At 41.0% G+C, this 288,358-nt stretch overlaps 2 protein-coding genes across 6 annotated transcripts in view; one reads left to right on the top strand and one right to left on the bottom strand.

Moving 5' to 3' along the window:
- The window catches only part of LOC124803121, a 109,448-nt gene extending 12,375 nt beyond the window's left edge, over positions 1–97,073 (top strand). Inside the window, exons 3-6 of one of the 2 annotated variants that reach the window (XM_047264304.1) lie at positions 18,521–18,741; positions 35,905–36,052; positions 60,595–60,747; positions 96,304–97,073. In XM_047264304.1, coding sequence (XP_047120260.1) covers positions 18,527–18,741; positions 35,905–36,052; positions 60,595–60,747; positions 96,304–96,447 — 660 coding nt within the window. In that variant the 5' untranslated portion in view covers positions 18,521–18,526 and the 3' untranslated portion in view covers positions 96,448–97,073. The remainder of the gene's footprint in view (positions 1–18,520; positions 18,742–35,904; positions 36,053–60,594; positions 60,748–96,303) is intronic. The other variant, XM_047264296.1, reaches the window with a different exon arrangement.
- A 30,377-nt stretch (positions 97,074–127,450) lies between these two features.
- LOC124782041 (arylsulfatase B-like) lies at positions 127,451–260,035 on the bottom strand. 4 transcript variants are annotated; one of them, XM_047253909.1, is made up of 10 exons: positions 259,132–260,035; positions 258,850–259,028; positions 216,501–216,600; positions 194,871–195,030; positions 190,560–190,786; positions 174,367–174,622; positions 159,884–159,960; positions 156,026–156,161; positions 155,464–155,906; positions 127,451–128,138 (listed from the first exon to the last, which is right to left on the bottom strand). In XM_047253909.1, coding segments are annotated over exons 2-10 (1,575 nt in total). In that variant the 5' UTR covers positions 258,852–259,028; positions 259,132–260,035; the 3' UTR covers positions 127,451–127,964. The 4 variants fall into 4 exon arrangements, with proteins under 4 accessions (XP_047109865.1, XP_047109864.1, XP_047109868.1 ...); XM_047253908.1 differs by lacking the exon at positions 159,884–159,960 and adding an exon at positions 171,706–171,863 and having other exon boundaries at positions 259,132–260,033; XM_047253912.1 differs by lacking the exons at positions 159,884–159,960; positions 216,501–216,600 and adding an exon at positions 171,706–171,863 and having other exon boundaries at positions 194,806–195,030; positions 259,132–260,032.
- Positions 260,036–288,358: the final 28,323 nt, after the last annotated feature.

The following is a 288,358-nucleotide window of genomic DNA, read 5'->3' as shown; positions in this document are numbered from 1 at the left end:
CAGGTTCAAATCCTGCTTCGGGCATGGATGTGTGTGATGTCCATAGGTTGGTTAGGTTTAAGTAGTTCTAAGTCTAGGGCCTGATGACCTCAGATGTTAAGTCCCATAGTGCTCAGAGTTAAGTCCCATAGTGCTCAGAGCCATTTGACCCATTTTGTGATTTACTAAGTATCCCATTACTGTTGAGATGGCTAACCACTCTTGTGTACATTACTTCATCGACAGTTTTGGAAAATGCTGTAAGCAAGGATACTGGCCAATAATTATTGACATCTGTGGAGTACACTTTTTTGTAGAGAGGCCTGACAATGGCATATTTTAAACTGCCTGGGAAAATACCTTGAGTTAGTGATGCATTACATGTGTGATCAGAACATCGGCTGTAACTGCTCCACACTGTTTTAATATCTTGTTAGAGATGTCATCTACGTTTATTTTTCAAAGATTTAATGATTTTCCGTATTTTGCAAGAGGCTGTTTGGTGAAAATTAATCTGACTAAGATTTCTCAAAACTGACTCTTCCATGCACTGCTTGGCTTTTTCTTTGGATCTATTCTCACCATATCTTTTTCAGTTGCACCTAAGAAATGGTTGTTAAATACATTAGCTACTTGTGTACTGTTGATTAAGATGGTCTCATTCTCTTTAATAGTAATACTACCTGCACCAGTGGTTACTTTTCCTATCTTCATTCTAACAACATTCCATATTGATTTGATTTTATTGCCTGATTTCTTAATTTCTGTGGGAAAGGTTTTGCATAATTGCATTTGCGTGTATTTGCAGTTCTTGTTCTTGTTTACGCTCACATTCTGACCACTAGTTTATTTATGTGGGCGCAGCTGTTTATCTTTGTCTTCTTTGCAGTAGTAGTATTCTTTGACTTGTTTTGTTGCATGTGTAAAGTCAGCCGTTGTAAAGAAAGCCAGTTATTTTAATTAATAAAACAAGTTCATACACAGCTTTATTAATCACTTTTAGCAAACCTCCACAATCCACATCAGGTTATGGGCCCAAGCATCGCTCAGTTTGCGTGAGGAAAGTTGTTATTTCATATAAACTTTCAGTATGCCGACTGTGACATGTTCGGATGAGAAGAAGAGAGAAGAAATCTGCAATGGCTGAAGAAGTGTCTTCAAAACACATCTCAAAGCTGGATGCAAAAAATTATCAGTCATGAAAAATCCAGATAACTGCAATCTTAAAGGCTTACGGAATTCTTGTGTTGTAATTGGTACTCGAGGTCAGCCTAATGAAGACGATGATCCCGCCTTGAAAGCATGGACAAAAGGAAATGAAAAAGGTATGTTTCTGATTTCCACATCACTAGACATACACAAATGCAAAGTCTGTTGGTTTGTGAAACAGCCCACAAAATATGGAACAAGTTGAGATCAATACATGAGCAATGGTCAGAAGCCAGCAAACTAACAATATCTCTACATTTTCATGAATATCGGGTGAATGCAAATGATTCTGTAGTTGCACATGTAATCAAAGTTGAAAATCTAGCATTACAACTCAGAAAGGTTGGAGAAAGGTTTCAGATGTAGCTGTAATGGCGAAAGTCATTGCTTCATTATCATCAAAATATAATACATTTAAAACAGCTTGGGACAGTGTGCCAGCTAGTCAACAAAACGTGGAAACTTTGACATAACGCCTCGTCAAAGAAGAGTCCCAGTTGAATATGAGTGATGAAGAAAATGGTCCATTTGCAGTGATGTCCATCAACAGACAAAAGGAAAAAGCAAGATATCGTGATAAAACCAAAATTTCACAAGAATGAAAAACAAGATCAGATGTCAAGTGTTTTTACTCCAAGAAGCCTGGTCATATAGCTCGCAAGTGTCGGAAGAAAAAGCAAGAGACAGAGGAATGTAAGAGTGGTGAAAATAAATCTGCATATGCATTTATTGTGTCAGCAGATAACATGTGTTGAGTTGTCAGATAGTCAAGTGAGACATGTGCTAAGTGGTTAGAACATGATCAGTCAGATGTGTGGCTGTTGGACAGTGGTGCATCACTTTTCGACGGGAATTGTTTTCGAAGTCCTGTCGAGTGACTGGGGAGAATGTGTTACTGGGTAATGATAAAGAATGCCAAGTCGCTGGTGTTAGTACTATTATTATCAGCCAAGAATTTAGCGGCAAATGGAGTGAGGCATGTATCGAAAATGTTTTGTATGTACCAGGTATCAAAAAGAACTTGTTTAGAGTCGGAGTACGCATGTCGAAGAAAATTACTGCAGCTTTCAAAGAAGATCAAGTTGTACTAATACGTGACGGAGAGACTGTAGCTGAAGGCGTGAAGGAAGAGAACAATATTTATAGGATGTGTTTCATGGCAGAATCCATACTAGGGAGTGAAGTTAATGTTGCAGTGACTGATCTTAAACAGTGGCTTGAGTGCTTAGGACATGTCACTATATGAACAATTCAAGAGATTTCAGCAAAAGTGTTGGTCGGAGGACTAAATGTAAAAAAAGAAACAGGAAGATTTTTTGCTGTCAATCAAGCCAGCTGAGCAAGGCACATCGGCTGAAGTTCAGCTACAAAGACACAAATTGTTCAATAAAACCAGGGGAATTTATTCATTCTGACATGTGTGGGCCAATGTCAGTTGAATCAATTGGTGGTCCAAAGTTTTTTGTCATATTCAAAGAAGCTGCAACTGGATACAGAGTTGATTATTTTCTAAGAGAAAAATCTGATGTTACTGATTCAGTAATCTTGTGTTGAATAAGTTTGGTCAGAATATCAAAATATTACGTGTAGACAATAGCACTGAAGACATTAATTATGGTATTAAACATGAGAAACCATGGGATTCAGTTAGAAAAACTGTACCGTATACGCTAGAGCAGAATGGTCATTTTGAGAGGGAAATCACTCAATTGTTGGAAGTGCGCACACAATGTTGAAAGCCAAAAACCTTCCGAAGTTTTTATGGGCAGAAGATTGCAGGTTCGTGTCCTGTCACGGTCGCCAGTTGTAGTGGTGTTTAATAAAAAAGAAAAAGAGAAGAAAAGAAAAGGTTGAAAATGTGGGAAGAAATGGTGAATAAAAAGGGGTTTTTAAAATCTTTAATGACCGTGAAAAAGGGAAAGAATGAAATGCAAATCGGACTTCATATTACAGAAAAGTTATCGGACTTCGTGATTCGGAAAAGCTATTGTTGGGGTGGACCTTGTGGCGTTTCTGAGCAAAAGTCAAACCAATTTCCACTACAGAGAAGAGAGAATAACAAAATGTGATTAACAGGGGGAAATGGCGTAGATAAGAGTTCATCCTTTACCATGTTAACATGTCTTCTCTCGTGCGGCGTCCAAGTCTTGTTCTCCAAAAATCTCCTGCTTCATTTCTGCGTGAAAAGTGGTAGCTGCTCCAAAATTTTGCAATAAATTTCATTGTCCAGGAATTACTAATGTATACAAATCAAAACCATCTTGATATTGAATGCAATGTATTTTACTTTGCTGCTTCCATCCTCCGAATTTCATACAAACTTCCACAATACGTCTACACACCAATAAGTTTTTTCGTCTTCATCTGACCAAGACTTGCTAATAAGTAAGTTAAGCTTCCGCTCTCCAGAGACAAAAGCAGGTAGAAAACAAAAAGAGTTACAATTTTTGTACCTTCATTTTCTTATATATTTTCTCTGCCGTCGAGCGCTCATACAGCTGTGACGGTATAATTTATATCTGAGGGAACGAGTGTAGCATGGCGAAATTCAAAGTCCCACTACAGTCGTTCTGAGAGGCAAATCGCTAAATTGTTGGAAGTGCACGCATGATGTTGAAAGCCAAAAACCTTCCGAAGTTTTTATAGGCAGAGGCTGTTAACACTGCTGTATACATATTAAATAGGGTTACAACAAAACACAACTTGGAGCAAGCTCCATATGAGTTGTGGAATGCACCTAAACCATATGTTGGACATTTTCGAGTGTTTGGGTCAGATGCCTTTGCTCATGTACCAAAACAATTTCGCAGCAAGTTTGATGCCAAATCCAATAAAGTTGTATTTGTTGGTTATCAAGGAGAATCAACAAATTATCTACTTTATGATCCCATGAGTCACAAATTATTTGTATCGAAGTATTTCACATTCAGTGAGGTTAGCAGCAGCTCAGCATCTGCACAACAAGAAGTTGATGACACATACTTAAACTTCAAGACTGACGATGAACAAGATATCATGCATTGGCACAAGCAAGTTAGTGGTGAACCAGTTCAAGCACAAGAAGAGATGGAAATTTCTCGAAATGATGTAAATATTGCTAAATTGGAAACTGAAGAACAAACTACCAAAGTGCCGTTGATGCAGCTACAAGATAGTTCTATTATCTGCAAACCAGCAAGATATGAAGCTGATTTTGCTCAGTAGAATAATCCTTACAGCTTCAAAGAAGCAATTTCTGGTCCTGACTCAAAACATTGGAAAAAAGCGATTGAAAAATAACTGGAAGCTCATGAAGAAAACAAAACCTACAAGATAGTTACTAGAACTAATAGCCAGAGAGTTATTGACTCAAAATGGGTATTCAAGGTTTTATTCGACACAGACGGTAAGATTACTCGGTACAAAGCAGAGCTGTGCGCAGGAGGTTTCAAACAGGACTATAGTGTTAACTACAATGAGACTTTTTCACCGGTGACATGATATAATTCACTCAGAGTTTTCTTGGCAATTGCCACATGTAATGATCTAGAGATGGTATAGTTCGACTTTCGCATGGCATTTCTTTATGGAAGCCTTGAAGAAGAAGTTTACTTGGATATACCTAAGGGAGTGGCGGTTAAAACATAGAAACCTGTAGTTTGCAAACTTGAGAAATCACTGTACGGACTTATGCAAGCTCCTCAGTGTTGGAACGAGAAATTTACAGATTTTCCTTCACATTATAGTTTTAAAGCAACTGATGCTGATCCACATTTATTCAGTGGTGATGTTATCTTGCTAGCATTATTTGTAGATGATCGTCATATTGTATCAAAGTCAATGGAAGAAATTCATAAAGTTGTTACACCACTAAAAGAATTCTTTCAAATCACTGTCGGTGAAGGTCGTTGCTTTGTTGGAGTGGAAATTGAGCAAGATCGTGTGGGGAAGAAAATGTTAATATGTCAACACCAGTATATTAGAAGAATAATTGAGAAATTTGGAATGTCTGAAACAAAAGGTTTAAGTGTTCCTGCTGATCCTCATGTGAGTCTGTTACCTAATGATGAAGAGTTCAGTGGTGCAAAAGTACCATATCGTGAAGCGGTTGGATCTCTTATGTTTTTGACAGTTATCTCTCGACCAGATATTTCATTTGCAGTGAACAGTGTGAGCAGATTTTTGAACAGTCATGTTAATGTACATTGGCAAGCAGTGAAAAGAATTTAGAGGTGCTTAAGTGAAACACCGTATTACGGTATATAGTACTCAACCAGTGAGAGCAAAATGCAACTGGTTGGTTTTTTTGATGCTGACTACGCAGGTGATCTTACTTTGCAAAAGTCAACAACAGGCTTTATTTTTCTTTTGGCTGGTGGTCCTGTAACCTGGACTTCTCAGAGGCAAAAGGTTGTTGCTCTAAGTGCAATTGAATCCGAATATGTAGCTGCTGCTACTGCTGCTAAGGACGCAATTTGGCTGAGAAAATTACTAGGTGGTCTGGGAATCAAGTGGAAAGAACCAACTACATTAAAAATCGACAACCAGAGTGCAATCAAGTTCTCAAAAAATCCTGATTATCAAAAATGCACCAAACATGTAGATCTCTGTCAGTCCATTATGGCCAGGGGATATCGGCTGATACGTACTTCTCAATTCAAAATACTTTGGGTTATTTTATTTTATATTGAATGCTACCAATTTCGGCAATTCATTATTGTCATCTTTAGGCCCCATACACTTTTTTCGTATTAACAAGCTTATCGTCACCCTTTCATATGAATCAATTGCATAACGATTCAGCTCCATGGTTCCAGTTTTATGGCACCATACGATAAGCTTGTTAATATGAAAAAAGTGTTTGCGGCCTGAAGATGGCAATAATGAATTGCCGAAACTGTTAGCATTTGATATAAAATAAAATAACCCAAACTATACGGCTGTAGGTAAAGATATTGAATTGAGAAAAACATATAGATGTATGCTATCATTTCTTACTTGAAAAAGTGCAGTGTAAAGAGATAGAAGTAGTGTATGTGTGTATTAAAGAACAACTTGCTGATTTGTTGACCAAAGCATTAACCAAAGAAAAATTTGTATATTTGCACTCAAAGCTCAGTGTTGTTAATTGGTAAATGCAATAACTTACACAGCGGGAGTGTTGGAAAGCTTTCGCATATTTACATTTGTGTGTAATATAGGGAAAGTAATATAGGGAAAGTATTTTCAATTTTCTCTAAGACAACTTCTGCTAAATTGCACAGTACAATGCTCAGGTTGTAATATCACCATATTATGAAAATCATGGATTGATATGCGCTGTGAAGACGACACATTGAGTTGCAGACAGGCAAAATGAAAAGACTGTTACACATTGAGCTTGTTCTTGTTTGTGCTCACATTCTGATCACTAGTGCATAAAGTTTATTTATGCGAGTGCAGCTGTTTATCTTTGTCTTTGCAGTTCTTATTTTTCGCATTATATTTTATGTTTTGGTGGTAGGTACATATGCATACATTACGTGTTCTGTGACTGTTTACACTAACACATTCTTTTGGGCAAAGTTCATAAAACTTCATAAAATCAATTTTATTGGAAAGATATGTCTTTGAAAGCAAAATACACATCTTTCAGATTATATACAGAATGAGTCGTTTTGTCTTATATGCTCTTTTGTCATTTTCTGAGCAGATAAACAGAGAATCTCTTACTAGCAGTTCAAATTTGGCTTCTGTCATAGTCATAGTAATAAGTCTGGACATGCGTTTCCACATCCTTACCTATTTATTCTGTTTCCCACTTTGTAGCTCCCTTTTGACAAAATACCAATTTATTTTAGTAATACCTTTTTGAGTTATTTGCAATGTATTCAGTACTGTTACAAAAATTTGGATTTTTTCTTTATCCTATGAAGCTGGTTATAGGGAAAGTATTTTCAATTTTCTCTAAGACAACTTCTGCTAAATTGCACAGTACAATGCTCAGGTTGTAATATCACCATATTATGAAAATCATGGATTGATATGCGCTGTGAAGACGAAACATTGAGTTGCAGACAGGCAAAATGAAAAGACTGTTACACATTGAGCTTTTGGCCAAAGCCTTCTTTAGAAAAGAAAACACACACATTCACACAAGCAGGCACACCTCATGCACAAATGACCACTAGCTCCAGCCACCAGAATGCAGCTCCTGCATTCATTGAAAGCAGCAATCCGGAGTGAAGTGGGGAATGAGGAGGAATTGTGGAGCAGAGGTGGAGGGAGAAAACAGTGCTGTCTGGTGGGGTGTGCAAGAACTAGAGGACAGCAGACAAGGCTGCCAGATGCAGCATCAGGAGGCTGTGTGGTGGAGGGACGGGGCAGACTACGCGGAGGAGAGGAGAACACAATGAGGTTGTGAGGATGTGAATCGAGAGGAGGTGATGAGACAGATGAAGTGGAAAGTTTTGGGTGGAGGGCGTGGGGACAGTAGGTTACTTTACATCAAGGTTGCAGCTGAATGTAACATGCTTGATTTCAGTGGCTGCCTCACAACCCGGGCCATCTGGATTCCCCCCACCTCCACCAGCAACTACTCTTAACTGCACAACTGGGAGTCATACTTACAACACATTCTCCACCACCCAAAACTATCATAGCCTGTTGCAAGTTCACAGCAGTCACATTCTGTTACTGACTAAAACTCTTACAATATTTTTCAAATAACCTACCATAAAGAAGAGGAGCCATACCTTGAGAAATCAACACACTTTAAATAAAAATTTTACCTCACCATTTCAGATTTTAAAATTTTTTGCAACATTTTTCTTAGAAAACAGCTATCTAATAATATTATAATGTATTTAGTAAACACAGTCATGGTCACATTCAAGTTGTTAATTTTTATTTTTAAATGGCCGACAGTGGGAATTGTTGGCATGGAGCAGGTCTGTTCGTGCCGGGGTGGAGAACACAGCTCCAACACGGACAGACCTACAGTTATGAAGGAATGTAGGGCTGATGATGATCTCTTTAGAAGATTGAAACCAGTCATCTAAGTATAACAACAAACAACTTGAATGCGACTGCAACTGTGTTTACTAAGCAAGTTATATTTTAGATTTTGCTAAAATTTGGCCTACTCATAGACTGAGACTAAGAAAATTACCAAATTTCAGTTTTTTATCTCAAACCGTTTCTGAAACATGACTATGTAAAACTTGCATAAACTGACCAAAAAAACATGAACAGACTTTTTAAAAATCACACTAGGAGCTGTCCTAATTGATCTATAGAGCTGGAAAACATGTATTTTGGAGCATTTTTTATGCTCTTTCCAGTGATGTACAACACAAGATAGATTCTATTTAAGAATTTTTTTCAAAATGTGAACTGAAATTCTGATTTAATTTTATTCTAAAAATTATGTAATTTAAAATTTTCACAGTATTTCCATAAATACTTAGTACTGTTGTAAATCACATGGCAAAATATAAACATGGGATTATTATGGGTTCATTGTTAAAAAAAAAGAAAGGTAACTAAAAATATCAGAAATTTCAAAATATCATCATCTTAAAACAAAACCAATTAGCATATGCTATAATTATAGTAAGTTGATTGCTTACTTGCTATAATTATAGTAAGTTGATTGCTTACTTTCATTTTATAGATTTAAACTAATAGCCCATTCTTTAACTGGTAAAAGAAAAACATTGAACATGGGACCTATAACTGCAAATTTAAATACGGTATGAAAAAGGTGAGAGTATTAATGTAATAGTACTGGTCCAAACAGACTAATCATAATGTACACTAAATTTCCACAGACTTTAACCCCTGTACATAGGCTGAGCAAGTTGGTTCCTGCCCATGCATGCAGGCTGTGAACAAGTTGAAAAAGCACAGTCTGCCTCCAGCCATACGCTTGCTGTCTGTACAATCTTTCAGTGACTAGAGCCTTTGCTGAGTGGATGTGTTCTGTATTGTTTCTTTCTAAGGTGGACAATTAAACTTTTTATGTATTAGTGTTCCTAAGCCATTAAAGCACAATGTGGTATAGTGTAAAGCTGTTATTGCCCCTAAATTGATCAATTATTTATCTAATATATTTTAGTGGAACTTGGTATTTTTTAATAGTCAAATTAGAAGCAAAACTATAAACAGTGGCATAAGAGTGCAGTGTTGTAACCCATTGAAGAAATCAAATCATTTAACTAGACAGAAAATAACTTAAAAATGTCATAGTGTGGATGCCAGAGTTCTTTTCACAAATACCAAATGGCTCCATGACTTGTGATAAATGTAGGAAAGATGTAACCAGGTTGAAAAATACAGAGCGAATCAGTGATAAAAAGGAAGAAGATGAACATTCTTCTGGCCCAGAGGTAATCATCCGATTCTTCTGGATCAGATGTAATCATCCCAGACAAAGACCCAGACTTCACTACAACTTCAGTGGTTGTTCAAATGCTTAACACTTCAGGAATTATGAGAGTCTCCAAAATCTCAAAACTAACTTTTTAAATTCTACAAGTAGAGTAAAGAAACCAATGATTCTTGGAAGTTTACCTGAAAAGTGGAGTATCATGAAGATAATGAGCAAATTTAGTGCTCCTAATTACATTGTTCGTCAGTTAAGGAAAAAAATAAAAAAGGAAAAGGAAAGAAAGAAAGAAAAGGGTTTATGGAAGGTACAAACCCAAAACCAGAGAAATTTAATCATTAGAAACTGTACATTCATTTTAAGAAAACTATGAAGTTAGCCGGGTATTAAAGATTGCATGATGGTTACGGAACCATATGGAAGTAAAACAAAAATATCAGAAAGGCTTACTTTGTGTAGCTGAAAGAAGCTTACAAACATTTTTAAATAGGTTTCCTAACATAAAAATATTTTCTCTAAATTTGCTGAGTTGAGACCTAAACATTGTGTATTAGGTGGACAGAGTGGCACACACTCCATTTGTGTGCAGGACTCACAAATTAATGACAGAAAATGCCTAACTAAATATAGTTACAAGTGACTACTTAATCAATTACAAGCAACCCATCATTATTTGATTGCAACATGGGAAACTGCGAATATCACCCAGGAGAAACTGTAATATGTAAACTTTTACAGCACTCTCTTGATGAAAATGTAATTTATGAGGTTCAGTTCCACAAGTGGGTGCAGCCAACCACTGTAATCTGGAAATTGTACAAATAACTTCCGAAGAATTTATAGATTCATTCTGTTGTAAGATGTCCTATTCAGTTCAGCATGACTTCATTGCCAAGCAACAAACAGCATTCCTTAACTCCACAAAAGAAAGTATTAATCAATCAGAATTTGTTCTTACATATGGTTTTTCACAAACTTAATAGTATAGTACTACAGGATGGGGCTCAGAGTTACCATTTGACAGCACATTACTGTATATCATTATTATTTATTATTCATTTTATTTACACATCTAGTTCCATTGGACCAAAATCAGAAGCAAATCTCCAAGGTCATGGAACGTGTCAGTACATGAAATTACAACATAAAAGTATTAACAGATCAAATAAAATGTTTATGAATCCAAAAAAAGTCAAGCGATAAATTTAAGTAAATGTAATCAACAATATAACATAAGAATCAGCTTTATTTTTCAAGGAACTCCTCAACAGAACAGGAAGAGTGACCCATGAGGAAACTCTTCAGTTTAGATTTAAAAGTGCATGGATTACGGCTAAGATTGTTGGATTCTTGTGGTAGCTTATTGAAAATGGATGCAGCAGTGTACTGCACACCTTTCTTCACAAGAGTTAAGGAAATGCAATCCAAATGCATACTGGATTTCTGCCTAGTATTAGTGGAGTGAAAGCTGCTAAATCTTGAGAATAAGCTGATATCGTTAACAAGAAATGATGGTAAAGAATATATATTGAGAGGCCAATGTCAAAATACCCAGACAATGAAACTGTTCGACAAGAGGGTCACGAACCTACACCACTTACTGCCTGAACTGCCCGTTTCTGAGCCAAAAATATCCTTTTAGAAGGGGAAGAGTTACCCCAAAATATAATACCATACGACATAAGTGAATGAAAATAAGCTAAGTACACTAATTTTACATCTACATCCATACTCCGCAAGCCACCTGACGGTGTGTGGCGGAGGGTACCCTGAGTACCTCCCTTCTATTCCAGTCTCGTATTGTTCGTGGAAAGAAGGATTGTCGGTATGCTTCTGTGTGGGCTCTGATCTCTCTGATTTTATCCTCATGGTCTCTTCGCGAGATATATGTAGGAGGGAGCTTGACTCTTCGGTGAAGGTATGTTCTCGAAACTGTAACAAAAGCCCGTACAGAGCTACTGAGCGTCTCTCCTGCAGAGTCTTCCAATGTAGTTTATCCATCATCTCTGTAACGCTTTTGCGATTACTAAATGATCCTGTAACGAAGCGCGCTGCTCTCCGTTGGATCTTCTCTATCTCTTCTATCAACCCTATCTAGTACGGATCCCACACTGCTGAGCAGTATTCAAGCAGTGGGCGAACAACAACTTCTATGCACACCACTGTATTCTGTTTGTTTTGGGTACTTCTAACTATGTGTTGTGGTTTGTGTTTTGTAGTACTGCCAACATAACCTTCTCACTACTTTGTCTTTGACCTACAACTTTTTTTTAAAATTTTTTTATTAGATTATTGTGTGTGTCTAATTCTATTTAATTATACAGAGGGGTCCAAAAAAATGTATCCACTGGTTAAAAGTCAATAACTGGTAAACTAATTGACGGAGTTGTCTCATCTTTGGTAGTGTAATAGTTTGTAGTTCCGGCAATCGCCACATAAATGTTGTATTGCGTTGTTTTGTTTTGTCAGATGGCAGTCGTCAGATAGTCAGTGTTTTCTTCTTAGCTGCACCTGGTTTCTCGAGTAAACATGGCTGGCGCAAGGCTTACATTCGATGAAAGGAAGTCAGTTTTGAAGTGGTATTTTAAGTACAAAAAGATTAATGAGGTTCAACGGCAATGGCGAAATGAGTATCGAACAGAGCCACCGACACGTTTAACGATTCGTCGCATTCAAGACAAATTTGAAGCCGAAGGCTGTGTTAAAGATGTACACAAACAACGATCTGGACGACCTGTAACAGTCACAAGTCCAGCTAACTCCTGTTGTGTGTTACAACAATTCACTTGCTCACCACAGAAGTCTGTGAGACAGTGTGCCCGTGAAACTGGAGTGAGTCGCTCAAGTGTTCGGCGAATTTTGAAGACAGCAAAGTGGAAGTGCTACATCCCACGATTGCTTCACATAATGGACGAGGACGACCCAGATCGTAGAACTGAGTACTGCGAGTGGTTTACTAACATGGTGCGCAATGATGAAGAGTTTGCAGAGATGATTGTGTGGTCTGATGAGGTACAGTTCAAACTCAATGGCACAGTAATTCGCCTCAACTGCATCTACTGTGCCGCCGGAAATCCGAACATCCGTGTAGACAAAGCCGTGAATTTGCCAGGGGTAAATGTGTAGTATGGGTTGTCTTACCGGGTCTTGATTGGGCCATTCGTCTTTGACGGCACAGTTACCAGTGAGGTGTACCTTCAGGAGCTTCAGACATCCATTTTACCTGCCTTCCGAGACTTGTATGGAGATGGAAAAGTTTACTTTCAACAAGATGGTGCCCCAGCCCACTACCAAACTCGTGTTAGGGCGTATCTCGACAAAAATCTACCAGGAAGATGGACAGGCCGTAGAGGTGCTGTGGAGTATCCACCACGTTCCCCAGACCTAACTCCTCTGGAATTTGGCCTGTGGGGAACACTCAAGGATGTCATTTATCGACAAAGGCCACACACATTGGATGAACTTCGAGAATCTATCGTACATTCTTGTGCAAATATCTAACTGAACACGTTGTACTCAGTAATTCGGCAGCACTGTTTGTGTGTGGATGTTGATGGTGACCATTTCAAACACCTACAGTGATATCCTTAAGTTGGACTTTAAGCTACACTCTCACCAAATATGAGAATACTCCTTCAATTAGTTTGCAAGCTATGGACTTTTAAACAGTGGATACATTTTTTTGGACCCCTCTGTATTTCTGTGTGTTTATGTACCCTTCACCCCCTCCCACTCACGATTCTATTACACTTCTCACTCTGCACCTTCTCTAACTCACACTCCATCACACTACTATACACTTATGTCCACTCAGTACGGTTTCTACATCTACATCTACATCTACATTGATACTCCGCAAGCCACCCAACGGTGTGTGGCGGAGGGCACTTTACGTGCCACTGTCATTACCTCCCTTTCCTGTTCCAGTCGCGTATGGTTCGCGGGAAGAACGACTGTCTGAAAGCCTCCCTTAAAAAAAATTCGCTCTATCAGTACTCATTTCCTACTCTTACACAGTACATAAATATTGCTGCGCGGTGTGGGATCCTTATCAGGCAGGATTGATGGAGGACATTGAAAAAGTGCAAAGAAGGGCAGCTCGTTTCATGTTATTGCGCAATAGAGGTGAGAGTGTCACTGATATGATACGCGAGTTGGGGTGGCAGTCACTGAAACAAAGGCGGTTTTCTTTGTGGCGAGATCTATTTACGAAATTTAAATCACCAACTTTCTCTTACAAACGCGAAAATATTCCCACCTACGTAGGGAAATGATCATCATAATAAAATAAGAGAAATTGATGGTCGAACGGAAAGATTTAGGTGTTCCTTTTTCCGCGCCATTCAAGAGTGGAATGGTAGAGATGTATGAAAATGGTTCAATGCACCCTCCGCCAGACACTCAAGTGTGAATTGTAGAGTAACCATGTAGATGTAGATAGATGTAGAATACACAGAAACATAATTAAACAGAATTACACGCATACAATAATTTAGTAAAAAATAAAAAAAAAATTGTTGGTCAAAGCAAAGTTGCGGAAAGGTTGTGTTGGCAACACTACAAAACACAAATCACCACACATACTTGTTGTTGTTGTTGTGGTCTTCAGCCAACAGACTGGTTTGATACAGCTCCCTGTGCTACTCTATCCTGTGTGAGTTCTTTATCTCCAAGTAACTACTGCAACCTACAGCCTTCTGAATCTGCTTCATGTATTCGTTGCTTGGTCTCCCTCAGAACATGTCCTACCAACTGATGCCCTTTTCTACTCAAGTTGTGCCACAAATTTCTCGTCTCCCCAATTCTATTAAATACCTCCTCATTTGTTATGTGATCTACCCATCCAATCTTCAACATTCTTCTGTAGCATCACATTTTGAAAGCTTCTATTCTCTTTTTGTCAAAACTATTTATCATCCATGTTTCACTTCCATACAGGGCTACACTCCATACAAATACTTTCAGAAATGACTTCCTGATACTCAGATCTATACCCGATGTTAACAAATTTCTCTTCTTCAGAAATGCTTTCCTTGCCATAGCCAGTCTACATTTTATATCCTCTTTACTTCGACCATCATCAGTTATTTTGCTCCCCAAATAGCAAAAATCATTTACTACTTTAACTGTCTCATTATCTAATCGAATTCCCTCAGCATCATCTGATTTAATTCTACTACATTCCGTTACCCTCGTTTTGCTTTTGTTGTTGTTCATCTTATATCCTCGTTTCAAGACTCTGCCCATTCCATTCAATTGCTCTTCCAGGTCCTTTGCTGTCTCCTTTGTAAAATTACTACATAACGCCCCTATGTTGTCAGTCATCTGAGCCAACCCTGCAGTAGGCTTCACAATGCTGGTGATGTGGTACTCATCCCCCAACACTTCCTGCAACTGTAGGCCCACATCTCTACTGTGCAAACTACCTAGCAGCAGAACCTTCTTCTTTCTGTTAGACTTTGCAACTGACTTAGGCTCCCTACCTGCTGAGGACTGCTGCATGTTTCCTACAGCTAAAAGATGCTCCTCTCCACTCAACTCTGACAGTTGGTCAAATCTATTGCATATACGCACAGTACAACTGTCTGAATACCTCCTCCTCCTAGCTCCTTCTTGCCAACTGCCAGGTCCCATTCCCAGCAGCCTTAACCCTCCTCAACCTATCTACTTCCTCTTTTGCATGTTGTAACTGCACCTGAAGGCCACAGATGTGCTTCTGCTCCTCTATCAACTTATTTCTGCTACAGATTCTGCATTCCCAGGAGAGGATCTCGCTAGAGTGCCCACTGGCTTCCCCCAAATGAAAATACTTTGAACAAATCCCATGCCATAACCCAGTACTCGCAAACCTATGACAAAGCCCACACTTTTCACTTGTGGTAAAATTTTACAGTTACTGAAAAAACTAAATGTCTGTTACCTAAGTTCAATTACACCAGTAGAACTATTTACAGTACTAACAGTAGGGATCTTGAAATTCTCTCTCTACTAAGAAAGCAACAACTTTTATTAATACTACTAAACCACAGCTAATACCAATACCATCAAAACTTCACACAATTTCTTAGCTAAAACCAAAAATTCAAAGTGACCACTGGAACACTCAACGAAGTTAGAACAGTAAATGAAAATTTTTCTGAAATATTTCAGTAGAAGCTGAAAAGTACCACACAAAATTTACTAAACCACTTCAATACACAGGCAACTCTAAAAAACACAGTGAGTGAATGTTTCCAAAAGTTTATTAAACCATTGTTTCGGGACAAACAGTACAAGCCATCATTGAAAACTATTAAATTTAATAACTGTATAACAGTGCACAAACAACAAGGATGAACGATTGAAAACTACTAAATTTAATATTCAGATACAGTGCACAAACATCTTTGGCAGTACTTAGCTTTATAAACCGCTGCAGCTGCAACTGCATGCTACGAAATGTAAACACACTGGTGAGACATGAGACTTGGATAAACGACGCAAGCACACTCACGAATAACAGACTACTCAAGTCAATAAAGAAAGAAAGAAAGACTGAGGTGAATGAAAATCCACTAATAAGTTACATTTACAGCAAATATTAACTCAAATAACCTTTTGTTGTATATCACAAATAGGAAGACGAAATTGAGCATGTATGCTTCGCCATTGTTTCTTTTTGCCTAGAGCACAATGCAGTCGCTGTTTACTCCTTCCAAAAGAGGCTAATTTCATATCTAACAAATAAATTTCAAAAGCTTCCAAAAAAGATTTATTATTTTTCAGGCGGTTCTGCCACTTAATACAAAAATAAGAAAAACTTTGTCTTCATGAGGAAGACTTAAACATGAAAGACAAATGGCACTTTTCAGCCACAGCACATGGCGCCTTGCCGTGGAGTAGGGGTTCTGTAAAGGACTGGCAGCTCGAGCAAGTTTGCAAAGGCAGTACCACAACCAGACTTGAACCCCACAAGATCTATTTGAATGGTCAGTAGATAACATAACAAAAATAGAGTTTGCCTGTTCCACTCAAGAAGATTACTCTGCTTCGGAAATGTTCTTAAGAAGCTGACTGGAAGAAGTATTGACAATCATAGCAATTTTCTGCAGTCACTCCCAACACTACATCAAAATTATTAGTGAAACACTTTTCAGATGATGTGCAGGTTAGCTGAGGAGGGTAAATACATCATTGGTCAAACTGAAGGCTATGTCACCACTTTGTTGAGAAAAACTGGTGGCTTGGATACATTTTAGAAAAAAAAAAGAAAAATGAAGAAATTGGTGAAGTGAGAATAACTTTTCTTCATCCATGTGAACCAGCTACATCATTCTCGTATCCTATACGTTTGGATGTCCTGTGGGTGTCAGTTGAGGGCTGTTTTCACAAAAGTAAATCCATTTGCTCCAAATTGGATAACATAAGCTCTTCTTGAAAGTGATGTAAGCCACCTTGTCTATCAATGTCACATTTCAAAAAGATCTTTATCTTGTCATCTTGATCAAAAATTCTGGAAATTCATGCAGTATTTGCTTTCTTACACCAAACTTTCACAAATGTCTTTGGTATGAGGGCAACAGTTACTGGGTGCACTTCATGTGAAATAGGCCAGCATATCAACTTGAATGGAGAGTAATTGGCAGATGTAAAAGCAACTTTAGATGAACTTCAGGAAAATGTCTGTTGACTCTTGCTGTTCATGTTGTTGTTAATGACGTGGAACACGGTACTGCTGATTGAAACCTCAGATGATGCAGGCTTCAAAACAAAGTGTTATGTGAAAAAAATGCTGCACAAATATCTAGTCTATGATGTCCAGATTAAACTAATGAGTGTGCACATAAAGCCTTTAAAACAGTGGGAAGTACCTCTTTTTAATATACTTCACAGTGGTTTGTGAAATATGGAGTAGATTGTCTGAGATTCCTTTAGGAACCTCAACAAAGCCCCCAGGCCGACTGCATGTTGTTAATCTTGAAAAGTGACTGTTAACTTCCGAACTATATGTGCTAATGGGGCAGAAAAGATAGGTTCAATAGAGTAGAGGTGACACGCGCGTGCGCACGCATGCACGCACGCACGCACACACACACACACACACACACACACACACACACAAAGATTGTGTGTCATCAAATGTGGCAAGAAAAATCCTTGCAAACTTAGTTGGATAAATGCTGTAACAATAATTTGAGATGCGGGCAGAAAGGATAGGTCAGTAGAGGTGACACACACAAAGGTTATGTGTCATCAAATGTGGTAAGAAAAATCTTGCAAACCTAGCTGGATAAATGCTGTTGCAGTAGTTTGAGATGCCAGCATTTGCTAGTCTCAGAGGTCCCGTTGTGTAGAAACACTACCCAGTTCTAATTATATAAGTGACATACATACACAAGCAGAACAAATGATTAGTGGAGGTAACTATTGTCTTCAGTCAGTCACCTAGAAGCAAGGCGAGAAGTGTGGCAATAGTAGTACTCTAGTATGAACTGCATCATCTCCGCAAGATTACCTATGATTATTGGTTAATGGTTTTATTACTTGTGGTCTTCTTTGAGGACAATGCTCCTACTGACTGAGTTCCCCATATGTGACTCATGACTCATTCTTGTGACTTCAGTTTCAGTTTGTTAATTCCTTCCATATCTGTATTGAATTTCATTGGAAATCTTCTGCCCCCACTCCCTACCCGCAAGTCCAGTGCTACCGTCGTAAGACACTGGACCCATATTTAGGTAGACAGTGATTGAAATCTCTGTCCAAATCTAGGTTTTTTGTGGTTTCCCTAAATCATTTAAGGCAGATATCAGATGACCCTTCAAAAGGACATGATCAGTTCCTTGCTTATCCTTCCTCAGTTCGACCTTGGCCTTATCACTAATGTCCTCATTATAGAATGGATACAAAACCCTGATCATGCTCTATTGTATTTAGTTTACTTCTTTTTCATTTTAGCTTTATAAATGATTTCTTCTGAGTTTTTTGCCTATTTATTTTTTCCAGAATTACATGCAAAATTTCCTGAAAGAAGAAGAAGAACTGTTAACAGAGCATCAGATAAAAGTTTTACGAGAAGATGTAGAGAAAATGTGGGCTCTGTGTTGTTATACAGATACACAGAAAGAAGAGTTCCCAGAGTATAATGTACCTGTTGTGTCTGAAACAATCCTGGACAAACATAGAAAGTATCTTGCTACATTGGAAGTATTGTATAAAAACAATGAGTATGTTTACGTTTTTTTGCACTTTTTCCTATACTGATCAATTAGGTTCATATTCCAATTACAATTTCTCTTTTTTTCTTTTCCAGTGCTAATATCATTTTCCTTCTTCTGTCAGTACTTCGCCCAACTGCTTAATTTTGTTCTGTAATGTGCACTTTTATGTAGCATTTTATTATTTAAAACATTTCTTATTTCTGATCTGTGAATAATGAACTTAGCAAATCTTGTTTGATTTCTCTGACAAAAGCACTGCAGACTTTCTTTCCTTGAACTGTGGGTCTTTTATCTGTAATATTTGCTGTATATCTTATTACAGTCTTTTTCACCACACCCCATTTTACAAACCTCTTCTGTGCATATTGAATTCATTCTTCCTTCTGTTCATCCTTTTTCCCCTAAGTACATCTTCTCTATCCAGTTTGGAAGTCATTATTAACCATTCAGAGGCTCTAAAATATGTATTTGGGTATCACTACTCTTAGACTTTCCTAGAATATCAAAAAATGGTCACTGAACTCTAAATCTACGTAAAATTTACATCTACTTTTCTTATAGAGTAATTGGTTTACTTCTGATATATTATAAAGCCCAAATTACCAAATTTTTTTATGAAGTGAAATTAGTAATGGCAGTTACCTTCTTTTGCACCAGTTATTTTTATGTCAGTGGTCACCTTACCATCAAACACTTAATTTCAAAAATTTATACCCAATTAAAAATATAATCTGTTCAGACCAGGTGGTTGTTGGAATGGAGGATACATTAGAAGAATTCTCCCAATCTGCTCAGTCTGGAGGCAAGATATAAACGGCACAGGTATTGAAGTAGTTGTTGACATCCCTAGTGCTATAGTCAGTGGCATGTTCAGCAATTGGGTAGGTAAATTTGCAGTTTGTGCAATGCAGGCAGACAATTGGTCTGTTGTCATGCCCACACATAATGCTGCACAATAATTTCAGTACAGCTGGTATATAATATTGATGGTTTCAACTGTAGCCTTACAGCTGATCAGATAGGAAGCACCTTTGATTGGAACACAATAGGAGATGATTGGGGAGGGAGAGCGGTGTGGAACAGGTCTTCCATTCAGGTCATTTGAATGGTTACTGATAATATTGTGTTATGAATTTTAAGTACAAATAGAATCACGGAATGTAAATGTGGCTGCCAGAGATAGCTATTTTTATTGTAAATGCTTTGGAAGAGATTCTGACTTAATGCAGATGTAATTAATAGTAGTTCATATTAGTCTGCTCAGAGATAAAGTGTAATAAGAGACATATTGACTGTAAAAAAAGTAATCATTATTTTTCAAAATAAGTGGTTTTTATGATGGGCCAGATTGTCATTGAAGTGGAGTGTGCAGTGTGGAAGTTGCAGAAAGAAAGGCAGTGGAGTGTTTTTAAAGATGTACAAACTGTATGTTGGATACTCAGTCATGATTAAACATGACCAAACATGCAATTAATTGCTAGGCTGCAAGCTTTTCACTCTCTTTGCCACAACACTTATTTCAATAGTGTTTTTTTTCTGTATGTTACCCTAACTATTTTTTTAATCTTTGATGTATTTACTTTCTCCTGTTGATAGGACCATAACAACATACTTGTATATTACGTTGCCAATTTTAGCTTTACAATAATGCATTATTCAGTACAATCGCACATGAAATTTCTCAAATGAACATCTTCAAATTTAGTGTCTCACCAACCTTTTTAGATTGTATGTCTTCTACTTTGCTGTCTCTGCTTTATAATAAATCTGAATCCAGTCACTTATTTCTAAAATTATGTTATTACTTTGTTTCATTTTTGGTCCCTTTTTACTTTGTTTCATTTTTGGTCCCTTTTTTACTAATTTTCTTCTTTGATAAGCTCCACAATGAACCCTCGTGCATTCTACTTGTGCCATTACAGCAAATTCTCTTCACACTGTCCAAAGTACAGTCTGATGTATTTTCCCTAAAATTCTGTGTGTCCTTTGGTGCCCCTTGCAATGGACTTAACATAAAATTTCTAGCTCTGGTCTGTATTCATACTTTCACAAAGATAATAATTAATCTCTTCTGAATGCATCAGTACATTTTCATCTGACACTCCCTTTATGACAAAATGTCAATCAGGCCTTGAAAATTTTCAGCCGTGTCCTACACCCAGTCATTGAATACCTTCTGCATGATGGAAAGAGTGGTACTCCAAAATTATAATGTCATTCTCCAAAATAATGGCCTACATGACCTATGTGATATGCTGACCATACTGTGCTTCTCCTGGTTCCAATCATGCATCCCATGTCTGTCTCATATGAATGAATCCTCTTGCTTTCAAGTCACAGATATTTCCTGCCTGACCAAATGTAGCACCATGAATAGGCAGCCACGTACATGAAGTGCGGTGCTTTGCTCCATTTACTTTACAGTTTTCCATATGTGTGTTTTTGTCACGTTACCATTTTGAGTTGTGGAAAATCTAGGATGGAATAATGACAGTATGATGAAAAGGATAGATTGCTTCTCACTACATAGTGGAGATGATGAGTCACAGGCAGGCACAACAAAAAGATTACTTAACATGTAAGATTTCGGTCAGAAGGCATTCTTCTGAAACACACACACACACACACACACACACACACACCTCTCCCTCTCTCTCTCTCTCTCTCTCTCTCTCTCTCTCTCTCACACACACACACACACACACACACACACACACGACCTCAGTCTTTCACCCCTCTTCTTTCCAGCTTCCCCCCCTCTTGCTGCCCGCTGCCGACCCTACTTTCTCCACCGTATGTTGTATGCTCTCACAAACAGGTTGGCATGGAGGATGCCGCTGTTTTGTTTGTATACTTTTGCTTCAAAGGAGAAGTAGTCGTGGATTAGTCTGCAAACAGATCTTCGTTGCCATTTTCTCACACCACCAATCCTCCCACCACCCCCAAGAACGAGCCACAAAGGAGTGTCCCCTTCATCACCCAGTACCACCCTCAACTGGAACAACTGAATCACATCTTTTGCCAGGGCTTTGATTACCTTTCATAATGCCTTGAAATGAGGGACATTCTATCATAGAGATTTCCTACCGCTTCCTAGTTCATCCGTGTGACACTCCCAATCCCAACCCCTTGCCACAAGGATCATATCCCTGAGGAAGACCCAGGTGCAAAATCTGCCCAATCCACCCAACCAGTACTTCTGATTCCAGTCCTGTCACAGGTTTGTCCTACCCCATCAGGGGTTCGGCCACCAGTGAAATCAGCCATGTCATTTAGCAGGTCTGTTGCAATAATTGCACAACTTTTTACATTGGTATGACTACCAATCAGGTGTCCGACAGGATGAAGGGCCACTGCCAAACTGTGGCCAATAGCAAAGTAGACCACCCTGTGGCACAACATGCAGCTGAACATAACATTTTATTGGCTGCTTCACTACTCAACCTATTTGGATCATCCCCTCCACCACCAGCTTTTCCTGAACAGTGCCGATGGGAGTTAGTAGCGCTTAAATACCCAGATTGTGCGTTGCTAGTTTTAGGTGAAATTCACCTACTGAATGTAGACTGGAATGCTTTTGGATTCAAGTGAAATACTTTTGAACATGTTTTCTGAAAACTGTCTTGAGCAGCTAGCTTGGCAGCCCACATGCAATGGAAATATCTTAGACCTTGTGGCTAAAAAGACTGGACCTTATTGACATTGTCATTATAGAAACAGGGATTAGCGATCATGATGTCATTACAGCAACTATGATTACAAAAGTTAATAAATAAGTCAAGAAGGTTAGGGGAGTGTTTCTTCTAGATATAGCTGATGAGCAGTTGTTAGCATCTCATTTAGTCAATGAATTGACATCACTTAGTTCCAGTAAGATGGATTTAGAGTAATTATGGTCAAAGTTTAAGCAGATTGTAAATTGTGGTCTGGAGAATTATGTGCCTAGTGAGTAGATAAAGGATGGAAAAAATCCACCATGGTTCAATAACGAAATTCGGAAGATACTGAGGAAGCAGAGGTGGTTGCACTGTCAATTCAAAAGAGAATGGACAAATGATGACAAGTGAAGGTTAGTAGAGATTCCTGCGTCTGTGAAAAGCTCTATAAGCAAAGCATACAACATCTACCACCGTCACACCTTAGCAAAAGATCTGGTAGAGAACCAGAGAAAATTCTGGTCCTATGTAAAATCGCTAAGCAGGTCTAAGGCTTTCATTCAGTCCCTTGTTGACCAGTGTGGTGTGGTAGTTGAAGATAGGACATTGAAAGCCGAAGTTTTAAATCTCTTGTTTAAGAAATATTGTTCACACAAGAGAATTGTGCAAACGTACCATCATTTTACCATTGGACAGACTCCTTTATGGATGACAATAGTAATAAGAATCCCTGCTATAGAGAAGCAACTGAAGATTTGAAAGAAAATGATTCACCTGGTCCAAATAGAATCCAGTTCAGTTTTACAAAGGGTACTCTATGGTGTTGGCTCCGTACCCTGTCTGCATCTGTCATGAATCTCTCACCCAGTACAAAGTCCCAAGTGATTGGAAAAAAACACAGGTAACTCCAGTATATAAGAAGGGACCCACATAATTACAGATCAATATCCCTAACTTTGGTTTACTGCAGAATCCTTGAACATTCTCAGGTCAAATATATTAAACTTTCTTGTCGTTGAGAAGCTTATATCATCGAATTAGCATGGTTTTAGAAAACATTGCTCATGTAAAACTCAGGTTGCCCTTTTCTCACATGATATACTGCAAACTATGGATGAAGGGCAAAAAGCAGATTCCATATTTCTAGAATCCCGGAAAGCATTTGACACAGTGCCCCATTGCTGGCTGTTAACAAAGGTACGAGCATATGGAATGAGTTCGAAGACTTCTTAAGTGATAGAGCCCAGTATGTTGTCCTTGATGATGAGTGTTCATCAGAGACAAGGGTATTGTCAGGAGTGCCCCAAGGAAGAGTGATAGAACCACTGTTGTTCTCTATATACGTAAATGATATGGTGGACAGAGTGGGCAGCATTCTGCAGTTGTCTGCTGCTGATGCTGTGGTGTATGCTAAGGTGTAAAAGTTCAATGATTATAAGAAGATGCAAGACAACTTTGACAAGATTTCTATTTGGTCTGATGAATGGCAGCTAGCTCTAAATGTGAAAAAATGAAGTTAATGCAGATGAGTAAGAAGAACAAACCTGTATTGTTTGGATACATATTAGTCGTCTCCTGCTGGACACAGTCATGTCGTTTCAATATCTGGGCGCAAATGTTGAAAAGCAATATGGAATGGGATGAGCATGTGAGGACTGTTGTGGGGAAGGCGAATGTTTCACTTCAGTTTATTGGGAGAATTTTAGCAGAGAGTGGGTCTCCTGTAAAAGAGACTGCATATGGGACACCGGTGCAACCTTATCTTGAGTACTGCTCATGTATTTGGGATCCGTACCACATCAGATTGAAGGAAGACATCGAAGCAATTCAGAGGTGGGCTGCTAGATTTGTTATGGTAGATTCGAACAACACCTAAATGTTATGGAGATGCTCTGGGAACTCGAATGGGAATCCCTGGAGGGAAGGTGACTTTCTTTTCGAGAAACACCATTGAGGAAATATAGAGAACCAGCTTTTGAAGGTGACTGCCACAAAATTTTTCTGCCACCAGCATACATTGCGCTTAAGGACCATGGCAATAAGATACTAGAAATTAGGGCTCATGTGGAGGCATATAGACACTCATTTTCTTCTTGCTATATTCACAAGTGGAAAGGAAATGAAACGACTAGTGGTGGTACGGGGTACCCTCCTCATGCACTGTACGGTGGCTTGCGGAGTATTTATGTAGATGTGGATGTTGATCCTTACAATGCATTCTCTGCTCCTGTAATTATCCCAGCCTCAATCTACAGTAACCTACTGTTCCCACATCCTCCATCCAACAGTTTCTACTCCTCTGTCCTATCATCTCCTCTCCTTTTTCGCCTCCTACCCTCTTCATTTGCTGCCCTCTGCACCCACCCATCTTTCTCCACTCCTCTCCTTTTTCACACCTTTTTTCCCCACCTCCCTGCCCCACAACCTCCTGACAGTCCACCTATTGGCAGTCTAGTCTCTGCAGACTCCACCAGACAGCATTCGTCTCCACCCCCAACCGTACACTACTACCCCTTCCCTTTCCTCACACCTTGAGATTTCTGCTTGCATTCCACGTGGTATTTACATTCCGGCCCGAGCTGCCTAAGTTGGTGGTAATGTGTGCACAAGGTGTGCTTGCTTGTGCATATGAACGGTATGTGTTTCTATTTTGCTGATGAATGCTGTGACCAAGTGTTTTGTAATTGTGCTTGTCTGAAACTTAACGTGTCTTCTTTATGGTAAGTAGCACTCTATCTTTTCCTGCATAGTTGAAAATTAAATAAAATTTATGATAAAGTCTTTCCAATTTATCATTGATTACAGAACTAAACAGCTGGCTACTTACATGATTGTCCACTGCCAAACTAATTAACCAAAATGCAGCCACCCAAATCCCCAGTGAACTGTAAACTGCAATACCAATGACATTGACAGCTATTTTAGTATCTGTGCTATTTGTATTCTGCCTCAGTATCATCTCTGAATTATGTAGATGAAAGATTCTCTTCCAGCACATCCCACATTTCGTCTGGCACATTCTTCCGTTTAGACATTTAACATGTTTCACTGAGCCCCAAACAATCACAATTAGCACTTGTCTGCTATACTACTCAGCAATGTACACTGCCAGATTATATTCACTATTTAGCACCTATCAGGATGCGGCCAATGCTGTTGTACAGGATTAAGCGGGACTTATCCACAAACTACATTTTGCCACTCTGTGCACCAGCAGTGGTGTTCAGAAGCTTATTGCTTTATGAGATGTTTGTTAGTTTTGAACCATGCAGTGATATGCTTGCCATAGTTCAGCACATAGCAGATGAAATCAAATTGCCGAAGCACATAGATGTAAATCTGTTTCAGTGCTCCGATATGAAGCAACACTGTGGACAGTACTCTATGGTGCATTACAGATCTATGTACAATATTGTAATCATCATGTGCTATATTCATTTTGGATTGTTCAGTACGTCACTGAATAGAACTCTCGGCAAAGTTTTACATATAAGCAATCTGACCTCTATGCTCCTAGTTGCGTTTCGTTTGCTAGTATGTGTTTTTTACTTGTTTATAAGTTACAAAGGCTTAATGTATGGTATAACTCAATGGGCTACAATGGCTTAATTGTGGATATACAAATTACAGTTTTGTTTTCAAAGATGACACTTAATTCTGAATCAGTGTGCGCTATGAAATGAAATTTCTTCTTATTATGTTTCTATGCTGGTTGATGACCAGAACTAATTGAAATTTCCTCTTGTTATGTTCCTATGCAGGCCGATGACCTGAACTGTTATCTTACCCTTTCAAGCATAGTGCTTTATATTGGACATAAAGCGTGTCTTATCAACAGACTCAGAGCTTCGACATGACTGTCAGTCTCCACTGTAGTGTGACATATTTATTCTGCGCTTTAAAGGTGCTTGAGGCAGTTGAGTTGTACATACTATTTTATTTATGTGAGCATGTGCACTTGGGTACATGAAGATGGAATTGGACCTTGCCGTTGGTGGGGAGGCTTGCGTGCCTCAGCGATACAGATAGCCGTACCGTAGGTGCAACCACAACGGAGGGGTATCTGTTGAGAGGCCAGACAAACATGTGGTTCCTGAAGAGGGGCAGCAGCCTTTTCAGTAGCTGCAAGGGCAACAGTCTGGATGATTGACTGATCTGGCCTTGTAACAATAACCAAAACGGCCTTGCTGTGCTGGTACTGCGAACGGCTGAAAGCAAGGGGAAACTGCAGCCGTAATTTTTCCCGAGGGCATGCAGCTTTACTGTATGATTACATGATGATGGCGTCTTCTTGGGTAAAATATTCCGGAGGTAAAATAGTCCCCCATTCGGATCTCCGGGCGGGGACTACTCAAGAGGATGTCGTTATCAGGAGAAAGAAAACTGGCGTCCTACGGATCGGAGCGTGGAATGTCAGATCCCTTAATCGGGCAGGTAGGTTAGAAAATTTAAAACGGGAAATGGATAGGTTGAAGTTAGATATAGTGGGAATTAGTGAAGTTCGGTGGCAGGAGGAACAAGACTTCTGGTCAGGTGACTACAGGGTTATAAACACAAAATCAAATAGGGGTAATGCAGGAGTAGGTTTAATAATGAATAAAAAAATAGGAATGTGGGTAAGCTACTACAAACAGCATAGTGAACGCATTATTGTGGCCAAGATAGATACGAAGCCCACACCTACTACAGTAGTACAAGTTTATATGCCAACTAGCTCTGCAGATGACGAAGAAATTGAAGAAATGTATGATGAAATAAAAGAAATTATTCAGATTGTGAAGGGAGACGAAAATTTAATAGTCATGGGTGACTGGAATTCGAGTGTAGGAAAAGGGAGAGAAGGAAACATAGTAGGTGAATATGGATTGGGGGACAGAAATGAAAGAGGAAGCCGCCTGGTAGAATTTTGCGCAGAGCACAACATAATCATAACTAACACTTGGTTTAAGAATCATGAAAGAAGGTTGTATACATGGAAGAACCCTGGAGATACTAAAAGGTATCAGATAGATTATATAATGGTAAGACAGAGATTTAGGAACCAGGTTTTAAATTGTAAGACATTTCCAGGGGCAGATGTGGACTCTGGCCACAATCTATTGGTTATGACCTGTAGATTAAAACTGAAGAAACCGCAAAAAGGTGGGAATTTAAGGAGATGGGACCTGGATAAACTGAAAGAACCAGAGATTGTACAGAGATTCAGGGAGAGCATAAGGGAGCAATTGACAGGAATGGGGGAAAGAAATACAGTAGAAGAAGAACGGGTAGCTTTGAGGGATGAAGTAGTGAAGGCAGCAGAGGATCAAGTAGGTAAAAAGACGAGGGCTAGTAGAAATCCTTGGGTAACAGAAGAAATATTGAATTTAATTGATGAAAGGAGAAAATATAAAAATGCAGTAAGTGAAACAGGCAAAAAGGAATACAAACGTCTCAAAAATGAGATCGACAGGAAGTGCAAAATGGCTAAGCAGGGATGGCTAGAGGACAAATGTAAGGATGTAGAGGCCTATCTCACTAGGGGTAAGATAGATACCGCCTACAGGAAAATTAAAGAGACCTTTGGAGATAAGAGAACGACTTGTATGAATATCAAGAGCTCAGATGGAAACCCAGTTCTAAGCAAAGAAGGGAAAGCAGAAAGGTGGAAGGAGTATATAGAGGGTCTATACAAGGGCGATGTACTTGAGGACAATATTATGGAAATGGAAGAGGATGTAGATGAAGACAAAAATGGGAGGTACGATACTGTGTGAAGAGTTTGACAGAGCACTGAAAGACCTGAGTCGAAACAAGGCCCCCGGAGTAGACAATATTCCATTGGAACTACTGACGGCTGTGGGAGAGCCAGTCCTGACAAAACTCTACCATCTGGTGAGCAAGATGTATGAAACAGGCGAAATACCCTCAGACTTCAAGAAGAATATAATAATTCCAATCCCAAAGAAAGCAGGTGTTGACAGATGTGAAAATTACTGAACTATCAGCTTAATAAGTCACAGCTGCAAAATACTAACACGAATTCTTTACAGACAAATGGAAAAACTAGTAGAAGCCAACCTCGGGGAAGATCAGTTTGGATTCCGTAGAAACACTGGAACACGTGAGGCAATACTGACCTTACGACTTATCTTAGAAGAAAGATTAAGGAAAGGCAAACCTACGTTTCTAGCATTTGTAGACTTAGAGAAAGCTTTTGACAATGTTGACTGGAATACTCTCTTTCAAATTCTAAAGGTGGCAGGGGTAAAATACAGGGAGCAAAAGGCTATTTACAATTTGTACAGAAACCAGATGGCAGTTATAAGAGTCGAGGGACATGAAAGGGAAGCAGTGGTTGGGAAGGGAGTAAGACAGGGTTGTAGCCTCTCCCCGATGTTGTTCAATGTGTATATTGAGCAAGCAGTAAAGGAAACAAAAGAAAAATTCGGAGTAGGTATTAAAATTCATGGAGAAGAAATAAAAACATTGAGGTTCGCCGATGACATTGTAATTCTGTCAGAGACAGCAAAGGACTTGGAAGAGCAGTTGAATGGAATGGACAGTGTCTTGAAAGGAGGATATAAGATGAACATCAACAAAAGCAAAACAAGGATAATGGAATGTAGTCTAATTAAGTCGGGTGATGCTGAGGGAATTAGATTAGGAAATGAGGCACTTAAAGTAGTAAAGGAGTTTTGCTATTTGGGGAGCAAAATAACTGATGATGGTCGAAGTAGAGAGGATATAAAATGTAGGTTGGCAATGGCAAGGAAAGCGTTTCTGAAGAAGAGAAATTTGTTAACATCCAGTATTGATTTAAGTGTCAGGAAGTCATTTCTGAAAGTATTCGTATGGATTGTAGCCATATATGGAAGTGAAACATGGACGATAAATAGTTTGGACAAGAAGAGAATAGAAGCTTTCGAAATGTGGTGCTACAGAAGAATGCTGAAGATTAGATGGGTAGATCACATAACTAATGAGGAAGTATTGAATAGGATTGGGGAGAAGAGAAGTTTGTGGCACAACTTGACCAGAAGAAGGGATCGGTTGGTAGGACATTTTCTGAGGCATCAAGGGATCACCAATTTAGTATTGGAGGGCAGCGTGGAGGGTAAAAATCGTAGAGGGAGACCAAGAGATGAATACACTAAGCAGATTCAGAAGGATGTAGGTTGCAGTAGGTACTGGGAGATGAAAAAGCTTGCACAGGATAGAGTAGCATGGAGAGCTGCATCAAACCAGTCTCAGGACTGAAGACCACAACAACAACAATCATATAAGTAGTGCACCTTAATATTTCTTTCAAATTTTGGGGTTCTCTTTGACTTATTGATTTCTGATGGATCATTATTAGAAGTTTTCTGGAATTTTAATACAGGTTGTTGATCTATTTTACTTCAGATAAGTTTCCTCAATCTTAATTCATACTTTAAGAATGGCTCTTTTTTTCTGTTCAGTTATTGTAGATCGTCCCTGTCTTTTTTCATTTCCCATATTTCTCTCGGTGACTGAATTAAGAAAGAAAGAAATCCAAATACAATAGATTCAAATGCTATTTTAATCCTGCATCAGTACTCTATAAATCTCTAAGATTTGTTTGGCATATGTATTAAGATTTTTTCTCTTTTCATGGGAAGAATGACTGCTTGTACACCTGTTAAAACTACTATTTTGTAATTTTATAATCACAACCTCTGTGAGAATGAAATGATAGATACTGAAGAATATTCGTAGTTTCTGCCCTGAAAGCTGATTGTTAAAATTGTCTAAGTGAGTTGTTGTGTGATTAATATTGGCTTTCTTCAGGTTTCTGCTAGTTAAGATTTTTCAACATTTCTGTAGTTTCTCAACCATTAACCCAGCCTTTGATTGTTCACAGTGCACTTCTCTGTATACACTTGATAGCACATGACAATTCACCTTGATATGGATTCCATATATTTGAGCAGTGTTCATGTGATTTGTATGTGGTCTCTCTTGTAAACAAACTGCAGTTACCAGGTATTTTACCCATGGGTCAAATCCTACCAGTTGCTTTACCTACAACTGAGCCCATGTGAACATTCACATATCTCTTCACACAGTAACACACAAATGTTTAAATAGAATAACTGACTCTTACATTTCTTTACAATAAGAGCTAGTTGTCAGTTTTGCACCAGGCTGATATGTTTTCCAGAACAAGCAGCATATTACTACAATATTTACTGGATAAATTGTTTTATACTTAACTGCTTTAAGTGTGAAAAATCAAAGATTGCAACTAATATGATCCAATAAGTCATTAATGTAAAGCAAGTGCAGCAGTGGCCCTATTACAGTTGCTTAAGGTACACCAGATACACTTCAGTGTCTGCAGGTAACTCTCCATCTGTGACAACATGCTATTTTCTCCCCCTCCCCAATTTCATTTACTTAGTAATTCAACCATTATAGTCTGGACTCACAATTCCTACTGGGGAGAAATCACATATGGGGTTCCCCAAGGCACAATTTTAGATCCACTATTGTTCCTCATATAAGTAAATGATCTTCCATCTAATACGTAACAAAGAGAATTAGTTCTTTTTGCAGATGACACTAGTATTGTAATCGGTCTGAACATACATACAGAAACAAAAGGAATGGTAAACAGAGTTCTTAAAAGTGTCATTGACTGGTTTTCTGTGAATGGTCTCATCCTCAACTTTAAAAACACACAACATATTCAGTTCTGCACGTCTAGGGTAATACACCAATGATAAGTGTAACACGTGGTGAGGAAGTAGTAAATAGGGTGGAAACTTCAAAATTGATAGGAGTCCTTATTGGTGAGAATTTAAATTGGAAAAAGCACACTTAGTTCAGCCACATTTGCACTTAGAATCATTGCAAATCTTGGGGCGAGACAAATCCGTAAGTTGACATATTTTGTATATTCTCAATCAATAATGTCATATATGACAATGTTAATCATCTTTAAGAAAGTAAGTCTTTGTTGCTCAAAAATGTGCTGTAAGAATAATATGTGGTGACTTTTCAGGCTTTCCTGTTAGATCTGTTGCAAATACACTTCACGGGTTTTCTGCCGGATCATATTGTGTAAATTGCACAATATTTCATTAGTACTGCTGCAATGTATGACTGCAGCAGTGACAGGAGCAATTACCACCACCTGAAGATATCGAGCAGTTGTTCAAATGTGTGTGAATTCCTAAGGGATCAAACTGCTTGGGTCATCGGTCCCTAGACTTACACACTACTTAAACTAACTTACGCTAACAACAACAACAACAACTACTACACACACACACACACACACACACGAGGGAGGACTCGAACCTCCAGTGGGAGGGGCTGCGCAATCCATGGCATGACGCCTCAGATCGTGCGGCCAAGCAGTTGCATCGATGAAATACTATGCAATTTTACGCAATATAGCTCACCAACAGTCATCTTGTAGACATCTTTTGAAGGAGTTGGGCATTCTGACTACTACTTCACAGTATATTTATTTCCTTATGAAGTTTGTGGAAACAATCCACTACAGTTCAAAAGAAACTATCATTTACACAGTTACAATACCAGAAGGGAAAATGACATTCATAACTGTAGATAAGGTTGTCTCTAACACAAAAAGGGTTGTGCATTGCTTCAGCAAAAATTTTTGATCACTTACTCACTGATATAAAACGTCTATCAGACAGTATAGTAAAATTGGAAAACAAACAGAAAGTTTCTCCTTGACAACTCCTTCTGTTCCATAGAAGAATGTGTTTTACTGTAATGTGTACAAGGTGATAAGTAGGAATAACTAATTCATATCTGTATATCTTTTTTTTTCTTTTTGTATTATAAAAAAAAACTTAGAAATATTCAGTATGTAACCATATGTACAAATTAATTTGCAGTTTGAATCTAAAATGACCTATTTCATATAATTAGGATCTATCACGCAAATGATCCGTGGAGCAAGTAACTAACTAACTACACTAGAAACCATGATGTTTTGCCTTGTGAATGGCCTGTGTACCTTTATGAGTGGGCTACACAGATCTGGATGATGGAAAAGTCACACTTACTGTTTTTCTGAAAATATTTGCCATTCGAAAGCCTTCTATACAATCACATTGCAGTTACAGCTTTATTGTGGCAACACCACAACCAAAAAAGGATATGCCCACATGTATCTGCAACCTCCAGCTTAGTGCCACAATTGTAAAATCTCCAAGCACTAAAGTAGCATCCCTCTGTGCCACTGCTATTTCCTGCACAACATACTATAAAACTTTCACCCACACATGGAAAATCTCTTATGATTGATACAAAAGAAATGAAATTTTGGAGGGGATACTCCCCAGAAGATTTTCTGCTTACCTTTGGGAAGCGAAAGGCCAGATCATCATCAGACAAATTTACAGGAATTGTGAAGACAAGTAAAGAAAAATATTCTTCCAACTTGGAGACCATCCTCAACAGCAACACTGTACAAAAGCATTGCTCAGCGAACCTCCACTTCACCAGAGGAAATTGTGAATTGATTCTCTAAGAGAGAGCTGGTGTACCCTGTGAGGAAAGTTCTATGATTGAAGGAATAAAAAATAGTGTAATCCAACACAAATTGAAGCCAGGCCCTCCAAAGTTGCTGAGGTGACTCTCACTAACATGGCTGCGATCTCTTAACCTTATATATATGTATGGAATGTATGTGGCATCTAACTGTGTTGGCCAGAACCGCATATGTTACTATTTTCACAATCCCCAGCTTATAGGCATGCGAGAAACGAAGATATGACCTCAAGACAGCTTTGACCTCTCACACTTCACCCTAGTACGTTATGACCTTGCTCCTGATTTGGGAACTCCAGATCATGAGTGTGCAATGACGCTCATTCATAGTCAAACCATTATGTTGAACAACCAGTTACTAATTGTTGCTCTTTGTATTTACGTTCCTAGAATTATCTTTTTTTTTTCTCTTTATGATAATTGCATATCTCCACCACTTGTTCTTCCCTGTGCTGACATACTGCAACATATTGCCCATCTCCCAACATCTTTTTTTCTGTTTGGTGAAGATAGTATCCACTATATTGTTCGGGGCTCTCCCAGATGCTGCATGAGGGGCAAGCTCCTGGCAGATATTCTGGGCCAGCTTAATAGTGTTAACCTCAAACAGGTTAACCCACATTTTATTTAGATTCTTTACATTAATTGTCACATCTGGATCACTCCTTCTGCAGAGCAAAATTTGCGCACCTTCTAGAATTGTCCATCATTCCAGACATACACTCAGGCGACTAGTTTCCATGCATAAATCACTTGTTGAACCATGTAAAATCCATGCTTAAGACAACTTGGCAGCTTTCCAAAACTAACTGGAAGCTCAGCTCCTCATTAATGACCTTAGACACATAATTCTACAGCACTGGAAATCAGGTAAAGTACCTTATGAATATTGCCATCTCAGCCTCTGAACTTCCCTTACCCTAGGTCTCTTCTTTTCTGCAATGAACCCTAATCCCGTGGTGGACTGAGGAATGTTGAGACGTGGTTCGCAAACAAAGATATGTTCTCCATATCTTTGAACACGGCACCATGATGGAAGACTGTGCCCAATATAAACAGATGCATGCAAATAGCCACTGAATTATCAGAGATAGCAAAGAAGCCTCTTGGATTTCTTGTCCCCTTGACCAACTGACTGTGTTAAACTTTGTCACGTTGCTAGCTAAAAGGTCCAGCTTCCAGTACCCAGTCTAACTGTTGCAAACAATATCATTGTGGATCTTGGCAATCTCCCCAACACTTTGGGCCTAATACTGTTCTTATTATGAAGGAACTAGAGTATGCCCTTTGATCATCATGTTCTTGCACCTCAGTACCAGACAATAAGCTTTCAATGTCGATTTCATAGGAATCGCTCTGCAGTCTTCCATCTTGTCACCTTGTGGACTTACATCATGGGCAGCGTTCTGCGGAAATGCTGGACCTTAGCTTGATTTTTTGATTTTGAAAAGGCTTGTAAAACTTTGCTGTAGACAGGGAATCCTCCATACAATGCACAGATGGGGCTTCTGATGCAGTTTGCCTCACTTTATTAAAGAATATTTAAAAATGGGATTTTTTTATGTATACGTATGTTTGACTTTATCAGACCCTTATACTCTGGAGAGTGGCATGCCTCTGGGCTTCATGCTCAACTTAAACTTAGTTTGTCTCTCGCTGATTGTCTTAGGCTTTCATTTTGTTGATGATTTTGTGATCTTTTGCTGCTCTGTTTACTGTATCACTGACTTCAGCACAGTCTTGACCATGTCTACTTGTGGATTATAGACAAAGGCGTCCACTTTTCCAACGAAAAAAACGCCTGTATGAATTTTTGGTGTCAAAAGTAACTTCTCCCTCCATCCTTACGTCTTGGTCCTATTGCCTTTATAATCACTGAAAGCACAAAATTCTTTGGATTAATGCTCGATAGAAAACTTTGTTGTTCCTCCCATAAATCCTACCTGGCAGCCCACTGTGTCCATTCTTTGAATGTCCTTCTGGGCCTTATAGGGAGCAGACCAGATAGTGCTTTGTTTATATCATTCATTAGTCCGATAGAAGCTGAACTATAGGTGCATCATGTATTCAACTGTATGACTCTTCATTTTATGTGCATTAACACAGTAGACTACCATCCTGTTTCACTCTCTTATCAACTGCTGTCTCCCTTTTTGTCCTTTGACTCTTAAAGATAGTAGTTTGGTTTCCCTACAAACTGTAGATAACCTTCCCCTCTCTTTGTTTTACCCCTTTCTCTATATATACAGATGCTATAAACGCAGGTTCGTTGTTCTTAAACATATCTCCTAAGATAATTCATGGAGTCATCATTGGCTTATATGTTCTTAAATTTTTCCATTGTACCAGTTTTTCGATAAATAAATAATTTGCCAGTATTTTGCAACCATGGCTTATTAAACTGATTGGTAGTATTCACATGTGAGCAACTACCTTCTTTGGACTTTGAATTATTACAGTCTTCTTAAAGATATTTTGCCTGCCTTATATTCATGGCTAGCTCTCCCAAGGATCTCAGTAATTCTGAGCCAATGTAATTTACTCCTGACTTTTTTTTTCCTCTCCAGCTTAGTTCTTTCAGTATCCTAATAAAAATTCTTCTTGTAGTGTCATATCTCCCTTATCGTATTCAGTCGTAATAATTATTAAATATATAATATTAAAATGAGTTAACTTTTGTTGGAGTTAGGGCAGTTGTGCCTTCAATTATCAATCTACTGTATGGCTTAGACCTTCCTCTGTGTATAATGGTCACTGTGTTAAAGAGGCTCTTAACACACTATGACAGAGATTTGACAAATACAGATACTGCTGTGGAAAAAATCTCTAAAATAATATTCTGATAACATTGCTAATACAACTACATAACAATGGTTAGGTATGGGTAGCATGATGAAGTTTCTGTGAATTCATCATAAATTATTGTGTCTAATGTATTTCTGGTTACATTATTTAGAATGGTTTTCCAACTATTTTACAGGTTGGTATTCAGTTCAGCAAAGAAGTATTTTGACCTCTGGCATCATGTGCAGGATCTTGAGAAACAGTTAAGTGACCCTACTCGACTTTTCACTAATCGAGGTGCACTGCTCCTTAAAAATGAAAAGGATCGCAAGGATGGAAAAAAGGTGAGGAATTTTTTGAATTCATTACAGCAATTAGTCTTTAACAAATACATGCCATGCAAAGGCATTTAATGCAGATTTCTTAGTGGTATCAATGTAAGTTAACATGACATTTTATTCATACAGAATGTGAAACCTTAGACATTATATCAATTATCTAAGATGAATAACATTAATCAGAAAAATCGTGCGGAACATGGAAAAAAGCTGCAGAAAAGAACCAATCTATATAATGCTTGCTTCAACCAAGAAATAATTCAAAAATTTGTAAAACTGTATGAAATTAATGCTTGTTTGTTTGTTTTCAGTTCTGTGTTTGTGGGTATCCTTACTGGTCTGTACAATTAAGAATGTTGAATATGATTATAATAGATGTTCCATCTATATCTGGAAGAACCAGAACATTTTATATAGAATCTGTTCTACATTTCCAATGCTGCACTTTCATTTTGTTATAATGTCAAGTTTAACACATATATTTCAGAACGACACAACACATGTAAGTCACAGAGTAAGTTGACAAGCAAGACATGTGTACACGTTAGCATTAGAATGAGCACTGAGTCCCAGTCTAGCGGCCGCTGCTCGGCTGGCCGCTTAGGTGGTGCAGCTGCTGCATGGCTGGTAGACAGCGCCGCACGTAGAGGACGCACGTAATTGCGCGGCGGCGCTTTGAATGATCGGTGAGTCACAACACTTTTCCCCCCTTTGAAATTGTTGCACTGGCCCTGATGGAGGTGTCCTGGAGATGGCTAACGTCCATAGGCGTTGTTTGACTCGCCGTAAAGTCTCGAGGAGGAGGAGGCTTCCCGTACGGTCGGAAGTGTCCCCGATGATAAGGGGTCGAGATGACAGGAGACATAGGGGTCGAATCTGCTGGGACCCCATGCACCAATCTGCCCGTTGCGGCAAGTCCAGTTGATACGACAGGAGACATGGGCGATGTGTCGGCGTCCGTTGGAGGAGGCGGCGAGTAGATTTGCTCTGACAGAGGATGGTCATCAGGTTCCTGCATGGGCACGTCTCCTGGTGGCGTCCGTTCTTGTGCTGGCATCGTGATGACGGTGAGAGGGCTGCGTTGTGAGTATTGAGAGATGCCAAGATCCCGAGCGTCAGGTAGAGTCGAAGGTGGTGTAGCGGCATTCGGAACAGGCGTTGCCGGCACACGAGGCTGAAGCTGGTCCGAATGACGCACTGCAACACTCGTGTCCGTCTGGATTTCATACAGGCGTCTGCCACGGTGCCGTAAGATGCGGCCCGGGCTCCATTTTGGCTGCCTGCCATATCCCCGTACCCAGACGAGGTCATTGGCGGTGAACCGGCCAAGTGAAGGCACACGCGGCCGTGAGGTGGAAGGCACAGAAGATGAAGTAGCGTGCGGGGCTGTTGGCCATGTAAGAGCTCAGCCGGCTGTGGTCGCCCATGGGGGTGAAACGGTAAGACGCCAGAAACTGGAGAAGCGCATCATCAGCAGCAGAAGAAGTCTGAAGTTTCTGCATCTGAGCCTTAAATGTGCGGACCAGTCGTTCAGCCTCACCGTTTGATTGTGGATGGAACAGCGGGGCCGTGACATGCATAACGCCGTGACGAGCACAAAAATCCGCAAATTCGGAAGAGGCAAATTGCGGACCATTATCAGTAACAAGAGTAGAGGGGAGGCCTTCCAAAGAAAAAATGCGGGCGAGAGCACTGGTGGTTGCCGCGGTGGTAGGCGACGTGCAACGGACAATGAAAGGAAAGTTAGAGTAGGCGTCAATTACGAGGAGCCAATAAGTACCTAAAAAAGGTCCCGCAAAGTCAGCATGAATGCACTCCCAGGGGTTCTCAGGCGAAGGCCACAGTGACAAAGATGAGTTCGGGGCAGCGGCCTGTGACGCACAAGGGCCACAGGCAGCGGCCATGTGTGCTATTTCAGAGTCGATGCCGGGCCAGTACACATGACGGCGCACCAGAGATTTTGTGCGAGGCACACCCCAGTGCCCTGGGCGAAGGAGGCACAAGACCGAAGCACGCAAAGATGCAGGTACCACAACACGCAGTGAAGCGTTGTCAGTGGAAAGGAGGATAACACCATCCCTAGCCATGAGGTGGTAGCGCAAAGCGTAGTAGTTCCGAAACGGATCAGAAGGCTTAGCGGACGGGCGATCTGGCCAACCCTTCTGAATACAGTGTAAAACCCGGGAGAGGGTAGGGTCAGAATCCATAGCAGCTGCCAGCCTGTCCCCAATGATGGGGAACCCGTCCACAACCCACTGCTCGGCAACATCCAGGTGGAAACACAAAAGTTCGTCCCTATCGAATGCCTGATCAGGACCCATGGGAAGGCGAGACAGAGCATCAGCATTCGCATGTTGAGCCGTTGGCCGGAAATGAATCTCATAATTGAAACGAGACAAGTAAAGAGCCCAACGCTGGAGGCGGTGTGCAGCCTTGTGTTGGGAAGTGACGTTGATGGATGAAACAAGGAAACAAGTGGTTTGTGATCCGTAACAAGATGAAATTTTGAGCCATAGAGAAAAACACCAAACTTATGAAGAGCATAAGTAATGGCCAAAGCTTCTTTCTCAATTTGAGAATACTTTTGTTGGGCATCCGTGAGCGTTTTTGAGGCATAAGCAATGGGTTGTTCCGAACCGTCAGAAAAATGGTGCGCAAGGACTGCATCGACCCCGTATTGAGAGGCGTCTGTGGCAAGAACAAGATGTTGGCCAGGTCGATGAGTAGCCAGGCACGGGGCTTGTTTCAGCATAGTCTTCAATTTCTGGAAAGCCGCATCGCATGACGCGGACCAGTGAAAAGGCACGTTTTTATGCAACAGGCGATGCAACGACTGAGCCACCGAAGCCGCAGACGGTAAAAACTTGTGATAGTATGCTATTTTCCCCAAGAAGGCCTGCAGTTCCTTAACAGATGTAGGGCGAGGAAGGGCATCGGAAGACACACGACCTTTCTTTTTGCAATTGTGACACACAGTCCAATGTTGGGGACAATCCTCGCTTGAATGTTTCGTAAAACACTGCGGACATGAAGGAAGTTGCCGGGGATTTTGCTGCAGTTTCTTAGCGGGTTGTTTACGGTTAGGCCGAGGCTGCGCGTGGGAGCGCACTGCGGCCACGTCGGCCGGCGGGGACACGCCGCACGGTTGTCAACAGCACACGAGGTTGTATTTCCCCGACATCACCCCACGCCTCTATTTGCGCCCCAGCGGCGCGAGAAATTTCAAAAGACTGCGCAATGGAGTGAACTTCATCTAGAGTCGGATTCGCCAACTGAAGGGCACGTTGCCGAACTTCTTTGTCGGGCGCCAACCGGATAATAGCATCCAGTACCATGGAATCGGCATAGGGTTCTTTGTGAACGTCAGTAACAAATTGACACTTTCGACTGAGGCCGTGAAGTTCAGCAGCCCAAGCGCGATAGGATTGATGTGGCTGTTTTTGACAACGATAAAAGGCAACACGAGAGGCTACCACATGCGTTTGCTTTTGAAAATAGACAGACAGAAGTGAGCACGTTTCAGCAAAGGACAAAGACGCAGGAGCCTTCAAAGGAGCCAATTGCGACAACAACCGATACATTTGAGGTGAAAGCCAGGAAAGGAACAGAGACTTACATGGTTGTTCATCCCTGACATGAAATGCCAAGAAGTGCTTTCGAAGACGGTTTTCATAATCAGACCAGTCTTCTGCCGTCTCGTCGTAAGGAGGAAAAGGAGGTACAGACAACGACGAGAAACGCCCTGCATTTAACGCTGCAACGAAATCGCGAATCGCCGCTGTTAGAAGCGTTTGCTGTTTGAAGGAGTTTTTGCAATAGTTGCTCGACAGTAGCCATGGAAACCTGTGGGTCAACGGTGAAAAGGAAAAATCCACTACCTCGTCGCCAATTGTTATAACGTCAAGTTTAACACATATATTTCAGAACGACACAACACATACAAGTCACAGAGTAAGTTGACAAGCAAGACATGTGTACACATTTGCATTCGAATGAGCACTGAGTGCCAGTTTAGCGGCCGCTGCTCGGCTGGCCGCTTAGGTCGCGCAGCTGCTGCATGGCTGGCAGACAGCTCCACATGTAGAGGACGCACGTAATTGCGCGGTGGCGCTTTGAATGATCGGCGAGTCACAACACATTTACATTCTCCCTGACGTCCGTGAACTGTTCCTGGGGAGCACTTATTGAGTCTTTAACAAGACCAAAGGCCATTGTGGAATATTTTGTAGTTCATTGTCAAAAGTGACAGTGTTATGAAAAGGATAGATTACTGCTCTCGTATAGCAGAGATGCTGAGTTGCAGATAGACTCAACAAAAGAACTGTCAAACAAGTCTAGCCTCAGCAGCCACACACACACACACACCCACACACACACCCACACACACACACACACGTGTGTGTGTGTGTGTGTGTGTGTGTGTGTGTGTTTTGTCTAATTCAGATGAAGGCCTCCTTGGCCAAAAGCTTACTTGTTTGGCAGTCTTTTTGTAGTGCCTATCTGCGACTCAGCATCACCGCTATGTGGTGAGTAACAATCTATCCTTTTCATAATATTGTCATTATTCCATCCTGGATTTTCCATTGCCAAAAGTGAGTTACAATTCAGAGGGAAAGATGGTTGGTGATACAACCTGCATATGAGTCGTATTGGCTATAATATTTAGACATTGAAGTACATGGATTGACCTCCTATTTAATTGTAGATGTTGTTGATGTGGCACACAGGCAGGAGACTGGTCTGAATGAAGCTTCTCTCCACACTGCTGTATCTTGTGCAGGCCTCTGAATCTCTGCTTAGCTACTGCAACCCTACATCCAATTGAACATGCTTGCTGTAGACAAGCCTTGGTTTTTCTCTAAAAATTTAACTCTCCATTTCTGGTCATATTGCTGCTTTCCACATGTTTTAAAAGAGCTACTCTCAATTTCAAGTATTTCGCCATTGTGTAAACATGCTTGCATTTAAGGCTATAGTGAATTTAACATAAGCCCATTCCTCTGACGACAGCTCACAGTTTGCATGTCTCCAGCACAACGTAATGACTTCTGACACTTGCACTGTGAGCACTCACTACCCAGGTGGCGACAGAGTGGGAGTGCTGATGCTTGGCTACCAGACTCCTGAACAGCCATGCTGTATGGTACAGCCCAAGAAGCTGTGCCTTATTTTAGCCAAGTTGTGCCTCAAATGTCTTTTCCCCTTTATCTGATTAAATTTCTCTTCATTAGTTACCTGATATACACACAGCCATCAGCATTGTTCTGTAACACCATTTTTTGAAACAGGTTGTATATCGCCCAGGACAACCAGAAAATCCAGGAAAAATGCGAGAATATTTTCTTCTGGCAAGAATCAGGGGAAAACCCAGGAATTATTTAGAATCAAAGGAATTTTTCATTTCTTTAGTTATCAGGTAAAATTTTTGTAATTTTGACTGCTAAGAAAGGATGCTCTAACAAAGAATTTTACTTTAGTCCACTACTGCAGAATAATACTACAGCAATGAAACATAAACAAGAGAATAACACCAAAATGAAAAAGAAAATGTGCCATTTACTACAACATAACACAGTGCACACACAGGCATCTGCAGACAGCAGAATGTGTCAAAGGCTTTAGTATGGAGACTATTCAGTACAACAACAAACGGTGTCTGCTGAGCATGATATCACAACTGTTGACATTTCTAGCAGATTGCGGAAAAACATTGTGAATGGTGGTTTGAGAAGCGTCACTTTCAAAGTAAATTTCTTTTTATGCAATATGAATTATATTATGTGCGAGAATGTGCAATGAATTCCGTAAATCATGGAGCTTCTGACTGTCATTCAAAACTTAACACTTTAAGGACCAACCACTTGGAAAAATTTATCAAGCTCAGAAGACCAGCTACTTATGTCATTACTTAAAAATTTAATGGTGCAATTGTGTTTGATATATCTTAATGGGTAACACACATTAAAAAAGACCTATAGTATACATGAAAGCTTAGCTTTTGTTGTACTTATACTGTATCCATGTTAATATAAACCATTGACTTTTCCTACATGTGTGTTCGGTCTACTTAATAGTCAAGTTGCTAGTGGCAGACTATATTACATGTCCTATGATCTGAATATCTGCTGTCATTGGCTGGTGAGATCAAGTAACATAAGCTATGCCTGGTTGACAAAAATCGCATCAAAATCTGTATTTCAGTGCTTTGGAAGCTAGCATGCTGTATTTGGTGGAATTCACATTTATACTTTCGTAATATGAAAATATGCTGTAATTTCTACACTGATGTATAAAAGCTGTATAATTCAGAGTATTGATAAGTGTTACAGCTCTGAGGGAAAGTGTATTGTCACTTAACACAGGAAAAGTGTATTTTTTGGGGTATAATTTATTTTGATGTGGGATAAAGTGTACTTTCACTCAGAAAGAAGTGTATTCTTAATTGGGAATTCTGGGAAAAATACAGAAAATTTTTTATTGTCCATGTATACACCCTGTGAAAGCTTCTTCTCAATTCTTGTCTGTACCAACCAGACTGTAAACATTGCTAAGTGTTTGGATGATGTCTTGCTTCGGAACTAACTAGTACAGAGTTCACAAACACACACATACATCTACCGAGCTATAGTGTTCCAGCCAACTATATTGACTGGCACTGCAGCTCAACAGTGTTGAGTATTGTATCAGGCAGAGTGGGGAAAGGGGGCATAATGGGATGTTTGAACGGATGGGTGACTCATAGTTTGGAGGGAGGAACAGTGAATGCAAAAATGGGACTGTGGCACTAGTGAGCTTACTGTGGCGCAGGCAAGGGGGCTTTGAAGAGAGCTTAAGGATGCGAAGCGGTGACTTATGAGTAGGAGATAGAGCAGAGGAAGAGAGAGGATGTGGGGAGGAAAGTTTGAGAATGAAATGAGTGAAGTCTATAGTTTGAGGACAGGGCAAAAATAAGTATGAGATGTGCTAGTAGACAATGAACCATTCGAGAGGTGGAGGTCAATGTTCAAGAAAGTGTTATGCAGGGCTGAGGACGACTTGTGTAGTGGATGCGAGAGTGGATGTTGAGGCTGTGGAGGAAAGAGGGTAATGTGTCTTTGCCCTGTCCAGATGACGAATGATAAGAAAGTCATAGAAGGTAATTGGGAGGGGGGTTATTTGTCAGGAGACAGAAGTATGAACTTAGTTTTGGTTTGGTTGGGCTTGGTGGCAAAAAAGTGTTTCCACCATAGAGATCACCAAATAGAGGGTAAGTTATTTAGGAGTCCAGTGTGACTGAATTTGGTTGTGTGACTGAAAACGAGTTCTTGGATAGGAAGGAAACTTCTGTGTTATTGAGAGCTGTAGTAGATAAATTATATCTTCTTCCAGCCTACTCTTTTATGCCATTGTGTGCACAGTTTTACTCACCCTATTATTGTCAGAGAGAGCTCACCAGTGCCATATTCCCATTCTGTGCACTTGCTGTTTCTCAGTCCCAGCTGTCAGTCACCATTTCCACCCCTCCTCCCCCCCCCCCCCCACCTCGCCCCACCCACACACTGCACTCGACACAAACCATCACCACAACCCAGTTGCAGTAATGAATAAGAAGAATTTCTCTTGCACTCAGAAAATACTTACTATGAGTATCCTAGCAGCATTTTGTTACTGAGCTAACAACTTGATGACATTGCATTGATTACTTTTCATTTCTGATGAAGAACAATAGATACATACCTCATCCCCCAGTAGCATAACAGTGCACAAAATCTGTTGGATTATTTGTACCTATGGAGTGATAGAAAAAAAATGAAGAAACTCACAGTTAGAAGCTAATCAAAAACCTAAGACAGTCAGAAAGATTGGATATATGGATGACATCTTGTGCCTGATAGATGACCAGTTACACACAGACCTAAACTCTGGTCATGATAAGATACATTTTTTCAATAGAAAAAGAGAAAAATAGGCAGTTAAATTTCTTGGACATCATCATAAAGATTCAAAACAACCAACACACATTTGACATGTATTGAAAACTGGCAGCAATAGACACTGTTATACGTGAGACATCACAACAGAACAGTTCTCAAAAGCAAGGAGCACTTGGATATCTGCTCCACAGACTAAACACAGTACCATTACATACAGACAATTACAAAAAATAAATGAACACCATAATACAAATAGCCACAAACTATGCATACAAAGAAAACTTGGTAACAAAGCTCAACAGTAAAATCAAGAAACAGAAAATAACAAACACTCTGCTGTCAGAAACACAAGAACAGCATCCCATACAAACAAACACACAAAATATAGGAAAACAGGAACAACACAAAGTGAGAAAGAAACAGAAAACAAAAGATCATACACAATGACATACAATCACAAATACACACACAGAATATCCAATATTTTCAAAAACAAGACATAAAAATAGCTCAGCAAACCAACATCTCAATTCAAAAATACTTCCCAAAAAATGGGGAGATTTATCTATTTCAGAAGTCAGGAATATATCAACTGAAATGCAATAACTGTGATGAAAGATACATAGGTTACACCAAGAGGACATTTGACACCAGACACGGAGAACATGTAAGACCATGGAAGTATAGAATAAATCATTCAACTTTTGCAGAACATTTACACCAAAACCAACATAAAATTACCACCAGAGACACAGACATGGAAATCATAAGGATAAACAAAAACAAAAAACATCTCCCATTACAAGAAAACTACAACATTCAAAAAACTGTAACATTAAAGAAACAACTCGTAAATGATCAAAACAACCTGACAACTGACACAATCTTTAAACTGACTGACCACTTAATATAACATAAATACACACGTATAACCACAGGATCCCTTTATTACTAGCATCTCCTCCCAGTTTCTTTCGTATAATCATTATCTATACACCCTCGCAAAAATAAAAGAAGAAGAAGGGGTGGGGGAACCGCAATCATCCCCCCCCCCCACCCCATCCCAGTCCCCAGTCTCCTTTCACATCTCTGCCGAACATACAAGACATGTTCTCCAATTTACACTAACTCTCTCTCACTCACTCACTCACTCACTCACTCACTCACTCACTCTCTCTCACACACACACCCACACACCACACCACACACATTCACCCTGTACTCCTCCCCATCTTGTAGTTACCCCCCTTTTCTCTCTCCTTCTCTGCCCCTCGCCCCCCCTCTCTGCCCCTCGCCCCCCCTCTCTGCCCCTCGCCGCCCCTCTCTGCCCCTCGCCCCCCCTCTCTGCCCCTCGCCCCCCCTCTCTGCCCCTCGCCCCCCCTCTCTGCCCCTCGCCCCCCCTCTCTGCCCCTCGCCCCCCCTCTCTGCCCCTGCCCCCCCCTCGCCCCCCCTCTCTGCCCCTCGCCCCCCCTCTCTGCCCCTCGCCCCCCCTCTCTGCCCCTCGCCCCCCCTCTCTGCCCCTCGCCCCCCCTCTCTGCCCCTCGCCCCCCCTCTCTGCCCCTCGCCCCCCCTCTCTGCCCCTCGCCCCCCCTCTCTGCCCCTCGCCCCCCCTCTCTGCCCTTCGCCCCCCTCTCTGCCCCTCGCCCCCCTCTCTGCCCCTCGCCCCCCCTCTCTGCCCCTCGCCCCCCTCTCTGCCCCTCGCCCCCCTCTCTGCCCCTCGCCCCCCTCGCTGCCCCTCGCCCCCCTCGCTGCCCCTCGCCCCCCTCGCTGCCCCTCGCCCCCCTCGCTGCCCCTCGCCCCCCTCGCTGCCCCTCGCCCCCCTCGCTGCCCCTCGCCCCCCTCGCTGCCCCTCGCCCCCCCTCGCTGCCCCTCGCCCCCCCTCGCTCCCCCTCCCCCCTCGCTGCCCCTCCCCCCTCGCTGCCCCTCCCCCCTCGCTGCCCCTCCCCCCTCGCTGCCCCTCCCCCCCTCGCTGCCCCTCCCCCCTCTCTGCCCCTCCCCCTCGCTGCCCCTCCCCCCTCGCTGCCCCTCCCCCCTCGCTGCCCCTCGCCCCTCCCTCGCTGCCCCTCGCCCCTCCCTCGCTGCCCCTCGCCCCTCCCTCGCTGCCCCTCGCCCCCCTCGCCCCTCCCTCGCTGCCCCTCGCCCCCCTCACCCCTCCCTCGCTGCCCCTCGCCCCCTGTCCCCTCCCTCGCTGCCCCTCGCCCCTCTTTCGCTGCCCCTTGCTGCCCCTCGCCCCCTTCGCTGCCCCTCGCCCCTCCCTCGCTGCCCCTCGCCCCTCCCTCGCTGCCCCTCGCCCCTCCCTCGCTGCCCCTCGCCCCTCCCTCGCTGCCCCTCGCCCCTCCCTCGCTGCCCCTCGCCCCTCCCTCGCTGCCCCTCGCCCCTCCCTCGCTGCCCCTCGCCCCTCCCTCGCTGCCCCTCGCCCCTCCCTCGCTGCCCCTCGCCCCTCCCTCGCTGCCCCTCGCCCCTCCCTCGCTGCCCCTCGCCCCTCCCTCGCTGCCCCTCGCCCCTCCCTCGCTGCCCCTCGCCCCTCCCTCGCTGCCCCTCGCCCCCCTCGCTGCCCCTCGCCCCCCTCGCTGCCCCTCGCCCCCCTCGCTGCCCCTCGCCCCTCCCTCGCTGCCCCTCGCCCCTCCCTCGCTGCCCCTCGCTGCCCCTCGCCCCCCTCGCTGCCCCTCGCCCCCCTCGCTGCCCCCTCTCGCCGACCCCCTCGCCGCCCCCCCCTCGCCGCCCCCCCTCGCCGCCCCCCTCGCCGCCCCCCTCGCACCCCCCTCGCCGCCCCCCCTCGCCGCCCCCCCTCGCCGCCCCCCTCGCCGCCCCCCTCGCCGCCCCCCCTCGCCGCCCCCTCTCACCGCCCCCCCCTCGCCGCCCCTCGCCATCCCCCCTCGCTGCCCCTCGTCCCTCCCTCCCTCTTTAATTAAATTGCGGTAAGTTTAAGATGGAAAAACCAATAGTAACTGATTTTAAAAGCTGCTACTGAAGATAGCCGTGTGAACAAACATATTATATTAATCCTTTTTAGTTTTGAATTCAGCAGTCATCATATTTAATAATCCTGATGGCAAAAATGAAAATAAAAGTTTTTCAGTGCTATCTATTTTCACATATTCACACATGCACAAAAACTTCAGGTTGACTTATTTTCTTCACAGAGTACAAAACATTCTAATGTATTAAAAGCTTTAATCCAGTTACAACAAACGTGGTTTTCTGTATGGTGACCAGAAGGTAACTAATTACAGCATTAAATCAACATTGAAATTTTACAGATTCATTTTTTTCATTATTATTAGTAGTTATTGCAGAAGATATTGCATAGTCTTGGGCTTCTCCTTGCAGTAGATGGGAGTTGACCAGTTAAAGACTTTATCTGGTGCCATGAACATTCTGTGCGATATGAACAACTGTTAGCTCGTACCTGATCTCTGCAGTCCACATACAACAAAGAAATTGTTAGTTCAGTAAAAACAATTAACAAGCACATTTCAGAGATGAGTATTTTTTATTGTACTTAAACATATATTGCGGTTGTGGAAAAATCCATGGTGTTACAGCCCAAATTCTACATCACTACAGTAGTCAATGAAAGTTAGGAGGCAGACATGTTTCTAGTGCGAAACTGCAGCTAATATCTCATGTACCAACATAACCATAGCCTTAGGCTGTACAATATATGAAATGCATCAGTTACTAGCCTGTTAAAGGTATTGCAAAACTATTATTGCACCTCACTTCATTCAAGGCAATTTAATGTAACCACCCATATTTCACCCTAACCAGTCATCCTCAGTAAAGCTCTTAATTTCAGCACTACAAACAACATATGCTTTTGAACCTCCTTTGACTACCTCCAAAGCACCATTCATTTTTAAGGAAATTTCAGTTAATTCACTAACTCATTTCTCATTTGGGAATTTAGCCAACACAATGTAGCCGTACAGGTTTTGTGTGTGTGTGTGTGTGTGTGTGTGTGTGTGTGTGTGTGTGTGTGTGTGTGTGCGTCTGCCCAAAAGCTCGCAAAATTTTGTCTTGTTTACGAGTTCTGTTCAAAAAATTATCTTCATCCTTTCAATAGGGTTTTTAAATTTGGAAATAAAAAAATACCTCTGCAGGGGCCAAATCTGGGGTGTACAGAGGATGAGGCAGCACATTGCTTTTGTTTTTTTGTGCAAAAGTCATACACCGTCGGGAATGGATGTGCGGGTAGGTATTGTGATGCAAGAGCCTTGAATTGCCTCGCCATATTGATTAACAGTTAGTTCCTGTGGTACAAATTCATGATGAATTAATCCTTTAAAGTCAAAGAAAACTATTAGCGTGGCTTTGATCCTTGACCTGTTCTGATGAGATATTCCCCCCCCCCCCCCCCCCCCCGCCCCCCCCGACCCCCCGCCCCCTCCTTGGGGAACTTTTCCTAATCTATTGTGAAGATTGAACCTGGGTCTCAACATAATAACTGTAGACCCACGTCTCATCATCAGTTATGTTTCTCTTAAGGAACATCTCATTCTCGTTTGCGTGATCCAAAAGCCATTCACAGATTGAAAGGTGAAGGTCTTTCTAGTCTTGATTCATGAGCCATGGGATGAACATGGCGGCACCATGATGCATTACAAGATACTGTGTCAGGATTTCATGACATCCTACTGAAATATTGCATTCTTCTGCAGTCTCTGCCCATCATAGTGCAGTAATTATACGTACATCAGCACTTCCATTTGTCAGTGCCCTGTGGACTCCATCACTTTTCTAGGATATATGGTATTTCCAGAATAATAGATACAAATGCATGTTTTCTGTAAGTAAACTCCTGGTCACTTTGATTCTTATACCTCATATTATTTATAAAAATTTAAAGTAGATGGTCATCTTACCAGATAGGACTGACGGAGTACATCGAAAAAGTTCAAAGAAAGGCAGCACGGTTTGTATTATCTCGAAATATGGGAGGGAGTGTCACTGAAATGATACAGGATTTGGGGTGGACATCATTAAAATAAAGGCATTTTTTGTTGCAGCGGAATTTTCTCACAAAATTCTAGTCACCAACTTTCTCCTCTGAATGCGAAAATATTTTGTTGACACCGACCTACGTAGGGAGGAACGATCACCACGATAAAATAAGGGAAATCAGAGCTCGTACGGAAAGATATAGGTGTTCACTCTTTCCGCGCGCTACACGAGATTGGAATAATAGAGAATTATGACGGTGGTTCGATGAACCCTCTGCCAGGCACTTAAATGTGGTTTGCAGAGTATCGATGTACATGTAGATGTAGATGCAGATGTAGAAACTATGCCATTTAGTTCATACGAGATAAGTCATATATTCTGGCACAAACAAATTTCATAGACAGGATACTTTTTCCAAGATGTGGAGGGCGCAAGTAGTAGATGGGGACTGGAGAAATAATTAATGGCGATGTTGTTTAAAGTACCCGCTATCTCACAATAGAGCCATTCAATCTGGTGGGACTTCTTACTGAATGAGATCAACTTATCTGCAATCCATTAAAATGGTGCATTTAGAAACAGCTGACTGTGTATATTGTTTGGTTGGCACAAAGTAGGTCTTAGTTTGATGGTAGTAAAAAGCTAACTTTTTTGTTGTGTTAAAATGTATTGGTATGTATGACCGAAAATAAAGGAAAAGACATCTGAATTTAAGTTAGATGCTGGTTTATGGCTGCAAAATTAATGTATGAAATACCAATAATGAAGAATGTTAATGATCCAAGTTACCCATTAAATTTATTTAAAATGAAACACCGCTGGGGCAAGGTGTCCTTCGTATAATGTATGTGTAAGAATGGTTTGTTATCAATGCTTGTATGATGACTATCACTCTAAAAATTATGTATCTTAACATAGTGAGTGTGTGCACCTACAGCATGTTAAATGTGAAATTAGGTGTCATTTATCTTTTTTCATCTATTTTTTAACAAAATGCAATGACTGTGTATCAGCTCTTATCAAAGGTGAAAGTAGAACAAAAATAAAATAGAGAGATGGAAAAACAAAATTCATTTAATAGTAGCATCTAACCTAAGTCCCTCATCATACTAACTTTAGGCTTTACACCCTGTGTTACCAACTGGTCCACAGACTGAGGCCATTCTAAAAGCAGAGATGGTCAAGAATTCAGCATGCAAGCAGTGCTGTTGGTCACGTGCCATAGCTCTGTTGCTTGGCTGTACACTTCCCCACCGCCCCACCACATTGTCTGAACCTGAGGAGGATTTTGGTGGCAATACAGTCACATTTCACATTGTGTATGGCTTGATTTCATGGTTCAGAACATCATAAATCACAAACAAAACAAATTTTCAGTGTTATTTATTTACTTTTGGTGCACTGAAGACAAAATATAATTTTTATTTGGTGCAAACTGTCAGCATAAGGACAGACACAGATAATTTCACAGATATTTTGCACTCAGGTTGCCATTTAATCAGGACTTATTTAGTTTCAAAATTGAAAAAAGCATTTCACACACATGTTGGCAGAAATATTTTGACATGTTTGCAACCTCATTATGGAAATGTGTGGTCTTCCCAAGCAATGAAACATACATCACCTGGACTGTTTTAATGTAAATGAATTTGCCTTTTAAACAGGAATTACATTGCAGATCAGTCAGTTCTATTCATTCTTACCTAGGGGGCTTTCAACTGAAATGGCAAACAGTCTTGAAAACAGATGGAAGATTGGCAGTGTCCAAAAATTATTCAGAAAGATATTCTTGTGATTCCTTCGAGGCCACAGTAATCCAACAACAGTACATTTTAAATCAAAAAATCATTCCAGGTGCCCCCATGACTTGACCAACATTCTCTGCAGTAATATATAGAGCCTCCATACTCTTCATTCAGTTCCATTCACAGTTATTACAATTGACTGTGGAATGATGCTTTCGAGTTCAGAAAATTAACTGTTTGTTGGCTACAGGCTAATCTTGAGCAATTAAGTGTACATTTTCTTCAACACATCCAAAAAAGTCTCCAGGAATTTTCTTTCATTCACCACCTTTGGTTGAAGTAATTTGCGGTCAACTTCTGAGATTGACCTTCATTTTTCCAAGTTCACCGATTGCCCAGTCATAAAGATAGGGAAAAAAAAATCCAGGAACATAAATCTGTTAATTGTCTGCTGTATACTGAAGCAACTAAAAAATATGAACGGCTACATCCTGTTGATGTGATATCCGGTTATGCAAAAAGCCACAGCCATCTATCTACATCTACATCTACATCCATACTCCGCAAGCCACCTGACGGTGTGACTTTTGACCCCGCCGATAAGGCGGTGCTACGCAATCTTGGCAGCGCGCCAGTGACCGACAAACAGCCGGCGGGCGCACCTAGTAAGGCTAGTGCGCCCGTCGGGGATAACGCGCGGCTGGCACTGTGAAATTCTAAGTCCCTTATCTGCTGACGCGCTATCGCGCGTCTATAAAAGCGAGCGCTGCCCGCGCAGCGGATCATTCGCGCTGCTGCTGCTGCTGCACAGGCAACTGCATTGAACGCTGCCAAGATGCCTTACAGAAGATACCGTCGTCGTGCAAGACAGACAATATATAAAACAATTGAAGACGTAGAAATGACAACATCGGCTGCCGACAATAAAAAGAATACTATCAAGTCTGTCGCCGCGCACTCTCTACTGGATGGACCCGCAGTATTCTGTGGTTGCAGATTAAACTTTAGTATTGATCTGAATGATACCTTCTCCCATGGTAATGGCTGGTTAACAGTTGCAATCGTACGAGGAGGTACAGGCGTACCAAATGTATCAGGATTGGAGAGCTTCGTCGATCGGGACGTCATAGCCTATCGAACGTATCATGTGACTGAAAATGCAAATAAAGACTTTGGCAAATCATCATATATGTCACCCTCACCCTTTTCCTTGTATACACGTAGTAGACGTAAAATATCTGTTAATGAAACTGTATTTATTTGGATCAAAGGTAAAGGTACCTGTGAATATGTTAAATTTGTAGGAGATTGTACGATGTATTTTCACAAATAAAGTGATCTGTAGCGTAGCTGAGAACTGGGGAGCGTACATCTAGAATCTGTCGACATAGAGTATGCAACAGCATGTTACGTCAGCTCTCTGAGCGCTTGACCTTTGACCCCGCCGATAAGGCGGTGCTACGCAATCTTGGCAGCACGCCAGCAGCGTGTCTATAAAAGCGAGCGCTGCCCGCGCAGCGGATCATTCGCGCTGCTGCTGCTGCACAGGCAACTGCATTGAACGCTGCCAAGATGCCTTACAGAAGAAACCATCGTCGTGCAAGACAGACAATATATAAAACAATTGAAGACGTAGAAATGACAACATCGGCTGCCGACAAGAACAAGAATACTATCAAGTCTGTCGCTGCGCACTCTCTACTGGATGGACCCGCAGTATTCTGTGGTTGCAGATTAAACTTTAGTATTGATCTGAATGATACCTTCTCCCATGGTAATGGCTGGTTAACAGTTGCATTCGTACGAGGAGGTACAGGCGTACCAAATGTATCAGGATTGGAGAGCTTCGTCGATCGGGACGTCATAGCGTATCGAACGTATCATGTGACTGATAATGCAAATAAAGACTTTGGCAAATCATCATATATGTCACCCTCACCCTTTTCCTCGTATACCTCAATTTTTTGGAAACCGGTTCTCCCACTGCCCCCCTCTCCTGTGTTTCCTGCGACACCTCCTTTGGGAACCATTTCCCACACTCGGCCGGAGGAGCAGGTTTCTCCTCCGTCATCTACCTGAGACAGTGCTCTGTCTCGATGCCTCTCTCACAGGAAACCCACAGATCATAGACCGATGGCAGCTATTGGCAGAAGGAACCATGACCTGTGAGTCCCAGAGTTGTCTGCTCTTCATCCATCCCCACGCTTGCTACATATAGGTCAATGCAAGAATAATGGCCACAAAAGGAGGAGGAGGAGGGAGGAGAAGAAGACGAAGAAAGAAAAAAAAAATGGGGCAAGGCTACTCTACTTACCTTGGAGGCACCAAATCCCTCCACACGATTGTAGTCTGAACCAATGCTCACTGATACTGTTTCACCACCATCGATGACAAGCAGTGATCCAGGACTTGACCAGTCATCCTGGTCCCTTCACATCTGACCTGGACACACACAACATCATCATTAAGTGTAATGGATATTAAACATTGGAAATTGCAGTATGGAATAATGGCAATATAATGAGAAGGATAGACTACTACTAACCATATAGCAGAGATACTCAGTTGCAGACTGTCACAATAATAGCTTTCAGCCCTTCTGAAAGGGACAATGCACACACACACACACACACACACACACACACACACATGTCCACTGTCTCTGGCTGCCAATACCAGACTGCAAGCAACTGTGCATGATGCCAGAAGCAGTCTGGGTGGTGGGGTAAGGAGAAGGCAAGGGTGGGGGGGAGGAGGAGGAGGAGGAGGAGGTTAAAGTGCTGTTTGTGGGGGCATTCAGGTACGAGATAGATTGGTGGGACAGCTAGGTGCAGTTGGGTGGTTAGACGAAAAATGGGGGGGGGGGGGGGGGTAGAGTGGAAAAGGAGAGAAGTAAAAAGTGGATGCACTTGTGGAATAGGAAGGCTGTATAGTACTGGAGTGGGAACAGGGAAGGGGATAGGGGGGTGAAGGACAATGTCTAATGAAGGTTGAAGCCCGGAGGAATGCAGGATATATTGCAAGAAGCATTCCCGCTTGTGCAATTTAGAAAAGCTGGTCTTGGTAGGAAGGATCCAGATGGCACATGCTGTGAAGCCGTCATTAAAATGAAGAATGTTGTGTTGGGCAACATGCTCAGTAACTGGGTGGTCAAGCTGTTTCTTGGGCACAGTTTGACGTTGGCCATTCATGCGGACAGACAGCTTGTCTGTCCATCTCACCACCACCTACTCCAGTCCAGTCACAAGAATCACTTATCTCATCAAAGACAGGGCTACCTGTGAAACCACTTGTGATATACAAGCTAAGCTGCAGCCACTGTGCTCGTTCTACATGGACATGACAGCCAACAAGCTATCTGTTCACATGAATGGCCACTGACAAACAGTGGCCAGAAACAGCTGGACCACCCAGTTGCTGTGCTTGTGCTATTTGGATCCTTCCTACCAATTTCTGAATTGTGCAGTTGGGAACTCTTCCAGCAATATATCCTGCATTCCCATAACTATCCTGGCCAGAACCTCCATTAATCAGTGTCCTTCCCAGCTATCCCCTTCCCTGTTCCTACTCCAGCACTACACAGCCTTCTAATCCACAAGATTCTTCTTGCTTCTCTCCTTTTCTGCTATGTCTCCCCCTCCCCCCACCCACTCCCCTCTCCCTCCCCCTCCGTCTAACTTCCCAACTGCACCTAGCTGCCCTGCCCTCTCTCCACCTCGTCCATGTGTGCTCCCACAAAGCACTTTATCTTCCCCCACCCATACCCTGCCCTTCCTCCCCTCCCCTACCTGCCCCAGCCTCCTCCTCACCCTCAACATCGAGACAGCATGAATACCTTTTATTTTGTTATATTTTATCGTACTTGCGAGTTTATTCCATAATTCTCCCATCATGCACAGTTGCTTGCAGTCTGGCCTCGGCAGCTAGTGTGTGTGTGTGTGTGTGTGTGTGTGTGTGTGTGTGTTGTTTAGCTCAGAAGGCCTTTTGGCCAAAGCAGTCTTTTTGTCGTGCCTGTCTGCGACTCATTCAGCTCCGCTGTGTGGTGAGTAGCAACCTATCCTCTTCATGATGCTGAAATGGATATTACCATCACCTGCTGGAACTCCACCACCTTATTTCATTCTCTTCTACAGTTTGCATTGCTCTGCAAGAAACGCATTTCACTTACGGCTATCCTTCAATGCTCCTTGGTTATCATGCATGTGTTGGAACTATGCTGGCACTGAGAGGGGCATCAGGAGAGATTTGTACATTGGTTTGCTTAGATGTGGTCAATGAACTGTCATGTTATGCATATTTAAGTGAGCTACTCGGCCATGCATATTTAGGTGAGCTACTTGGCCACCCAGGATTGGTAAGAGGTGAATTTGCGTGAATGGCTGAACACTGGTGGACAGCCCCAGGCTGTCAAAGCACTGCATCTGGTCCAGAGGCAGTCACTATTGCTGGTGAGCCCAGGTGCAGGCTCAAAGGCTTCACTGGAAAAGGGGAAAATCCTGGTATGTGGAATTTGGATGACATTGATCGCTTAGGGGGGTCGGCTATGCTCCCAGTGATGGCGGGCTATGAGATGAACTGTAAGATGGTTTCTCATAGCTCTCTGAGAGTGTATAATTTACAATCAAATACTAATGCAAAGCTGAATACATCAGCAATCCCTGGAAGATGAGGTGCAACCAGTGATACAAAAATAATTTCAGTGCCTTTAGAACTGCAGAAGTTAATATTTCACTGTGAATAAACATTTTTACAATGCGCCTCTGAATTAACAACTTTTAATCGCTTCATGTGATTTCAACAAACTATATCTCAAATGATAGCATTGCACTGTAGCCGTCATCTCTGAAAGCCAAGTGTTCGTATCCAAATTGTTTCTTGAAGAAATATGTCTGTTCTTTGTCAGAACATTGTACCCGCCAAAGTTACACAGCAAATGAATACAGCATGAATACCTTTTATTTTGTTATATTTTGTCATATTTGTGAGTTTATTTAACGAACAGTTTACTATTTTGCCAATAACTTTATTTAAATGTTGACTGAAAGTGCTTTAAAAAATGTGCTAATTTAAAAGTGGTCAGTAGCATGTGTTAGCAGATACCACTGCTGAACAGAGAACCAAAAGATGCTTCTTTCAAGCAGGCCTACATAATTATTTAAACAATATACAAGGACAATCTATTGTCATTTATCGTGAGTGCTCTTGTGCAAAAATACTAGCATATTTATTTACGAACAAACCTTTATTTGTAATTACTGTACATGGTCTGAATGTGGCCAGATGTTTACAATATTTCTTTTATTGAAATATTATTGTAATATATTAGTTTAGTGTGGGGAAAGTAAGCAAGTTGAATCAGTTCATGTCTGGAGACCTTAAGGGTGATGCATATTTGGTAGGAATGGCCTTCAGCTAATGGAAAAGCAGGTAGTAGCAGAACACTACAGGATTCAAGTGGAGACACGGAGACTTCTCGACTGAAGAGCTCAAGGGAGGGAATCTGGACAGTTTTACATTAATTCTGGAAGTAGGCAGCCCTGCTTGTGGTAATGAGTAGCATTCGATCATGGAGAAGTTTGATTCTGGACAGTGAACCGGTGGTACCATACTTTAACTTATGGAGAGACTTAATATTTCAAAGGGTCTGAATGTGCTCCAGAACAGGACTCTAACCTATTTCCGCTTCTGTTATGGAACTGAGGACAGAGTATGGTTTACTGTTCTTCATATTGCGTGTGTTAATTTATGAATCATCATGTTGAATTCTGAACTGTTTTGAGCTAGTGAATGTTTCATGTTTTGTGTTCAAGTATCTTTGGTAACAATTTAGTTATGGGATTCTGCTACCATTCTCATAAGGCTCTCATTGTAAGAAGAGGCTAAGGCTCTCATTGTAAGAAGAGGCTTTCTGTCTGCATTATCGTAGGACCACTTTCCGTTTAGTTGCGATGTCCTTTCATGGATAAACTTTATTCCGCATAATTCTCTGTCACCTACTTCAGTTACAGACTTTAGAATAGAATCCTTTTCATAAAATTACTCGTTTATCTTTTGTTTTATGTTTCTGAATATTTTATTAATTCACAATTCTAGCCATTGCATAGACTATTTGGCTGCAAGATCACAACTACAGATTGTTATTTGCAGTGAATTAGCTGTGGGGCATGAAAGCAGATGTGGGGCATGAAAGCAGATGTGCGTGGCTCAACTCTGTGACTACTTTGAGCTATTCTTTTTAAGCAGAGCCATGCATATCCTGAATACCTAAAGTATGAGTAACCACAGGTAAAGACGCAACTGGTTTGCTTGTATGGATTGCTGTTTAGATGAGCAACAACTCAGCACTAACTGTTAGGTATCATTGCAGGATGCATTCACCTTCATACCACTTTGGTAACAATAGTGGAGCAAGTGCAAACAACATCAGTGATTACCATTTCCAGTGTTTACATACCTTCAGGCAGATCAGTTGCGTACCTGGGTCGTTTTTAAGCAGCTTCATGGTAAGGTTTGCTGTCTTATTGAACACAGTAAGAAAGAATGCTGGGAGCACTACTTTTCCTCCCTGGGAATGTATGCCTCGTCATCCCAGATGTGGGCCAAGCTCCACAGTCTTCCGGGCTACCAATGATCAATAACTGTTCCTGGTCATGCCCTTCTGGATGGTCTTGTACCAATGCATCGACTCTTGCTGAACACCTTCAAATCCACTTTGTGACAGCAGCAGCATCCTCTTCTTATCTGGCTGCCTTGCTACTGCAGAAATGTCAACTTGAAGATGTCCCCCTATGTTTCAGCCCCACAAAGCTGAATCATACAGTAAACCTTTCCCTTACTGGGAACTCCTTCAGTCTCTTGCCCTGCCTGATGGTACAGCCCCAAAACTTGATTCAATTCATGATCAGATGATCAACACCTGGATGAGTGATACTCAGGTCCTTCCATTCTGCTTGACTTCAGGGTGTCTTCCCTTTGAAATGACGAGACAGTATATAGTAGTCCCAGTCCTTAAACCAGGCAAAAACCTATTGTTTCCCAACAGCTTCCAACTGATGAACCTTACCAATGAGCTCTGCAAGCTACTTGAAATGACGGTTGCCTGCAGATTATGCTGATTTCTCAGTCTCAGAGCCTTTTGTCCCCCTATGAGTGTGATGTCTTTGAGGGATGATCCATAACCTACCATCTAGGCCGGTTGGAAATGGCAAAATCCCATTGCAATATTTTTTGACCTACATAAGGCATTCGGTATCACTTGGCACCATCATATTTTCCTTACCCTTCATGACTGGGGTTTCTAGGCCCCCCAAAGATTTTTATTCGTCAGTTTTTATCCCATCAGTTGTTCTGGATTCTAGTTGGTACTTGACACAGCTGTTCTTGGGTCAAAGGGAGCGGCACCCCACAGGGCTCTGTCCTGAGTGTCATACTCTTCCTCATCACTGTCAGTGGACTATTTACTTCCATCAGGCCACTTGTCAGTGACTTTTGCATTTGGAACAGCTCCCATTCAGTAGCCTCATCTGAATGCCAGCTCTAAAGTGTGATCCAATGTGCCTCTGCATGGACTCTTTCCCATGGTTTCCAGTTTTCTCCTACAAAAATGTACCACAGTGCATCCTGATCCAGAACTCTACCAAGGTACCCAGCACGTGAAAGTTGTTCCACAGTCCCATTTCTGGGCCTTCATTTTGATAAAAAGCTAATTTGGCTGCCTCATATTTGTCAACTAAGTGCTAGTTGCATTCAGAAACTCTGAATCCTTGCCCACACCTCTTGGAGTGTGGATCATGCTACTCATATCCATCTTTACAAGCCCCTGGTCTCATCTTGACTGGACTATGGTTGTCAGGTGTATGACTGGGAGTGCCTTCAGCTTTGAAATTGCTAGACCCAGCCCATAATTGTGTAGTTCGTCTGGCCACTAGCGCCTTCCTCACTAGTCCCATAGACAGTATCTCTTCAGCTCTGACAATACTAACTCTAGGTCTCCTATGCAATCACTTGTTGACAGTTCCCTGATCATCCAATGTATCCCATTTTTTTTTGCATACAAGAGGTATGAAGCGCACTCTCTGTGTGATTACCAGCTGAAATGCACCTGATAGCCCTCTGCCATGCTCTCTGCTTTCTCCTCCCTGGATATACTGCCTGAATTTTCTTGTTTAGTCCCCCATGGTTGCTGCGCAAGCCACAAATTGGGACCGATTTTTTTTTGCTCCATGACCGAGCTTTGTTACATTCAGTTCTTCAGGAGTTTCAAGGTGCTACCATCTTTTACGCTGATGACTCTAAAACTTAGATATGCTTTTACAATCTCTGCTGATTGGGAATACCATTCATTGCCAGAAGAGCTGATAGCTGTTAACAAAGCTCTACACTTTATTAAATGGGCCTCTCTTGATCCCATTTTAATACTTAATGACTCAATGCTTCCGGTTATTGACCGGTGGTACTCTTATCATCCTGCCGTCTCTACTACTGATAACCTTCTTCCTGAACTTAATTATACTGATTGCTCAGTTGTCCTTCTCTGGCCCAAATCATGTGGGTAACCTAGGGAATGAACTGGCCGACTGTTTGGCCAGAAGAGTGATTACTCTCCATCCATTCGTATTGCTGGTCCCCAGTGTGGATTTGTGGGTGCAAATAAGACCTTCACTCACTTGGAGATGGAATGATAGTCCAATGTCTGTGTTGACGGGCCTAGGCGAGGTGTAAAGCTTTGTGTTGTGCAGTCATCAGTGGTACATGAGAGGGCCTCTGGCTCCAAAAGCCCGTATCGATGATTTTTTGTTGAATAGTTCGCACCCTAACACTGGTTGATGGCCTATCATTGAAATATGCAGCAATTTGCAGAAAGGTTGCACTTCTGTCACACTGAACGATTCTCGTCAGTCATCATTGGTCCCATTCTTGCAGGATCATTTTCCAGCCCCATTGATGTCAGAGATTTGATGTTTTACCAGATTCCTAATATTCACGGTACAATGGGGCTTCGATGTACCTAGCTGGACCGAGCAAGGAGGGAGGCACCATGGTTGGCATAAACACATTTGGGAGACAATGGTTCAAATTCATCCATCCTAATTTTAGATTTTCCATGATTTTCGAAAATCGTTTCAGGCTAACGCCAGGGTGGTTCCTTTGGAAGTGCACGGGCAGCTTCCTTCACCATCCTTGAAAGAGTAGGAGCTTGTGATCCATCTGTAACTACTTCAATGTCGATGGGACACCAAACCCTAACCTTCTTTTCTTCCTTCATTCTTTTCTACCTAATTATGTCCCCAAGTTCGTTCATGCTACTGTCTGGTCTCTTATTCGCTTTGCCAAGTAATACTCAAACACTTAACTATAAGTGGCGAGATCTGTGATGTAAAATTACTTGCAGTTTTTTGTCAGCAAATGTTGATATGAATTATGGGAGAACTATTGGTAAAGGGAATTATGGTCATATGATGGGCTAACTAAATACATTATTTTGGTGATGAGTGGGTGACAATCCAGTTAGAACAGACTCAGTTACAGAATCTGGTTTGATGTCTTTGAAGAAGCTTTACTACTTGGAATTGTATAGTAGTTACAAAGAGCAAAACACAAGCAAAGCATGAATAGCAGCTTTTTGCAACATATGTTTTCAAAACCCACATCAAAGTAAATTATAAATGTTGAAACATTTGTGTTTTAAAGGCTTTCTGTGTTGTTTCATGTTGTTGCTATAAAGGCATAGCAACATTTGTTCCCAGCAGATTGTTGTTGTTATCATTTTTAATGATCACTTGTCAAATTTGTCATTTGACTAATTATAACTAAAACTTTTCTTATTCTTTCCAGAGACCATGGAAGTCTAGCTATTTGAGAAAGTAGTGATTCTTCAGTTAAAAGATAATGCACTTACATATACAAATTCTAAGTAATCATTCTTATTCTTTTCTTAAATCCACAGGAATTAATTCGCTTGGAGGGAGAGCTGACAAGACTGGCAAAACAGCATGAAGAAAAGTACGGGAATCAACTTTTGATACATGGAGAAACAGTTATATCATGGTTGCAAAAATTTAAGCCAGAATCTTTTCCAGGATCAACTTGCAAATCTAGGGTTAGTCCGCTCACATATAAACCAGTATCTGTCACCCTTTGTATCTACATTAGTTTTATCATTGTAATATTTTGACATCTTGTTAGTGAAAGTCTTTATGTTTGAGCAATGGAATTGTTGAGCAATAGCTCACTTCTGTATTGAATTTGTCTTTGTTAGGAGTGCTCTGTGTCCTGTGTTCTTTTTAATTTGTTCAGTAAGCATCCGAAGCTCCTCTAAAGAAACTCATACTGAACAAACAGAACATGATAAGATAAATCATTTACACAACCAGTTTCAATGATAGTCATTTTTCAAATGATGTGTTTGGTTACAATCAAGACATTTAAAAAAAGCCCCACGCAACATCAAAACTGTGGTGCAAAAAATTAAAATTCAGCCATGTTTTGTTGGACCAGGTTTTGATGTTGATAGCGAGTTACCAGCTTTGTGTAGGGTATTACTAGATGCCATATTTGTAATCCTACACAAATGCTGACACAATTTTTAAAAAATGGATGATGATGATGAGATAAAATTGAAATTGATTGCTAGTTAATTAGTTATTTAGTTACGTGTTCCATTGATCAATCTCAGGGTAGCCATTATGATGTGGAACGTGTCTAGAGCATAAGAAATGCACGCATGAATCAAGGTTTTTTTTTTAAGCTTAAAATTTTTATTACGTACCCCATTCCCTTAAGTGGCCCAAAATGCATGTACGAGGTGCATTCAAGTTCTGAGGCCTCCAATTTTTTTCCTCCGGACTGGAAAGAGATAGAAACATGTACATTGTTTTAAAATGAGGCCGCGTCCATTGTCAATACGTCCCATAGATGGCAGCACCGTACAGCAGATGGAATTTTACCACCAGCGGCAAGAATGAGAACTGTTTTAAATACTTAAAATGGCGACGTTTTCCTTACTTGAACAGCGTGCAATCATTCGTTTTCTGAAATTGCGTGGTGTGAAACCAATTGAAATTCATCGACAGTTGAAGGAGACGTGGTGATGGAGTTATGGATGTGTGAAAGTGCGTTCGTGGGTGCGACAGTTAAATGAAGGCAGAACATCGTGTGACAACAAACCGAAACAACCTCGGGCTCGCACAAGCCGGTCTGATGACATGATCGAGAAAGTGGAGAGAATTGTTTTGGGTGATCGCCGAATGACTGTTGAACAGATCGCCTCCAGAGTTGGCATTTCTGTGGGTTCTGTGCACACAATCCTGCATGACGACCTGAAAATGCGAAAAGTGTCATCCAGGTGGGTACCACGAATGCTGACGGACGACCACACGGCTGCCCGTGTGGCATGTTGCCAAGCAATGTTGACGCGCAACGACAGCATGAATGGGACTTTCTTTTCGTCAGTTGTGACAATGGATGAGACGTGGATGCCATTTTTCAATCCAGAAACAAAGCGCCAGTCAGCTCAATGGAAGCACACAGATTCACCGCCACCAAAAAAATTTCGGGTAACCGCCAGTGCTGAAAAAATGATGGTGTCCATGTTCTGGGACAGTGAGGGCGTAATCCTTACCCATTGTGTTCCAAGGGGCACTACGGTAACAGGTGCATCCTACGAAAATGTTTTGAAGAACAAATTCCTTCCTGCACTGCAACAAAAACGTCCGGGAAGGGCTGCGCGTGTGCTGTTTCACCAAGACAATGCACCCGCACATCGAGCTAACGTTACGCAACAGTTTCTTCGTGATAACAACTTTGAAGTGATTCCTCATGCTCCCTACTCACCTGACCTGGCTCCTAGTGACTTTTGGCTTTTTCCAACAATGAAAGACACCCTCCATGGCCGCACATTCACCAGGCGTGCTGCTATTGCCTCAGTGATTTTCCAGTGGTCAAAACAGACTCCTAAAGAAGCCTTCGCCACTGCCATGGAATCATGGCGTCAGCGTTGTGAAAAATGTGTACGTCTGCAGGGCGATTACGTCGAGAAGTAACGCCAGTTTCATCGATTTCGGGTGAGTAGTTAATCAGAAAAAAAATCGGAGGCCTTAGAACTTGAATGCACCTCGTATTATACCTATTGATTTATTTATTCCCATTCCAGAATTCATCTAGGGTATAGAAGTAGTTGTCGAGGAGAAATGATTTCAGTTTATTTTTTAAACTATTACTGCTGTCTGTCAGACATTTTATTTCATCTGGTAATTTATCGAAAAGTTTTACAGCCACGTATTTTGCCCCTTTCTGTGCCAAAGATACGTTAATTAGAGGATAGCGTTTTCTTTTTTCTGGTGTTATAATCGTGTCACTGCTGTATTTAAACTGGTCCATGTTGTTGAGAACAAATTTCATTACTGAATGAAAATACTGTAAGGCTACTGTAAGAATTCCTAACCTTTTAAACAGATGCGTACAAGGTGTGTGACTATGAGCCCCACACATTAGTCTAACCACTTTTTTTTTTAGCAATGAATACTTTTTGCCAAAGTGTTGAGTTGCCCCAAAATATTATTCCATATAGCATCAGAGTGTGAACATATGCAAAGTATGTTAGTTTGCTCATTTCTGTGGCCTCAAAATTAGCAGTCATTCTGATTGTAAAAGTTTCTGAACCTAGTCGCTTTAGAGATCCAAAATATGAATTTCCCACTTAAGATGCTCATCTATATGTACACCCAAAAACTTAGTATGCTCTACCATGTTGTTGAGAACAAACTTCGTTACTGAATGAAAATACTGTAAGACTGCTGTAAGAATTCCTAACCTTTTAAACAGATGCGTACCCTGGCTACTGACCTCTGTTGTTGTGTTATATTTATTAAAGTAACTGTACTCCTTGCAGTAGAAAATTGGATGTACTGTTTTTTTCTTTCAAAGTTCAGAGCAAGCCCATTTGCAAAAAAAACAAATAATCTTTTCCAAAGACATTATTTGTATCATATTCTATTGGAGTTTATTTTACTGGATTAATAATGATGCTTGTGTCATCAGCAGACAGTGTCAGTTTAGCTCCTTATTTCAGATAAGAAGGACGGTCATTCACATATATCAAGAACGGAAGGGGACCCATGTTCGAACCCTGTGCAACACCTAATGTAATTTCACCCCAGTTAGATGAAGTGGGGAAACTTCCCCTTAAATCACTTAAACCTTTTTGCTTCCTGTTCTGTAGACATGACTTAAACCACTCATATGCTGTTCCATTTATAACGTAGAATTGTAATTTCTGTAACATAATTCTTGGTTCACACAATCAAATGCTTTGGATAAGTCACAGAAAATTCCTGTTGGTGACATTTTACTGTTTGAAGACTCCATTATGTAGGCAGAAATTGTATATTGCTCTTTCAGAAGAACAGTCTTTTTGAAATCCAAACTGTGATTTGTTAAGTATCCCATTACTGTTGAGATGGCTCTGATTCATCGTAGCAGCGTTGGAGTACCAGAGCAGACAGAATATTTCCTCGTCATCTGGTCCAAGACATCTACAACAAATTTTGTGCTATTGTAGAAGCTCACTGTTTCAGGAAGATGTTTCGAATTATTTTGTGTTTCAACATCTGTGTGCATGGTGCTATACAGAAGAACATTTTTGTTCGTTTTCCCTTGGTAAACAGTCAGAGTACCACCTTCCCTTTACAAGTGAACATACGTATAAAGATGAGTTTTCATTTTTTTATAGTGTTCGGAATTTCTTTTCTTGCACGGTTGATAGTGCCGACAAGACTAGTTTTCTCTTTTTCCAGTCTCCCCAAGTGTGACCGTAGTGAAAAAATTATCAGTAGTCACATTTCGCCCCTTATTGCGATATGGAGCCACCAACTTCATTACTGCTTGTTCTAGAAGTTTCTCATTAGGTGCCCTCTGTTTGTTCTTTCCTACATAAGGGAACCTATTACACAGATATTTTGTTTCTACATCTGCTAGAAGCCAGAATTTGATTCCGAATTTATCAGGCTTATTCGGCATATATTGCAAATACGGACACCTGGTTCTGCTGGGGAAAAGTTTTTCGTCCACAGTGACATTTGATCCAGGTATGTAATTCAACTGACATTTTTCTATAAAATGGTTCCAAGTAGTTGATATAAGTGCAAATTTGTCACTTTTCAAACGTTCCGACCATGTATTTTTTTCATCAGAACGCAGATATTTCAAAATTTCTCGAAACCTGTTTCTGCTCATTGTGTCAGTGAAAAATGGGCCCCCCCACTTTTTCGACTACAACTCATCTACTTCAATACATCTGGCACGTAGTGCACCACGAACATATAATAAAGCAACAAATACATCTAATTCTTCTAAATGCAAACTACAGGAATCATTTCCAAGAAGCCGTTGTGCCTCTGCTTCTTGCATTTATTTATGTGTTTCATCATTGACTGATCAACTAAAAGGTGCCAGGCACTCGAAACATTATCATTTGAGACGTGCCGCTTTGCGTGTAGAGTAGGTCCCTGTGTTTCTTTGATGTATTCTGTTGATCTATCCTACCTGGACTAGTAACACCGAAGTCTGCTACAGTCCACTCCGTGATCCCGTCCTTCCCCAGGAGTTTTGAGCAGGTTCTGGAAGTGAACCCTCACTTCGTTCTCCTCTTCTACGTCGATTCTGTATTGGTCCACTTACAGGAGGTGCAGTTCTTTTTTTACCCAGGGTAGGTCCTTCTCTAGCATTGTTAATATTATTGCTTGGTCCTGGTTCAGCAGCTGCGTGAGGAAAGAGAGAATTAGAAAGCTACAACTCATTATAAAGATAACATACCACACAATAAAATAGTAGTAACAGAAGTAGCAGTAGAAGTGTCAACTCTTTTATAATAGTGATCATTATTCATATAGTAACAATGATAATAATAATAATAATAATAATAATAATAATAATAATATAAGTGAATGTAAATTACCTTCATCTTCGGTCTCGGAGCTGTCACTCTCCACATTAGCGACAGGTTGGTAATCTTCATCTGTAGAATCTTCCACAAGGTCCTCAACTTCAGGACCATTTTCAGCATCCAATTCATACAAAAGTGTGACAATTTCTTCATCTGAAAGTGGCCCTAGCCATGGTTTGTATCGCTGTGACATCTGAGCCATGTCTACTGCTCTGAGACCAATACTCAAATAATCAGTCTTGTTTATGCGAAACCCAATAGCAAACAATAAATGACATATTGCATTGTTGAGCTTTTAAATTCAAACAATGCGAATGAACTTCAGTAACCAACATATTTAGTACATTGTTGACGAGTGCTAAGAATAAATCCGGGGAGTCACGCACAACAATCTTTAAATATTCTGTTTTCAAATATACATGTAATGTGGTCAAAGTGACCACTCGGTGGATTTAAGTATAAGTGGTCATTCAAAGAAAACTATTGAAGATAAAATAAATATTGGACTGTTTATATGATCTACATAAACATTTAGGAAAAGTCATTAACTCACAACAGCATAGATTAGAAATTGACCGCAAAATAACATGTTAAAATATAAAAAATGGTCAAATTGACCACTCGGCGGTCCTGGTATTAGAGGACATTACAAAAATGGCAGTTTTTGCTGCCGACGCAAGCATACAAGGTTCCACATCAACCTTAACAAACACAGCTCAAGCTGTTAGCTGCTCAAAACTTCAACTGGTTCACAGCAAACAGTTTAAATTTTAATCTCAGAGAGAGAGAGAGAGAGAGAGAGAGAGAGAGAGAGAGAAAACGAGAACTCGTGTTTTAAATGTGTCGTTTCCCATTTTGTTGACTTAAAAACAAGAGTGTTGACTCATTAACATGTTTACATTCACTGTTGCTTTATGAAATTATTTTCAGTGGCAATTTACCTAAATAAATCAATTACAACGGAACTAAGCAATAAGAATATTTTGTACAGTAGATAGTCAGTACATCTTGTAGGGGCCTTTTTCATGATCTTGAATTCTTACAGTCATTTTCCAATACCTTTAGTTCTAAATGGTTTTTGTTGTTGACTATAAAAATCAGTTTAAGCCAAACTATGATTGATACAACAATAGACATAAAAATAATTTCCATATAGACTTTTCCTCCTCATCTGGAGTTTAGAGTGGAGATAGGTACTATGGTGCAAATATGTGGAATATGCTCCCATCGAGCATAAAAATAAGAAGAAATAAACTAGAAATCCATACCAATTCAAAAGGAGATTAAAAAATACCACATTATCCACTTATTCTACAAAAGATCAGAATGCTTAACTTCAAGGACAGAAAGTTCATTGTAGCAGTCTTCATCGTAACGACACATGACAGGTACTAGTATACTGTAAGGAAACTTTTGTTGTTACAAATGTAGTTAACTATTTTGTTTGAAAACTACAAATGTAATTATGTAAATATTAAGCAATCAGTAGAAGGTAAACAGCAACTAATTCATGTAGCTGAGGAAGTAGCAATATTTTCAAAGAAGCTGTTTTCCTAATAATTTTCTCGGTTACATTTAGCTGGAGTAGGCACCAGTCATTTGACTCACTCCACATCCTTGAAGGTTATCCTTCTTAATGGGCTCTGTGGAAAATAATTAAAAAATGAATTGCAGAGCATTCTGAGTCACAGTTTGTTCATATTTTTACAGAAAAGGCATTTATCTCTTTCTTTCTCTTTTTCCCTGCTAACACACTATCCTCTTTTACTACAGCTGTTAAGGTCTCCTACTCCCATAAAAGTATGTTAGAAGTGACTGTTGTTGTTAATTAGAGGATTCAAATATTATTAAATGATTTTGTAGTCCACGACGATTTAATTCTTGGGAAATAAGTTAGGTTGTGCAGTCATTCTGTAAGTTAAGAATGGAGAGAGGTACAGTTTCCATCCCAGTACTTGCACTACCATATTCTGAGCTCATCATATGAAAGCATTTAGGTTCTTCATCTGAACTGAAATAAATCTCCTACTTGGTTATTGCAGACACCCCAGGCATTTTTAAATTTAGTGGAAAATTTTAAGTCACATACTTATTTCCCCCTTCATTATCTTCCAAATGAGAATAGAACTCTTGATGCTAAATATTGTGTGACACTAGAGCAGCTGAAACATAATTAAAACATGAAATTCGTCATCTACTCCAATTCATATTCATTCCATACAGTACCTTTACTTGTTAAACAAAACAGTCCAAAAAACCGATGACACCATTACCGTTTTCAGCAGGAAGTGAAGATTATGGATTTGTGGTGGGTACTTGGACATGTGAGAAGTAATTGAAATGAAATAGCTCGTGAAATGGCAAGCAAGACCTGGGGAGAGGTGACCATAGAGCAGTGTGTCACTACTTTGCATGCCATTACTATGCTATTGAGCCATAAAGTGACGTATTAATAGGAAAACGTGGCTGGTTGTGTGTAACTAAGCTGCGATACATAAAGCCCACAAGACCACGGACGGTCTCCATCCAGCATCAGCCATGAAACAGACATGAAGTTTTCACTCAAAAACTTATAGTAATCATGACCACCGTATCTACTAATTTTATACTGCCTAATGTGTTTCTGCTTCGCACCATTCTCAAAGGTTCAAAATATTTACAACACATTCTTAGGACAAGATTTTAAACATGGCTGCAGCAGCAACTGTTAAAATTCTTAGGAAAAACAAAATTGAATTTGTCTAACATAGGTATGCAGTATCTTGTTCAACAGTCCAGATATTTTGTATCCTTACTTGACAAAGGCCAAAACACGTAAGGCTGTGTAAAATTAATAAATACAATGGTCAAGATTAACATCAGTTTTTGAGTGCATTAAAAATGACTGCAAAATCTCACAAAATATTTGTACATTTTGCTTACACACTTGCACGTTGGCTGTAATCTCTAACACATGGCTTCCTCCTCCAGCACAAGTACTTCCCAGTTTGTAATGCTTTTAATGTTCTTTCAGTTTAAAAAAAAATTTTATTTGATGACAGAAGGATGAGCTTTGGTTTAAATGAGTACTTACTCTCAGTATCAGGTAATAATTGGTTAGATGAGTGCAGTGCCTATTAAATAGTTTTGTTTGTTATTAAAAATCCTCCCTCAAATGACAGATAGATTTTCATGTGTAATATAGTGACTGGTTTATCTTGTATGCACTCTTGTGTATCAGCAGTCATTTAACATACACTGCTGGATAAAACCTTCCTGTAGACTTTTACAGTCTTCAGTTATAGACACCTATGTTGCTCGTGCATGTTTTATAAACTCCATAAAGGTTGATATCATATCAGAACTAATTGTTGCAAGTCATCAGTATTTGAATTGGACATTGAGATACACCCTAGTTGGTTTCATTAAACCTCACCTTGGTGTAATTTAGGGCACTCCTCTCATTTCATTGTAACATTGCCTTTTGCAGCCTAATGATTATGACCAACAGTTAAAATTAAAGACTGTTGGCACATTCTGTTTGTTTTTGTGGTAATTATGAAAGCGCATGTAAAACTGTGTCAGTGTAGCAATTTATTAGATGATTTTTATTTTTTTAACAACTAAATACTGTTTTAAAAATTAAAGTATGATTATGTTTCATAATGTGTCATATGTTCCATTAGAAAGTCAGTTTGAAAACTAATGCACAAAAAACAAAAGCAAATGATAACAACACCGCAGAGCTTAAGATTAGGAGCCAGGTAATCTAAAGGGTGGATAAGTTTTGATACCTTGGAAGCATAATAACACCATATGGTGGTGCAACAAACGACGGTAACAGCTGCATCACCAAAGCCAAAGACACTTTTACAACTCTCCACTGTATCAGGAGATCAAGGGAAATAACATTAAGGAGCAAATTGCGCATATCTGAAAGTAATGTAAATTCTGTGCTTCTATATGGATGTGAAACATGGAAAGTGACAAAGCAGCTAATCCATAAACTGCAGACATTCAATGACAGATGTCTGAGGAACATCCTAGGGATATGGTAGCCGAATGTCACCTCTAACGAAACACTCTGAGGAAGAACTAACCAGAAGCCAGTTGAGCTGCAAATGAGAAACAGGAAGTGGCGATGGTTAGAACATACACTGAGGAGACCAATTAAACATGTTGTGAAAGAAGCACTTTATTGGATCCTGCAGGAACGATGGACATGAGGCCACCTCAGAATGATGTGGAGAAGATCAGTTGAAGCAGAAGGTCAACAGCAAGGAATAGGTTGAGAAGAAGTGAAAATACTAACACAGGACAGAACAAGATGGTGATCCTTTGTTGCAGCCCTATGCTCCACATAAGTAGTTAAAGAAAGAATAATAAAATAAAAAATAATGTTTCATGGTACAGTTTAAACTGTACATAATAGTTTTTAGTACACAGTAGTCTTCACAGTCCAAAGGGACAGAAAACAAATATTTGAAGCAGTAACTTATCTGTTGTAGAATATTGGTGCATATCTGTTATGTTTGTTGTCACTATACTGATAGTTTTACCATTGAATTGTTCTTAAAGATTAACTAAAATTATTGTTTAAAAGTGCAGTTTGCAAATTCATATTTGTAAATCATATTTTTCGTTAAAGTAAACAATTATTCCTAACTGTATAATTCACGCAATCTTATTGTTAAGATGAACTGATGTTTTAACTGCCACAGATTGTCAGGTACGTAAATTAATGCAAGCAATCCCCACATTATTTTAATGTGGAATGTTTCAGTACAGCCAATTTAAAGCATTATGTTTTGTATTAATGTGTGATGTCTATTCTTTCAGACGTGTCCAAAAAACAAGACACCATACAGAATCCACAGATGTTATACATTATATGTAAATTGAAGGTGGAGAGGGGAGGAAAGGAGAGGAAAATAAAGGGGAGGGATCACTGCTGCTGGCTGCATTGGGACATTATTCGGAATCGGTGGTGACAAATGAAAATGTGTACCTGACCAGGATTTGCCCCCATGATCTGCTTACTAGGCAGGTGTGGTAACCACTTTGCCATCTGGGACACAGTGTTATCGCAACTGCACCTACGATCTCGGCTCACCTCACGTCCGGTCCACATTCCTATCGCTCGCCCCCTATTGACAGACCCCATCCATTTCCTCCATATTCACTCTTCTGAGATTCCCACAGGAGGTCAGATGTACTTGTGCATCTGCACTGAAGAAGGTGGATTCAATGCCCATCTAGGCCTATCAATTTATATGACTGTGTGGTCTCTGTTCTTTCCTTCTACACCTCCAATTTTCATATAATTTAAGGAGTGATGCTGGTCATTTTTGCCAATGCAGGGAGTGCTACTAAATTGCTATATAATAGTGGAAACATTACAGCTCGTCCTGATACAGCAAACTGATTTGGTACTGGAACAGGAAAAGTTTGCGTAATTGTGAGCTTCAGTTTGCAGCAGTAATGTCAGACCGGAAGATGGAACTACAGATACAATTTTTCAAATCAGTGAAAATCTCCAGGAGATGCTGTGATCTCATATGTTCAGTTTGTCAAGAAGTAATATTTTGGAGAAGACTGAGAAAAGAATTCAATCCAAGAAGTTCATAAGTAATTGGACGGTAGAACTTACTAGCTTAGGCTACAAAGGGAAGAATTAAGGAGACCAAGGATACATTATTGCTTGTAGCAATCATAAGAAAGGAATTCAGAACTTTGTTTGAATGATTTGATACTACCTAGAGCTCTCCTTTTCTCTTTATTTGTGTACTATTTTACAGTTTCAGTCATAGGCTATTTCAGGTATCTGTACAAAAATCCAATGATAACATATAACGCCTTAGTAGTTTCAACAAAGATACAGAACTCATTGAGCTATAATTACAGTTAGGTAATATTCTTTAACCAGATGGTGGGCGCTATGATATAACCTGTGATTTTGTGTCTCTGGAAGAAAGAAAAGTCTTGGTAAAGATGATGATGTAATTATATCTGATGGAAATTTTGCCTGTTGACATTTGTGTACTCTTTTTCACAGAATATGCATCAATCACTGTTTTGTCAGGATTTTCAGTATTTGTTATTAAACCATGATTGGTATTTTCTGCCCGTAATCCACTTAGCCAGCATATTCTTCTCTAGAGTGCAATTTTCAACGGTTGAAACTTTTCTCATAGTTCTGCTACACCCATCATGTTGGAACTAAATAACATCCATCCATTGTCGAAGTAGGGCACTAACAACTGCTTATCTACTCTTTCCAGGAACAAAACTTCTTGATAGATTTATGACATTCCATTTATTAACCCCTGACTATACTGACACTGTCAATAAAGTCAGACCAATTTGTAGATAACAGGTCTAAAATACAGGGTGTTCCATTTATCTGAAGACTGCCTGTGTGGTGCAGTAGATGCCGGGCAGCGAGAGCTCCATTGCCCGGCAATCAGATGCCGTGTCGCCCATGTACTGCCGCGGTATGACATGACTACATTTAAATTACAAGCAAATAAATTTTGTACTCACCCATGTCACGCAAGGAGATGCTGGAATGGCCTGCAATTATTTTTCAAGCATTTCTGACATCTAATCAAGAAATTATTATTGCTACTAATCACTCTTTCATCACACAAATTGTGAATTGCATGAAAAGAAACATTAGCCGTATGAGCCCTTGCCGAATCTTGTTGAAAAAATGCAGAGCTTCGTTGTCTGTCATGCATTTAATTAAAAAACACACGCAAAATGTTTTGCACATAACTTTCACTTGTAACTGTGTCATTAAAAAAAATTGTCCCATTGTTCTGTCACCACTAACTGCACACCACATCTCTATTTTTTTGATCATGAAGGGGTTCCACATGAAGCACAACAGTTCTGTCTGTGCTCCAATGTCAGCAGTTTTGGGAATTAACATATCTGTATAAATGGAACCAAGCCTCTTCTGAAAACAGAATGAGGTAAGGATCCATTTCACTGTCATGCAGTTGTCTTAAAATAAATTGGCAAAACTTAATCCTGTGCGCAGAATCACCAGGTTGAAGTTCTTGTACTACTAACACTTTATAGGCTCTTAGCCCAAGCAGTTTAACACCTCTTTGCACAGAGATGCACAATATTTGTGTTTCTGCGAAAGATGACTAAGAGACTTCTTAGGGGAATTTTCCAGGTGGTATGCAATGTCATTGAAATGAGCTTCTGTGAGCACTGTACATCGCCGTTTACGCTTCTTGTCTTGAACACTTCCCGTTTCACAAAATTTATTCACTAATTTGTGAACTGCATCACGACTCGGAACTTGAATACCTGGAAACTTCTGTGCAAATAATCTCCGAACAGTACAAGCGGACTTTGTCTGCACATATAAGTCGTAAATAAACACTCATTGTGGAAGTGAATAATTCACTCTTGCTGCTGTTGCGTTCTCAAACTTCACTGTTCACTCATTATACCTATTTCACTGCTCAAATTGCACTGGCCGACAAGACTCACATTTCCGTACAGCCTTCAGGATAAAACCAGCAAAGAAAAGAGGGGGCATAGTGCAGTCCCGTGGGGCCCATTCAACCAGCAGGTGCGGCTTCCGTGGCCAGCCTGCAATACCCCAGGCAGGCTGTCATCAGATGCATGTAACTCCATGTATTTTCATTACAGGTGTGTTGTTGAACTACGTGCTCAAGTCATTTTTTAGTTATAGTGTTTGGAACCATTTCGCAAGACTGTCTGTCAATACTATCTGCAGTGAATCCATAAACACCCTAGTCTATACTTGGCAGGTCAAAGTCACCTTCACAATTGCATGGACAGGGTTCTTCTGCACCAGTGAGCATAGACTTTCTTGTATTGATTGTACAATCATTAGAGAGGTATCAAGTGGCCAGTAAAAAGTGTGATGATTAATTTGAGTTCAAGTAGGCTGGTTATTCACACCCAAGAAACGTCACAGTCGGGCTCAATTTTGATCTCCATAGACATAATGTTTTTATTGATTCCAGTGATCTCTCCCCTTCCTGTGATTCTAACCTGTCTTTTCAATTTATGTTACATGTCTCGTTAAATATTCCAGAGCTTTCTACTTGATGCTTCATCCAACTCATGGTTCCAAGAGTAATTTGAGCGGGGTTTCTTTACAGAAGGGCAATGAATTCTGGTACTTTGTTGTGAATGATTTGTCAATTTACTGTTAACATCTTGACATTTAAAGGGTCTTTACTATGTTTGTGATCTGATTTTTGCTCAGCATATTGACTGGCCAGCATTCATCACAGAACCTCAAACTAATACCTAGCCTAAAATCCTTCATCTGCACTCCACATGTAGTTGCTAAGCATGTAGGTGCTCCCTCTTTGTAGAGCACCCCTGACCTTACAATTCTACACCCCATAACATGCATCCAGAAATCTGCTGCCAAGACTGTGATGGAATTGAGAGTACCTCTGGTTGAGACCATTCACTCAGCTCAAACCCAAAAGACCCGTGTCAGTCCCGGGTACAATATGGTAAATCTTAAGCTCTACTTTCAGCCAGCAAGCCAGACCAGCAACATTCACAACTTCCAACAGCTGCCTGTAGGAACTGAGTATGGCCTCAGTGCCCAAGCAACAAATGTCCTTGGTGCTAGCATGAGTCACAAATTGCAGATGATAGCACGCTGCATTTTCGATAGCAGCAGACAGGGCCACCTGCATGTCTCAAATTAGGCTCTCCAGCAGGCATTCTGAGGGTGCACTGGACATCTTTCCAGCTCTGACCTTGAATCCTATTTCCCCTAGGGGATCTATAACATATCTAACATTGGAGCTCCTGATAATAGCTAACTCCCTCCCCCGTGTGCATGCTCAGACCATGGCGAAGGAGCAGCCACTTGTCCACTCGTAGGGTGAGTGGGTGAGGCCAGAAGGCCAGTCCTCACATTCTTGCTGCTCTTCAGGAGATGCAAACAGATTGCAACCTGTCACTAATTCTAAGGTGAATGTGGTCCCCCTTCATCGGCACCCTGGAAGTTGCCTTGGCAGCATAACTCATAGGTGAAACAACGACACTTAAGGTGTTTCATGCGACACGCCAGTTTCTCTACCAATGCTACACCTCAAGACAGCTGCCCAAGGTCACATACCAAGAACGCTACTTAACTGTCCCGATACTAAAATTCGAATGAAAACAGTGTAGTTATCTTGGATATCAGACGAATGAGAGATAAGGGGTGGTGGCTACATCCAGATATGTCAATTGTTACTGAATTCTGTGTATTCCTGAATTGGCCTATGCACTGCTTCTTACACTTGTAGAGGTCTATATTTAGCAATATTTGTGAAATAATAAAAAGGCGCTCTATGAAAGCACGTTTTTATGAACTTACAGCATGCTGTAGGTGTAAAATAGGTCTGCAACTTGTCCTATAATTGAAATAAATGGTTGTAGCTTCATCATAAGTTGTATTGTGAAGTACCTATTTTTTAGTTCTTGATGGTGTCTAGTTTCGGACACCTGTGTCCATTCTCAAACTATCTGTGCCATAAATGTGACAAATACAGGTGATAGCCTGAAGTATCTGTGCTAGCAGAATAGAAATATGGAAAAAACAAGTCTAAAAACAATTTATTGGACTCACCAAAACAAAACAATAATACAGTCTCCAATTACCTGTCCCCGGAATGTCTCTTGTCAATGTTTCCAAATAGCACTGGAAGATGACCGGAGCACTGGCGACCCCGAACAGGAGACGGTTGTAACAGAAGAGCTGAAACGAGGTGTTGCTTGCCTAGATCGTTTTTGACGAATCGTCCAAAGGCAACTGGAGGTAGGTATCCCACAGGTCAATTTTGGCAAACATCTTGCCGCCAGCCAACCTGGACAGGATGTCAACCTTGGGTATGGGATAGGAGTCAGTAACAGACTAAGAGTTGAAAGTGGCCTTAAAATCCCCACAAACGCGAAGTTTGTCACTGAGGGTGAACGGTACTGAGCGAACCTTGTGGCACTTCGGGACCGCCGAGGGGAGGAGTTCGATATGGGCTTCGAACCCGGAGAACCCTGGGGATGTGGCACAGAACACGTCTGAGAAGTCATCCAGAAACTGCTGCAATTAATTGTCTGCTGACAACGACTGGACAGCCGGGCCCGAATCATGTATTATCTGGAGGCCCAGTGAGAAAAAAAGATCCATTCCCAATAAGTTGGCAGCCTTGGGGGCGGTGAGGACCAAAACCGGGGCCGTGACATCGTGAGTAAGGTTCTGGATCCGAGCCAAGAACCTCCCCTGTAGTCGGATGATGTCATTGTTGTAGCTCTTTTGGGAAGCATGGAACAGACAAAATGGCAATGAACCCAAATGACAGTGGGAATCCCCTTCAATGATGGCGAAGGAGGATCCTGTATCCACTTGAAAAGGGAGAGGAGTGCCATCCAACCGCACAATCAGAGTGATCGCTGCACTCGGGTGTGGAAAAACTGACTGCAAGAAGGAAATTGGCGGCAGCAGGTCCGTCTCATCCACCACGGAGTCGGAAGCGTCCAAAGCATCAACGATGACAACTGACAGGCCTCTGCTCTGTAACCCTGCTTTCCACAGCCAAACAGGTCTGTCTCTCTCTCTCTCTCTCACACACACACACACACACACACACACACACACACACACACACACACACACCCACCTGACACGAGTGGCACTTTTGCTTCTGATGTGTGACAAAACATTGACTACAGGAGGGCAACCGTTGTTGCTGCTGCCGCTGCGGCTGCCGTTGCTGTTGCCACAGGTGGGGACTGGCGCCCTGGTCCTGGAGGGAAGGCGCGGCCCAAGGAGGGGCCCCTGGCGCTTCTGCAGCGGCTGCAGTGATGTGAAGAAGACCTACACTGGGGACTGCAGCGTGGAAGCAGAGCGAAAGGACTGCTCATGAGCATGGATAATGGATAAACAGGTGTCTAAAGAGGGAACTTTCAGCTTTAGAAGATCAGTCCGTAAGGTATCATCTGGGGCATGGACAAGTATCATGTCAGGAATGAGTGCTGAACCATAAGGCTGCTTGCAGTGGGGATTGCCACAGAAAAAAATAACAGTCACGGGAGAGACCCTGCAGCGTAGCAATCCATTCCCTGTAAGACTGCGTGGGAAGCTTCTGACAACAGAACAACTTGTGAGATGCCGCCGCCACATGGACCTGAAAATCAGAATCATCCAATAGGCTAGAAGTCAAAGCCTCGTGGGAGAGAACATGAGGTTCTGTTTCGGGGTGCAACTGTTGCAGAAGGTGATAAACTTCTGGGCCCACAGAAGTGAGAAAAAATGTGCTCGTTCGTTTGTTGCATACTTTCTAACAGCACTATGCCTTGTGCTGAGGGTTCATCAATACCTGGAGTACTGTCTGTCGTAGTGGACAACAACTGAGGAAGTGTGGGAAATTCTTAAATCAACTCTTCGCCATTGAAGTATCTGCGCTAACAGAATAGAAATGTGGAAAACACAAGTCCAAAAGCAATTTATTGGGCTCACCAAAACGAAACAGTAATACAATCTCCAAAAGAACAACAAATAATAATAGAAAAGACCCAATCTTCACAGTGAGAGATCACAATAAAACGACTATGCAGTGTCAAGATGTTCGTCGACTATACTAAGTCCATCTGCAAGAGGTCGACCAGCTAGAAGAAGCATCTGGCCATGGCTGCCAGGGTGGCAACTCTGTATACTTATAAGTGGTGCGTCGAACTGCCCTGTGTCGGCATTGCACTGCTCTATAAAGCCCATTTGGCAGATGTATCTGCCGGAACTATTTGTGATCACGTGCCTGGCGTATCAGAGTAGTTCCTGGTCTAGCTGCGACCTCTGGTAAAGCTGTTCTGCTGGCTTTGCAAGTGGGTAGTGGTCTCTGACAACTTTTGGTGGAGACCTGGTGTTGTGTTGTGTTGTTGCACCAGTAAATATTTGTGTTGACAACACAGACGACAAAGGTTTTCCTGATGAATGTATGCCTTATGATAGACATCCCGTGTTGGTTGGACGTGAAGTGGGATACCGATGCAGAAGGCGCTACGACGTATGAAGTGGGCGGGGTTGGCCACAGCATAGCCCATGTACAGAAACTGCACCTGCAGTAATCAAAGCTGTGTGTCACTGACTTAAGAACAGCCATGTACCACTTTGAGTACTCCAGGAGCACTTTCCATACATGGGCTATTGCCTGCATTTGTCACATTTAGGGTACAGATTGTTTGAGAATGGGCACAGGTGTCCACAACTAGTCACCATCAAAAAATAATAAGTAGATATTTCTCAGTGCAACTTACGACTAAACTAAAACCATTTATTTCAATTGAAACATATTTTATTAATTGTTCCTAGTCTGTCTCTAACAGTCTTGCAGCACTAATTCCGTCTAGCCACAGTGGAAAGTGTCAATTCAAAATTAGGTTCAGAAGGTTTAAGTTAAATCACTGGTTAACAATATAACCTCTTCCAGTATCCAATAGTATCGACAGCCATGTTATACTTCAATTAAAATTACTTTGTGATTGACAATTCAGTGAAAGGAATGATTGGGGCTTGCCACCATCCAGCCATAGCTCTTTCTCAAGTGCCATACATTTGCTGTGTTGCCTGTTTTGTAGGGATGTACAGTGCCATGTGAAGTATGGCTGGCTGCATGCCAGAAACACTGCCTCCACCAGCGCAATTTGTCAATCATAAAGTAATTTTAATCAGAGTATATTAATATTTAAACTTCCATGTTGCATTAGTGACAGCCACACATGTAATATTCTGATATCTCTCATCCACTATAGCATTTGAAACTTTGAAAACACGACAAAACTTCTTCCACACATAAGGAAACACTTTCTCCATTCACTATACTCGACAAAATCTTAATAATGGAAATACTTCTTCAACAACTAAACTTTCTCCAACACTGTTACCGCACTTTCGTATTGGTGACCCGTCCAACACTGAACTGCTTCTCCCACATCTACCAACTACACGCTATCTAATTAGAGGACATACCTCCTATTGGCATGAACTGTTCCTCCTGGACATTCTGAAAGGCCAACAGTATGCTATCATCAGAAGTAAATGTTGTGATTGATTATTAGTAAGAGCATCGACAATTATGCTCTTATAAGTGCCATCTCTCTTTGTTTTGCAAAATTGTAAAATTTTCTCAAAATCAAATCTCCAAAAATAAATCCTCTTGACCACTGCTCTGCAGGTAGACCTTCATTTGTGGCTTTAAACTTTTACAATCATTGAACATTAAGCAACCTACACACACTCCAGGTTTTGACATACATATTTAACAATTTTAACTGGATTTTTTGTAGAAGGAAACATTAAATCACTGAAATACAATATTAATCAGATGTAAGGAATATTAACCAGATAGTCAGATACATCTGACACTTGAGCAAAAAACAGGTTCATGTGCAAACCATGAAGATTTTTGAAGCATTAAACACAAATAAATGTTACAAAAATCCTATTTACTTCACACATAATGTAAATGCATTAACATGTGTATGAAGATGGGCATCAGACACAAGAAATAATTAGACTAAATCTAACATTTGTAGTTTAAACCAATGCTCATTTAAAAGAAACCCTTTTGTAGAAACTTATTATTCAAAATGCTGAATGGTCATGAAACCTATCCCTTTGAGAGCCTCTTTCTTTAATCAAACATCAAATGTAGTAAGCAAATTAAGCAGAATACTTAGTTGTTAATATACATAATAAAATGAGTGAAAGTCGTTCTTCTGTCTATCAGTTTCTTTATTTGGATATTCACTAAATCATTCAATGACAAGGTACTAATTCTAACCAAGACATCACAGATATTAAGCAACTGGGTTGAATGGAAGCAACAATCCGGGTTGGATGTTGAAGGAGCAGGGATGGCAGGATATTGTTGTGGGAGAGAAATGAGCACTGCCTAGTGGAGTGAGCAGGGACTAGGTGGTGGGAAGACAAGGATGCCAGGTGCAGCATTGGGAGGCTCTGGAGGAGTGGGGGGGGGGGGGGGGGGGAGGAAAGGAGCAGAGAAGAGGAAAGACTGGTGGGTGTGTTCGCAGAGAGTGGTGCACAGTGGGGGTGCAGTGACGTGAACTGGGAAGAGGTGATAAGACTGAGAGGGTGAAAATTGTTGGGTGGAGTGCGTGGGGACATTAAGTTACTATAAATTGAGGTTGGGATGACTTCAGGAGCAGAGAATTTGTTGTAAGGATAACTCCCATCTGCGCAGTTCAGAAAAGCTGGTGTGGAAGCGAGGCTCCATATGACGGAGATTGAGAAGCAGCCATTGAAATCGGGCATGTTATGTTCAGCTGCATGTTGTGCCACAGGGTGGTCTACTTTGCTCTTGGCCAGAATTTGGTGATGGTCATTCATCCCGATGGGGAGTGCTGGTTGGTAGTTATACTGATATAAAAAGCTGTGCAATGATTGTGGCAGAGCTGGTATAAGACATGGCTGCTTTCACAGGTGGCCCAGCCTCTGATGGGGTAGGATATGCCTTTGACACAGACTGGTTTATGAGGTGGTGGTGGTGGGGGGGGGGGGGGGAGGTTGGGCAGCTTGTGCACATGGGTCTTCCACAGGGATATGATCCCTCTGGCAAAGGATTGGGATTGGTAGTGGCATAGGTATGGACTAGCATTTTGTGGAGGTTGGGTGGGCAATAGAACAATACTTTAGGAGGTGTGGAAATGATCTTGGGTAGGATATCCCTCATTTCAGGGGGTGGTGATGAAGGATGTGGTTGAGTTGTTCCATTCCAGGGTGCTAATGGGTGACACTGGGGTCGGGGGGAGGGGTGTGTGCTCCTTTGTAGCTAGTTTTTGGGGGTGATGAGAGGATTCAAATGGTTAGCAACATTTGAGATGTTTTCAGCATTGGTCCATAGTGATGGTAGCATACCTCTAAAACTTGTAATAAATGCAACAGGATGGGCATTTGCATTGGGTTTGAATCTGTTTAATTTGCTGCTCTCTACAAAGTGTGCCTGTCTTCACTCATCATCACTTGCGTCACTGCTGCACACACATTGCCAGCTGAAACTTTCGATTGGCTTCACAGCAAAGGTTTGTATCTCATGTAGTTGTGTCCAGTAACACCATTTGGGACCTGTGCACACCTTTCATTCAAGGTTACACAACAACAGTCCTTTGTCACCAGGTGTCTAATGTGAGTCATCTGTGCTGTTAACCTTCCCTGTTTCATGGTTACTTCTTGCACCTTCAAATTAAGACTTGTACGCTGCTCTTCTCCAACACTTCCAACATTATTAATACATTCTTCAAGCTCCTGTCTTATTTTGTTTGTGTATGAAGATAACATGGTGAGTTTATTATCTTATTCTTCTGTAAAATCTGCAAGATCTTGAGTAACTGGACCAGCAGTATAATTTTGACTTTCTAGCATATCTCGCTGCAATTTATTAACAAACGCTTTCTGATATTGTAGAAGAACAGTCCTCACTTCTTTGAACTTCCTACCGATGCTACTCTGCATTTATTCCAGCTGTCTACTTGCACTATTTAAGATTTTCTCCTATTCTCACAACAAAATTATCAGCCAGAGTAGTTTCTCTTTTTTCAGTTCTGTTAGCAAGACTAATCTGACTGGGTAATTAATTACAACATACTAGAAAGTTCTTCAGCCCATGGATCGTTTATATCTGTTTTCTGTTGACTGGACTTAGCAGTGGTGTAGAGGCTTTGTGATCTGCAAGCTCTAGAGTACTATTTATACGCGAACTGTCTTTATTTCTATTATATTTGCAGAACTTGAATAAACACCAATACTTTTTCCTTTGTATTCATAATTATAACTGAGTTCACACTCATCTATCAGCTTTCTTTGTCATCCATCTTGGATTTGTTACTGTAGTTAGAAGTGTGCATTATGTCTGAGATTACCACATGTAATCATAAAATTAAAACAAATGGGAGTATTGTTTAAAGGGAAACAGGGCAACCGAAAGCACAGGAAGACTGTATTCCTATCAAACTCAATGGAAAGTTTGTTAACAAGAAGTCAGAAGTAGAAAGCACTTTTAATAATAATTTTTTTATTGTTGTAGAGAAAATAGTGTCCAGCTATTCATTAGAAAATGCAAGGCAGTATATGGAAGAGGCAGTACCTATGCAATTTGATAAAATTGAAATTCAACCCACCTCTCCTACTGAAATTAGGAAAATAATAAATTCATTGAAAAGTAAAATCTCACATGGAACTGATGGCATTTGTAACAGAATACTAAAAGCTTGTTCCCAACAAATAAGTAGGATTCTCAGCCACATATGTAGTAGCTCACTGAAACAGGCCACTTTTCCAGATAGACTGAAATATGCTATTGCTGAACGATTGCATAAAAAAGGGGATAGGTCTGATGCTAACAACTACTGCCCAATCTCACTTCTGACAGCTTTATCCAAATTTCTTGAAACTGTAATGTATTCAAGAGTAGCATCACATATTTGTAAAAATGAATTACTAACAAATTGTCAATTTGATTTTCAGAGAGGCTTTTCAACAAAAAATTTATATGTGCTTTAACTTATCAAATATTAAATGCATTGAATAACCCAACATCATCCATTGGGATACTTTGTGATCCCTCAAACGCTTTTGATTATGTGAATCATGAAATTCTTCTAGATAAGCTTAAATATTGTGGTATGAGTGGACAGTGAAACAATTGGCTTAATTCATATTTAACTGGAAGAATGCATAGGGTTGAAATTAATGGTACAGATAGTCTGCAAAAATCAGCAATATATATAAGTCTTTCCGCTCCCCGGATTGGAATGACTCCTTACCCTCTCCCTTAAAACCCACATCCTTTCGTCTTTCCCTCTCCTTCCCTCTTTCCTGATGAAGCAACAGTTTGTTGCGAAAGCATGAATTTCGTGTGTATGTTTGCGTTTGTTTGTCTCCCATATTCTATTTTCTCAGGCTTGTCTGACATTTGGCATTACCCCCAAAGGCCTCACACTTAAAGTTCCCATCTCTGGCTGCAACCCTTCTTTCCATCAGTCCCTATACCAGTTCCAAACTGAACAACCCATTGCCCTCACCCACCTAATCCTTCACCTACACTTCAACTCAGCCAATGAACACACCCGTCAACTCCTATCCTTAATAAAAGTCCTCAATCTTTCCTCTCCCACATCCATACCGGCTGTTCAGAGAATCCTCCTACAGGCCAACCGCAAATTAGAACAGCATGCCACCCTCCACCTCAAAAAACTATCCAATCTCCTGGTTTCCCACCTCCGGAAAGACAACTCACTCGCCCTTCACAACCTTTCCAGCAAACCTCAACCTCCTCTCATTGCACACAAACCCAGTCTCTCTCATCTACCCAATCTCCCACTTCCAGCTCCACTCCCTCCAAAACCTCAAAATTCCAATCAACACAATCTGGAACCACAACACCCTAATTCAGTAGTTAACCTTTCCTCCAAACCTCTCTCCCAATCCGAAACCTCTGTCCTATCCAAAGGCCTCACCTTCAGCCCCGCTCCCAGATTCAACCAAACAGCCCTTGTCAAAGATTTACTGTCCTACACTTGTACTCTATGCTGGAAATATCACTTTGCCACGAAGAAAAATGATCCTAATCCTACTCCTAATGATCCAACTCCCCAAGACACTATCCAAATTGAACCCTGCCTGGAACAGTTCCGTCCTCCGTCACAGCGGGACCCACCTCCTCTTCCTCAAAATCACCCTCTCCAAACCTTCCAGGAATTTCTGACTTCCAGCCTTGCATCTCAATCCTTCTTAAAAAACCTTAATCCTACTCCCAACATCACCACTGCTGAAGCCCAGGCTATCCGTGATCTGAGGGCTGACCGATGCATCGTCATTCTTCCGGCGGACAAGGGTTCCACGAACATGGTACTTGATCGTCGGGAGTATGTGGCTGAGGGACTGCGTCAGCTTTCAGACAACACCACATACAAAGTTTGCCAAGGTAATCCCATTCCCGATGTCCAGGCGGAGCTTCAAGGAATCCTCAGAACCTTAGGCTTCCTGCAAAACCTTTCACCTGACTCCATCAACCTCCTGACCCCACCAACACCCCGCACCCCTACCTTCTACCTAAAATTCAAAAAACCCAATCATCCCGACCGCCCCATTGTAGCTGGTTACCAAGCCTCCGCAGAAAGTATCTCTGCCTACGTAGATCAACACCTTCAACCCATTACATGCAGTCTCCCATCCTTCATCAAAGACACCAACCACTTTCTCGAACGCCTGGAATCCTTACCCAATCTGTTACCCCCGGAAACCATCCTTGTAACCATTGATGCCACTTCCTTATACACAAATATTCCGCATGTCCAGGGCCTCGCTGCGATGGAGCACTTCCTTTCATGCCAATCACCTGCCACCCTACCTAAAACCTCTTTCCTCATTACCTTAGCCAGCTTCATCCTGACCCACAACTTCTTCACTTTTGAAGGCCAGACATACCAACAATTAAAGGGAACAGCCATGGGTACCAGGATGGCCCCCTCGTATGCCAACCTATTCATGGGTCGCTTAGAGGAAGCCTTCTTGGTTACCCAGGCCTGCCAACCCAAAGTTTGGTACAGATTTATTGATGACATCTTCATGATCTGGACTCACAGTGAAGAAGAACTCCAGAATTTCCTCTCCAACCTCAACTCCTTTGGTTCCATCAGATTCACCTGGTCCTACTCCAAATCCCATGCCACTTTCCTTGACGTTGACCTCCATCTGTCCAATGGCCAGCTTCACACGTCCGTCCACATCAAACCCACCAACAAGCAACAGTACCTCCATTATGACAGCTGCCACCCATTCCACATCAAACGGTCGCTTCCCTACAGCCTAGGTCTTCGTGGCAAACGAATCTGCTCCAGTCCAGAATCCCTGATCCATTACACCAACAACCTGACAACAGCTTTCGCATCCCGCAACTACCCTCCCGACCTGGTACAGAAGCAAATAACCAGAGCCACTTCCTCATCCCCTCAAACCCAGAACCTCCCACAGAAGAACCACAAAAGTGCCCCACTTGTGAGAGGATACTTTCCGGGACTGGACCAGACTCTGAATGTGGCTCTCCAGCAGGGATACGACTTCCTCAAATCCTGCCCTGAAATGAGATCCATCCTTCATGAAATCCTCCCCACTCCACCAAGAGTGTCTTTCCGCCGTCCACCTAACCTTCGTAACCTCTTAGTTCATCCCTATGAAATCCCCAAACCACCTTCCCTACCCTCTGACTCCTACCCTTGTAACCGCCCCCGGTGTAAAACCTGTCCCATGCACCCTCCCACCACCACCTACTCCAGTCCTGTAACCCGGAAGGTGTACACGATCAAAGGCAGAGCCACGTGTGAAAGCACCCACGTGATTTACCAACTAACCTGCCTACACTGTGATGCATTCTATGTGGGAATGACCAGCAACAAACTGTCCATTCGCATGAATGGACACAGGCAGACAGTGTTTGTTGGTAATGAGGATCATCCTGTGGCTAAACATGCCTTGGTGCATGGCCAGCACATCTTGGCACAGTGTTACACCGTCCGGGTTATCTGGATACTTCCCACTAACACCAACCTATCCGAACTCCGGAGATGGGAACTTGCTCTTCAATATAGCCTCTCTTCCCATTACCCAACAGGCCTCAATCTCCGCTTATTTCAAGTTGCCGCCACTCATACCTCACCTGTCATTCAACAACATCTTTGCCACTGCACTTCTGCCTCGACTGACATCTCTACCCAAACTCTTCGTCTTTGAATATGTCTGCTTGTGTCTGTATATGTGTGGATGGATATGTGTGTGTGTGTGTGTGCGAGTGTATACCAGTCCTTTTTCCCCCCTAAGGTTAGTCTTTCCGCTCCCGGGATTGGAATGACTCTTTACCCTCTCCCTTAAAACCTACATCCTTTTGTCTTTCCCTCTCCTCCCCTCTTTCCTGACGAAGCAACCGTTGGTTGCGAAAGCTAGAATTTTGTGTGTATGTTTGTGTTTGTTTGTGTGTCTATCGACCTGCCAGCGCTTTCGTTTGGTAAGTCACATCATCATTGTTTTTAGAAACTCACTGTGCACCACTCTCTGCGAACACATCCACCAGTCTTTCCCCTTCTCTGCTCCTATCCGTCCCCCCCCCCGGTCCCTCTCCTCCAGAGCCTCCCAATGCTGCACCTGGCATCCTTGTCTTCCCACCACCTAGTCCCTGCCACTCTATATTCATGAAGATGCAAAGCTAGTTCTTTTTGCTGGTGATACAAGTATAGTAATCACACCCAACAAGCAAGAATCAGCTGAGGAAATTGTAAATAATGTCTTTCAGAAAATTATTGAGTCGTTCTCTGCAAATGGACTCTCACTAAATTTTGAGAAAACACAACTTATACAATTCTGTACAGTAAATGGCATAACACCATTGATAAATAGAGAATGTGAACAGAAGTCTGTTGTTTAGACAGAATACTCAAAATTTCTGGGTGTGTGCATTGATAAGAAATTGAAGAAACACCATCGATGATCTGCTGAAACGATTAGGTTCAGCTACTTATGCTATTAGGGTTATTGCAAATTTTGGTGTAAACATATCAGTAAATTAGCCTACTATGCCTATTTTCATTCACTGCTTTAATATGGCATCATATTTCGGGGCAATTTGTCATTAAGAGAGAAAATATTCATTGCACAAAAACGTGTAATCAGAATAATAGCTGGAGCCCACCCAAGATCACCTTGCAGACATTTATTTAAGGAACTTGGAATATTCACAATACCTTGACAATACATATATTCACTTATGAAACTTGTCATTAATAACCCATCCCAGTTCAAAAACAACAGCGAAGTGCATGGCTACAGCACTAGAAGAAAGGATGATCTTCACTATTCTGCATTAAATCTCACTTTGGCGCAGAAAGGGATGAATTATGCTGCCGCAAAAATCTTTGGATGTTTGCCAAATAGCATTAAAAGTCTGACAAATAGCCAATTAAAAGCAAATTAAAAGAATTCCCGAATGACAACTCCTTCTACTCAATATATGAATTCTTAGATATGAAGTAGTTACGGAAAAAAAAAATGGTTCCTTAATTATTTTGTGTAAAGAAAACTTACAGCATGTTAAAGTGACACGTTCTGAAACATTACGAAATGTCGTATTCATGATCTATGGAACAAGGATTAATGTATGTATGTATGTGACATGCAAAGGATCCTAACTCAGCATAGTACCCTACACAATACTGTTTTAATATTTGCAGTATATTATTTACACGATTAATCATGCTTAGCAACTATGCAGTTCCCTTTGCCCTATTACGTGTGCCACTTTCGTCAGTTGCTGGTGGTGATCTGACCATTTTTGCGAAGTACTACATATGGCAAGTGCATTTTTTAACATACATTGCTAGTTATGTGCAACTAACAATTGGGCAAGAAGGACAGGTGCTCAGTACCTGCTTTGTGCTGCTCCCTGATGAATTTCTTCCTCACTGAAGAGAACAATGCTCATTTCTGTTAGGTACTATCAGGCTGTATATTAAAATGTGGACATTGCTTCTGTCTGTTTCTTCATCACATGTTTATTTTCTTCATTTGATGTATATGTCCACAAAACAGCACCAATTAAGCTTCTACTGTAATACAAACATCAGTCAACTTTTTTCCAGACAAAACTTTGTGTTCGCAGTCCAGCTGCTCATACTATTACCCCTTCCAGGTCTTTGCTCCATAACAAAGTGACTCAGTTGTTGCCAATTATGGGGATATGGAAATTTTATTACAAAGATTAGTATGTGCAGTTGATAAAAGGAAATCGATCGAATGACTACCCTAACATTAACCCAGATAGTCCTGAATTATTTGTTTTTCAAAATTGATTTATATGTTATCTACATTCATTCACAAGGTTGTAAGGAAGAAAGTAAAAACAATTTTGAGTATTTATTTTTAATTGGTATTTCCAAAAATGGGCGTCCTTCCAGAAGGACATCAGGACAATAAGGGAACATGTTTTTAAAGTATATGACATTGCACAATTAACTTGTTTTGGTTTTTATACTTTCAAAAAGACATAAATAAATTTGAATTATGGGCTAAAACAAGTAATAAATACAAAATACAAAGAAAATAACCTATACCCATATTTTATGCACCAGTATGATAAGACAAAAAGCAACAAACATGAAGTGGTTCGTTACATTTTACGCACATAGTAGTAGTTTTTTGTGGCAACTTCGACATTTCAGCTGCTTCTTCTTTTTTGTTATCTCGTCCGTTGGTAATTCAGCAACATAATGTTCTCTACCATCAAATCTAGAATCTAGTTTTGCCCTCTTACTAGGACGTCCTCTGCTGGTAGTGACTCTTTTGTAACTTTCAAGAATTGCAGTGACAATTCGACGATGAAATGTCAGATGATCTATGGGTTCTTCCTTGTGCTTGTAAAGATCCCAGGCATTTTGCTCTGCAATGTCTATAAAATGTGCAATAATCGAGAAATACCACTTTTTCCCTCTTATAGAACATCAATATAGGGATACATTTTGGTCAGCTCGATCTATGCCTCCCATATGAGTAGTGTAGGATTGTAATAAGTTAGGTTGAAGCACGCTAATCCTTTTCTTTTGTTCCCTGGAAAATCTTGTTACAGAGTGTAGTGGTTGCACTCTGTCAAAGTTGGTGGCTACAGTAACAATATTGTTGTTATTCCAACATACAATGGAAATACCGGATGCTGAGTCAGAACCAATTTCATATGATACTCTATTTTCTTTTATCATTTTATCGACGGATGATAGAGTACAATTCTTAACTCTGTTTCCTCTTATTGTTCCTGTTGCTTCCACGCCCCTCTCTTTTAGGTCATGTAGCGCAGCAGTATTGAGCTGACTTGCTGGTAATTTATCTACACTTGGATTTTCTTCAGCACTCGAATTTTCGTTTGTTACCTCAACAGTTGAATTTAGAGGAGGTGTAATGTTACATTCACACCAGTATTAGGTATTACCTCATCTTTTGATTCTAACATGTCCAAAAGTTCCATAAGTGTACATTGTATTCTGTGAATACAAAGTGACAACATATTACCCTGACGTCCTTCTGGAAGGACGGTTGTAAACATTATTGAATTACAACTCACGAAAACTTTCTATCGTAATATGAACCCATAAATACACTCCTGGAAATTGAAATAAGAACACCGTGAATTCATTGTCCCAGGAAGGGGAAACTTTATTTTCACATTCCTGGGGTCAGATACATCACATGATCACACTGACAGAACCACAGGCACATAGACACAGGCAACAGAGCATGCACAATGTCGGTACTAGTACAGTGTATATCCACCTTTCGCAGCAATGCAGGCTGCTATTCTCCCATGGAGACGATCGTAGAGATGCTGGATGTAGTCCTGTGGAAAGGCTTGCCATGCCATTTCCACCTGGCGCCTCAGTTGGACCAGCGTTCGTGCTGGACGTGCAGACCGCTTGAGACGACGCTTCATCCAGTCCCAAACATGCTCAATGGGGGACAGATCCGGAGATCTTGCTGGCCAGGGTAGTTGACTTACACCTTCTAGAGCACGTTGGGTGGCACGGGATACATGCGGACGTGCATTGTCCTGTTGGAACAGCAAGTTCCCTTGCCGGTCTAGGAATGGTAGAACGATGGGTTCGATGACGGTTTGGATGTACCGTGCACTATTCAGTGTGCCCTCGACGATCACCAGTGGTGTACGGCCAGTGTAGGAGATCGCTCCCCACACCATGATGCCGTGTGTTGGCCCTGTGTGCCTCGGTCGTATGCAGTCCTGATTGTGGCGCTCACCTGCACTGCGCCAAACACGCGTACGACCATCATTGGCACCAAGGCAGAAGCGACTCTCTTCGCTGAAGACGACACGTCTCCATTCGTCCCTCCATTCACGCCTGTCGCGACACCACTGGAGGCGGGCTGCACGATGTTGGGGCGTGAGCGGAAGACGGCCTAACGGTGTGCGGGACCGTAGCCCAGCTTCATGGAGACGGTTGCGAATGGTCCTCGCCGATACCCCAGGAGCAACAGTGTCCCTAATTTGCTGAGAAGTGGCGGTGCGGTCCCCTACGGCACTGCGTAGGATCCTACGGTCTTGGCGTGCATCCGTGCTTCGCTGCGGTCCGGTCCCAGGTCGACGGGCACGTGCACCTTCCGCCGACCACTGGCGACAACATCGATGTACTGTGGAGACCTCACGCCCCACGTGTTGAGCAATTCGGCGGTACGTCCACCTGGCCTCCCGCATGCCCACTATACGCCCTCGCTCAAAGTCCGTCAACTGCACATACGGTTCACGTCCACGCTGTCGCGGCATGCTACCGGTGTTAAAGACTGCGATGGAGCTCTGTATGCCACGGCAAACTGGCTGACACCGACGGCGGCGGTGCACAAATGCTGCGCAGCTAGCGCCATTCGACGGCCAACACCGCGGTTCCTGGTGTGTCCGCTGTGCCGTGCGTGTGATCATTGCTTGTACAGCCCTCTCGCAGTGTCCGGAGCAAGTATGGTGGGTCTGACACACCGGTGTCAATGTGTTCTTTTTTCCATTTCCAGGAGTGCAATATAGGTTAACTCTTTAAGATGTTATATGACAAGTTTCAGAATTATTGACGCAGTATGAAAGAAAATATACATACCCATCGATGACAAGGTCAGTCAGTTCGTTCATGGTAAAATTGGCCCTATTTTCAAGACACAATTTCTCACTCACTATGACCGACAGCATCAAATTGACTGTCGCAGAGCGCAACTGACACTGCCTACTTCATATAACAATGTATCACAGTCCGTTGCAACAATGCGCTATTCGCAAAAATAAATAATTTCAACTGTGAGTTACGTCGTCCTTCCAGAAGGACGTCAGGGTTATCTGGGTTAAAAAGACTTTGCTTTGTTGTCAACTTGTGTGACATTAATGGGAAGTTCAAACAATTGTAGGCATACAGATGCTTTGAAAATAGAGAAGGAAGTTTTAATGGTGAGCTGCAACAATTCTTCTGCAGATGTAAACAAATTGGACCATGGTAGTTGGTACATTGACAGTGGTGCAAGATGACATGTAACTAGAGACCTGAAAATATTGCATCTGTGTTTGGCGAAATTTGCATCTTTTAGTGCGAATATGCATTCATTTATGTCACACAAATTTAAGAAGTTGTCACATTATGTGCCTGAAGACAAAGCCATAGTGTGTTTAAATTGACTGTTAAAAAGAGCAATGAACTGAGATATTCTTATTGTAATTGGATATGATATGAAAGACACTTGATGGAATGCTATTTTGAGGGTTTTACGTGACATAAAAATAAAATTTTTCTTTCATATGAAACAGCTGAGTGAGGCAAAGTTAGCACCACCACACACCATCTGAATTCTTCCCCCAGACACCAGTTTCTCTGAAGTTCACAGGTGCGACTAGCGCTACAAAATCCTTGGTTCTTTGTTTCTCGCCATCCCCATCCCACCTCTTTTACATACAGACCCCTTAGCTTTTCACTCTTATTAACTTGTGCACAATGTTTTAGCGGTGGTCTCTGTCATGCATATTAGCCTGTCTTCCACCTTTCAGCTCCAGGTTTTCAAATCTCATTTGGTGAAGTCACCCAACAGGTCTCATTCCATCTGGTAAGTCTCCCCTGACTCGAGGTTCCGGGTGACTTATCTGAACTCTAACCCTTTACCTAAACCTCTCCAGCCCTTTTCCGTCACCCCTCTTCCTTCCCCTTCAGCCTTTCTGCCAGAAGGTAGAGCCACTGGCTCCGAAAGCTTGCATACTTAAAACCCTTTTTATATTTCTGTTCTCCTTCCACCACTTTGGAGTAGATTTTTCATGTATTGAATTATGTTATATTGTCAAAAATTGATTATTTTCTTTGTTAGGTTGTACATTAAAGATTAGAAAAAGTGTAAGAATTCTTAAAAAAAATGTGAGGTGAGTTCTTGAGCAATTTCACATGTAATTGTCTTTTCTGTGGAAACGCCGAAGTGCTCGATGGAATTTGTATTCAGTCAGGTAACCCTTGAAATGCTCGGTGCACAGCAGTGAAATTTATAATCTTGCTTGTTGGAAATATTCAGCTGTTGCAATTTAAATTATGCTCGTAGGATTCTGCTTAACGACACCCTCAGGAGGGGGGGGGGGGGGGGGGGGGGAATTTCTTGTACGTATATTGTGAGTATATTAATTTAAAGCATTAACTCTTCCTGTTTGTGTGTGCATGCCCTATTTAACAGTGATGTTCTGCTGGCCCACTTCATCACGTGTTCTATGTCCTGAATTTCTACTGTCATTGGCTGGCGAGATTGCAATCTCAGTCTCAGTGCTTCAGAAGCTGTGATTGGTAGAATTCATATTTCTAGCTCCATAATGCAAAAATACGCATGTTGTTGCACAACAAAAATCTTTCCAAAAAACATTGTTTTTTGATGGGTTTCATTTTCTAAAGTGCCAGGAATTTCTACGCCAATTTATAAAATCTTTAACATTCAAAGGACTGATAAGTTCTACAGCTCCTTTGGAAAGTATATTGTCACGTCACACGGGAAGAATGTACTTTCACACAGTGTGTAGTGTATTTTTACCTGGGAGAAAGTGTATTTTACCAGGAAGACTTTGAAAAATCGGGGCTGCCATAAAGTATCAGTATTAATTAGTTTTTAATGGAAGTATTTAGTATTGTTTCAAAGGATGTCTTATGTCCACCACTAGTACTATAAATATCTTAATTGATTTTTTAATGTTTAAGTGTCTGCCAATGATTACACATGATTGGGGGACACATGTACTACCAAGCTGAGATTTGCTCTGACATTTTCAGTTATAATTGGAGTTAGTCTGATAATAGACAGAAGGACCAAATTCTAAGTTTATGCGCACCTATGGTACTGAGTTTTGCCCCAACAATTTCGCTTGCAGCTTGTAGTTATATCTTGCTAGAAATAAGTTTCTTCTCTACTGCAACAAATAATAGCTTATCTTATTAATATACGAGGTACGACAATAAAGTGATGAGACTGATTTTCTTTGCAAGATGTGGAAACCCTGCAAGCTTGCGTAGGCGCAATATCTTTGACCTTGGTCTATAAGCTGCTTCTAGTCCAAGCGGCACATCGATGCAACTGCTCAATCGTGAGTTGTGCTGTAATAAGTTAACACGTGCTTGTGTCTCTTGTCACAGAAATGGAACTGCATAATGTTACACAACGGTATGCCATTTCGTTTTGCGTTAAATTGGGTGAAAACGCGACGACAACTTACGGTAAGCTTCAGAAGGCTTTTGGAGAGGAGGTTATGTCAAGAGCTCAAGTTTTTCAATGGCATAAAATGTTTAGTGAAGGCAGAATGAATGTTGAAGATGAGACCACAGTGGATGACCATCAACCTCATGGACGGATGTCAACTTGGTCAGGGTGCGTGAACTCGTACAATCTGATCGAAGATTATCCATGAAAGTGATTGCAGGAGGACTGAACATCAATCAAGAAATGGTTTGTTTAATGATAACTGAGGATCTTGGTATGAGAAAGATTTGTGCAAAAATGGTCCCCAAAAATCTCACACCACAACAGCGAGAAACATGGAAAAATGTGGCAGCCGATCTGTTAGAGCAAAATCCCCCCGCCAGTACGGTCCAGAGACAAAAGGCCAAAGCTCACAGTGGGATCACCCAGACCAAAAAAAAGCTCGCATGTCAAAGTCAAAAGTGAAATGCATATGCTTGTGTGCTTCTTTGATTCCAAGGGAATTGTTCATAAAGATTGGGTGCCTCCTGGACAAACACTTAACCAATATTACTACAAAGAAATTTTAGAAAAACTTCGTAAAAGAGTTCTTTGTGTCCGTGCCAACATTGCTGATAATTGGATGCTGCATCACGATAATGTGCCATCCCATACTGCTCTGTCAGTACAGCAATTTTTAACCTCAAAACAAATTTCAGTACTACCACAGCCACCTTATTCACCAGATATCGCTCCGTGTGACTTTTTTCTATTTGCAAGAGTCAAAATGGTGGTCAAGGGACACCATTTTCAAACAAATCAAGGTGTCCAAAAAGCCATGACGAGGGTCTTGACGGATATTACAGAAGATGAATTCCAGAAATGTTACCATCAATGTTACAATCAATGGCAGAAGCACTGGAAAAAGTGTGTGCCATCAGAAGAGAAATACTTTGAAGGAGACAACACTAAACTTGAATAAAAGGGTAAGCACCCCCCCCCCCCCCCCCCCCCCTCTCCCCATCAGTCTCATTACTTGATTGTCGCACCTCGTACACTTAGATTTGCCCTAAAAACCTCACTGCAGGCAGTTTTGTTTTTACCCAACTTTCTGTAACATTTATTAAGTGAGCTCTATTTCATTTTAGGAGTACTTCAGACTCCATCGTTTTGTTAAGAACGCTTCAGCAATTGACCATTAGGATTTTCATCTTTTCACCTATAGGCATATCTGTATTCCTTTGGGTCTTATACTAACACTTCGGGGTCTCCTGCCACTATTAATGTGAACTGAAAAGACAGTCATTTCAGCTAAAAAAACTAATGTACATTTGGTTCAGAACCAGGGGGCCTTAGTCAGTTGTGGGGACAATGCTGTAGGTTATGAGCTTTCTCGAAATTCTCTGAGGAAGCTGGTCAACTCAGTCTTCTGTGGTAGTCACTGGAATGATCCAAGTAAGATCATGGAGCTCTGATGAAAGGCAGACAGAGAGCAGAAAATTTAAATTCTGCATTTAAAAATGTATTCAAGCATTTAGATACTACTGTATTAATGGTTGACTGCTGCACACACAAATGAGTATAATATAAATATTAACAATGTGCAGTATTGGAAAAACAATTAATGTTACTTCAAGCAGTCAAGGGACAAGGCCCAGACATAATTTCAGCTAGATTTTATGTCAAATATGCCACAAAATCGACTCCTTTCCTAGCTCGCATTTATCGAGACTCCCTAGCACAACTAAAAGTCCTAAATTACTGGTAAAGAGCACAGGTCAGTTCTGATGCCTGGAATTATGGACCATTATCGCTAACATCCTTCTGTTCCAAGATCCTAGAGCACATTTTAAGCTCAAAAATTGTGATGTTCTTGGAGGAAAACAAGCACTGTAATGGAACCAGCAGAAATTAAGAAAAAAAGAGTCATGTGAAACCCAGCTTGGTTTATTTACATACATCTTGCAAACAATAGATGAACTACTAACCAAGATACGATTATACAGTGTATCTCTGTAAATATGACATCAGCTTTAGGTATATTAATAGTACCTCTAATGTTTTCATTATATATAAAAGATTTATCTAGCAGGATTCACACATTCTAATCTTGTTCACTGGTGCTGAAGTTGTGTATAGGAAGGTATTGTCATTGGACAGTTGTAAGGAATTGCAGAAAGATTTGGCAAATATTTCCAGTTGGCGTAATGAATGGCAGCTCTGTTTAAGCGTGCATAATTCTAAGATAATTTCCATAGAAAAGAGAGAGAACCTGGTAGTATCTCATTACAAGACCAGTGCTGAACATTATGAGCATGTCACATGATATAAGAATGTCGGGGTATAGCTAAGAAACAATATGACCTGTGGCAAGGTGCCTCAGACCGCGCGGCTTTCCATCTCAAGGAAATGTATTATATTTGAACTGAGAATGTGTTAAAGAATTCTGCTACAAACCAGTTTAAGAACGTTGGTATGTAATTTTGTGGGCACATTCTGTACCCTTCATATATGCTGGAGGCACCTGAGCTTTTTTAAGTTGCTTGGGACTTTGCGGTGGGGGGAGAGATTCGCGATAAATACAAGCTCATTAAGGGGTCAATGCCATGTAGTACTCCTTGTAAAACCAAATTGGGAGTCCGTCTGAAACTGGCAACTTATTTGTTTTCTACTCTTTCAGTTGCTTCTATATGCCAGGGATACCTATTACTATGTCCTCCATGCTGGAGTCTGTGTTATGATCAAACAATGGTTTGTTTATAGGATTCTCCTGCATGAATGATTTTCATAGATACTGAAATTTAATATTTTGGCTTTCCTTAAGCTATCTTTTACTGCCACACCAAACTGGTCAATGAGTGACTGGTAGAACCTTTAGAACCACTTACCGATTTTGCATAGGACCAGAATTAAAAAAAAAGTGTTCGTAATTAAGTAGATATGAAGCTAACAATAGAAGACAAACAGTAGCTGTTTGATATAACTGATGAAGTTGCAGTGTTTTTCTTTTCTTCTTCCAAAGTAGCATTTTTCTTTCAAATATAATAGCATAATTTAACCTGCTGTAAGCTTATATAACACTAAGCAATAGTGATGGTTTATTGTTAATACAGTGTAAAGATTATTTCTTTGATCTGATTGCCTTTTGTTAGTGTATACTGTGGCTCATTCCATACCTGTAAAGGTTCTCCTTGATGGAATCTTGCAACACAATGGCTAAATGAATGAATTTAATGAAACCCATGAGTGCTTTCCTTCACATTTCTAAAGAAATGTTGATTTCTTTTGCAATGAGTTTCCATCTGCTATCTGTGGTGGTTGATTTATTTTATTTTTTTTTTTCTTTTCTGTGTGCTTATTGTGACATTATGTAAACACTGATACAGGCTCTTGGCTAAGAACTAAAGATAAAGCTTAGCAGTAATAGTCTGACATGACTTTCACTCTTGTAGGTTCGCCCTTGGCACAATGGGATGTCAAGCCAAACATCTACGGCAAAAAAGAGGCCATGCACCACAGACTCTACTATCAGCAATGGGCCTGCACCAGCTAAACAATGCAAGCGCTCCCTACATGGGAAAGTGAATGGTTTTTAAGTCTTTTAATGACGATTTACATGTACAATTATTGTAACTGCTGAGCTTCATCAGCTTCATCGTTTTATTCTGTACTGAGTCATTTTAAGTCACTGTGTACAAAACATAGATTATTGAGAACTGTTTATATTAAAGTAAATGTGTAGTTTTAACTCATCTTGTTGTACTGCTGTCACTGAGGAGAAAAAAGATAAAACATTCTTTGCATGGATACGAACATCCATATTGTTAGTTTTAGCTTCTAGTGCAATGATAAGTTTTATTATATCATATCTATTTTATTGTAAATAAATAGTTTTACACAAGAAACCACAGTGTCAGATGTGATCAGTAAGACTGGAGATTTGGAAAGGTAAGAAGGTATTTTGTTAATTAGATAAACAAGATTTTAATATGCTGTGTTTTATAAGATTTTTCACCCCCTCGTTATTGATATACTGTGTAATTTATATCTTTGAGAATTCAGCCAGGTTGACACTTTCATGGTTATGGTCAATATTTTCATTCAGTCAGTTGCTTCTGGTGAAGACAGTGTAGGTGATTGGCAAAAGTTTGAGATTTTACTTAGAATTACTCAACAAGGAAAGCAAGACTGTTTTATACATTAATAGTGTATGTTGAAACAATAATTAGGCCTCACCATGTCAAGATTGTTTCACAAAAAATAAATGTTACGAATTTTTATTTCGTGTTTGAGAAATTTCAACCTAATATTTTCCTCCATTAAAGAAAAATCAGTGCCATTTGTAGAAAGTAAAAAAAGATTCATACGTATTTTACTCCATTTGTCACTGTTTCACGACTTCAAAACAAAGGATATATGTAGCAGACTTTATATCTGAAACCTTTTATGCGTATTTTGGAATTAAACTTGGTGTCTAGAACAAAAGTGGCACCGCATAAAGTGTGATGAACATATGTTGATAACCCCAGTAAGTGGACTTAAGGACAAGGGAAAAGCCTTAGTTGTGGAGTTATGATGTTGGGGAGTATAGCAAGATCATTGTTTGGTTGGTATGACAGGCTTTAACAAAAAGATAAAACATTCCACTGAGTTCCTTGTGGTTGGTTATAAGATGTCTACCACACAATGAAGATGTTTCTATCTTCATTTTGCAAACATTTTCAGCATTCAATTTGAGTGAGGAATCATAATACCCACAGCTCTAGACAGTGTTGACTATGACATCATACTGCTTGATGAAGACATTCTGTACCAGTCATTCAGTCAAGGTGAATTGCCTAAAACGTCTTCAGAATAACTGGAAGTGAGTGAGTTCCATGTTCCACGGATCATTTTTGCACGATAAATCGTAAAGATATAGAATGAGATATTTTACATTCATATTGCAAATTAATTTCTAAGTGTGCTTACTTGCTGAACATTTTTAAGGCTCTTCTTCTTCTTCTTCTTCTTCTTCTTCTTCTTTAAAAGATATGCAGGTGTGAGTTAATGATTCCTACCCACTACCTTTTACACATTACAATAATCGAAATTCTCGTGTGGAATAGGGGGAGCTGTCAAGGAAAAACTTTTTCAGTTTGGTTTCAAATTTTATTTTGCTTTCTGGCAGGCATTTTACGTCACTTTGTATAAGTGATCAAAAGTTTTAGTTGCAGCATTGTGCAGCCTTCTTTGTGCTAAGACAACCTTAATGTGGAGTAATGAATGCCATTTTTTCCTTCTGGTATTGTAATTACATACATCATTGTTCCTTTTGGATGGTAGCAGATTATTTACAAGAAACCTCATGAGAGAATAAATGTGATTTGAAGCAGTAGTCAGAATACCCAACTCCTAAAGCAGATGTGTACAAGATGATTGTGGATGAGCTCCACATATTATTCTTACGGCATGACTTTCTTTCTTAAAGATGAGTTACCCCTGAACATTATTCCACATGGTATTATTGAATGAAAATATGCAAAATGTCAGCTTACTGGTTTCTCTCTCCCCAAGACTTCCAATGTGCCCTTTCCAGTTTAAATTCTCATCAATGGACAGCAGAATTCTAAAGTTTCCACCGTTTTTCCTCACCATGTGTTACAATTTTTATTGTTTTAGTACCCCAAATGTGCAGAAGTGACTGTGTTGTGTCATTTTAAAAGTAAAGGTGAGACCATTTGCGGAAAACTAGTTGTTGGATGACCCTTTGAGTGTCACCTGTGGAGAGTGAAATGAGGTGTCAGGACAATAGTAGATTCGATGGAAACAACAAGTTTACCGTTATCAATCACTGTTTATTTATCTCCACAATGCGTTTCAAAGGTTTAAACCTCCATCATCAAGTGGACTTAGATTTGTTAGTATGACACATGTGTGTTGTGTTACAATTTTTGGAGGAACTTGTAGTGCTATCTAATGGAGAAACAAAAAACACTATTTCAGATTTTTTTTAAGTACCTCAAGGGGTCACAGGTTCCTTTCGCTGTCATAACACATATTCTGTTTCAATTATTTTATTTTTTCTGTCAGGTCCCCCTCCCCCCCCCCCCCCCAAAAAAAAAAAAAAAGAAAAACCAACATATTCTGAAATAGTGTTTTGTTTCTCCACTAAACAGTGTCACAAGTACCCAAAAAAATCATGACAAAACATACACACATGTCATACTAACAAATGTAAATTCACTGATGTAGGTTTAAACTTTTGATATGTATTGTGGAGACAAATACAGTGACTGGTAACAGTAAACTTGTTGTTTCATTTGATGTCAGCAACAGTAACGTTAAAGCCTAACCTAAAATGTTCGCCATTAAAGACAGCAGATTTGTTTAATTAACTTCTTTATTCTGGCCCTCATCAGTAGTACATCAGAAACAGCTTGGTGGAGGTGTCCAATTGCCTCTTATGCGAAACAATAGATATCTGGGATTGCTGACAGTGCGACCATGATGACAGCACTTCAGCATAGCTGACAATATTGCAAGGTAGCCCATGACCTCCGTGCAGTTAGTAGGCAACAGTTGCAGTCATGGCAGGGCAAGCTGTCCCGTCCCACGGTCAAACAGCGGACCCTGTACTGCATTCCAGGATGCAACTCGATGTGTTACAGGGCTGTGATGTAGGCTGTGAAACTGAGACAAGAATATTGTAGTACATGAAAGGCTGAGTGCTTATACATTCCAGACTATGTTGTTCAGAGCTTAAGCCATTTACGCTAAACACTTACTTGGTGGCAAGTGAGGAAAGGGTTCCGTCCTTCCACTAGTGTATTGCAGTGTCAGCTGTTGCTATATTGCACCCATCTGGCTCTGCTTTCCAACACCTGTCGGCCATGTTTTGCTTCACAATGCATAAAAATCTTACCTGCCTGTGGCTGGCTATGTTGCAACTCACATCCTCTCCAGTGTACTTTTTGTTCAAACATGGTCGATACACTAAATAGTCAATGATACTTTGTAACAACTTTGTTTACCATCTCTTCTGTTTCTGTATGCATGCTCGGATTGCCTACAATACTAGTGTTGTCTGCAAAAAGAAGTAATTCTGCGCATTGTATATTAGATGGAAGTTAGTTTACTTATGAAGAACAATAGTGGACCTAAGAATGAACCTTCAGGAACCCGGTACGTTATTTCTCCCCAGTCAGAATTATGTCCCTGGACTATAATGGTTGAATTACTAAGTACAACCATCTGCATTCCTTTGGTTAGATTTGACATTATCCATTGGTTGGCTATACCATCAACCTCAAAATCCTGTTTTGACTAAATGAGAGGATTATGGCAGCACCAGATATAACCATCGTGTTCTCACAAAATGAGAAGAGTGTGGCTTAATATTTTGAGGTGAACAGCTTGTATACTGCATCAACATCAAAGGGCTCATTGAGGCTATGGAATGGGGTTGTTCATTGACAGTTCAAGGAGTGGTGTGTAACATTGAATAATTGCAACAAATTATCATCCATTCCTAATTACCACTCAGTGAAAATGAAGGAAACCTACTAAATAATGAGAATAATTCTCTGTAAGATAATAGATACTGATCACTGCTGGACTGTTTGTGATGAAGTAAAGGTAATACCGATAATGCTGGATCTGCAAAGAGGGTACATGAAACATCTTTGTGCCTGTGGAACATGCATGCAAGGAAAGAACTCTGGATAAGCAGAGAATGGTCTGTCACAAGGATGGGTCCAGGGGAACCAGACACCCCCATCAATAACGTAAATGAAATTACACACAACCAAGTTGCTGTGTAGTGAAATTGAAAGATATTTTGATTTTCAATCATGTGACAAAAAATGGATAAGCACTATCAAATCAGCAAGGCCAATGATAGATTTAAAACTATCTATACATACATAGCTCTATCAGCTCTCACCCATCCCTATTTTACCCAAGACCAATTGTTGCCTTTGCTTGAGCTCAGTTGCTGTTTCTTTAATCAGTTCAGTTCCTACTTGCTGTTGAATTTAATGTTAGTGCTATAGTTTATTGTTTCTGTGCCATTGTGATAGTTTCTAATTGTGGATAAGCTTGTAACTAGAAAGAAGAGGAAAACTGATGTTGATTAGTCTGCTGGCATTATGGTAATTAAAAAATTTGCATGCACTACTATAATAGACTAATTATGTATCTATAGCAGTTTAATGTTAGCTCTGGAGTTGTTTTTTGGAGGCTAGTAGAACTTTGGGGCTGCAATATTTCAGTATTTCGTGAGGCAGCGAAGTGGTAAATATTAAAACAAATATCATTAAATTATAATCAGTGTGTAAAAATACACTTGTATTTGGCTGTGTCAATCAAAATTCGCATTGATCAATGAAAATATCATGCAAATAGCGATGGTAGCATTTCTTTAAAAAATTTTGCTCAATATTCTATCATTAGTTGCTAAAATGGCGAAATATTGCCCAAGCTGGTCACCTGGCAGTACTCAGTTATGAAAACCAGTTCCGATACTGAAAGACATCGAGAGATTTGTGGAGAGCGAATGGGGTATGTGATGACAGGACATGCTATAGTTCACTGGTTTCTAAAAGATTTTTTCAGCGGTCTGCTTGAATTCGTCCAATCTGACAGAGTCCTCCGTTCTTACCTGTGCCTCACATCAAACATTTATTTATGCTCTTGTAGTACTGTAATAACTAAAGCCAACAATTCCATGCACAATGAAATCATTAAATCCGCGTGCATTCATGCGCTATGAAAAGAGTAAACATGCACAATTAAAGGAAAAACATGCAGTGTCAGAATTCAGTCTTTTATTGTGATGTGTTTTATTTTATTTTAAGCAATGTACAGCAACCAGTTTTCCCAAATTTTCCATCGACTTTGGGTTGCTCTGTGTGTTGAGCCACTGAGCTTGCAATCTCTGGATTTGGGAGGTGAGATGGTTTGAATCAATCCACTGGCAACCTTGAAAATGATTTTCAGTTTCTTCTCATTTTCAGTTTAGACAAATGTCAAGGCCTCTCACTACGGGCCACACCAATTCCTTGGAGAACAAACTTATTACAAAATGAATGAATTCCTAGAGTAATAAGGCATCCTTTTGAGGAAACATAGAGAAAAGAAAATTTTACTTATGTCAAGAAGACAAAATTGTTTATTCTAACATAAATTATAGTGATAAAATGTAAATTTATTTATGTCGTTGGTTAAAATGTGTACTACCATTTATTCCACGCTATTAAGTATTCAGTTGAAATTACTTACGTGATGAGGATAAAAATTTTATATTGTAATTTAAATCATCATGAAAATTGTAAATTTCCATTATTTACGTAGGTTGGAACTTAAATAATGGCAACTATTTATTCACAACCGATACAAACTGGAACAGTTCTGAAGTGAATGCTACAAAGTGGTTCCTTCATCTTCGTAATCAAATCAGAGTCACGAGGACTTAAGTCTGGGGAGTGTGGTGGATGGTACAGTACTTCCCAGTCCCATCGACCAAACAGAGCAGCCACAGCTTGTGCTGTATGCGCCCGCACATTGTCATGCAAAATGATGGGTGGGTTGCGCAGAGAGTGTCGCTGCCTCTTTCCGAAGCTGGTCGTTTTTGGAGCATCACCTGTGACCAGCTTTGCAAAACAAGCTGCAATTCTAACTATTGTCTGTCCCATAATTATCCTTGGCTCTGGAGATGACTCAAGGTTCTCAGCCAGCAATAAAGGGCAGATCAGCATTGTCGTTGGCTACATTCTTCACAATACACACAGCTATAACATTGTAAGACTTAGTGAAAAATTATTACCTTGTAGTGGCATTATCCAGTGAGATTTCTTTCATACTGTATGACTAACGTGAATATTAACAGGCAATAGTTAAAACTGGAGGACCATGATTTGTATGAGGTTTACTCCTATAGGGAAGCTTGCTTCACTACACCTCTAGAGCCCTCCCTGCCCTATGTTGTGAGACACACTTTGTCTGGCTCCTCTGTCAAGATCAATCCGGCTTGGGTGACCCTGCCAGTAGCTATGCTACCACTGGCATAGCTCTCGACTTCAACGAAGCATACAAATCCTCCCGCCCAGCACTGAAGGTGCCTACTATAAGGCGGTGTTCCCGGGGAGGGGAGGTCCTCCAGGTTGGGGGTTGGGCATGGGACTAATAACCGCATACTGTAAACAAAAGAATATTACTAAAATTCAACAGAAGCCTCGGAAACTGGGTGGAAAGCATGTAGCACGACCCCACAAAAGGAAACGGATAATTGATCTGACAGTAGCATCATGGAATGTGAGGACAATGCTTCAGGTGGAAAATTAAAAGAAACAGCTAATGAAATTTTAAAATTCAAATATGATATCATAGGGCTACAGGAAATAAGATGGCAAAGAAATGGGCTGTTAGATAAACCTGAGTACTCATTGGTATATAGTGGACCAGAAAAAAGAAGAGGCCAACTTGGAACAGGATTTATAATAACTAGGGAAGTTAGGAAAAGCCTTCCAGAATTTGAGCCCATAATAAATAAAAGGTTGCGCAGACTCGGACTAAGAGGGAAATTTAGGAATATATCAATAGTTAATGCACATGCATCAACAGAGGAAAAAGGGGATATAGTTAAAGAACAGTTCTACGAAGACTTGGAAAAAGTATGCTGCGCAGTACCTAAATATGACCAGATGCTAGTAATAGGAGATTTTATTGCAAAAATAGGGAGGAATGAACATCCATATGGAGTGTCAGGAAAATGGTCACTACATGAAGAAAACAATGAGAACGGAGACTTACTATGCCAATTCGCAGCAAGGAATAATATTATTATTAAAAGTACCCACTTTCCACACAAAAGGATCCATCTGGGTACTTCGAAGTCTGCAGCCAATGGAGTAGTCAATCAGATTGACCATATTTTAGTGATTGCATGCCACTCAATGTCAGTTACGGATGGATGTATGGAGCTGCAGAGGACCAAACTGTGATTCAGATCACTTTGTGGTAAAATCAGTCTTGAGAGAGAAACTGTCACTAACAAATGGCAACAGAATAGGAAAGGTGGTGAAATGAAATACAGACAAACAGAACATCCGTGATGAGGTAAAAAATTACCAGATTAGATTAGTTTTTCATTCCACCATAGATCCATGCTGAGGAGATTCTCGTGGATGTGGAACATGTCAACCTTTTTTTTTTAAGCTGAAATAACAATACTAACAGTATGAATATATACAATACATCATTTGTTTCTATTATAAAATTCGTCTATGGAGTAGGAGTTGGCCACTAGTAAGTCTTTCAGGCTCCTTTTAAATTGATCTTTATTTGTAACTAAATTTTTTATGTTTGCTGGCAAATTATTGAAGATGAGTGTTCCTGAGTAGTGGACCCCTTTTTGAACTAAAGTAAGTGCTTTTAAGTCTTTGTGCAGATCATTTTTGTTCCTGGTATTGTATGTATGAACTGAGCAGTTTGTTGGAAAAAGAGATATATTTAGGACAAATTTCATTAAGGAGTAAATATACTGAGAGGCAGTGATTAGTATACCCAGTTCTTTGAAGAGGTTTCTACATGACGTCCATGAATTTACTCCACAAATAATACGTATTACACGCTTTTGGACTCTGAAAACTTTTGTTTGACTTGAAGGATTACCCCAAAATATTATACCATATGTCATTATGGAATGAAAGTAGGCAAAGTATGCAAGCTTTTTCATTTTTATGTCGCCTATGTCTGCTAACACTCGAATTGCAAATACAGATTTGTTAAGGCGTTTCTGCAGTTCTGTGGTGTGCTCCTCCCAATTGAACTTATTATCAAGTTGTAATCCCAGGAATTTAAGACTGTCAACCTCTTCTATCTGCTCTTCTTCATACTTTATGCATATGCTGGGTGGAAACCTCTTACAGGTTCTCAATTGCATGTAGTGAGTCTTTTCAAAGTTTAATGTCAATGAGTTGGCTTTAAACCATTTATTAATATCCATGAAAATATCATTAGCAGATCTTTCTAGAACTACACTCGACATACTATTTATTGCAATACTTGTGTCATCTGCAAACAAAACGAACTCTGCTTCTGGCAGTGTAACTGATGAGAGATCATTAATGTACACCAGAAAAAGCAATGGCCAAGTAACAGTAAGCAGAAAGTTGAGCAATGAAGAGACCGCAGTAGGAGTAGATGAAAGGAGGAACAGGATTGAAAAAGCCATTAAGGATGCTGCAGAGGAAATAATAGGCATAAGAAGGAATAGAAGAACCCAGGAATGGTTTGATGAAGATTGCAGGTCAGCAATAGAGGAAAAGAACAGGATAAGAACAAAAGTGCTACAGAGAGAAACCAGAAACAATATAGAGAATTAAGGAGAAGAGCTAACACACTGTGCAAGAGAAAGAAAAGAGAGTGGAATAAGAAGAAATTTCAAGAACTAGAAGAATTAAAGGAACAGAGTTAAATAAGCAAGTTCTATCATGCCACAGGCAAAATGAAGAATAGATTCCAACCAAAAACAATGGCCTGTTCCAGTAAAGATGGGAAAATGATAATTGAGGAAGAACAGATAATGGGAAGATGGGCAGAGTATTTCAAAGATACACTAAGCACCAACCTAGAAGATGAAGAGACAGCTGCACAGGAGCTAAGAGTGGAGCTGGAAGTAGACAGTGAGGCAAGAAAGCCAACACTACAAGAGGTCTCCCAGGCTGTGCACTAGTCAAAAAACAATCGAGCCCCTGGGGAAGACAGCATAATTGCTGAATTAATAAAAACTGGTGGTGAGGCTGTAATAAAGGAACAGCACACATTAATATCAAATACATGGGAAACAGAAACTATGCCAGATAATTGGAAAATTGGAATAATAATCCCCATTTATGAGAAAGGGGACAGAACAGCATGTGAAAACTGTAGAGGTATAACACTTCTAAGCACAGCTTATAAGATATTCACAAGTATATTAAACTAAAGGATACAGAAGTGTGCAGAAAGCATACTAGGGGAATATCAGTGTGGCTTTCAACCAGACACAGGAACAACTGATCAAATATTTGTGATAAGACAAATGATGGAAAAGTTCTATGAATATGATATAAATCTGCATTTCTATTCATCGACTTCAAACAAGCCTTTGACAGCATAAATTGGCAAGAACTGTACAGAGTACTGAAAGAAGTTGGTATAGGTGCTAAACTAATAAGACTAATCAGAATGGCAATGACAGAGACAAGAGCAAAAGTAAAAACCCTTAGCAGAACAAGTGAAAGCTTTGACTTTAATAAAGGTGTGAAGCAAGGAACCCCCAAAAACCTAAACATCAATGTGAAATGCTTCAAAGGAGTGTCCTCTTTTAACTATTTGGGAGCCCTAATAACAAATGATAACAGTATTGTAAAGGCTATAAGAGAGAGAATACAAGCAGGAAACAGAGATTACTTTGCAAATATGCAACTTTTCAAAAATAGCCTCATTACAAGAAAAACTAAACTGCTAATATGTAATTACCTAGTCCATGGGTCAGAGGTATGGACGTTGACAGAACACGATAAAAATGCACTAAGAACCATTGAGCAGAAAATACTACGCAAAATCTACTGGCCAATAAGGGAGGAAGAAGGCTGTAGAATACGCTACACTGCCTAATTACAAGAGTTAATACAAGGCAGGGACATAGTAAAATTTGTGAAATCACAGCAAATACAATGGCTAGGACACTTGGAGAGAATGGCAGATGATAGAATTCCAAAGAAAATGATGAAAGGTGTGATCCTTTCAGTTAGGCAAAAAGGGAGACCTAGAAGAAGATGGATCGACAAGGTAATAATGGATATCACCAGTATGGGAGTCTGGGGGTGGAAAAGAGCAGCAAATAACCGAGAAGTGTGGAGGAAGATTGTTGAAGAAGCCAAGGCTCACCGAGGGCTGTAGTGCTACTGAAGAAGAAGAGAATAGTTAAAACTTGGTTGTCATTGCCCTCAGACATTATTAACAAGCAGGGTCCCTTTGCTTTCCACGCAGCCATCGAGTGTCACAAAAATATGACAGTTGATTAACTATTTACAGCTAGTTTTGTTTGTTTGCTAATGACCAGTTTCAGTCTAAATTTTCTGCCTCAGTAACTGTTAATTCTTGTATAGCATAACAAAGACTTAACTAATTAGCACTTTTGAGTTTAACTTCATTCACGTAAAGTAATGTAAATTTCACTGGCTAAACTAATAACTAAAGTTACACCACAAATTAAGAGTGCACAATTTCATTTATTCTGTATTTAATTTAGTGAGTCACTTCTGCTGGCTTGGTGTGTATTTTGTCGTTGTTATATTAAAAGTAAAATCATCTGCTCATTTACTTAAAGTAAATTCAATTCAGTCTTTCAATAATTAAAAGTAAATTGCTTGTCTTTTTCCAAATTTTGCATTACATTGTGCTGAGGTTTAATTAGATTTATTTAACCAGAAACTTAATTTAACTTTTCTTTCTAAATTTAGTATTTCAGAATGAGCAACTGCAAACTCAGTGATTTCTGATTCATTTATTTTCTCGTGAACTGTTGTATTGTGGATAAGAGTGACAACTTTCTGTTGCCATTGAGGCGTAGTGCCATATACCGATCCTGCCTTGGAGGCGGTTAAGTGGGAGATGTATCTCAGAGCTGGATAGTGACAGATGGTGACGCGAGATTGGACGCGCATGTAGTTTATGTATAGCCAATAGAGGACAGTATTGGATAGGGGACTGTGATTTAGTTTCGATTGTGCCCACTAGAGTGCAGTAAAGTAATAGAATGTTTTTCATAAACTGTTCTAGTATTTTCATAAAGTGTTGTTATGTCTTTTGTGTATGTAATGTTATAAATGTGTTTTAGCAGTATGAATGACGCGTGAGTGTGGTTTAAGGTTAATATGAAGATAATTGTTTAACGAGTTATGTAGTGGGATTTAGTGTGGGAAAATTTCGTAGAAGTAAGGTTGTGGACAAAGGGGATTTTTGTAGAATAGATTTGTAAAGTAAGTTTATGGTAAAGGGAAAGTTAATTCAGGCATAAATAACAATAGTAAATAACTTGATGCATAAACAAAACTTCAGCATATTAGATAATTACGTCAGTAAAAAGAGCAGTTGTTAGGTTTACTATTTTGTGATTGGTTATTGATGAAAAGCGCAGACTGATGCGGGAGAATGTATTTTTGCTATTGGCTGTTGAGTAAACTGACCAATGGTAAAGCAATATTATTCACGCGCCTTTCTCTGCTGGTAGAGAAGGCTTAGAGTATTCTAGAGAGGAATCGGAGCCTAGCCATGAAACAGTTCGGTAGTAGTAGTTCCGATGGAAATGATAAGTTGCCGGTTCTAGCAGTGTTTCATGCATAAAAAGTGTTGTAAAGTGACGGCATAATTATTCCAATGGGTATGTAGAAATTTCAGAATTTTTAAGTGAATTTTGTGATGAGAAAAGACAAATTCTGCGTGGTGTATTGAGCAGGTCGGTGGCTAAAAACTGTGACTGCATTAGGTACCGACGAGCTTAATATTTGTCGAGCATTCTCAATCAAAAACAATCTGTATTTTTGTAGCTATTATGTTTTCAGGAAATGCAACACCATAAACTTGCTAAGGTGAGTGAAACGGATTGTGAGTGACTGTGTTAAGACTGGCATGGGCTTGGCAGTGATACTTGTTCACCTAAGTTTCAGAATATATTAATTAAGGACAAAATTTCCAACCTTTCATTTCATGTGAAAATTTTCTCCCGAAACGTAGGTTAGTGACTTTAATTGCAGCCTGGTTCACGTCAAAGTACAGTAGGTTTCGCTCGGCTTCCTTACTGATGATCTGCTGAGACAATGTTCACAGGTAGATGCAGGTTCGTCGTAAAGGGACAGAAGGAACCGCGCCGCCGCACCATGCCAGTGATTATTTGTTTAAATTTCTTTGGCATTACGAGGGTTATTCCAAAAGTAAGGTCCGATTGATTGCCAAATTGAAACCACAGTGAACATCAGAAATGTTTTACTTGTAACAATTAGCTACACCTTTCAGCTACTTCTCTACGTAGTCGCCGTTCTGACTTAGACTTTTGTCATAGCGTTGTACCAACTTTTCAATAGCCTCATCATAGAAGGCAGCCGCCAGTGCTTTCCGCCAATTCTCCACGCTGGCCTACACCTCGTTGTCTGTGTCAAAATGTTGTCTTCAAAGACAGCGGTTCATGTGACCAGAGATGAAACTCTGGGGGAGACAATTGCGGACTGTATTGTGGGTAATCTAACATTTCCATTTGAAAACGATGCAGGAGCATCTTGATTGCCCCTGCAGAATGCGGCTGAGAATTGTCGTAAAGACGAAACAGCACGACAGTTATGTAATGTTGGCTGCATAGCTTCAGGCCCTCGTACTTGGCGGCAGACACTATTTTCTAGACATCTTTACGCACTCACTGCGAGCTCAGAAATGAGAAGAGCGACGTGATGCTAACTGGGGTTATACTAGAGACACTACCCAACACATCTGTGCAAAGCTTTATCGGATTTTCATAGTCGTTTCCATTTCGCGACCGATCGGACCTTACTTTTGGAATAACCCTCGTATGTTTCTTAAGATTCTGGGGATTCATTGCCTTAGTTGGCTGGTGAGTGGTCAATTATCCCTTTTTTAGCTAATCAGTAATTTTTTGTATTATCAATATTTTTTGTATTAAAAATATTTTGTGGTACCCTTTTCCCCTTTGTGTGCTTCGTGAAGGATTGCACTAAATTTTCACCCATTTGAAAATTATCGTCAGTGTTTAGATTAGGTTTAGAATAGATTCTTCCTTCAAAAGGGTCTGTTGTACACTTTCCTCCTACTAACTGGTATTATTTTCCTCTGGTAGTGATAGCCTTACTCATTGTAAAGTTTCATTATCAATATGGGATCACGGTCAATTATATCGCCATCCAGAAGGCCGATTAGGAAGGTGGAGGTTAACATCTCTTTCTACAGGAGTTCAGTCTCAAAATTTTGTGTGTAAAGGGAGAACAAAGTGCCACTGCAGATGCCCTTTCATGACCATCACCAGATCTAAATAAATTCATTGAGTTAGCAGAACAAATCACTGTTTTTGTATTCTGCTTATGCACGACAGCACTTGCTTATCTTAATACATGAAAATGTGTCAAAATATGAAACAGTTGCAAGAGGAAGGCACATGCTTGAAGAGTGTAAAGCAAAAACACCAAGGAAATGACACTATGGAATTGGGTAAGCAATATAATATACACGAAGGACTACAGTTCCATCGCTGCACATTGGAGTCATCCTGGTGGTACATATGTTTACCTGATGCCTGTATTAATGATTTTATTAAGGATAACCATCACGCTTGGGGACACTATGGAGTGTTAAAGGCAGTGTCAAAATTGTGTCATACTGCACTACACAGCTGTCATATCACCACTTCACCCAGTCTTTTAATTTCTTTTTATTTCTCTCCTTTCCGCTACTTCTCCCCCCCCCCCCCCCCCCCCTTCCACACCTTCTCTCCTGCCCTCCATCTAAACTGCAACACTTCAGTCTTCCGCCACTCCCATCGTACTATCCCTCCCCCCTCCCCATCCCAGCCTCCTCCTTACTCTCACCCAGTTGCCACTCCCATCATGTACTGATGATGCTGCCCGCAGTGTGGTTTCAATTGTCTGAGACTGCAGATGTGTGTGCAAGTTGCATGTTTGTATCATACTGTTATTCTCCAAATGCCTGATGCCGAGTACAACAAGTTTTAAGAACATGTGTCATGTGTGAAAAGGTAAAAACACTCAAATCAATCTTGTCTGATGGGACTACATCCAGTCATTCCTAACAAGCCATTAGAACTGGTATCCCTGGATGCTGCTGGCTCATTGCGACAATTTTATAACACCGCAAATTTCAAAACAGTAAATGGAAAAATGTTTTGAAAGAATGACAAATAAGGTGTATTTTGGTTTCATGTTTTCACCCAGAGGCAAGTTCAGTAGAAAGAGTGTTTAAAAAATTCGATAGGTTTCTTAGAACATAAGCTCCTCACAAACAGACTAAATGAATAGAGCATTTAGCTTCATTTCAACAATTTGTCAAGAACCTTCTCCACACTTCCACTGGTTTCCAGATAACTGAAATGATGAGTGGGTCAAATCAATACCACAAATGCCTCACGATGAGGTACCATTGGAATAAAAGGTTAGGGAAGCATTGATAACTCTTAGTGAAAGGGTAGAAAAGAGGAAGTAAATGTATGACAAGAGATTAGGACGTACATTCATATTTCAGGTCGAAGAAGGAGTACTTCTAAGCACACACCCCAAGTCAGACAAACAGAACTAATTGAACCACACGTGACAACTGTTATATTCAGGGCCATAACTTATAACTGACATACCAGACACCAAATGTTATCTTTTGGGACACCCAGTTCAGGAAAGGAGCAAGGACTACATCTGCACAAGGATATTAAAAAGTTTTTACACTGAAACCGAAAGGTTATAAGACATAGCATTCAAATGACAAATACAACAATCGAGGGAAGGGAATAGACACTGATAAAACTGTACAGACATAAATATTAATTTTAAGTTTAGATTTAAGAAAATGGACTGAGAAGGGAAATGTGAACTATTATGTATAAAAATCTGAACTGCAGTATACTGCAAGTTAATCAAACCTACACACTAATATGTATAAATAGCAACTCCTGTGCCTCAAAACACTATACCTAAATGAAGGGTTAACATGGAGTGGTATCAGTAACGATTGTGGGATATGACAGAAATGCAGTGAGTTGTGAAAGTGATCCTTCCAACATGAGAGTTAATACGTGAATTCACTGGTATGAGTTGTATCAGGATATGTTTAATTTTAGTACTTGTGGCCTGTGTAAGACACGAGAATAACATTTCACGTTTAGTGTGAAATAATGCATTTTAAACTACTCTGCAAATGTGCTCAGGTATGAATGGTATGCTGGCAAACCTATTTTAATTATTCTGCCTAGTGGTAAATTTTAAAGGAATGTTGCAGGTGCACAACCCTATTAGTAGAGGAGGGGATGTTTAACAGAATGTATACGGTGGTAGGAAACATAACGACCCCACTGAGATGAAGTATAATTGTGTGTGAGTATGTTAGAAGGTGAACAATATGTGGATTAGCAAGACTTGTATGAATGCTCATTGCTGTGGATATAAAAGTAACAAAAACTATACTGTAATTGAGCTGAAAGTGTAAACTCTGCGTGTTCAGATTTTACAGTGAGTGGAAGAATGACTGAAGAATTGAGCTACACATCAACTGATAATGTATGTTTTTACCAATTTGTGCCAAAGCAAACTGGAATATTTTTACTTCCCCTCTTGCTTTGACATCTGCCTCCTTAAAAGTCATTTTTTCTCTTTTAACTAATTACCATTAGCATACGTGAATATAATCTGCATTTTCATGAAACAGAAACGTTGATCCTCAGTTTCAGAGAATATAACACCAGATCTAATTTTGTGCTTAGTTTTAGGTACGCAATTGATTTTCTAATTTATTTAAACTATTCCTAGTTAGTATCTTTCATCATAGGGCGAAATCAGTAATTGTTTCATATCTTAAATTCTATTTTTGATGTATAAATATAACTTCTGTTCTAATTGTAAACATTTGGAAGACGAAATGCTAGTATTGCTAAAGCATTTATTTGGCTCTATTCTATTAACAAAACCAGCCCTTCATTAATTCCAAAGTAATTAACAGTTTTGTCAAAAGTATTGCTTGCATAACTATATTTGTTAATTTCATGATTTAAACAAATAATTCGACCTAACCCTTGTAGAAGAAGAAACTATTAAGAAGAACCAGTTTTTTTTATGTATTCAGTTAATTTAATGAGTTTTAATTGTAATTTCTGTAAATTTAACTTTAAACAATGAGTAGTTTCAGCACTTGTAACTGTGATAATATATAAGGGCCCGATTTTTTTGTCATGAGTTAGTCAGTCCAAGGCCGAGTTTCAGACGAGAAACCTGTGTTGGTTAGATCAACAGCAACACTTCAACTTAACTGTGGAATAAGTGTTAAACAAATAATTTGTTTTTAAAAACAAGGACAGTGTCTGCTCCATACATACCTATCTATTCTTCAAGAACTGTGAACTTTGTGGTTAGGTTTTCTTCACTACACTTAGTCCGCACCACCTTCCCTGGCATTTCTGGTGCGACGACAGTAGGGCACGTTACGCCCTTCATCCCAACCACGCTCCGTTGAGCCATCTTCAACGCATTGCATAATTTAGCCCACCCTGGTGTTCGTGCATCCACCCGCCTCGTAGCAGAGCGCTTTGTGTGGAGAAATATCAACAGAGACTGCCAGCAATTGGCACGCTCCTGCGTCGCGTGCCAATGCTGCAAAGTACACAAGCACACTTCACCCTCCCCCCCCCCCCTCCCCCAGCACGTTTTTGATCCCTCCTGGGCGTTTCCAGCATATTCATATTGACATTGTCAGCCCTCTCTCCCCCTCTAACGGCTTTCGTTATGTTCTCTCATCTATTGACCGAACAACTCGCTGGGTCGAGGCTGTCCCCCTCCCCAATATTACAGCAGAAACTGTTGCTCGAGCTTTCGTCGAGTAATGGGTATCGTGTTTCGGATGTCCAGCTATCATCACAACTGACCAGGGCGGACAATTTGAGTCGGCCCTGTTCAACGGGATTTGTAACATTTGTGGCATCTGGCGCATCCATACCACAGCATATCACCTGCAAAGTAATGGGCTAGTCGAGTGCTGGCACCTCATTTTCAAGGCGGCTCTTTGATGCCACGACTCTCTATGGACAGAGGCCCTTCCCCTTGTGCTACTTGGCTTTCGTGTGATCTATAAGAAAACCTCAAAGGCACAATAGCCGAGTTCTTATACAGCCAGAACATTGTTCTCCCTGCCGAACTTGTGAGCCCTTCCTCTTCTCTCCCTCAGTCTGACTTGCCTTCCGTCGTGGACCGTGTAAGACGCTTCTTCATCAACCTCCATATCCCTCCACCCACGAGCTATTCCCACCCTAAGGATCACGTCCCGAAATCTCTGGACAATTGCAAGTACATCAGGCTCCGAGATGACACTGTCTGTGCTCCCCTCCAACCTCCATTTACTGGCCCATACCGAGTTCTCTAGCGCTCAGCCAACACCTATGAACACCAGATGAAAGATTCAGCTGTTACAGTCTCTCTCAACAGACTTAAGCCTGCTCATGATGAGCCTTCTTCTACCCCCCTTCGAACCACGACCACGCCACTCACTGTCGTGGCCCACGACACTCCGACCACTCCCTCCATGTTCGACTTACACACTTGATCGATTGACTTCCAGCTCCAATCGTCAAGTTCTCCTCCGACCTCGCCCTCTATGTCCGACTCACACACTCCGTCGAGTGACTTCCAGTTCCAATCGTCGAGCTCTCCTCCAACCTCATCCTCTACTCTGGTCTCACGCACTCCGTCGAGTGACCACGTGCTCCCCAAGTCGAGCTTACCTATGATCACGCCCTCGCCGCTGGGCCCTTCACCAGTCCCTTCGAGCTCTCCACCATCACCTGCCTCGCCTTGTCAAGGTTTCTCATGCCCCCCCCCCAATCTTGAACGTGCCCTCACTCCCCCCCCCCCGGACATAATCCACGACATCTCAATAATACTGCACTATTATACACTGTTCGTCGTGTGTTTCTCTTCATGCAGTGCTCATGACACAACCTCCACCATTCCCTGCCACCTGGTGAAATGTGTTCCCCTCCTACCCAACATTGACCTGGACATGCTTCGTGTGTTCGCCACACCTACCGGAGACATTGTCGTCGTCGCTCCGTTCCACCCGTTAACCGCCGGCCTACCTGTCGCCGCACAACCAGTACGCCAAGTATGACACCCAGCTCACTTCAACGACTTCCAGGTTCGGTGGCCGAACCTTCCATCACATTTACCCACACAGCTCCCCGACAACGCTGTCGAGCTGATCGTGGTCTGGCTCACTCGGACCACCCTTGCCGACACCTTAGGAATCCCCCCTCAGCCTCTCAAGAGTACTCTGTACTGTGAGGGGGGGGGGGGGGGGGTTATGTGGTGCCGATGACGTCGACACCAGCGTCAATATGCATTCATCTTTGGACTCTGAGCGTCGTCTGGGCTGTTCCACCATGTTCAGTTCTTTGTGAGCCTTGCATGTGTTTAGGTGAATAAATGAACTACTGCTAAATGGGTGTTGTTTGGTGTAACCAACCCGAACTTCCACCTCAAATGTAACTGTTAAAAAATTAAAGAATACTATTTGGAAATTACTTTACTCTAATTTCAGTTTATTAGCTTTTAATGTTCTTAGCAGATATTTATTGACAAGAGGCTTATAGAGCATGTAGTTTTCATGTTACCAATTTTATAACTGAAGATGCTAAGAAAAAAGTTGTGAATGATTCATACTTCAAGAAATTGAAAACTTTTCTGTCTAAAATAAAGCACATTTTAAAATTTCTTTTATGTTTTTAAGAATGAAAACAACTGATAACAGTAATGTTTAAGATTTTTTCTCTTAACTCTCAAGGGAAAAGCCCCTGGATCTTCATTCTTTTCCAGGAAACAAGCACCACCCTCAAAATTCCATTAAACTCCCAATGTACCATGAATGGACAATATTCAATAAAAAAACATATGGGAGAGGATAAACTGAGATTACTATTTGAATTAAAGTAGTGATTGTAAAAGAACTGGAGTTATGTGATGACAATAGAGGGGATAATATCCAGTGTCAAGTAGAGGGCAATATAGCAGACCACATGACCAGAACAGAATGAATTCTGGGAAGGTGAATTCCATACTTGGATTATAGTTGAAAAAAATTACAAGAACACAAGAGAGCAGCCTTCAACATTGCAGAGTACTTACTGCCACATTACAACAGCACTGTTAGACGATAAAAAGTAAGTGTCGCATGAAGCAACATATTGCTTTACCTAGCATTGCTACTGTATAGCATTTATTCAAAATTATCATATCTTTTCTCAGGGCAGGGAAAACTGTTTAATGATCAGGAGTGAATGGAGTTAAAACCATATTTCACTTTTATATTCAAGCTGAGGTGGTGATTGTTCAGCTACTGCAATGGTGAGCTGTTTGGAGGTTTAAATAATGGACAAGAGAGAGGCAGAGTAATACAAGAGGATGAATTTAACTTAGGATTTTTAGACAGTAGTGAAACTAAAATGGAGGATAGTGTAATGTATGATAGCATGCCTTGTTCAGAATTGCTTGTAGGTCAACAAAAGTAGGAGACTAATACTAGTGAATCAAGTGTGTTTAAGGTGTACAATGTATTAATGGAAAAGGAGATACAATGATAAAATGTTCAGGAAGAATTTAAACTGTTAATGAAATGACATGTAACCAAACATGAGGAGTTCAGAATCAACAATCAGAAAAAAAATCAAATATTGGAAAGAGTATACTGAGAGCAATCTAATACAGTCACAGCTATTAGGGAGGAGATCAGAGCAAATGTGGAAACATCAAGAGTAGAAAACATGGGAGTGGAATGTGAGATGCAAGCACTGCATTGCAGTATAACCACAACTGAGGATACTGTAACAGAAACAGCTGAAAAGTGTGATGAGTTGTATGCACAAGTTGAAAACTTGAGGAAAGAAAGCACACAAAAAACATAAAAATTGAAGAAATGGTACAGGAGTATCTCAAAAGGGAGTCAAAGGTAGGACTGCATCGAGTACACAGTGGAACTATCACAGTTGGTTTTAATGATTCATGGCTAAGTGGAATTGATTAATTCTACCCAAAAGGCCTTATCCACCATGAGGAATTTTTAGCTAATTTTATAGGAAGTTGGGATGGAAGTTGGATGGAAGATGGATGGAAGAGCAAGAAATCAGTTTTGTGTCTAGGCAGATAATGGAGTACGCAATAGAATGACATATGCAAATAGCAACAAAAGTGGAAACATGCAGACTTCGAGGAACCATTCTTAGAGTAATATCGGTCAGAGGAAAAACAGGTGAAAATAAAACTGAGTCTAACAGGTGGTCCGAAGTATAGAAGAATAAAACAACATTTAAAGGGTTTCATTGATGAGGAATGGAGAAGAACCTGTCTCTCAATCACTCAGTTTTAGCTCCTGCTTTACTGAAAAGATTACTGTGAGACATGTAATCCAGGTTAGAAGGGATGGTCATAGAATCTATGGAAACAACACAGAAATTTTTTTTAAAAAATAGACTGATCAAATTGAATAGGAAATGTGCACCCAGTGGAGCATGAAGCAAGTGAACAACAATTAGTATGGAAGTCAGCAGGAAGCAGAATTCAACATCAGCAGCAAGACTATAATTAGTGTTGTGATGACTTATCTGGGCATGACCAACAGACTTGGCAGGAAGGTTGGAGGTTGATCTGGGGGAGGAGACCAAACAGTGAGGTCATCGGTCTCATCGGATTAGGGAGGCATGGTGAAGGAAGTCGACCATGCCCTGTCAAAGGAACCATCCCAGCATTTGCTCAAAGAGATTTAGGGAAATCATGGAAAACCTAAATCAGGATGGCTGAATGCGAGATTGAACTTTCCATCCTCCCAAATGAGAGTCCAGTGTGCTAACCACTGCGCCACCTTGCTCGGTATTCGACAGGAAAGCAGCTGCTATGAACGAGGTGTTGAGGCATGGTATGGTACTTTTGGGAATGGCAGAGGTACATATAGCTGAGATGCAGATGCTTACCAGAAGCACAAAGAACAAATGGAAGGAGGAGCCCATGTCCAGAATTGAAAAACTAAGTGAATTGTAGAAGAGACCTGATCTGGAATTGGAAAACCAGGGTCAGCTCAATTACAAGTAATATGTACTGACAAGATACAAGAAGAGAAAGTGGGATTGGTATCAGAGAATAAGATACACAAGAAGGAGCGAAGGTCACCAAAAATAACATTAAAATATATCTAAAAAATGGAACAGCAAGCCCTTTTAGATTCAAGTAATGTTTCTTCTGTTTTGAAAAATCTGCATGAGAAGAGTGGAAGCAAGTTAGCATTTCCCTTAAATGGATACAAATTTGTAGGCGCAATTGGAGTTATAAGCAAACCTGTAAAATGCCAAGTGTTCTTGGATGTGGTAATAGAAGGTCAAATACCTACCATGGAGGCTTTAGTAGTACCTATCTTATGTGTGGAGAGAAGACTGGTTGACAGGATGTCAAGTAGAGTTTAATTCTGCAGAAAACGTCAAAGATTCAGCAGGGTGAGAGAGCAAACAGTTATGTATACACAGAAGAAGACTACAAGAGATATTGAGGCATTTAGAAGGATATCCCGTGCTACAATAGAAGAAGGCTACAGGAAGCAGACACAAATGGATTACTTAAAATACTGAAGCTTGGAACAGGAGCAGCCCAAAAAAGAACACATAATGAAAGAAAACAAAATCACCCAAAAATTGAAGGTACATGTAACACAATGAAGAATAAATTAGCCACTCTACTAACGCAGTGTAAGAAAGTATATTCCAGGAAGCAGGGCTTAATCAAAGCACCACCATAAAAAAATAAAAATAACTGTGCATTTACTATAATTTGCAAAACAGCATCTGATACCACACCTCAAGAAGTCTGCAATAAGAGAAGAGTACAACACAGTTGGTGTTATATCCTAGCCAGTAATGCCACCCGAGCCCGCTGCCAAAAGGTTGGCAGCATCAAAGTCCGGACGCTGTCCGCATAAGCAGCGCCAGCGAGACAGCAAATCGCCGCAAGTCTGCGCGCGCCACCGCTGGCTTCTGGGTTCTTAAGCGCAGGAGTCGCGAGCGCTAGGACAGTTCTGTATTCGCCGCTCAGTTGTATACTCGCCACCGAATTGTGTACTTGCTAGTCAGTTGTGTGTTCATCGCGGCAGAGTAGTTGTTTGTCGTCAGCCGACGCTGACCTAGCCGCTCCGACTCGAACTAGACAGATCTCTGTAGACACGGAGTTCACTATTGTGTTTCTGTATCTTCGTCAATAAAGATAAGTACCGACTTATTTAATCAGAGTGTTTGGGTTTTCATCTTTCTGTTTACTGTTCCAGCGGACCGGTCGGCCCGCTATTAAAAGTGTGGCGGTGACTTCGTAAGCCGTTTCTACAGCGAATTGTTTGTCGCTACGAACACCGCCACAAAACTGGCGACGAGGACTGCCGAACTCGTGTGCAGGGCTGGTTCAACTTGTTTCTGGTTATACTAATTATAGCGATAAACTTTTGGGGGCTGGTTTAATTTGTGTTCACTATGTCTGCCGAATTACAACAGTTGATCTTGTTACAGAGTCAGCAAATACAAAGTCTGGTGGAAGCAATCGCCAAACAAGCGGCTAATCCTCCAACACAAAAGGAACAAGCACAGGCAGCACCACATTTCCGTGCTTTTGATGCATCAAGAGAAGAATGGCGAGAATATTTCGCGCAGTTGCAGGTGCACATGACAGTCTACAAACTCACAGGTACTGAGCGGCAGCTTTATTTGATTTCCACTGCAGGCGTGGAAGTCTATCGACTACTTTGTAAGTTGTTCCCGGAATCCCAGCCAGAAGCTTTAGACTATGACGTTGTTGTTAACAAGCTTGCTGAGTATTTCGAGTCGCGAGTTCATGTGGCAGCAGCCAGATTCAAGTTCTTCAGATTAAAGAAACTGCCACATCAATCTAATAAACAGTGGTTAACAGATTTACGGGGCCTCACCCGTCAGTGCCGATTTAATTGTGTGTGTGGAGCTTCCTACAGTGATGTCATGTTACGAGACGCTATTACTCAAAACATTGCAGATTCTTGTATTCGTGCTGCTATCTTAAAGTTGCCTGACCCGTCATTAGAGACTGTGATGAACATCATTGAAGCCCAAGATACTTTTGACTATGCTGAGTGTGAGTTAGATCAGCCATGTATTTCTCAAATTGCCTGTGCTAAGCAAGTTATGTCACGCCCGCGGCCCCACCGGCAGAGTCAGACTGTAAACACTAGCCGGCCGCATCATGTTAAACACATTCGTCAGCCGCGTGTGCAAAATGATAAAGTTAAGTCTTGCCCTAAGTGTGTTCTTGCTCATCCTCGTGAACGTTGCCCGTTGAGAAACGCGGTTTGTCACTTTTGTCAAAGGAAAGGACACATCCAGACTGTTTGTTTGCGTAAACGCAAGAACAATTCTAGTGCTGCCCAGCCCATGGATATTCATGTTCTTCAAAGCCAGCCCGCCCAGAAGGTCGCGTTTAAAGACTCTTCCACGGGTCGTGTGGGTAATAAACCTGTTCGCAATAAGCCACCCACCCAGCCCTCTGCTATGCGACCCAAGCGTAATTCAAACGCTGTGAAAAGTGATGTACAGACTGCAAGTGACGCGGGAGTTGTTGTTCCAGCCGCCCAACCCACGAGTTGTCGTAAGCAGCGAACACGCGCTAAACGCGCTGATTTTGTGTCTTCCGCCTCCACTGCACCGATCCAGAGACAGTGTAATAAACTATTTGTGAAACTACGCATCCAGGATAAAACCTTCAATTTTCAATTAGACACTGGTGCGTCTGTGACTCTCATAAATAGTGCTACGTATGCGGCTATCGGCTGCCCTAAACTTTCAGCGGCAAAACATTCTTTGGCTACTTATAGTGGAGAACAAATTCCTGTGTTAGGTGTATGTAGTGTGCCAGCCACATTCCGTGGCAATACAAAAACAGTTTCATTCACAGTGCTCCGCGCTACAGACAGTGTAAACATTTTCGGATTAGACTGTTTTGACTTGTTTGGCCTGTCTATCCAAGACAATGTGTTGCAAATTCTTTTGTTGTTCCTCAAGACAGCATAACCGATTTTTGTAAATGATAGTGACATATTTAAAGACTAACTAGGTTGTGCTGCGAACTTTGCCGCTCATATTACGTTAAAAGATAATGCTCAGCCTCGATTTTGTCGTGCTCGTCCAGTGCCTCACGCCCTCCGGGCACCTGTAGAAGATGAACTTCGTCGTTGGCAAAACAACGGTGTTATTCAACCTGTTTCAGCGAGCCAGTGGGCTTCTCCCTTAGTTATTATAAAGAAACCGTCTGGCAAGTTACGTTTGTGTGCTGATTTTAAGTCGACAGTTAATCCTCAGACTGTCATTGATTCTTTTCCTTTGCCTAGACCGGACGAGCTGATGGATAAGTTAGGGGAAGCTCGTTTCTTTTCCAAAATTGATCTCCGTGAAGCATATTTGCAATTGCCCCTCGACGAGCAATCACAACAGTATTTTGTCATAAACACGTTGTTGGGGTTGTTCCGTTTTCTGCGTTTGCCTTTTGGTTGTGCGTCAGCTCCAGCTGTTTTTCAGCGTTTTTTGTCACAACTTCTGGCTAATGTGCCATCGTGTTGCAACTATTTAGACGATATTGTTGTGTCCGGTCGGACGCCTGCTGAACATTTCCGTAATTTGGAGCGTTTGTTTAAAGTGTTGTCTCAGGCAGGCCTACGTTGCAACATCGATAAATGTTCATTTTTCCTTACGGAGATGGAGTATCTGGGACATGTTATTAATGCTCAAGGCATTCATCCCTCCCAGTCACATTTAGCAGCTTTCCTTGATTTGCCCGCCCCTCGCAATCTGCATGAATTGCAAGCAGTTCTTGGCAAATTGACGTATTATATTAGGTTTATACCTAATGCACCACAGATTGCTGCACCGTTGCATCGTCTCCGCCGTAAGAATGTTCCGTTTGTGTGGTCAGCTGATTGCCAATCAGCCTTTCAGCAGCTTAAAGAGGCTTTATTGAATGATCATTGTCTGGTCCATTACGACCCTAACAAGCCTCTGGTGTTAGCTTGTGATGCCTCTTCTTTCGGCCTCGGTGCTGTGTTGTCTCACCGAGTCGGTAACGCCGAACGTCCTATTGCGTTCGCATCTAAATTGCTAAACAAAGCTCAGTGTAATTATAGCCAATTGGACAAGGAAGCGTTGGCTATTGTGTTCGGTGTCACAAAATTCCATCACTACCTCTATGGTAGACCATTCTATTTAGTAACAGATCACAAGCCCCTGACGTCACTGTTTCATCCGTCTAAACCAGTTCCTCAGCGGACAGCTCAGAGACTACAACGTTGGGCTGTTTTGTTATCACAATACCAGTATGAGATACTGTATCGCCCTACAGCTCAGCATGCAAACGCTGACGCGCTTACTAGATTGCTGATTGCTGCGGATGATGTCTTCGATTCCTCTGAAGACTCTTGCCATCAGATTGACGCCGATGAGCATCAATCCCTCCGGGATTTTCCGATTGATTATCGTCAGGTGGCACGTGAGACAGCTACGGATCCTCATCTGAGTTTACTATTACGTTTTGTTCAACGTGGTTGGCCGTCCAAGGCAAAGGACATATCGGATCCTGTGGTTCGTCGCTATTATCCGCAACGTCATCTGTTGTCTGTTTCGCACGGAGTTTTGCTGTTACGGACCGAGAATGACCAGCTTCGTGTAGTGGTTCCCCAAGTGCTCCAATCCAAGGTCCTCGACTTGTTGCATCAAGGTCATTGGGGAGTGGTCCGCACTAAGCAGCTTGCCCGCCGTCATTGTACATGGATCGGCATTGATAAGCAGATTACGCATATGTCTACAGATTGTTCGACGTGTGCCGAACACCAAGCTGCTCCGCCTCAACGCTATTTTGAGTGGGCACGCCCTGCCGGTCCCTGGCAGCGAGTACATATTGATTTCGCTGGTCCATATTGGAATTCTCGTTGGCTCATTGTGATAGATGCATTTAGTAATTTTCCGTTTGTTGTGCCCATGCAGTCTACAACGTCTGCACAAACTATACAGGCGTTGACTTCAATTTTTTGTATTGAGGGTCTTCCAGAAATTTTAGTGTCTGACAATGGTCCACAATTTACCTCTGCTGAATTTGAAAGTTTTTGTTCTGCCAATGGCATTCGCCATGTTCTTACTCCGCCGTTCCAACCTCAATCGAATGGTGCAGCGGAACGTTTTGTACGCACATTCAAGGATCATATGGACCGCCTTCGTGCTACGCACTCTCGTCAGCAGGCCCTCATCACGTTCCTGTCGTCGTACCGGACCACGCCACGCGACGGCCCTTCGCCTGCGGAGCTTCTCCACGGCCGTCGTCATCGCACCCTACTACGGTTGTTGCACCCCCCGGATCAACCCGCCGCTTCTGAGCATCGCACGCGTTTTCAGCGCAACGACGCCATTTTTTTCAGAGTTTATCACGGTTGCCGTCGTTGGGAACGTGGTACCGTGATAAGTGTCCAGGGTCGCGGTTATTATACTGTTCAAGGTGCTACTGGGGTGCACAGGAGGCATCAGAACCAGTTGCGCCGCGCTGGCCGCCCGGATTCTGCCGCTTGTTCTTTGTCCACAGATTTGGTCCGCGGCGGGTTCCAGCCGCGCCTTCCGACTTCGCTGCCGCCCCCAGGGCAGCTGCTGCAGCCGTCGCCGCTACCACGCCGACAGCCCGTCCCGTTGATGCCTCCCGCGCAGCTTCTTCCGGGAGCGCTCCAGGTGGTCGCTCCGGCACCTGCGGTCCCTCTTCAGTCGCCACCGCCCTCGGAGCTGATGGTCGTCGACCCCTCAGCCGGGCCGCCTTCCCAAGCGGTGGCTGTGCAGCCTGTCCTGCAGCCGCTTTCCTTGGGCACCCCAAGGAGTCTGACACCGCAGCGCCTTGTCCGGCGCCCACACAGCAGCCGTCGACACAGCGTCAGGAGACGCTGCCTCTCTTTGTGGGTCCCGACGCCCCGTCGCGTCCAGTACCAGAAGCTGCGCCCGTGGTCACAGGCGTGCACCCTGACCTCGGTTTTCAGTCGGTGTTTCCCGAGGCCCCGCGCAGCCAATGCTGGGGTGTGGACCGGGGACTGCCACCGACAACAGTCTCCGCCCCGGTCTCTTCTGCTACGCCAGCAGCCAGACCCCTCCCCCGCCGTCGACGCTCGCCACGTCATTATTCAACGACGGTGCGGCGATTTGGGGGAGAGGAGTGTTATATCCTAGCCAGTAATGCCACCCGAGCCCGCTGCCAAAAGGTTGGCAGCATCAAAGTCCGGACGCCGTCCGCATAAGCAGCGCCAGCGAGACAGCAAATCGCCGCAAGTCTGCGCGCGCCACCGCTGGCTTCTGGGTTCTTAAGCGCAGGAGTCGCGAGCGCTAGGACAGTTCTGTATTCGCCGCTCAGTTGTATACTCGCCACCGAATTGTGTACTTGCTAGTCAGTTGTGTGTTCATCGCGGCAGAGTTGTTGTTTGTCGTCAGCCGACGCTGACCTAGCCGCTCCGACTCGAACTAGACAGATCTCTGTAGACACGGAGTTCACTATTGTGTTTCTGTATCTTCATCAATAAAGATAAGTACCGACTTTTATTTAATCAGAGTGTTTGGGTTTTCATCTTTCTGTTTACTGTTCCAGCGGACCGGTCGGCCCGCTATTAAAAGTGTGGCGGTGACTTCGTAAGCCGTTTCTACAGCGAATTGTTTGTCGCTACGAACACCGCCACAAAAGTTGGAGTTGGGGGAAACCAAAACCTCTTAACAGAAAAGAGCTTGTCAGAAACATCAACAAACACTACACAAAGGAAGCAAGTGAACTGGCAGAAGACGGGGTGACACTGACACATCCTAACAGACATAGAAAAATTCCACACATACTTCTTTTTGGCCTGCATCAACCAGCATTGATAGAGCAAAAAGATTTTGGATGTGTGGAGATATAAGGTGGATAGGGACACACACTCCAGCCCCAGAGTGAACTTAGGATTTGTGCCCAAACTGAAAGTTAAAATACAGGAATTGCCACATACCCATCATTATGAATTGTTTTGACTCGCATGTGAGGAGATAACTGCAACTACATGCTCAAATATCAGCACTCTGCATGCAAGGGGCAGCTCAACTTGTCCCCACCACTACTGCTACAGACGGGGCCACCAGGCACAATTCCATGATTTGGCACGTCTGAGATCTTGCCACAACCACTGCCAATAGTGACCACAAGAAGGGGTCGATGACCTTCAGTTGCACCTACCTTACCATGATGGACCACAAATGGAGTTCAGCACAGCCTCAAATGGAAGTGTTCATGTGTATGAATGCAAGTGGGGGGGGGGGGGGGGGGGGAACAACCTCCATCTTACATGCTTTCTTTTTGGCAATTTATGTACCACTTTCTTCCATTTCATAGATTTGAACCAAAGATGTAAGGTGACCGATAATATGGATTTTGTGCAACAGAATCATTTAGTGATTGATGCCTCACGTCCAGCTGTGTCATTCAGTAGTTAATCTTATTATATGTTTACATCTAATAGTTATATGAAAAATCAGGGACAATGAATCACGAGAGTAAAATGAGTTCAGAAAAATATGTACATACATATATGTTTAACGGTTCGTTTTAATATTAATGAGTTGTCTACAACCATACTAAGGTGGAACAATAGCGAAGTACATTAGTTTGTGGAACCGGTTATGTGATTCTAACTTTATTACCTGCAAGTTTTTACCTATTCTTGTTTTTGTTGTTTTCCACACCTTTTGTCAACTTTGGAAAAGAAGTCGGCACAGCAATGCAAGTTTTCCTTGCCTTACTGTGATATATTTGCCCTACTCTAATCTTTGGGTAGTAGAGTCTAAAAGGGGCCATAGTGCTGAGTAGTGGTTGCTTGCATGCCTAGAAAAGTGATACGTTTATGGGAATGATAGAACAAGGCTGCATGATGAGTGGATTGAATACTGGACAGAATAGCAGAAAGAATAAGTGTATGTAGGTGATAACGTGTTTTGAGCATTTGGTGCATGGTTCTTGGCACTAGTGGTCATATAATTAGCTACTTTTTTTTAAATATGAGAATGAGTACCATTAATGTATTAGAAAAGAATGTGTACATGTGTATTTAATTTGTAAAAAATGAGCAAGTTTCAGTTTACTAAACAGCATTTTGATATAACATTATACCTTTATAACAGGTAACCAGCAGGGTCCAGATTTATTATTCATACATTTCACTTTGGAGACCTCATATTCAAGCCACCATCACATTACTTACATTCAGCTTTTGCAGGCAGTGTTGTCAGTGGCAAGAAGATGATAAAATGTGACAGAAAATCATCTTACTTTTGTTAACAAAATTGATACTGACATATGTATGCAATACATATTTATCTTTCTAATTGCTTACAAAGTGGAACACTAATGACACACAATATTCTCAATCACTCCAGTATTTTCTTACATTAAATTACTAGGGACTGCATATTGTTTTCTTAGTTATGTAAGGCTGATAAGCAAACATCTTGCAGAAGCCTCATTGGGACCATCAAAATTCTTACATTTATGTTCTAACAAATTTAATCCCTAATTATACAGAGTGATTCAAAAAGAATACCACAACTTTAGAAATTTAAAACTCTGCAACGACAAAAGGCAGAGCTAAGCACTATCTGTCGGCGAATTAAGGGAGCTATAAAGTTTCATTTAGTTGTACATTTGTTCGCTTGAGGTGCTGTTGACTAGGTGTCAGCGTCAGTTGATGCTAAGATGGCGACCGCTCAACAGAAAGCTTTTTGTGTTATTGAGTACGGCAGGAGTGAATCGACGACAGTTGTTCAGCGTGCATTTCGAACAAAGTATGGTGTTAAACCTCCTGATAGGTGGTGTATTAAACGTTGGTATAAACAGTTTACAGAGAATGGGTGTTTGTGCAAAGGGAAAAGTTCTGGATGGCCGAGAACGAGTGATGAGAATGTAGCACGCACCCAGCAAGCATTTGTTCGCAGCCCAGGAAAATCGACTCGCAGAGCTAGCAGAGAGCTGCAAATTCCACAATCAACTGTATGGAGAGTCCTAGGAAAAAGGTTAGTTATGAAACCTGAACGTCAACTACCCGAGGCGATGGATCGGCCGCCAGGCAGCCCGTGACAGAGCACTTCATCACTGGCTTCCAAGAAGCCCTGATCTTACCCCCTGCAATTTTTTCTTATGGGGGTATGTTAAGGATATGGTGTTTCGGCCACCTCTCCCAGCCACCATTGATGATTTGAAATGAAAAATAACAGCAGCTATCCAAACTGTTACGCCTGATATGCTACAGAGAGTGTGGAACGAGTTGGAGTATCGGATTGATATTGCTCGATTGTCTGGAGGGGGCCATATTGAACATCTCTGAACTTGTTTTTGAGTGAAAAAAAAAACCTTTTTAAATACTCTTTGTAATGATATATAACAGAGGGTTATATTATGTTTCTTTCATTAAATACACATTTTTAAAGTTGTGGTATTCTTTTTGAATCACCCTGTATTTGTAGTTACAGTTATGAGTGAATTTTGGATGAACTGTGTAATTCATAAACACAATACTAGAAGTAAAGATACTTTCCAATTGGCTAGAGTTAAGAATGTAATTTAATATTTTAGTGCAAAAGTCTTTTAACAGTTTGCTGGCAGACATCAGGAGATTACACATTCCCAAATCTTTAAAACTAAATTAAAAATACATTTTAGCAACTCTGACAATTTATCAAAATATTTGGATTTGGGAAGTAAATTACTGTTAACATTAATGTTCACATTATACAGAGTTTTATTAATGTATAGACAGCTGATAGTGTTCTGTGTGAAGTTACCCAAGTGCTTAGTTGGAAGTATTAGATAAGAACAGAAATGAGCAGTGTAAGAGTGAAAGCACTGGCTCTTTATAAAGTAGCTATTTTTTTTACTAATAGTAATCTGGACATAATTCCCAACATTATAAACAGGAGCAGATTAGCATTAGTTGCAATTGGTTATTAGTATAATTTCCATAAGTATCCTGCAGTGGACTGTGTCTATGAATTAATAATGCATATTTCCACATCCCTAAAGGTTCTTTTCTATGATTTATCAAATGTGACTGATGAGTTAATGTCACTGATAATCTCACAAAAAACTGTCAGATATTAAATTTTCTGGCAGAAGATGCTGTACCAAATGATCTTCATAGATCTACTGTACGAAACAATGTAACTCTGACACACGTTTATCTCACTTGGTTGTGGCTTTTCTATTGTCTTTCAACCAAAACCAATCTTCTTAGTAGCCTAATCAAGCCAAGGGTGCCAGGTGTTGTTGAATTGAGCAGGATCAGATGATATATCAACAGGACAGTTTGTTTGTGGGACTAGTCTTGACCTAAATTTATTGAGCTCCAGAATGAGTGATGTAACTATTGTTGGGTTGCTGCTAGCAATGTCCTCCACTTCACATGGGTCTTCCTGCAATACCATTAAGACCTAATTAGGAATAATATACATTAAATATTACATGAATTGCAAATATTTAAGTTATGTTTAACTAAATCTCTTATCACTGTAGAAACAACACATTTTATTTTGTGAAGGAGACTCACTGAGTTGAGAACTATTTTTATTTGAAACTTTATTCTTTGATATTAAAAGCAGTGAAACAAATTTTAGTGGCACACCAATGAATCTCAGATAGCATTAGGATCCAGTTATGTAGACAGCACACAAAAGACCTTTTTTTCTGTTTTACAGTCCAATGTTTGAGACATGCAGTATCTGCTGAAACTGGTCCCATAATATAACACACAAATAAGTATAGGAACATTTAGACAAAATCGTGCAAATAGACAAAGTATACTCCAAAGCTTCTTTTGTTGGACATTTATTTTGTGAAATCCAGTATTACTGCCCATTCCTGAGAGGTAAAGGGGCATAACCCCGGGTTCTGAAATTTCAACTGAAGACCATGTTTTTTGCACTGAGAACTGCTTTCTTTGTGGAAGAAGAATGGCAATCATGCTCTAGCAAATGGCAGATTTAAATAGGTTTGACTGGACATACAACTTGTTAGCACCCATTTGTTAATAAAGAAAACAGCATACTAAATGATAGCAGAAGTATTTAATAATCACTTCTTTGAAATAGCTCATAAAATTGGCAAGGATAAAGGAATAGAATATATGGAAGAAGCAATGCTGCTTACATACAGTCAAATAAAAATTACTACAGGCTCTGCCAAAAAACTCTCAAAGAGCTGACAATATCTCAAGTACAGCATCAAAATGCTGTTCTTCACATTTATATAGCGTATTCAGTCACATATGCAACACAACAAAATCACAGGGAATATTTTCAGACTCACTGAAATATGCTATTGTCAGGATCCTTTACAAGAGTGTTGTAATACAGATATTAATAATTACTGATCACTCATTAGTTACCTCCTAATTGACACTACTGGGGAAATTTTTTTTGTGTAAGAACCAAGCAAAAATCATTCCCTTTGTTGATGATGTAGGTATTATAGTAAGTCTTAGGAGTAACTTCAACACTTTTGAATATAAATAATATTTTCTTGAAAATTAGTAACTGATTCTCTGCAAATGGACTGTCAACAAATTTAGATAGAACACAATACATGGAATTCAGTACTGCACAAGGTCTGACCACACAATTAGGAGTAATGTATGAGGATATTTCAATGACTTAAATGGAGTATTTTAAATTCTTAGGTGTTTATATTAACAAGCACCTGAACTGGAAATCACATGTTACAGATCATCTTAAACACTGAAGCTCCACGAATTTTGCATTACACATAATTTCAGATTTTAGAAATGAAAATGTAAAAAAGTTTCCTATTTTCATTCACTAATGTCTTGTAGCATCATTTTATGAGGTAACTCATCACTGTGGGAAAAAATTGTTAGTTGCACAAAAGGGTGTAATAAGGATAATGCAGTGTTCACTCCAGAACTCTTATCGACAGCTCCTTAAATAATTGGGAATACCAACAACAACCTCAGATAAAAGGTGTAAATGATTAATGGAAAATCTCATATAAAGATGTGAAACAAATACTAAAATAGAGACAGAGGGGCTGGCCAGCACTTAGCTCAGTACAGCCGATAGATACACAAAAAACAGAACCAAAAATTTATGTTCCTAGCTTTCAGAACTTTGTTCCTTCATCAGGGAGGGGAGAGGGGAAAAAAAGGGAAGAAGGGAAAGTGGATTCAGTTACTCACAACCCAGGTTATGAAGCAACAGGGAAAGGAAAACAGGGAGGGTAGCAAGGACGGAGGCATGGTTGTCAGAGGGAAGCCAAAGATATTCTACAGTAAGTACTGTGCCAGCTTCTTACCAAAGAGGATGCATACAGAAGTAAAGAGGTGTATAGTATAAAGACAAACACAACTATGGAGGATGAAAAGATGCGTGAATGGCTAAAGAGGAAAGGGAAAGAAGAGAAGACTGAAAACTAAGTGAGAGTGAGGTTGTTTAACGTAGGTTCAGTCCAGGGGGATGGCGGGATGAAAGGATGTGTTGGGAGTGCAAGTTCCCATCTCCGCAGTTCCGAGGCACTGGTGTTGGGTGGGAGAAGCCAAATGGCACATACGGTGTAGCAGGTTCCTAGGTCCCTAGAATTATGCTGGAGGGCATGCTCTGCTACTGGGTATTGGACATCTCCTAGGCGGACAGTTTGTCTGTGTCCGTTCATGCGCTCAGCCAGTTTAGTTGTTGTCATACCGATGTAAAAGGCTGCGCAGTGCAGGCATGTCAGCTGATAAATGACGTGTAGTTTCACATGTGGCCCTGCCTTGAATTGTGTATGTTTTACCAGTAGCGGGGCTGGAGTAGGTGGTTGTGGGGGGATGCATGGGGCAGGTTTTGCAGCGGGGTCAGTTACAGGGGTAGGAACCGCTGGGTAGAGAAGGTAGTCTGGGAATATTGTAGGGTTTGACAAGGATGTTACGGAGGTTAGGGGGGGCGACGAAAGGCAACTCTAGGTGTTGTGGGGAGAATTTTGTCAAGGGATGATCTCATTTCAGGGGTTGATTTGAGAAAGTCATATCCCTGGCGGAGTAATACTGGGTGACAAGGGGGATCTTTCTGTGTGGTCTGGGGGTAGGAACATTGTTGTTGGCCGGGGAGGAATGTATTGCTCAGGAGATCTGTTTGTGGACAAAGTCTGCACGATAGTTGTGGGGGAAGAAAGCACTGGTCAGGTTATTGGTGTAATTGTTGAGGTATTCGTCACTGTAGCAGATATGTTTGCCACGAATACCTAGGCTGTAGGGAAGGGAGCGTTTGATGTGGAATGGATGGCAGCTATCAAAGTGAAGGTACTGTTGTTTGTTTGCGGGTTTGATATGGACAGAGGTGTGGATGTGAGCTTCAACAAGATGAAGGTCAACATTCAGGAAGCTGGCTTGGGGTTTGGAGAAGGACCTGGTGAAATTCAGATTCGAAAAGGAGTTGAGGTTATGGAGGAAATTAAGGAGTGTTTCTTCACCATGAGTCCAGACCACAAAGATGTCATCTAAGAACCTATACCAGGCCAGGGGAAGCAGCTGTTGGGTCTTCAGGAAAGCCTCCTCCATGCGGCCCATTAAGAGGTTGGCATAGAACGGAGCCATCCTGGTTCCCATGGCCGTTCCCCTGATTTGTTTGTAGGTCTGTCCTTCAAAAGTGAAGTAATTATGGGTGAGGATGAAGTTGGTAAGTGGGATAAGGAACGAGGTTCTTGGAAGATCTTCGGGTGGGTGTTGGGAGAGGTAGTGCTCAAGGGCAGAGAGACCATGGGTATGTGGGATGTTTGTGTAAAGGGATGTAGCATCTATGGTGACAAGAAAGGTTTCAGGTGGGAGAGGAGTGGGAATGGATTTGAGGCGTTCTAGGAAGTGGTTTGTGTCTGATGTAGGACGGGAGTCTGTGGGTGATAGGTTGGAGGTGTTGGTCTACCAGAGCTGAGATACATTGTGTTGGGGCTTTGAAGCCTGCTACAATGGGACGACCAGGATGGTTCTCTTTGTACTGAGCTGAGGTAAGTACTGGCCAGCCCCTCTATCTCTTTGTTAGTATTTGTTTCACATCTTTATATGAGATTTTCCATTATTCATTTAGATCACCTATATGGTCCACATCCTTCATTGTTTTGTCCCTTTTGTTAGCTCTCACTTACATCTGTCATCTAAACACTTTCTCTTCTTCAGTGTTTTATATGTACATAAATAAATATTTTCGTCACCAACTGTGCTAGTTTCATTTTCTTCCTATTATCTTGTTCCGTTTATAGTCCACTTCTCTTTATTTATTTATTGATTTATTTAACATAACATAGTTTTAACGTTCGTTATTCGCTGTTTTCCAGCCAACAATCACTGCCAACAATCTCTTCCACACCTACCAGTTTCATCCATTTCCGTCGATTTCGTGTTGCTGGCGTTATTTTTGTGCCAGTGGCTATCTTTCTCTGCCACTGGAAATTTTTTTGGGACATTTCTGCGCCCCCCTGGAACTTTTTTGCGGCAACGGCATGCGCGATCTTTTTTCGCCACTAGCTATCTCATTTTTTGAGCAACGTGTGTCCTTTTCCCCTGATCTGGACACACTTGCTTAGTCTGGTCAACTTTTTCCGTATTTTTCTTATTTAGTGGTCTTTCTTTAGTATTGAACATTACCAATACAATTTCTTTCTTTCTTTCTTTCTCATCATTCCCTCCGTGTTTTATTCCTTCTTATGATTACTATTTTAACTTTAGTTATTTAATTTCCCTACCCACCAGTTACCCACTATGTACCCTAATCCTATACCACATTATTTACATTCATTCCGGAAACATGCATTCACCGTAGCCAAACTGCAATCCCACATACTTTTCCTCCGGTCCTGCTTAACCTTTGGAATTACCCCTAAAGGACTTACCTTAAAAGTTCCCGTCTCTGGGTGCAATTCCTCCTTCCACCAGTCTCTCTTGGACTTCCAGAACCTTCAGTCCTTAGCCCTTACCCAACTTGTCCTGAATCTCTACACTACTTCATGTAACCAAGATGGCCGCCGAGTAAGTGACGCCAGAAACCATTTCCAGAAAGTTAAGTGATTTAGACAGGAATATAATTTAGTTTAACGCCGACAACAAATTAAATACGTGCATTAGTGTATCGTTTAGTCTTGCCGTTAAAGGTTTGACTTTTCTTTGCGTATTTTTTCAGAAAACACGAAAAGATCGTAACTTCGCGAAGTCGCGCTTAGGCTTAAATTTTGTAAACGTGTTTGTTTCTTGTTTCACGGTAATTTAACTAGTTTCTCGGTAACAGATAAGTAAACTACCGTAAATAGCGTACAACTTCATTGTTTAAATACAGATTTCAGAAAAACAGCGTAACTTTTTATCAGAAACTTGCCTATATACATTTGTTTATAGGCCTAATTCTCGTAACGTTTTTGGAGAATCAAAGTTAAAGTATCTCGTTTAATTGTCCTTTTTTTCATTCCACCGAGTGAAATATATAATAAATAGCGTATTCCTTCGTTGTTTTAATACAGATCTTAGAAAAACAGCGGAATTTTAAATCAGAAACTTGCTTATATGCATTTGTGAATAGGCTTAATTCTTGTAACGTCTTTTTTGATTTTCGGTAATTTAATTGATTTATTCTAGCTAAAGTATTATTTTTGCCATGAGTGAGAAGTGCCTGACTTGCCGTAGAATTGTTAGTTCCGGGGTTTGGTGTGATGGATGCAGTACTTTTTTTCACTGGGGGGACTGCAGTGGCGTGGGTGTTGGGAAAGTGGATCAGGCTCATCAGTGGTTATGTAGGATTTGCAGCAGCGATAGGAAGATAGTGGAACAGGAGGGGAAAATTGCTGCCCTTCAGGCTGAGCTAGATCAGGCTAGGGAAGATCTGGACAGGTTAAGGAGGGAGAAGGGCAGAGAGAGGTGGGAAGTGGCAACAGGTAGCAGAAGGAACAGGCCTAGAACTAAGTCTGACAGTTTTGTGGTGAATGTCAAAAATAAGTTTGACCTGTTGCTTCAGTTAGAAACTGATGAGCCTCAAGCAGAGGTAGGTGTAGACAGGACACAACAAACTTTCAATAGGAAATTGAAAAAGAATGTAGGAAAGTCATCGAAAAGGAAGAAAGTTTTGTTGTTAGGCAGTTCTCATGCCAGAGGTGTAGGCCAACTTCTGCAGGAGGAATTAGGGCCAGAATACCAGGTCACGAATTTTTTCAAACCAAGTGCTAGTCTGGATCAGGTGACAGAGGATTTAGGTTCACTCTGTAAAGGATTTACCAGGGAAGACACCGTGGTTATTGTGGGAGGGCCAGGGAACAGCATCGACAGAGATCCTGGGTACAGTATAGAGTGTGACCTGGTAAAGATTGCGTCGGCATCGAGACACACCAATGTTGAATTTGTATCTGTCCTGAGACGCCATGACCGGCCTCATTTGAACTCTTCTGTTGGGAGAGTTAATTTGGAGTTGGAACGGCTGCTTGGGTCGGGTGCGGGGGCTCATATTGGTGTGGTTCCTGTTGATTATCTCAGTAGGTGGGACTATACCAGGCACGGCCTACATCTCAACAGGAAAGGGAAGGGGAAACTGGCTGGGGTAATAGCAGGAAATTTAAAGGGGGGAGGCACTGCCATGAATGGTAAAATACCAGTGGTTACAGGTGTTGGAGCAGCACCTTTTTTAGGATAGGTAAGACAGAAAGATGTCAAGTTCTACGAGAGGTCAGGATTGAAACAAATCTTCAGTTTAGGAAAGAAATTAAACAGCACAATTCTAGCACATTGGATCACCAATCACAGCTACCAATTATAAATTTTCACCAATCACCAGAAATTTTATCTCCACCAAGTTGTCTCTCAGTCCTAGGCAATTGCATTGATGAATTAAAGTCATCCAACCCAGTTGACATAATCTGCCTCTCTGAACACCATGTGGCCACTGGTATAGCAACTAGGCCTAAGCACAATGAGAAACTCAGACAGGAGAGTACTGCAAATGTTAGAATAAGGAAAGGTTCTCATAAAAGTATAATTAAAAATAATGTAAGTATATTTCATCAAAATATTAGGAGTTTAAAGAATAAAGTAGATGAGCTTCTGGTTTGTTTAGAAGATTTAGAAGCTGAGAATGAAATAGATATACTATGCCTGTCTGAGCATCACATTGTTACTGATATGGATAAGGTAAATGTAAGTGGTTATAAGCCCTCTGCACATGTAATGAGAGAAAATATGGAGAAAGGAGGAGTTGCCATATATGTCAAAAGTTATCATTGTGCAAAAAGTATAGAAACAAAAAAGTTTTGTGTAGAGAAACATATAGAAGCATGTGCCTGTGAGCTTAAATTAAATAAAGGCACATTTATAATTGTAACTGTATATAGGTCCCCATCAGGAAATTTTCATCTATTTCTGAAAAATTTGGACTCCTTGTTGTGCTATCTGTCAGACAGGGGGAAGCAAATTATTATTTGTGGGGACATCAATGTAGATTCTCTGAAAGAGGGTAATAGGAAAAATGACCTTGAATTATTACTCGGTTATTTCAATTTGACACCCGTTATTGATTTTCCTACTCGAGTGGTAAAGGATAGCAGCTCACTGATAGATAACTTCTTTATAGACCAAGATAAGTTTAACCAGATAAATGCTCAGCCTGTTGAAAATGGTCTTTCTGATCATGGTGCACAGCTAGTTACAATATATGACATAGCTCCATTCAGCAATACTAAACAGTCCTCCAAAGTAGTACGTTCAGTCAACGATTTAACAATTGCAAATTTCAGGGAAAGCCTACAGCAGTTGGACTGGGATGAGGTGTACCGTGAACCTGATGCCAATTTAAAATATAATTTATTTCATGACACTTTTGTAAATGCATTTGAAAACTGCTTCCCCAAGAAAATAGTTAAATATACTCGTAAGAAACCTTGTAACAAACCATGGCTTACTAAGGGTATAAAAATATCTTGTAACCGGAAAAGGGAAATGTATCTGACAGCAAGAAAGAGTAGTGACCCAGAAACTATCAAAAATTATAAAAACTACTGTGTTATATTAAGAGAAGTTATTAAAAAATCCAGGAGTATGTGTATCATGTCTGAAATCAGCAATTCTGATAATAAAATTAAAACAATTTGGAATATTATTAAAAGAGAAACAGGTCAACCAAGAGCACAGGAAGACAGTATTACCATCAAATTGAATGAAAGCTTTACGAACAAAAAGTCAGAAGTTGAAAATATTTTTAATAATCATTTTCTAAATGTTGTAGATATAGTAGGATCCAGGTGCTCATTAGAAGATGCTAGGCTGTTAATGGAAGAGGCCATACCTATGCAATTTGATACAATTGAAATCTCACCCACTTCTCCCTCTGAAATTAGGAAAATAATAAACTTGCTTAAAAGCAAAAACTCACATGGAATTGATGGCATTTCCAGCAAAATACTAAAAGCTTGTTCTCAACAGATAAGTAAGATTCTCAGCCACCTGTGTAATAGCTCTCTGGAACAGGGCATTTTCCCTGATAGACTGAAATACGCTATTGTTATACCTTTGCATAAAAAGGGGGATAGATCTGATGTCAACAATTACCGTCCAATCTCCCTTCTAACAGCTTTATCCAAAATCTTTGAGAAAGTAATGTATTCAAGAGTAGCTTCACATATCTGTAAAAATGAAGTACGAACAAAATGTCAGTTTGGTTTCCAGAAAGGTTTTTCAACAGAAAATGCCATATATGCTTTCACCAGTCAAATTTTGAATGATCTGAATAACCGAACACCACCCATTGGGATTTTTTGTGATCTCTCAAAGGCTTTTGATTGTGTAAATCATGAAATTCTGCTAGACAAGCTCAAGTATTGTGGCATGAGTGGGACAGTGCACAAATGGTTTAATTCGTACCTAACTGGAAGAGTGCAGAAAGTTGAAATAAGTAGTTCTCGTAACATGCAAAGATCAGCACATTCCTCAAACTGGGGACCTATCAAGAATGGTGTTCCACAAGGGTCAGTCTTGGGTCCTTTGTTGTTCTTATTATATATTAATGACTTGCCATTCTATATTCATGAAGAGGCAAAGTTAGTTCTCTTTGCTGATGATACAAATATAGTAATCACACCTGAGAAACAAGAATTAACTGATGAAATTGTCAATACTGTCTTTCAGAAAATTACTAAGTGGTTCCTTGTAAACGGACTCTCACTGAATTTTGATAAGACACAGTACATACAGTTCCGTACAGTGAATGGTATGACGCCATTAATAAATATAGACCTTAATCAGAAGTATATAGCTAAGGTAGAATATTCCAAATTTTTAGGTATGTCCATCGATGAGAGATTAAATTGGAAGAAACACATTGATGATCTGCTGAAACGTTTGAGTTCAGCTACTTATGCAATAAGGGTCATTGCAAATTTTGGTGATAAACATCTTAGTAAATTAGCTTACTACGCCTATTTTCACTCATTGCTTTCATATGGCATCATATTTTGGGGTAATTCATCACTGAGGAATAAAGTATTTATTGCACAAAAGCGTGTAATCAGAATAATAGCTGGAGTCCACCCAAGATCATCCTGCAGACATTTATTTAAGGATCTAGGGATGTTCAAAGTAGCTTCTCAGTATATATACTCTCTTATGAAATTTGTTATTAACAACCAAACCCAATTCAAAAGTAATAGCAGTGTGCATAACTGATGATGGTCAAAGTACAGAGGATATAAAATGTAGACTGGCAATGGCAAGGAAATCGTTTCTGAAGAAGAGAAATTTTTTAACATCGAGTATAGATTTAAGTGTCAGGAAGTCGTTTCTGAAACTATTTGTATGGAGTGTAGCCATGTATGGAAGTGAAACATGGGCGATAACCAGTTTGGACAAGAAGAGAATAGAAGCTTTCGAAATGTGGTGCTACAGAAGAATGCTGAAGATAAGGTGGGTAGATCACGTAACTAATGAGGAGGTATTGAATAGGATTGGGGAGAAGAGAAGTTTGTGGCACAACTTGACTAGAAGAAGGGATCGGTTGGTAGGACATGTTTTGAGGCCTCAAGGGATCACAAATTTAGCATTAGAGGGCAGCGTGGAGGGTAAAAATCGTAGAGGGAGACCAAGAGATGAATACACTAAGCAGATTCAGAAGGATGTAGGCTGCAGTAGGTACTGGGAGATGAAGAAGCTTGCACAGGATAGAGTAGCATGGAGAGCTGCATCAAACCTATCTCAGGACTGAAGACCACAACAACAACAACAACAACATAACTACAATACTAGGAGAAAGGACGATCTTCACTATTCAAGATTAAATCTAACTTTGGCACAGAAAGGGGTGAATTATACTGGCACTAAAGTCTTTGGTCACTTAGCAAATAGTATCAAAACTCTGACAGATAACCAACAAGTATTTAAGAAGAAATTAAAAGAATTTCTGAATGACAACTCCTTCTACTCCATAGAGGAATTTTTAGATATAAATTAAGAAAAAAAAAAACAAACAGAAATATTAAAAAATTATAAAAATAAAAAATAAAGAAAAACAAAAAACACAAAAAAAATAAAGTTGTTATATTAACTTAAGTATGTTGTTAAATTAACGTAATTATGTCATGTATTGGAAAATTTGACTCGTTCCACATCATTACGAAATATCGTATTCATGATCCATGGAACTAGTATTAATCTAATCTAATCTAATCTAATCTAAACCATCACTCCCAACAGCTCCTATCTCTCTTCAAAGTCCTCCACCTCTCAAACCCTTGCTTGGAGAACACACTCAGGAACATCGTCCTAGACGCCAGCTGTAAACTTGATTTCCATGCCACACACCACCTGAAAAAACTATCCGCAGTGCTAGTGCAACACCTAAGAAGTGGGGTCCCTCTCCCTATCCCTCACAAACACCAACCACAACAGAACCTTCAACAAACTCCCCTCATAGCCAACACAAACCTAGCCTAGCCACCCTACGCAATCTCCCAATCCCAGCACATACCCCACACAGACCAAATCTCAACTATAACCACAGTCAAATGCCACATATCACCAGTCCCAATTCAGTTCTAAACCTCTCATCCAGATCCCTCTCTCCTCCAGAGACATCTGTTCTATCAAAAGGCTTAACCTTTAGCCCCACGCCTAAATTCAACCGCACTGACCTGGTTCAAGATCTCCTCTCATTCACTCGGAACCTCAACTGGAAATATCACTTCACTACGCAAACACAGCCCCCAAATACTAGACCCAGTGTTGAACCCTGTCCAGAACAGTTCCGACTGCCTTCTCAAAGGGATCCTCCTCCTCTCCCCCAAAACCATCCCTTGCAGGAATTCCTCACATCCAGTGTTGCCTCCCAGTCCTTCTTGAAGAACATCTCGACAACCCCCAACATCACCCCAGCTGAATCCTGTGCCATTAAGGAGCTGAAAACAGACTGCTCTATTGTCATAAAGGCTCCACAACTGTGGTACTTGACTGTGTGGAGTATGTGGCAGAAGGACTGCGTCAACTCTCCGACACCTCAACCTACAAAGCTACTACCCAGGATCCCATTTCCTCCATCCAGACTGAGATGCACAAAATCCTAAAAATCCAAGGTCCCTCACAAGGCCTGACAATGGCTTCCATAGACCTACTCACTCCACCTGAGCCACGTACCCCTACTTTCTACCTATTACCCAAAATCCACATAGAGAACCATCCTGGTCGTCCCATTGTAGCAGGCTTCAAAGCCCCAACACAATGTATCTCAGCTCTGGTAGACCAACACCTCCAACCTATCACCCACAGACTCCCGTCCTACATCAAAGACACAAACCACTTCCTAGAACGCCTCAAATCCATTCCCACTCCTCTCCCACCTGAAACCTTTCTTGTCACCATAGATGCTACATCCCTTTGCACAAACATCCCACATACCCATGGTCTCTCTGCCCTTGAGCACTACCTCTCCCAACACCCACCCGAAGATCTTCCAAGAACCTCGTTCCTTATCCCACTTACCAACTTCATCCTCACCCATAATTACTTCACTTTTGAAGGACAGACCTACAAACAAATCAGGGGAACGGCCATGGGAACCAGGATGGCTCCGTTCTATGCCAACCTCTTCATGGGCCGCATGGAGGAGGCTTTCCTGAAGACCCAACAGCTGCTTCCCCTGGCCTGGTATAGGTTCTTAGATGACATCTTTGTGGTCTGGACTCATGGTGAAGAAACACTCCTTAATTTCCTCCATAACCTCAACTCCTTTTCGAATCTGAATTTCACCTGGTCCTTCTCCAAACCCCAAGCCAGCTTCCTGAATGTTGACCTTCATCTTGTTGAAGCTCACATCCACACCTCTGTCCATATCAAACCCGCAAACAAACAACAGTACCTTCACTTCCACATCAAACGCTCCCTTCCCTACAGCCTAGGTATTCGTGGCAAACGTATCTGCTAAAGTGACGAATCCCTCAACAATTACACCAATAACCTGACCAATGCTTTCCTCCCCCACAACTATCGTGCAGACTTTGTCCACAAACAGATCTCCTGAGCAATACATTCCTCCCCGGCCAACAACAATTTTCCTACCCCCAGACCACACAGAAGCATCCCCCTTGTCACCCAGTATTATCCTGGCCTCGAATACATCAACAAATTACTCCGCCAGGGATATGACTTTCTCAAATCAACCCCTGAAATGAGATCATCCCTTGACAAAATTCTCCCCACAACACCTAGAGTTGCCTTTCGTCGCCCCCCTAACCTCCGTAACATCCTTGTCAAACCCTACAATATTCTCAGACTACCTTCTCTACCCAGCGGTTCCTACCCCTGTAACCGACCCCGCTGCAAAACCTGCCCCATGCATCCCCCCACAACCACCTACTCCAGCCCCGCTACTGGTAAAACATACACAATTCAAGGCAGGGCCACATGTGAAACTACACATGTCATTTATCAGCTGACATGCCTGCACTGCGCAGCCTTTTACATCGGTATGACAACAACTAAACTGGCTGAGCGCATGAACGGACACAGACGAACTGTCCGCCTAGGAGATGTCCAATACCCAGTAGCAGAGCATGCCCTCCAGCATAATTCTAGGGACCTAGGAACCTGCTACACCGTATGTGCCATTTGGCTTCTCCCACCCAACACCAGTGCCTCGGAACTGCGGAGATGGGAACTTGCACTCCCAACACATCCTTTCATCCCGCCATCTCCCTGGACTGAACCTACGTTAAATAACCTCACTCTCACTTAGTTTTCAGTATTCTCTTCTTTCCCTTTCCTCTTTAGCCATTCACGCATCTTTTCATCCTCCATAGTTGTGTTTGTCTTTATACTATACACCTCTTTACTTCTGTATGCATCCTCTTTGGTTTGAAGCTGGCACAGTACTTACAGTAGAATATCTTTGGCTTCCCTCTGACAACCATGCCTCCATCCTTGCTACCCTCCTTGTTTTCCTTTCCCTGTTCCTTCATAACCTGGGTTGTGAGTAACTGAATCCACTTTCCCTTCTTCCCTTTTTTTTCCCCTCTCTCCTCCCTGATGAAGGAACAAAGTTCTGAAAGCTAAGAACGTAATTTTTTGTTCTGTTTTTTGTGTATCTATCGGCTGTACTGAGCTGAGGTAAGTACTGGCCAGCCCCTCTATCTCTTTGTTAGTATTTGTTTCAGATAAAAGATGCTCTTTTATGAAGTTAGTTATCAACAGTCAGTCATAGCTGACAACAGTAACATTCATAAATGTGATAACTTGTGCAACTCACACAGCCAGTCTGATATTTATTTTGAATTTTTTATTTTAATGTTATATGGTAACATTCAAGTACAGTTCATTGTGGTCTACATAGCAAGCAAGATCGTCACTTCACCAAAGGTTGTTTGTTCCTGTGGAATGTGGTCTGCTGCTAGCCTTCCCACTAGGTACCCATTGGGGTTAGCTAATATGTAGCTAGAGGAAACCATGTGAATAACTATTGGCCACTGCTGTAGAGAATTGGCTCCAAACCACAAGTTCTCTAGTCCCAGCTTCCAGCTAGCAATGATGTGGTTCCTTTCTTATACCTACTTTTAGACTTTATTCTGACATAAAAGTAATTTCCCCCAATGGACTGTGAACACTGAGAGCCTCTGAGACTGACCTGAGTGTGCCCTTCTGTATTCTGTACATTGAATACATTGGTTTTATTAATGTTTAACCAACACATTCATTTACAAATTCCTTCACATTGTAATGTTAGTGTTACACTGTTGCTATTTTGTAAAGAAAATGAAACAGTTATTTAATTCAAATTGCAGTCTAATAAAGCTTCATGTGTAATTTTGTTTTACTTGTATAATTTTTTGTAACTTCTAACCATAGTACATACATGTATTGAAGTAAAAAATTTGAATTTAGATTATTTATATAATTTTATACTTGATTATTAGTCAAAATACATTTCCAAAATATTCCGTTTTTTTGTATGTAATTAATTAATTTGGGATTTTTTGCTGTTAGAATTACATTTGCGTCCATCACTATTTTTACTGTTGAAACACCTGTAAAATAATAAAAAAAAGAATGTGCACTAGGAACGAGTAGAGAAATGCTCCTATCAGCGAAAAAAAAGTGAATATGTTCCTGTATAAAAGTCTCTGACTGAAAAGTTGTGTAACAGCTGCCTCATTCCATCTCCCTCACCATCTTTAAAAATTCGCCCAAAAATTTTGACATGGAAGGATATTCACACTCTTTTTAATATGCAATTCACTTTCACTCCCACAAGCTCCCCCAATGGTAACTTTCTCACACCCACTAGTCTATTGCTGTAAGTCGCTCACACTCATCCACTCCCACATGTCTACTCTTACTCACTCTTTCAGCCCAACTCATTGTCATTGTCTCTATATGTCTCTCAAACCGTCACATTTCCTGTCTCACAGCCACAATCTGTCCTACTACTACTACTACTACTACTACTGTCTCCACTCACTGCCACTGTCTCTCTCTTGCTCTCTCTTTCTGCACTTATCTGGTTCATTCCTTCCCACTGGTAAGTCTCTTCTCACTGTCACTACCCATCTCTTCCTCGCTGTCAATGTCACAGACCCATATTATCGCTGGCTCTCATCCAATCCTACTTCCTCCTTCCCTTTATTTCTCTCCAAATGCCAGTGTCTCCTTCACTCTTTTCCTATTACTCTTGTCACTGTCAACTATGTTCCACTGCCACTGTCTCCCTATCTTTCTCTCACACTGCCATTGTCTCCTTCACTCTTTCTATACCACAGCCACTATTTACTATTTTTTCCATCTTTTTACCACTGTCACTGCCTCCATCTCTCTCAGCATAAAAAAGGGTGAATATGTTCACATTCCAATATTTTTTAGAAAATTTTAAAGGTGCTGAAGAAGGCAGAACTATGCAGGTGTTGACTCATTTTTCAGTCAGAGTCTTGTAAAGGATAGAACAGAACCGTACAGGTTAGCTACAGAGCTGAAACTGAGCACTTTCCCCCATATATTTAATAAAAAATTTTCCCAGTGCACTTTTTGCTTAAGAGACTAGGCTCACACTCAGGAAGAATGTGGTTAAAATCCCTGTCCAGCCATCCATACTTTAATTTTCTGTAGTTTCCCAAAAACCAACTAAGCACAATGCTGTGATGGTTCCCTTGAGGAGGACAGTCAATTTCCTTCCCCTTCCACCTCATACCTAGAATGGAGATCTGCCTGTAATGTCCTCATCATTGATGGGACTTAAAGACCTATCCGCCAACCATAATGCAACTTTGTGGCGACATACACAGACAGAAAACTAAAGTATTACAATATGAACACTTACCAAACTGATAACCCAGTATTTTCATGCTTGTGGATTATGTTGATTAACCCTCACACAAGGTTATTTTCAGCTTTAAAAAATTCCAGTCCTACAGATAGAGAATGGTGCGAGTACTTTATACGTACTGGTGTGTCTAACATTACTGGATGTGTTCTGGTGGAGATTGCAACACAGCATGCCCAGATGAGATGTGCAGGTAGCTTATCACCATCTTTCAGACTCTGAACATTGGGTAGTGGGACATGGAAGCATCATACTGATAGGTCCTTTGTATATTTGGCTGCAGTGCAATGACTGCATAATGAGTGGGGATGAGATGGACTCAGGACAAAAGTACGCTAGGACAAATAAGCTCAGGCACTTCCAAATGGACTACACCAAAAGAAGATCACAGGATTGTTCAACTGGATCTGACAAAAAGACAGATGGCAACATTTGAAATCTGGCCAGAAGTTATAGGCAGAGTGTAATCACAAACCACCTGGCACACACAACTGGAAGCTGGGTTGAGACCTTGTCATTTACCACTGAGACCATCTCAGAGACATGACACACAGCCAGAATCAACTGGCACACTTAGTGACATTCTGGGATGTTCAGTGACAAGTCTTGCATCACTCACTACCTCAAAATCTAAGAGGCAGGAGGGGGGACTGCTGCAATATGAAATTCTTCCCTCCTTAGAACATGTCGTACCCACCGATCCCTTCTTGTAGTGAAGGTGTGCCACAAATTTCTCTTCTCCCTGATTCTATTCAATACCTCCTCGTTAGTCATGTGATCTACCCATCTAATCTTCAGCATTCTTCTGTAACACCATATTTCAAAAACTTCTATTCTCTTCTTGACCAAACTATTTATCGTCCACGTTTCACTTCCATACATGACCACACCCCATACAAATACTTTCAGAAATGACTTCCTGACACTTAAATCTATACTTAATGTTAACAAATTTCTCTTCTTCAGAAACACGTTCCTTTCCATTGCCAGGCTACATTTTATATCCTCTCTACTTCGACCATCATCAGTTATTTTGCTCCCCAAATAGCAAAACTCATTTACTACTTTAAGCATCTAATTTCCTAATCTAATACGCTCTGCATTACCTGATTTAATTCGACTACATTCTATTATCCTCGTTTTGCTTTTGTTGATGTTCATCTTATATCCTCCTTTCAAGACACTGTCGATTCCGTTCAGCTGCTCTTCCAGGTCCTTTGCAGTCTCTGACAGAATTACAATGTCATCGGCGAACCTCAAAGTTTTTATTTCTTCTCCACAGATTTTAATTCCTACTCCAAATTTTTCTTTTGTTTCCTTTACTGCTTGCTCAATATACAGATTGAATAACATCGGGGATAGGCTACAAGCCTTTCTCACTCCCTTCCCAACCCCTCCTTCCCATTCATGCCCCGCAGCTCTTATAACTGCCATCTGGTTTCTGTACAAATTGTAAATAGCCTTTCGCTCCATGTATTTTACCCCTGCCACCTTCAGAATTTGAAAAAGAGTATTCCAGTCAACATTGTCAAAAGCTTTCTCTAAGTCTACAAATGCTAGAAACATAGGTTTGCTTTTCTTTAATATATCTTCTGAGATAAGTCGTTGGGTCAGTATTGCCTCACGTGTTCCAGTATTTTTACAGAATCCAAGCTGATCTTCCCTGAGGTCGGCTTCTACCAGTTTTTCCATTCATCTGTAAAGAATCACATAAGTATTTTGCAGCCATGGCTTATTAAACTGATAGTTCGGTAATTTTCACATCTGTCAGTGCCTGCTTTCTTTGGGACTGGAATTGTATTATGTACTTATTATTCATGATACATAACTAATTCTCTTTTACTAGGGAGGTCTCTATGGTCATTTCTTTCTGCCAACACTTCAACACTTGACAAAAATGTGACACTGCATTATCATCAAATAAATTTGTAGAGCGCACAGTCGTTGCTTTATTGGGGAGATTATTTTCAATGTACGATGCAACCGATTCCCATACTTTCAGCATTTCTGTTGTTGCTGCAGAAGACCGCTGCTTTGCTGTTACCTCCTCCGCCTCCTTCTCCTCCTCCTTCTCTTACTCTGAACTCCTCTTCATACCTTCCTGCTGTGAAACACACTGCAGCTCCATAAGCTCTTCAGTGGTCTTATTTTGGCTGTGATCTTCCACAAGCCCATCAAAATTATTGTTATCCACTTCTAGTCTCATGTTCTTGGCCACAAACACAATCTTATTGACTACAGGCTCCACAGTTGACTCAACTGCCTCAGAGTCACATTCAACAATGCACTCTGGCCAAAGCTTTTTCCAATCAGAAGTGAGAGTTCTCTTGGTAGCCCCCTCCATGGCTTTTGGATCATCTTGACACAGGCATAATGTTGAAGTGATTATTTCCAAAATTCTCAGAGAGTTGGATTGGTAGCTTCAGTAAACTCAAAGCAATGCTCAAAGAGTGCTTTAATGCAGAGCTTCTTAAAGTTGGAAATCATCTGCTGGTCCATAAGCTGGAGTAACGAGGTGGTGTTGTGAGCCAGAAATTGGATCTTGATGAAGCAAAATTCTTGAAGGACAGTCAGATTTTTTCACAAAAGGACCAAACACTTCATTAATCCAATCACAAAAAAGGTCATGTGTCATCCAAGCTTTGTTGTTGGACCTCCACATCACATTTAACCTGCTCTTCTGGGCTTTACCCTTTGGGAAGGCTCATGGAGTTTCTGAATGGTAAACAAGCAGTTGTTTATTTTTCAAATCACTGTTTGCATTTGCACAGAATACCAGTGTAAGACGGTCTTTCATTGGACTGTGACCAGGCAATGCATTCGTCTCTGCTGTTATAAGGTATGCTTCAGCATCTTTTTCCACAATAGACCTGTTTTGTCAGAGTTAAAAATCTGTTGCAGAAGATAACCCTCAGAATCTATGAGCATCTTGAAGTTGCTCATGGGTTCTCCGCCAGTTGTTCTCTTAAACTTCTCGAACCACCGACAGCTTCCCTCAAGCACTTCTTCAACCGCTGATGATCTTGGCATCCTCTTAATGAGGTCGGCGAAAATCATTCTCACCTTCTGACAAATGATGTTCTCGTTAATAGTGTCACCTTGCAATTGATTTTCATTTATACATATAAGGAGCAACTTTCAGATAATCCAGAATATGAAACAGTTTTTAGATCCTCTTGTCACTCTGTTTGAAGCATCTATACCCTCTACTTTGTCTTTGTTCTTGAAGATAGTGCAAACAGCTGATGTAGACTGACTGTATATGTGTGTTAAATTAGCAACGCTCACACCAGGTAAACGTTTTTCAATGATTTTACATTTCATTTCTAAAGTAATTTTCTTTCTCTTATGGTCATCTTCTTGTGGCTTTATCTTTGGGGACATTTCTATGAAGGTTATTAAAATTTGCACAGAGAGAAATATTGTGTGAACACAAGTTTAGAAAAATGTGTGATCACTAGCTGCACTAAGACGGTAGCAGAAAGAGTGCTAAACCCATGCGAGGGAGAGAGTGCACTCAGTATAATGTCACTCGATGCTCTGTCCCTACCACCCGTCCTAAACATCTGAGTGTCCCAGTCTATATCTGGTAAATTGAAATCTCCACCTAAGACTATAACATGCTGAGAAAATTTATGTGAAGTGTATTCCAAATTTTCTCTCAGTTGTTCTGCCACTAATGCTGCTGAGTCGGGAGGTCGGTAAAAGGAGCCAATTATTAACCTAGCTCGGTTGTTGAGTGTAACCTCCACCCATAATAATTCACAGGAACTATCCACTTCTACTTCACTACAGGATAAACTACTACTAACAGTGACTAAAACTCCACCACCAGTTGCATGAAATCTATCCTTTCTAAACACCGTCTGTACCTTTGTAAAAATTTCGGCAGAATTTATCTCTGGCTTCAGCCAGCTTTCTGTACCTATAAAAATTTCAGCTTCGGTGCTTTCTATCAGCGCTTGAAGTTCCGGTACTTTACCAATGCAGCTTCGACAGTTTACAATTACAATACCGATTGCTGCTTGGTCCCTGCATGTCCTGACTTTGCCCCGCACCCGTTGAGGCTGTTGCCCTTTCTGTACTTGCCCAAGGCCATCTAACCTAAAAAACCGTCCAGCCCACGCCACACGACCCCTGTTACCCGTGTAGCCGCTGGTTGTATGTAGTGGACTCCTGACCTATCCAGCGAAACCCGAAACCCCACCACCCTATGGCACAAGTCGAGGAATCTGCAGCCTACACCGTCGCAGACTCTGATTCAGACCCTCCACTCGGCTCTGTACCAAAGGTCCGCAGTCAGTCCTGTCGACAATGCTGCAGATGGTGAGCTCTGCTTTCATCATGCTAGCGAGACTGGCAGTCTTCACCAAATCAGATAGCCGCCGGAAGCCAGAGAGGATTTCCTCCGATCCATAGCGGCACACATCATTGGTGCCGACATGAGCGACCACCTGCAGATGGGTGCACCCTGTACCCTTCATGGCATCCGGAAGAACCCTTTCCACATCTGGAATGACTCCCCCCCGGTATGCACACGGAGTGCACATTGGTTTTCTTCCCCCTCTCTTGCTGCCATATCCCTAAGGGGCCCCATTACGCGCCTGACGTTGGAGCTCCCAACTACCAGTAAGCCCACCCTCTGCGACCGCCCGGATCTTGCAGACTGAGGGGCAACCTCTGGAACAGGACAAGCAGCCATGTCAGGCTGAAGATCAGTATCAGCCTGAGACAGAGCCTGAAATCGGTTCGTCAGACAAACTGGAGAGGCCTTCCGTTCAGCCCTCCGGAATGTCTTTCGCCCCCTGCCACACCTTGAGACAACCTCCCACTCTACCACAGGTGAGGGATCAGCCTCAATGTGGACAGCAGGTGCAGTCCCTATCCATGCTAAAAACTGTTGTGCAAAGAACGCCTGAACTAATCTACAGAGAGCGCAAACGAATCGACACAAAATTTAAACGGTTATTAAAATACAAGATTGCCTAGTAAATGCAGTAATGCTGCTACATGCGGGCTGCTGACACAATGATCGGCGGCGGAAGGAGACTACGCGATTTTACACTATTCAGGTACTAAAACGTGATGCTACAACTCTCAAATACTATAATACGCCCGAAATTTATGAATTAAACAATGCAAGTACCAAAAACACGCAAAGAGATTAAGAATTAAACTATGTAACAAATGAGTGAGCTAGGAGTATACGACTTGCTGCTGCAGCTGCTTATCCAACGGCGGCAGGGAGAGAGAACCGACTCGTGGATATAACATCTTGGACCTACTGATAACAAACAGACCCGAACTTTTCGACTCTGTATGTGCAGAACAGGGAATCAGTGATCATAAGGCCATTGTAGCATCCCTGAATATGGAAGTTAATAGGAATATAAAAAAAGGGAGGAAGGTTTATCTGTTTAGCAAGAGTAATAGAAGGCAGATTTCAGACTACCTAACAGATCAAAGCAAAAATTTCTGTTCCGACACTGACAATGTTGAGTGTTTATGGAAAAAGTTAAAAGTTCAAGGCAATCGTAAAATGCGTTTTAGACAGGTACGTACCGAGTAAAACTGTGAGGGACGGGAAAAACTCACCGTGGTACAACAACAAAGTTAGGAAACTACTGTGAAAGCAAAGAGAGCTTCACTCCAAGTTTAAACGCAGCCAGAACCTCTCAGACAAACAGAAGCTAAATGATGTCAAAGTTAGCGTAAGGAGGGCTATGCGTGAAGCGTTCAGTGAATTAGAAAGTAAAATTCTATGTACCAACTTGACAGAAAATCCTAGGAAGTTCTGGTCTTACGTTAAATCAGTAAGTGGCTCGAAACAGCATATCCAGACACTCCGGGATGATGAAGGCATTGAAACAGAGGATGACATGCGTAAAGCTGAAATACTAAACACTTTTTTCCAAAGCTGTTTCACAGAGGAAGACCGCACTGCAGTTCCATCTCTAAATCCTCACACAAACGAAAAAATGGCTGACATCGAAATAAGTGTCCAAGGAATAGAAAAGCAACTGGAATCACTCAACAGAGGAAAGTCCACTGGACCTGACGGGATACCAATTCGATTCTACACAGAGTACGCGAAAGAACTTGCCCCCCTTCTAACAGCCGTGTACCGCAAGTCTCTAGAGGAACGGAGGGTTCCAAATGATTGGAAAAGAGCACAGGTAGTCCCAGTCTTCAGGAAGGGTCGTCAAGCAGATGCACAAAACTATAGACCTATATCTCTGACGTTGATCTGTTGTAGAATTTTAGAACATGTTTTTTGCTCGAGTATCATGTCGTTTTTGGAAACCCAGAATCTACTATGTAGGAATCAACATGGATTCCGGATACAGCGATTGTGTGAGACACAACTCGCTTTATTTGTTCATGAGACCCAGAAAATATTAGATACAGGCTCCCAGGTAGATGCTATTTTTCTTAACTTACAGAAGGCATTCGATACAGTTCCGCACTGTCGCCTGATAAACAAAATAAGAGCTTACGGAATATCAGACCAGCTGTGTGGCTGGATTGAAGAGTTTTTAGCAAACAGAACACAGCATGTTGTTATCAATGGAGAGACGTCTACAGGCGTTAAAGTAACCTCTGGCGTGCCACAGGGGAGTGTTATGGGACCATTGCTTTTCACAATATATATAAATGACCTAGTAGATAGTGTCGGAAGTTCCAGGCGGCTTTTCGCAGATGATGCTGTAGTATACAGGGAAGTTGCAGCATTAGAAAATTGTAGCGAAATGCAGGAAGATCTGCAGCGGATAGGCACTTGGTGCAGAGAGTGGCAACTGACCCTTAACATAGACAAATGTAATGTATTGCAAATACGTAGAATGAAGGATCCTTTATTGTATGATTATATGATAGCGGAACAAACACTGGTAGCAGTTACTTCTGTAAAATATCTGGGAGTATGCGTGCGGAACGATTTGAAGTGGAATGATCATATAAAATTAATAGTTGGTAAGGCGGGTACCAGGTTGAGATTCATTGGGAGAGTCCTTAGAAAATGTAGTCCATCAACAAAGGAGGTGGCTTACAAAACACTCGTTCGACCTATACTTGAGTATTGCTCATCAGTGTGGGATCCATACCAGATCGGGTTGACGGAGGAGATAGAGAAGATCCAAAGAAGAGCGGCGCGTTTCGTCACAGGGTTATTTGGTAACCGTGATAGCGTTACGGAGATGTTTAACAAACTCAAGTGGCAGACTCTGCAAGAGGTGCTCTGCATCGCGGTGTAGCTTGCTCGTCAGGTTTCGAGAGGGTGCGTTTCTGGATGAGGTATCAAATATATTGCTTCCCCCTACTTATACCTCCCGAGGAGATCATGAATGTAAAATTAGAGAGATTAGAGCGCGCACGGAGGCTTTCAGACAGTCGTTCTTCCCGCGAACCATACGCGACTGGAACAGGAAAGGGAGGTAATGACAGTGGCACGTAAAGTGCCCTCCGCCACACACCGTTGGGTGGCTTGCGGAATATAAATGTAGATGTAGATGCAATACGTACTACAGACACTGCTCATATGCCACCGCAAACAACGACAGGTGTTCATATTGTTAAATGTTTCCCCTGCCGCACGTGAATGGCTGGTGACATCACACTAAATCATCACCATTTGCTGTGTGAAACATAACTCATTAAGTGAATCCTTTTCTTTACCATTTTTTTTTTCTCACAATGCAAACTGCACTTTATAGGAGATGCTCATTAAGTGAGGTTCCACTGTGTATTGCAGGGAGAGTTCCCACCTGTGAAATTCAGAAAAGCTGGTGTTGGTGGGAAGAACCCAGATGATACAGGCTGTGAAGCAGTCATTGAAATGAAGAATGTTGTGTTGTGTGGCATGCTCAGCAGTGGGATGGTCCAGCTGTTTCTTGGCTACAGTTTGTTGGTAGCCACTCATGTGGACAAGACAGGTTGTTGGTTGTCACTACATAGAATGCAGCACAGTGGTTGCAGGTTAGCTTGTAATCACAAGACTGTTTTCACAGGTAGCCCGCCTTTGATAGGATAGCTGATGCTCTTGGCTGGACTAGAGTAGGCGGTGGTGGGAGGATATATGGGGCAGGTCTTGCATCTAGGTCTATTGCAGGGATATGAGCCAGGAGGCAAGGAAATGTGAGCAGGGACTGTGTAGGGATGGACGAGGATATTGTGAAGGTTCAGTGGGCATGGGGGAAAATGTGTTGAGGTTCTGGAAGAATGTGGACAGGGTGTCATCACCCTTGATCCAGATCATGGAGATGTCATCAATGAATCTGAAAGAGATGAGGAGTTTGGGATTCTGGGTGTTTAAGAAGAATTTCTCTAAATGGCCTATGAATAGGTTGACATTGGATGGTGCCGTTAGGGTGCCCATAGCTGTACTCCAGATTTGTTTGTAGGTAATGCCTTCAAAGGAGAAGATAATTGTGGATGAGGATGTAGTTGGTCATGGTGACTACGAAGGAGGTTGTACGTTTGGAATCCATTAGCCATTGGGAAAGGTAGTGTTCAATATGGTAAGCCCATGGGCATTAGGGATGGTACTGTAAAGGAAGGTAGCATCAATAGTGATTAACAGGGCATCATGTGGTGGGTGTGTGAATATCCAAGAGACCAAACTACTGAGGTGATTGATCCCTAGACTTACACACTACTTAAACTAACTTATGCTAAGGACACCACACACACACATGCCCAAGGGAGGACTCGAACCTCTGTCAGGAGAGGCCACGCTTTCCATGACATGACACCTCAAACCGTGCCACTCCGCACAGTTCACAATTTGGTACAGGAACAGGAACTGTGGAGGGTCAGTGTAGGAAATGGTTGGTATCTTTTGTATAGGAGGGTAGGTTGTGGGTAATAGGCTGAATGTGTTGGTGTATGAGAGCAGAGATTCTCTCGGGGGAGGGGGAGGGGGGGGAGGGCACAGTAGCCAGCCACAATGGGTTGTCCTGGGTGGTTGGGCTTAGGGACTTTAGGAAGCATGTAGAAGGTAGGAATGTGGGGAGTGGTAGGGGTGAAGAGAAAGATGGGCTACAGGGAGAGGTTCTGGGATGGGACGAAGGATTTTGAGGAGAGACTGAGGATCCTGCCGGATCTCTGCATTTGGGTCACTGTGGCAGAGTTTATAGGTGGATGAATCTGACAGCTGGCAGAGTGGTTCTGCCAGGTAATCCTTGCTGTTCAAAACAATAGTGGTGGAATATTTGTCATCAGATAGGATTATAAAGATGGGATCAGTTTTTAGATGGTAGATTGTAGTTCTTTCTTTGGATGTAAGGTATTTTGCATGTTGAGGGATTTGAGGAATGATGTTGGGACAAAGTTTGAAGTTAAGAAAGTCTAGAAAATTAACAGGACCAGAGGTTGTGGTCAGGTGTGCGTGAGTTGCATTTGTGTGTGTGTGTGTGTGTGTATTTTGTTTATTTCTGGTGAAGGCCTTGTTAGCTGACAGCTCACTTCCTGACTGTCGTTCTGTCATGCCTATCTGTGACTCAGAATCTCTGCTAAGTAGTGAGTTGAAACTATCCTTTTCATAATATAGTTACATTCCATCCTGGATTTTTCACTGTTTTGCAAATAAGATCAAATATCTTATAGTTAAAAGTACAATTTCTCCTTCCCTGTTCTGTCAAAAGTTTCCGTGAAGGAATGGTAGATCTAGTAAACTGGAATGGTTTGTGCCTTATCCATGGCTATATTATGCAGAAAAGGAGGACAGTGTTCTATGTTATGACTGCATTAGATCAATCCTTGCAGTGAACAATAGAAGACCAGTTTTACTTAAAGGTCTCTGTAATTGAAAAAATTCCACAGAAAATTTCAGAATAGATGAGAAGAATCTTTTTCATTGACAGTCCATTCAGTTATTCAGCAACATGAACATAACACACCTGTCATCTCCCAAGTCATGCAACAACTTATGGCCATCCAGAGAAAGCTAGAATTGCTTTACTAGTAACTATAAGTTAAGTCAGATTTCTGTGACAAACATAAAACCCAGTGAGGGTTCATGAAATGTCCACTGGAATCTTCATGATAATTCTTAATGAAAGGAAAACAGTGTTCAGACCTGAAGATCTTGCTTAGGTGCCATGATATTGAGTTGGCCCCAGTGATACAAAATGAAATTCTCAAAATTATGGCTCACATGATCCAGCAATACAGTGTGCAGCAAATGAAAAATTCTCCATTTTACAGAATTATGACATATTCAACAATGGACATGGATACCCTGGAGCAGTTCATTCATCATGTATGTTGTGTCATCCACTCTTTGTGTATGTTGTGTCAACTCTAAGATGGTCAAAATAAAAGAACTTTTTCTATATTTGTACTATCCACCAGACTCCACAGCAGAAACAACTGTAACTACTGTTACAGACATCTTTCTAAGACTCTCACTGGGAATGGAGTTTCTACACACCTACAGTGATGATGGTGCAACTAATACATCTGGACGGATCAAGGGTGTGAAGGGAATTCTTCTTGAAGACCAGCCAAAGAGCTATTACAGACACTGCAATATTCATTCCACAACAGGAAATTTCAAGAAACTGTGATCCATTGTGCAATGTCTTGGTAAGTGTGAAACACATCTCAAATATAATTCTAAGATCCACAAAAAGGAAAAATATGTCTGCAGATATTATGCTACCATATGGTGTCAAGGAGATGATACCAAATCTGAAAGTTCAATGGGTGATACCACTGCATCTGATCAGGTTGCCTGTAAGGGTTAAATCTTTGAAATGTTCTATTAAAAACTATGACTGGATCCAGAAATCAGTGAGTGGAGTATTGAGCACACAGAGTTCAAATAAAAATGTTGGGTTATGTGATGTAGTTCAAAAGGTTTGAGAGTATTTTTAAATTACAGTGACTACTGAATTGTTTGGATAACGTGAAGAACTGGACAGATCTTTATAGAAAGCAAATTTTAGTGCAGTCAGAAAGAAACATCATGTAGATGTTCTAAAAGCAGCTCTTGTGACCCTTAGATCAGTGGAAGCCAAAGATTATTCTGAGAACCTAAAACTTAAATACTCAAAGATTATTCTGAGAACCTAAAACTTAAATACTCGAATATCTCATAGCTAAGAGAAGATACCTGAGACACATTCTTGAAGAACTGACTCATGAATGTAGATTTAAAAAATTTGAAATTCTTGATCTCTTTCTGTATAATATTTATCAAAGTTTTAACCAAGAGAATCTAAAATGACTATCCCATCTTGAAAAGATAATTTTTATATCCTCCCAATCAAATCCTTCATCTACATGATGTTTGGAAGAGTTGCTTAAAATACATACAGATTACTTTAACCTGGACAGGCTTTATGCACAGCTCAAAATGATGCCAAACTTTATGACTGGTACATATATCACCATGTAATGTATCCTCTGCTTGAAGACAGTTTACTGTTAAACATGGTAGGGTTAAAAATTGTTTCAAGAAGTTTGTCACATCATAAATCTGATTATGACATTTCTAGTACTTACAACATCCTGTGAGAGGTCATTCATCACTTTTTGGCAAATTAAAACTTGCCTCAGACCAACAGTCACACAGCAGGGACTCACTCATCTACTCCTCCTTCATGTTCATCAAGACAGAGCTGGGAAAATTAATCTTATGAACGTCTTAAAGAATTTGTTTCCCAAACTGTTAAAGGAGAGTGGTGTTTGGAAATTGTATGTACAATTTTTGGAGTGTAAAAATAAGCAAAATAAATGTCTTCTCCTTTTGCAACAAAACTATGTATGTTCTACACTCCATTAAGAAGCAATGCGCAGTGTTTGTCAAATAGTAACAACAACAACAACAAACACAAACACACACACACACACACAAACAAAATAGCTGGTACAGCACAACAACTTCCAGATCTAGATAAAACTTAGAAATGTGTAATAATAACATAATACTCACAAAAATATTGAAGAGACAGTAGTTACTAGAACATAATGGTGTTCCTGTAAGATTTTTAGGCAAAAAAGACATTTCTTTTTGGCAGTTAATAGTTGCCTGGGAGCGTACTGTAAATGCTTGGGCCTTCGTTGTCGGTCCAGATATTCCAGCTGATGCTAAAGCATGTGCAGCAGATCCTGATAAGGCATTTGCAATAGAGTCCGCTCCATTGGGCTGTTGACTTGTTTGTTCCGAGTGACTGTCATATTGACCATTATGAAATGATCCACGTGTAAGCTTCCAGCGGCCATGAATAATTGCTTCAAGTCCTAAAATTTCATCTATGTTGAGCAGCATCCCAACACGTGGTGGGGGCCCTTTGGGAATGTGTGTACTATTGCTAGCTCCTAGCCATGGCCAAAGATTCACCCCATCCACTGGCCCCAAATCTGACAAATTGCCTCCTGTCAATGAAATGTTATTTTTTGTGAGAAAGAGTGGCAGTCATACACTTACAGTAAGAACAAAAATATTTGTTAGTAACACTAAAAAGTCTAAATGAAAAATCTGTTCCAATACATACCTGCAGCACTGTAAAGTGTTGGCAACCAGTCTGTAATGTGAACAAAGATGTCACTAACTCTGCCCGCTTGTCTTAGTTTAGAAGTCCACAGAGCTGCAACAGTTCTTACGCCACCCTCAAACAGAGTGAATTTTGTCTGAAAATGTGTCAATAATTTTATTATTTACAATGAAATAACAATAATTGTAAAAACAATCTTTGCAAAACTAAATCAAAATAGTCATAGAAAAAACACCAGTAAAGTAACCATTCTTTACCACCTAGAATACACTGTTTTTTGTTTTGGATAATACAGAATGACAGGAAGAGGAAGTTACGTGGTGGATGCATTTGTTGCTTAGAACCAATACATTTTTTACAGAGAAACACATTAGTTAGTTAGAAGAAACAAATGATATTGCAGATACAGATTCCCCTTGCCAGCCTGCAAATTCAGGCAGCTTGTGGTCATCTGAATGTTCGTGTTATTTTCAGAAGAACTGAATACTATGCAGTAAGTTAACTGGGAACTGAGAGGATAGCTGTAAGATTCAGAGAGAGCTCACATCGGAGCTATCCAAGTTTGTGCTATTGGAAGATGGGAGTACATCAAGCATGACCTACATCTTAATCAGAATGGGACAGATAGATTAGCAGATTTGAGGGCTGAGAGAGTAGATACGCATAAGTGGGGTAGGACACAGTTGCATGATAGAATTCCCATAATTACCAATGTCAGAGGGGCTCCTTGTTTAGACTACCCTCCCCATCCAAAAAGGTAGAAATGGGAGAAGTTAAAATAACTGAATTTCCAAATACTACAGAAATAGAGAAATTTCAAAAGGTGTATTTTCAGACAGACTAAAGTATGCCATTGTCAGACCCCTCTTTAAGGTAGGTAATAGGACAGATATTAATAATTATCAAACTGTTAGCCATAGCTTCATTCTCAAAAATTTTGGTAAAGATCATGTATTTAAGAAAGGCTGAGGATACATAAAAATATATGATCCTTAGTCAGCCACAATTTGTATTTCAGAAAGGCTTCTCCAGTGAACATGCCATTCCTCATTTCAGTTACAAGTATTAAAATATCTGATTGACAGTATTTCATCTATTGTGACTTTTTGTGATCTATCTAAGGTAACTGACTGTACAAATCATAACATTCTTTTGGAGAAGCCTAAAGTTTTTTATGGTTTTTAAGGTATACTGAGTAAGTGGTTTATTTCATATTTAACTAATAGGAAGCAAAAGGTCTTGTTAGGATAACTTGTGGAACTCTCATCATGAATCTAATTCTGAATGGGGACATATTACTACTGTCATTCCACAGTGTTCAATTCTAGAACCTTTTCTGTTCTTGCTATATGTGAATGATGTTTAACTGATAAAGCAGAAACTGTGCCCTTTGCTGATGATCCAAGCATCATAGTCAAATACAACTGAGCTGCAACAACAGAATGAGCAATAACGAAAATATTTTAAGTGTTATTGATTGGTAAATGGCTATCACTTTAATAAAAACATAGAATTCAGTTCTGAACAGATCAAAGCAAAGGGGAAGGAAATATGTAAAATTGATTGATCAAAATTGTGGGATGTGCATACTGATCAAACTGAAAATTACGTATTACAGATCTTCTCAAATGCTTCAGTAACTTTGCTCTACATGTAATTGCTGATTTTGGTGATAAAAGCATCAGAAAATTAACTTATTTTGCATACTTTTATTCACTGATGTCATATGCATTTTTTTATACACACAATCAAGTATTAATTGCACATAAATCTTTGAACTTCATGTAAGAACAATTTAAAAAATAGGCATACTAACAACAGTGGACATTCGTTACACACCCTTTTCCAGCATGCCATCAAACTCTGCTTTTGTGACCACGAATCAGTCTGGCACTAACCTTCTCAGCCGCTGCAAGTCTGTCTGCTCAAGCATGCTCCTAATATAATGTACCGTATTATGTGGCATCCCTTATATGTGTAACATGGTACCACCACTATCCTTCCACAACACCAAACTGTGTGTTTAGCCCATGGTATTTATAGTGTTTCAGCCTAGGAAACCTGGGACCTTCTCCATCCTTCCTGGTCTGAGTCGTGCTAAGACTGATCTCAGTCCTTTTTTGACTAGGAACGTCTGCTCCTAATATACACACAAATCACCACCTACACCTCTTACAAAAACTTAGATCAACCTCCACTTCATGATTTCCATATGTCAATACTGGTAAACTAATTGCTGCTGTGAGGCATATTGGTGAGGTTGCAGCTGCATCTCTGTATTCACCAAATGGTGATGTGCTGACATCTGACCCAGAGCAGATGAGGTAGTAATGATCTGATTTCACGTCCTTTACTTATAACTGCTGTAAAGGTTTTGGTAAGCTCATTAGATGACTCACCCTGTTGCATCCCTCACTGTACTAGCCTCTCTGTATAAGGCGCTCTTGCTGGTTCTCATGGCCCACTTCACTACTATCAACTGCTGATGCCATTTGGGTACATACATGATGACATACAACTCACAGTTCTTTCACCGATGCCATGTCTGGGCATTGTTCAGCCATTTCCTAATAGCGTTACCACCTGCTTTTGCAATGTGTCATATCTGTTCTTTAAGGCAATGTATCCCCTTATTGACATCCAATTGTTGCCCTTTTTGGATAGCTGCAATCTCTTGTGTAACGATTTCCTTGGTAACCATTGTTACACTTGCTGTGTGTGCACTATTATAATGTTGCGTAAACTTTGTCTGCTATTGCAGTCCCTGCATATAAATCACATTTTTCACCCATTTCCACTGCTGACTTTACCGCCTCCAGCAGGTGTCCATCCAGATGTGCCACAGCATCACATCTGGTGATTCTGTTTCTTCTACAATGTCTTGTGAGTGCCATTAATATTCAGAGCATGTACTGTCTCCTATTTTCTCATTATTCAGCACTTACTGTATTTGATGGTTTGCATACTCCACTGATTAACATCCTCTTTAAATTTGTATGTTGCTGATCTTGAGGAAATTGTAGTATTACAGCTGCACCTATAGCGACCCTAGCTTTTAGTCTTCTTCACTCACTAAAATCGTGCTGTAGTGGGAAAAAAGTAATGAATGCACATCATGTCTACTTTTATTCTTGTCATAGATAGGGAGTCACTTTCTTGGGAAACTCTAAAACAGCTAATAGTACTTTTAAACTACAAAAAAGGGATGCAAGCCTAGAGACTCTTGTACACCTCTGTTTAAGAAATCTGGCATTCCTCCATTGCCATGTGTATACATTGTGGAAACCCTTTTATTCTTTAAAATGAATGTATTAGGTAAGGACAGTAGACTGCAAAAAGACTGTGCTATACATGATCACTTTACCAGGCAAAACAGAAACTTACATATAACCCAAGTCAGCACAGCTCTGTGCCGAAAAGATACTTTTCGCATGGGAGTTAAGCTTTATAACAAACTTCCTGAAAACATAAAAGCTATTACTTAGGTCAATACCTTTGGAAAATCTCTAAAGTCATATTTAAGGCATCACTACTTTTTACTCCACTGAAGAATATTTAAATTTAGGATGTGTGTTATATAAATACTTATGCATGAAGTGTACTATTGTAACCTTAAATAAGTACGCCAAGGTATGACTTTGAGCTGTATACTTATAACTTGACCTGTCCAATGTCTTATGCATAAGCTGCTTTGTAGATAACAGAAGCAATAAATACAATACAATTACAATACAATAGTCCATTCACTGCCACTGCAAATTGTGTGTGCTCATTGGTCATCTCGGTTTGTGCAAATGCTAGTTCAAGCATTGTGAACCGAAGTTCTGGTTTTTCAGGTAAGAACTGCTGCATTCGTACCTTCATCTGTGGTTTTCTGACAACTATAATTCTGCTGTTGGTTGCTGTAGATGGACTCATCAGTGAATGCCCTGTTCCTTTATAGCCAATTGGAGTTCTTTTTTCCACCTCTGTAAATCATCCTGTAGGTCCACTAGCTGCCTCTAGTCTGAAACCAACTCACATCTTGTGCTGAAGATATTGTCCAAATTGCATCCCTGCCTGTGTATTTTCATATTATTTTGGGATCGATCACTACTTTGAAGTACTCCTGTGTATTCACTACAAAATTAAATAGACCAAAGGCTATCAAAATGCTACATCAAAAAATTTTTATTTTCTTATTGATGCAATACCATGAACTGTTAAAAGAAAGAGTAATAACCTTTGAGGGAGTAAACAAACTGTCACTAGTCTGTTTCAAAGAAGACACAAAAATACACTATGTGCAATTTATTCCTCTCACGAGCTAAGTATTAAAGAGAGAGTGAGAGACAAACTATTGTGGATTTTGTGACAGATGTGTGTGTTTGTGATAGAAACTCTGCAGACAAATCTTGTTTAGTTATGCTCAACAATGCAGCAACCTCTATAAAATCTTACATTTGAATTATCTTTCTACTAGGTTTAATGAACAGCTAGATCAATTAGTGGCACAGTGTAGGTTGGTGTAGCCACATGGTCAGGAACAGTTATATATGACTTAGTGGTAAGCTATCCCTTTCCTTAATTCTAATACCTTCAAACTGATACAGTCAAAAGAGGGGGGGGGTTAGGATTACATACTCTGAGGAGCATTTACTAAGCTGACATTTGGCATACAGTGAAGACAACTACTATGAGAATAAGTTAATGAATACCACACTTGAGGTGAAGGTGAGGAGGGGAGCTAGCTTTACATTTCCGGGCGTTCCTCTCAGAGTTTCAAGCATTCCTATTAATCTTTAATCTTGTCCATGCATTTAAATAAATGACATAATTCTTCTTCATAGTTTCATTCCATTTTTTCTGTCATTCTAGCCTGATAAGGATCCCAGATATATATAATCCTCAGGATGGCTCCAATAATAGTCTCTTCTTTCCCAGGTAAACCTACACCACGCCAAATTAACTACAAAAACCAGTAACAGCCTCCATCCCCCCATCACCAATTCTTTACAGAATCAAACACCCATGTAGAAACAGTTTAGGAAATCTACTTACTTTAAATGAGTTAATGTGTTAAATATGAAAGGTTAAGTATGTAAAACATTTATGGTTGAAAGCACAGAACCTACGTTATCTTTATTTTATTAATTTCAGATTATTCACCCACAAACTGGTAAAAAATCAAAAACAAAACAAAATGTCTGAATAGATTTAGTAGTAAAGAAGTAATAAATTAAAACATCATACTTTATGCTAAAGTTTTACAGCCTGAATAGCAAAAATGTAGTAAGCAATAAACTTTTTTCCTTTCATCATTTTGTGAAGGGTGTCCAGCAAGCAATCGTCATGAGTGCCCAAGGGAAGTGTGACAGGACTGCTGCTGTTCTCTATATACACAAACGATTTGGTGGACATGGTGGGCAACAATCTGTGCTTGTTTGCTGATGATGTGGCGGCAGATGATAAGGTGTTGAAGTTGAGTCACTGTAGGAAGATACACGACGATTTAGACAAAATGTCTAATTGGCGCGATGAATGTTCTCTCCTGGGACTCTGAGGCCAAGATTGAGTTTATAATATACCCTGTGAGTGTGGAAGCAATTATATAGGTCAGACGATTCATACCGTTTCCGATCGCTGTGCAGAACACCAACACCATATTAAAAATAGATAATTGGAGAAATCGGCAATTGCGGAGCACAGTCTCATGAACAAACATAAAATATTGTTCGATGAAACTAAAATTCTGTCCCATGCCTCCACGTACTGGGATTTTGTTATTAAGGAGGCTGTGGAAGTAAGGATGAGCCATAAGAACTTTAACCGCGATAGCGGATACCATCTGAGCTGTGCGTGGAAATGAGCGCTTGACGCAGAGAAGCAGCAGAGACGTTCCTTCGAAGGTTTACGTTGAAACGGAAGCGGTGGCACCACCGGTGCACACAGTGACACCGTCTGAGACAGCAGCACATAATCACTGACCAATCATAAGCCAACCAATTAGAAGCCGTCTTCAGGCTATATAGAGGCCACCATAGCAGCAGTGGAGACAGTCAGCTCCTGACAATGACGATGGAGATAATTGTCGAAAGCTCGAGATTTTATCTAGAACTGACGCGGCAAGAATACCAAGAATGTTTTATACGTGACTGCCAAATGATTCTACCACCACCATCATGCACTGTGTATAAGGACCACAAAGATAAGATACAATAAATTAGGTCTCCTACAGAGGCATATAGACAGTCATTTTTGCCTTGCTCTTTTTGCAAGTGGAACAGGAAAGGAAATGACTAGTAGTGGTTTAGGGTACCCTCAACCATGAACCATATGGTGGCTTGCAGAGTACCTATGTAGATGTGGATGTAGAAATAGATGTAGCTCCACGGCATAAAGATTTTAGCTGAAGTCTGTGTGGTGGAATCAGCAAGAACTATCTATTTAATAATGATACTGATTGTTGCACTATCTTGGTGGCACTAATATACCAATAACCATGAGCAAATTATTTGTCATGTACACCAGGTATGAGTGGGATGGGAAGTTGTAACAATTATCAGAATGCAAATTTTGATCCTTTATGTGTAACACACAATTAAGTGGCTCTTTGTAGATGGGATCAAAGAGGACAGTTCACAACAAGCAGACTGAGTAATAAACAAGATCTTTGTTGCAAGGAATGAAGCAGTTAAAAGTTGGTATGGGATCAGAAATTCACAATAATTCTTGGAGTGAACCATACTGGAGTCTTTATTACTATCGAGAATATAAACTGGTCATAACTTTTTGATGATTAGATGAATATCAACATAAAGTAAAATGAGAAAAAACTTTTAATTTGCAGAGATATTGCACTGAACAAAAAAGTAATGTTAGAAATAATTTAAGGAGTATATGTAACAACTCACCAAATAGTAGAGATGCTAAATTGTTGTCAAACACATAAATGAGACTGAGAACATTGCTAACTTTTGGATGAATGCCTTCTTCAGACATATGGAGAAAAAAAAAAACCACACACACACACACACACACACACACACACACACACACACACACACCACATAAGGAGTGTATGGCTGCATTGTCCCTGGAAAACACATTGTGCCGGCAGTTGAGTTGCTGTGCCACTCAATGCAGTCAACTGTAACTATGTAGCCATACGAGTATAAGTGCGTGCGTGCATGTGCATGTTCTGAGTCTTGTTCATGTGCCTGTCAGTAACTCAGTACCACAGTTCAGCAAGTTGTAATCTTTATACCTTAAATTATTTATATTCCTCAAGAAATTTCCATTACCAAAGTAACAACAGGAAGTAACCAAGGCCTGTTCACATGATTTCATTTTTAAAAAATGACATTGGAGTGGCAGACAGAGATACAAATGTAGATCTTCCATAATAAGCTTAAAGTGACTTAACCACTATGTTGTCTCATGTAACATTGTGCATAGGACACCAAGGTGTCTGTATATGTGTGGATGGATATGTGTGTGTGTGCGAGTGTATACCCGTCCTTTTTTTCCCCTAAGGTAAGTCTTTCCGCTCCCGGGATTGGAATGACTCCTTACCCTCTCCCTTAAAACCCACATCCTTTCGTCCTTCCCTCTCCTTCCCTCTTTCCTGACGAGGCAACAGTTTGTTGCGAAAGCTGGAATTTTGTGTGTATGTTTTTGTTTGTTTGTGTGTCTATCGATGTGCCAGCGCTTTCGTTTGGTAAGTCACAGATGAGACTTAAACCAAACAAAAGCGCTGGCAGGTCAATAGACACACAAACATACACACAAAATTCAAGCCTTCGCAACAAACAGTTGCTTCATCAGGAAAGAGGGAAGGAGAGGGAAAGACGAAAGGATGTGGGTTTTAAGGGAGAGGGTAAGGAGTCATTCGAATCCCGGGAGCGGAAAGACTTACCTTAGGGGGAAAAAAGGACAGGTATACACTCGCACACACACACACACACACATATCCATCCGCACATACACAGACACAAGCAGACATTTGTAAAGGCAAAGAGTTTGGGCAGAGATGTCAGTCGTGGCAGAAGTAAAGAGGCAAAGATGTTGTTGAAAGACAGGTGAGGTATGAGTGGCGGCAACTTGAAATTAGCGGAGGTTGAGGCCCGGCGGATAACGAGAAGAGAGGATATACTGAAGGGCAAGTTCCCATCTCTGGAGTTCTGACAGGTTGGTGTTAGTGGGAAGTATCCAGATAACCCGGACGGTGTAACACTGTGCCAAGTTGTGCTGGCCGTGCACCAAGACATGTTTAGCCACAAGGTGATCCTCATTACCAACAAACACTGTCTGCCTGTGTCCATTCATGCGAATGGACAGTTTGTTGCTGGTCATTCCCACATAGAAAGCTTCACAGTGCAGGCAGGTCAGTCGGTAAATAACGTGGGTGCTTTCACACGTGGCTCTGCCTTTGATCGTGTACACCTTCCGGGTTACAGGACTGGAGTAGGTGGTGGTGGGAGGGTGCATGGGACAGGTTTTACACCGGGGGCGCTTACAAGGGTAGGAGCCAGAGGGTAGGGAAGGTGGTTTTGGGATTTCATAGGGATGAACTAAGAGGTTACGAAGGTTAGGTGGACGGCGGAAAGACACTCTTGGTGGAGTGGGGAGGATTTCATGAAGGATGGATCTCATTTCAGGGCAGGATTTGAGGAAGTCGTATCCCTGCTGGAGAGCCACATTCAGAGTCTGATCCAGTCCCGGAAAGTATCCTGTCACAAGTGGGGCACTTTTGGGGTTCTTCTGTGGGAGGTTCTGGATTTGAAGGGATGAGGAAGTGGCTCTGGTTGTTTGCTTCTGTACCAGGTCGGGAGGGTAGTTGCGGGATGCGAAAGCTGTTTTCAGGTTGTTGGTGTAATGGTTCAGGGATTCCGGACTGGAGCAGATTCGTTTGCCACGAAGACCTAGGCTGTAGGGAAGGGACCGTTGGATGTGGAATGGGTGGCAGCTGTCATAATGGAGGTACTGTTGCTTGTTGGTGGGTTTGATGTGGACGGAAGTGTGAAGCTGGCCATTGGACAGATGGAGGTCAACGTCAAGGAAAGTGGCATGGGATTTAGAGTAGGACCAGGTGAATCTGATGGAACCAAAGCAGTTGAGGTTGGAGAGGAAATTCTGGAGTTCTTCTTCACTGTGAGTCCAGATCATGAAGATGTCATCAATAAATCTGTACCAAACTTTGGGTTTGCAGACCTGGGTAACCAAGAAGGCTTCCTCTATGTGACCCATGAATAGGTTGGCATACGAGGGGGCCATCCTGGTACCCATGGCTGTTCCCTTTAAAGTGAAGAAGTTGTGGGTCAGGATGAAGCTGGCTAAGGTAATGAGGAAAGAGGTTTTAGGTAGGGTGGCAGGTGATCGGCATGAAAGGAAGTGATCCATCGCAGCGAGGCCCTGGACATGTGGAATATTTGTGTATAAAGAAGTGGCATCAATGGTTACAAGGATGGTTTCCGGGGGTAACAGACTGGGTAAGGATTCCAGGTGTTTGAGAAAGTGGTTGGTGTCTTTGATGAAGGATGGGAGACTGCATGTAATGGGTCGAAGGTGTTGATCTATGTAGGCAGAGATACGTTCTGTGGGGGCTTGGTAACCAGCTACAATGGGGCGGCCGGGATGATTGGGTTTGTGAATTTTAGGAAGAATGTAGAGAGTAGGGGTGCAGGGTGTCGGTGGGGTCAGGAGGTTGATGGAGTCAGGTGAAAGGTTTTGTAGGGGGCCTAAGGTTCTGAGGATTCCTTGTAGCTCCACCTGGACATCAGGAATGGGATTACCTTGGCAAACTTTGTATGTGGTGTTGTCTGAAAGCTGACGCAGTCCCTCAGCCACATACTCCCGACGATCAAGTACCATTGTCGTGGAACCCTTGTCCGCCAGAAGAATGACGATGGAACGGTCAGCCTTCAGTGCACGGATAGCTTGGGCTTCAGCAGTGGTGATGTTGGGAGTAGGATTAAGGTTTTTTATGAAGGATTGAGAGGCAAGGCTGGAAGTCAGAAATTCCTGGAAGGTTTGGAGGGGGTGATTTTGAGGAAGAGGAGGGGGGTCCCGCTGTGACGGAGGACGGAACTGTTCCAGGCAGGGTTCAATTTGGATAGTGTCTTGGGGAGTTGGATCATTAGGAGTAGGAGTAGGATTAGGATCATTTTTCTTCATGACAAAGTGATATTTCCAGCAGAGAGTACGAGTGTAGAACAGTAAATATTTGACGAGGGCTGTTTGGTTGAATCTGGGAGTATCTCTGCGTATGTAGATCAACACCTTCGACCCATTACATGCAGTCTCCCATCCTTCATCAAAGACACCAACCACTTTCTCAAACACCTGGAATCCTTACCCAGTCTGTTACCCCCGGAAACCATCCTTGTAACCGTTGATGCCACTTCCTTATACACAAATATTCCGCATGTCCAGGGCCTCACTGCGACTGAGCTATTCCTTTCATGCCGATCACCTGCCACCCTACCTAAAACCTCTTTCCTCATTACCTTAGCCAGCTTCATCCTGACCCACAACTTCTTCACTTTTGAAGGCCATACATACCAACAATTAAAGGGAACAGCCATGGGTACCAGGATGGCCCCCTCGTATGCCAACCTATTCATGGGTCGCATAGAGGAAGCCTTCTTGGTTACCCAGGTCTGCAAACCCAAAGTTTGGTACAGATTTATTGATGACATCTTCATGATCTGGACTCACAGTGAAGAAGAACTCCAGAATTTCCTCTCCAACCTCAACTGCTTTGGTTCCATCAGATTCACCTGGTCCTACTCTAAATCCCATGCCACTTTCCTTGACGTTGACCTCCATCTGTCCAATGGCCAGCTTCACACTTCCGTCCCCATCAGACCCACCAACAAGCAACAGTACCTCCATTATGACAGCTGCCACCCATTCCACATGCAACGGTCCCTTCCCTACAGCCTAGGTCTTCGTGGCAAACGAATCTGCTCCAGTCCGGAATCCCTGAACCATTACACCAACAACCTGAAAACAGCTTTCGCATCCCGCAACTACCCTCCCGACCTGGTACAGAAGCAAATAACTAGAGCCACTTCCTCATCCCTTCAAATCCAGAACCCCCCACAGAAGAACCCCAAAAGTGCCCCACTTGTGACAGGATACTTTCCGGGACTGGATCAGACTCTGAATGTGGCTCTCCAGCAAGGATACGACTTCCTCAAATCCTGCCCTGAAATGAGATCCATCCTTCATGAAATCCTCCCCACTCCACCAAGAGTGTCTTTCCGCCGTCCACCTAACCTTCGTAACCTCTTAGTTCATCCCTATGAAATCCCAAAACCACCTTCCCCACCCTCTGGCTCCTACCCTTGTAAGCGCCCCCAGTGTAAAACCTGTCCCATGCACCCTCCCACCACCACCTACTCCAGTCCTGTAACCCGGAAGGTGTACACGATCAAAGGCAGAGCCACGTGTGAAAGCACCCACGTTATTTACCAACTGACCTGCCTACACTGTGAAGCTTTCTATGTGGGAATGACCAGCAACAAACTGTCCATTCGCATGAATGGACACAGACAGACAGTGTTTGTTGGTAATGAGGATCACCCTGTGGCTAAACATGCCTTGGTGCACGGCCAGCACACCTTGGCACAGTGTTACACCGGCTGGGTTATCTGGATACTTCCCACTAACACCAACCTGTCAGAACTCCAGAGATGGGAACTTGCCCTTCAGTATATCATCTCTTCTCGTTATCCGCCAGGCCTCAACCTCCACTAATTTCAAGTTGCCGCCACTCATACCTCACCTGTCTTTCAACAACATCTTTGCCTCTTTACTTCCGCCACGACTGACATCTCTGCCCAAACTCTTTGCCTTTACAAATGTCTGCTTGTGTCTGTGTCTGTGTAAGTGCGGATGGATATGTGTGTGTGTGTGTGCGAGTGTATACCTGTCCTTTTTTCTCCCTAAGGTAAGTCTTTCCGCTCCCGGGATTCGAATGACTCCTTACCCTCCCCCTTAAAACCCTCATCCTTTCATCTTTCCCTCTCCTTCCCTCTTTCCTGATGAAGCAACTGTTTGTTGTGAAGGCTTGAATTTTGTGTGTATGTTTGTGTTTGTTTGTGTGTCTATCGACCTGCCAGCGCTTTTGTTTGGTAAGTCTCATCATCTTTGTTTTTAGATATATTTTTCCCACGTGGAATGTTTCCCTCTATTATATATGTCTTACACTATGGAGGGACACTGAGTCAAAATAGGGAATAGTATAAAAAGAAGACAAAAATGTCACGTTTATCCTGATGTCAGCTGAAAGAGATAGAGTGAGTTAGCGCACGCGCGTGCGTGTGCTTGTGCGTGTGCGTATGCGTGTGCGTGTGTGTGTGTGTGTGTGTGTGTGTGTGAGAGAGAGAGAGAGAGAGAGAGATTTTGCCCTCAATTAGATCTGATTAATCTATCAACGATGTTGCAATGAATCCCTCATGCACTAATATATCCATGAAGCACTGCCATATATTTTCAGCCTTCCACAGTTCAGGTACAAATATACTCTGCACCTTATTCTGAAATTTGATACATAGGAGCTTTCAAATGCTCCCACAAACAGAGGCCTATTAGTTTAGGTCAGGAGGTTATGAAAGCCAGGAAATTAATCCATCACTTCCTATCGATATGTCATGTAAGCTATTGTTTAGAGGATGAAGGCATTAATACTGCAATGAAGAGGAACTCCATTGTGTAAAAAGTGCATGTTTCATTACATTGGTAAGAGGGTTATCTTCTAGCTCCTGATACAACCTGTTACTGCATGAGCAATCTATGGTGAAGATTTGAAGAAAACAAATTCTGACAGAAATTAAATTTTACTGTTCCCATGTTCATATACCATGTGATGAATGTATTCTATATGGTTCATACGACTTGTTTTTTTTATACACATTGTATACAAAAAAAGCATTTACATTTTGGAAGTTAAATTATATTTAAAAAGATTATATACTTGTTTTATGAATTAGTTGACTTTCAATTATGTTTTTGCTTTGCATTAATCTGGCACTTGTAAAGTAATTATGGGTGAAAATAACTATTTAGCTAACAAACTGAAACAGTTACAAGAAATTCAGGATGAAATTATCAATGGGACTTGGTTATACAGGGTGATTCAAAAAGAATACCACAACTTAAAAAATGTGTATTTAATGAAAGAAACATAATATAACCTCCTGTTATACATCATTACAAAGAGTATTTAAAAAGGTTTTTTTCACTCAAAAACAAGTTCAGAGATGTTCAATATGGCCCCCTCCAGACACTCGAGAAATATCAACCCGATACTCCAACTCGTTCCACACTCTCTGTAGCATATCAGGCGTAACAGTTTGGATAGCTGCTGTTATTTCTCGTTTCAAATCATCAATGGTGGCTGGGAGAGGTGGCCGAAACACCATATCCTTAACATACCCCTATAAGAAAAAATCGCAGGGGGTAAGATCAGGGCTTCTTGGAGGCCAGTGATGAAGTGCTCTGTCATGGGCTGCCTGGCGGCCGATCCATCGCCTCGGGTAGTTGACGTTCGAGCTGAGGGAACAGCCAATTCTCTAACATCTCCAGATACTGTAGTCCAGTTACAGTAGCACCTTCAAAGAAAAAGGGACCAAAAACTTTATTGGCTGAAATGGCACAGAAAACGTTCACCTTAGGCGAGTCACGTTCATACTGAGTTGTTTCCCGCGGATTCTCAGTGCCCCATATACAGACATTGTGACGGTTGACTTTCCCGTTAGTGTGGAAAGTTGCTTCATCACTAAACACAATCTTTGAAACGAAAGATTCATCTGCTTCCATTTGAGCAAGGATAAAATCACAGAAATCGATTCTTTCAATCTTATCAGCTGCAGACAGTGCTTGAACCAATTTCAGACGATAAGGTTTCATAACTAACCTTTTTGGTAGGACTCTCCATACAGTTGATTGTGGAGTTTGCAGCTCTCTGCTAGCTCTGCAAGTTGATTTTCCTGGGCTGCAAACAAATGCTTGCTGGATGCGTGCTACATTTTCATCACTCGTTCTCGGCCATCCAGAACTTTTCCCTTTGCACAAACACCCATTCTCTGTAAACTGTTTATACCAACGTTTAATACACCACCTATCAGGAGGTTTAACACCGTATGTCGTTCGAAATGCACGCTGAACAACTGTCGTCGATTCACGTCTGCCGTACTCAATAACACAAAAAGCTTTCTGTTAAGCGGTCGCCATCTTAGCATCAACTGACGCTGACGCCTAGTCAACAGCGCCTCAAGCGAACAAATGTACAACTAAATGAAACTTTATAGCTCCCTTAATTCGCCGACCGATATTACTTAGCTCTGCCTTTTGTCGTTGCAGAGTTTTAAATTCCAAAAGTTGTGGTATTCTTTTTGAATCACCCTGTATAGCAGCATGTGGAGAGGATGAATGTCAATAAAGTGATATTGCGTGCAATGAAATGTATAATACACAATTTTTACAGCCCCTCTATGAAATACAATTTCTAAGTACTAGACCAATATCATCAACATAGTATTTCATTCTCTGACAGTTAGATTTATGATCTTATGTCCTTAAACAATGTGTTTAGTTCTGCAGTTAGAAAACTCTTATGAGTTAAGACAAAATTGTTTTGGTACCTTTGACAGTGAAATACATGTACCAGTACAGTTGTTGCTAAGAGTATGGGGTAGGAAACTCTTGGAGGTGGTGGTATGGATTTTAAAAAAAAAAAAAAAAAAAAAAAAAAAAAAAAATGCATTTTAGAGCCCATCTTTACTTGTTTTGTTCTGGCCCACACCTCTGAAAGTCGCTTACCCTATAATCTTAGCAACAATAGTACCGATATATGTAGTTCACTGTCAGAGGTATCAGGGTCCTTACCTCAAATTGCTACATTTACTTATCTCCAACATCACTGAAAGTCTGTAACATCATCATGAAATCATCTTTGGCATGTATCTGCAGGAAGGTAAGTTATGTAGCCTGCCACAGCACTGGCAAGCTACAGACGCAATGATGTCAGTAGGTGTTAAGGGCCAGCACCATATTCAAAACTGGCATAATCAAATCTCTGCTTGAAATTCAAGAACATTTCATTGAGTTATGCTGCCACAAAATGAACAGAGGACCCAAAATAATTGTAGCTGACAGCCAAACAAATCTTTTAATGTTCAAAGCTATCCTGGTTTAAAGGCCACAGTGCTTTACCAGGCATGGCACTGGTTCAAGGTGGTTGGTCTTTGCCTTCTTCTGACCTTTGAATCCATCTATCCAGTCAGTTATAGAATCCTAAAACTTTACGTGGTTCTCTGATAATAGTGAAACTTCTCATTTTTCGCATTAATATACCATTGCCCATTGGTGAAAGAAGCAAAAAGTGATATAAAAAATCCTAGGTCCAACTGAGGATAAAGTCTTGAAACTATGTATCTGCAGTCTGCCATTTACTTTCTGAGCCACCAAACCACATACAAATTTGTTTGGCTGTGAACATCCTTAAACCACAGCCTTAAAAAGTCTCTACTATGCTGTTTTAATATCTCATGCTATTTTGAATGTAATTTGCAGACCATGTGCAACAAAATGAAAAAGGAAAGAAAGACTGTGTAATGTACAACAAAAGAAAGTTGCACTTCCCAGCTCTTAAAGATAAAAACATACAAAAGCTAATTTAAATAGTCACTTACCCCTCTTAGTGGCCAGTTTGATGCTTTATTATAGTGTATACCATGAGGTTGTCCACCATTATCAGATATGAACACAATCACTGTATTATTGAGCATATTGCATTGTTGCAGAGCTTTTATTACTTCACCAACAGACACATCAAGGTGCCAAAGCATTTCTGTCATGGATATAAGTTTCATTAATGTAAGATATGACATCTGATCTCATAAGTCAGTATAACTAATAATATCATATTATTAGAGCTGGGCCAAAAGAAATCTATTTTAAATTTAAGGCAAAAAGTTTTTCAGATGGATGTGCTATCAGAGGTGCTGAGAATATGTTAATTAAGACATGAACAAGCATTATTGTATTCAAGAAAGGAGGCAGCTGTACTATGGACATAACAGGCATATCTTTTTACTTAATCCTGATCTCTTATTCAATTAGGAAAACAAAAGTGAATATGCCAAGTCAAAATAAATATAAACATTTTATTTTTATTTTGTTATACAAAGTAATGATCATTCACAATTATGATTCAACTACAAGAACTTTTTTTTAGATTCTGGTAGCATGTACTTCATATGTCTCTCTAACTTTAACTTTCCCTTTCCTTTGATATTTCCTTACAACTTTTTCTTTCCTCTGCGTCTATCTTATGTTTATGATCATTAAACTGCTTGTTGTGACAACTCACAACACAGCACCTTCATTATTGTTACTTTTCTACTGCCACTATGACAGCTTTTATAGTTCCACTGATCAATGCTTAACTGAAACTCTTATGCCTTTTCATATTTGTAATCTCTATTTGTTTATCTTTTTTGTTAATATTACAATAATGGTAATTCCAGGGTGAAAACAACATAAAAATATTGAGAACAGCAACTACTCACCTATGAACAAAATTAAAATAACACTGAGGAGACCATACAAATATTAGATAAGCATTATCTTTCCAACTGTGTAGGGAGATGGTGGATTACTGTAGCTCCATAGAATGCTGTTTGATGTAGCTAATTTCATGGGAGTATTAGATTAATGATATTGTGCAGAAACTGGCTGCTGATACCATAAGAATAGTAGCATTGACAGTAGATCTTGATAGCTTGTTTACTTCACTTATTTGCACTTTATTGTGTTACAAGAAATCATATTTTGTGAATACTATATGGTGTCATCTAATCAACTCAGTGAAGGCCTGTTGAATAAATTTTACAGATCTCTCTTGTGGAATTATAAACTCATTCAAAAGGAACTGCAACATTCACTCAGTCAATATGAAAAAAAAAAAAAAAACACTTGACAAGGAGGCAGAATGGCAGGCCAAAACTTATCTTCTGAAGGTGAAATTGTGAGTATTGCCACAAATATTAATGTATAAAAAACTGTTTTAGCTTGTGGCTATTAATTCAATCCTCACATGGCTGGTTAGGAAATGTCAGTATGGAGGTGCACTCATCTTGGGGTCTGAGCAACCTGCCCCTCCTTCCTAAATCAATTGGAAGACTAAGTCTATGGTTCCAGCTACCAGTTTACATATATGCTTTGAGCATCAATTGTTCATGAGCATATGGGACCAAAGTTACTCTGAAATACTACTTTACAGCAGAATGAGAGAAGCCTGGCAGAGAGTTTATAAGAGAATTCTCAAAGATCTATCTCAACTCAGAACATTGTACATGGGTTCACTTACTTTAACATCCATTTATCAGTTGGTTTCATTTGTCTGTTTTTGATGTGGGTAAAGAGTGGTCCTTCTTCCCTGTCATCACTTGCCTCTTCCTAAGTTTCATTGGCTATTTACAAAAAGCTTTTCAGTACAAAAACTTCATGTTCATTGTCTACCATTGAATGTTGCTTTCTCTTTTCAAGAAACACTATTGAGAAAATTTAGAGAATCAGCCTTTGAAGCTGACTGTTGAACAATTCTACTGCCACCAACATACATTGTGCATAAGGACCACAAAATTAAGATACGAGAAATTAGGGCTCATACTGAGGCATATAGACAGTTGTTTTTCCCTTGCTCTATTTGCAAGTGGCATATGAAAGGAAACAATAAGTAGTGGTACAGGGTACCCTATGACACCCACTGTACAATGGCTTTTGGGGTATCTGTGTAGATGTAGAAAATTATAATTTCATATATTTATCAAATTCTTAGAGTTTTTATATTTATTGTTTTTTATGGCTGAAAATTTTTGTTCTCAGCATAATATTTAGCCACAGTGATAACTTGATAAGAAACATGAAACATATCACATCTATTTCTATATTGGCATTCGTCTTTTTTAATTTCAGATGCTTCTCTGATCTCTAGCCTTCCCCCTCCCCTACCCCTCTTGTACCACACCCACACATACACATTTTTTTTCTTTCTCTCCCTCTCTTTTTGTCACAGTGTGATATTACTGTAATTAACTGGAATGAGTACCTCATTAAAAGTCAGCAGCCAGCCTCTGAAGAAGAGAGAAAGTTGCACAAGTATTCCTTTTGTATGCTCTTACTTCACATATTCATGCAACATAGTCACATTCAATAAAGCTGTATTTAAACAAAAATGGATAAAGTGAGTCATTCACATCTGCATATCTTGAAATGCATCAATCACAAAATGTTTCATAAAACTAAACTGTACAATGGTCATATATTTCATTGGCCAGACAACTTGGTACCTGCATATATTCTCCTTTCTCGGTCAGTAATATGAGAGAACCTTTCATCAGCAGCTGCTTGATCAGGAACTTCTAGTGGACTGTGTGGAGCTAAGTGGCCAATATAGAGAAGTAATGGACTTGAGGCATTGTGACGCTGAATAATGGACACTGCTTCTCTGGTAAACAATTCTGTGGCATATGTTCCTTTTGTATCCCATGCTGCTGAAAGGCCACGATGCATATCTAGTCCATGTATTGGTTGATGGTTTGGTACCTAATACAATAACAGAACACATGGAATAAGTGGTATCATAATTATGTTAGATGTAAAAGCAGCAATGTGAGTAATTAATTGAGGAACAGGAAATTGAAGTGCTTGCAGAAAGCACTGAAGTAAAAATCATTAAAGGAACTGAAAGCTGGCTAAAGTTGGAGATAAATTCAACTGAAGTTTTAACCAATGATCTAACAGTGTTTAGAAAGGATAGATTAAAACCAGTTGGAGGTGGCATGTTTGTTATTGTCAGAAGTAATTTATTTTATAGTTAAATTGAAGTAGATATTTGCTGTAAATAAGTGTGGTTGGAGATTGTAATGTAACAATATGGACCATCTCCAAACAAAATCTATGACACCTGAGTGATCCAGAATAACCAGTACTAATGTGTGATTGTACACACAAAGTTAATAAATGTAATGACTATATATTGTAATGGTGTTGTGAGATCATTTCTAGTTTATTTGTATACCTTTAACATAATTATGATTATTTGTATTTGAAATGTCATGAAACATAGTCTTTATCCAAAATAACAGTAAATGAATGTAAACAAATACTGAAACACACATTTATGAAAGTCATAGAGTAAAACCTATTTGTTATTACCATCCAGTTTAATGAAAAGACTTAAGAAAATTCAGCAATAAAATCCATTCTGTAACTAGAGTTATTTAGTTTTTAAATTATGTATTATTGTAAAATTACATGTTCTGTGTTTTGGCAACATCAACAATATTCTTTCGAACTATTTAGCAGAGATGCTGAGCCGCAATAGGCACAAAAAGATTCACACAATCATAGCTTTCGGCCATTAAGGCCTTTGTCAGCAGTAGACACACATACACACGCGCTCACATAAACTCACGCAAGCGCAACTTGCACACACATCTGCAATCTCAGAGAGCTGAAACTACACTCCAGGAAAGAAAAGAAAGAAGGATGAACACTGAGTATAGCGCCGCAAAAGAAAGTAGTTACAAAGGAAAACAGCATAGGGTTAGGATCGAAGAAAAGCCATCAGGCAAAAATCAAACAATGGAAAATCCAGGATGGAATGTAACAATACGAGAGAAGGGAAGTTGCTATTCACCATATAGCAGAGATGCTGAGCTGCGATAGGCACAGTAAAAAGATTCACACAATCATAGCTTTTGGCCATTAAGGCCTTTGTCAGCAGTAGACACACATAGGCACACGCACATACACACTCATTCAAGCGCAACTTGCACACACATCTGCAGTCTCAGAGAGCTGAAACTACAGCTGCTGCATGAGTTCCCAATCCTAACGAGGCCTCCAGGTGTGCCACAGCAAGTTTTGCATGATATGGTCCACACCACATAAAAACTACGGACAGGCCGCCTGTGTCTCGCTGGCTAAGACGATTGCCATTGCTAAAACAGAATTTGACACGATATTACGAGAAGGTATCATCCAACCCTCAAGTAGTACATGGTCATCTGCACTGCATTTAGTACCCAAAAACAGAAGAGCCTGTCGTCCTTGTGGCGATTACAGAGCGCTTAACTCATGGACCATGCCTGATCACTACCCAGTGGCATTACTGAAAGACTATAGCCACGCACTGCATGGAGCCACTGCATTCAGTGTTATAGACTGCGCAAAAGCATATACCTAGATTCCCGTGGCAATAGAGGACATTCCAAAGACTGCTATTATTACACCGTTTGGGTTGTATGAAAGAAAGTTTATGACCTTTGGCCTGCGTAATGCTGCTCAAACCTGGCAGAGGTTCACCGATTCTGTCCTGCGTGGGTTGAACTTTAGTTTTGCCTATCTGGATGATGTGTTAGTGTATTCATCATCCAAGGAGCAACATTGTCAGCACCTGAGAGAAGTTTTTGAGCGTTTCGAGAAATATGGCGTGGTGTTAAACACAGCTAGATGTGTGTTTGGCCAGCATCAAGTCGATTTCCTGTGTCATCGAATATCTTCATCAGGCTCATTAACACTCACTGAGAAGGTTGAAACCATATTGCAATTACCCAAGCCATCTAAAATAAAAGAGCTTCGCAGATACTTAGGAATGCTCAATTTTTACTGCTGTCAATTACCACGCACTGCCAAACAACAGGTGCTGTTGAATGCAGCACTGGCTGGTCCCAAGGTTAAGAGCGCTTCTCCTCTGCAGTGGACCGAGGAGATGAATGCGGCTTTTGAAGTAACCAAAAAAAGCCTAGCACAAGCAGCACTGCTTGCGCACCCCAAGCTCGAAGCTCCAGTGGCATTAGTGGTGGATGCCAGTCAGTTAGCCATTGGTGCAGCCATCCAACAATGGGTGGATGATGCCTGGCAGCTGCTGGCTCATTTCTCGCACAAGCTGTCACCTGCACAACAAAGATGGAGCACATATGATCAGGAACTTTTAGCCATATATCAAGCAATCAAGTACTTTTGACCACAGGTTGAGGCACAAGAGTTTGTGATATACGCCGACCACAAGCCTTTAACATATGCCTTCAAGAAAAACAGCAACACTTGCTCTCCACAACAGTACAACCAATTGGAATTTATTAGCCAGTTTAGTATGAACATCAACCATATATCAGGCATCATTAATGTGGCTGCAGACTGCCTTTCTAGAGTGGCCAGTGATTCACAGACTGTGGATATGATGGTGCTTGCCAGTGCGCAACAAGAAGGCTCCAAGCTACACACCATATTGCATGACAACACTGCAGCACTGAAGTTACAGCAAGTTGACATTCCTGGTGAGAACATGAAATTGTACTGTGAAGTGTCACATGGCAGATCATGCCCTTTTGTTCCTGTTGCATTTCGCAGACCTGTGTTACAAGAGTCCTTACATAATCTTTGCCACTCAGGAGTCCATTTGACATTCAAGCTAGTGTCTCAAAAGTTCATGTGGCCAGGGATAGAAAGAGACAGCCGCAAATGGACAAGAACTTGCCAGCTTTGCAAAATCACTCGCCACATTCATTCCCCAATAAGAGAGTTCCTGGCCATGTCTTCACGATTTGCCCATGTTCATCTTGATGTGGTAGGACCACTTCCTCCACCAGATGGTCAGCGATACATATTCACAATGATTGACAGATATGCGCGATGCCTAAAGTGGTACCTACAGACAACATCTCCACGGAAACACTTAGCGACCAATTTCACATCAACCTAGCAGGCAAGATTCGGCTGCCCACTTCATATCACCACTGACAGAGGCCAACAGTTCAAGTCAGATTTGTTCACACAGTTGGCGAAGTTCTGTGGCTACGTCCATCACAAAATGACCAGTTATCATCCGGCCAACAATGGCATGCTTGAACGTTGGCATCAAACGCTGAAGACTGTGCTAATGTGCCATGGGACATCTTGGACATCTGCACTACCCATAGTCCTGGTGGGTCTACTAGCCACATACAAACCGGATATAGAGTCCTCGGCAGCTGAATTGGTTTATGGCGAGACTCTGCTTCTACCATGGGAGTTTGTTGACATAGGCCTACTGTCAGAAATGGACAACCAACCAGAATTCCTTCGCAAGTTATGGGAACATGTAAGCCAAATTAAACCCGCAGAGGCCTCCAGGCATGGTTGTCCAAAAACTTTAGTGCATAACAACGTCAAAAGCTGTTCACACATTATGTTACGTACAGACTGCATCAAGCCACCACTGCAGCCACTGTATACTGGACCCCATCACGTCCTGCGCAGAGACACACACACGATGGTCATCATAGTAAATGGCAAACAGGCCACCGTGTGTATTAGCACAGTGAAGCCAGCTTACATTTTCAAGGAGGCATCACCCACCTTATGGTCAAGAGCTCAACGCCGACAGACGCAACACCTTGACTTCCAGCACCACTGCCACAACAGGTTGATGCAGAACCTACATGGAGCACCCGCTCCGGACGACATGTCCAATTCACGGCCAGGTCAAGAGAAGATGCACCATGCTCCACTTTCACCAAGGGGGCTCCTGTAGCGACTGCTACTCACGTCGACTGCTGTGTCCGCGCACATCTGTCGTGAATTCAGTGACTGCACATCTACAAATGAATGGCGTAAACTGCCAAGTTTGAATCCGCCACTTGGAGCACTAAATAATGTTGTTGCCTACTCTTTGGAGTTATAACTTTTGTTTTTATTTTTATTTTGTTCCTTGGTTACTGTTTTTGTTGTTTACAAGTTACCTATAGCAACTGTGCTTCTTTTTCTGTAGTACCAAGTAGTAAATCATTCAAGTATATTCTCAGTGCGTGTTTGAATATTTATTAAGTATAGGTAGCTCTGCACGACAGAAATATACCCGTCAATATCATTAATATTCCAACCTGGACTTTTCATTATTAAAGTGGCCAGAAGGTGTAATCAGAATAGCAACTTTATGAACCTTACTCAGTGACTGCTTAACCAGAACTTTATACATTTCTTTGATGGTGCATTACTGTAACATTGTTCACAGTGCCCATTTAAACACTAACAGAGTAATATAAAGCTATTAAATACTCATAAACAACTTAAAAGACAGGAATGACAGGTAATACATATAAACACTGGCAATGAAGTTGTTCTGTTTATTATTTATATATTTTCAGTGTTGGCTGTTGTATAAGACCACAAGAGCATGTGAACACCCTGACTTTTGACATCTTGTGTATTTATTGGTTATTTTTCTTTGAACACTGTTAAATGTAATGTAGATGCAGTAATATAAAGTACATGTTCTAAATCTACTTCACTGTGCTACATTGCTTCTCCTGTGACTTCATGAATCTTGGCATAGGATTGCGAGCAAAACTTCAGTTGTGCTCATTTTAAGGAGCTTCTGTGCATGTGGAACTGGCGTAGCATAACTGTCTTATGGGGCAAATACATATTGATTTGATAAACAATATGCATGTTTCATGTCATGCAGAGCTATCCCTTCTCACTCAATAACAAGTTTACCTCAGTGCCACCAGGTGATAGCACACTGCAGCAGACTTTTATCCCCATTCGCTTGGCATAAATAGTGCTAGAAGGTAGCACGCTCCTCAGATATGTCAATTTTGTGAGATTCTGAAAGATTTACAGCAGTACACTAAGTTTTGGATTTTATCATATGGTACTCCATTTGAGACACTGAGAACCATAAAACACATCATCATCAATTATTGCAAGACTGTGCCATTTAGTCATGCTTCTGACAACTGTTGATCTTGTGGTGGGTCAGATTTATCTGTGCTGCAGGCCCACATTGTGTATATGAACATTCACAAAAAGCTGTCTCACAGGTTTCCCTGATATTCACTTAAATGAGGGATTGACAGTGGTGTGCTTTTGACCCTTATGGTTCTCAGTGCCTCATTTATATTTCAGTCAATTGCCCATGTTGGTAGATAGTTCTACTTGAATTTAATCATTTCCACAAATGGCGGTTTGTGTTTGGAGTTGGTTGTTTACTATGCATGAATTAGCTTTCGTGTGCAGTGTCAACATGAATGCTTTTGAATCTGTATTAGGCACTAACGGAAAAGAAAATTACCAGGAAAAGTTAGCCACAAAGAAGCTAGGGCATTCCAGACCAGGTCTGTTGATGGAGAAAGTAACAAAATCAAATAAGTATGACTACAAACGAACATTTAACAAAAAATTGTATGATAAGTGTAAGTTGTTGTGTGGGTGCAATAAAAGAATGTCTGATTTTCAGCCTGGAAGTTAATTTGTTAACTGCTACATGTGTTGGGGATCTTGCACATTTGTCCAAAAAAATATAAAAACCCAAAAATTCCCACTTACACAAAAATGACGAATGGAGAGTTATAAAAGTTTAAATGTTATTTTGTTCTATCCCTAAACTGTACTTAATTATGTACCAAACAACAAAGTTCTACAAAAACAATCCTTTCTTTTTTTGGACAAGTTATGCATATTATTATTATCTTTCCTTTCTCAGACATTATGTCTGGTTAAAAATGGAAAGTGACATGGACCTTGATCAAGCGTGACTTCCTTTTAACTGTACTGTATATGTTACATTGCATTTAGGAACTTTCGGGTAATTGAACACGTATCAATAATTACAGATTTCTGTAGTTGTGTATATATGTTTGGATGTAGCTGTATTGCGTTGATGTATGGTGGATATTGTGTGGTATGACTCCTGTAGTTGATAGTACAATTGGTATAATGTCAATTTTATCCTGAAGCCACATGTCTTTGACTTGCTCAGCCAGTTGCATGTATTTTTCAATTTTTTCTCCTGTTTTCTTCTGTATATTTGCTGTATTGGGTATGGATATTTCGATTAGTTGTGTTAATTTCTTCTTTTTCTTGGTAAGTTTGATGTCAGGTTTGATATGTGGTGTTGTTTTATCTGTTATAATGGTTCTGTTCCAGTATAATTTGTATTCATCATTCTCCAGTAAATTTTGTGGTGCATACTTGTATGTGGGAACATGTTGTTTTATTAGTTTATGTTGTATGGCAAGTTGTTGATGTAATATTTTTGCTACATTGTCATGTCTTCTGATGTATTCTGTATTTGCTCGTATTGTACATCCGCTTGTGATGTGATCTACTGTTTCTATTTGTTGTTTGCAAAGTATGCATTTATCTGTTGTGGTATTGGGATCTTTAGTAATATACTTGCTGTAAGATCTGGTATTTATTGTTTGATCCCGTATTGCAATCATGAATCCTTCCGTCTCACTGTATATATTGCCTTTTCTTACCCATGTGTTGGATGCGTCTTGATTGATGTGTGGCTGTGTTAGATGATAAGGGTGCTTGCCATGTAGTGTTTTCTTTTTCCAATTTACTTTCTTCGTATCTGTTGCTGTTATGTGATCTAAAGGGTTGTAGAAGTGGTTATGAAATTGCAATGGTGTAGCCGATGTATTTATATGAGTGATTGCTTTGTGTATTTTGCTAGTTTCTGCTCGTTCTATAAAGTATTTTCTTAAATTGTCTACCTGTCCATAATGAAGGTTTTTTATGTTGATAAATCCCCTTCCTCCTTCCTTTCTGCTTAATGTGAATCTTTCTGTTGCTGAATGTATGTGATGTACCCTATATTTGTGGCATTGTGATCGTGTAAGTGTATTGAGTGCTTCTAGGTCTGTGTTACTCCATTTCACTTCTCCAAATGAGTAGGTCAATATTGGTATAGCACAGGTATTTATAGCTTTTGTCTTGTTTCTTGCTGTCAATTCTGTTTTCAGTATTTTTGTTAGTCTTTGTCTATATTTTTCTTTTAGTTCTTCTTTAATATTTGTATTATCTATTCCTATTTTTTGTCTGCACCCTAGATATTTATAGGCATCTGTTTTTTCATTGCTTCTATGCAGTCACTGTGGTTATCAAATATGTAATCTTCTTGTTTAGTGTGTTTTCCCTTGACTATGCTATTTTTCTTACATTTGTCTGTTCCAAAAGCCATATTTATATCATTGCTGAATACTTCTGTTATCTTTAGTAATTGGTTGAGTTGTTGATTTGTTGCTGCCAGTAGATTTAGGTCATCCATGTATAGCAAATGCGTGATTTTGTGTTGGTATCTTCCAGTAATATTATATCCATAATTTGTATTATTTAGCATGTTGGATAGTGAGTTCAGAGCAAAGCAGAACCAGAAAGGACTTAATGAGTCTCCTTGGTATATTCCATGCTTAATCTGTATTGGCTGTGATGTGATATTATTTGAATTTGTTTGGATATTAAGTGTGGTTTTCCAATTTTTCATAACTATGTTTAGGAACTGTATCAATTTAGGATCTACTTTGTATATTTCCAATATTTGTAGTAACCATGAGTGGGGTACACTATCAAAAGCTTTTTGGTAATCAATGTATGCGTAGTGTAGCGACCTTTGTTTAGTTCTAGCTTGATATGTCACCTCTGCATCTATTATCAGTTACTCTTTACATCCTCTTGCTACTTTGCAGCAGCCTTTTTGTTCTTCATTTATAATTTTGTTCTGTGTTCTATGTGTCATTAATTTCTGTGTAATGACTGAAGTTAATATTTTGTATATTGAAACTTCCTGGCAGATTAAAACTGTGTGCCGGACCGAGACTCGAACTCGGGACCTTTGCCTTTCGCGGTAGAGTGAAAATTTCATTCTAGGAACATCACCCACGCTGTGGCTAAGCCATGTCTCCGCAATATCCTTTCTTTCAGGAGTGCTAGTTCTGCAAGGTTCGCAGGAGAGCTTCTGTAAAGTTTGGAAGGTAGGAGACGAGGTACTGGCAGAAGTAAAGCTGTGAGGACGGGGCGTGAGTCGTGCTTGGTTAGCTCAGTCGGTAGAGCACTTGCCCGCGAAAGGCAAAGGTCCCGAGTTCGAGTCTTGGTCCGGCACACAGGTTTAATCTGCCAGGAAATTTCTTATCAGCGCACACTCCGCTGTAGAGTGAAAATTTCATTCTATTTTGTATATAGTTGGTAGGCATGTTATGGGGCGATATTTTGCTGGGTTTGCTGTGTCTGCTTGATCTTTAGGTTTCAGGTAAGTTATTCATTGTGTAAGTGTATCAGGGACTGTGTATGGGTCTGCAATGTAGCTGTTAAATAATCTAGTTAGATGTGAATGTGTTGAGGTGAACTTCTTTAGCCAGAAATTTGCTATTTTATCTTTTCCAGAGGCTTTCCAATTGTGTGTAGAATTAATTGCTCAGGTGACTTCATGTTGCAAAATTATCACTTCAGGCATTTGTGGTATCATGTTGTATGTGTCTGTTTCTGCTTGTATCCACCGTGCATGTCTGTTATGTTGTACCGGGTTTGACCATATGTTGCTCCAGAAGTGTTCCATGTCTGTTATGTTTGGTGGATTGTCTATTTTAATGTGTGTGTTATCTATTGTCTGCCAAAATCTCTTTTCATTTGGCCAATGCTTGTAAATTCTGCTTCTTTTCATCTAATTGCTATATCGCTTCTTGTTGCGAGATTTTACCTAACTTTTTTTGTTTTTTATCTGATATTTAATTTCTTATAAATTGTATTAACTGTCCGATGTCTTTTCTCAGTTTTTCTATTCTAATCTGTAGCCTGTGTTGCCATGCTGGTTTTGTGGGTTTCTTCTGTGTGTTGGTTGGTTCTGATCTCTGCCTAGTGTATATATTTAGTGTAGTGAGTGCTCCTATGTAAACCAATAGTTGTAACTCTTCCATAGTTGTATTTTCATTTATTTTGTTGTGTATGATTGTGTTGATAGTTGTTATTGTTGTTTCGACTTGTGGATTATTTGGTGGTCTATTCAAGAATGTTCTAATGTCTGTATTTGTGTCTTTTTATTCTATATATGTCAGCTGAAATTTTTCTTCCATATCTAACATGTGTGCCACTTCGTGTTCTATTTGTGCTTGTTCTGGTGGCTGTCTTAAGATTTTGTTTTCCTCTGATTGTTTAACTGATGCGTATTGTTCTTTGTTTGTTTACTCTGGGATGTTTGAGTCCATTACTGTATTTTCTTCTTCTGATTGCACATTTTTTTGTTCCAGTATTTGTTGTTTGATGTTTTCTAATTCTGACTGGGGTATCCTGTTATTTTTCATTGTTACACGGATCTGATCAGCTAGTCGTTATGTTAAAAATTCTAATTCTGGCTATCTGGTAATAAATATTGTGTATTATTATTATTATTACTGTTATTATTACAGTTATTTTTATGATTGGTAGTGGCTGTATTTGTATAAATATGTTGATAAGCATAATTTTTATACAACAGATGCTACTAATTTCACACCCTCACCTGTATCTGAAGCTAAAAATTTGTGAACACCCAAAATGTACAATCATGAGCCACCACTTTTTGTTTTATATATTCTTAATTAATATTAAGTTCTGTTTTCATATGTGCAGTTTTCTCCTTGTGTTCCAGCAAAACTTTTACTGATTTTCTATAAATTCAAATTTTATGTTTGAAATACTTTAATACCAACTACAAAATATTGATAACAAAAGCATACATTTGGTCATACAAAAATTATGATTACTCAACAGTAACACTGGGTTCTTGAAAAGTTTACATTCTAGACTCTAAATGACTATGCAACAATAATATTGAATAATAATATTTACTGAACTATAAAATTTTTAAAAAAGATGATGTTCTTTACACAGCAGAAAAAGGTGTCTCCCAAATGAGGTAGATCAATCCTAAAACAAATGACAGTTAGTGATATTAGATTTTTATGTTCACATGGTTTTCATGTGTCTTCAGTTATGAATATTCCCTTGAAAAAAAAAATTTTAACAAAAAATATTTATACTATTAGTTTCAGCTACATGTAAATTATATCCTGAACAATAATATTTAAAAAGTTACAGCTTAATAAAGAATTTTGATATTTTATGAATGTATGGTATATGCATTGTAACAATTCACTACAAATGGAACTATGATCGAAATTAAAATCCAACCAAAGAAATATAAACTAAAGAGTAACCAAAGAAATGCTCTACCCCAAGGGAGTGTTTTACCACCAGTGCTCTTCAACATTTACACAAATGATCAGCCAACATCTAAGCCATGCAGAAATTTCATACATATTGACAACCTTGCTTTGACAGTATTGACAGAAAATTTTGAAGAAGAGAAAAAGTGTTGACAAGAGCTCTGGGAACATTTTCTGATTACTGTCACAAGAACCACCTGAAGCCAGACTGACACAGAACACAGGTCTATACTTTCCACTTACAAAACAGATAGGCAGGAAGAAAACTGAAAATGATTTGAGAAGGCTTTGAGCTTGGGCATTGCTTTTCAAGCAGATATCTAGGAGTTATCTTAGACAGTTCACTCACTTACAGGCAGCACTGCCATTATACAAGACATATGGTGTCTGCCTGAACAATGTCACCTAGAAACTTGTTGGTATCAATCAGGGTGCCCAACCTGAGGCAGTTACTTCTGCCCACACAAAATAAGTAGACACAAACCTTCATGAAACTGCAGGGCTAATTACTGGATAAATTGTACTACATGGCAAGCATTGCTCCTCTTGACATATGCTTGACTGTAACCACAAATGTCAAAAAGAAGGAAATTGGGAAAAATTAATTACACCCACTGCATGGACATATGCTACCAAGAGCTTTTCACAGTCAGCATCTGCCCTTACCAGGATTCTGGACTGCACAGAGATCACTGAATAGGTTGCAAATGAGCGTTGGAAAATCGAAGGACACCATAACGAAATAGGGCACTTCTCCACATTCACTGTACAGCCAATAAAACACCTACATCATGTTTATGTTGGCTTGACATCTGCAGCAATGAGGAGGTGTTTAAAGGCCTCTTCACTGAGAATATAACTTAAGTGGCTGCTGACTGAAAGACAATGCATTTGGAAAAAATAGACTTTCTATTTGCTAATGATTCTTTGTTTCCAAGAGCTCTAGTGTGTTATTGCAACAATGTACGCTTTATGTGAGTTGCTGAACTAGCTGCTCAAAATAATTTTCATAGAATGCATTTAGTACAATTTCAGATATTGTTTTATGCCTAACACTGACCATGAACATGTATTTTTGCCAACATACTGAGGGTAAATTGAAGTCATCTCCAACTATAATTGTATGAGTTGGGTACCTGTTCAAAATGTGACTCAAATTTTCTTTGAACCCTTCAGCGATATTTCATCTAAGTGGGGGAATCATTAAGAGGAACCAGTATTAATTTATTCCAGTTGTCAAATATAACAACTTTAACAGGTCACAAAAATTATATTCAGCTTTGATGTTGAAGGTCTGTGAGTATCTGTTTGCTGTTGCTCTTCTCCACCTGCAACAAAGTCTTGGATTTGCCACGTTGTCAGGCAACCTTTGTCATAGTTAATCAAGTTATACTGAATGATATAACTATAATATGTAAATCTATTGTATAACACCTTTATTGCTTCATAAGGTTACTAATCCTCACAAAATATGTAATAGAACTGTCAAGGTTTGTATAGATTCAACAGTCAGAACATAGATGTTTACATCGTTTAACACAGCAATCTTGATGATTTCAATTAAAAGTTGTACAGTTTTAGAGAGAATTTAGACCAATAAATAGCATTCCTCATCTGCAACCTGTATAACCTTGATGCTGTATGTTCTGGCATCACGATGGTACCCAGTGGTTGTAAGTCCAGTAACATTGACTATTACGTGGGAATTCGCTGCATCCAGTAGGAGCAGATAGTGAGCTAATAAATTGGCACCGATTTTTGCTTCGGCCATGTCTGCTACAGTAAAGTGCCATGTGAACTGATGGCGGAGTCGCAAATTCAATTCTTCACGCCGCGTGCCATACGCTGAAATTGCTGAATTATTTGTGGCAGACAAGCTAAATGCAGTGGGTGGCCTGCAACAATGCAGTGACACTCTGGGCAGGATACTAAAGTCAGACCCTGTGTCTATTAAATACTTCCGGCCTGTTACCCTGTCAGTAATGAATAGGCACTGGGATGTAGTTAAGCAGTTGGTGGCACCTACGTCCGACCGCCGTTTGCACTTGGGTAGGCATGGTGGCTAGTGCACTTTTTAGCCTGCTCACCAAATCTTCTGTGGTACCTACAAGTGGTCGGACCAGCATCTGATACAGAGTGAGTTGAGGAATGGCTCCTAGACTGTTTGCAGCTATGTCCTCTGTAGCGAGTAGGACCTCCTTGTGACAACAGTGTGCCAATCTGTCACTCAATGCATCGACTTTGGCAGACAGAGCACTATAATCTCCACATGGAATGAGAAGGGCCATGGACGCGACACTACCAGACATTGTCACAGTAGTAACCTATTGGTCCGGAGCGATGGCAACTTGGATGCAGTTGGCCAGTTCCACAACAGCATCCAGGGACATCTCTGTCTGCAATGCGATGATCGCCTTTACCTGTGGTGGCAGACGGCTACTCCATAGCATACGTGCAAGGTTGTCGGGCACTGTTCAGATGTCCACCTTGCCGCAAAGGTGACACAGGTACTGAGATTGTTTTCTGTCACCTATATCTTCCCTGACGCAGCACTTGTCTGATACAGTATTCCTGCAATGCTGCAACTCTAAGAATAAGCTCAGTCTTTAATCTTTCATACGCACTCTCCGTCGATGGTGCCATGATTATATCTTGAGCTTTGGAAGCGTAGTGTTGCTCGTGCTGATTCACTATGAATGCAAACTTAGTCGCATCTGCTGTAATTCCGGCACAGCAAAAGCCAGTCTCGACCTGAGCAAAACATAGAACTGGATTATGTGTCCAAAATGGTGGGAGGTGAACAGCTAGTCTCGATACTGCAGGTGATTCCATTTTGTAATCAATTTTGTCGCGGGACCGGTTTACTGAGAGCGGATAATGTCGGGGGTCACCACTGACGGGTATATTTTCATAGTGGAGAGCTACCCGTACTTAATACGTATTCAAACACACACTGAGAATATACTTGAATGGTTTATTGCTTGGTATTACAGAAAAAGAAGCACAGTTGCTATAGGTAGCTTGTAAACAACAAGAACAGTAACCAAGGAACAGAATAAACATAAAAACAAAAGTTGTAACTCCAAGAAGTAGCCAACAACATTATTCAGCACCCCAAGTGGTGGATTGAAACTTGGTAGTTTATGCCATTCATTTGTTGCCATGCAGTCATTGAATTTGCGACACAACTGTATCTATAGATGGCTTGAACCGAAGTAATGTGTGCGGACACAGCAGTCGACGTGAGTAGTGGTCCCTACAATATTATGAAAAGGATAACTGTTACTCACCATAAAGTTGACATGTTGAGATGCAGAGAGGTACAACAAAAAGACTGTTACACATTTAGCTTTTGGCCAAAGTCTACTTTAGAAAAGAAAACATGCACACATTCTCACAAGGAAGCACACCTCACACACACATGAACACTATCTCCAGCCAGAAGGCGTCATTTACGTGGAATGGAAGCAGCAGTCTGGACTGGGGGGGGGGGGGGGGGGGAGGATGGAGAGGGATAGTAGGATACAGATGATGAGGGGAGAGAAAAGTGCTGTCTGGTGGAACATGCAGGGAGTAGATGGTAGCACAACAAAGTTGCAGGCGCAATGCAAGGAGGTTGGGGGCTGAAAGGGGGGGGGGGGGGGGGGGGGAGGAACAATATAGAGCGGAAAAGGAGAGGAGCAGAGAAGGGGAAAAGACTGGTTAGTGTAGTGGCAGAGAAAGGCAAACAATGTGTGTGAGGGGATGTGAATTGGAAGGATGTGATAGGACAGTGGAGGCAGAAACTGGTGGAGAGTGTGAGGAAAGGAGGTTACCATAGGTTGAGACCAGACTACTTTTGGGACTGGAAAATATGTTGTAATGAATAACTCTCATCTGTGCAGTTCTTAAAAGCTGGTGGTGGAGGGGAGGATCCAGATGGTCAGGACTGTGAAGCAGTCATTGAAATCAAGCACATCATCTTCAGCTGCATGTTGTGCCACAGGTTGGTCCACTTCGCTTTTGGCCACAGTTTGGTGGTGGCCATTCATCCTGGTGGACAGCTGGTTGGTAGTGATAGCAATATAAAACACTCTGCAATGACTGCAGCAGAGTAAGTATACAATGTGAATGCACCGCCAATGCTCCCACGACCCCAAAGAACCAGCTACAAAGGAGTACCCCCTTTTAGACCAGAAGAAACCAACTACATTCTTCGTCAGAGCTTTGATTATCTATCAATATGCCTTGAAATAAGGAACATCCTTATCAAGATCCTCCCCATCTCTCCTAAAGTGGTGTTCCATCATCCACACAACCTTCACAACATTATAGTCCATTCCTATGCCACTTCCAACTCCAAGCCCTTGCCACAGGAATCATAACTCCATGGAAGACTTGCCCAATCCATCCACCCAGCACTTCCTATTCCTTTCCTGTCACAGGCCTATCCTATCCCATCAGAGGTCGGGCCACCTGTCAAAGCAGCCATGTCATATTCCAGCTATGCTGAAATTGTTGCACAGATTTTTATATTTATATGACCACCAACCAGCTGTCCGCCAGGATGAATGTCTACTACCAAAACATGGGCAGGAGCATAATGGACCACCCTGTGGCACAATATGCAGCTGAACATAACATGCTTGATTTAAATGGCTGCTTCACAAACCAGGCCATCTGGACCCTCCCCTCCACCACCAGTTTTTCTGAACTGTGTAGATGAGAGTCACCCTTACAACACATTCTCCACTTCCAAAATTATCCTGGCCTCAACCTACAGTGATCTATTGTCCCCAAACCTTCCACGAAACAGTTTCTGCCCTCTCTGTCATATCACCTACTCCTGATTCACATCCCCTCACTCTCATTGAGCACAGCTTTGTGCAAATGTACCCACAGACCTTTTCAGCTTCTCTGTTTTTCTTCTCCACCCCCCCCCCCCCCTCCTCCCAATCCCACTGCTTCTCAATGCTGCACCTGGCAGTGTGGATCTGCCACCACCATCTAGTCCCTGTGCGCTCCACTAGCCATACCCATACCCTGCTATCCCTCCCCTTTTCCTGCCCTACTCCAGATTGCTGCTTTTGTTCAATGTAATTGTTGCCTTATGGCCAGAGCAGCCAGAGGTAGCAGTCATGTGTGCATGAGGTGTGCATCTTGCTTGTATGGATGCATGTGTGTTGTCTTTTCTGAAGAAGGCTTTTGGCAAAAGCTAAATGTTTAGCAGCCTTTTTGTTGTGCCTGCCTGGAAGTCACCATGTCATCTTTACAGTGAGTATTGGCCTTTGTTTCTCATAATATTGTTCACAGAGCCACTTACGTATTTAATATATACTTTTGACATCTTTGTACATTGTCTTTGTACATGGTCGGTTATGCCATAAATTGCTGAACTCCCAGTGTAAAACTGATATGGTCATGTTTCAGCAGTGAAAAATACGTTATGATTTTACCAAATGACATTTACAGAGAAAAATTTGCTATATATTGAAAACGTTATCTGTCTTAATAAGTAATTGATTTTGTACCTCTTGTTCTATGGAATGGTTATGATACCCAATGTATCCATACCAGTAACCAAAATGTGAGTCAAATCCTCGGTATGTGGGAGTGAAATTTGATTTATGGCTGCCAATATGCCACTTCCCAATGGCATGTGTTGCATAACCAATTCTTTTGAAATGCTCAGGAAGAAGTTGTACAGACAGTGGTACACCACGTGGTTCACCTGCTCGTAGTGGATAACCTTGCATTCCTAAAAATGAAGAAAAGTTGCAATGTGCTCTTATTAGTAAGTAAATGAGTTACACAGCCATTATTAAGAATGCAGCTTTTACATGCCAGAACTGTCATGAATTTCCTTGATATACTTTAAAATGCAAGATGACTAACTTCTTACATTAATTATTAATAATAAATTTATAGTTCTTAAAAGCTTCAAAATTAAAATTGTGTCAACCCACTATTTTTAAATTATTTAATGATATATTTATATAATAGAGGGAAACATTCCACGTGGGAAAAATATATCTAAAAACAAAGATGATGTAACTCACCAGACGAAAGCGTTGGTATGTTGATAGAGACACTAACAACCACAAACACACACACACAAAATTCAAGCTTTCGCAACCCACAGTTGCTTCATCAGGAAAGAGGGAAGGAGAGGGAAAGATGAAAGGATGTGGGTTTTAAGGGAGAGTGTAAGGAGTCATTCCAATCCCAGGAGTGGAAAGATTTACCTTAGGAGGAGAAAGGGACAGGTATACACTCGTGCACACACACACATATCCATCCGCACATATACAGACACAAGCAGACATATGTAAAGGCAAGGGACCAAACTTTTTGCCTTTACATATGTCTGCTTGTGTCTGTATATGTGCGGATGGATATGTGTGTGTGTGTGCGCGAGTGTATACCTGTCCCTTTCTCCTCCTAAGGTATATCTTTCCGCTCCTGGGATTGGAATGACTCCTTACACTCTCCCTTAAAACCCACATCCTTTCATCTTTCCCTCTCCTTCCCTCTTTCCTGATGAAGCAACCGTGGGTTGCGAAAGCTTGAATTTTGTGTGTGTGTTTGTGGTTGTTAGTGTCTCTATCAACATACCAACGCTTTCGTCTGGTAAGTTACATCATCTTTATTTAATTACAACTGATAAATGAAAATAAACATCAAAGAGAGAGGGCCATGGCCTTCTCTCTCTCTCTCTCTCTCTCTCTCTCTCTCTCTCTCTCTCTCTCTCTCCCCCACTAGTTCTATTTTTTTATTTATTTATTCTTTGCCCATGGATCTAGTTGTGTGAATTGTACAATTTTATACATACGATGAATGTACATTAAATAAAACAGTACATTTCCAGGCAAATATGAGATAATTACTTACTTTCTGTTACAACATAACAGCTAATATTTAATATTCACACATACAGTATATATTGGATGGTTATAATTAGACTTTCCCTATTTAACATGTTATAACATGGATACTAATTACTGTATGAGTACCAAACTTGGTAGAATTAATGTCCAGAGTATGGGGTGCATACTTTCCATGCATCACAGCACCACTGTCCAGTTACAACTATGGCCACCAGGTTCCATGATCAGTCATCACGATTCACAGCCTCACACACCTGTCCAGTCACAGTGCACTTGTTGACTTGTCAACTTGAGCTTGGACAAAAGGAGCAGGGGCATTACTGGTGAAGCTCTATTATCAAAACAACAGTAATTCTGAGCTGCACTTCAAGAATATCACTGGCTGAAAGGATTACGGAAGGGTCTTCTTTCTCCACCTTCTATGCGGAGCATGATGAAGTTTGAATCAACTGGAAACTGGGCAATGCTCCGGGAACAGGCTGACAACTGGTTGCACCACAGGTGGTTGATGAAATCATTCTTGCTATGGCAGACAATGCTGCAAGCAATTCCTGATCATCAGGCAGCGCGCGTGCTGTGTCATGCTAGTTGAACATCCCATGGTCCACTGTATGGAAGGATTTTTGAACTATTCTCAAATGGTATCCATACAAGATCCGTATCATACAGCAGCTTGCACCACATGATGTACGACATCATGCTGACTTTGCCTCCACTTTCTCACAAGGATTGAAGTTGACGAGGGCTGTCCCTGGCCCATCCTATGGGCAGACAAAGCTCATTTTTCTCTGACAGGTGAGGTGAAGACACAGAATTGACAAGTGTGGGGATCTTCACCTCCAGTCACTGTACATGGTGAATGTGTCACCAGAAGGTGTGGCTTCATGGCTACATTCATCATTGGCCCATTCTTTTTTTTAACAGGTTGGTGCCCAAGGACCAAAGATGTGCAGTGTGACTGGTTACTGCGATATGCTTTGCCAGCATGTCATACCTGCCCTACAGGAGAGAGAGAGAGAGAAAGAGAGAGAGAGAGAGAGAGAGAGAGAGAGACTGAACTCAACAGTTTTCATGCAAGATGGGCCCTCATTGCACATCGCTTATGAAGTTCAACTGCTTATCCGAAACACATTAGGAAATGATCGAATTATCAGCCAATCATTTCCTTGGCCAGCACAATCACCTTATCTCGCACCCTGTGATATCTGATTTTGGGGCTACCTGAAGGACAGGGTTTACCAGCGCAGCATATCAAGAGAGGTAGCCAGCATACTTATAGCCATGCTTTGTTCTACTGTGCTGACTCTTCTCAACACTGATGGGCACCATATTGAGCCCCTTTTGTAGCAGTAATGGTACTGGTATGTAATGGTATGATGTACTATAGTAGCACACTAAAAGTGTTTCAATTAAATTGATTCTACATTATTTCTCTTCCCCATGTCCTTGACATTAATGCTGCCAAGTTTGGTCCTCGTACGGTAATTACATTTTCTGTCAGTTTATTGCTGCCTGACAAGAGAATAAACAACTGGAAAACCCAATTTATTATGACAGTCTCTCCATTTCGTAATATGCTGATAAATACAGACTCAAGGAATATATTACAATATACCGCACGCACAGAGCCATTCAAGCAATTACTCTTTCTGCACTCCCTACGTGAATGAAATGGGAAGATTTGTCAGATGTAGAAGTAACTTCAGGTGTGCTCCAGGGAAGGGTGTTGGGACCCTTGCTGTTCAAGGCGCAATATTAATGACCTTGTAGAGAATATTAATAGTAACCTAGGACTTTTTGCAGATAATGCAGTTATCTGTAATGAAGTTCCATCTGAAAGAAGTTGCATAAATATTTAGTCAGATCTCGATAAGATTTCAAAGTAGTGCAAAGATTGGCAACCTGCTTTAAATATTCAGAATTGTAAAACTGTGCACTTCACAAAACAAAGAAATGTAGTATCCTATAAGTTTAATATCCATGAAGCACTGTTAGAATTGGCCAACTCATACTAATACATGGGACAAGAAATGGCATGGTCACATAGGATCAGTCATGTGTAAAGCAGGTGGTAGACTTCAATTTTTAGTAGAATACTGGGGAAATGCAGTCAGTCCACAAAGGACATTGCTTACAAATCACTCCTGTGACCAGTTCTGGAATATTGCTTAATTTGTGGGACCCCTACCAAATAGAACTAACAGGGGATATAGAACTTACACAGAGAAGGGCAACACAATTGGTGACAGGTTTGTTTGATCCTTGGGAGAGCGTCATAGAGATACTGAAAGAACTGAACTGGAAGATTCTTGAAGATAGACATAAACTATTCTGAGAAAGTCTGTTAATGAAGTTTCAAGAACTGGCTTTCAATGATGACTCTACGAACATACTACAACCACCTACTTATCGCTCACATAGGGGTTGTGAGGATAAGATTAGAATAATTACTACATCCATAGAAGCATTCAAACAATCATTCTTCCCACACTCTATGAGTGAATGGAACAGGAAGAAACCCTAATAACTGGTACAGAGCATTGTACCTGATGCCATGTACCATGCGGTGTTTTGCAGAACATAGATCTATGTAGATGTAGAATATAACGTACTTAATGATACACAAAGTAATGCATTGCGATCCAGCCCCCGCCCCTCAACGATTGCTCCCTCTTCTAGTGTTATCTTCCAATCTTTGCCCTCATTCACTCTGAAAGAAGAAAATTAGGTTTACAAAGGCTTGTTATTTACAGGATGCTGTTATTTCTATCAGGTACAGGATAATTTCCTCTTAACTCATCAGATACAGAGATTTTGATTACAGTTACTCACATTCATGTATGCTGTATTGGATTTTATTATTTATTATGTAAATTTCATTATTACTTACATAAAATCTTAAATGGTCAGCATCATGACTATGAACAGCTCATGCCACTTCTTTCTGCCACTCACCAGTAGTGATGGGGTAACGCCCAGTGAGTAGTGCAGATCGTGATGGAGTGCAAGATGGCAAAGTATAATGGCGAGTCAAAACAACTCCTTGATATGCCAAAGCATCAATATTTGGTGTCTGTATTTCATCTGATCCATGAAATCCAACATCATTCCAGCCCTGTAAATTATTCACAATAGTGCTATTTAATATGATTACTATTGCCTTACTATAAGAGGACATATTTTGAATATTGTAGTCTGTCATTAGTAATACTTGGTTTATGTGATAGTAATCTGGGGTGCAAATATTGTCTCAGTTAGCATACAGTTACTTCAAAAACAGAAATGAATTACATAAATGCCTATGTAACAATGCAAGAATATATGAGGGCTGATTAGATACTAAGATTTCAAACTTGTTTTAACACACACAAACACGCGTGCGCAAATGTTCACTGAGTAAGAGAATAAAGATTTTTATGGCTAACTACCTCACTCTCGTCTGTGTAAAGTTCAGGACATTGTTGTTTTACTCTTTTCTGTGCTACACTTAAGCTGAGTGACGGCTAATGTAAGTCATCCCTTCTGGTAGTATTGGATTTATGAATGTTTCTGTTGTTTCTGAATTGCAAATTGACTCTCGATAAAAACTTCCCAAAGCAGTAAATGTAATGCGAAACTTCTGAGTTTACCCCTGCTGCTCCTATTTTGTTAGGAGAACAAACAAGGCCTCAGTCAGCTTGAACAACATTTGGCTAATCCTCTCTGGTTACAATAATCAGATACAAAATTGCTCATTTTGGAAGGACATGTGTAGCAGTTGTGGTTATTGTTCAGAATTGGCTGGTGGTTAAGATAAATGTTATGTAATATGTGTTCAGTCAAATACCCAAATAATGTTTTAATATTAGCATGAGCATAGGGACTCTCATCCCAGGATGAATCGTATCAGAATTCAATATGTTATTAGACTCTTGTAGTATGATTTCATAATTACAGTTTCAGAACCATCCTCTGCAGAGGCATTAATACTTTCTGAACTTCATCCACTAGTAATTAAATGTTATTAATTAGTCAACAAGACATCAATGGAAAAAGGAGAGGTTTTATTATCAGTTAATTGATACAAAGTCAAAATGTGGTTGGCCAGATGCTTTATGGAAACAATTCCCTCTGCAAATCTACTGAAGATATGGAAGGAGGCAAAGGCAATTACAGTGCTTAAACCAAGGAAAGCAGAAGATGATCTAAAGAACTTTAGCACTCTCTTTCTACTGTGTACAACCTATTAATGATTTGAGAGGGTTTTGGCCTCAAGACTAATGCCACTTACTGAAAAGGTGCTGCTGGTGGTACAAGTTGGTTTCAGGAAAAACAGAAGCTGTTGTGAACAATATTGATGCTGACCACATACATAGGAAGAGGTGTCCAGTATGCAATGAAGACAGGAGTATTGCTGTTCGATCTATCCACCAGCTAATGACACAGTCTGGAATCAAGGGCTTTTACGAAAACTTGTGAGTCACAACATAAACAAATGCTAAAGATCATGAAATATATATTAATGGAATGAACTTATAGAGTCTTTCTGAGAGCTAAGGTAGGCACTGTCAGAACATTTCACAATGGCCTACTTTGAGGTTCACAGCTCACCCCCCTATTTTTCAATTTATATAAATGAGATTTACCAAACACGCAGCTACACACATTTGCCTATTCCAATTATATAGTAGTTGTCACACTATCAAAGTCATTTGAACAGCTACAAACTACCATGAATAGTAATCTACATACTCTTCACGAGTGTTTACCCAATGGCACTTGAAACCAAATACTTCCAAATCTGTTAGTATCACTATGCGTCTCAACAACAAGGAAGCTAACAGGAAGTTGAGCCTTAAACTCAATGGAGAGCCAGTTTAACATAAAAACACCTCTAAATACTTAGGAGTTGAACTTCACCATACACTTTTGTACAAGCACCACATAGAAGAACTGAAATCGAGAAAGTCTATACTAGCCAAACTAGCAAGCAGCTCAAGGAGAAATGATGCAAACACACTGCACACATCGCGTTGGCAGTGATACATAGCACTGCAGAATACTATGCCCCAGGACAGGCAATGAGTGCCCACACAAAAAAAGTTGATGTGAAGCTCAGGGCATCAATGAGGATCATCAATGCCTTGCTGAAGCCCCACAACTTGGCTGTCAGTGCTATCCAAAATCAGACCACCAAACATGAGACAGAAAATGCAATAAAAAAGTGTGGAAGAAGATATAAAACTAATTAGATCTCCCAATTCATTACCATTTACACACAAAGGATTGACTGAAGTCAAAGATGTCACTCCGGAAAACCATCCAAAGATCATAAGACTTTGAGGAAGAAAGGGATTGGTGGGAAAACTAGCAAAGAAACATCCCACAAAATGGATACCTTATTGCTGACATAACCAGACAAGTTCCTGGTTTTGACCTTCCAAGAAGACTCTGGACCAGATTAGACAGAATAAGGACTGGAAATGGTCCCTGTAAAAGCTTAATGACAAAGTAGGATCTTGAAAATGATCCTTTCTGTGAATACAGTGGACTTCAAACTACAGAACTTATTTTCAATTGCTCAATTTATGGTTTCAAAGGAGGAGGAATTAAGGCCATCCACAGTGCCTCCAGAGAAGCCCTCCAGTGGCTAAGTAATCTTCAGTGTGCTGTTTGACTGTAATGTGTACAGTGTACATCTTACTTCATTAACAAGCTTTCATTTGGTTTACAAAATGAAGAAGAAAGGGGCTTACAAGTGGCAATGCGTGAGTTGGACCATGATTTCATTGCAGTATTTGTAGATGGCCAATGCAGCAAAAATACAGCAAATGGTGAATATGTAACATTTCAGTGCAGCTGCTCTTCATTTTGTTTAAAACAATGTTGGAGAGAAGTGATTATTTGTGAACTATAAACTGGGAATAGGTGTGACTTTTAGAAGTAATAGGCCAAGTGCTAAGACTGACAATGAATATTAACAGTGATGATACCACTGGGAGTGTAGGAGATGCCAAAATGAAGGACAACCTGACTATAAATGTTGATTCCAAAAATGAATCAAAAAATACGTCAAGTAACAGCAACTTAAAAAGTGAGAATAATGAACTTGAGGAACTGCTAGCCAGCTCAACAATGGTGCTCTTTCCAGCAGCAGAGAAAGAGGTGGCATAGGTAACATACCACCCCAATTAAACAGTTCAAATCCACTGGGTTACACAAGATCGCATTCAGTGTCCTCAACAAACATATAAAGAACATAAAAACCCCATTAACAATGATAATTAACAAATCTTTCTGTGCTGGCTGCTTTCTTGAATGCCTGAAACAAGCAAAAGTAATACCAGTACTCAAAAATAGTAAGGCAGAAAATGTAGAAAACCACAGACCAATTTCTTTTTTATCTTGCATTTCCAAAGCAATATAAACCATAAAGAAAAATAGACTAATGAAGTATCTACATAAGTATGATCTCTAAGCAATGAATATTGCATGAAGAATTTGGTTCCAGGCCCACAAGAGGTACATAGCCATCTATATCATAGTATACTAAAGTGTATTTGAAGCAGTAGTTGAGGATGAGAATTTTTTTTTGAGGATGAGAATGCAACAGGCTTTTCGGTTCTTTTTTTTTTTTTTTTTGTCAAAATCATTTGACACAGTTGACTACAGACTACACAATGTTACTACATAAATTGGAACTATAAGGATTAAGGGGTAGGGTAAAGAATTTGTTTAAGTAATACTTGGAAAACTGGGTACAAGATGTTTAAGTCTCACGTATTCTATTATACTGATGCTGAAACACTTTCCAGATCTGAAACATATTAATATGGGCATCCCCAGGCAACTGTATTGGGCCCAGTCCTCTCCCTTATATAGACAAATGATTTCCCATAGTGTCAGATAAGGGAAAAAATACTACTTGCTGATGACAGCACAGTAGCCATTACAGACAAAGATTCAACGCAGTTAACAGAAAAATCCAATGAAGCTCCAAGAGACTTCCACTACTGGTCATTAAGGAATAGAGTAACTTTAAACATGAAAAAGACAATCTGCATAAACTTCCAACTAAATGAAAAACCTCAATGATCCTACACTGAAAGTAGACAACGATGTGCTAGACTATGTAGCTGGTGACAAATTATTGAGGACGAATGTAGACTGTTGGTTGAAATCGACAGAACATGTGAGAACTTTGGCAGAGAAGCTACCCTCTCAGCTATGAGGGGATGTGCAGAAGGTTAGGAGGTTACTGTAGAAGCGGTGGACAATAGTAGCCCAAGGCAGCAGTAGGAAGTGAGCAGGCTGGAGAGTTTTTTGAGGTGGCATTGTCCATGTTCCCCTAGTTCCTGGAGGGCAAGAGTTTCAATGCGTGTTAAGGGTTCCAGGATTTTGGAATTGCATAGCAGAATTTTACAAATGGAAAGAAGATATTGCAAGGAGGCTTGGGCTTGATAGGTATGGTTTGTAGGACTATGTTGGTGAGGGCTAAGGACATAGCTGACAAATCCTGTCTCGCAGACCTGCTACATTTACCCCACCCTCCAAAACTCCCTCCCACCACCACACAGAATCCTGAAACAGGGTAATGAACCTTTCTTCCAAAAGCCTTAGTCCCACAAAAATTTCAGCCCTTTCCAAAGGCATCATCTTTCGCCCCGCTCCCAAATTCAATCGTGCAGGACATGTTAAAGACCTTCTCCCGGTCCCTACAGTGGAAACACTTTTTCACCACCAACACTACCAAATCGGAATCAAACAAAGACCAGTGTTGAACCCTGCTGATCCATTTGACTCCTCCATCCAACCATGATCCACCCGCACTGCTCCCAAATCACCTCCTGTTAACTTTCCAGTATTTCTTAACCTCAAACCTTTATTTTATTTATTTATTTACATGTCAAGTTCCGTAGGAACAAATTGAGGAGCAAATCTCCAAGGTCATGGAATGTGTCAGTACATGAAGTTACAACATAAAAGTAATAACAGATAAAAATAAAATGTTTATGAACACAAAAAAAGTCAAGCCATAAGTTTAAGTAAATGCAATCAACAATATAACATAAGAATCAGCTTAATTTTTCGAGAAACTCTTCAAGAGAATAGGAGTGACCCATGAGGAGACTCTTCAGTTTCAATTTGAAAGTATGTGCATTACTGCTAATATTTTTGAATTCCTGTGGTAGCTTGATAAAAATGGATACAGCAGTATATTGCACATCCTTCTGCACAAGAGTTACGAAGTCCAATCCAAATGCAGATTGGATTTCTACTGAGTATTAACTGAGTGAAAGCTACTTATTCTTGGGAATAAGCTGATATTGTTAACAAGAAGTAACTGTAAAGAAAATATATTATGTAATTATAAATGTGTGTATGTCTAGTTATAAAAACTACACAAAATATGAGAAACCTGTTTCATTGTAAATGTAAATATGTGCTCATGTGTTGTAAACTGATGACATCCATACAATATTTATTGTTCCATGGATGAATAAATAAACAAATAAATAAATAAAAAATAAAAGAAGCCAATGTCAAAACACCCAGACTAGTGAGCAGGAGTCAACAAGAGGTTCGCAGACTTACACCACTTATTGCCCAAACCGCCCATTTCTGAGCCAAAAATATCCTTTTAGAATGGGAAGAGTTACCCTGAAATATAATACCATATGACATTAGCGAATGAAAATAAGCAAAGTAGACTAAATTTCGTGTTGAACAATCACTTACTTCAGATACCGTTTGAATAGTAAAAATGGCAGTATTAAGTCTTTGAATAAGATCCTGAACATGGGCTTTCCATGATAGTTTATGATCTATCTGAACACCTAGAAATTTGAACTGTTCAGTGTCACAAATCACATGCCCGTTCTGTGAAATTAAAATGTCGGGTTTTGTTGAATTGTGTGTCAGAAATTGTAAAAACCGAGTCTTACTGTGATTTAGTGTTGGTTTATTTTCTACAGGCCATGAACTTATGTCATGAACTGCACTCTATGAAACCAAGCCAGAGTTGCACACCACATCCTTTACTACCAAGCTAATGTCATCAGCAAACAGAAATATTTTAGAGTTACTATTAATAATCTTGCCTCACCATCATTCCCCAAATCCCTCTACATGCAAACTAAACTTACATCTACAGAAAGAACTGCAATCCACCACCTAGAAACTGATCCTGACCTTATAATCCTACCTGCTGACAAAGGCTCCAACACTGTAGTCTTGAACTACAAGAATTACCTGGCAGAAGGACTCAGATTCATCCACCAACAAACCCTGCCACAGTGACCCCGTTCCGGAGATCCAGCAGGATCTCCATTCTCTCCTCAAATCCTTAGGCCCATCCCAGAACCTCTCCCCTGAGTCTATCTCTCGCCTCCCCCTACCACTCCTACCTTCTACTTGCTCCCTAAACTCCATAAGCCAGGATGCACCATTGCACCCAGTAATTGTGCCCACACTGAGAGAATCCCTGCTCTCATACACCAACATCTTCAGCCTACTACCCAAAACCTACCCTCCTGCATAAAAGATATCAACCACTTCCTGCATTAACTCTCCACAGTTTCTGCCCTGCTCGTCACTATTGATGCCACCTCCTATTACACTAACATCCCCAATGCCATGGCCTTACGGTTATTGAACACTACGTTTCTCAATGTCTGAAGGAATTCAAACCAACAACCTCCTTCCTAGTCACTGTGGCGACTATATCCTCACCCACAGTTACTTCTTCTTTGAAGGCATTACCTACAAACAAATCCAGAGTACGCCTATGGGCACCCGCATAGCACCATCCTCTGCCAACCTAGTCACGGACCATGGAGAGGAATCATTCCTAAATACCCAGAATCCTAAATCCCTCACGTACTTCAGATTCACTGATGACATCTTCACGAACTGGATCAAGGGTGAGGACACCCTATCCACATTCCTCCAGAGCCTCAACACCTTCTCCCCCATTCACTTCACCTGGTCCTATTCAACACAACAAACCACCTTCCTCGATGTTGACCTCCACCTCAAATGATGGCTACATCAGTACCTCTGTCCACATCAAACCTACCAACCACCAGCAATACCTCCATTTTAACAGCTGCCACCCGTTCTATAACTAGAATTCTCCTCCGTACAGTCTAGCCATCTGTTGCAGCTGCATCTGCAGTGATGATCTGTCCCTCTCAAAATTTGTCAAAGGCCCACTCTGAGGCATTACAGAATGTAATTAACCCCTCAACCCTTGTACAAAAACAGATCTCCCATACCTCATTTTTCCAATCTCCCATACCTTATCTCTCCTGTCACCAACATCTCCCAAAGTCCCATCATCTGGCCACAGAGGAGCATTTTCCTCATGACCCTATACCACCAGGACTGGAATTACTGAATTACATTCTCCACCAGGGTTTTGACTAGCTCTCATTGTGCCCTGAAATGAGAATTGTCCTACTCACTGCCCTACCAACTGCCCCTCCCCCTCCCCAAAGTAGTATTCCGCCACCTACCAAACATACACAATATCTTCGTCCATCCCTACACAACTCCTGGTCCCAACACCTTGCCTCATAGCTCATACCCCTGTAATAGACCTAGGCATAGGACCTGTCCCATATATCCTCCTACCACCATCTATTCCAGTCCAGTCACAAACATCACCTATCCCATCTACTTGTGAAACCAGTCATGTGATTTACAAGCTAACCTGCAACCACTGTGCTGCATTCTACATGGGTATGACAACCAACAACCTGTCTGTCCACATGAATGGCCACCGACAAACTGAGGCCAAAAAACAACTGGACCACCCTGTCATTGAGCATGCCGCCCAATATGACGTTCTTCATTTCAATAACTGCTTTACAGCCTGTGGCATCTGGATCCTTCCCACCAACACCATCTTTTCTGAATTGCACAGGTGGAACTCTCCCTGCAATATATCCTACATTCCCGTAACCCTCCTGGTGACAACCTTTGTCAGTCATTGTCCCTACCCATCTAGCCCCCTCCCTATTCTCATTCCAGCACTACACAGCCCTCTGTTCCACCAATGCACCCACGATCATTTTCCTTCTCTCCTTCCCCGCACTCTGTCTAACCTAGCTGCACCAAGCTGCCCTATTCTCTCTCGACCTTGTCCCTTCACACTTCCCTGGCAGCACTTTACCATCCCCACCCTTACTCTGCTATCCCTCCCTCTACCCACCTCAACCTCTTCCTTACCCTCACCCAGTTGCCTCTCCCATCATGTGCTGCTGCTCATAGTCTAGCATCAGTGACCAGAGACTGTGGTCATGTGTATGTAAGTTGCATTTGCTTGAGTCTTGCTGTTGTCTGTTTTTGACAATGGCCTGGTTGGCTGAAAGCTTATTTTGTGACAATTTTTTTGTTGTGACTATCTGCGACTCAGCATCTCTGATATATGGTGAGTAGCAAAGATCCTTTACATTCCGTCTTGGATTATCCACTGTTTGATTTAATCATCGTCATCCTGAGCATTTTCCAGCCCCAGGATAGCCTGTTCGGAACATAAGCCTCACAATCTAGTCCTGTTTTCCCACTATTTTTCTGCATTCACTCTGGTCTGGTCCTTGCCTCTTTTTTCAACACACTCCCTTCTATCTTACACTCATCTATTCCTTGGTCTTTTTCTTTGCATCTCCATTTCATATACCTTCTTTAGAATTGTCTTGTTTTCTATTCTCTCTAACTGCCCATACTATCTTAGCCTTGATGTTTCTATCCTGCTCTGCAAAAGATCCTCTTTCACTACTTCTTTTACCCTTTCATTCTCCACCCTATCTCTCCTTGTCACTCCTATCCTATATGTTTATCTCCGCATAAATAGTCTGGTTCAGGCTGTTCCTGTTAAGTGTCTAGACTGGTTTGGGTAGCTCTAGTGAATTCACTATAGAAAGTATTGCACCATATACTGTTTTTACACGTGGGCAACATGGCAAGTGTTAAAATTAATCACTGTCTTGTGACACAGGTGCAGTAACCTCGATTTTTTCCATCCAATGTGGTATGAACTTGCCATTGTGGATGGGCTTACCTAACTAACAGTGCCATAACTATTGACTGCCAAACTTGTGCAGTCATCCTCATTGAACAGTATGGATGGCATAATGTGCAAGTCCAACCACAACCATCATACTGCAGTTCATCTGTCATTTGTAGCCAACCCCATTTATGTCTGCTTGTGTCTGTATATGTGCGGATGGATATGTGTGTGTGTGCGAATGTATACCTGTCCTTTCTTCCCCCCCGGGATTGAAATGACTCCTTACCCTCTCCCTTAAAACCCACATCCTTTCATCTTTCCCTCTCCTTCCCTCTTTCCTGATGAAGCAACCGTTGGTTGCGAAAGCTTTAATTTTGTGTGTGTTCTTATATTTGTTTGTGTGTCTATCAACATGCCAACGCTTTTGCTAGGTAAGTTACATCATCTTTGTTTTTAGATATATTTTTCCCACGTGGAATGTTTCCCTCTATTATATTCATATCATTAATTACAACCGCATTTACATTAAGAAAAATACAGTGTCATGTTTTTTTTTTTGTTTTTTTTTTTTTTTTTATGATGTTTCCCATGTCTTTCCACTAGTTTAAGTTCTGTTAAGTATACAATGTATATATGAGTAATGACTGATTGATCTTTCCTGCCATTTGTAATCTTTCTTGGATGACTTAAATGTTTCATTTTTTTTTTAATTCCTTCCCTTGGATTTTACATAGGCGTGATGAACCCACGGTCAAAAATTTTAAGTGTTTCAAGGACATGTTGCCCGTTTTGGGCATGTTGTGTGACAGTTGGAGTTGTCATTCTGTATTGGCCAGTGGTTAAGATAAAGGTGCTGAAAATATTTTTTTGGTGAAGTGCACAAATAATGTTTAATGTAAGTGTGGGTACATGGATGTCATCCCAGAATGAATCATTTCAGGAAGTAAGGTGTTATCAGAACCTCATGGCATGATTTCATTATCCCAATTCCATAACTGTCATCTACAAAGGCATCTTTTTCCGTTGTACTTCCTGAACTTCATTCAATGGTACTTAAATTTTATTAATTAGTCAACAAGTCATCATCACTGACAAAAAGCAGAGGCATTATTATCACTTAAGTGAGACAAATAAGGACTCACAAGCTGCTTTCAGTATTCTCAGCTGTTTGAAGAGCCATCTAAAAGGGGTTAAATTACTGAGCAGACATCATGTATAATGTGTTAATATTGGGAACATATTACACATAGCAACATAAATAAATACAAATTCATTATATTATTAAGAATTTGGGGTAAGATAAACAGCTCTCCAGTCCTAAGTACATGAGTGAATGTTCATGAAATGAGGTAACATGTTTAACTATTTTTTAAAAAAAGTCATTTACTATGTAAAAGTTTTATTCAAATATTTTTTTAATTTACACTTGAAATCTTGACTTTTTCACTTCTTTAACTTTATTCAATAGCTAATTTATACAGAAGTGAGATTTGGATGATAAAAAGTACAAACAGCAATAGTTTTACAGTGATGAAAAGGCTTACACAGCATAGACAAGCACTGAGAAATGCATCAAGCAAGGCTACAAACTGAAGGCCACAACAACAACAGTAACAATAATAATTTACTGAATGTCTGTATCCAATGTGCAAAACATTTCTTTGGCTACGTGAAGTTTGGCATTCAATCACATTAGTGCATTGATTGTTTTCAAAATTATGTTAGTGACCATTTAAGTTCAATGAGATATCTGTATGTAATAGGTATTTTGCGATGGGTCCAATATATTAATATACATTGATGTTAAGGTGTTAACATTAAGTCTCCTAAAGTACTGCCAGCATCACTCATTTTCCTTCAGCTTATACATTATACAAACTAAGTTTTGTTTGATAGTTCTTGGTTGTTTAGGAATTTCTCATTTTTGTTATGAGAGACAGAAACTAATGTGACTCATTTTTATACACTGACAACAACATTGCTCTCACTCATTAGCAGTATAAGTATTTTTTGTGGTTGTTGCCAGTTTTGTCAATTATTAGAATATTTGTGTCATCAGCAACCAGTGTGGTATGTCCAGAAGGGAGTTGTGTATTTATATCATCAATTGATGATGATAACAATACGGGACCTACAATTGGACCTTGTGGTACATTGTAACCAACTAGTATTGTGACGAATGTTATCCTTGTTCTTTTCAAATTTCATTTGCTTCCAAACATTGGTTTTTAGTTAGTCAGGAAATACACCAACACTTGCTCATTGGTTACATATTTATCACTAAGTCTGCATATGGCTGTAATACCTTATTCAGTGCACCATCACACCCAGAGAAATTGGTGCTTGCTGGAATTCAGTGATTTAGCAGCCATGATAGCATTCATGCAGATGCTATCAATATAACAAATGCATGTAGAGCTACATCTGTAGGTACGTTATTTTTGTATTAACAAGCACTTTATGCTGTAGTGTTCTCAGTATCAAACACAGATAGTGCAAGCATTAAATTCTCAGCAAGTATGGGTCTGCTCTTTATGTTTTGCATGTGAGGATATTGATATTGTAATTAAAATTGAAGACCACAGTCCTGGTACTGCACATTTGAGTTTGAAAGTCATAGTACAATCCAGAATTACTGCCATATATTTAGGTATTTACAATCATTCACCCTGTCATGTCTCATTTAATAATAATAATAATCATTATTATTTCTAAGTTTCCAACTTCTGTGGTGTCCCTTCAAGTGGGTCTGCCAGAATTAGCCACAATTACAAGTAATTTCATATAGTGCACTTCTTTCCAAAGGTGGAGTGCCGTCTTAATGACTGGGAAAAAAGTGCCCAACGGTGCTGTGCCCACAAAATGGTTTTTTTACATTCCTGGATATATGCTTCCTGGCTACATCCAGTGAGACTTTTCCTAAGTATAGAATTGTGCACCATTTATTCCTTTCAATGAGCCTCCTGCCAGGCATTTAACTGAACTGCAGAGTAGTCACGCACATGTAGAGTACTGATTTTTGCAGTAATAAATTATAACAACCTATCTAATCGATGATTTAGAGCATTGTAGAATTAATTTTATTGTCGCCTTACTACAGCACGTAAATAACATAAGGATGCCCCTCAACTTTTCTACTGTCACAGTCTCATGTAAATTGACATAAAATATGGTGAGGGACACAACATTGTTTACTTGCTAAAATAATAATTCACACTGACATGATTAGCAAGAACTTTTGAAGTGCATTTGTGTTCAGAAACATATTCAGTGTCTTTATCCAAGTCCTAATTATCCACATCATCCTCTGATTTGCACAAATATTTCCCGAAATGTTATCCCGGCATGAACACCCTAGACATTACTAGTACTGGCAGTCATGTTTTTGGCACTTTTCACTGCTTGCTTGCACACATCCATGATAAAAGTTGCTATAAGTTAGAATCTGAGATAGGCTGCCATTTCTCTGTTTATCGGACCTACTAATATGAATAAAGTACGTCATTTTCCATGTTTTACATGCGATATTTCGGTTTCTCATCTGCTGTCCCTTCCACTCCTTACAGCCGAGGTCTTCAGTTATAGAGTGAGCCTGAATGTCCGCCAGTGTGTGGCAAGACTAGTATACCCTGATGTCATACCTTTCATGATCAAGGTACCAATTGGCATTTCCAGAAGCATACTGTAAGAACCCTCACCAGAAACACATAGATGACTGTGTGGATGTTTGATTGGCTTGTCCAGTCCCACGATTTTTCAAAAAATGGTTCAGATGGCTCTGAGCACTATGGGACTTAATTTTTGAGGTCATCAGTCCCCATGATTTTTCGCCCATAGAGCATGCCTGGGGTACAATAGGAATATGTAGGCCACCACTCTTCATGAAGTGATACAATGGATATTTCCATAAATGCAGCAATGAATACAAGAGTATATTTGTGCCCATGGAGGGGTGGGGAGGGGGGTGGGGGGGGGCAGGGCACACTTCCTGCTGGTGCGGATGGTGGCCATCAATAGTGGAGTTTTGATTTATGAGAGACATAGGATTGGCGAAGGTATTCCAAGTGTTTGGGATGTGGATACAAGAGTTGGAGACCAAACGGATGTGGAATACGAGGTGGAGTGTATGACAGTGCAGGATATGGGGGGGGGGGGGGGGGGGGGGGTGTTAGTTACGGATCATATGTGGAACATGTCAAAAAACACACACACACATGTACAAGATGAACCAGACCACCAATGACACCTAAGTGCAAATAAAGCCATTTGAGTATTTATTATCAAATTATTAATCTGTTCATTCCACCTACTTTGTTATTAATCCCAAAAGCCAACAAATATTTTAATATACAGAACAATTTATTTATTAATAGTGCGATAATTACAATTATCTGACATTACATAATAACAGTTTCTGTAATATTATAGTTAAACTAATTCCAGTGAAGGGAGAAAAACAGAAAATTATCTCGTGTGGATAACAGGCCATACAGCTGAGAAAGCCTTAAGAGCATGAGCAATCATTGCAGATTTTGGAAGTCCCTCAAATATATTTGGTAAGTCATTCATGTGTTTCAAAAACAGAAGGGAACCAAATCTCTAAGTTTGGCTTTTCCTTACTTCTAGCTGATTCATATTTTTCTTTATGAATATGTGCATGTGAATCTTTGTTTCCCTTTATGAGAATGCCTGCATTTCTAAAAAATTGTTTGTCATTGTATATTGGTGTGTAACTTTCTTTATTTTGAACAGTGTCCTTTAAATAATGTCCTTACATCAAACCACCATCTAGATGGCTGCAGACAAGATGTTTACTACAGACTATCTCTTATGCTCAGCCACAAAAAGTCTTGTGTGGAATTTGATGCAAAGGAATGAGACAGATGCAGCAAATTTACAGACATCCGTATTTGTTTGTTCCACTAATGGAAACACTACCACATGTCATTTCACATGAAGCTGCACAAGAGTTTCACCATTTTTGCATTCTGACAGAATACAGATGAATGTCAAAAACATGCTCATGTACTGATTTGCCAGAACAAATAGCTCTTTAATAATTTGAGCAGTCTTGTTCCTTTTTGTCACACTAGATAAATTTCTAGTCCTGCAAAGGAGCTAGGGACAGCACCTTTAATAACTGAACACTTCAGTTTCTCCTGATCAATGTTTCATCATCAGTGATATGTTTCTGGTAACACCTTTAGCTTAACAGCCATGATAGCATTCACGCAGATGCTACCAATGTAATAAATGCGTGTAGGGCAACATCTGTAGGTACATTATTTTTGTATTAACAAGCCCTTCATGCTGGATTGTTCTCAGTATCAAATACAGATAGTGCAAACATTAAAGTTCTGAGCAAGTGTGGGTCTGCTCTTTATGTTTTGCATGTGCGGATATTGATAATGTAATTAAAATTGAAGACCACTGCCCTGGTACTGCACATTTGGGTCTGAAAGTCATAGTACAATCTAGAATTACTCCCATGTATTAGGTATTTAGTCCGCAGCTCGTGGTCGTGCGGTAGCATTCTCGCTTCCCACGCCCGGGTTCCCGGGTTCGATTCCCGGCAGGGTCAGGGATTTTCTCTGCCTCGTGATGACTGGGTGTTGTTTGATGTCCTTAGGTTAGTTAGGTTTAAGTAGTTCTAAGTTCTAGGGGACTGATGACCATAGATGTTAAGTCCCATAGTGCTCAGAGCCATTAGACCCATTAAGGTATTTACAATCATTCACCCTGTCACATCTCATTTCATAATAATAATAATTTCATTATTATTATTATTATTATTGTTGTTGTATTTTTTTTGCATGGAGACACCAACTGGTGTCTTTGATGAGGTGACTTACCGAACGAAAGCGCTGGCAGGTCGATAGACACACAAACAAACACAAACATACACACAAAATTCTAGCTTTCGCAACCAACGGTTGCCTCATCAGGAAAGAGAGAAGGAGAGGGAAAGATGAAAGGATGTGGGTTTTAAGGGAGAGGGTAAGGAGTCATTCCAATCCCGGGAGCGGAAAGACTTACCTTAGGGGGAAAAAGGACAGGTATACACTTGCACACACACACATATCCATCCACACATACAGACACAAGCAGACATATTTCCCACGTGGAATGTTTCCCTCTATTTTTTTTTTATATATATATATATATATATATATATATATATATATATATATATATATATATAAAAAAAGCGCTGGCAGGTCGATAGACACACAAACAAACACAAACATACACACAAGATTCAAGCTTTCACAACAAACTGTTGCCTCATCAGGAAAGAGGGAAGGAGAGGGGAAGACGAAAGGAAGTGGGTTTTAAAGGAGAGGGTAAGGAGTCATTCCAATCCCGGGAGCGGAAAGACTTACCTTAGGGGGAAAAAAGGACAGGTATACACTCGCACGCACGCACATATCCATCCACACATACAGACACAAGCAGACATAATATGTCTGCTTGTGTCTGTATGTGTGGATGGATATGTGCGTGCGTGCGAGTGTATACCTGTCCTTTTTTCCCCCTAAGGTAAGTCTTTCCGCTCCCGGGATTGGAATGACTCCTTACCCTCTCCTTTAAAACCCACTTCCTTTCGTCTTCCCCTCTCCTTCCCTCTTTCCTGATGAGGCAACAGTTTGTTGTGAAAGCTTGAATTTTGTGTGTATGTTTGTGTTTGTTTGTGTGTCTATCGACCTGCCAGCGCTTTTGTTCGGTAAGTCACCTCATCTTTGTTTTTATATATAATTTTTCCCACGTGGAATGTTTCCTTCCATTATATTTATTTATTTATTTATTTATTTATTTTAGTTTAATATTAATATTCACTTAAAGAATATAAACACTTGTCAATCAAGAAATATTTCAGTTTCACTTTGAATGAGTTCCCTTTGTGGCACCTTATAGAGCTCGGTAATCTGTTGTACCATATTTGACCACTAATGCATGGACTATGGCCTGTTGTTTTTAATTTTGTTCTTTGTCTGTAGTAGCAGTCTTTATTTCTTGTCTTATAGGCATGCATATCAGAGCACTTTGTTGCTTTGTTTTGATGTGTCACAAAAAATATAATTAATTTGTAAAGATACAGTGAGTAGACTGTGAGGTATTTATGATGAACAAAGATTTCCCTGCATGAATCTCTATACCCTAATCCATGGATAATTCTGATTGCTCTTTTCTGTAGGGTTAATATTCTGTTCATATGTATGTCGGCAGCACAACCCCATATCTCTATCCTGTAATTAACCTGTGCAAAAATGGTTCCATAATAAATTGTTTTTAATGTCTGATGTGGGACTACTTTTGATAACTGGCTGATTAGATGTAATGAACTGCTGATTTTATTGCATAAAAATTTGATATGGTTTACCCATCTTAGATTTTCATCTAAGTGAATACCTAGAAATCTGCAGCCTTCTGTGTCCACTACTTTAATTCCACCTATGTTACTGATAGAGGTTTGGTGTGAGTTCGTAAGTTTAAATGGCAATAACTGAGATTTACTGATATTAACTTTCAAACCTTGATCTTGGAAATAAGTAGTTATTTGACATACGCCCTCAGTTGCTACCAACGTTAACTCATCATTTTGTTTACCAAGAAATAACAGTGAGGTATCGTCTGCTTAGGTTACCAATTGGGAGTTGAAAGGTTGCTCTATATCATTTATGTACACTAGGAAAAGGAAAGGGCCCAAAATTGAGCCCTGGGGTACACCTTGTGTGACTGTCTCATATTTGGACTGGAAATTAATGATCTGATTATTGATTTTGTAAGTCAGTTTTGTACACTGCTTGTGGTTAAATAAATATGTAGCCAGCAATTGCATGGATGCAGCATTTACATTGTATGGCTCAAGTTTACTTAAAAGTAACTCATGGTTTACCGAGTCAAAGGCTTTAGTGAGGTCTAGAAATATGCCAGCTGTTTGCATTCCTTGATCAAGGGCACCATACGTTTTGTGAAGAAATTCCATAATTGCTGTGATAGTACTATGATCCTTTCGGAATCCATGTTGTGTGTCTGTTAGGAACTTATTTTTCAAGAAATAGCCACTAAGTTGTGTCAGCAGCACAACTTCAAATACTTTGCTGAAGACAGGTATTAATGATATGGGCCTGAAATTTGAAACCTCTTCCTTGGATCCTTTTTTATGCACTGGTTTAACTGTGCTCCATTTCAATACATTTGGAAATGTATGTTCTCTAATACTGCAGTTTACCAGGTGGGTGATTATTTTAACTAATTCCTTATTACATTTTTTAATCACGATACTACTCAAACCATCCCATCCAGATGAGTACTTATTCTTTAGGTTATTTATTATCCTGCCTATTTCTTTTTCACTTACTTGTTTGAATTCAAAAGGTGGCTCTTCAAAGGGGCAGAGCTTTACCTCACTACTCACAATTGTGTTATTAACTGGACTAACAGCTGCACATATAAAGTATTTATTGAAAACATTGCAGACTTTATTAGGATCTTTAATTGTGTTTCCTTCATGTCTTATATTTACAATTTCAGTTTCTGGCTTCGGTGTGGCTTTGCGAAAGTGATTTACGATTCTCCATGAGGTCTTGGCTATATTGTCTGACTGAGCTATTTCACTGCTGTATATCTGTTTTCTTAGATTTGAAAGCTCTTTCTTAAAGATTTTCTTGGCTTCATTTTGCTTGGCCTTAAAAACCTGCAGGTTTGTTGACTTGTGTAACACATCCAGGTCCTGGATGTTTTCCCTGAGTTTTATCATATTTGCTGGAAGTATCAATCTGTTGGTTTTTGCACTTTGGTTATGGGTGAACACTCTTTGTATTTTTTTAACAGGGCAGCATCTGTCAAAGTGTCTTAGCATAGTATCGTAGAATTTGGCCCATTTGTTTTCAGATCCTTCAGTCTGGTAAACCAGATCCCAGTCCTCTATAGCTAATTTATTTCTTAGGGCAAGGATGTTACCCTCTTTTAGGATTCTTTTATTTGCAGTAACTTTTGTCATTTTTGGGATGCTTGTGTTTACATACTCTACAAGCTGGCATTTGTGGTCAGAGTAGTGAAAATCCATATTCCAGCACCTAACACTGTCTTTAATATGTTTACATAGTATAACGTAATCAATTCTGCTAGATGTGGACTTTGTTACCCTGGTATCACTATTTACTACATTTATGAGATTATGTGGGTTAAGAGTATCTATTAACCTCATATTACACAAACTGGAAGATTTTGCCTCAATATTCAGATCACCAAGTATAGTTAGGTCACTGGGACAACAACGTCCCACTATTCTACTAAATATGTCTCTGAAGCTAATTACATCAGCCTTTGGTGGATGATAAATCCCAATAACTTTATGTTTTCTCATAACCTCTCTACACCATGGGCTTCGATGCCTGTCACTTCAATCAAGCCTTCTTTGTTGTACTGGTCTAGATAGTTTAATTTCTTGTGCCCAAGATTCTCACTAATGTAAACTGCCACACCACCACCCTTATGTTGCTGTCTACAATAACTATTTGCTAAGGAGTAGCCCTCTAGTTTACAGTAAATAATTTCATCAGATTTTAATCCATGCTCAGTTAGCACTACTATATGAGGTGACTGTTCATTTACAAAAACCTGTAATATATTAAGCTTATTTTTAAGGTACTGTATGTTTATATAATAGAAGGAAACATTCCACATGGGAAAAATTATATATAAAAACAAAGATGAGGTGACTTACCGAACGAAAGCGCTGGCAGGTCGATAGACACACAAACAAACACAAACATACACACAAAATTCAAGCTTTCGCAACAAACTGTTGCCTCATCAGGAAAGAGGGAAGGAGAGGGGAAGACGAAAGGAAGTGGGTTTTAAGGGAGAGGGTAAGGAGTCATTCCAATCCCGGGAGCGGAAAGACATGTGTGGATGGATATGTGCGTGTGTGCGAGTGAATACCTGTCCTTTTTTCCCCCTGAGGTAAGTCTTTCCGCTCCCGGGATTGGAATGACTCCTTACCCTCTCCCTTAAAACCCACTTCCTTACTGTATGTTTAGGTGCATGAGCCTTAGTGGTATTTTTAACTGGTCACTCTGATTATCTTCCTTTAAAATGCACTGAGTTGGTTCACTAACAGTTGGCTTTAAATGTAATAGTTCCCCTTCCTGTAATATACTTAGCACTTCACTTGCTCCCTTTGCTTCTGGTACTATGCAGTGATTTTTTTTCAGTTTGTGTCATTAAACCTGGATCGTATCTTTGTCCGGTGTTTATATTCCTCTCATTATTGTCACACTGGTATTTAAGATGGACAGTTTTACTTACATCTTTTTCCATGTTCTCTTTCTGCTTACTCGGTACCATAAAAAATCCTCACTTAGTGTAGCAGGTCTCCTAGTCCTCAGGCATCTGTCTTGATTGGAAGCTGCTTCTGCTGTTGATCTCCCAGGCCTCAGGTACCTCTTCTGTGTGGTTGCTGTTGCTAGTGGCCCCTGTGCTCCCCGACTTGGTGACTGCCCTTCTTTGTTAGCTGCTGTGGCTAATGACCTTTGTATATTTTCCTCACATGCATTTTCATTGCCCTGAGGTAGTGTTATGGGGTCTGCTGTTCTGGATGCTGTTGCTGATGACGACAGCTCTGCTGATGATTGTGGTGATTCTGCTGCTAGTGGTTTATCTGACACTGCTGCTGAGAATATATGAGCCTTTGCTGCTGCTACTGGTGTTTGTTGTAGCTCTACTGCAGATAATGATGGTTCCACTGTTACAGACAACTCTTGTTTTGGCGGAATTGGGATTGGAGACACTTCCATTACAGATGACTCATTAATAAATTTAAGTATTTAGGCACTAATAATCTTTTTCCCTTTTACGTTCATGTGGAGACCATGTCTTGTGAAGCGCTCTCTGTGAACACTGTTGACAGCAAGAACGAATGTCGTCAGAGCTGAACACCTACTATTCCCGGGTCCAGCACATACATTTAAGTCCTGCTTTGTGTACCTATTTTTAAAATCTAATTCACTAACTTGTGTTTGTGTATAATTAGGGTCATGGTAGGTACTGGGTGTTTACACGGTTTCTATTGAAAACAAACAGCTTGAGCCAAATGCAATCATAACCATGTCATGCTCAAATGTGTAATATTAAATGTTATCTAGTGTCAGTCAATAACTGGCATAAATTTTCAGTAATGCTGCTAGGTAGGCTGTAATTCTGAGTTCTCACTGTGTCGCTGTCTCCCTTGCAGAGTAATTTTGTAGTGAATGATGAAATAGTTTTGAGATTTCACAACTGTGGTTACACTGGCTACTAGTCAGTGCCCGTTATGTGCTTAGTATTTCTGCAAACTGATACTGAATTGATATGTTTACTGTTTGACATGGCAGGATGTGAGGTCAGATTGTAAAGATTTTATTTTCTTAGGGTAATAACTGCCCTCTGCTGCCTCTTACTGGGTATGCCCTTAGCAAGATCTGATTGTCATTTATACAAATGAATAAAGATTAGTTAATGAGAAAGACCTGTAAGATGAAAGGTCTTGGCTAACCACAAAAAATACAAACAGGAAATTTTTCCTTTTGTAATGCTGACAGAATGTCATTAGTAAAATAACCTTTGGCTGCTCCTATAGGCAAGACATTGCTAAAGTCAAGGTAGAACGCCATCAAAAGCTTCGTGTTGTAAAAACATGAAGCTTGTCTGAGGAACAGCACCCGTTCATACCACGCACAGAGATAGATGATAATTAACCACTGTTGAAGTACACCTTGTCTTTTATTGGCCAACTATCAGTGTATGAGGCTATAATAAATTACAATTGGTATCAGAGGCAATGATAATGTCAATCACCACAATTCTAGCTTTTAGGCAATCTCCATGTCGAACATGTACAGATCGTTAGCCTATGCTAACACTTCAGACCTCTACCCTCCATCAACGCTAATTTCTCACACATAACATCCATCACTGCAGGCTGTTCACCTCCAATTGCCCAACAGTACTTCTATCACTACTGGCAACTTACGGGGCAGCCTCACGGCTTTTCCACAGCCCTTCGAACTAGTGCCATTCAAATTGGAGGCACAGTTTTTCTTCAGAATGTGCATTTTATTCTCAATCTACAGAATGTCATTGTATTACAGAATAACTTTTTGAGCTAATATACAAGAAAGTAATAAATTTCCAATTTTTAGTATATAATGTAACTGGATAGATAAAAATCTACTATCTCTCTCCACTCTTCTCTGTCATGCTTATTACCCTCTCTTTCACTACTAAACTCTCAAGTTTTCAAATCTCATCTGGTGCACTCCCCAAGAATCAATCTTTCCTTCTCATCCCATCTGGTAAGTCTCTCCTGAACCAGGGTCCTGGGTAACTTTTCCAAACTCTCCCCATTTCTTATTCTCACCAGTCCTTTTCCTTCAACCATCTTTCTTCCCCTACAACCCTTTTGCCAGAAGAAGGAGCCAATGGCTCTGAAACCTTGCAAATTTCCTTAACCTTTATAGGTGTGTGTTCTCCTGCCACCACTTGGTGAGTAGATTTTTCATCTATCCAGGTACATTAGAAGTACCTCTGAGTACCAATACTGAACTTACCACATCATCTGCTACAATTATAACTATGTTTGGTTGTTCTGGGGTTCCACTTATGAAATTCCAAAGAACAGTAAAACATAGAAGTCTTCCTGACACCCACCTGTAAACCAAACCAATGAAAAATATCCTGCCATTTAATGAAATGCAAGACATAATTTTACATCAGTTATTTGATTACTGTTTATAGGGGACACATTGAAATACATATGCAAGAAAGAACAGTCCAATATGCAACTTCTGTCAAATTAAGTTACACAGAATCTTTTTTATCTACATGCAGAATGATCATAATGAGTTCCTAAATCTAGATATTCAGATAACTTTAAATGGTAGATATTTCCAGTTTCTTACTCTCCCCTAGCATAAAGCAAGAAATTTGAATCCCTACTGATTCAAAAGGAAATTAAAAACATGCCTCATTAACCACTCTTTCCACGAATTATCTGAGTTTCTAGATTCAGAGATTGAAAAGTTCTGTTAGCAGCGTGGCAAGGACTAGTGTCTGTCAGAAAAATGTATGAGAAGTAGTACTGCAATGTAAATAAGACTCAGTATTTAGAGCTGTAAAAATATTTTATTCAAAAATACCATTGTAATTAAGTAAATATTAAGTTACTAGCAGTAGATAAACAGCAACAATATAGTAAAACTGGGAAGGCAGCAGCTTCTTTCAAAACAGAAGATTTCTTATTAATTTACTTAATTAAATTTAGATGACAAAAATATGACCAGCACTGTGGGGTACAGTCATAAGTTTATTTACTGTTCATACAGTATACAGATTAAGACTTTATGATGTCTTTGTCTCATGCTAACATATGCCTTGACTCATTCCACAAAGCTAAAGGTTCTCCTTCTTTATGAAATCAATGAAACACAATTAATTAATTAATTACTTAAACTTTCAGTACCCATGGCCATTTGTTCCTGAGAACAAAAATAATGTTAGTACTGCACTTTAAGATTGACTTACAAGATGAAAGTGTCACATAAGAGTTCTCATTTGTTAACATCATATGACACATGGCTGCATACAAATATCTCTTACAAGATGCTATGGATACTTGCATGGATTTGCCAGTAGCATTAAATCTGTGAACAATATCCATCCAATCCCAGGATATTGAAATGTCGTCATTAGGTTATTTAGGGCAAATAATATTAAAAGAGAGAGCTTCAGAGCAAGTACAGTTGTAGTTGAAATAGCAAAATATGCATTGAAACAGCAACTAGCAAAATATGCATTGAAACTGCAACTTGGACCAAACTGTAGCAACACTAAAATTTTATGGACAATCCTGCGAGAATATGTGGCAAAGCATTGCAACAGCCATTGATAGATGGCAAGTATAGGGTTTAGTTATTTTGGTTGTTGAGAGCATCAGTAGAAGTGGAGCATTGGTATAACAGGTGTGCTGCTACCTTGAGTAAGTAGCTATCATTTTGTTAACAGTTTCACTGGCATTCCAGCAGTTCTCCAGGACATGGTGGCTGCACCAGCGTAGGACACCACAAATAGCAGCCAGCAGCCTGGGTCCCCGTTGCGGTACTAGCTTCCTGCACTAAGTCCACCTTCTGGACTTAGTGCCACAGTGCAGCGGGCCATCCCAGGCTCACTCCATCAGCAAGCCAGACTCCTGTGCATGGCAGCTGTCTTCTGCCTTTGCAATATGTCTGTGTCTGCACCACTTGTCAACAGCCACTGGGACACAGTCATTCACTGCAGAGCTGGCTACTCCAGCAAGCTTGACAATCACCTCTGTGTGCTATTGGCAGAAGGTGTCTTCAGTGCAGCTCACACTATGAGGTCACATGTCACAGGCTGAACATAGGCATCATTAAAGTGGAGTACACCCAGCTAGATGAAAGCTGGTTGTCAGCTTGCCCAACACCTGGTTCTCTTCATGTTGAGTGGGGGCATGGTCACTATCCCACATCAGTGGAGAACATATGTATGAGTAAAATAAAGTGGTGATTTTGACAGTTGAGTCTCTCTGGGCCCTCACCAGCCTGCTATCCCATCTCAACCCTCCACTGGCTACAACACTGCATTACTGCTACATCCCCTCATCCACTGTTAGCTATAGTTGGCATCAGAAATAGTGGTGTCATCTTCAGTGGGCAGCACATGATTTGTCATCCATGCAGCATGGTTTCTGGACTGGGACCTGCAGTTTCAACACTATGAGGTCAGTGAGAGAACTGCTGGTTATTTTTGGTGTGTGTGACAGGCATGGGATCTAGGTAGCAATTTCACCATAACTTAAAGGTTACTTTGTTTAGGCCAGAGAACTAGCTGATCTTTCTGAATTTGAGGGTGACTACAGACACAGTACTTGGAGCATGTTTAATGTTTGCAGCATAATCTGCTTGAGCATACTGCTCTGTGTTGTAAAGAAACTTAATAATTTTTTCTTATTGATAAAAGTACAGGTAATTATTTGACCCTCATGCCACTCACTCATTTGAAAAGCATTTAACACTAAAAGATGATTTACACTCTTTGTTTGTTAGTTTTAGTAATAGTTACCTTCCATTGTTCTCATGTTCTGGTATAATACGTATAAACGAAGTGTTCCATAATTTTAAGTGATATTGTGCTAAATAATGAAAGCAACTTCTGAAACAATATTATTTTCCTATTTATGATACCATGAATTCCAGCTCCTGTAACTCTGGAAGATTATTATTATTATTTTTATTTTTTATGGAGAATTTAGATGGGGGCTAAAATCTTCACAGTGACACTGCTCAACAATAGCGGTATGTGAATGTGTTCATCTCTTTCCCTTCGTGGCTGCGAATGTCAACTTCAATATTTAGATCATATTTGCTGCAACATTCAGAACCTGCAATCTTTCTTTTCATTTAATTATGAAGCCTGATTATTTTCTTTCTCAGGTGAATGAATGGATTTTAACCACAATTCTTTTTACCCAGGCCATGGGGAATGACAGTACTTAGAACATACATGCCTCTATCCAAATCGTATGTTCGCATACAACTCAGTGTGTACCCACTTAACTATACTTGTGACCCATTTCCCTTACAGTATTAATTCTTATTTTGAACCACTCACTTGTGAATGTATGTGCCCTCTTATTTTGTGTAGTCAGTTGGGCGTATTCCTTAGTAAAGCTACTTTTAATATTCAGCGCCTTCTCTTCCACAACTGACCTTTGGATCTGCCACAACTGCACTTCAAACGAAATATTTATTACATGACTTTTATACTAACTCTAATTTCAAATTTATGACTCCAACTGACTAAGCTTCTAACAATTTAACAGGGCAGTTACAGTGTGCAGAGTCAGTGTCTGTAATCTGTTTTACGTGCCACTGTTATGGTAATGTTACAAGGCAAATGCCTGGAGTCTAAATGGTTAATGATAAGGATTTATGGTTAATGGTAAGGCATAAAGTGTAATCTGTTGGTAATTTTCAGTCTGTGATTTTGTGTATTTCTACTGTGTGTGAAGGAGGGGTAAAAGTGTCACAGTGGCAGAGCCAGAGACGCCAATGTACTGCCTCTGGATCCGAAATTCCCTCATTGATGATAAATTGATGAAAAGTGAGCACAATTGTCAGCAGAGAACATGAGTTGTGAGGGAAAATTGCCGTGGATGAGCAAGTAACATTTTTCTGGTCACCATACCATGAGGTGGACCCAACTGCCACTAGCCTAATTATTCCCTTTTTTGGAAGTTCATCTGAGGATGTAGTATTGTTTGGGGAGGTACTGATGACATCAGTAGGTATGAGTGGTTGGTCTGACAGTCAGCTGTTACAGGTGGCAGAATTACATCTAGTGAGACAGGCAAAAACCATTGTTAAGATCTACAGAGGCACTGAGGAATATGGAGACATTTGGGCAGTTGAAGAATGGTCTTCTGCAGAGGTATAAGAAGCAGAGCGGTGCAAGGTACTTTTGAGAGTGAAACACTCCCTTATTAACCCACCGTTATTGACTAACAGTTTAGAATAGTTTGACCATGTGCAACTGATAAAGGCTGATTGGTTAACATTTACACGGGAGCTGTTTCATATCAAATTCAACAAAACTAATTAGGATGTCAGGTTGGAATAATTGCAACATACTTTGTTGTTAAGGTTCTATATACGTTGTCTAAACAGCACAAATGAGGCAGCTACCCCCTTTGTCTGACAAAATAATAACGGTTAACTCTTCACAGGTCACTTATTGATGTTGTTACATGCCAAAATTCTTCATGTAGCAGTGAATGCACAATCCTCACTGCACTCCATATCATGGGTGCCTAGTGTGGTTGTCGCGTAATCATGGGGCACAAAGTAACACTTAAACACATCAACAAGTCACTCAATTAATGCCATTTACATATCTGCTGGAGGTCAGGTCCATGGCAGCGTGTGACACAGAGCTGCTAAACAATTGTAAACCTGGTCAGCCATCCCGCCATAATCTGCCCTGCTCGTTTAGCAGTCAACACTTGCTTGGAGTCTCAACAATGACTACTTGATGCCTTTGTAGTCTGGTCCCTTCAACCCCCACAAACCAACCAACTAATTGGCACACCCAGCACTTGACTATCGATTGTACCTACTGCGACCTGTGTGAAGCAAAGATTGTATTGTATTGTATTTTTTATTGGTCCTCGTGTCTACATAGCATTTTATGCATAAGACATTGGACAAGTCAAGTTAAAAATATACAGGCTGAAAGTCATTTCAAGGCATACATATTTAAGGTTACAATAATACACTTTACACATAAGTATTTATATAACACATTTCATAAATTTAAATATTCTTCAATGGAGTAAAAGCAGTGTTGCTGTAAATATGACTTTAGAGATTTTCCAAATGTATTGACCTCAGTGATAGCTTTTAAGTTTTCAGGAAGTTTGTTATAAAGCTTAACTCCCATGTGAAAAGTACCTTTTTGGCACAGTCCTTGCTGATTTGAGTCATTTGTAAGTTTCCGTTTTGTCTGGTAAAGTGATTGTGTATATCACAGTTTTTTTGCAGTCTCCAGTCCTTGTGTATTACATTTAATTTAAAGAACAAAAGGGATTCCATAATGTATACACATGGTAATGGAGGAATACCAGATTTCTTAAACAAGAGTTTACAAGAGTCTCTAGGCTTGCACCCAAACAAGACTCTAATGGCCCTTTTTTGTAGTTTAAAAGTGCTATTAGCTGTTTTAGAGTTTCCCCAGAAGGTGGCCCCATATCTAAGATGAGAATGAAAGTACGCATGATATGCATTCAATACTGTTTTCTCACTACAGCATGATTTTAATGAACAAAGAAGGTAACATATTTTGCTCAGTTCTGCATTGAGATATTCAAATGCCTATTCCATCTGATGTTACTCTGCAGCCAAAGTCCTAAGAATTTGGTTTCAGCATTGTTACCAACTGGTTCGTCATTGACAGAGACTGATGGGATAAACATGTCCTTGTTAGGAACATTGTGGAATTTTAGAGCAATGGTTTTCTTACTGTTTATTACAAGCTGATTACTCTGTGCCCAGCTGCTAAGTTGTTTCGTGACCATGTTTTCTGTCTGCTGTAACTGTTCATCGTCGTCACCTTTTAGTAGAATCGTGGTGTCATCTGCAAATAAGATTGTTTTGTGTGCATCAATATTTAAGCTTAGATCATTTATGTACAGAAGAAACAGAAGGGGTCCCATTACTGATCCTTGGGGTACACCACATTTAATTTGTTTATAGTCAGATAAGTGATTAGATACAGTTTTTAGTTCAATATTTGTGTGCTTGATGCTCACTACCTGCTTACGATTAGTCAGGAAGGAACTGATCCACTTGTTGGACAGACCTCGAATACCATTTATTTCAAGCTTTGATAACAGAATTTTATGGTCCACCATGTCAAAAGCTTTTGACAAGTCAATAAATACTCCTATTGTTTCCTGTTTTTTGTCCATCAGGTTTAGGATAGAATTGATGCACTCAAGATGTATTGTTCTTAATAAGTAAGGGGCAGTTGACCCCTTACATCCCCCTCCCTAAAGGATTTCTTTGAAACCAGAGGTGGAAAAGAATACTGACAGAGCTCACAGTGGTAGAAAGAGAATAAACATATAAATAAAAGTAAATTCAAATTTACAAATTGAATGGTAAATCCTCTGAGTCCAGTCGTACACTGCCTCTACAAAACAGATTACATCTTAATTACAAACTATCCTAATGACACAACTCAAAATTGTAATTTGTTGAAACAATACTATCACGTATAGATTATAACAAAACTCCTATCTACCACAGGTGATGAACTATACAACGCTGCATATCTATAAAATCGTATCGCAACAAAACTATTTTCATTTCAGTTCATCTCTGTGAGGTTTGCTGTCCAGAACACAACCAGAATCCTACTGTATTAATGCCACATATCACAGTAAATAACTACCTCTAATTAGACTAATACCTACTTAACATAATACATCAGTGATCAAAAACATAGTACATTAAAAAAAATAGTACTTAATACAAATGCAGATAAATGACAATAATTTGCTCTATACTCAATAACGTATACATGACTCTACTGTCAGTGTGGTCATTATAAGATCAACCGCTAAAGAAATGTTTTCCTAATTGTGTTTCGTGCTTTTGAGCATCTATTATGAACACAGTTCACAGAGTGTTTCATATCTAGATCACATTAACACGTGCTACAATTTTGAGCATCTATTATTAACACAGTTCATAGAGTGTTCCATATCTAGATCACATTAACACGCACTACAACATTTTAAACACTAATACTTATCACACTATGAAGGATAACTATGTCTCAGTTCTTATATTCAATTCATCCCTTAAATATGGTTAAGTCTTTTCCCATCACGAAAACCCATAATTCTGAATAGATACAAATATAGTAACAAAAGACAACAGCTGACACTTAAACACCAGTTCTCGTGATTTTTACTCTTTTTTTTTCTTTTTCTTTTTTTTAAAAAAAAAAAAAACCATCCATATATGTTTATGCCTGGTTAGGCCCCACTTCATCGTCCTGATTACTTCTGTCCTCTGAGGTGTCCCAATCTTCTCGCAGATAGTATCTCTTTATATTTTCAACATGTTCCTTGTCATGCACTCGACTGGTTTGAGCATATTCCACCTCTACAGTATTGGGTTGTTCGATCTTGATAATTCTATGTAGTCCTTTGAATAGGTTATAGTTTTCACCAATTTATCATGTCTTTACTGCCTCCTTTTCACCCTCTCCCTCATGTTCATTTCTACTAGTTCAAGTTTCCTCTACCAAGTCAGGTTATCTCCTTGCGGGTATTCCACCAACCTACAAAAAACACTCCAAGTTCCTGATTAAGTTAAGATCTCGCATGGTGCAAATCCTGTTGATCATGTGGTAGGTGGTTCCAAATATGCTCAAATTCTTCTAGGTATCCTTCCAAGTACCTTGATTCATGTGACAATAGGTACGACACAAACGTTTTAACTCCCACCACCTGACGGCCAGGTTCGAGGCCGGTCTGTATCTACAGATGGAAATCTGTTCAATTTGATGCCTATTCAACATTTCCCTCCACTCTTTGGATCAGAACTGGGATTCATTATCACTTAGGATTTGTTTCGGTTGACATACATTGCTGAAGTAATCTTTTTCCAGTTTATTAGTGATGGTCTTGCTGGTCGCTGTCTTTAATGTATAAAACTTCACAACTTTAGATACTAATTCTTCTGCAACTAGAATTTAGATGTAATTTCCTTTTGCTGCAGGCAAAGGACTGAACATGTCCACTGCCATGATGTCTCTAATTGATTCTGGTATGAGCCGATGCAGGTAACCTTTATGTTGAACAGTGGTAGTTTTAGTTTTCTGACATGTATCACAAGTACTCAGCAACTTGCGTATACACCTTCCCATGTTGTTGAAGACGCAGTCCAATTTCAGTTTCTCAAGGCAGTTCTTAGGTCCATAATTGGAACTGCTGTAATGTGTGTCCCAGATTAACTCGTCTGTTGTACACTCTGGTGTACATAATCTCTCTTCATCCTCTCTTCTTCACTTCCTCACTTCCCTGGTGGATATAATAGTATGTCCTAATCTTTTCTTCACCAGCACATCTATACTTAATCTTGATTAATTTCAGTTTTTCGTCCTGGTTCTGCTCTCTACATATGTTTCTCAAGAACCTCTTCACAACATCTACATGCTGTTCTCCCTTCATTATACCTATCCAAACTTGTCCTCCTTCTGGTCCACTCATTCCCCAAGAATCGAGTGGCAGCCTTGATAACACATCAGATATGGTATGTGATTTACCAGGCTTGTACATCACTTTGAAGTCATAATTTTGCAACGCCAATGCCCATCTTATCAAGTGGCTGTATCTCCATTTACTCGTAGTTAAGAATGTTACAGCTTTGTGGTCCATGACCACCTTCACATGTTGTCCAGGTAGTGTAGTGTTTCCTTTCCTCGGGGTTCTGCCGTGAAAAATATAAAATAGAAAATCTAATTGGGTTTTGAATTTTGATGGAATAAGTTACAGATAAGCTGGACTTTGTATTATTGATTGAGATTGTGCTGTAATTTGACCGTGCATGGCAGACCGGGTCGGCAACACTACAAAAAGCGACTGTACGGAAATAGCATCAGAAACTAGTTGAAATCTGCCTTATAATCTTGTTAGAAATGCAGTACTAATTACAATATAGTCTTCATGGCTGTCCTCCTAATTCTCTTGTAAGAAGACCCGTCTTTCACTTTTCTCCGTCTGTTGAAAACTTCTTCAAGTTGTCACTGTCAGGATCAATTTACAAATTTGGCGATAACCATTTCGAATCACTATTGTAATAACTTCGTTTTGTAATATAGTTTTAATTTCCACTTAAAAGCATATTTAACACAGCACCGAAAAATACACGTCTTTCATATGAAGACAAGAGAGAGAGAGTGTGGAATCAATTAGTTGTTTAAAAAAAACACCTACGCAAAAGTAAAAAGAAGAACAAAATTATTTATAAAAATCGGTCACTGGTGCAGCGCTCTTCTGCATGTGTGATCGTAAATTATATCTTTGTATTGGCGGAGGCACGGTAGTCAAAGTACCATTACAGTAGATAACAATGAAATCACTTAAAACACCACACGATAGCCAGTGCCTCTCTCTCTGTAACGCTATATCTTCTTTCCCATGCATTCAAGCTTCTGCTACCAAAGGCTATAGTCTATATCACCTCCCCTACTTCCTTTTTTCTCGATTTGGTATAAAAGTATGCCTAGTCCATAATTTGAGCTATCCATTCCCAAATAAAGGTCTCTAGAGAAATCAGGATGGCATAATATATCTGCATTACACAATGCTTCTTTAATCCTTTCAAATTCTTCTTGACTTTCATCATTCCAGGGCCACATCATTTTGGCTTTAGTAAGTGTTCTCAGTTTTGGGGCAGTGAAAACAGGTTCCTTCAGGACTTTTTGATAGAACTTGCAGACACCGAAGAATGTTCGCAGTTGCCTTTTGTTACGAGGAACTGGAAATTGCCTAATTGTCTCGAGCTTACTTGGGGCAGGGTAAATACCCTCTTCAGTAATTATGGAGCCCAAGAACTTTATCGGATTTACCAAATTCTGACTTATCCAAGTCTGCTGTCACCCCAGCTTTCTCAAATGCCTACAAAACTCCCTCGAGTGTCTCTAAATGTTCTTCCCATGTCTCACTTGCAGTTAACATATCAGCCACATAAACAGTAACCTTCTTAAGTAATTCTTCACCCAAAATCTTGTCCCACACTCTAATGAATTCTGAGACCAACATGTTAAGCTCAAATGGCAATACTCTAAAATGATAACTTCTGCCAGCATACGTGAAGGTAGTATACTTATGTGACTCAGGGGCCAGAAGTATTTACCAGTACCCAGCAGTCAGGTCAATGTTACTAAGTATCTTTGCACCCCAGAACCTTTAAATTAATTCTTCTATCATTTCTGGCTTGTCTCGCTCTGGTTAAATGATTTTATTTACAGTACATGCATCCAAAACTTTTCTCACCTTCCCATCTTCCTTGTCTACCGCAAATAATGGACTATTATATTGGCTCTTGGTTCTCTCAATAACCCCAAGGTCAACCATTCTTCTACCACTTACCTTTTAGCCTGAGGGATGGAGTATTGTTTAACACTGAAAGGCTTGTGTTCTTTAATTTTCAATTTACATTCTATCCCTTTCATGATTCCTGGCTGCTGAGAGGAGACATTGCTGTACTTATGTAAGAGCTCTGCTAACTTTTTCTGAATCTCTTCATCCAAATGTGTCATATCTTCTAGTCTCTTGCCCATAGCATCTTCACTAGGTTGATCCGCTTGTGCTAATCTCTTGTAGAATATCAATACTTTATCATCCAGTTGTTCTTCTGTAGGTCCCTTCTCGTAACACAAATTTGCCTGTTAGAGCTCTTCTTCCTCTTCTGACTTCTTACTGTCTACCAAGGTCAACTCTCTCCTTTCTCCCTCGCATCCTTTTACACTCACTGTGCCTTCATGGAAATTCAAGATTGCTTCTACTTCATTCAGCCAGTTAATTCCCAAAATAACTGCCATGTTAAGACCTGGTACCACCATGTTGCTTCGTATGCTTCCCTCTCTACTTCAAGTCCAATCAATGCTTATTCCTTAATGGGCTTACTTTTGGCACCCACATCATTTACGACTCTGACACCATTTACAGGAAAACTAAGTAAGCTGGCATCAGTAATCAGTATCTGTTCATATAGCTTCACTCCCGGTGTCAACTAGAGCATCAACATCTGATCCACATATCTTGAGGAAGGAGGGAGAATGATGCCACTCCCTGTCCTCAGGTTGCTGTACACTAAGGCTGAGGGTAAAACTGAACACCAGACCCAGGGAGAACCTACCAATAGACCTTACTACACCACCCAGCCAACTGAACACTGCAAATGATTCTCCTAACAAACTTTATGGGAACTGACACATGCATCGTTTCCATGGCAATTTTTGGTTGCAGATGATTGGGAACTGATCTTAGGCACAAATCTGCACTTTCTCCCCAGCTTTGATGCAAGGAATCCTCATGCAAACCAGCAGCAGAGAATCTCTACCCAGAATCACCAGTTGTTCAACAGTTTATACACAGCCACCTTCAGAGAATCCCTCTGCATGTCCCACATGTACAAGACAGCTAACATCATGGCATCAGCAGTGCAGTCAATTTTCTAAGCAGTGTGCGTGCACCCTCTCTCTCTCTCTCTCTCTCTCTCTCTCTCTCTCTCTCTCTCTGTGTGTGTGTGTGTGAGTGTGTGTGTGTGTGTGTGTGTGTGTGTGTGTGTGTGTGTGTGCATGTGTGTGTGCGTGCGTGTTTGTGCATGTGTGTCAATCCTCTGCCTCTCTGAACTCACTTATGACATTTCAAATGAGAGGTATTCAATACTAAACTGTACATAAAAGCATCGAAGCAGCCATGGTTACTTCAAGATCGGCTGTTGGGTTCCTAACTGGCACAGCTCAGACACAACACTTGTCTCTGGGCATGCAAACAGAGCCTGGTATCACTGCACCCATTAAACATTCACCTTCACAGCCCAGTATTCCTCTGCCACAGCTTGGCAATCTCAACACAGACCAGCAATCCTGCTGCAGCTGTCCCACCGACCTCCACCCTGCAAAGCAGCCACAGTCGATCACGCACACCCATGCAAAGTGAAGATGAATCTGCTACCTTCTGCCCCAGCACTCCACATACCCAGGATGGTGGGGATGGGTGCTCTGTGAGGCTCTCAGTGTCAAATAATAGTGTGAGATAATAAGTCTCTTCATTTTCAGTGTGCTGTATGCTGTTGTATTGTGTACAGGAATCTTGTTTTAGCTCCATATTAAGCAACAAAAAGTGTGGGAATTCCTCTAATCTACTCTCTGCATTTCATTACAGGTATTCTGAACAGTAATTCCCACAGTTCCAAGGAAGTAACCAAGTACTACATGAAACTGATCCAAGTAACACAGAAATGGCTTTCTTCATAAACCTCTGAACAATACCAGAAATATCAGTCCACAAGTGAAAAGGGAAAAGAATCACACAGAAGGTGCAACATAAGCGATACATAGAGTGGTACAAACTAAAAGAAAACAGTGAGAATGAGACAGTACTGCTCCACACATATAAAGATGTGAGTCACCAGAAGATGGTGCGATGGAGACTGTGCAGTGTTTGCACTTCGTACATGTGGCCTCTGGTGGGTGGGTCATGCTGGTAGGGTCGGCAGTTGATTTAAGTACACATGTGTGTTGACACTACACTCAGTGCACTAACACTCACACCCACCAGTAGCAGGTTACAGCACGTCTCTCACTCATGCAAAGAGGCCACCCAAGTGACAGAGGAGATGATGGTGGCCTGATGAGAGACACATCCATCAAATCTGGGGCAGTGGCAGCTGGTGCCAATAGTAGAGGCAGGCACTGGAGTATGTGGCTGGAATGTTTGGAGACAAGGGGATGCCTGAGGGTGGTGGGTCCGCAAGGCGCCTGATGACAGCTCCAGAAAGGAGGTGGCATCACCATGTCTGTGTCATCATCAGCAGGCAGGTCCCAATGTGGAGGAGATGGGGCTGGATCCAATGGTGATGATGGCTGAGGCTATGATGGCAAGGAGGCCGGTGGAGGTGGCCCAACCAGAACAGCAGGCTGTGGCCATTGACTCGAGGCCAGAGATGAACCAGCACTCGAAGCAGGCAGACAATTGGACGGGGCACTTCCACAGCAGGCAATGGTGGGCTTGAGACAGAGGATGGTGGGACAGGCTGCATTGGCAGGGGCCACATCCACAAACCTGTAGCTTCCAGCAGTGAGTGGGGGGGGGGGGGGGGGGACAACTGATCAAAGTGGCTCACCACCAGCCCATTGGCGGTACAGATCTCACAAAGACAGCATCTATGGTGGTGGATAACAGTAGCTGGTACCCAAGTGGGCTGGCAAGCAAAACCTCATGCCCACACCAATGGTCCCAGCATGAAGCAGCTAGACAGACCTGACTGCAGCAGATGTGGTGCATTCCGCAGAAGGTGGCAGAGCATATGTGGCTGACAGCTGTAAAGAAACTCAACTGGGGTCCATTACCCAATAGGCATGAAGCGATAGGTGCTCAGAAAATGGAGAAGAGCATTGTCCAGTGAAGAATCTGTGGTGTCACCGCCAGACACCACACTTGCTAGGTGGTAGCCTTCAAATCAGCTGCAGTCCGTTAGTATACGTCGGACCCACGTGTCGCCACTATCAGTGGTTGCAGACCAAGCGCTGCCGCACGGCAGGTCTAGAGACACTTCGTAGCACTCGCCCCAGTTGTACAGCCTACTTTGCTAGCGATGGTTCGCTGACAAATTACGCTCTCATTTGCCGAGACGATAGTTAGCATAGCCTTGAGCTACGTCATTTGCTACGACCTAGCAAGGCGCCATTATCAATTGCTATTTATCTTGTGATGCATGTACTGTCAGACCGATGTTCACCAATTATGGATTAAAGTTAAGTATTCCAACAGCTATGATCTTTTTTGCTAAGGTCTAACTTCCTTAAATGTTCCAAACCTCACGCCATTATCGTGAAATATGGGAGAGAGTGTCACAGAAATTATACAGGATTTGGGCTGGAAATCGTTAGAAGAAAGACGTTTTTCGTTGTGATGGAATCTTCTCATGAAATTCCAATCAACAACTTTCTCCTCCGAGTGCGAAAATATTTTGTTGACACCGACCTACATAGGGAGGAATGATCACCACAAAAAAATAAGGGAAATAAGAGCTCGTACGGAAAGATATAGGTGTTCATTCTTTCCGCACGAGACTGGAAAAGTAGAGAATTGTGAAGGTGGTTCGATGAACCCTCTGCCAGACACTTACATGCGATTTGCAGAGTATCCATATAGATGTAGATGTAGATGTATCCACAATCAACTGCACTTTGATAGTAGTACTGAAGTCGCCACAGAGGTAAATATTCCTCAATAGCTTCTGAACTACACCCAGCAGAGACGAGCATTCACTAGCCATAACAGGCTGAATTACTCCTAGATATTCAAGTCTGTCCAACTCTGTTTTCACTTGATCTTTCTGGGAGACAGGAACAGGATGACCACAACAAAACGAGGCCGAGCTGTGAATTTCAAAGAAATTTGAGCAGAAAAATTCATAGCACATCCTATACCTTCGAAAACAAGTCCAAATGCTCCTCACACAGTGTCCAGCAGGGAATACAGTTCCTGATCATACACAAGTTGAACTGTGTCAGTGAGAGAAAATCCAAATGCCTGAAATGCAGTCATCCCAAAAAAGTTCTCAACATCAGCATCATGAACTGCCAAAAAAGTAATGGGACGAACAACTAACTTGTAAGAGTCAGATACCATAAATTGTCCTTGCAGCGCAATGTTCTGTTTGTAATAACTGACCAGCTTCTGCATGACTGGAGTCAACAATGGTGACCATATACTCACAGAAGTTTGAGAACTCAGTAATATACCTGCAGCACCTGTGTCGTCCTGTAGCATTTGAGGGAAAACACTTAACTCGATAAACAATTTGGGAGAAGTAACAAGCACTGGAGCCACACAGTTCACATCCATGTCCATATCCTGAGCAACCTTCAGCGAACTACACATTTAGGTGATATGGCCTGGCGAGCTTCACCAGCATGCCAGTGCTTAGGGCACGCTGAATGTTCGTGCTGGACAAAACGGAAAGGACAAGACAGAAACAGACAACACTGACACTGGAACTCTGGCAGTCACAGCCGCTTGGGCCAGCCTTGATCTGCTCAGCACTGGGTCTGCTTGTTTACTGCCGCCACTGCCAGTTCCTCATGCAAGCTGTCTGTCGTCCTAGTGGGTACATCTTGTGACACTACTGCCACATTGCCTCATGCTTCAGTTTGGTCATCTGCTGCCCGAGAAACTTCAAAAGAGCGTGCTATTTGCAAAACTTCTGCCAACAGGGAGTTTCCACAGAATGAAGGCTTTTGGTGCACTTCCTTGTTTGGAGCTAAAAAAATAATTGTGTAATGCGCCATAGAATCTGAATAAGAATCATTATGGGCATTAGTAACGAACTGGCACTTACAGCTAAGGTTGTGAAGTTCAGTTGTCTGGGCCCTGTCTGAATGGTCTGGTTTCTTGCGGCGTCAATAGAATTCAAATCGCGCCGCTGTGACATGCATTAATTTGTAATGGTAGTTGGACAATAAACTGCACATGTGATTAAAAGTAAGAACTGCTGGTTCTTCTAAAAGGGCAATCTGACACCCAATAGTAAGAGTTGCTGGTTCTTCTAAAACGGCAATCTGACACGATAATTGATACACCTTAGCTGGAATTCACGAGAGATATTAGGCTTTGTACAAATTCAAGTCCGTCTGAATTTTTTTTCATGTTGTTGTTGTTGTGGTCTTCAGTCCTGAGACTGGTTTGATGCAGCTCTCCATGCTACTCTATCCTGTGCAAGCTTCTTCATCTCCCAGTACCTACTGCAACCTACATCCTTCTGAATCTGCTTAGTGTATTCATCTCTTGGTCTCCCTCTACGATTTTTACCCTCCACACTGCCCTCCAATACTAAATTGGTGATCCCTTGATGCCTCAGAACATGTCCTACCAACCGATCCCTTCTTCTGGTCAAGTTGTGCCACAAACTTCTCTTCTCCCCAATCCTATTCAATACTTCCTCATTAGTTATGTGATCTACCCATCTAATCTTCAGCATTCTTCTGTAGCACCACATTTCGAAAGCTTGTATTCTCTTCTTGTCTAAATTATTTATTGTACATGTTTCACTTCCATACATGGCTACACTCCATACAGATACTTTCAGAAATGACTTCCTGACACTTAAATCTATACTCGATGTTAACAAATTTCTCTTCTTCAGAAACGCTTTCCTTCGCATTGCGAGTCTACATTTTATATCCTCTCTACTTTGACCATCATCAGTTATTTTGCTCCCCAAATAGCAAAACCCCTTTACTACTTTAAGTGTTTCATTTCCTAATCTAATACCCTCAGCATCACCCGCCTTAATTCAACTACATTCTATTATCCTCGTTTTGCTTTTGTTGATGTTCATCTTATATCCTCCTTTCAAGACACTATCCATTCCATTCAACTGCTCTTCCAAGTCCTTTGCTGTCTCTGACAGAATTACAATGTCACTGGCAAACCTCAAAGTTTTTATTTCTTCTCCATGGATTTTAGTACCTACTCCGAATTTTTCTTTTGTTTCCTTCACGTCTTGCTCAATATACAGATTGAATAACATCAGGGAGAGGCTACAACCTGTCTCACTCCCTTCCCAACCACTGCTTCCCTTTCATGCCCCTGAACTATTATAACTGCCATTTGGTTTCTATACAAATTGTAAATAGCCTTTCGCTCCCTATATTTTACCCCTGCCACCTTCAGAATTTGAAAGAGAGTATTCCAATCAACATTGTCAAAACCTTTCTCTAAGTCTACAAATGCTAGAAATGTAGGTTTGCCTTTCCTTAATCTAGCTTCTAGGGTAAGTCGTAGGGTCAGTATTTCCTCACGGGTTCCAGTATTTCGACGGAATCCAAACTGATCTTCCCTTAGGTCGGCTTCTACTAGTTTTTCCATTCGTCTGTAAAGAATTCACGTTAGTATTTTGAGGCTGTGACTTGTTAAACTGATAGTTCGGTAATTTTCACATCTGTCAGCACCTGCTTGCTTTGGGATTGGAATTATTATATTCTTCTTGAAGTCTGAGGGTATTGCGCCTGTCTCATACATCTTGCTCACCAGATGGTAGAGTTTTGTCAGGACTGGCTCTCCCAAGGCCATCAGTAGTTCCAATGGAATGTTGTCTACTCCCGGGGCCTTGTTTCAACTCAGGTCTTTCAGTGCTCTGTCAAACTTTTCACGCAGTATCATATCTTCCATTTCATCTTCATCTACATCCTCTTCAATTTCCATAACATTGTCCTCAAGTACATCGCCCTTGTATACACCCTCTATGTACTCCTTCCACCTTTCTGCTTTCCCTTCTTTGCTTAGAACTGGATTTCCATCTGAGCTCTTAATATTCATACAAATGGTTCTCTTTTCTCCAAGGGTCTTTTTAATTTTCCTGTAGGCAGTATCTATCTTACCCCTCGTGAGATAAGCCTCTACATCCATACATTTATCCTCTAGCCATCCCTGCTTAGTCATTTTGCACTTCCTGTCGATCTCATTTTTGAGATGTTTGTATTCCTTTTTCCCTGCTTCATTTACTACATTTTTATATTTTCTCCTTTCATCAATTAAATTCAATATTTCTTCTGTTACCCAAGGATTTCTATTAGCCCTTGTCTTTTTACCTACTTGCTCCTCTGCTGCCTTCACTACTTCATCCCTCAAAGCTACCCATTCTTCTTCTACTGTATTTCTTTCCTCCATTCCTGTCAATTGTTCCCTTATGCTGTCTCTGAAACTCTGTACAACCTCTGGTTTAGTCAGTTTATCCAGATCCCATCTCCTTAAATTGCCACCTTTTTGCAGTTTCTTCAGTTTTGATGTACAGTTCATAACCAATAGATTGTAGTCAGAGTCCACATCTGCCCCTGGAAATGTCTTACAATTTAAAACCTGGTTCCTAAATCTCTGTCTTACCACTATATAATCTATCTGAAATCTGCCAGTATCTCCGGGCTTCTTCCATGTATGAAAACTTCTTTCATGATTCTTGAACCAAGTGTTAGCTATGATTAAGTTGTGCTCTGTGCAAAATTCTACCAGGCTGCTTCCTCTTTCATTTTTTACCCCCAATCTATATTCACCTACTACATTTCCTTCTCTCCCTTTTCCTACTACCGAATTCCAGTCACCCATGACTATTAAATTTTCGTCTCCCTTCACTATCTGAATAATTTCTTTTATTTTGTCATACATTTCTTCAATTTCTTCGTCATCTGTAGAGCTAGTTGGCATATAAACTTGTACTACTGTAGTAGGCATGGACTTTGTGGCCACAATAATGCGTTCACTATGCTGTTTGTAGTAGCTTACCCTCATTCCTATTTTTTTATTCATTATTAAACCTACTCCTGCATTACCCTTATTTGACTTTTTATTTATAACCCTGTATTCACCTGACCAAAAGTCTTGATCCTCCTGCCACCGAACTTCACTAATTCCCACTATATCTAACTTAAACCTACCCATTTCCCTTTTTAAGTTTTCTAACCTACCTGCCCGATTAAGGGATCTGACATTCCACACTCCGATCCGTAGAATGCCAGTTTTCTTTCTCCTGATAATGACGTACTCTTGAGTAGTCCCCGCCCGGAGATCCGAATGGGGGACTATTTTACCTCCGGAATATTTTACCCAAGAGGACGCCATCATCATTAACCATACAGTAAAGCTGCATGCCCTCGGGAGAATTTACGGTTGTAGTTTCCCCTTGCTTTCAACCGTTCGCAGTACCAGCACAGCAAGGCTGTTTTGGTTAGAATTACAAGGCCAGATCAGTCAATCATCCAGACTGTTGCCCCTGCAACTACTGAAAAGGCTGCTGCCCCTCTTCAGGAACCACACATTTGTCTGGCCTCTCAACAGATACCCCTCCATTGTGGTTACACCAACGGTACGGTTATCTGTATCGCTGAGACACGCAAGCCTCCCAGCAGTCACGGCCAAAGCAAGCTCTTCAGTAACATTTTGTAGCAAGGTGTCCATAATGATCAAACCTGATGAAACCGCACTGCACACTTGGAAACTGTTCCAAACTCGTAGCCAGTTGTGTAGGGTGCTAGGTTTAGAGGTGAACAGTGTTGAACAGTTTCAGATATTTTAATGTAGTTGTTTATGGGATTTCGGGAAGTTAGATGGATGTATCGACAGACTGCAGTACGTGTTGGGCACAATTGTTGATGATGTACAGCTACTTTTAGCAGTGATCTGTGGAACTCATCACAAATGTAGAACAGATTCTAGACGTCCACGTAAGGCAGACGAATATCAAGATCAACACACTCTGCCAGCATTGGTGGCCAATTGAATATCATCCAGTGACGAAATAGGAGCATGTGTTGTACCTCTTGTGTCGTCAGGGAGAACTGGGAACCATTTGCTTGCATCAGTATTAAGATCATGTGTGCTTCTGGCCAGGATACCGCCGACAACATAACACAGCCAAGCACAGCTACTGTGATGTCATAAAATACTTTACTGGAGAGTGGAATGGCACTGAGTTGTCTTCAGTGATGAGACTAGGTTGTGTCTGTATGTGAGTATTGGGTGTTCACGCATATGGCGTAGACCTGGTGAGCTGCGTGTTCCAGAGTGCAGTCGCTCACAGTACACAAGTTCCATCCCTGGCTTCAAGGTGTGGGAGGCCGTATGTTACAACTCGCCCTCACATTTGGTGTTTCTGCAAGGTAAAGTAACCAGTGCTCACTACATTGCACAGGCTGTTTTTCCCTTGTTCCTGCCAGCTGTACAGGAAGGGAATGTGCTTTTTCAGCAGTATAATGCACATCCAGACATGGCTGCTGGCGCACAATGTGCTCTTTGCGATGTACAACAACTGCTCAGACAAGCAAGATCACCTATTCTCTCGGCAATTGAACACGTAGGGCATATAATGAAGCGAGAACTTATTTGTTCTCCAGCGCCTGCAAGAACCATTACAGAATTGCAACAAAAGTCATAAGGTGCTTGGGACAATCTATTGCAGGATGCTATTAAGCACTCTTATGATCATTTTCAGGTGAGAATATGCGCCTACTTTGCCACCACAGGGGATGGGGAGTACACTGCGTGTTGACCAAACCTTCTGGACACTCCTTACTAATACATGTGTGTTTCATTTGACCTGAGTTTGTTATCATACAATGTCATATAATCATACAATGACATACAATGATGAGCTGCCTGTCACCTCATTTTCAATAAAATGACCTTGTCCTTGTTCTTGAGGGTGTCACATTTTTTTACTGGCAGTGTACATACTTAAATATGTAGATCAGAAATTTAAAATATGAATCTGCTCTGAGAACAGGAACCATCAGGTAGTATAAAGATATAATAAAAAATATAATAAGGAACAAACCTCAGATTGCTAGTATAATATCAGTTTCATAATCTATTGTTATTGATATTATTAGTACATATTTGCATGCCCTTATTGAACTGAACTTTATTTATTTTTGTTTTCCATAGATCCTTCATGCGAGTATATCAGAGGGATGTAGAACAAGTCAGATTATTTCAGTAACAACCATACCTAAATGCTCAAGAGGCTTACTAAATTATATATAAACAGATACATGAAGTTCAAGTGCTGAAACAACAACTCAGTTTATAGAGTAGTAATGATTACACAAACAAATTATAAGTCTCACGTTGTAATACAGATAAAAAGCATAATATCATCAACTGATATGCCAATCCTACACAGTCAGTTCTTACAGGAATGCTTCAAATTAAACACATTCTACTAATTGTTACATGTTGTCAAAAAATTCCTGTAAAGAGTAGAAAGAACTATCCAAAAGGTAGAGTTTCAGCTGGTTTTTGAATTTATTCATATCCCCAATGGCTTATTTAACATGAAATGGAAGGTTATTGTATATTTGTATGCTCAAGTAATGTACTCCTTTCTGTACCATGCTAAGATTTTTTTAATATCTTTGTGAAGATCACATTTACTTCTTGTTTGTTTGTAGATTGTATGATTATTGTTCACAAAGCACATTACTGAGAAAATGTGCTGTGAGTGCATGGTGAGGATCCCAAGCTGTTTGAGTAAGTTTCTGCAAGAGCATCTGGATTGCACTCTAGCCAAAATTCTGATGACTCTTTTCTGTGCAATAAAGAATTTGTTTGCGCATGACTGGTTACCACAAAATATGATGCCATATGTCATCAGTGAATGGAAATATCCTAGATATGCAACTTTAATTGTTTCCAAGTCACAAACAGATGCAATTAAGCGAATGGAAAATGCTGCTGAATTCAGTCTTTTACATAGGTCATTGATGTGAACTAACCAGTTTAGATTGTTGTTTATGTTTAATCCCAGGAATTTACAAGACTCAACTCTCGATATTTCTTTGTCACCACATTTTATTTCAATATTTTTTTCCGTTTTTAATTTGCTGTTTAAAGTTGAATGAAATGAGTCTTGTTAATATTGAATGACAGACCATCTGAAATGAACCAATCTAGAGCTTCTTTGAATACAGTAGCCACAATGTTCTCCAGACTGCAGTTGGGTGTTTTGTCAATCATAATGGTTGTGACATCAGCTAACAGGGTGAAGCATTCTTTTTGTGTCATACAGCATGGCAGATCATTGATAAAGATGAGGAAAAGTAAGGGACCAAGCATCAAGCCCTGTGGCACTTCATATTTTACTGTGCCTGAGTCAGAGCAGGCAGGTGTCACTGCAGAATTGTTCAGTACTACCTTCTGCCTTCTGTCATCTAGATATGACTTGAGCCACATCCTTACTTTACCATTTAATCCATAGTGCTCAGCCTTCGTAAGTAGAATTTTGATATCTACACAGTCGAATGCTTTAGACAGATCACAGAAGATTTCAACTGGTGACATTTTATCGTTTATGAATTCAAGGAGTTGGTTGACAAATGGGAAAAATGACATGTTTAGTTGATGTACACTTTTGGAATCCAAACTGATTTTTATTAAGGATTTTATTTTTATTAAGATGATCCATGATTCTCTTGAACATTAATTTCTGTAGTATTTTAGAGAGACTTGCAACAATGAAACTGACCGGTAGTTGGAAACATCAGCTTCATCACCTTTTTTTTGAACAATGATTTCATGATTGCATATTTGAGTATATTAGAGACAGTACCTTGATTTATGGACTCAAATATGTGACAGAGAACTTCAGGAATAAAACTGCAGCAGTGTTTCAGTACTATAGTAGATATATTATCTACACCAGTGGAATTTTTATTTTTCATTTGCCTTATTACCTTCTCAGTCTCTTCAGTTGTGATGTAGGATACACACATCTGACTAATTTTGTTCTGCACTGCAGCAGGTCGCGATTGACAGCTTGACGAGCAGTACAGTAAAAGAACAGTTCGAAGACGACGATTAATTGATAACTGATTCAGCATGACAAAGCACTCTGTCATCAAGCAGCATCTGGGAGGCAATATTTTGTGGACAATAACGTTCCTGAAACGGACTGGTCTGACCAGAGTCGCGAACTCCACCCAATAGAACACCTTTGGGATGAATTAGAGCGTCGACTTCGCTTGAGAACCCATACCCCACTACTTTCTCTGGTTTGGACTGTGGAGGAAGAACGGGCTTCCTTTCCTCCACAGGCTCAGACACCTCATTGAAAGCATCACCAACAGAGCTCATTCCATCACACAGTTGAAAGGCGCACTCATTTGTAATAATATCCACCGACAGGTGTTCGGATACTTTCGATCAAACAGTATGTGTCGATGAAACAGTGATGTATCAACTCGGTAAACGCGACAGAACAGAACATTGCTCTCTGAGTCATTGGTTACATAGCAGCTATCGTAATTCAGAATTACATTGCCCATTTCAAAGAATACCATTGTCATATACATTACTAACAGTTTAAAACAATGGGTTGGCAGGATAACAGCAACATATTAGGCAATTTCTTAAAAATGATACATTACACTGAGGTGCCAAAAGTTTGGGGTAGCGGTCTCCACATATAGCCTACAAATGGCGGTAGTATCGCGTACGTGAGGTGTAAACGGCAGTGCATTGGCGGAGCTATCATTTGGACTCAGGTGATTCACGTGAAAAGGTTTCCGATATGATTATGGTCCCACAACGAGCACTTACGCAGAATAGTAATTGTAACTAGACACATGGGACATTCCATTTCGTAAATCGTTAGAGAATTCAATATTCCGAGAGCCACAGTGTCAAGAGTGTGCCGAGAATACGAAATTTCAGGCACTGCATCTCACCACGGACAATGTAGTGGCCGTCGGCCTACAGCCTTCATTCAACGACCGAGAGCAACAGCGTTTGCGTAGAGTTTTCAGTGCTAACAGCCAAGCAACACTGCGTGAAATAACCGAAGATACCAATATGGAACGTACGATGAAGGTATCCATTAGGATATGCAGCGGAATTTGGCGTTAATGAGGTACAGCCGACGCGAGTGCCTTTGTTGACAGCACGATAATGCCTGCAGGACCTCTTCTGGGCTCGTGACCATGTAATTTGGACCCTTGACGATTGGAGGACGATCTGGTCACATGAGTTCCAATTTCAGTTGGTAAGAGCTCATGGTAGGGTTCGGGTGCAGAGCAGACCCCACAACGCCATGGATTGAAGCTGTCAACAAGGCACTGTCAAGCTGATGGTGGCTCCATAGTGGTGTGGGCTGTGTTTACATGGAATGGACTCAGTCCTCTAGTCCAACTGAACCAATCACTGACTGGAAATTGTTACGTTCGGGAGACCACTTGCAGCCATTCATGTTCCCAAACAACGATGGAGTTCTTCTGGATAAGAAAGCGTCAGTTCACCAGGCCACAATTGTTTGTGATTGGTTTGAAGAACATTCAGGACAGTTGAAACGAATTACCCCGGTGTCCAAAATTAAAGCAACAAAAGGAAATTTTGCGAGGTTGCTTTTACTTTGCCACAAAACAGTATAAATGGGTGATAGTAAAGTAGATACCGTGTAAAGAATAGAGAACGCAAACAACTGCAACATATATAACGGTAGACAAAAATGTTCTTCGTTTCTTCCAACTTAACGGGTTTCCACACACATTCCGACAACTGGTTCATATGCTCAGTATGGCGTGTGACTACCTCTAGCAGCTATACAAGTCTGACAACGGCAAGGCGTGCTGTGAATGACGTCACAGTCTCATGCTGAGGCAATAACGGCTATTCTTCCTGCAGAGCTGCTCGCAGTCTTGGAGAGTTGGTGGATGCAGATGTGATGCAAGCCGTCTCCCTAGTGCATCCCAGATATGCTCTATGGGATTCAAATTGGGAGAGTGCGCAGACCACGCCACATGGCAATAACCGCAGATGATGTCCCAAGATCTTGTCACGATAAATGACAGCAGTTAAGCCTTGCCATTCACCTGTACATTTTCACAAACAGGGGTTCGAGAGGTTAACATAATCCCTGCCCACACCATTAGGGATCCACCTCAATCTCGGTCTCTTTCCACAATGTTTCGGTCCCAAAATCGTGTTCAACGTTCCCTCCAGATGCGAATCCATCGAGCATCACTCTCCAGACTAAATCGGGTCTCACCTGTGAAAACAACGTTGGCCCACTGTTCGAGCATCCAGGTGGCATGCTCTGGGCTTTCCCTTCTGTGAAGACGCATCAGAGGTAGATAGTAAGTCCCTGATAGTAAAGGCCACTCTGTCGAAGCCTTCTGTAGACCGTTTGCCTCCATACAACACGCCTAGGGGACGCTGCACGCTCACATGCCAGTGCCGTGTATTAATAAGGTGAAACTGTCGTTCCATTACAGCCAAATAACGGTCCTCTCTTCTGAAGCCACGTTGGGGCCGGCCCTGCCCTGGTCTTCGAGATTCAGTTTCAGTCTCTATAAACTGTCGCCACTCCAAGGAACAGCAGAACGATTCACATTAAGCCATCGGGCCAGATCAGTTTGCGACTGCCCTGCTTCCTTTCTTCTATGGTACTCCTCCACAGAGAATCTGGTAGGCATCTTATCTGTGCCATATTGCACCGTCTGTGACTGTGTACACAGTGATTGTGGATGTGGGACTACTGGCAAAACATTACCTCGTTTCATAGTTGCCCTGACGTCATTGTTGGCATGGTTGCCCGTTAACCAGAATGCCATCTTCTTGTAGAACACGATCGTACGGACATCTGGTTGACGGTTTGTATGATTATATCGTGAATTAGACACATGACGGGGAAATAGCGGCTTTTCGCTTTAATTTTGGACACCAGTGTATTTGGCCGCCCAGATCTCCCTACGTGGGACATAATCGAGATGTCAGTTCGTGCACAAAATACTGCGCCAGAAACAATTCGCAACTGTGGCTCGCTGTAGAAGCAGTATGGCGCAATATTTCTGCAGGGGACTTCCAATGACTTGTGGAGTCCATGCCACATCGTGTTGCTTGACTACGCTGGGCAAAATGAGGTCCGACATGATGTTAGGTAGCACCCCATGACTTTTGTCACCTCAGTGTAATTAGGCTTTAAGCTGACTCTGCAGCTCCTGCTCATTTTAGTGGTTCATTACCTTGTATATAAGCTATTTGCATGTAAGTATTGTTTTTCGAATCATTTTTTATTAAACTGAAAATCACATATAAAAATCTTCTGAAGAAAAAGTGATGCGTCTGGAAGTGTGCACCCATTCTCTTCTCGCTCGCCGGCCAGGGTGGCCGAGCGGTTCTAGGCGTTACAGTGTGGAACCGCGCGACCGCTACGGTCGCAGGTTCGAATCCTGCTTCAGGCATGGGTGTTTGTGGTGTCCTTAGGTTAGTTAGGTTTAAGTAGTTCTAAGTTCTAGGCGACTGATGACCTCAGAAGCTGAGTCCAATAGTGCTCAGAGCCATTCTCCTCGCTCCGCAAATGAATCAAACAGGAAAAGCAACTGCATTCAGATTCTTAATTAAATGTGGCCCTTAATCGCTAACGCAGCGTCTCCGACACTGCACTGCAGTAATTCGTGCCATAGCGAGGCAATGACGAGAGAAAACAGAGTCTCACCCTGTGCAGGAACCACTATAAAACAGTGCGAGCAGAGGGTAGACTAGGGAGCAGAACAAATGGAGATACGAGCTGCTTCTGGAAGCATGTTTGGATAGCCGAAACAGGTAAGACGACCACTTGCGACATGCGAGAAATCTGGGTTTAAGTTCCGGCGTGGCACAAATTTTCATTTGTTCTGAAATATTCTACGGCTGGTGCAGAACGATATGTGCAGTTTGTGATTTCATTCATAAAATTAAAATCGCTCAAAAGAGGGAAGGCCGCTGGACCTGATGGGATACCAGTTCTATTTTACACAGAGTACGCGAAGGAACTTGCCCCCCTTCTTGCAGCGGTGTACCGTAGGTCTCTAGAAGAGCGTAGCGTTCCAAAGGATTGGAAAAGAGCACAGGTCATCCCCGTTTTCAAGAAGGGACGTCGAACAGATGTGCAGAACTATAGACCCATATCTCTAACGTCGATCAGTTGTAGAATTTTGGAACACGTATTATGTTCGAGTATAATGACTTTTCTGGAGACTAGAAATCTGCTCTGTAGGAAACAGCATGGGTTTCGAAAAAGACGGTTGTGTGAAACCCAGCTCGCGCTATTCGTCCACGAGACTCAGAGGGCCATAGACACGGGTTCCCAGGTAGATGCCGTGTTTCTTGACTTCCGCAAGGCGTTCGATACAGTTCCCCACAGTCGTTTAATGAACAAAGTAAGAGCATATGGACTATCAGACCAATTGTGTGATTGGATTGAGGAGTTCCTAGATAACAGAACGCAGCATGTCATTCTCAATGGAGAGAAGTCTTCCGACGTAAGTGTGATTTCAGGTGTGCCACAGGGGAGTGTCATGGGACCGTTGCTGTTCACAATATACATAAATGACCTGGTGGATGACATCGGAAGTTCACTGAGGCTTTTTGCAGATGATGCTGTGGTGTATCGAGAGGTTGTAACAATGGAAAATTGTACTGTAATGCAGGAGGATCTGCAGCGAATTGACGCATAGTGCAGGGAATGGCAATTGAATCTCAATGTAGACAAGTGTAATGTGCTGCGAATACATAGAAAGATAGAGCCCTTATCATTTAGCTACAAAATAGCAGGTCAGCAACTGGAAGCAGTTAATTCCATAAATTAACTGGGAGTACGCATTAGGAGTGATTTAAAATGGAATGATCATATAAAGTTGATCGTCGGTAGAGCAGATGCCAGACTGAGATTCATTGGAAGAATCCTAAGGAAATGCAATCCGAAAACAAAGGAAGTAGGTTACAGTACGCTTGTTCACCCACTGCTTGAATATTGCTCAGCAGTGTGGGATCCGTACCAGATAGGGTTGATAGGAGAGATAGAGAAGATCCAACGGAGAGCAGCGCGCTTCGTTACAGGATCATTTAGTAATCGCGAAAGCGTTACGGAGATGATAGATAAACTCCAGTGGAAGACTCTGCAGGAGAGTCGCTCAGTAGCTCGGTATGGGCTTTTGTTAAAGTTTCGAGAACATACCTTCACCGAAGAGTCAAGCAGTATATTGCTCCCTCCTACGTATTTCTCACGAAGAGACCATGAGGATAAAATCAGAGAGATTAGAGCCCACACAGAAGCATACCGACAATCCTTCTTTCTACGAACAATACGAGACTGGAATAGAAGGGAGAACCGATAGAGGTACTCAGGGTACCCTCCGCCACACACCGTCAGGTGGCTAGCGGAGCATGGATGTAGATGTAGAATGCAGCTGTTAGTGTGTATCAGACACTGTATTATGATAGGGATGGAGGAGGTTGATTAGTTAGTGGCAACTGGTGAAGATGTTGTTGTGTAAGTGAAATTAATTCACATACAATTAAGAGTATTACATAATTTATCCCTTTTAGGCCTGGAGGCATTGTGGACTTGTTAGCCTACTTGCAAGCGGAGTAATTACTTTACTGATACGCGCACACACACACATTTTAAAGGGGGAACTAGATGCAGCATATTGCCCAACTTCAACTAATCACACTAGAAATCACCTTAAGAAAGGCCTAACCCGAGGGAAAAACCTGCAGTATGCCACAAGGGAGAGTAATGATAGGATGGTTCACTTCATGAAAGCGACACAGATGTCGACGCACCAGCGGTGGTGGTGAATGTCCACAAACGTCCACGTAACTCAACAAACAGCTGCGAAAAACTAAAGGAGAACAATGGACTGTTGGCGGCTTTATAGACTCGCCTTTCGACTTTTTCTGTTGAGGAGGACCCCGAAACATGACTCTGAGTGACAACACAAGCAGGGGGGACCTGAAAGAACGGCCCTAGACTATAACTTAGCCCACACAACTGCATGCATCCCCTACAGTTGGCAAACGTGGCCAAGTAGCACCGAAGGAACCGCAGCAGTGCTGTGTTCGAGACCCTAGGCACCAAGCTGTCTGGAATGTACAGGCTGATTCAAAAAGAATACCACAACTTTAAAAATGTGTATTTAATGAAAGAAACATAATATAACCTTCTGTTATACATCATTACAAAGAGTATTTAAAAAGGTTTTTTTTCACTCAAAAACAAGTTCAGAGATGTTCAATATGGCCCCCTCCAGACACACGAGCAATATCAACCCGATACTCCAACTCGTTCCACACTCTCTGTAGCATATCAGGCGTAACAGTTTGGATAGCTGCTGTTATTTCTCGTTTCAAATCATCAATGGTGGCTGGAAGAGGTGGCCGAAACACCATATCCTTAACATACCCCCATAAGAAAAAATCGCAGGGGGTAAGATCAGGGCTTCTTGGAGGCCAGTGATGAAGTGCTCTGTCACGGGCTGCCTCGGGTAGTTTGGTTTTCAGCCTAGTCAACAGCGCCTCAAGCGAACAAATGTACAACTAAATGAAACTTTATAGCTCCCTTAATTCGCCGACAGATAGTGCTTAGCTCTGCCTTTTGTCGTTGCAGAGTTTTAAATTCCTAAAGTTGTGGTATTCTTTTTGAATCACCCTGTATTACCACCTAATGGCCAAAACTGGCGTCCTTTTTAGAGGCCTAAAGATTCGAGACGACTTACCTGCTCTTTTTCCAATATTACAGTTCAGTCAATTAAATGTGCTGTCGATGTCGCACTACATGATACGATAGTAGAAGTGGAGGACAATTTAGTGAGGTAACTATAGTCGAGTTGGTGTCAGAGGATCCCTCACAGCTAGCAGCGCTGTTGCCAGCTTCCAAATGCGAAGCGCAAAAGGGTGCAGACGAAAACAGTAGCCATATTTAGAGCTGTGGCATTGCCGTAGGGACTTTTACAAAATCACGTTACGTAATTGGTTGGGAGTAGACGTGCAAAGCTGCCACACCCAGTCCACTGCAACTGTCAAGCAGCTTCTTATACAAAATCCACTGCAGCTCCTCTGGCAATTTGTAATTAATATACAGAGTGAGTCACTAACTATTGCCACCAATAATAACTCCGAAAGTATGATGGGAGCTGAAAAGTTGTGGGCAAAAGTTCCATGGGACAACGGTCGCCATAATATGACGTTGGTTTTTTGTCGGTAAGTGGGGTCGCTTCAGAGATATGAAGGTCAACTTTGTTTTTTTAAATGAGATGCTATGGTTTGGTGCTTATTTTCTGATAGCGGCTATCGAGACGAATCCAATTATGTGTAACAGTAAGGTCTTTGAAGGTCCATGAAGGTCACAAAGGTGACATGAACGTCCATTTACAGAAGGTGTTCGAAGTGATGACCATTGGTGTCAATGCCGTGTTGCAATCTTCTTATCATGGATTTAGTGGTACTCCTTATCACATTAGCACTTATCGAGGTACATGCTCTGACGATTCTCTCTCACATATCTTCAGGTGTTGTTGGAATGTCTATATAAAAAATGTGTTTTACGAATCCCCACAAGGAAGAATCCAGAGAGGTCAAGTTTGGCGAACGAGGCTGCCACGACACATCTCCTCTGCATCCAATCCAACGATCTGGGAATTGTCTCTGCATATCATTTCTAGCCATGAGCAAAAATTGTGCGGGACACCCATCATGTTGATACCACATTTTGTTCCTTGTTCCTAAAGGTATTTCTTCCAATAACAGACCTAATATTTCTTGCAGGAATGTGATGTACTTCCACTATTAAGATTTCCTTCGATGGTTTAGGGGCCTCTAATTCTGTTCTCCAGAATCTCACACCAAACATTCGCCGACCACGGTTTTTGGTGTGCAACTTGCTGCAACCAACATGAATTTTCAGTTGGCCAATAATGCATGTTATGCAAATTGGCATTTCCATGGTTCATGAATGTAGCCTCGTCAGTAAATAGAATCAAACCAATAAATGTTTCCCCCATCTGAATCTGAAGTTGAGCCCATCGGAAGAATTCAGTGAGACACATACAAACCGTACCAGATAATTCTTGCTGGAGACTGATATGGTAAGGATGATATTTATGGCAATGCAGAACACGAACAACACTACTCTGGCTCATGCCAGATTCCCTTTCGATTTGACACGAACTAACACAAAGATCTCAAACCATAGTGGCAAGAATACCAGTTTCCGTTTCCTATTTAGTAACTTTCCTTTGCCGGATATGTTTTCGATGCATTAAAGATCCAGTTGTTCTCAATTTATCACACACGTATTTAAATGCATGACGTGTAGGGTGAGTACGTTGAGGGTATCTTTAAGTGTATAAGTCTCTAGCTCTCACTGAATTTCGTTGGCATTCTCCATAAATGAGAAGCATATCAACTTGTTCTTCGAAGGAATACATCATTCGCATTTGCTTGATTCGACGATACTAGTCTTACCGTTCCTATTAGTGTTGTATTGCGAAACTGTCGAATGGTGTTAACATGTCAATGACACGTTAGATGGATACGCCGTATTCGCCGAATATTTACTATTTGCGCGATATACAAGAGAAAATTGTCAGACATGTGCTTCGACAAGTGCCGAAGTGATAAGGAATACCAGTCAATTCATGATAAGAAGATTGTAGTACTGCACTGATACCACTTCGAACACCTTCTGTAAATGGAAGTTCATGCCACCTTTTTGACCTTCGTTGACCTCCGAAGACCTTACTGTTACACATCATTGGATTCGTCTCTATAGCCGCTGTCAGAACATAAGTACCAAACTATAGCATCCCATTTAAAAATAAAAAAAGTTGACCTTTATATCTCTGACACGACCTCACCCAGCAACAAAAAACCAAGTCGTATTATGGCCCTCGTTGTCCCATGCAACATCTGTTCCACAAACTTTTCAGCCATCATACTTTCGGAGTTATTCTAGGTGGCAAAAGTGACTCACCCTGTACATACAATTGGCCGACTAATTTCTATATTTAAGCTAAAAATGTTCACAGAGAGGGCAGCTGTTGCTCTTTTAGCCTGTTTCAGCAACAAAGTGTTAGACAATGTCTAGTATAGATATGAACAAGTTTTCTGCCTTGCACTGTGCAGTAGCTTGTAAAGCGCTTGATCTTACAAAAATATCAATTTCAATCCAATGAGAACTATGGAAATGAAATACATGGTTACTACATACGTTTCAATCGTTTTCAAAGTTATACATTTTCTTCAAAGTATTACATGTACAAATACAAAATGCACTTGAAGAGTTCGGTGAGTGGTCTGAGAAAATAAACAGGAGTTACAAACAAAATACTTTTACTGGCCTTCAAAGTAATCACTGTCAGATACAGCACACTTTTGACTCCGGTTGTAGAGTTGTTGAAAACCGTTAGCAAACACTTCTTGTGGAGTCGCTAGAAATACCGTGGTCACACAGTGTTTGATATTCACCTCATTACAAGAGATGAGACCTGATAATACCAGTACGATCCAGAGGCCAAGCGACTGTCAGTGGCACGTTGTTCACCGTCTTCCCCGCCTCCCGAGAAAGTCAGTTGACAAAATTCAAGGTTAAGACCACGTTGACCGCCTTTCTCGACGGCAAGGACTTTATCTATCATGAATTTCTACCCGAAGAAAGTGGGAGACATCATCCCATTGACTGTCTCTCATTCTCCGGACCACATTGGTAGCACCAAGTGTCATCTCCCGTAATGATGCAAATATCCAACATTGTGTTACTCCACGAAAAGTGTTTACTGACAGTTTCCAAAAGCTTTACAACCGATGTCAGAACTAGCTAATGGTGATTCTTCGAAGGCCATTAAAGCTATTTTTTTCAACTCTTGTTTCCTTTATTTTCTGAGGCCATTCACCCAAATTTTCAGATGCATTTTGTGTGATTTATGCATGAATGGACTAGAAACTCACAGAGTTTGCATTGTGTCCAACACTTGACGTTAGAGGTGCAGTGCCTTGACAGGGTGACGAAAAAGAAAGAAAATACTCTTTATATGTTGGAATATGCGAGATGTCTTATCTGCATCTGCACAGTACGCCGTGCATTCATAAAAGTTATCGAATAGAACCGCCATATAAACAGACCACTGTGCGTTGATGTCGACCATTTTGGGACGCTGGTCGTTTCTGTAAAAAGAAGAGTGCTGGTCGACTAAGTGTGCCAGATGCAGACGTGGTGGGGGTGACGGACAGTTTCGTACGCAGTCGAAAATAAGTAAATATATAAATAAATGAGTCAACAGTCCGCACAAGCCACGGACTTGGAACACAACAGCAAGCTGTTTGGAAGTTTTTGCGATGGTGGTTACATTTCAAACTGTACCGTCTACAACACTTGCAACAACCAAAATCGTAAGATTATGGTCAGTGTCTTCAGTTTTTCATCACAATGCAGGAAGCCCTTGGGATGAACATTTCGCCTTCAAGCAGCTATTCGCTGACGAAGCAGAAAGGTTAGTTGGCAGAATGTGAGAGTGTGGGGTACTGTATATCCTCTTGAAATTGTGGCGCAAGAACGAGAATCGCCTAAGGGTGATGTTTTCTGTGCAGTGTGACAGTCGAAGATGAATGGCCCGTTTTCCTTCTGTGAGAAGACTGTGACTGGTACCTATCACCTTGATATGTTGCAGCTGTGGTTGTTCCCGTAACTTACTACTCGTTCCGAGAATTTCATCTTCCAACAAGATGGGGTACACCTTCATTGGAGCAGCGATGTAGGTGCTACGTAAACCGCGAACTTTAGCGTCGCTGGATTGGGTATAGTAGTGACGATGGTGTGGCTCTGTTCCCTTGCCACCTAAGGTCGCCTGACCTAGCGCCTTGTGACTTTTTCCTTCGCGTTTTCATTAAAGTCCGTGTTTACGTTTCCCCACTGCCTAGAACACTGGAACAACTAAGAAAACGCGTCAGCCTTGCTGTGTTGACCACTGACAGGATGTTGCTACATGAGCGTTAGAACGAACTTTACTCCCGCTTGGACGTGTGTCGTGTGACGAGAGCGGCATTATAGAACATTTGCGGAGTGCAAGATGCGAACTTGATGAGTTTACAGTTCCATTTGTACATGTAATACTTTCGAAAACATGTAGCCTTGAAAACTAATGAAACATTTACAGTAACACTGTATAAACAGAAAGCTCATCAGTGATGACAATTGCTTCTACCGATTTTTGCAACACTTGCAGTCATTTACTAAGGTAAAATACAAATGTCGCAGAAGCCAATGTAAAATAAAAGCAACTGAGAAACAAAAAACATAACAAGCATTGCACTAAAAAGACATCACAGAATGTATACAACTCAAAATAAAGCTGGCTAAGATGTACACCTAACCCTCCATGAACCATGGACCTTGCGTTGGTGGGATGGATAACAGACTGATCTGGCCCTGTAACATCAACCATACGGCCTTGCTGTCCTGTTACTGCAAACACATCTACATCTACAACTACGTGATTACTCTGCTATTCGCAATACAGTGCCTGGCAGAGGGTTCAATGAACCACTTTCAAGCTGTCTCTAGCGTTCCGCTCTCCAGCGGCGCGCGGGAAAAATGAGCACTTACATTTTTCTGTGCGAGCCCTGATTTCTCTCATTTCCTCGTGATGATCATTTCTCCCTATGTGGGTGGGTGCCAACGGAATGTTTTAGCAATCGGAGGAGAAAACTAGTGATTGAAATTTCATGAGAAGATCCGTCACAACGAAAAACGCCTTTGTTTTAATGATTGCCACTCCAATTCACGTACCATGTCTGTGGCACTATCTCCCCTATTTCGCTATGATACAAAACGAGCTGTCCTTCTTTGAACTTTTTCAGTGTCATCTGTCAGTCTCACTTGATGCGGATCCCACACCGCACAGCAGTACTCCAGAACAGGGCGGACAAGTGTGGTGTAAGCAGTCTCTTTAGTAGACCTGTTGCACCTTTTAAGTTTTCTGCCAATGAATTGCAGTCTTTAGTTTTCTCTACCCACAACACTATCTATGTGATCGTTCAAATTTGGGTTATTCGTAATTGTAATCCTTAAGTACACTGCTGGCCACCGTAAATGCAACACCCTTAAGGAAGCATCCGAATCAAGTGAAATTTACACCATGGGTTTGCAGCGATGAGATATGCAACTGATTAGAATTTCAGCGCAGACGCACATCACGCGCGCCTGTGGCGCCACCTCACAGCGCCATTTAATGCTTGGCGATTTCGACGAGTGTACGTTCGGCACGTGTGTTTACCTTGTGGTTGTTTCACAAGACGATCAGTTATGCCTCGTAGACAACAGTGAACATCGTTTGATCAAGTATCCGAGTTCAACAGAGGAAGGATAGTGGCTTACCGAGATTGTGGATTATCATACAGAGAAACCGCTAGTCGTGTTGGACGAAACCAAACAACTGTAATGCGGATATGTGACCGTTGGATGCAGGAGGGTACGACGGACCGACGTGGTCGATCGCATTCACCTCGGTGCACCACTGCACGTGCTGATAGGCAAATTGTGCGCATGGCAGTGACGGATCGCTCAGTGACATCCCGAACCATAGCACAGCACATTGCGTCTGTAACGCATCATCCAGTGTCTGCGCGTACCATTCGACGCCGTTTACAGCAGAGTGGTCTGTCCGCAAGACGTCCATTGCTTCGTCTACCATTGACGCAGAACCACAGACGTCTCCGTCGCCAATGGTGTGATGACAGACGGATGTGGACGGCAGAATGGAATGACGTTGTCTTTACTGACGAGGCACGCTTCTGTCTGCAGCACCACGATGGTCGGATTCGAGTGTGGAGACACCGTGGAGAGAGGATGCTGGACAGCTGCTTTATGCACCGCCACACTGGTCTTGCATCGGGTATTATGGTATGGGGCGGTATTGGATATTACTCTCGCACGCCTCTAGTACGCATTGCCGGTACTTTAAATAGCCGGCGCTACATATCCGAGGTGCTGGAGCCAGTTGTCCTTCCTTACCTTCAGGGCTCGGCCACAGCCATATTTCAACAGGATAATGCGCGACCACACGTGGCACGCATTGTCCAAAGGTTCTTCGTCAATAACCAGATTGAAGTGCTTCCCTGGCCGGCTCGCTCTCCGGATCTTTCGCCGATAGAAAACATGTGGTCCATGGTTGCTCAACGAGTGACCCAGATTACATCCCCAGCTGCCACACCAGATGATCTTTGGCAACGTGTGGAAGCTGCTTGGGCTGCTGTACCCCAGGAACACATCCAACGTCTCTTTGACTCAATGCCGAGACGTGTGGCAGCGGTGATCTCCAACAATGGCAGCTACTCTGGCTACTGATTCTGGCAGGAACCACATGTCACAGACGTCTGTAAACGTAATCATTTGATACTTGGTCAACATGTTATCTACAAAATAAATTTTGCTGTGCTACCTCCTGTCTTTCTTGGTGTTGCATTTACGGTGGCCAGCAGTGTATTTAGTTGAATTTACAACCTTCAAGTTTGCGTGTCTTATAGTGTAATCCAAATTTGGCGGATTTCTTTTAGTACGCATATGAATAACTTCACACTTTTCTTTATTCATGGTCAGCTCCCACTTTTCGCACCACACAGATATCTTGTCTAAATCATTTTGCAATTCGTTTTGGTATCTGATGAATTTGCAACACGGTAAATTACAGCATCATCAGCAAACAATCTAAGAGGGCTACTCAGATTGTCTTCTATGTCGTTAATATAGATTAGGAACAATAGAGGGCTTATAACACTTCTTTGGGGAACGCCGGATATTATTTGTTTTACTTGATGACTTTCAGTCTATTACTAGGAACTGTGACCTTTCTGACAGGAAATCACGAATCCAGTCGCACAACTGAGGCGATATTCCATAGGCACGCAGTTTGGTTAGAAGACACTTGTGAGGAACGGTGTCGAAAGCTTTCTGGAAATCTAAAAATATGGAATCAATTTGATATCCCCTGTTTATAGCAGCCAATACTTCATGAGTATAAAGAGCTAGTTGTGTTTCACAAGAGCGATAATTTCTGAATCCGTGCTGACTGTGTCAATAAATCGTTTTCTTCGAGGTAATTCGTATTGTTCGAACACAGTATATGTTCCAAAACCCTACTGCAAATCGACGTTAGTGATATGGGCCTATAATTCATCGGATTACTCGTTTTTCTGTTTTACGGTATTGGTGTGACTTGAGCAATTTTACAGTCTTTTGGTGCGGATCTCTCTGTGTGTGACCGGTTGTAAATAGTTGCTAAATATGGAGCTATTGTATCAGCATACTCTGAAAGGAACCTGACGTATAGAATCTGGACCGGAGGCCTTGCCTTTATTAAGTGATTTAAGCTGCTTTGCTACACAGAGGATATGTACTACTATGTTTCTCATCTTTGCAGTTGTTCTTGACTGGAATTCAGGAATATTTACTTCATCTTCCTTGGTGAAGGATTTTCGGAAAACCCTGTTTAATAACTCTGCTTTAGTGCAATTGTCATCAGTGACTTCACCATTGTTATCGCGCAGTGAAGGTGTTGATTGCGTCATGCCACTGGTGTGCTTTATGTATGACCAGAAAATATGGAGCTATTGTATCAGCATACTCTGAAAGGAACCTGACGTATAGAATCTGGACCGGAGGCCTTGCCTTTATTAAGTGATTTAAGCTGCTTTGCTACACAGAGGATATGTACTACTATGTTTCTCATCTTTGCAGTTGTTCTTGACTGGAATTCAGGAATATTTACTTCATCTTCCTTGGTGAAGGATTTTCGGAAAACCCTGTTTAATAACTCTGCTTTAGTGCAATTGTCATCAGTGACTTCACCATTGTTATCGCGCAGTGAAGGTGTTGATTGCGTCATGCCACTGGTGTGCTTTATGTATGACCAGAAACTCTCTGGGTTCTCTGCCGGATTCCGAGACAGAGTTACGTTGTGGAAATTATTAGAAGCATCTCACATTGAAGTACACGCTATCTCTCGAACTTCTGCAAAACTTCGCCAATCTTGGGGATTTTGCGCTCCTTTAAATTAGCATGATTTTTTTGTTGCTTCTGCGACAGTGATTTGAGTCGTTTTGTGTACCATGGGGGATCAGTACCATCACTTATTAATTTATGTGGTACACACCTCTCAACTTCCGTCGATAATATCTCTTTGAAATCATTCTACGCTTTCATGATCAGAACGGAATAAGTCGAGATTGCCTCTTAAAAAGGCGTTAAGAGCATTTTTATCAGCTTTTTTAAATAAATGTAGTTGCGTTTATTTTTGACGGTTGAGGGTGTTAACGGTATTCAGCCTAACAGCAACTGACTTGTGGTCGCTAATCCCTGTATTTGTCACGATACTCCCTCTTTGTCCAGGATTATTTGCTGCTAAGAGGTCAAGTATGCTTTCGCAAACATTTTCGCTTCGAGTGGGCTCATGAACTAACTGTTCAAAATAATTTTCTTAGAAAGCATTCAGTACAATTTCGGATGACGTTTTATGCCTGCCGATGGCTTTAAACGTATAATTTTTCCAGCTTATCGAGGGTAGATTGAAGTCACCACCGACTGTAATTGTGTGATTAGGGTACCTATTTGAAATGAGACTCAAGTTTTCTTTGAACTGTTCACCAACTATACATTCTGAGTCGGAGGGTCGGTAAATAGTTTAGACCGATTGTCAAGTATAACCTCTGCCCATGCTATTTCGCAGGAACTATCTACATCAATTTCGTTACAAGGTAAACTGCTTCTGACAGCAATAAATACTCTTCCACCAAATGTATTTAATCTATCTTTTCTGAACACTGTTAGGTCGTTTGAAAAAATTTCGGCTGAACCTATTTCCGGCTTTAGCCAGCTTTCTGTACCTATAACTATTTTAGCTTCAGTGCTTTCAATTAGGGCTTGGAGCTCTGGTTCTTTCCCAACACAGCTACGACAATTTATAACTACAATACCGATCGTTTCTACAACTACCTTACTGTATTTCACCTGCCTCCTTTAGACGGACGCCTTTTCTGTGGTTTCCTGAGTCCCTCTAACCTAAAAAGCCACCCAGTCCCTTCCACACAACTCCCGCTACCCGTGTAGCCGCTTCCTGTGTGTAGTGGACTCCTGACCTATTAAACTGGGAACCCGGAAACCCACCACCCGATGGCGCAAGGAATCTGCAGCCTCCACGGTCACAGAACCGCTTGAGTCTGATTCAGACCCTCCACTTGGCTCTTTACCAAAGGACCACAGTCGGTTCTGCAAATGGTGAGCTCCGCCTTAATCTCACAAACAAGACTGGCAGGGGAAACTACAGCCGTAACTTTTCCCAAGGGCATGCAGCTCTACTGTATGGTTAAATGATGATGGTATCCTTTTGGGTAAAATATTCTGGAGGTAAAATAGTCCCCCATTTGGATCTCCAGGTGGGAACTATCAATGAGGATGTTGTCATCAGGAAAAACAAAACTGGTGTTCTGCGTATCAGCCCACAGAATGTTGGATCCCTTGATTGGGTAAGTAGAAAATATAAAAAGAGAAATGGATAGGTTGTAGTTATAGTGGGATTTCAGTGGCAGGAGGAATAGGACTTCTCGTCAGGTGAATATGGCGTTATAAATACAAAATCAAATAAGGGTAGCGCAGGAGCAGGTTTAAAAATGAATAAGAAAATAGGAATGTGGGTAAGTTACTATGAACAGCATAGTGATTGTTTTATCATAGCCAAGAGATACTCGAAGCGCACTCCCGCTACAGCAATGCAAGTTTACATATCAGCTATCTCTGCAGATGATGAAGAGATTGAAGAAATGTATCATGAGATAAAATAAATTATTTATATGGTTAAGGGAGACGAGAATTTAATTGTGATGGGAGACTGAAATTCGACAGAAGGAAAAGGAAGCGAAGGGAAAATTGTTGGTGAATTTGGACTAGGGGAAAGGAATCAAAGACAAAGCTGCCTGGTAGAATTTTGCGCAGAGCATAATTTAATCATAGCTAACCCGTGGTTTAAGAATAATAAAAGAATACATACGTGGAAGAAACCTGTAGACACTAGAAGGTTTCAGATTGATTATATAATGGTAAGGCAGGGATTTAGGAATCAGATTTTAAATTGTAAGACATTTCCAGGCGTAGATGTGGACTCTGGCCGAAATTTTTTAGTTATGAACTGTAGATGAAAACTAAAGAAATTGCAAGAAGTTAGAAAATTAAGGATATGGAATCTGGATAAGTTGATATAACCATGTATTGTTGAGGGTTTCAGAGGGAGCATTAGGAAAAGGTTGAGTAGAACAGGGTAAATGAATACAGTAGAAGAAAAAAAATGACTGTGAAGTCAGCAGAGGATCAGATAGGTAAAAAGACAAGTCCTAATAGAAAGCCTTGGATAACACGGAAGATACGATATTGAATTTAACTGATGAAAAAAGAAAATATAAAAATGCAGCAAGTGAAGCAGGCAGAAGGGAATACAAGCGTTTAAAAATGACACTGACAGAAAGTGTAAAATGGCTAAGCAGGAGGGGCCAGAGGACAAAAATGAAATGATCATCTGGCATTTAATGGCCGGGATATCCCTTTCGGGGTTCGGCCGCAGTATTGCAAGTCTTTTTAGTTGACGCCACTTGGGCGACTTGCGTGTCAATGATGATGAAAGTGATGGACACACAACACCCAGTCCACTGTCGGGCATCGAAACTGGGCCCCCTTGCTACGCTACCGTTGCACTATGGAGGCGGACGCCAGATGACAAATGTAAGAATATAGAAGCGTACGTCACTACGGGAAAAATAGATATTGTCTGCAGGAAAATTAAAGAAAATGGAATACGAATATCAAGAGCTCAGTCAGAAAACCAGTCCTAAGCAAAGAATGGAAAGCTGAAAGGAGGAAGCAGTGCATAGAGAGCCCATACAAGAGAGACGAACTTGTAAGCAGTGTTATAGAAATAGAATAAGACGTAGATTAGAAGGATATCGGAGACATCCATGAGAAGAATTTGATAGAGCTCTGTAAGACCTAAGTCGAAACAAGGCCCCAGGAGTAGACAGTGTTCTGTCAGACCTACCAATAGCCGTTGGAGGGCCAGCCGTGACAAAATTCTTCCACGTGGTGTGCAAGATATATGAGACAGGCGAAATGCCCTCAGACTTCAAGAAGGATGTAGTAATTCCAGTTCGAAAGAGAGCAGGTGCTGACAGATGTGAATATTACCAAATGGTCAGTCTAATAAGTCATGGTTGCAAAATACTAACTTCAATCCTTTACAGATGAATGGAAAAACTGATAGAAGCCGACCTCGATGAAGATCAGTTTGGATTCAGGAGAAATGTAGGAACTCACGAGGCAATATTGACCCTTCTATTTCTCTTAGAAGATAGGTTAAGGAAAGGAAAACCTACATTTATAAAATGGTTCAAATGGCTCTGAGCACTATGGGACTTCACATCTGAGGTCATCAGTCACCTAGAACTTAGAACTACTTAAACCTAACCAACCTAAGGACATCACACATATCCATGCCCGGATTCGAACCTGCGACCGTAGCAGTCGCGCGGTTCCAGACTGTAGCGCCTAGAACCGCTCGGCCACTCCTGCCGGCTACATTTAGCGTTTGACAGTTTTGACTGGAATGCCCTCTTTGAAATTCTGAAGGTTTCAGGAGCAAATCATGGGGAGGGAAAGTCTATTTACATCTTATATGGAAACGAGGCAGCAGTTATAAGAGTCAAGGGGCATGAAAAGGAAGCAGTGATTGAGAAGAGAGTGAGACAGGGTTGTAACCTATCCCCAATGTTATTCAGTCTGTATATTGAGCAAGCAGTAAAATATACCAAAGAAAAATTTGGAGAAAGAATTAAAATTCAGGGAGAAGAAGTAAAAACTCTGAGAATCACCGATGACATTGTCATTGTATCAGAGACAGTGAAGGACTTGGACGAGCAGTTGAACAGAATAGATACTGACTTGAAAGATGGGTACAAAATGAACATCAACAAAAGCAAAACAAGGATAATAGAATGTAGCCGAACGCAAAATAATAGCAAAACAAGGATATTAGAATGTAGCCGAATTCAATCAGGTGATGCTGAGGGAATTAGATCAGGAAACGAGACACTTAAAGTAGTAGATGAGTTTTGTTATTGTGGCAGCAAAATACCAGATGATGGCCTAAGTATAACGAATATAAAATGTACACTGGCAACAGCAAAAGAAACGTTTCTGAAGAAAAGAAATTTGTTTACATCGAATGTAGATTTAAGCGTCAGGAAGTATTTTCTGAAAGTGTTTGTATGATGTGTAGCCACCTATGCAAGTGAGACATGGACGAAAAACTGTTTAGAGAAGAAGAGAATAGAAGCATTTGAAATGCAGTGCTAGAGAAGAATGCTGAGGATTAGATGGGTAGATCACATAACTAATGATGAGGAACTGAACAGAACTGGGGGAGAAAAGAAATTTGTGGCACAACCTGACTAGAGGAAGGGATCGGTTGGTAGGACACATTCTGAGACATCAGGGGATGATCAGTTTAGTGGTGGTGGTGGTTAGTGTTTAACGTCCCGTCGACAACGAGGTCATTAGGGAAAGATTGGGAAGGAAATCGGCCGTGCCCTTTCAAAGGAACCATCCCGGCATTTGCCTGAAACGATTTAGGGAAATCACGGAAAACCTAAATCAGGATGTCTGGAGACGGGATTGAAACGTCGTCCTCCCGAATGCGAGTCCAGTGTGCTAACCACTGCGCCACCTCGCTCGGTGATCAGTTTAGTATTCAAGGGAAGTGTTGGGGGTAGAAACCGTAGAGGGAGATCAAAAGCTGAATACAGTAAGCAAATTCAGACGGATGTAAGCTGAGTATTTATTCAGGGATGTAGAGGCTTGCACAGGACAGAGTAGCATGGAGAGCTACATCAAACCAGACTTCGGACTGAATACCCCAACAAGGACGTACACTTCCGGCCAGGGGATTCGGTCGGTAAAGATTGACACAGACTTTCTCGTCTCCTGTGGGATTCAGAATTTCGTCAACATTAGCGACTCTGAGCTGATGTGAGGCGCGAAACATAAGAAATGTTCGACATTAACCCACCAAAACCAAAAGAAAATTATAAAGAGAAAACGAATTAAACCGTAAATATAACCTGGTGCCCATCAAACAAGTTAAAACATAAACGAGTACACATATGCACACACACACACACACAAATCGCACGAGTATTTACGACGATAAAGATGTAACATATATTGATACAGCAATACTTACATAGCGGGACGAGTGTCGTTTGCTCACCGGAAGACACAGCAACTGACTGGATGTAGCTCTGGAAGGGCATAGTGCCAAAACTTCGACAAGAAGTCACTTGGACCGATAAAAGGTCACCAACTAGACAGCCGGCAGCGATAATTTAAATCGATTCATAACTGCCTTAGGTCATCGTTCGCCTGTGCATGTGGACACAATTATCGTACAGTCTCGGAAGCGTTAATGAATCCATTGTCAAACTGTACAGTGGATTATTTCAAGGTAACACTAAGGATTACTTACTAGCAGTGTTAAAATAACTAAACTTCATAAACCATACTTTTGTGAAGCACTGTTACGTTCACGCTCATATGAAGCCACAGTTTTGTATAAGCAAAGAACTGATGTAGGGCACTGTATCCTCGTTTAATACTAAAGGATAGAGATGAGGTGGAGGAACAACCTGATAGCGATAAACAGTGTGGTCGTTGTAAAATTAATTTAATCCGGCCAAGCGTCCACGATTCTGCAACGGTAGTTGTAACACCTCATTGGAGTAATTAATAAAGTAGTCCCACAAAACACCTAATGCGTCCTGCATTCCTAAGATTGTTGAATTCCAAATGTGCGCACATCAGTCCTATCTATTTGCACATTTCGTTTGACGTACGAGTCATCTTCACGACTCAGCAACTATGTGTGTGAGTGACTGCAAGAGCTATTGCGTGACAAATGTAAGTGAAAGGGATAGAAACATAGCATAGGACTATCGGACAAGTGCCAGTAGTGACAACTGTTTTAGTTTTAAATTACTGCTCGCAGTGACACTGATCGCGAAAAAGCCAAGTTCAATGTTTCGTAGCTCGCGTATACTTTAATCGTGAAAAGAGAGAATAAATTAATATTTCCTCAAATAAATTTTCAAACGGAATCTCCGACATGGACAGCGAAAATAACGGCGAGGAAGATCGGTGTGACCCCTCCGAAATCTTAAAACTTTGATAAATATTGCTAATGCAGCCCATTCCTTAGCAGATGATCTCCATATTACGGAGATACAAGTTTTAATAACATCTCACAAAACACAAGCTGCAGTATCAAATACGTTACTAGATAAGCGATAGGCATCTGAGACGTCTAACAATGTAGTGCATTGTGCATAACTACAATACTAGGAGAAAGGACGATCTTCACTATTCAAGATTAAATCTAACTTTGGCACAGAAAGGGGTGAATTATACTGGCACTAAAGTCTTTGGTCACTTACCAAATAGTATCAAAAGTCCGACAGATAACCAACAAGTATTTAAGAAGAAATTAAAAGAATTTCTGAATGACAACTCCTTCTACTCCATAGAGGAATTTTTAGATATAAATTAAGGAAAAAAAAGTTGTTATATTAACTTAAGTATGTTGTTAAATTAACCTAATTATGTCATGTATTGGAAAATTCGACTCGTTCCACATCATTACGAAATATCGTATTCATGATCCATGGAACTAGTATTAATCTAATCTAATCTAGTTACGCCAGTATCACCTCAGTACAGCAACAGAGAAGACATTGGCCACTCGATGGAGTTCGTGCTCGACAGAAAGGGGTTTCCTCATGGTAAAAAGAGGATGGTTTCATCAGAACAATGCCCTTCCAGTCTCCCAGGTGGTAGAAGTAAGAGTCATAAAAAGGTTAATCAGTTTATGAGAAACCCAAAATCAACAGTCACGGAAAATTCCAAAGTTAACCCTTAGGGTAATTCAACACAAATAGATACACAACATGTAACGATCCACACATGTTTTATCCTATTCAACAAAATTTCGGCAATATTCATCTACACGTTTTCAGAGACCTTCTAATTTTTACTAGGCTACTGATAATGGACTTTTTGTGTTATATATGGAAAGCCTGGACAAAAGCATAGGTCGTTTGCACCGAGTTGCATTACGAAAGCTTTTACATAACTCTCTGCCAGAAATCAAGACTGCAGCCATCAACATCTCTTCTGTAGGTAAAAATAAAGTAAAATTGGAACTAAAATTTTCTAACAAAGCGAAATTATAGTCAATAAGAATCCCACATTCCCTCCTTTAATGCAATTCTGTCTGTTTTAATTATTCGGGAGTTGACCGTCTTGTTTTAAATTTTCTTTGCTTTTTGCGTTTAATTTGATTGGGAAACCGTTGAGATTGAACTTAACATATACATGGATGGACATGAGAAATGAAAGGTTGCAATAAATTTTTCATCCGTGAGCATTACTTTATGTATGAAATATTCTGTTGCAGATTAATAAAAATGAATTTCCTTGAATATTCCAAAATAATGATTCAAGTTTTACTTTTATTCAAGTACTAAAGCTGTCTGTGCAAGAATGAAAATATTATTGCGCATCGAACTTAGCAAACATTTTCACGTTGCAGTGGATTTTTGTTTAACTGGATATACCCCGACTAGTTTTGAAGCGTGAGACAATCTTTACTATATGAAAATGTTTTTTTTTTTTTTATTGATAAGCTCTCCTGAAATATTATCCACTTTTAAATACACTTTCCGATATGTTCGGAATTTATCATTTTTTTGAATGAAAATTTACAAAAGCTGCAGCTTGTATCCACCTGTGAATGCACAGTAGTGATTCTGCGTCTGGAATGCTGTGAAAAGAAACACTTTTTTTATTTTCATTCACCTCTACCTGTATCCTTTTGAGGATGTGGTCGTTATTGCGATCGTATATTGAAAACTGTGGCTGCTGCAGACTGCTCGCTCGCGGCGCAGCTTCGTACCACCAGCGATATCCAATAAAATGCTGAAATTTCTTAAATAAAGTGGGTAATGTCCGGTGCGAACATTGCAGTAATTTTGACAAACAGATTTCACTAAATAAACATATTTTAACAGAAATAATTAAAATCTGTACACACCTTTTACAATCCCAGCTACAAATGGCGTCGATCATCGACTCACGACAAAAGAAAACTACATAAGAGCCTAATGCAACGTCACAGGTTCCTCTCCCATTCAGTCCGTGCAGAAGACAAGTGATTCTATTACAACATATTGCCTATTTATATCTTAACTAATTCTTGTACGGTCTTTGTCATTTTGATTACATATCGTTTCTTCTGTGGCGGTTTTCACATCCTCCGCCACAGATAGTATTTCACACCCTTTGAAAAATCATTTATAATAGCAAAATTCATAATTATCTTTTTCCTTACAAAATTAAGTGTCCTTTTGAAATTCAATTAACAGAAATACATATAAATTATTTGTTACAGTGAGCATTATACATCGAATTGTTCTTTTAACTTTCACTTTGGATGCGTGCTGCCAGAGAACGTTACATTGCCTCCAGGCAGCATTTGGTGAACAGTTTCTTGACACGTTTGACACAATGCTGCCATTAACGTTCGTACTACCGTTGTCCTTTGGTTTATGAACACTTATATTTCACTTAAGGGATGACCATTTCTTAGCTTTCGGCTCCCCTCATTCGGGCAAGGTGCAAACAGGAAACCTGGGTAAAACTGTGCCGGAACCCAGCCATCCCATATGGTTCGTAATTGGATTTGTCCATTCTTCCATTAAGCACTTTTATGTACATTAACAGTCTATAATGAAACCTCACATAATAACACTGTCACATACATTGATATTATAGTTTGTTGTGTAAACGTCTTTCTCGTACATACTACAAATGGTTCTGCCAAATCATTTACGTATATTATATGCTGTCAATGTTTTTAGATTTTAAACACAGCAAATGTTAAGTTTCTTTTGCATAAATCGTGTTCATACAAATGTTTCTCGTGATATTTTATTGGGATAGTTTTGGCAAATGTTTAATTACACATCGACAATGACATATTCGTCTAGCGGCGTGAAGTAATCGTTGCACGGTGAACGGCGTGTCGCGTCGTGTCGGCCCCTGTTGAGGTCAATGTTCGCGGTGTTGACAGCCACGGCGCGGAGGAACGTGGCCTTGTCGCCGCTGCTTCGTGCCCCCACGGCCAGTGCGTGGTTGAAGTTACCGCAGACGCGTGTTGCAGTCCAGACTCCCAGCGTGCCCTCTTCTTGTGGTACTCCATCAAACACGGAACAAATTCACACACAGTGTACTATTCTTACTAACACCCGTTTTAGCTGTGAGAGAGAATGCACACGGTTAGTGCTTCTCTCACTAGAGGTAAGATAGATTCTGCCCTACAGGAAAATTAAAGAGGCCTTTGGAGAAAGGAGAACCACTTGCATGAATATCAAGAGCTTTGATAGAAACCCAGTTCCGAGCAAAGAAGGGAAAGCAGAAAGGTGGAAGGAGTATATAGAGAGTCTATACAACGGCGATGTACTTGAGGACAACATTATGGAAATGGAAGAGGATGTAGATGAAGATCAAATGGGAGATATGATACTGCGTGAAGAGTTTGACAGAGCACTGAAAGACCTGAGTCGAAACAAAGCCCCCGGAGTAGACAATATTCCATTGGAACTACTGACGGCCGTGGGAGAGCCAGTCCTGACAAAACTCTACCATCTGGTGAGGAAGATGTATGAGACAGGCGAAATACCCTCAGACTTCAAGAAGAATATAATAATTCCAATCCCAAAGAAAGCAGGTGTTGACAGATGTGAAAATTACCGAACTATCAGCTTAATAAGTCACAGCTGCAAAATACTAATACGAATTCTTTACAGACGAATGGAAAAACTGGTAGAAGCCGACCTCGGGGAAGATCAGTTTGGATTCCGTAGAAATGTTGGAACACGTGAGGCACTACTGACCCTACGACTTATCTTAGAAGAAAGATTAAGGAAAGGCAAACCTACGTTTCTAGCATTTGTAGACGTAGAGAAAGCTTTTGACAATGTTGATTGGAATACTCTCTTTCAAATTCTGAAGGTGGCAGGGGTAAAATACAGGTAGCGAAAGGCTATTTACAATTTGTACAGAAAGCAGATGGCAGTTATAAGAGTCGAGGGGTATGAAAGGGAAGCAGTGGTTGGGAAGGGAGTGAGACAGGGTTGTAGGCTATCCCCGATGTTATTCAATCTGTATATTGAGCAAGCAATAAAGGAAACAAAAGAAAACTTCGGAGTAGGTATAAAAATCCATGGAGAAGAAATAAAGCCTATCCCCGATGTTATTCAATCTGTATAATGAGCAAGCAGTAAAGGAAACAAAAGAAAAGTTCGGAGTAGGTATTAAAATCCATGGAGAAGAAATAAAAACGTTGAGGTTCGCCGATGACATTGTAATTCTGTCAGAGACAGCAAAGGACTTGGAAGAGCAGTTGAACGGAATGGACAGTGACTTGAAAGGAGGATATAAGATGAACATCAACAAAAGCAAAACGAGGATAATGGAATGTAGTCGAATTAAGTCGGGTGATGCTGAGGGAATTAGATTAGGAAATGAGACACTTAAAGTAGTAAAGGAGTTCTGCTATTTGGGGAGCAAAATAACTGATGATCGTCGAAGTAGAGAAGATATAAAATGTAGACTGACAATGGGAAGGAAAGCGTTTTTGAAGAAGAAAAATTTGTTAACATCGAGTATAGATTTAAATGTCAGGAAGTCATTTCTGAAAGTATTTGTATGGAGTGTAGCCATGTATGAAAGTGAAACGTGGATGATAAATAGTTTAGACAAGAAGAGAATAGAAGCTTTCGAAATGTGGTGCTACAGAATAATGCTGAAGATTAGATGGGTAGATCACATAACTAATGAGGAGGTATTGAGTGGAATTGGGGAGAAGAGGAGCTTGTGCCACAACTTGACTAGAAGAAGGGATCGGTTGGTAGGACATGTTCTGAGACATCGAGGGATCACCAATTTAGTATTGGAGGGCAGCGTGGAGGGTAAAAATCGTAGAGGGAGACCAAGAGATGAATACACTAAGCAGATTCAGAAGGATGTAGGCTGCAGTAGGTACTGTGAGATGAAGAAGCTTGCACAGGATAGAGTAGCATGGAGAGCTGCATCAAACCAGTGTCAGGACTGAAGACCACAACAACAACATCACTCAGTAGGCCTTCACTGATCTGGTTTGCACAATGTCGTTTGGATATGATAACGTGTTTCACTGGGCACATAATATCCCTACAGCATGACACGACTCTGTCGTCTGTCACACGCAAGTCTATATCACACTATAAATTTATCTCCGCAGTCACAGCGTCCCTTCACATACAAAGACCCTTTTTTTCGGTTCACAGACACTGTAAATGTTGCTGTTAGACACTAATTTGTTTCACCGTCTCTTTGCGGATCACTGTTTGTGTCTTATGGATTACTTATTTTCCTATGAACACTGCAATGACACAGTTTTCTTTTGTTTGGTATTAATAACCTCGCGACGTATTGCTGTAGTCTTAACAGTCACTATCTGTCTCTGCTACACAATACTTCATTCGCTCTCATAGGTCTTTGGTTACAATGTCCATTATGCCATCTTTGTAACAGTACAATTGTAACTTAATTACTCGTTTATATTAAAGGTGTGTGACATTTGCATACATGGTTACATTTCCAGTATTTTTCCTTTCTCAGTTTGGCCGGTTATCACCCAATTTATTCTTAAGCAGACTTTGCTTGTGCATCCCAACCGGATTCAGGCGTATTGTTCTCTAACTTTTTTATTATATATAAAACAACATCACATTTCATTTACAGGTTCCTACATGACTACAGAGTAGTTTCTGCAGGGGAAGGTTGGTTTCATAAGATTTGGTTAGCTATTCTTACGTGTTCAGTTCACACGTGCTCCGATTGGAGCTTTAATTATTCATAACTTTATGTTACCTCGATTGGGTTTATTGCTATTGAATTTGTCTCCAGTGGTGTGCTCAGATCACTACTGGTTGCATTATTGCCTTTCATAATGTAACTTCAGAACATAATTGTCTCAGGGTTTCTTAACACTAATATCATTCTGGGTTCAATGAAAATCTTACATCTTACATCTACACAAACATAATAGAAAATTTTTTCCAACAAATGCTTTACCTTTTTACACATATTAAATATTGTCCATCATATAAATTACTCACTAGTGAATTGTTTATTTCGACTGTCCTCCTTAACACCTTTACACAACAGATTATTGCACCTTGACATCAGCTTAGCTTTGTGCAGTCATTTAGAGCATGTCAATTTTATCATCATTCAAAGAAGAAAAACACAAATAGTCATAGAAAAAGGGAAACACAAACATATCGTTATAACTAAATATTTCTGTACTCTAGTATATTCTCTATACACATTATATATTACTACTGGTCATTCGTTGTACGAATAACTTTACATCCTTTCGAGGGTACAGCCCCCGCACTTTTCCCGACTGAGGATTTGCTAATAAGTAACTACACTCATGTGGCACTCTGATTATTTTAAAAGGTCCAGTATATACTAATTGCCACTTGCTGTTTTGTTTTGGTGTCGCTGAGGACTTAGGGTGATTGTGTATAAGTACTAAGTCCCCAACACTGAGTTTTTGATCATTTGTCTCACTTCGGTCATATTTATCCTTTCTTTTCCGTGCACAACTAGTTAAGTTGTACACTGCCTTTCTTCTCTTCTCTTCTTTACTTTCTGGAATGACTAGTAACCTCGGCAGAGGTATCAGCCATTCGTTCAGCATTCTATAATTGTCCTTCACAATTTCTGATGCTGGGTACCCCGTAGAGCCGTGTGGGGTTGAATTGTGAATTTCCAGAAACTTGGATATAAAGTCTGGCCATTTTGTGTGTTTATGAGCAATGTACAGTCTGAAAAATTTATTTAGTTCCCCAAAGGTCCTCTCAACTAAGCTTGCCCGTGGATGGAATCGGGATATCAATATGTGCTTTATGTCTTGTTCTTTCAGATAATTTCTCCAGGTATGTCCTGTGAAATAAGAGGCATTGTCCGATACTATTGCTTCGGGCTTCCCCACTTGTGTTAAGTATTCCTTGTCCATCCATCTGACTATGCCTTTGGCTGTGGCTGACTTGAGACAGAACACTTCTAAATACTTGGAGAAAATATCATACACAGCTAAAATATATTTTAATCCTCCCCTGGCCCGCAGATAGGGGCCAGCTATATCCACAGATACTAGTTGAAGTGGTTTCTGGGGTACGATTGGATGTAACTCAAACTTTATTGATCTGTTTTGGGATTTCGCTTTTTGACATAAGATACAAGTTGTAATTATTGCACGTGTCTGTAGGCGCATTCCTTTAAAATAACAGTATCTTGACATTATTCTTATACATTTGCCAATCCCGGCATGACCCCATGCTATATGCGTGTGTCACACTACAGTTTTGATTGCCTGCTGAGGTATGCACACTACCCAGCTGCCACTTGTTATATTTACCTTATAGTATAAAATATTATCAACAATCTTGAAGCTTTGTTTACCTTTAAAATTGTTATCGTCTTTAATCTTCTTAATGACCTCCTGCCATATTGAGTCGGTTTTCTGCAATTCTGGCATGTCCTTACACGTATGCAAGTCTCTTCTATGATTTTTTTCTTGTACCATAAGTACACAGTATTCTTCAGCCTGTTCCAAAATATCTGCAACTGCTGGTAATCTCACCGGTAATCTCGACAAGGCATCGGCTACGACGTTGTCTTGTCCTTTTACATACATCATCTTAATGCTACACTCTTGTAATGCTAGCCTTCATCTCGTGAGGCGAGTATGAAATAGTTTACATGACACGAGAAAACTTAGTGCCTGATGGTCAATATATACTTTGATTTCCTTTCTGTAGACGTACTAATTGAACTTCTTTACTGCCCAGACAACCGCAAGCACTTCTAAATCCGTTGCAGAGTAGGCTCTCTCGCAGTTATTTAGCGTACGGCTGGCGAACCCGACTATTTTGACTGTTGTGAGGTCATTGTCTCTTTCCCACTGGAATAAGCAAGCGCCTAAGCCACAGGAACAAGAATCCGTTGCAAGGCAAAAATCTTTCGCCATATCTCGGTGCTGCAATATATTCGCATTCACCAAAGCATCTTTAATTGAGTCAAATGCACACTGACATCTTTCCGTCCACACCCATTGCACGTTCTTCTGCAATAAGTTCAGTAAAAAAGACGCAAGACCTATAAATGCCTTTAATTGTTTCTTGGTCCTCGGACTTGGAAAACCACGGATCGCCTCGAGGTTTTTACTATCTGGAGTGATACCTTGCGGTGTTACGAGATGACCTAAAAACTTGATTTTACTGCGTGCAAACTTGGATTTTTCTAGATTTGCCGTCACTCCAGCTTGTTTAAATCCCTCCAAAACCCTACACAGTAATTCCACGTGTTCTTCCCAGGTGGCGGTAGCAATCACCAAGTCGTCAACATACACCGTTACTTTTTTCAGCAAATCCGGGCCCAGAACCACGTCGAGGGCTGTGATAAACATCCCTGCACTTACATTTAGGCCGAAAGGTAGCACTTTAAACTGATAGCTCCATCCCCCAAATATAAACGCAGTGTACTTCCGCGATTCGGGTGTGAGCGGGATTTGCCAATATGAACTTTTCATTTCAAATGGTTCAAATGGCTCTGAGCACGATGGGACTCAACTTCTGAGGTCATTAGTCCCCTAGAACTTAGAACTAGTTAAACCTAACTAACCTAAGGACATCACACACATCCATGCCTGAGGCAGGATTCGAACCTGCGACCGTAACGGTCTCCCGGTTCGAGACTGCAGCGCCCAGAACCGCGCGGCCACTTCGGCCGGCGAACTTTTCATTTCAATTGATGTTAAATAGTGTATTCCATGGAACTTTTGAATCTGTTCCTCCAAATTTTCTGGGTGGGTCCTGACAGGCACGATGTCTTCATTTATATCTCTAGCATCCAGTACTAGTCTTACCTGCCCATCGGCCTTTGCTACTGCCACCAAGGGGCTACCATACGGAGATAAGGACGGCTCTATAATATCCCATTCCAGCATCTTTCGGATTTCTTTTGCGACTACCTCTATCTTGGACTAAAGAATGGAATACGAAGCACGACAGTATGTTTCATGTGGTTTCACTTCGATATCGTAGTGATACCCTTTTACGATTCCAGGTTGGCCAGAAAACACTTCCCTGTAGACCGATTACAACTGTACTAAATCTCGTTGCTGTGCTAAGTTTAAATTCTCTGATTGTGTCACTTTATTCATAAGTGCATCTCCATTTGCACTGAATTGACCACTTTGTACATCCGGATAACAGAGATCCCTTCCCAATGAGTGATTATCTAAATGTAGTATCCATTGATTCCCACATTTGATGTTAATCTCATTACAGCTGGGCACAAGTAACTCCTCAGATTTCAGCATGGCCAATTCCACTCTTCTACCTGAATTTGTTAAACTTAATTTTCCCAGAGAAAGGTCAATAGCTGCGTCCCTTTCTCTCAAGAAATCAACACCCAAGATGCAGGCTACCTTCAAACCCTTTACTATTAAGAACGAGCACGCTATGGCTTCCCTTCCTATATGCATTTCCACCCGCGCTTGATGTTTGATAATCTGTCCCTGTGCACTAATGCCACAGTGATTCTACAATTATTCATGGGAAAAGTCGGTCTATTCCTATCTCTTCTCAGCACTTTGAATAACTCCATGCTCATAACGCTGACAGTGGCACCTGTATCCACTATAACCTTCACATCAATGTCATTGATTTTGACCTTTAGTATCGCCTGTACCTTTTCATTATGTTCTCTTCAACATGTGTATGCTTCAGTCAATAGCTCCTGCTCCATCTGTATTCCGTCACTGTACCTTAGCATATACACTACTGGCCATTAAAATTGCTACACCAAGAAGAAATGCAGATGATAAACGGGTATTCATTGGACAAATATATTATACTAGAACTGACATGTGATCACATTTTCACGCAATTTGGGTGCATAGATCCTGAGAAATCAGTACCCAGAACAACCACCTCTGGCTGTAATAATGGCCTTGATACGCCTGGGCATTGAGTCAAACAGAGCTTGGATGGCGTGTACAGGTACAGCTGCCCATGCAGCTTCAACACGATACCATAGCTAATCAAGAGTAGTGACTGGCATAATGTGACGAGCCAGTTGCTCGGCCACCATTGACCAGACGTTTTCAATTGGTGAGACATTTGGAGAATGTGCTGGCAAGGGCAGCAGTCGAACATTTTGTGTATCCAGAAAGGCCCGTACAGGACCTGCAACATGCGGTCATACATTATCCTGCTGAAATGTAGGGTTTCACAGGGATCGAATGAAGGGTAGAGCCACGGATCGTAACACATCTGAAATGTAACGTCCACTGTTCAAAGTGCCGTCAATGCGAACAAGAGGTGACCGAGACGTCTAATCAATGGCACCCCATACCACCATGCCGGGTGATACGCCAGTATGGCGATGACGAATACGTGCTTCCAGTGTGCGTTCAACGTGATGTCGCCAAACACGGATGCGACCATCACGATACTGTAAACAGCACCTGGATTCATCCGAAAAAATGATGTTTTGCCATTCGTGCACCCAGGTTCATCATTGAGTACATCATCGCAGGTGCTCCTGTCTGTTTTGGCAGCATCAAGGGTAACCGCAGCCACGGTCTCCGAGCTGATAGTCCATGCTGCTGCAAACGTCGTCAAACTGTTCGTGCAGATGGTTGTTGTCTTGCGAACGTCCCCATGTGTTGACTCAGGGATCGAGATGTGGCTGCACGATCCATTACAGCCATGCAGATAAGATGCCTGTCATCTCGACTGTTAGTGATACGAGGCCATTGGGATCCAGCACAGCGTTCCGTATTACCCTCCTGAACCCACCGATTCCATATTCTGCTAACAGTCATTGGATCTCGACCAACACGAGTAGCAATGTCGTGATACGATAATCCGCAATCACGACAGGCTACAATCCGACCTTTATCAAAGCCGGAAACGTGATGGTACGCATTTCTCTTCCTTACACGAGGCATCACAACAATGTTTCACCAGGCAATGCCGGTCAACTGCTCTTTGTGTATGAGAAATGGGTTGGAAACTTCCCTCATGTCAGCACATTGTAGGTGTCACCACTGGCGCCAACCTTGTGTGAATGATCTGAAAAGCTAATCATTTGCATATCGAAAGACTTGGACCAGGCGAAAGGTCTACCCGACGGAAGGCCCTAGCCACACAGCATTTCCGTTTCCACAGCATCTTCTTACTGTCGGTTAAATTTTGCATCTGTAGCACGTCATCTTCGTGGTGTAGCAATTTTAATGGCAAGTAGTGTAGATTTCAGGTACGTCGTATTGTGCCGAATTGCTCTCGCTCCATTCCTCGGCCGACGATGGAGAGCGTATCTCGGACGAACTTAGTTTGTTGGATTGCTGGTTGTCGACGTGCAAGATCGTTCCGTGTCATTGACCTCCACTAGATGTACAGTTTGGTGCGCCGGCCGCCACGGTGCGCAATTGGCGCATTTTGTGTTATTGGCCTGCTATTATCGTATCGCTCGCCGTTTTGCCGCTCCGGGCTACGCCTGCGATTCTGTTGTCAGGTTCGGTTTCCGTCACTGTGATTATTGTTATTCGATGGACCTCTGTAATTTTTCCATCGGCTATTTCCTGGGTGTCCAGCTTCGTACCGGTCATCGAACCTTCGTTTCCTATCGTTATTGAACGGTGGGCCACTGCCGTTTCGGTTCCTCCCATTATTCCCGTTCTGCACAAATTCCTGCAGTTTATTGTTTCCTCCACGTTTCCACAAACAGTGTTTGGCGTATTATTATTACGGTCATTTCTGTATCCGGTTCCGTTATTTCTCGCCAGATCAGATGCTGCCTTTACGTCTTCTTGAATAAGATCAGTGGAGTCAAGAACAGACAAAAAATGCTCCATGTCATTTTCTGGAACATGTATGAGTTTTTCTTTTACAAGGGTTGGTAAGTGAGACTTTAAGAGTGTTATTAGATCTCTTTCTGAAATTTGTTCATCCCAGTAGCGGGTTTTATTTATATATTTTTCGAAATATTTCCTTAAATTTCCTAGGCGTGGGGAATATGGCTCCGGATTGTAAACTTCTTTACGCAATCGCTCTTGTATGCATGCTGACCAGTATTTAGCCAAAAATGCTTTCTCAAATTGTTCGTAGGTTGTGCAGTTGTCGGTTGCTTCTGTCATCCACAATGCGGCATCCGCTTGCAAATATGGCATCACGTTATATTGATAATTTTCACTTATGGACCGTCTGACAGCAACTGAATAAAACACAATTTTAGTGCCATACGGGTTCGCCTTTATTTTCTGCAATTGTCTACGCAACCTGCCACTGATGATGCCTTGCAGAAAATAAAGGCGAAACGCGTATGGCACTAAAATTGTGTTTTATTCAGTTGCTGTCAGACGGTCCATAAGTGAAAATTATCAATATACCGTAGTATTACGCGCAACTGAGGAGGACAGGACCACAAAAGTTGAAGATGGCATGACGTACTGTATTTTTTGAGCATGGTTCCATACACTGGGTAGGATGTTCCTAAATCCCTTTATAAACACGACGGGGTGGACAGATCTTTTGTCTGTGGTAAAGATCTGAAACTGTCTATTCTTTATGAGACTTTCTTCGATCACCATTTTCGAATGATACTTTTTTACTTCACCCGCGTCAGCCGCCTCCTCCACCTCGCAGTCATATCATTTCGCTTCAGTGTTTAAATGCTCGTCATTGTTGAGCTTAGCAAACGTTCTTACATTCCCGTACGTTACCGTACTTGTCCCCCCCCATGAACCATGGACCTTGCTGTTGGTGGGGAGGCTTGCGTGCCTCAGCGATACAGATAGCCGTACAGTAGGTGCAACCACAACGGAGGGGTATCTGTTGAGAGGCCAGACAAACGTGTGGTTCCTGAAGAGGGGCAGCAGCCTTTTCAGTAGTTGCAAGGGCAACAGTCTGGATGATTGACTGATCTGGCCTTGTAACAATAACCAAAACGGCCTTGTTGTGCTGGTACTGCGAACGGCTGAAAGCAAGGGGAAACTACAGCTGTAATTTTTCCCGATGGCATGCAGCTTTACTGTATGATTACATGATGATGGCGTCCTCTTGGGTAAAATATTCCGGAGGTAAAATAGTCCCCCATTCGGCTCTCCGGGCGGGGACTACTCAAGAGGATGTCGTTATCAGGAGAAAGAAAACTGGCGTTCTACGGATCGGAGCGTGGAATGTCAGATCCCTTAATCGGGAAGGTAGGTTAGAAAATTTAAAAAGGGAAATGGATAGGTTGAAGTTAGATATAGTGGGAATTAGTGAAGTTCGGTGGCAGGAGGAACAAGACTTATGGTCAGGTGACTACAGGGTTATAAACACAAAATCAAATAGGGGTAATGCAGGAGTAGGTTTAATAATGAATAGGAAAATAGGAATGCGGGTAAGCTACTACAAACAGCATAGTGAACGCATTATTGTGGCCAAGATAGATACGAAGCCCACACCTACTACAGTAGTACAAGTTTATATGCCAACTAGCTCTGCAGATGACGAAGAAATTGAAGAAATGTATGATGAAATAAAAGAAATTATTCAGATTGTGAAGGGAGACGAAAATTTAATAGTCATGGGTGACTGGAATTCGAGTGTAGGAAAAGGGAGAGAAGGAAACATAGTAGGTGAATATGGATTGGGGGACAGAAATGAAAGAGGAAGCCGCCTGGTAGAATTTTGCACAGAGCACAACATAATCATAACTAACACTTGGTTTAAGAACCATGAAAGAAGGTTGTATACATGGAAGAACCCTGGAGATACTAAAAGGTATCAGATAGATTATATAATGGTAAGACAGAGATTTAGGAACCAGGTTTTAAATTGTAAGACATTTCCAGGGGCAGATGTGGACTCTGACCACAATCTATTGGTTATGACCTGTAGATTAAAACTGAAGAAACTGCAAAAAGGTGGGAATTTAAAGAGATGGGACCTGGATAAACTAAAAGAACCAGAGGTTGTACAGAGATTCAGGGAGAGTATAAGGGAGCAATTGACAGGAATGGGGGAAAGAAATACAGTAGAAGAAGAATGGGTAGCTTTGAGGGATGAAGTAGTGAAGGCAGCAGAGGATCAGGTAGGTAAAAAGACGAGGGCTAGTAGAAATCCTTGGGTAACAGAAGAAATATTGAATTTAATTGATGAAAGGAGAAAATATAAAAATGCAGTAAGTGAAACAGGCAAAAAGGAATACAAACGTCTCAAAAATGAGATCGACAGGAAGTGCAAAATGGCTAAGCAGGGATGGCTAGAGGACAAATGTAAGGATGTAGAGGCCTATCTCACTAGGGGTAAGATAGATACCGCCTACAGGAAAATTAAAGAGACCTTTGGAGATAAGAGAACGACTTGTATGAATATCAAGAGCTCAGATGGAAACCCAGTTCTAAGCAAAGAAGGGAAAGCAGAAAGGTGGAAGGAGTATATAGAGGGTCTATACAAGGGCGATGTACTTGAGGACAATATTATGGAAATGGAAGAGGATGTAGATGAAGATGAAATGGGAGATACGATACTGCGTGAAGAGTTTGACAGAGCACTGAAAGACCTGAGTCGAAACAAGGCCCCCGGAGTAGACAATATTCCATTGGAACTACTGACGGCCTTGGGAGAGCCAGTCCTGACAAAACTCTACCATCTGGTGAGCAAAGTGTATGAAACAGGTGAAATACCCTCCGACTTCAAGAAGAATATAATAATTCCAATCCCAAAGAAAGCAGGTGTTGACAGATGTGAAAATTACCGAACTATCAGCTTAATAAGTCACAGCTGCAAAATACTAACACGAATTCTTTACAGACGAATGGAAAAACTAGTAGAAGCCAACCTCGGGGAAGATCAGTTTGGATTCCATAGAAACACTGGAACACATGAGGCAATACTGACCTTACGACTTATCTTAGAAGAAAGATTAAGAAAAGGCAAATCTACGTTTCTAGCATTTGTAGACTTAGAGAAGGCTTTTGACAATGTTGACTGGAATACTCTCTTTCAAATTCTAAAGGTGGCCGGGATAAAATACAGGGAGCGAAAGGCTATTTACAATTTGTACAGAAACCAGATGGCAGTTATAAGAGTCGAGGGACATGAAAGGGAAGCAGTGGTTGGGAAGGGAGTAAGACAGGGTTGTAGCCTGTCCCCGATGTTGTTCAATCTGTATATTGAGCAAGCAGTAAAGGAAACAAAAGAAAAATTCGGATTAGGTATTAAAATTCATGGAGAAGAAATAAAAGCTTTGAGGTTCGCCGATGGCATTGTAATTCTGTCAGAGACAGCAAAGGACTTGGAAGTGCAGTTGAATGGAATGGACAGTGTCTTGAAAGGAGGATATAAGATGAACATCAACAAAAGCAAAACAAGGATAATGGAATGTAGTCTAATTAAGTCGGGTGATGCTGAGGGAATTAGATTAGGAAATGAGGCACTTAATGTAGTAAAGGAGTTTTGCTATTTGGGGAGCAAAATAACTGACGATGGTCGAAGTAGAGAGGATATAAAATGTAGGCTGGCAATGGCAAGGAAAGCGTTTCTGAAGAAGAGAAATTTGTTAACATCCAGTATTGATTTAAGTGTCAGGAAGTCATTTCTGAAAGTATTCGTATGGAGTGTAGCCATGTATGGAAGTGAAACATGGACGATAAATAGTTTGGACAAGAAGAGAATAGAAGCTTTCGAAATGTGGTGCTACAGAAGAATGCTGAAGATTAGATAGGTAGATCACATAACTAATGAGGAAGTATTGAATAGGATTGGGGAGAAGAGAAGTTTGTGGCACAACTTGACCAGAAGAAGGGATCGGTTGGTAGGACATGTTCTGAGGCATCAAGGGATCACCAATTTAGTATTGGAGGGCAGCGTGGAGGGTAAAAATCGTAGGGGGAGACCAAGAGATGAATACACTAAGCAGATTCAGAAGGATGTAGGTTGCAGTAGGTACTGGGAGATGAAAAAGCTTGCACAGGATAGAGTAGCATGGAGAGCTGCATCAAACCAGTCTCAGGACTGAAGACCACAACAACAACAACAACACCGTACTTGTCGGGGTCGCTAACCTCCACACGGTGCGTCTGTCACTCTGTGACAGTTCTTTCTCGAGGTCGTCCATACGTCTGCTGATATTCCACTGCCACTGTGGAATATCATTGTGCAGTATTCGTTTAAAGTTCTGCACTTCTTTATTCGACCCTGAGTCTTTTCGTTCTACTGCTGCTTGTACCTTTTCATCAATTTTTGGCGAATGTCATTATCTTTCGTCTCTAACCACGTATTAAATTCCTTTTCAGTTTTATTGGCTTGTTCACACAGTTTTTGTTCTATGACTTGTGTCGTGTCTATTTCTAGTTTCTCCATTGGGTTGGCCAGTACACCTATATCATCAACTATGCTGGTATTGGCCACCTGTAGGTTATTAACCTTTTCGCTCAGTTCTTGTGCGGCTTTCGGTATTGCTTCTTAATTCCGCTTTAGGCTAGCAGTCTCGCTCTGCATAATTTCTAGCGACTGCATTAGTTGCAGGTCTCTCTCTTGTTGATTCCGATCACGCTCTGCCTGCTGTTGGACAAACCTAACCTGAAAATTGAGCATGCTTTCTACCATTGCTTGTACCGACTGCCCCCCTGACACCTCACCACTCTCTGGTTCGAGTCCTGTTTGCGTGGGTGGTACAGTTTCTTTACTTCCAACTGGAGCACTGGTAGGCAGTGGCACCGTTCCTAGCGCCTCTGCCCCCAGAATCTCACATTGTATATCCTTGAATAAACTGCTAGTACTACTCAGAGCCCCACCTACTACCTCAACATCACTGCTTACTGATTGCTGTTCCAAATCCATACTGCTGTTCCTTTGGCTACGCAACTTAACCATAGTCAGGCAAAAATTAACTTCAATATTCTGTCACTCAGATTTGAAGTGCCTAATCACACACAAAAAATGGTCATTCCTTGTAACCACACTACACACTAAGATAACTAATTACTTTCACTTGGTGCTGTTGTATTCACTATTCACAAACTACAAGCTCACCATTAATGATGTGAGAACACTGCACTGGATCTACTCCACCACCAATAGGACAACTACTCTGCAGTCTTACCTTTCGTTGATTTATCTTGGGGTGCAGCTGCCCCCTGGTACTGTGGTAGGTACTATTTCTTAATGGTATGTGAGCTTGTCTTCAGCTTCTCTCTCGATGTTAAGTTTTCTCATGTAAAAGATCGTTTACACAGATTATCACACAGTATGGGTTGTATAACACATAGAACACATTTGAAAGTAAGTAATCTTTTTACAACAAAGTTCAATCGCAATGAATTTCCTTGAATATTCCAGAATAATGATTCAAGTTTTACTTTTATTCAAGTACTAAAGCTGTTTGTGCAAGAATGAAAATATTATTGTCCATCGAACTTATCAAACATTTTCACATTGCAGTGGATTTTTATTTAACTGCATATACCCCAACTAGCTTTGAAAAAATGGTTCAAATGGCTCTGAACACTATGGGACTTAACTACAGTGTTCATCAGTCCCCTAGAACTTAGAACTACGTAAACCTAACTAACCTAAGGACATCACACACATCCATGCCGGAGGCAGGATTCGAACCTGCGACTGTAGCGATCGCGCGGTTCCAGACTGTAGCGCCTAGAACCGCTCGGCCACCACGACCGGCACTAGGTTTGAAGCATAAGACCATCTTAACTATATGAAAATGCTTTTTTCATATTTCTAAGCTTTTCTGAAAAATTATCCACTTTTAAATGCACTTTACGATATGCTCAGAATTTAGCACTTTTTTGAATGTAAATTTACAAAAGCTGCAGCTTGTACCCACCTGTGAATGCACAAGATAAAATCTACTATCTCTTTTTATTCTGCGTCTGGAATGCTGTGAAAAGAAAGACTTTATTATTTTCCTTTACCTCTACCTGTACCCTTTTTAGGATGTGGTCGTTATAGCGATCGTATATTTAAATCTGCCGCTGCTGCAGACGGCTCCCTCGCGGCGCAGCTTCGCACCGCCAGCGATATCCAATAAAATGCTGAAATTTCTTAAATAAAATGGGTAATGTCCGGTGTGAACTTTGCAGTAATTTTGACAAACAGATTTTACTAGATAAATATACTTTAACAGAACCAATTAAAATCTTTACACACCTTTTACAATCCCAGCTAAAAATGGCGTCGATCATCGACTCATGACAAATGAAAACTACCTAAGAGCCTAATGCAACGTCACGGGTTCCTCTCCCATTCAGTCCGTGCAGAAGACAAGCGATTCTGTTACAATATATTGCCTATTTATATCTTAACTAATTCTTGTACAGTCTTTGACATTTTGATTACATATCGTTTCTTCTCTGGCGGTTTTCACATCCTCCGCCACAGATAGTATTTCACACTCTTTGAATAATCATTTACAATAGCAAAATTCATAATTATCTTTTTCCTCACAAAATTAAGTGTCCTTTTGAAATTCAATTAACAGAAATAAATATAAATTATTTGTTACAGTGAGCATTATACATCGAAATGTTCTTTTAACTTTCACTTTATGCGTGCTGCCAGAGAACGTTACACTCCTTTGTTGTTCATGTACTAGGGATAACCAGAAAAGTCGACACGACCCTTGAAGAAGGGTAGATTTTGAAAGTTGTACAGTCTGTTTACCCAGTTATTGGTGTGTGCAGATTTATCGAGAAATATAGTTCAGGTCATACGGTGATATTCCATCTGTCCATCAATGCTAAACTGTCTTCTATGTGGACACGTTAGCAAACAGTGTTATTCACAGTTGAGATGTGTCGAATGTAGTGGACCGTATCCAGTGGAAGACTGCTCTTCTCCCAATGTTCTATGCGAGAACCGGAAGGGTTGTGGGGGTGGGGGGTGGGATGGAGGCTCATGATTTATCCACAGATAGGTCATGTCCAGAATACCATGTCAGTCGATGAGCCCAAGAACTCATCACATATAATAAAACAGAGTTCAAAGATGCGCTGAATATCACTCGCTATCTTACATATGCATCCATCACAGAGAAATGTCAGCCATTAGGATGTTCGAAATTCTCAAGTATTCCCGCCAGTCTCAGACAAAAACATACTGGATCCTCAGGGTGGCTACAGAGATGATAGAAATGGCACAAATGACTGATAAAACTCAGTATAAGATCTGGGAGTGGTGTCAATGCAGAAATCTGCTCTATCCCATTCAACATTCTGTTACTGCTGTACAACGGAATCCACATCATCCTGGATTCCAGAAATACTCCTAATTCTTCAGAAATGGTGGAGAAAATAATAAAAGTGATTGAAATGATAATACAAAACACGAGACAAAATAGCCGCATGAATGAAAATCATATCAGGCAATGAATGCAAGACATATTTCAACCTCATTCACTTAAAATTACGAAAAATTTAGAGGCGTTGCAGTGGAATGCAAGGTCAGTAAAATTTAAAAGAGAAAACTTACAACGGAATTACTTATCAGTCAGCCTGATGTAGTTATTTTATGTGAAACATGGTCCTAGCCATTATAATTATGGTGCTGGAACAATAAATTACTCTGCAATATGAAAAGACTATCTAGATGGAGAAGGAAGACATTGCCATTTTAGTTAAAAATACTATTCCAAACGAGATAAGTCTACTCTCTTCAAGAAATGACGAAGTCGAAATAGTTGTGGCACTAATTCAAGTGGCAATTAAACCTTTTACAGTAGTCTCCCCACATAAAGCTCCCCACCATGGAACTGTTGAGGATGGCTGGAGGCAGCTAACTAATCAAATCACACCCTCTTCTGTAACAAGTGGAGACCTGACTTCTCGTCATGCTGCGTGGGGAGAAGACTGGAGTGATAGAAGTGGTAGATCGTCATAGAGAAGATTATAACTTGGTAATTGTCAATGATGCTTACCTCACTATGATCCCTTCTCCATTTTGCCGACCTTTCGCTATTGGTATTACTCTCTGCTCATCATGCTTAGCTGGTAATTTAAACTGGCTTGTCAAAACAGATAACATAGGATTCAGTCACCTGGCAATGGAATTTCATATAAGCACAGAGTTAGATACTACACACATATGTGATGGTAACAGTAAATGGATAATTAAAAGGCTAATTGGAACACATACACACATCAAAAAAAGTTTTGCATCACCCCGGTTCCCAGAACTCCTGAAGATCGACGTTGACTGCGGTTATTGTATCACAGACACAGTCCCTTTGACTGTTCAGAGATGTCACTAAACCCGTCCAAAGACGTAAACAACCATGCATGAGCAGCGCCTATTAGACGGAAGGGGTCCAGCAGCCGATCAGTTCCAGTCATTCCACCAGGAAAGCGGTACACAGCTCGTGTTGTCTGTTCAAACACGCCTAGACAGTCAATACCGCAATGTTACTTTGTGTCAGGAAGGGGTCTCAACAACGGAAGTGTCCAGGCGTCCCGGAGTGAACCAAAGCGATGTTGTTCTGACACGGAGGAGATACAGAAAGATAGCAACTGTCGATGACATGCCTCGCTCAGGCCGCCCAAGGGCTACTACTGCAGTGGATGACCGCTAATAACAGATTATAGCTTGGAGGAACCCTGACAGCAACCATGTTCAATAGTGCTTTTCGTGCAGCCAGAGGACGTCATGCATGATGCGCAACTTCACTCCTGAAATCCATGGCGAGGTTGATCTTTGCAACCACGTCAACAAGCAGCGCGGTACAGATGGGCCCAACAACATGGCGAATGGATTGCTGAGGATTGGCATCACTTTCTCTTCACCGATGAGTATCGCATATGCCTTCAACCAGACAATCGTTGGAGACGTGTTTGGAGGCAACCCGGTCAGGCTGAACGCCTTAGACACCCTGTCCAGTGAGTGCAGCAAGGTGGAGGTTCCCTCCTGTTTTGGGGTGGCATTGTGTGGGGCCGACGAACGCCGCTGGTCATGGAAGGCGCCGTAACGGCTGTACGATACGTAAACGCCATCCTCCGACCGATAGTGTAACCATATCGGCAGCGTATTGGCGAGGCATTGGTCTTCATGGACGACAATTAAGCGCGCCCCAGTCGTGCACATCTTGTGAATGACTTCCTTCAGAATAACGATATCGCTCGACTAGAATAGCCAGCATGTTCTCCACACATGAATCCTATTGAACATGACTGGGATGGATTGAAAAGGGCTGTTTATGGACGGCACGGCCCACCAACCACTCTGAGGGATCTGCGCCGAACCGCCGTTGAGGGGTAGGACAATCTGGACCAACACTGCCTTGATGAACTTGTGAATAGTATGCCAGGACGAATACAGGCATGCATCAATGCAAGAGGACGTGCTCCTGGGTATTAGGGGTACTGGTGTGTACAGCAATCTGGACCACCACCTCTGAATGTCCCGCTGTATGGTGGTACAACATGCAATGTGTGGTTTTCATGAGCAATAAAAAGGGCGGAAATGATATTTATATTGATCTCTATTCCAGCTTTCTGTACAGGTTCCGCAACTCTCGGAACCTAGGTGATGCAAAACATTTTTTGATGTGTGTATATGTGCACAATTAAACTGTCAATCGACAACTTACAAGGTGTCTTATGGAAGACAGATGATTATCAAGTATTAACTTACTCTGGCTGTACAGAAACAGCAACGAGAGTCAGCATTCCACAGAAGAAAGGGATCATGGTAACGAAACAACGTTCCCCTCCTTGGTGGAATTCAGCGTGCTCATGGAAAGTAACGAAATGCAGACTAGTTCTGCAGTAATATTGCCAGTATCCAACTGCAGAGAATTTTTTGGAAGTATGAAGGTTTACTGTCCGCATTAACAGATTTCTAAAAAATACTAATAATGAAAATTGTATCAAATTCTGCTCCTCATTCTATAGTTCAGCTAGCATGACGAACATCGGAATAAGACTAAGGCTTTCGTTACAGCAGACTGCCCTCACCAAACCCCTCTACTAATGCTCAGTTAGAAAATGTTATCGATATACACTCCTGGAAATTGAAATAAGAACACCGTGAATTCATTGTCCCAGGAAGGGGAAACTTTATTGACACATTTCTGGGGTCAGATACATCACATGATCACACTGACAGAACCACAGGCACATAGACACAGGCAACAGAGCATGCACAATGTCGGCACTAGTACAGTGTATATCCACCTTTCGCAGCAATGCAGGCTGCTATTCTCCCATGGAGACGATCGTAGAGATGCTGGATGTAGTCCTGTGGAACGGCTTGCCATGCCATTTCCACCTGGCGCCTCAGTTGGACCAGCGTTCGTGCTGGACGTGCAGACCGCGTGAGACGACGCTTCATCCAGTCCCAAACATGCTCAATGGGGGACAGATCCGGAGATCTTGCTGGTCAGGGTAGTTGACTTACACCTTCTAGAGCACGTTGGGTGGCACGGGATACATGCGGACGTGCATTGTCCTGTTGGAACAGCAAGTTCCCTTGCCGGTCTAGGAATGGTAGAACGATGGGTTCGATGACGGTTTGGATGTACCGTGCACTATTCAGTGTCCCCTCGACGATCACCAGTGGTGTACGGCCAGTGTAGGAGATCGCTCCCCACACCATGATGCCGGGTGTTGGCCCTGTGTGCCTCGGTCGTATGCAGTCCTGATTGTGGCGCTCACCTGCACGGCGCCAAACACGCATACGACCATCATTGGCACCAAGGCAGAAGCGACTCTCATCGCTGAAGACGACACGTCTCCATTCGTCCCTCCATTCACGCCTGTCGCGACACCACTGGAGGCGGGCTGCACGATGTTGGGGCGTGAGCGGAAGACGGCCTAACGGTGTGCGGGACCGTAGCCCAGCTTCATGGAGACGGTTGCGAATGGTCCTCGCCGATACCCCAGGAGCAACAGTGTCCCTAATTTGCTGGGAAGTGGCGGTGCGGTCCCCTACGGCACTGCGTACGATCCTACGGTCTTGGCGTGCATCCGTGCGTCGCTGCGGTCCGGTCCCAGGTCGACGGGCACGTGCACCTTTCGCCGACCACTGGCGACAACATCGGTGTACTGTGGAGACCTCACGCCCCACGTGTTGAGCAATTCGGCGGTACGTCCACCCGGCCTCCCGCATGCCCACTATACACCCTCGCTCAAAGTCCGTCAACTGCACATACGGTTCACGTCCACGCTGTCGCGGCATGCTACCAGTGTTAAAGACTGCGATGGAGCTCCGTATGCCACGGCAAACTGGCTGACACTGACGGCGACGGTGCACAAATGCTGCGCAGCTAGCGCCATTCGACGGCCAACACCGCGGTTCCTGGTGTGTCCGCTGTGCCGTGCGTGTGATCATTGCTTGTACTGCCCTCTCGCAGTGTCCGGAGCAAGTATGGTGGGTCTGACACACCGGTGTCAATGTGTTCTTTTTTCCATTTCCAGGAGTGTACTTGCTTCCCCATCGGCTCCACACTTCAATTTTCCACTTCCAGATGAAATAGATCGCAATCATATGTTACTTCGTTCTTTCCCTATAGATTGACTCAATGAAGCTAATAAATCTTTGTTGAGGTATACCGTGTGATTCTTTCCACCGTGTACAACCTCTAGGGATTGATCGATGAAAGGATTAAAAAGATCTGAGGAACTTCTTTCCAGAAACGCGTGGTTTCCATGCTATAGATCATTTGTTCAATGATACATTGTTACAGCGACTGTGGTATAATACACACTGTACTATGTAGCCATAGTTACAGTATGTGTGAAAATAGAATGAGATTTTCACTCTGCAGCGGAATGTGCGCTGATATGAAACTTCCTGGCAGATTAAAACTGTGTGCCGGACCGAGACTCGAACTCAGGACCTTTGCCTTTCGTGGGCAAGTGCTCTACCAGCTGAGCTACCCAAGCACGACTCACGCCCCGTCCTCACAGCTTCACCTCTGCCAGTACCTCGTCTCCTACCTTCCAAACTTTACAGAAAGGCAAAGGTCCCGCGTTCGAGTATCGGTCTGGCACACAGTTTTAATCTGCCAGGAAGTTTCATGTGTGAAAGTAGTTTCCATGTGCCTCAACACATCCACGTATGCGCCATGGCACGTTCTGTCTCACATGTTCACATTGACTAGGCTGCATCCGAACAGTGTCAAAGGCAGCATGAATACGCCACTCTAATGTCTCCACATCCGGAATGGGCTCTACATACACGATACTTTGGAGATGGTCCCACAACCAGAAATCGCAAGGGTTGAGATCCAATGAACGAGCAGGACATGCAACCGGACCCCTCGTCTGATCCATTGACCAGAGAAGACATGATTGAAATGCGTCCGGACGTTCACGGCGAAGTGGGCTGGAGCGCTATCATGTAGCAGCCACATAACCCTTCGAATTGTCAATGGCACTTCTTCCAGCAGGGAGCCCATCCGCAAGAAACGGCGATAGTTCCAACCTTTTAGGCAACATGGAAGGAAAATTGATTTCAAAATACGCCAGTTACCCCGACCCACACATTCTGGCTGCACCGATGCTGATGATTTGCTGTCACCATACCATGGGGGTTCTGCATACCATCCCACATATGACCATTATGAAAGTTAAAGATACCACTTTGCGTAAAGGTGGCCTCATCTTTGATAGAATGTGTAACACAAATCCAGGAATTGTGGTTGCCTGGTGAAGAAACCAGTGACAAAACTGCTCCTGATGTGGAAAGTCTGTCGCTAGCAAGCCCTGCACACGCTGTAAGTGATAAAGATAGTACCAAAACGTCATGGAGAATGTTCCACAAGGTCATCTGGCTTACCCTGTACTGACACTGAGGTCGCCTTCCACTGTATTAATCATATTTTCCTCCAAATCTAGTGTCCGAACATTTCGGATACGACCTTCATGGTTTCCTGCTTCCTGAAACGACCCTGTCTCATACAAATGGCTAAACACAGTTGCAAACATTGTACCGGGTGTTCAAAAAGTCAGTATAAATTTGAAAACTTAATAAACCACAGAATAATGTAGATAGAGAGGTAAAAATTGACACACATGCTTGGAATGACATGGGGTTTTATTAGAACCAGAAAAAAAAAAACAAAAAAATTCACAAAATGTCCGACAGATGGCGCTGGACAGCAAAACGTCGGTGACTGCGCATGACAATCGTGTATAAAAGGAGCTGTAATGAGAGAGAGAATTAGATGCACCAGCAGTCGCAGCATCATCCCCAGCCTACTGGAACGTACAATGTTTATGCAGGATGGCGCTCCATCCCATATTGCTAGACGCATGAAATATCTCTTGCGCGCGTCGTTTGGTGGTGGTCGTGTGCTCAGCCGCCACTTTCGTCATGCTTGGCCTCCCAGGTCCCCAGACCTCAGTCCGTGTGATTATTGGCTTCGGGGTTACCTGTAGTCGCAAGTGTCTCGTGATCGACCGACATCTCTATGGATGCTGAAAGACGACATTCGACGCCAATGCCTCACCATAACTCCGGACATGCATTACAGTGCATATTGAACATTTCCTGAAAAGAACATTATCTTTGCTTTGTCTTACTTTGTTATGCTAATTATTGTTATTCTGATCAGATGAAGCGCCATCTGTCGGACATTTTTGAACTTTTGTATTTTTTTGGTTCTAATAAAACCCCATGTCATTCCAAGCATGTGTGTCAATTTGTACCTCTCTATCGACATATTTCCGTGATTTATTCAATTTTCAAATTTATACTGACTGTTTGATCAGCCGGTATGGTGTGGTTTTTGTCGGCGCGGATAGGTCTTGTAGGCGACTTGCCTACAACAAATAATTGCATAGCCGTCCGGTATAATGTGCTAACGAAAAAATATTTTTTCGCAAAAACTCACAATGAGAAGAAACTAAGAAAACAACAGAGAAGTAACAAAAACTAGGAGACTCTATAGTCTTACGGCAAAGATAAAAGAACAACACATTACCAGAAAAAAATCTCGCGCACATTTGATATCACTTTGCACCAGACATAAAAAATATCACTGTCCCCCACCCCCTTAAAGTGCGGAGCCCCAGGGAAATCTTGATACTTGAATTTTATTCGACGTCCAACTCTGGTATGCGTCGAGTGTCTCGGGGGCCTGTCTCGGACGATGTACTGAGCGGTGTTTCGGTATGCTCTGCGTCCATCATGTGTTGGTGCACAGGCGTGGTGTCAGAGGTCGGAGAGGGTAAAACCCAATCTGGCTTGACACGTTCAATCATTAACTTTGTCGGAACACCATTGTACATTATGTCCACGGTATGCTTATTTCTACTCAGCACCTGAAATGGGCCCGTATATGGTGGTTGTAAAGGCGATTTGACTGAGTCTGTTCGCAACATTACGTGAGAGCAATCGTGTAAGTCTTTGTGTACAAACACCTTACGGTTGCCATGGCGAGAAGGCGGCGGGCAATGTATATCTCTGCAGTGACGTTTTAGCTGCTGCACCCAGTGTGTGAGGCCTCTGATCCAGGTAGTGAGGATGGTACTAAATAATCTGCAGGAATCCGTACCGGCTCGCCATAAACCATCTCGGCAACTGATGCACCAATATCGGGTTTGTGAGCTGTCCCCAGGCCTAACAACACTAATGGTAATGCCTCCGTCCATCTCTCTTGAAGACACATCAGTGCTGCTTTGAGTGTTCTGTGCCATCGTTCGACCATACCATTACTGGCAGGGTGATAGTCGTGTGGTGGCGTTGGAAACCGCACATTTTGGATAGCCCGAGGAACAACGCAGTAGATTCGAACTGGCGTCCTTGGTCAGTTGTGACATGAAGGGGGCATCCAAAACGGGCAACCCACATACACAGAAACGTCTTCGCAGTGGTTTCGGCTGAAATATCGACTACTGGAGTTGCTTCTGCCCATCTTGTGCACCTATCTATGGCCGTAAACGAATATCTGTAACCCTCTGACTGCGGGAGAGGTCCAACCAGGTCCACGTGAACGTGTGCGAATCTAGCAGAGGTACACTGAAAATCTCCAATATCAGCACGCACATGTTGTCCTACTTTACTTTGTTGACAAGGAATGCAGGAACGTACCCAAAGGCGCGTGTGTCTTTTCATAGAAGGCCACACATGGCGGTCTGTCAGCAGCTTGATTGTAGCGTTGGCTCCTGGGTGCGATAGTGTGTGGACACTGTCGAATGCCGTCTTGTGCAATATTTCTGAAATGAATGGTCTTGGTGTGCCTCGAGAAAAGTCGCACCGCAGCTTCCGCTTGGAGTTAGGCACCAGGAGTTAGGCACCAGAAATTGCTCGAACTTCAGACCTGTAGACGGGTCGTTTAACAGCTGTCGTAGCTCTGCATCCTTGGTCTGTTTCACTGGAAGTTTATCATAGTCTATAATTTCTGAAATCCCGCAAATACGTGAAAAATAGTCAGCCACTAAATTTTCTGCGCCTCTTAAAGGGCGTATATCTGTCGTGAACAGACTTATGAACTCAATATAACGGAATTGTCTTGGTGAGCACTTATCACTGGTGTTTTTAAAAGCCGATGTTATGGGTTTGTGGTCTGTAAACACAGTCACTGGTCTAGCCTCTATTTGTGGGCAGAAGTATCGAATTGCTTCGTAAATCGCGAACAATTCTCTGTCTTATGCGCTCCACTTCTGTTGTGCAGACTGTAACTTTTTAGAGAAAAACCGTAGTGATTGCCATTGCCCTTCTACAGGCTGGTGCAGCGCCGCCCCTGTTGCTGATTGGCTCGTGTCTACAACAATAGCTAGCTGTGTGTAGTGAACTGGGTGAGCGAGCAACACTGCTTTGCTGAGGCTTGCTTGAAGATCATTAAATGCTTTCTCCATTTCTTGTGTCCACTTAATTATTCGTCGACCTTTGGTGTCGCGTCCCTTGAGTGCATCAGTGAGTGGTGCTTGCACCGTAGCCGTTGCTGGCAGATGACGTCTATAAAAATTTATTACTCCCATGTATCGTCGTAGCTCTTGGTAGTTTGTCGGTTTCGGAAGGGCCTGTATCGCCGCAATCTTCTCTGGCAGAGGCAATATACCTTCTGATGTCACAGTAGGGCCGAGGAAAGTGACTTGGTTCTTGTGCACGACGCATTTATTTTCGTTTAAAGCTACACCGTAGTCAGATAGACGCTTGCGAAGTTGACACAGATGCTGTTCATGTGTTTGACTATCCGGAGAGAAAACCAAGATGTCATCAAGATAAGCAAAGCAAAATGTTAATCCCTTTATCACTTCGTAGATAAAACGCTGCCAAGTCTGTGCTGGGTTCTTAAGGCCAAAAGGCATAAATAAAAACTCGACTGATCCAAATGGTGTAATCACTGCTGTCTTCTGAACATCTCTTGGAGCCATCGGTATCTGGTTGTATGCTTTCTTGCAATCGAGGACGCTAAAAATTTTCGCGCCGTCCAAAGCACATGTGAAGTCCTGTGTATTAGGTACTGGGTATCTATCTGGAATCGTTCTTGAGTTTAATGCTCGGTAATCCTCACACGGTCTCCGTGATCCATCTTTCTTACGTACTAGGTATAGGGGTGAAGACCACAGACTG

This window comes from Schistocerca piceifrons, chromosome 1, assembly GCF_021461385.2.
Source record: "Schistocerca piceifrons isolate TAMUIC-IGC-003096 chromosome 1, iqSchPice1.1, whole genome shotgun sequence".
In the NCBI taxonomy this organism is placed as follows: domain Eukaryota; kingdom Metazoa; phylum Arthropoda; class Insecta; order Orthoptera; family Acrididae; genus Schistocerca; species Schistocerca piceifrons.
This window is presented reverse-complemented; position numbering and strand designations above follow the sequence as displayed.

Coding starts and splice junctions, on each gene's coding strand:
- LOC124782041 (XM_047253908.1), bottom strand. Junction 155,907..156,025: donor AACACTTTACAGTGCTGCAG/GTATGTATTGGA, acceptor TTTCATTGACAG/GAGGCAATTTGTCAGATTTG. Junction 128,139..155,463: donor ACTGTCTCTTCAATATTTTT/GTGAGTATTATG, acceptor ATGGTATTGCAG/GAAGACCCATGTGAAGTGGA.